Here is a 288,358-nt window from a genome sequence, read left to right on the forward strand (position 1 = left end):
ATGCAGGGATGTTGCCTTGTTTTGTGAAATGCTATCACATAGTTCATTTAAAGTATTAGAACCTGCTGCGCTTACTGAATGTGGTATGTATGAGTGTGTTTAATATATCAACTATGATACTGTTTGCTGTGCTATGACAAGAGACATATATTTGTTGCTGATCGTTACTCTTCAAGAATGTGTAACCAAAAACTGTCATGTTCAACGTTTAAAAAATGTATTTATTGCAGGCATGTAAACAGATCAGTATTGGAATCAAGGTTAGTTTATTTGGTAGATCAAATCTAGGAAAAAAGTACACTTGCACCCGAGGGTGTACATCCGAATTCGAGTATACTAATGCAAAATTCTACCCAGTCTGTTGGGAACAATGAATTTAAAGTTCCTGATTCGCTTCTAAAATACGTTTCTCCCGTTGCAGATACTTGTGGCGTGCAGTAGAAAGTCTGGTTAAAAAGGATGTCTAGCAGATACTACAGCACCCTCACAGAAATTAGTAATTTATTAAAACATGAAAATGGTACTTACTTCATTTTAGAAACAAGTGGCATTCACACACGTGACATGAAATTGATGTTGTCTCTGATACCTATAACATTTAGCACTTTATTTTCAGAATGATATTTTCACTTCATACAAAAATAGTGCCGGCCGCGATGGCCGATCGGTTCTAGGTGCTTCAGTCCGGAACCATGAGGCTGATACGTACTCAGGTTCGAATCCTGCCTCGGGCATGGATGTTTGTGATGTTCTTAAGTTAGTTAGGTTTAAATATTTCTAAGTCTACGGGACTGATGGCCTCAGATGTTTAGTCCCATAGTGCTTAGAGCCATTTGAACCATTTTTTGAACAAAAATAGTCAGTAACTGGTAATAAGTTCAGTATAATATATTGTCACACGCAGCCGGTTCTGTGCAACGACGATGCTGTCGTCATAATCGATGATTACAATTGCTGGCTGATTACATAGAGCAATAGGGTGTGTGCGGAGGGGCACTGTGCTCTGCGGCGAACGAAACACTTGGTGACGTGTCTACGCCAACATCATCGATTCGTTGCTGCATTTGTCCGCTACTAAGGTTCTTGTGGTGCCGTCTTCAGTTACCTACCTCTGCGTACGGCACCTCAGTACAGTTCTTAAAGTTTTTATCAGTTTACTGTTTTAGCGACTATGAGGCACACATGGATAGTGGACGCTGTTAGTTCTGTGATGCCTTGTCATTCAACAGGTAGTGAATACTGAAGCATCCATAACTTTGTTGCGAAGGCTTAGCGAACATGTTGTCTTTACCAAAAGTTGTATCCTAGGCGTGATCTATCACACGTAGACATTTGATCACACCTAATGCACTGACACACGGCTATACATCTTTGAATATTATCTTATTATTATTGATAATTAGACACGGAGCGCTATATCTCAAGGGCAATGACAACAGAGAGGGAGAGAGAGTGTGTGTGATCATGTTTCCTATTGTGCTCTCATACACCTTTTTCTTAGTATAGATATTAAAGAACTTCCTGGCATGTTACAACTGTGTTTGTAAAGTTACTCAACTTAAGGTACGTTGTCCAAGACGCGACGCACACTAGCGACTGCGACGGGTCGCTACGTGACGTCAGAAGTTGCCTGCTGGCGCATGCGCAGTTCGAGTTTGGGATGCGACGCGCGACTGTTGCGGCAGCTGCCGCAGCACTGCACCAGTGGGCAGTGTTGCGACGGAAGTCGGACGACACAAAGACGTGCGGCTGCCAGAAAGATGCCGAGCCAGTCAAGGAAAACTGAAATGAGCCACTCACAGGATGTGATGGTCTGTGAGCTGGTCTCGCAACATTCTTGCCTTTACGATTTGAAGAACCCTAAATATAGAGACACTATGTTCAGAGACAGAATTTGGGAAGAAATTGGTGCACAGTTCAAACTGGAAGGTGAGTGAAATATATAATATTTTCCCAGTAATGCAAATTTTTCAAGCCTGTTATGAAAATCAGTATAATCCATTCTGATGTAGAATTAGAATGATGAAAATGAACTTGAAGGTCAATTTTCGCATTACTCTTTTTTGTGACGATAAAATTTGAAAACGGCAAGTATATTATAAAATGAACAATCTAAAGTACAACGAGAAAGTCACATTTTACAATACCTTCACTTTGAAAGTAAACGGTAGATTGGTGTCCTGATGATACCTTCTAGTTGTGAAAAACCACCACCAGATTGTTGTACAGCTTTCTGTAATCAATAGATGTTCGTTTTTGAGGAAGGCGTTTCTCAACAGATTGCGCAAACAGTATGCTGCAATAAGTAATTTGTCACTTTCACTTCAATTCATTGGTAGAAGATGGTGCTCAAAAAACTTGTGCCAAAAGTGCACTACTACACTCCTGGAAATGGAAAAAAGAACACATTGACACCGGTGTGTCAGACCCACCATACTTGCTCCGGACACTGCGAGAGGGCTGTACAAGCAATGATCACACGCACGGCACAGCGGACACACCAGGAAGCGCGGTGTTGGCCGTCGAATGGCGCTAGCTGCGCAGCATTTGTGCACCGCCGCCGTCAGTGTCAGCCAGTTTGTCGTGGCATACGGAGCTCCATCGCAGTCTTTAACACTGGTAGCATGCCGCGACAGCGTGGACGTGAACGGTATGTGCAGTTGATGGACTTTGAGCAAGGGCGTATAGTGGGCATGCGGGAGGCCGGGTGGACGTACCGCCGAATTGCTCAACACGTGGGGCGTGAGGTCTCCACAGTACATCGATGTTGTCGCCAGTGGTCGGTGGAAGGTGCACGTGCCCGTCGACCTGGGATCGGACCGCAGCGACGCACGGATGCACGCCAAGACCGTAGGATCCTACGCAGTGCCGTAGGGGACCGCACCGCCACTTCCCAGCAAATTAGGGACACTGTTTCTCCTGGGGTATCGGCGAGGACCATTCGCAACCGTCTCCATGAAGCTGGGCTACGGTCCCGCACACCGTTAGGCCGTCTTCCGCTCACGCCCCAACATCGTGCAGCCCGCCTCCAGTGGTGTCGCGACAGGCGTTAATGGAGGGACGCATGGAGACGTGTCGTCTTCAGCGATGAGAGTCGCTTCTGCCTTGGTGCCAATGATGGTCGTATGCGTGTTTGGCGTCGTGCAGGTGAGCGCCACAATCAGGACTGCATACGACCGAGGCACACAGGGCCAACACCGGGCATCATGGTGTGGGGAGCGATCTCGTACACTGGCCGTACACCACTGGTGATCGTCCAGGGGACACTGAATAGTGCACGGTACATCCAAACCGTCATCGAACCCATCGTTCTACCATTCCTAGACCGGCAAGGGAACTTGCTGTTCCAACAGGACAATGCACGTCCGCATGTATCCCGTGCCACCCAACGTGCTCTAGAAGGTGTAAGTCAACTACCCTGGCCAGCAAGATCTCCGGATCTGTCCCCCATTGAGCATGTTTGGGACTGGATGAAGCGTCGTCTCACGCGGTCTGCACGTCCAGCACGAACGCTGGTCCAGCTGAGGCGCCAGGTGGAAATGGCATGGCAAGCCGTTCCACAGGACTACATCCAGCATCTCTACGATCGTCTCCATGGGAGAATAGCAGCCTGCATTGCTGCGAAAGGTGGATATACACTGTACTAGTGCCGACATTGTGCATGCTCTGTTGCCTGTGTCTATGTGCCTGTGGTTCTGTCAGTGTGATCATGTGATGTATCTGACCCCAGGAATGTGTCAATAAAGTTTCCCCTTCCTGGGACAATGAATTCACGGTGTTCTTATTTCAATTTCCAGGAGTGTATAAGGAATAGAATACTCCAGTTGCTAATGAAAATGAGACAGTTCAAGATAAGTTGTTGTAGGGCCATTATAGATTGTGCTAAACAAAGTAGTTTTGGAAATCTCAGAAAGAGAATGCGAGAAGATCCAATGAAAACCTGATGAGAGAAAGAATTGTGAAGAAAATAAGCGAAACAGAAAATTTTGTCCGAGACACACGAAATTCCCTCGGATTAGATGGTACATGCCACACAGTGACAGTTTGAAAGCTGCACATGTATAAGAAGCTTTACTTTATTGTTGTATAGTGAGTCGATGAATCAGAGACATAGACACTGAATAATAAAAATTATGTCATTTTATAAGTAATTTAAGATGAAGTGTGTAAAGCAATTCCAGGTACGAGGAAAAAGAAATGCGACATGATATAAAGGTGATACAACAGAAATGATGGCAGAGAAAAAAATGCAGCAGAAATTTAAAAATTGTTTACACTATCACCATGGAAAAGATAATTCTTGAAACCGATTCGTTGTTGGAAGTGTGCTACTTGGAGAAAAAGAGCAACTACAAGAGCCAAAATATGTAAACCCACCAGACTCCTCAATATTAGTTTCCAAGATAGTCACAGAAACCCGGTAATTACACCTCATGAGAAAAGAGAAACATACTTCAACTATGTTGCTGCACAAAAGAATACTGTATATACATCACGCTAAAGGGTAGATAAGAATTCCTCAGGGTACTGAAACTTCAAAACCAAATGAGGCGTGAGGCAATAAGTTTCTGTATAAGTAAAGCACCATACAACTACATAACAGTTTTTCATAGTGTGAAAATTACGAAGGAATATATTGTGCGTTGTTTGAAATTATTTCAGTTATATTTTATGGGTGTTCATCGTAATGTATGGACGAGGGACTTCAACTGATCATATATGTGAGAAAATTACCACTACAGTTGTATCTTGGGAATGTCTCTATTCCATCACACTAGTAGTTTCGGCGGCACATTGCCACCATCTTCAGTCCCATCACTGCTAAAAGAATAATCTGCTTTCCTTGACGTATTTACTGCGTACTGGAGACAACACGTTCTTCGATATAGACAACTGATGCGGTACTGGAGACAAAACGTTGTGGTGTATAGACTCCGGATGAAGTCTGACCCACGTGTGACAGTAAAACGGATCCCACAATAAATGCGACAAGGAAATGAAATAGTCCTGCGTCAGTGTGGGGCCTGTGGATAGCGGTAATGTGTTGCCGAAACTAGTCGTGCGATTGAATAGACATTCTGAAGATACAGCTTTTGGTGGTACTTTTCTCACATATCACAGTTAACTTCGCATGCTGTTCACCTTTAATGCAAACATACTTCCGCGGCAATTAGGGGGAACTTAAATGAGGAAACAAACCTGAAAATCTATGTAAAACATAGTCAATACATCAGAAAGGAAACCCAAAAAACAGAAGCATTCAAGAAATGAGCGATATAATCACTGAAGAGTGGCAAAACAGTAAACCAGTAACCTTGAGTTACTTTGGAAAACTGCATAGAGTACTCAAATCAAAGACTGCAGTGGGTCTAAAAGGAAAATTTTTGTATTCAGCATGGCGATGCAGTGCACGGGGAAGTATCGTCGTCGTGTGGTTGTAGGAGGATACAGGCTGATTTAGGCAGAATTTCTATTGGATTGACGTATGGCCACTTTTCTAGATCCATGAATGTATATGTTAACGCAGATGAGATGGAAAATCGATCATATAATGGTCGAATACAGTATTAGTTATGTGCTTAGAATACAGTATTAGTGATGTGGCGCTTGACGCAGTCACGTTGTTTAAATATCTAAGAGTAATATTGCAGAGAGACATAAAATGGAATTAGAGCGTAAAGAGGGTAACAAGGAAAGGTGAATAGCCAGCTTCTGTTGATTGGGAGGATTTTAGGAAAGCAGACCACATTTAGAGCACTTGTACGATCCATTATTGAATACTACTCGAGTGCTTGGGATTACTACCAAATCGGATTAAACGAAGGCATCGAAGCAATTCACAGGCGTGCTGCTGGATTTGTTTCGGGCGGGTTCGATTAACAAGTGAGTATTACGGAAGTGGTCTCTGAATGCAAACAGAAATATCGGGAGGCAAGATGACTTTCATTTCGCGAAACAAAATTGAGGAGGTTTAGAGAACGAGCGTTTGCAGCTGACTGGAGAACATGTGTACTGCCCAACGTTTATTCCCTGTAAGGGCCGCGAAGACAGAATAAGAGACGTTAAGGCTCGTACGAAAACATATAGACTGCCCTTTTTCCCTCGCTCTAATTCCTAGTGGGATAGGAAATGAAATGACTAATAGTGGTACGTGGTATACTCAGACCTATACATACACTCTCTGGTGTAAAGTGAGCTTAGAATGGTTACCTATCACTGAACATCGCACAACAGTGACTGCCAGACTAATGATGATAGTTACAGTATTATGGTGTCTGTGGCATTAAGCACAATACTTCAACACTCATCGTATTCTTGAAAAACAATGGCGTTTACCAGCGACTAAACTCATCTTCCTGGAGTGTAAATTAATGTGTTATGGTACTTTAAGGAAGGTACTTTCAGTTTGATCAGATCCACACATTAATAGTCGTTTTTTTTTCAAATAATGATTCATAATCAAGCACTTTCTACATTCAAAAAACATGAGATCAGTGGGTTCTGAATGGCCGCTCTCAAGGAGGGGAGACAACCTGCCATTAGCGGAAGAGAGGTAGCGAGATGTTAACTGACACTTGACAACAACAAACAACTGCCGGAAAATCTCAGACAATTGCCGGAAAATCTCTCCCTTATGCTACTATGCATTCACCATTCACTACACCTAATGTCACCGCTCCTCACCTTCTCTGAATTGAAACCCAACTTTCACTATACACACTCAGTTCTCTTATATATTAAATATATTGGGTACATATTAACATAATTAAAACGACATAATGCAGAAATGACAAACCAAAGATGAAGATAAAATACTTAGATCAAGTGAAAATCAAATCTAGTTATTAAGTTGGCAACATTATACATACACTTTATACACCGCCCCCCCCCCCCCACACACACACACAGACAGAGACACATTTAGTCAACAGTGTGGAACCTAATACTAATAATGCTAAATAATACCTCAAAAATCTACAAGTAGACGACATTTTCTGACAGAAAATCTGACATAAAATGCTGTAACTGTTTTTAGATTTAAGAAGTATATCTCAACTACAAATCTGTTTCATGCCTCAGTGATACAAATAGTCACACTGTACGTGCAACCACTACGGAGGAGTATTTGTTGAGAGGCCAAACAAACGTGTCGTTGCTGAAGAGGGTTCAGTAGTTTCCTGGGCAACAGTCAGGATGACTGACTGATGTGGCTCTGTAACAGCAACCAGAACGGTCCTGCTGTGCTTGTACTATGAACGGCTTAAAGCAAGGGGAAACTACAGCCGTAACTGTATCCGAGGGTATGCAGCTCCACTGCATGGATAAATGATGATGATGTCCTGTTGGGTAAATAATTGCGGAAGTAAAATAGTCCTGCATTAGGATCTCCATGGGGAAGGGGGGTGGGGTAGGGAGAGGGACCACTCGGGAGGATGTCGTTGTCAGGACAAACACAATTGGCGTTCTACGAATCGGAGCGTGGAATGACACATCCCGCAATCGGGTAGGTATGTTACAAAATTTAAAGACGGAAATAGAATGGGTAAAGTTAGATATAGTGGAAATTAGCGAAGTTCGATAGCGAGAGGTACAGGACTTCAGGTCGAGTGAATACAGTGTTATAAATACAAAATAAAATATCGGTAATGCAGACATGGGTATAATAATGAATAAGAAAATCGGAACGCTGCTAAGATACTACAGACAGCATAGTAAACGCATTATTGTAGCCAAGATAGACACTAAGCCCACACACCCCACATCAGTACAAGTTTATATGTCAACTAGCTCCGCAAATGATGAAGAGGTTGAAGAAATTATGATGAGATAAAAGAAATTATTCAGGTAGTTAAATGACACGAAAATTTAATAGTACAGGGAACGAAAGGCTACTTAGAACTTTTACAGAAACTAGATGTCGGTTGTAAGAGACGGAGGGCATGGATGGGATGCAGCGGTTGAGAAGGGATTGAGATACTGTGTAGCCTATCCCCTATGTTATTCAATCTATACACTGAGCAAGCCATAAAGGAAACAAAAGAAAAATTGGGAGTAGGAATTAAAACTCTAGGGAGAAGAAATAAAAACTCTGAAGTTTGTCGATGACGTAGTAACTCTGTTGCAGACAGCAAAGGACATGGAAGAGCAGTTGAACGGAATGGACAGTGTCTTAAAAGGAAGATATGGGACGAATATGAACAAAAGCAAAACAAGGATAATGGAATGTAGTCGAATTTAATCAGGTGATTTTGAGGGAATTAGATTAGGAAATAGGAACATAAAGTGGTAGGTGAATTTCACTATAGGGCAGCATAATAACTGATGATTGCCGAAATAGAGAGGATATAATATGTAGACTGGCAACGGCAAGAAAAGCGTTTGAGAAAAAGAGAAATTTGTTGACTTTGAGTATAGATTAAGTATCCGGACATCTTTTCAGAAAATATTTGCAAGAGGTGTAGCCATGTCAGGAAATGAAACATGGACAATGAACAGTATAAACAAGAAGAGAATAGAAGCTTTTGAAATGTGGTGTTACAGAAGAATGCTGAAATTAGATGGATAGATCATGTAACTGATGAGGAGGTTCAAAAATGGTTCAAATGGCTCTGAGCACTATGGGACTTAACATCTATGGTCATCAGTCCCCTAGAACTTAGAACTACTTAAACCTAACTAACCTAAGGACAGCACACAACACCCAGCCATCACGAGGCAGAGAAAATCCCTGACCCCGCCGGGAATCGAACCCGGGCGTGGGAAGCGAGAACGCTACTGCACGACCACGAGATGTGGGCGATGAGGAGGTACTGTATAGAAATGGCGAGCAAAGAAGTTTGTGGCACAACCTGACTAGAAGAAGGAATCAGTTGGTACGACATATTCTGAGATACCAAGGGATCACCAGTTTAGTTATGGGGGGGGGAAGTGTGTTTGTGGGGGGGGGGGGGAGAGGTAAAAACCGTAGTGGGAGACCGAGTGATGAATGCAGTAAGCTGACTCAGAAGGATATAGATTGCAGTAGTTACTCGGAGATAAAGAGCCCTGCACAAGACAGAACATGATGGGGAGCCGCATCAAATGAGTCTTCGGACTATGGATCACAACAAACCGTAGCATGTGTAATAATGTATATACAACGCCTTTTGCAGTAGCTGCACTGACACTTAAAGTTAAAAGTGAGAACGAGGTAGGTTCTGGCATTTCATGGATACATAAGTTGCGGCATCGAGGCCCCAATATGAGAATGGCCATTGGTGTCATGTTTGTGATGCTGAGATGGAGACACTGCACGGAAGTGATCACTCCTGTAACTACAAGTGAAGGATGAATCAACTTTGATGTTCTAATAAGAGAGGTATCGAGGTACTTTCTAAATTTACGTTGTGCAAGACGCGACAGTTGGCTGCGACTGCGACGCTGCCCCCTCCTCTTTTCCCACCCTGGCAGACGGCGGCACGGCCGCAAGACGACTGGAGTCGTCGCCGTTTCCCAAGCTCCGGTCGGCGGCGGCGGATTCTAATACATAAGAAAAATAAGAATTCCGATTTTCTTGCTGTAAAAAATACTGTATGTTAATGCAACAAAGTTACATCGGCTTCCAGAGTTAGTTTTTCGATACAGATTCTCCTTTTACTTTAAAAAATTGAAAAGTATCTCTTCCGGTTTTGCGTGTTCTTTTCGCTGTATATTACTTCTCTATCAATTGTGAGGAAAGTAAAAGGCACAAAATATTGATGTTTGCGTATCTTACAGTTTCACATCACAGCTTGATAATGAGGTGTCTATTTTTCCGATATTCGTCACAGTTATTCCGATACTTAATTTGCAAATAACCTACTGCATAAAATTTGAATTGTGTACAGAGAAAAATGTGGTCGCTGGCTACTTTACGTATGGTTCACGTTAGGTCATACATCGATGCCGATGAAAAGAAGCTAACATATCGAAATTATTTTTAAAGTTGAGATCAGAATGATATCGATCTCCGTTTCCGATATTTGGGCTCATATACCTCCGGGAGCATCGCGACTAGCCGCCAGTTCTGTCGACGCGCAACGAGAATCGTGTGGTCATCCCACGATAGAGAATGCATTATTTTTGTTTCGCTGACACATTTGGACCTAATGAAACCATTTTATGTCTTATATTTCTCCGGTATGAGTTACTAATATTTCTCCTTATGCTCTTGACAATTTCATTTAAAATGTAACGAAATGTAGGTTTATTAAAGCCAAGTGATGAAGTAGAACCCATTTTCTTGGTTTTGCTGAGGCATCTGAACCTGTTCCAAGCTTTCTTTCTCGTTTATTTCTCTGATACGAATCCCGAATAATCCTCCATCTGTTTTTGCACATTTCACCTAAAATTCCAATGAAAGATAAGTTTATTAACAATAAGCGCACGCTAGCGTCATTGCATTGTTTCAAGTTCTTGACAACAAGATAGGGTTACACCTTAAACATCTCTAGAATTTTAATTCTGAACGTCTACAGTATACACTGGCAGAAATGTGGAAGAAATAATGTCCGTGCTTGTTCACAGAATTTCTCCAAATTATACTTGTCAGTTTCTCCCATGCAGAAACTTTTGAAACAAGCTAAGGCAACTTTCATAGCCGACTGACTCTTTATTCCCATCCAAATGAACTTCCATATTCTTATATTCTGACAGCATACATTGTTATGGATGACATGAACATTTAATCTTGCCAAGCTGCACTCAAAAGATAACTCCAGGATTTACAAAAGACGAATTTAAATTGTGAACTGTGTCAGACCAGAAGGGCCTTGTCAAATACACTCCTGGAAATGGAAAAAAGAACACATTGACACCGGTGTGTCAGACCCACCATACTTGCTCCGGACACTGCGAGAGGGCTGTACAAGCAATGATCACACGCACGGCACAGCGGACACACCAAGAACCGCGGTGTTGGCCGTCGAATGGCGCTAGCTGCGCAGCATTTGTGCACCGCCGCCGTCAGTGTCAGCCAGTTTGCCGTGGCATACGGAGCTCCATCGCAGTCTTTAACACTGGTAGCATGCCGCGACAGCGTGGACGTGAACCGTATGTGCAGTTGACGGACTTTGAGCGAGGGCGTATAGTGGGCATGCGGGAGGCCGGGTGGACGTACCGCCGAATTGCTCAACACGTGGGGCGTGAGGTCTCCACAGTACATCGATGTTGTCGCCAGTGGTCGGCGGAAGGTGCAAGTGCCCGTCGACCTGGGACCGGACTGCAGCGACGCACGGATGCACGCCAAGACCGTAGGATCCTACGCAGTGCCGTAGGGTACCGCACCGCTACTTCTCAGCAAATTAGGGACACTCTTGCTCCTGGGGTATCGGCGAGGACCATTCGCAGCCGTCTCCATGAAGCTGGGCTACGGTCCCGCACACCGTTAGGCCGTCTTCCGCTCACGCCCCAACATCGTGCAGCCCGCCTCCAGTGGTGTCGCGACAGGCGTGAATGGAGGGACGAATGGAGACGTGTCGTCTTCAGCGATGAGAGTCGCTTCTGCCTTGGTGCCAATGATGGTCGTATGCGTGTTTGGCGCCGTGCAGGTGAGCGCCACAATCAGGACTGCATACGACCGAGGCACACAGGGCCAACACCCGGCATCATGGTGTGGGGAGCGATCTCCTACAATGGCCGTACACCACTGGTGATCGTCGAGGAGACACTGAATAGTGCACTGTACATCCAAACCGTCATCGAACCCATCGTTCTACCATTCCTAGACCGGCAACGGAACTTGCTGTTCCAACAGGACAATGCACGTCCGCATGCATCCCGTGCCACCCAACGTGCTCTAGAAGTTGTAAGTCAACTACCCTGGCCAGCAAGATCTCCGGATCTGTCCCCCATTGAGCATGTTTGGGACTGGATGAAGCGTCGTCTCACGCGGTCTGCACGTCCAGCACGAACGCTGGTCCAACTGAGGCGCCAGGTGGAAATGGCATGGCAAGCCGTTCCACAGGATTACATCCAGCAACTCTACGATCGTCTCCATGGGAGAATAGCAGCCTGCATTGCTGCGAAAGGTGGATATACACTGTACTAGTGCCGACATTGTGCATGCTCTGTTGCCTGTGTCTATGTGCCTGTGGTTCTGTCAGTGTGATCATGTGATGTATCTGACCCCAGGAATGTGTCAATAAAGTTTCCCCTTCCTGGGACAATGAATTCACGGTGTTCTTATTTCAATTTCCAGGAGTGTAGTTGAGACTATTTTGAAAATAGTTCATTTTCCAGCAGTCTCACACAGTTTCAAGATTTCACATCAGATTATAAAGTGGATGCGGTCCTTCACTTCAGCCACTGGGCAAACCACGTCTGAGCTTCTTTCATCAAATTAATTTTAATTTCCTTTTGCACTAACGAACCTAGACCTAAATTTCCTCTTTTCCTCCTTCCCCCGCACGTTTCAAAACCAAGTTATATCCCCTTTCATCTAATTAAATTCATCATATCGAGTCATAGAAGTTTAATTATGGTCTATGTGAGGCGACAAATTTCATATGGTTAAACAGAGAGAATGAAAGAGTAGCGCGAGGAACTTTTGAGGTGAAAAAGTATTCGCACAAAAATATAAAGTAATATTCAGAGATAATAACGTTATAATCATTTCGTTAATTTACCGTGACCCTCATCATTCCACAAGGTAACAAACAGTCAACTTGTAGTACATATTTTAACGTTTTAAAGGACACCTGAAAAGTTCAATGAATATAACTTTTTATTTTGACAAATGTCGTTTCAACGCTTCACGTACACGCAGAGATTTGTAGAGTCGAAGAAACTAAGCTGTAGCATGCTTGTCAGTTACGAGCAGCTTAAGTCAGAAAACAACAACGAAAACAAGTTTTATTACGTATTGCAAGAAACATTTACAGTGACGCATATAATACTAGAGCAGTGGACTCATGAGAAACTGTGACTGGGTAATGCAGTTATGACTAGTCCATATGCTTTCGGAATGGGAAGAAATCCGCTGACGATGCTCCATGTTCGTGTGGAACGTCAACAAGAATTACGACGAACATTATTGACCTAGTGCAGCAGGTGCCGCTACAATTAAGAAATTATATCTGTGATTGAAGTACTTAGAAGTATGTACAGAGTCTATTTGCAGATTTCACTCTCACATACGATAGAGAGCTTCCCTATTTGTCACCGAATATCACAACAAATGATAGCGAATCATCACAGTTCCAGCACGCAGCTGTCTATGCCATACTGCGATGTACATCCGTATTTGTTTTGATACATTTCAAAAGAAGAGTTCATATACAGTTGCAGCAATGTTAAGATCAGCAGTAAAGACGCATCTTGCCTTGCCTCCTATAATGATTACAACCAAAAAAAGTAACTGTATCTAGTATCGTCTTTGCTGTGTGACGCTGTTCCGGATCTTGATAGATGTACCTCATGCTATTCTATTGTACCCTGATACTTTGTTTGTTGCAAATTACAGCAGAAGATTCAGAATCTCTGCGTCTACTAATAATCACAGAATTAGGTACATCAGAAAGGAAAGAAATAGTTTATAGATTTTCTTTCACTACACTTTCAGGTTATAATGGAACATTGGTTCTGACTGTAATGGCCGGCCGCTGTGTCCGAGCATTTCCAGGCGCTTCAGACTGGAACCGCGCGACCGCTACTGTCGCAGGTTCGAATCCTGCCTCGGGCATGGATGTGTGTGATATCCTTAGATCAGCTATGTTTAAGTAGTTCTAAGTTTTAGGGGACTGATGACCGCAGATGTTTAGTCCCATAGTGCTCAGAGCCATTTGAACCGTTTGGTTACAATGTATCTCGTTACTACGTCGGACTTTTCATCATGTCATACGACTTACTCATCAGCTTTGTTGCTCCTGAGGAATGTGGTACTATTCAATCTTAACAACATTTCTTAAAAAGTGTTTCCTCAAAAAGTGCTCCAGAGGAGAGGTTTGCTGATCGAAATCATTTCCAGAACACACAAATTTCTCTGCTGATGGGTGGCATCGCCTGTGTGAGACGACGGGTCCAATGTGATATCCTGACGAGATACTTTAGTTCCAGACCTCGCTACTTCTATAGCGCAAAATTATCACAAGATTTTACTTTTTTATTTGATTGTGTTATTCATTTAGACCTTCAGATTTTGTGTAACTACGTTTAAATGACTGCGGAGCTTCAAGTGCATTATGTGAGACCACGCCATAATGAGGTTGTGTGTTGTAGTAACTTGGATGTTTAACTTTGATGATCTGAAGGTACACCGTCTGCAGAGCAGCGAGGAATAGAGGTTAGTTCCCTAAAATATAGTTTTTCAGATATTTCTGCTAGTAATAGAAGAGTACTTATTAAACATAGGCTTCTATGATCATGTTGTTCTTCCTGGATGTGATATTAGATGTTTTAATTGTCACAATTTTCACAGAACTATGCAACCTTTCACAGTTATCTTGTTGGGTAACTCTAAAGTTACAAGCATTGCTCGGATTTATTACTCGATTACACTGAGCTGATTGTTAAAGAAATCTGTTTCTCAGACAGGTAGTGACGAAGTACTTCTTGGGAGATACTTGTGGTCTCAAGCCAAATTGTGCACAAGCAAAAAGTTAATTAAAGGGACAGCGCTTCATTTATGAAGATACTAATTATGTTGGATCGAGTGGCGAAATTGTTCACCTGGTCTGTGTGAGCCGCGTCATAGTTTCACCATCCAGCAGTTGTACAGGGACGACAATCCTTTATGACCGTGTTATGTAATATCTAGTTACACTGTGCAAGCAAGAGTGGACACAAATGATAATTTTTAATAAATAACAAAACACTTCGCTCACAGATATTCGTTCCAACGAATTGTTTTCATTGCACAACACATGGGAAGTCAGCCAAAAATTGTCGCAAGTAATACAATTTGCTCTGTATCTCGTAATACCAGATGATGTGTTAGTTGCAGCTTCACTCTCAAAAGAAGTAGCAGTTATTTTTACGAACTTCAGTGTTTACTCAAAGTTAACAACGGTACTGTGCACGCGTTACATAGTGTTTAAAAAGGCTCGCAATTAGGATCGCAATTAACGCATTATGAAAAGATTCCAACGCAAATTCCGCGATTTGAGGTACTGGGACTGTTTTAATCCGGTACAAGCTGTATACTAGAGCATAAAAATGGCCACTGCCCACGAGTATTGTGTATAACGTTGTACTGCGCTCGTATAAAATATTCCCGAAAGTTCCTCGATAACCACAGTTCTTGTTTGACGTAATAATACTAAACAGACACAGTGGTACCTATAACAAGAAGGTTTAAATAACGAAACTTTCCCAAAATTCAATAATTTATACACGCAAATGAAAAACATCAAACTAAAATTGTGAAGAATGTAAGAGGAAGTTAATAAAAACGATATGTCATTATAGTCTGATTAAATTGTGTGTAATATTTTTAACACTATTTAAAACAAATGAAACAATTAGATCGTACGATTCCTTCTGAGCAACAAATGTATTTACGCGAGAATATTAACAAACTAAATAGAAATATCAAATCGCCAAGGAAGCGAATGCAAAGGGAAAAAATATCCAGCGTACGGAAATGATATTTGCGGAGAAGTTTCTCCGAAGAGGTTTACCCTCAGATCCCATACATTCCGCGAAACGAGGTTTCCGAAGCTGCATCCGATTTCCAGGGGATAAATGGAATCCGAAATTCTTAGTATAACTCAGTCCCATTTTCGGTAACCTATGGCTTTGAAAATACCGCCGAATTCTCTGACTGCACGACGTCTGCTGTCTAACTTCCAAACCGTCGCTTATAGGCTGAATGATAGTGCTCATACGTGATAAAGAATATTGAAAATGTCAAATTCATCACGAAACTTTAATGTGGCTCTTTCCCAGCAGTATAGGCAGTATTTATGAACAGTCTCATGGATAATAAGTAACGACCGTTTGGTTGTAGCGTCTCATACTGCAACGAGATCCTTAGGTATGGATCACAACCTAGGACTGAGAAACGATGGCGTAGGTTATCGGCTATGTGCTTTTCATAAGAACCATTTTCGCATTAGGCGATTTAGGAAACGACGGAAAACGTACATCAAATTTCCCAGACGTGCGGTGTGAATCAAAATCTGTTGCGTTTTATTGCAACGGGAGATTTCCTGCGTAGGCCTTTCTAGCAGTTCCATTGTTATATGCAAATATCAATATTTTTTGCACACGCAGTTTCAGTGTTACAGAGAATCATACCGTAGCTGCAACCACGTAGGAAGGTTGTCCGTAGAGAGGGCAGACTAACATGTGGTTTCTGATGAGGATCAGTACACTTAATCAATTGTTTCAAAGTAGCAGTGTGGATGAGGGATCAGGCGTCGTACCGTTACTTGATATGGACTTGAAACACACATCAACAAAAGTATCAACCCTGTACGTCATGCAGGTGTGTTGCTATTACTTACACCCTACTCGAATGAATTGCAGCATCGTAGTCGAAAGTAAAACACCAGTAAGGACACTTTAGAGACGCCAATAGAACAGTAGAGTGAACTATCCATCATACCACGAAGGATAATCACGACCAATGATCGGGTCCGTATCATCACGTCATTCGCAGAAGGCTTATCAACAGGGAAATTTCTCAGTGTGTGCACCGGAATCAGAGTGATGGGATGCGAACATGCAGTTGGTTCTAGCGCACAGGTAGTGTCCAGGATTTACGAGGGTTCCCAGAAAGAAATGCACCGGATTTTTTTTTCTGAGCCGAAAAAAATGCTAAAAATGCGAAATGTTACGTTTGTATTATCTATAGTCTCCTGAGCGACCGCGATAAGTTTCCGTCACCACTGACGGGTAGCGTAGCTCAGGACCGTTTCAAAATGCCGTCTGTAGGCGATATACGTTACAAGCAACGTGTCGAAATTGACTTTCTCATTGTAGAGAAAGAAACTGTGGTAAATATTCACAAACGTTTGTGCAAAGTCTATTGAGCATCTGTTTTGATAGAAGTACAGCTAGTCGCTGGGCACCGAGGATGTGGTCATCGGAAGGCGGTTCGGCGGAGCTCCACGATTTGCAGCGCTCGGAGAGTCCATCCACGGCTGTCACACATGACCTAGCCCCCTCGGACTTCCACTTGTTTAGGCCATTATAGGGTGCCATCCGTAGAAGACTTTTCTGGATGATGAGAAGGCTCCGCCACCAGGACAAGCAATGGTATCGACATGGCATACACACCCTTGTTTCGTACTGGAGGATGGAGATTAGGTGGAAAAATAGGGTGTGTAGATAAGACACCATTCTTTCGTGTGTGTAATTCTCATTATGTTCAGTTAAGAAGTGATGAAGAAAATATAATGCTGTGCATTACTTTCTGGGCAATCCTAGTACATAGCATTTGTCGTCCACGTTCGGCAGTTGCACTGTGTGTCAGATATCTACGACTTTTGAGTCAAATGAACCATAGGCTGAGTGTCCAGAACTGAATTTGGCGTTTATGGTGGCTACACGACGTGATGTATTACATCAAATTGTTAGGTTGCATGATGAAAATTTCCGTTCTCGATGACCACGGCGAGCACCACGTCGTACACCATTGGTGAGAAATCACGGAGGATGGACGCCACAGGATCGTCGCTGGGTTTTGTTTGTCAACGAAACTTAGATCTGTATGCACACTGATAAGAGCAGACAACATCTGTATAGTAATAGCCAACGCATCCAACATTGTGTCTTACATGTACATTAATGGAGTTAGGAGCGATGTTCTGCGATGGGATTACATGCGGCAACCGTACAGCTCTCGTGGCCGTTGATGCCAATCTCACTGCTCTAGGGGCTCTAGGGTACATGGGCAAAATTCTCCATCCAAGAGTGGAACCGTATCGTCAACTCTTTGGTGACAATTTCATCTGCCTACTGCCCGGACAAGAATACAACGAAAATGTGTAGGATAAAGGGAAAGCCGGCCGCGGTGGTCTAGCGGTTCTGGCGCTGCAGTCCGGAACCGCGGGACTGCCACGGTCGCAGGTTCGAATCCTGCCTTGGGCATGGGTGTGTATGATGTCCTTAGGTAAGTTAGGTTTAAGTAGTTCTGAGTTCTAGAGGACTTATGACCTAAGATGTTGAGTCCCATATTGCTCAGAGCCATTTGAACCATTTGATCAAGGGAAAGACCTGTTTTTTGACGGGGACTATTAGTTAAAATGGCTCTGAGCACTATGCGATTTAACATCTGAGGTCATCCGTCCCCTAGAACTTAGAACTACTTAAACCTAACTAACGTAAGGACATCACACACATCCATGCCCGAGGCAGGATTCGAACCTGCGACCATAGCAGTCACGGGGTTACGGACTGAAGCGCCTAGAACCACTCGACCACCGCGGCCGGCCAGACTATTAGTTATCGTATGAAAATACATATACAAAGATTACTAAACGAGTGCATGTCAACATTTAAACACATCTTTCCAGCGTAACATAATATAAATAACAAGAGTTATAGACGGATACAAACGTCTTCTATGTATTTTTACATACCGCTCGTCGCCGTCAGGAAATCTTCGAACTGACGCTTGTAGGCATATGCTGGACATGTTGAAGCAACATGAGGAACTGCCAGTCGCACGATGGTGATGACGAGTGGCTCCACTTGGGGTGCGTGTATGTGCATCTTGCATGGACCATTCAGATGTGGTTCATTGTAGCATAAATTACCAATAATATAATAATAAATAAACAGGTACCGCAATCAATCGCAATGTGTGTTTATTGTTCACTGAGAGAGACCACCTTCAGTGTTAGAGGCAATACAGGAACAGTTAAAATACAATCAGATAAATGTTATAACCAAAGTACAATTCTATAAATTCTACACGCCATCGGATAAAGTTAACTCATTTCAGCCGTTATGTAGCATAGACCCTCCTGAACTATGAACGACAGGAGTTCAAACTGCACTGACCCTGCCGTTTATAGTTAGCTCACAGCTGGCCTTAGTGTACGTCATACATGACTACTGCGCCCTCCATGTACATAATTGCTATTCACGTTGTATCACAGCAGTACATCATGCTTAAATGTATCTAGAAACACTGCACATCCACTGATTTGTATAAAATTTAACAACGGTGAAAAGAGGGCTATATTGAAACCACAACTTTAGATCCAACATTGTACGTATGTGTTTTTGACACATGGACTATTAAGCTAGACAAGCGTACAGTACTCTGGTGCTGAGATTACAAATCCGAGCGCCGATACAAGGAGAGTGTATCCTTACGATCCGCAGCTAGTGCCGCAGAGTTGACCAAGAATGTTATTTCTGCTTCTGTCCTTATCAGATGTTTGTGTCAAGTGCTACTTAAAAGAAAGGGTCCTATCTAACGTCATCCCAAGGTGAAAACATAATTAAACTATTTCAGACATCCACTATTGCTTTTGTAGAGCATTTATTTGGATCACCGTTTCAGCGAACTTCTTCCTGTCCTCGGATCTTACGAATTATACTTCAAAGAATTTCCTCCATGCGCTCAGAGTATCGTGTAACATTGTAAAACGACATTTCAAGTGCATGCAAGGCGTAGTATATCCTAAGAACAAACACACACGCCCATGCCCGAGGGAGTACTCGAACCTCGGCCGGGACCAGCCGCACAGTGTCAGAAGTAAAACAACTCTGATTTTTAACGCCTAAGATCCGATGTTGACAACACAGTTTGTCGAAAAGGATAATCTCTAAAAAAGCGATGCTCTAAAAAAGCGATCGTCAATGTTTGACATAATTTATTTCTGTTTTCGTATTAATCTAGATCGCCCTCAAGTAGGAACAATGTCAAATAAAAGACCTCAAGGTATTTTGGATTCACTTATGATGAAGTTTGCCTCCCTCAAAACACGCATCAAGGGCTCTATGTGCCAGTCTACTGAACAGATTACAACACACAACTTCAGTTTTATTTAAATTTGGTTGTAAAATATTAGCTTAAGATGTCTAGATCAGATATTAGTATTTCTTCAGTTGTTTCAAAGACTTTTTGTGGTGTAGGTAATGCCCAGTCGTTTGCACAGTACAATTTTTTTTTAGTATGTTGGAGAAATATCAGGTATGTATAAGATTACACAATAGAGAGGCAAGAGCAGTGCCCTGTGGAGAGCCATTTTTCTGTACTTCTGGACAGCTAGTGTCTTTTCCGTAGTTACAAAATATGTCCTTCCGGTTAGTATGTTGTCAGTTACCTCAGTTTTCTTGTGCGTGTGCATGGAACAAGTTGTAATAATTTGTCAAGGAGTCCATGCCTACAAAATGCTTCAAATTATACTTATAGATCAACCACAGCAACTGATGCTTTCTAGTTCATTTGGTATGCTAATGCACTGAATGTTGTTAATGATAAGGCTTCCTCAGCACAGCTCCATTCTCGTCGGAACCCAGCTTGCTCAACAGGAATGATCTGAAAGATCGCGGGACTTATCAAACTGTATACAGTTCTATCAAGGAAATTATAAATAGTGCTCAATAATGCTACTAGGGTATAGTTCTTTAGCTGCTCTGATGCCTTGCCTGGTTTGAGCATTGCTATGGCTTTTGTTGCTTCATTGTTGTGAGACTGAACCCAGTGATAATAACAGAGAAATAATTCGCCAGCCTGCTTTTTGCGCAGTTCTCGATATGCAGAAGAAATTGGTGATGGATTCCATCATATCCCTGTGCCGTTTAAGGTTTTAGAGTTTTAATAGCAGAAATTACAGATACGGAGAAAGTTCTTGAGAACTCGAAATGGTTATTAGTATTCTTTTAATGTATTCTAAGTTTGCCTGTGATGTATCTTGTATGAGTTTTACGACTCAGTGCACTGGATCTGCCAGGAAATGTGAGGCAATCCCATTAGCTGACGCGTCACTATTGCCCCTTACTTCAGTTTTGTTTCCAGCCAACTACCTTAGTAAGAACATGCTTCTCTTCTTGATGTTGGAGTGACCGAATAGTTTCCGTCCATTTAGTAGGCCTACGTTTGGCTGTATCGAGGTTATGAAGTAGGTTCTCCGGGCCTCTCAGCCCATCGCTTTTTAAAACTTCAGCAAACTGTTTCTCGTAGGTTCATTCTAACCTGCGATATATTGTTTCGGCAGCTGCTAGGGACTGCCTTCTTTGTTGCTCTTACCGTAACTCCAACAAACATCTCACAGTTATCTGATGATGGGGGAATCCAAATAATCGCACTTTACTTTTCTAAGCTTCCGCGTCTAGGTCGTGGAATGGGTGATACCAGTGACATACTTGCCCAATTTCAGTGAAGATAGGACGCGTACGTGACTTACCGTAAGTCACACGTGTCCTCTGGATGGTTATAAAGAACAGACGCTTTAATGAAAATACCTAAAGCCGAGAAGCAGAGGCAGCCATATAACCTCAAGGCTCTTCTGGCTGAAATGAGTTTATCACGAGACATGAACGCCGACAACGACCAAGCACTTCGCGTGACTTCGCAGAAGTGTAATTGAGGTGTTGGACAATTTGGACGCAGCTGGCTTGATGAACTCGTTGACAGTACCTGTATACTACGGTGGATACAAGTAAAAAAAAAGATAAAATTGACTGGTTGAAATTAGAGATAGAGAGACAAATATTTCCAGCCTAGGTCTCTTACTGAACAAGAAGATTGATTTTAATTTCTCAACGAGCATACTTTTGTTGTTAGTCATGGCTTTAGCAACTTCATTACAAATGGCGGTACGTTTTCTACAATCAGTCTTGTAGTTGCGAGTGCTTTCTAAAAACTGAACTTACAGGCAGTGCCCAATACTGTTCACGGCAGGAAGTGCTTCAAAAATAGTGTGTCTTCGATGAAACTCTCATCTACTTCAAAGCTGACTAATAACAAAAATTGCGCACAATCTGAAATATCAGTAGAGTCATCAAACTGCAAATTAAAACGTGGAGTCTTCATCAGTTTTTTGACTAATTGTTCTCGAATGTCACCGGGCATATCGTTTATTTTGTGTTCAATGGTATTATCAGAAAGTGATACGCTTCTTGGGTCCTGCTTACCTAATATAATTTCAACCATATCCTGGACTGCTGGAAAAATAAGATTCTCGGCATCAGTATGTGGCTCCCATGCTTTAGCGGCTCGGTATGCCACTCGGTAGCCAGCTAATAATGCTTTCTCGCTGACAGGGTACACCGAAAGACAGATAAAAATATTATTAAATCAGAAAACAGACAAATGGTTATCAGTAGCATTATATTATTCTTAATCAACAAATATCAATACTAGCTTATTACCTGAATCACAGTGGTTTGCTGCTGGATCAGGGTTTTCAGTGTCCTTTCGAAGAAGTCCAGCAGGCCGCTGTGGCCGAGCGTTTCTAGGCGCTTCAGTCCGGAACCGCACTGCGGCCACGGTCGCAGTTTCGAATCCTGCCTAGGGCATGGATGTGTGAGATAGGTTAGTCAGGTTTAAGTAGTCCTAAGTCTAGGGGGATTGATGACCTCAGATGTTGAATCCCATAGTGCTTAGAGCCATTTTGAAGAAGTCTAACGGTTGTCAGCTTCCTTATAATGTTAAGTTGAGCGGTGACGCAAAAGCTCTGATGCTTTGATACTCTCACGTGATAATATTTCATCGCAAATTACACACTCATGTTTATTGATCGTGAGAGTAAAACAATGTTTCTAATAAATGACATGGTAAAATCTATTTTTTTTATTTTGTTTCGCGTCCGCCACTGCCACTTGTACCGGATGTGGAGGGCTGCGCAGATATTTTGAAAAACTCTATTTGATGCTCGCTAAGAGCGAAGCGCAGAAACATAATAATCACGTCTGTACTCGCTGGTGTACTCGACAACTGATTGACGCGAGAGAAAACGAGCACCCAATCGACCAATGCCCCATCTGCCCTCACGCCTCCACTGCGTCAAAGAGTGTATCACAGACCGCAGATCGCTGGGACTACCTTGCACAGTGAACTTGATTTTTCTATCAGTCTGGTATCAACAATCAGTAGAAAAAAATTAAAGACTGTTCCTTTAAAATCATTGACATACTTTTATTACGATTCTGGGATCGCCACAATTTCCTTTTCTTGGAAAGGGGTCGGGTGTTCAGAGACTTTGATAAATACTAGTATATAGAAAGGGAAGAGAAAATGGTTAGAGAAGATAATGGGGATGCATTTCTTAGAGGAGATAACGACAAAGCTATAAAAAAACTTAAAGAATGAGATCTATATTAAATATAATTCCTTCAGAATTACTAAGGCACTAGGGACAACAAATTATGGTAAGACATCCGACTGGTATGCAGACTACACAACAGAGTGATGAAATAGTCTCGATTGTCAATCGTGTTACCAAAGAAGGTAGGCATGAGTTGTAAGTAACATAAATTACCTACAGAAGGACAGGAAGACTAGGTGAAGACGAGATGAGAGAAAATCTGAAGAAATATAGGAACATTAGAAGGAATACGGGCCCAATAACATTTCAAAGCGGTATGATTGAAACAATACCTAGAATTTGTAAAAACGTTTGTTGAAAACGTCTTTCAGTATATCGACTGAAATACAGTTGAGTGTACATCTTCTACAGTTATCAAACTGTTCTTCTGAGCCAAACTGTGTGGTAGGGATCAAATAACTGAAGACGAAGAGTGACAGGAATGCCACAGATCCCCTACGTTCCATTAATGAAGCAGTAAAAGGAACTTGGAGAAATTCGGAAAGTGAATTACGTCCAGAAAGAAGGAATAAAAATTTAAAGTTTTACCAACGTCATTGTAATTCAATCAGCATAGGTCTGGTAAGATGATCCGAAGAGAATGGACAGCGCTTTTTCTCAAGAGAATGGAGAGTGCTATAAATGAAGTTATAAGGTTAATACAAATAAAGGAAAATAATGATAAAGTGTGATCAAATTCTGATTATGCTGTGGCAATTATTGTAGCAAAGGAGACAGTGAAAGAATTGAAGCGGCAGTCCCATCTGGACGCACCTGATGGTGATATATCGGTTATACAGAGTGTTTTACAGCTCCTATTAGAGGGTACTTTTGAGATAAAGATTTTATAAGGAACCCATGTCCGGAAATGTAGCGTTTGGTTGTAGTATCGGACCAGTTACAAATCTCCCGCTTGCTGCTTGGTAGAAAGACTGTGTCAAACTTGACAAGGTTTTAAGAAATAGAGGTATAACTTTGGAAACAAAGATCCTCTTCGTAAGTGCTATGGTCTTTCCAGTTATAATGTATGGATATGACACCTGGAACTCTATAAAGGCGGAACGTTTGTGGTGTTGGAGGAAACTTCATGAGAGTCACCTGGATTGCTAAGACAACGAGTACGTCAGTATTAGAGGAAATAAAACCAGAGTGCTCCCTGGAAAGCGTGATACTACAACAAAAACTCAGCTACTTAGGACATATTATGACAAGACATGTTTTACTGAAAAAAACAATAATGCTGGATAAAATCGAAGGCACTAGACGAAGAGGACGTCACAAGCTGAGATGGATCGGTGGCTCCACAGAAGTAACGTATTCCAATCTGTAAAGCCTACGGGAGAAAGGAACAGAGAGATACTAACAAACAGTGTTGAGTATAACTAGTGAAGAGGTACCGAATCGAACTGCGGAAGAAAATAAAGGTATTTATGACACAAGTTGACTGAAAGAAGGGACAGGCAGACAGGAGACATGCCATTGCAGGCGTATTCCATTCATGAATTCTTCTTGGGTTATCAGCCTAGTGGCAACGCAACGATTCATCAGATACGAGACAGTTTGAAGCACTAGGGAATAGTTAAAATAATTATAGAAGGAAGTGTGGGAAGTAAAAATTGCAGAAGTAGACCAAGTATTGACTAGAGTAATTACGATCAAATAGATGTGTCTCGCAGTATGTACGCAGATTTGAACAGACTTGATACACAAGATAGCAACCAAAAATACAGACATACAACAAGACAGACTGTTGTTCTGTACTAAAAATTACTCTAGAAAATCCTTTGGCATTAATTTTAGAAAAAAATTTAGATTGCATTTAAGTCTCAACCACAAACCTTTTCTACGGCTGTTTCCTTTCTACACCTCTTTTGATCCGGATGTGTGGATAAGTCATCGCTTATGTTGACTGTTACTTTAAAGTGTCTGGCTAATCATTTCTGTGTATCAGCTACGTGTCTCAGCTAAATTTTAGCACTCATGTAAAATATTGATTGAGATGTAACCATCAAACATAATCGAATTTTTATGGCAATTTATATTTATCATACGAAATGAAAAATAACTTTAACCAAAGACTTGCTTCGAATGGAATATATTTTCCTTGGTGTGTGCATACAGTCCACGAAATTCGTACAGAAATTTCTGTACGAACTCATCAAGAGCGTGCAGCCGTTTTATCGTTGTAAAACTAATTTTATTTCGTTTTTGTGAATAAGATGGAAGAAGAGTAAATGGATTTCATTATCAAATAATCGGCTGCGTTGGAAAACTTCAATAGCGTACGAAGGATGATTAGAACAAGCGAGAGGAAATAATGGGGTCACACATTGAACATTTTCTCTCTCGTTAACTGAAGCAGCAGACCTTTTTTTACCTGTTATTGCTAATTCCTGTACATGTTTTTAGTGGTATACACGACCAACAAATGTGTACACTCCGCAAATTAAATCTATCTGTTTTTCCCGGCATTACGAACTTGTTAATTAAGTATGGCTCTCTGTTCCGGCAGCGAAGCGAAGTTTCGGTTGTACTAGCGGTGTGTATACCGTCAGTGTAACTGGCGCAATGAAACGTTTGCGTGGATTAAAGAAAGTAAAATAAAATTTGATGCTGCAGGCATTGGATTCAGTGACTAAAGAATAATCCAATTACAATTCCACGGAGGGAACAGCTCTGTTCATCGTAAACGTATGTAAATGGCTACTGCTACGACTTTTAAATTTTCCCTGTTTTTCCCTGTTTTTGTTAGGTCGCACCATGTAAAGCCTTCGATGCTCTTCTGCAATGAGGTAATGTGTAAACGTATGAATGAACGAGTTGAAAGGAAAACAGCAGTGTTGGCAAATATATAATTCGGTGTGTTATATTTTGAGATTTTATAGAGAGCAGATAGAAAGGAAACACGCGGAGTCAAAAAGATATTAGAGTTGACTGATGACGAACAGAAACATCAGATGAAAGAAGAATGAGAATTCTTAGACAAATGAAAAGATGAATCATGACAGCCAAATGAAGTTTCATAATTGTTTATGCATCAGACAGCAAATTGAACCTTGTTGATTGGTTGACTCCTTGCATATTGTGACTCATAGAATTAATACATAATTGATACGTATAGTCGGCATGTAAATAAAGCTTCCACTGCTTAAATAGTTCTATCAACATTCTACATTAATCTGAGATCCGTGGACGTTACGTTATTCTACGACAGCACAAGGCACTCTCATTTATGGCGCCTCTGTCTTCTTGGGGACTGTGAGCGCTTCTCCCGAAGGAATAAGCAGAATACCGGCATCGCGCTTGACAATCTAAGGGGTCACTACACAGTAAACAGGTTTTAAGGCCTTTCTAGTTCACTAACTAAACGTCCCACGAAGGATTCGCTAAGCGAAACGTCTCTTATTTCAGATCTTCGCTCCTTGAGAGGTGTTTTATATTTTTGCGAAAACGTTGCCCGTTATTCCATAGCTGCTATTTTAGATACGTAGCATTCAGAGCTGACTCGTGAGGAATGAAGAAGACCCGCTGAGACCTGAAGGACCTCGAGTACAGCTGCCACTCTGTCACAGGTGGTTCCTTGCCCGTTTTCACACGTAAAGACTCGGTATACCCAAAATTAGTGTGCGTAACATGAGATGACAGTAGTCTGTTGGTCATAACACAATCGAATCTAAGTATAACTCAGATCATGTTTATTATCATAAGGAGTATTAAAATTTATTATTGATAATATTTCTTGCACGTTATGATAGGTATCGTAAACTATATTATGTGCCCCGGGTGTGGAAGATGGCCTATCTTAACGTACCTAAAATACACTCTAAGACGAAAAAATAAAAACGATGCACCATGAAGCTTCAAATGGCTCTGAGCACTATGGGACTTAACATCTGAGGTCATCAGTCCCCTAGAACTTTTTTTTTTTTTGGTCATCAGTCTACTGACTGGTTTGATGCGATCCGCCACGAATTCCTTTCCTGTCATCTCAGAGTAGTACTTCCAACCTACGTCCTCAATTATTTGCTTAACGTATCCCAATCTCTGTCTTCCTCTACAGTTTTTGCCCTCTACAGCTCCCTCTAGTACCATGGAAGTCATTCCCTCATGTCTTAGCAGATGTCCTATCATCCTGGCCCTTCTCCTTATCAGTGTTTTCCACATATTCCTTTCCTCTCCGATTCTGCGTAGAGCCTGCTCATTCCTTACCTTATCAGTCCACCTAATTTTCAACATTCGTCTATAGCACCACATCTCAAATGCTTCGATTCTCTTCTGTTCCGGTTTTCCCACAGTCCATGTTTCACTTCCATACGATGTTGTACTCCAGACGTACATCCTCAGAAATTTCTTCCTCAAATTAAGGCCGGTATTTGATATTAGTAGACTTCTCTTGGCCAGAAATGCCTTTTTTCCCATAGCGAGTCTGCTTTTGATGTCCTCCTTGCTCCGTCCGTGATTGGTTACTTTACTGCCTAGGTAGCAGAATTCCTTAACTTCATTGACTTCGTGACCATAAATCCTGATGTTAAGTTTCTCGCTGTTCTCATTTCTACTACTTCTCATTCCCTTGGTCTTTCTCCGATTTACTCTCAAACCATACTGTGTACTCATTAGACTGTTCATTCCGTTCAGCAGATAATTTAATTCTTCTGCACTTTCACTCAGGATAGCAATGTCATCAGCGAATCTATCCTTGATATCCTTTCACCTTGTATTTTAATTCCACTCCTGAACCTTTCTTTTATTTCCATAAATGCTTCCTCGATGTACAGATTGAAGAGTAGGGGCGAAAGGCTACAGCCTTGTCTTACACCCTTCTTAATACGAGCACTTCGCTCTTGATCGTCCACTCTTATTATTCCCTCTTGGTTGTTGTACATATTGTATATGACCCGTCTCTCCCTATAGCTTACCCCTACTTTTTTCAGATTCTCGAACAGCTTGCACCATTTTATATTGTCGAACGCTTTTTTCCAGGTTGACAGATCCTATGAAAGTGTCTTGATTTTTCTTTAGCTTTGCTTCCATTATTAGCCGTAACGTCAGAATTGCCTCTCTCGTCCCTTTACTTTTCGTAAAGCCAAACTGATCGTCACCTAGCGCATTCTCAATTTTCTTTTCCATTTTTCTGTATACTATTCTTGTAAGCAGCTTCAATGCATGAGCTGTTAAGCTGATTGTGCGATAATTCTCGCACTTGTCAGCTCTTGCCGTCTTCGGAATTGTGTGGATGATGCTTTTCCGAAAGTCAGATGGTATACCGCCAGACTCATATATTCTACACACCAACGTGAATAGTCGTTTTGTTGCCACTTCCCCCAATGATTTTTGAAATTCTGATGGAATGTTATCTATCCCTTCTGCCTTATTTGACCGTAATTCCTCCAAAGCTCTTTTAAATTCCGATTCTAATACTGGATCCCCTATGTCATCTAAATCGACTCCTGTTTCTTTTTCTATCACATCAGACAAATCTTCACCCTCATAGACGCTTTCAAAGTATTCTTTCCACCTATCTGCTCTCTCCTCTGCATTTAACAGTGGAATTCTCGTTGCACTCTTAATGTTACCACCGTCGCTTTTAATGTCACGAAAGGTTAGAACCACTTAAACGTAACTAACCTAAGGACATCACACGTATCCATGCCCGAGGCAGGATTCGAACCTTCGACCGTAGCGGTCGCGCGGTTCTAGACTGAAGCGCCTAGAACCGCTCGGCCACTCCGGCCGGCCGCACCATGAAGGAACTGTCCGCTTTGGACGAAAATCGGCAAATGTGATGAATATGAACAGATAAGCAAATGATTACATTTTCAGGAAAGATCAAGACTTAAAATTTGTAATAAATAATACAGATCACTATGTCTCTTTTACTTGACGGTGGCAGTTCTTACCTTATAATTTTGGACAAATTTACGGAAACTTCGTTGCTTACCTAGAGTAATTCCAAATGTTTTCCATGCCATTTTTACTGTGCCCACCTTGTACTTTTTCCCTTTATTTCTGCTTCCAGTGCCAGGTCTGTATTACAAGATGCCGTAGTAAATGTCCCACTAACGTGCTGGTTTTCCGATTTGGGTCTTCTGTAGACAAGAGTTATTTTCTGCATTTCTTCATGTCTCTCTTTTTCCGCAAATTATTCTACCAGTTAGACTAGCAGCAGTTACAAATGCTGTTCCGTGTCTAGCGCGTGTCCCACACTGAGCAAGGTTTGACGAACTGTTATCCACCGCTGTATTGAAAAGCCATCGAAATACATAAACCTGAGAATAATTTTAAGAGGTACAAGGACAGTTGCTCTAAAAATTCGATAGCTAATTTTTAACATTGACAGATGCAGTCAATAGTTAAGTCTTTTCCCGATCGCGTTTAAACTTCGACCACGAGTCTGTTCCACAGAATTCATGTCGCTCTCCAGCGTCGGACGTATCATTCGGCAGTACTCAGTAGAACACGGAGCACCTCTGAAGAAGTCCACTGCAGATCTTGATGAAAAGCTAGGAACAGAAATGTTTTATGGAACGCGGTCATACAACCGGGATGATTGACCGCTAAATAAGACATCTGGCCGTGAAATAGTACATGCGGTACTTTCTTGCCAAAATGGGAACGTGAAGTACAAACATTTTACACATATTTATGCATAAATGATAACAGAAGGCATTTTATGCCTTGCAAGAATTTATGAAGATTGATTGTCTTCGCTTCCCTCGCATATGATTTGACAGATAGATACCACAGTTGCCGATGCAAGAAGCTGGTCGTTCATCTAAATGAACTGTGGTAACAACAAGGATTACCGAAACTAATTTTCACAACATGGTGCACTGATAATTTTCCCGGTAACTTCCAAATTGTGGTTTCCCAATACTTCATTCAGTTTGGATGTTTTCGAAGCCAGGAAGAAGACTAGAGTTGTTTACCGGTCACGTTTTGCGTGCACACACCGGAAATATGGGCCAAAGGTTACGTGCCGTAACACAGTTGTCGCTTCAAAGATCCTAGCATGGCAATTAATGATATGACACAGTCGAGAGAGAGAGAGAAAGAAACCACTAACCTCAAATTTGTCTGTATGTTGAAAGGATGTGTAATACGAGGAAAGGAAATTATAACTCTTTTCAATTTATTGCGCCGGTCCGGGTGGCCGAGTGGTTCTAGGCGCTTCAGTCCGGAACCGCGCGACTGCTACGGTCGCAGTTTCGAATCCTGCCTCGGGCATTGATGTGTGTGATGTTCTTAGGTTAGTTGGGTTTAAGTAGTTCTATGTTCTAGGGAACTGATGATCTCAGATGTTAAGTCCTATAGTGCTCAGAGCCATTTCAACCATTTGAGCCAATTTATTGCATTGTTATTCGAAAAAATACACATATTAGCGCTGCCGTGACACGAGTCTACCTTAACGTGAATTCAGTGAAGCAAGAGAACGGAGAACCATCTCTAACTGCACTATGCCTAGCAAAACACTTTTATAAACATTTAGGGTTGCTGGCAGGATCAGTTTCGTTTGTTAATTCCCCGCAGCAACCTCTGGAAGACGGTAATTAAGGATGATCTCGGATTAGGGCAGACTAACCCTCCAGACGATCTCAAGAGGATTAACGTTGCAGAGGATCGATAAACGACGAATGTCTGGGACGTGGCACTGACCGTAGAGGCGCAGTAGTCGCAAGAGAGAGAGAGAGAGAGAGAGAGAGAGAGAGAGAGAGAGAGACAGTCTTGTCAAGATGGAAAGATGTGACCTTCCGTCAACAAAGACATCATTAAAATTGGACCACCTGTCCGGATCAGGCCAGTGGAAGGATTTAAATAGGTAGACGCCTGTTGCTTTGGCCAACCTCATTAAAATCCTTCTGGGTTTACTACCGCGTCATCTTATGAAATACTTACCATAAATGAATTAAATACAATAGTTTTAGCTGTGTTGCAACGGTCCTGCTCAGGATGTAGACTAATTTATATGGAGACATATTACGTTTCTAATAGCGCCACCGACGACCAGTGTTATTTTAATGTCAAATAAATCTAGGACTTTTGTCGTCAGTTGTGTTATAACCCCAATAGGAACACAGTTATTTGCTGCATAACTCTCCAGCTAAATTTTTCTGCGCCCTGAGGAAGGCCGCTGAAACGTAGGATATTCTACACTCCTGGAAATGGAAAAAAGAACACATTGACACCGGTGTGTCAGATCCACCATACTTGCTCCGGACACTGCGAGAGGGCTGTACAAGCAATGATCACACGCACGGCACAGCGGACACACCAGGAACCGCGGTGTTGGCCGTCGAATGGCGCTATCTGCGCAGCATTTGTGCACCGCCGCCGTCAGTGTCAGCCAGTTTGCCGTGGCATACGGAGCTCCATCGCAGTCTTTAACACTGGTAGCATGCCGCGACAGCGTGGACGTGAACCGTATGTGCAGTTGACGGACTTTGAGCGAGGGCGTATAGTGGGCATGCGGGAGGCCGGGTGGACGTACCGCCGAATTGCTCAACACGTGGGGCGTGAGGTCTCCACAGTACATCGATGTTGTCGCCAGTGGTCGGCGGAAGGTGCACGTGCCCGTCGACCTGGGACCGGACCGCAGCGACGCACGGATGCACGCCAAGACCGTAGGATCCTACGCAGTGCCGTAGGGGACCGCACCGCCACTTCCCAGCAAATTAGGGACACTGTTGCTCCTGGGGTATCGGCGAGGACCATTCGCAACCGTCTCCATGAAGCTGGGCTACGGTCCCGCACACCGTTAGGCCGTCTTCCGCTCACGCCCCAACATCGTGCAGCCCGCCTCCAGCGGTGTCGCGACAGGCGTGAATGGAGGGACGAATGGAGACGTGTCGTCTTCAGCGATGAGAGTCGCTTCTGCCTTGGTGCCAATGATGGTCGTATGCGTGTTTGGCGCCGTGCAGGTGAGCGCCACAATCAGGACTGCATACGACCGAGGCACACAGGGCCAACACCCGGCACCATGGTGTGGGGAGCGATCTCCTACACTGGCCGTACACCACTGGTGATCGTCGAGGGGACACTGAATAGTGCACGGTACATCCAAACCGTCATCGAACCCATCGTTCTACCATTCCTAGACCGGCAAGGGAACTTGCTGTTCCAACAGGACAATGCACGTCCGCATGTATCCCGTGCCACCCAACGTGCTCTAGAAGGTGTAAGTCAACTACCCGGGCCAGCAAGATCTCCGGATCTGTCCCCCATTGAGCATGTTTGGGACTGGATGAAGCGTCGTCTCACGCGGTCTGCACGTCCAGCACGAACGATGGTCCAACTGAGGCGCCAGGTGGAAATGGCATGGCAAGCCGTTCCACAGGACTACATCCAGCATCTCTACGATCGTCTCCATGGGAGAATAGCAGCCTGCATTGCTGCGAAAGGTGGATATACACTGTACTAGTGCCGACATTGTGCATGCTCTGTTGCCTGTGTCTATGTGCCTGTGGTTCTGTCAGTGTGATCATGTGATGTATCTGACCCCAGGAATGTGTCAATAAAGTTTCCCCTTCCTGGGACAATGAATTCACGGTGTTCTTATTTCAATTTCCAGGAGTGTAGTATTTGAAGTATTTTATAAGGTGACGTAGCAGTACAACAGAACGATATTAATGAGTGTGCAGAGTTTATTTCCAAATACATTTTTGGTCTGCTGGTTCTCTAACCGTTTTCAAAAAGAGGAGTCTAACTTTGAAAAAATAAATTTGGCTCCTGTTTATCGGTGCAAGACAAATTGTAATCAATGTGAAATACCACTGTGATGTATTAGTATATTCAGCTTCGTCACTAGTAAACTCTGCAGAACAGAGTTAATTGGATTTTGTTCTTTTGTTCAATTACTTTTCATAGTTAGAAACAAAAAAGTAAGGGCTGCTGATTATTGATTACAGACCAGTGGCTGTATAACGTCCTGAATATCAAACTTCTTAAGAGGTTCTGCTTGCGAGACAGTTGGTTCGGGTGTAGCATCGAATCGTTACACATTGGAAAAGAGCTTAACTTCGGTGATCTGACGGGAACAGGTGTATCCACTGCGGCAAGGCCGTTGCCCAGGAGATGGAAGGCTCGTACCATTTTTTCAGTGGGTGCCCCATCCTAAGGTTGTTGTTGTTGTGTTCTTCAGTCGGAAGACTGGTTTGATGCAGCTCTCCATGCTGCTCTAACCTGTGCAAGCCTCTTCACCTCCCGTTACCTACTACAACCTACATCCTTCTGAATCGGCTTAATGTATTCACCTCTTGGTCTTCCTTTTCGATTTTCACGCTCCGCGCTACCCTACAATACTAAATTGGTGATCCCTTGATGCCTTAGAATATGTCCTACCAACCGATCTCTTCTTCTAGTCAAGTTGTGCCACAGATTTCTCTTCTCCCCAATTTTATTCAATGCCTCCTCATTAGTTATGTGATTTACTCATCTAATCTTCAGCATTCTTCTGTAGCACCACATCTCGAAAGCTTCTATTCTCTTTGTGTCTAAACTATTTATTGTCCACGTTTCACTTCCATACATGGCTACACTCCATACAAATACTTTCAGAAAAGACTTCCTGAAACTTAAATCTATACTCGATGTTAACAAATTTCTCTGCTTCAGAAACGCTTTCCTTGCCATTGCCGGTCTACATTTTATGTCCTCCCTACTTCGACCATCATCAGTTATTTTGCTCCCCAAATAGCAAAACTCATTTACTACTTTAAGCATCTCATTTCCTAATCTAATTCCCGCAGCATCACCCGATTTCATTCGACTACATTCCATTACCCTCGTTTTGCTTTTGTTGATGTTCATCTTATATCCTCCTTTCAAGACACTGTCCATTCCATTCAACTGCTCTTCCAAGTCCTTTGCTGTCTCTGACAGAATTACATTGTCATCGGCAAACCTCAAAGTTTTTATTTCTTCTCCATGGATTTTAATACCTACTCCGAATTTTTCTTTTGTTTCCTTTACTGCTTGCTCAATATACAAACTGAATAACATCGGGGATGGGCTACAACCCTGTCTCACTCCCTTTCCAACCACTGCTTCCCTTTCATGCCCCTCGACTCTTACAACTGCCATCTGGTTTCTATACAAATTGTAAACAGCCTCTCGCTCCCTGTATTTTACCCCTGCCACCTTCAGAATTTGAAACAGAGTATTCCAGTCAACATTGTCAAAATCTCTCTCTAAGTCTACAAATGCTAGAAACGTAGGTTTGCCTTTCCTTACTCTATTTTCACTCCTTATGAATATAAAACTCAAGATTTTAAAAAATTATAGTACGGTAAATACGCGTCGTATTATGACATCGAATGAAATTGCGCCTGCATATCGGCAACAGATTGAGAAGCTGGCTGCCGTTGTGCCTTCCAGAACAATTTGTTTCATTGAGTTTCAAACACATACTAAAATTTGTCATATCACAAAAGTGACTATATTGAGCAGCTGCAATGTGAACTAAGAACTTCGAGAGATGATCTGTCCGCCGACATATGTCGGTTTTCTGTATGAATTGTATTTTTTGGAGCCTTCCAAAACTCCAGACGTAAGGGCAAGGTGTCCTAAAATGGCATACCATTACGTGAAAATTCTACTGTGAGGACATTTTTTTAGTTATAAGTTTTATTTTTCATAAGTTGACATTAAAAACTATTAACTACACATTGTTTCGTGAGAGAAAACTATATTACGTCTTACATCGTTATTAGAATCCGTTATTACAAAACTTACGCAATGTCATAGATGAAAGTCGTTGAGCAGAATGATATGTTCTTATGTTTTCTATGAAGATTCCGTTTTCAACAAGTCACTTGCACAAGAAAACCCTTTATTTGGTTCACTTTACCGGTTTCGATAGTTTAAGCTGTCATCGTCAGAAGAGAAGTAGGCTCAAACAATTGGTAAACCAACGTCAAAACAAGAATCGGACAGTAGTGTCCATTGCTACAGAATCAATAAAAAAAGATCTATAGCGTTAAAAATATACGTTACTTGCGATGAGTGGCAAAAAATTTACAGTCAAATGGCAAATCGTACATAGTATGTGTCAACCAACTTAGTGGTACTTATCTTGACGCTGGCTTGCCGATGACTTGATCCTATTTCACTTCTCAAGATAACAGGTTAAACTGTCGAAACCGTTAAAGTGAACCAAATAAAGGTGTTCTTGAGCTTATGTTGACTGATTTTTTATCTTTAATGAAACATTCTGTAGCTGCTTAACTATGGCTATGAGCAAAATCGTATATTTAGTGTTATTTATAAATGTAATACGTAAACATCTTCGCCCTTTGTAAAACGTCACCACTGTTACTGAGCCCGCATTCAGCATTAACATAGCTGTGAAATGCCTGTTTTGGGTTAGAGTAACTAAACAAGTTATGACAATATAGACAAGTAAAATCATCATCATCATTGCCAATACCATTCCTCTTGGGTAACTCAAATGTCACCTTTCTAGCTTCGATACGCCGTCTTCAATTTGCTGTGCTAATTCAGTTCACATGTAACCACACGTTACACTATTAGAAACAGAAACGAATGGAAAGAGTGGAAGCAGAAACATGGCAGTGGGAAAAATGACATAGCTATGCCCCTATTCATGATATGTAATTTTACCATCAGTTACAGCCTTTCCTGTACCACGACACTACGCATAAACACGTTGGGTAAGTGCCCAGTATTACCGTTGAAATGTTAGCAAAGTAAGTGTTTACTCACCTCATGCGTACAAAATGTGAATCAAATAATCCAGTTTAAGTATGGCACAGAAATTCTTCACAACGTCTAAAACCCGATGCGTACGGCTTCTTCAAATAACACGAAATCATCTAAACAAATGGCCACGCCATTCCTGGCGCAATACTGTCGCCAAAACAAGAACGTCAGCTTGTGCCATAATTTGCTGCCTCTTGTATCAGTAGTAAGAAATACAACGTTGTCGTTCTACCAGACTATATCTTTCCTGGCCAAGGGAAGTCTACTAGTATAAAAGATAGGCCTTAATTTTAAGAAGAAATTTCTGAGAATGTACATTTGGAGAACAGCACTGTATGGCAGTGAAACATGGACTGTCGTAAAACCGGAACAAGAAGGGAATCGAAGCATTTGAGATGTGGTGCTACAGACGAATGTTAAAAATTCTGTGGACCGATAATTTAAGGAATGAGGAGGTTCTGCTCAGAATCGGAGAGGAAAGGAATAGATGGAAAACACTGACAAAAAGAAGGGACAGGATGGTAGGCCATCTGTTAAGACATCAAGGAGTAACTTCCATGGTACTAAAGGGAGATGAGGTGAGGAATGAGGAGTTTCTGCGCAGAATCTGAGTTGAAAGGAACATGTGAAAAACACTGATAAGGAGAAGGGACAGGATGATAGGAGATATGTTAAGACATAAGGAAAGACTTCCATGTTACTTGAGGGAGCTGAGGGGGTTATTAACTGTAGAGGAACGTTGAGATTGGAATACATCCAACAAACCATTGAGGACGTAGGTTGCACGTGTTACTCTGCAAAAGGTTCAGATGGCTCTAAGTACTATGGGACTTAACATCTGAGGTCATCAGTCCCCTAGACTTGGAACTACTTAAACGTAACTAACCTAAGGACACCACACACATCCATGCCCGAGGAAGGATTCGAACCTGCGACAGCAGCAGCAGCGCAGTTCCTGACTGAAGCGCCTAAAACCACTCGGCCACAGCGGCCGGCTGTTACTCTGAGATGAAGAGGTTGCCACAGGAGAGGAATTCGTGGCGGACCGCATAAAACCAAAGACTGATAACTCAAAAAAAGGTCATTTTAGAACACTTTCCTCTAACTATAAATAACCCATTACATCCCTTATCTCCCGCGTTGGAAGAAGAAACAGCGAGCAATAGATCTTTCCTGTAGCTACTTCTGGCTAAAACATTAATTAAAGTAACCATATAGTAATGTGTTTCAATCCGAAATAAGCCACTTACAAGGGAACCTCCCCATCGCACCCCCCTCAGATTGAGGTATAAGTTGGCACAGTGGATAGACCTTGAAAAACTGAACACAGATCAATTGAGAAAACAGGAAGAAGTTGTGTGGAACTATGAAAAAAATAAGCAAAGTATACAAACTGAGTAGTCCATGCGTATGATAGGCAACATCAAGGAAAGTGTAAGCTCAAGAGCGCCGTGGTCCCGTGGTTAGCGTGAGCAGCTGCGAAACTAGAGGTCTTTGGTTCAAGTCTTCCCTCGAGTGAAAAGTTTAATTTTTTATTTTCAGACAATTATCAAAGTTCAGGCACTCACACATAATCAACTTCGCTGTATAAAATTCCAGGACATGTTCAGATTTGCTTGGACATATGCAGGATTTGACGGCCTACACACGGAAAGATTTGAAAACGTTAAAAACATGTTTTGACAGAGCACAGGGAAAACTGTGCGACTGTGAAACTGTTGCATTCATTTTTTGCAGTTTATGTGACAATCTCTTATGTTTTCATCACTTTTTTGCGAGTGATTATCACATCCACAAGAAAACATAAATCGGGTAAGGTAGAAGAATCTTTTTACCCATTCCCCAAGTGTACAAGTTAGGTGGGACGACAACACATTCTTGTCATGTGACGCACATGCCGTCACCAGTGTCGTATAGAATATATCAGACGTGTTTTCGTGTGCAGGAATCGGTTGACTATGACCTTGCGATCAAATGTTTTCGGTTCCCATTGGAGAGGCACGTCCTTTCGTCTACTAATCGCACAGTTTTGCGGTGCGGTCGCAAAACACAGACACTAAACTTATTACAGTGAACAGAGACGTCAATGAACGAAGGGACAGATCATAACTTTGCGAAAATAAAGAAAGCAAACTTTTCACTCAAGGGAAGACTTGAACCTATGACCTCTCGTTCTACAGCTACTCTCACGCTAACCACGGGGCCACGGCGCTCCTGAGCTCAGACTCTCCTTGATGTTGCCTATTTTGCACATAAACTACTCAGTTTGTATATTTTATTTTTTTCATAGTTCCACACAACTTCTTCCTGTTTTCTCGATTGATCTGTGCTCAGTTTTTCAAGGCCTATCCACTGTGCCAACTTATAACTAAATCTGAGGGGGGGTGCGATGGGGAGGTTCCCTTGTTTGTAGTTAAATTGTTAATTAACAAATTTTAACCGCTTTAGTGGATGAGGTGAGGGCACATTCTGTTACTGGAACCTATGTGGTGCAGGCTGTATCTTTAGATGATACTCGCGGTCAGACAATGCTCGTAGAACCGCTGCTCCTTACCCCAGAGAGCCTCCGCCCGTAATCCAGCGTTCACGTTTCCGCGAAATAGCATCAGGAACCTCACTGATGGCACCACGTTACAGGACCTCGGCGCCACGGAGATTGCGTGGGCGCGCTTGTGCGTACCCCACCACAAAGCGGAGAGGCCTGGAAGACCGCCAGCGCCGAACACAGCTCACATTGCCACGAAAGGAAATACTGTTTCACTCTCGAGAGAAACCACTGTGTCTTCTAGACGCACATCCGGAAATTCGTTCTTCAATTTCTTTCGGGTCCAGAACAGCATTACTTAGTCCTGCACCTTGTAAGATCACGATCTGCCATTACGGCGTAAGTGTAAGTAATGTTCTGTTATCGCTCGTTTAGTATGACAGTCGTATATTATATCCGCCAGACAGAAAACAGAGACACAATACATCAAATCATTAGGAATGTTGTAGCATAATTAATTATTTTCGTAACATCTTAATATTCTGTGTCCGCAACTCGTAGTCGTGCGGTAGCGTTTTCGCTTCCCGCGCCCGGGTTCCCGGGTTCGATTCCCGGCGGGGTCAGGGATTTTCTCTGCCTCGTGATGACTGGGTGTTGTGTGCTCTCCTTAGGTTAGTTAGGTTTAAGTAGTTCTAAGTTCTAGGGTACTGATGATCATAGATGTTAAGTCCCATAGTGCTCCGAGCCTTTTAAAATTCTGTTTTCAGAACCGCTGGCTTTTTATCGATGTGAAGTGGGATGACACATTTGCCAAGACACAATTCAAGTTATTCTATAGGTTTTCTTAAATTTTAACAATGGGATTTGTGTCGCACAATGAGAACGTCTTCCGGCATGCCTTCAACAACGTGATCTTAACTATCTCACATTTCGGTCTATCATTGCTTTCGCTACGTGTAGAGTCGAATTTTTGTTTGTTATGTTTGTACAATGTGTTTAAACCAGAAAACGTGGAAGAAAAGTTACTAATTTCACTGCATGTTAAATGTTAAATGACAGTTCCAAATCTAGATTTGGGCTATGCAAAAACCTTCTTCCCACACCCGCTATTAATCCTACAAAAATATGTTGATTTTTCCTTGAAGACATCTAACATGAATAATTCAATATAGGAAGAATGTCTGCCATGATCATAAACTTCTTTTCAGATAACTATTATAGTTTAAGTTGTTCATAAATTATTCCCTAGGAACTCTTCTGAATCGGGAACCGTAAACGTTATGTAACTCATCGCCTAACCGAAATTTAATTTAACAGTTGTGTTAATTTAAGAGTTGTGTGGAGGACTCCATACTCCTATTGTAGAGGGTCAGTCGCCAATCTCCGCACCATTAAGATGCCTAAACCATTTTGCTAATTCTTGATTTTCTGGCGACTTGGGTCGTAAACGACCGCATCACCTGAAAATAATCAAAGGGCGACGTTTAGATTGTCTTCTACGTCATTTATGTAGTCGAGAACACCAAACGGTTCCTTAGGAATCCCAGATATAGCTACCCTTTCATTGGATTTCTTCCTCTCGGTTATTTCGAACTGCGACCTTTATTACAGGAAATTTCCAACGTAATGGCACAGCTGATACAATATTATACAGGCATGTAATTTTATTGGAAGCAGCTTTTTAGAAACGATCTCCAGTCGGTAATACAGTTTACTCCATGCCAATAAAGAGGATATTTACTGAATACGTACTATTAATTTCTCAATAGACAATTCTCCCCTAGGATTTCATAACAGATATTTTTGTTCAGATAACTTACAGGAATGCAGCAGTGTGACATCGTCGACCTTCACCGATATTAGATTCCGTGAAGAATGATCTTGGTATGAGTCACGTTGTTGCCTACCGTATTCCTAGCAGTTGTGGCACGTCATACAGGGTGTTTCAAAAATAACCGGTATATTTGAAACGGCAATAAAAACTAAACGAGCAGCGATAGAAATACACCGTTTGTTGCAATATCCTTGGGACAACAGTACATTTTCAGGCGGACAAACTTTCGAAATTACAGTAGTTACAATTTTCAACAACAGATGGCTCTGCAAGTGATGTGAAAGATATAGAAGACAACGCAGTCTATGGGTGCGCCATTCTGTACGTCGTCTTTCTGCTGTAAGCGTGTGCTGTTCACAACATGCAAGTGTGCTGTAGACAACATGGTTTATTCCTTAGAACAGAGGATTTTTCTGGTGTTGGAATTCCACCGCCTAGAACACAGTGTTGCTGCAACAAGACGAAGTTTTCAACGGAGGTTTAATGTAACCAAAGCACCGAAAAGCGATACAATAAAGGATCTGTTTGAAAAATTTCAACGGACTGGGAACGTGACGGATGAACGTGCTGGAAAGGTAGGACGACCGCGTACGGCAACCACAGAGGGCAACGCGCAGCTAGTGCAGCAGTTGATCCAACAGCGGCCTCGGGTTTCCGTTCGCCGTGTTGCAGCTGCGGTCCAAATGACGCCAACGTCCACGTATCGTCTCATGCGCCAGAGTTTACACCTCTATCCATACAAAATTCAAACGCGGCAACACCTCAGCGCCGCTACCATTGCTGCACGAGAGACATTCGCTAATGATATAGTGCACAGGATTGCTGACGCCGATATGCATGTGGGCAGCATTTGGTTTACTGACGAAGCTTATTTTTACCTGGACGGCTTCGTCAATAAACAGAACTGGCGCATATGGGGAACCGAAAAGCCCCATGTTGCAGTCCCATCGTCCCTGCATCCTCAAAAGGTACTGGTCTGGGCCGCCATTTCTTCCAAAGGAATCATTGGCCCATTTTTCAGATCCGAAGCGATTACTGCATCACGCTACCTGGACATTCTTCGTGAATTTGTGGCGGTACAAACTGCCTTAGGCGACACTGCGAACACCTCGTGGTTTATGCAAGATGGTGCTCTGCCACATCGCACGGCCGACGTCTTTAATTTCCTGAATGAATATTTCGATGATCGTGTGATTGCTTTGGGCTATCCGAAACATACAGGAGGCGGCGTGGATTGGCCTCCCTATTCGCCAGACATGAACCCCTGTGACTTCTTCCTGTAGGGACACTTGAAAGACCAGGTGTATCGCCAGAATCCAGAAACAATTGAACAGCTGAAGCAGTACATCTCATCTGCATGTGAAGCCATTCCGCCAGACACGTTGTCAAAGGTTTCGGGTAATTTCATTCAGAGACTACGCCATATTATTGCTACGCATGGTGGATATGTGGAAAATATCGTACTATAGAGTTTCCCAGACCGCAGCGCCATCTGTTGTTGAAAATTGTAACTACTGTAATTTCGAAAGTTTGTCTGCCTGAAAATGTACTGTTGTCCCAAGCATATTGCAACAAACGGTGTATTTCTATCGCTGCTCGTTTAGTTTTTATTGCCGTTTCAAATATACCGGTCATTTTTGAAACATCCTGTATATTGGTCACACTATCAGGACTGAGCAGGACAAGTGTACCGAGCATAATCGTCACACAAAAGCGTCACACGCGCTCACAACAGAAAGGCAAGTCTACCGTTACAGAACATTGTCTTTTCACTGGTAATCCGATGAAATACGTATAACAAAACAGATTTCCGGCGTGCACTTCCTGTCATTGGGATAGAGCTATTAAGGTAGTACTTGAAATTGAATTATCAAGTAACCTAATAAATAGAAACTGAGTTTTTGTTTAAATTCTGCGTGCAATTTTGCTCTCTCCCTCGTCAAAACAAAAGAGAGAGAGAGAGAGTTAATGCTGCCTGAGCCCTTCGTTATTAATTTTCACTGTCCATAATTTCTGAAGTCGGTCGTCTTTGGTTGTGTGTCGACGCTGGTGTTTACAGTGTGTGTGTGTGTGGGGGGGGGGGGGGGGAGTGTTTTTTATCTTTCCGCAATGGGTCTCCAAAACGAGATTCTGAACTCCCTTGCACAGCTCTTCACTCTCTGCAGTCTTGGTTTGATAATTACAGGTTGCGCATCTGTCGAAATATTGCAGGCAGCCGACGGCGGCACCCCGCTGCATTATCGTAAGTTATATGAACATTGTATACACCGTCTAAACACAGAACTCACAGATTTTTTTTTAATTCATCAACCAACTGACTAAATTTATGAGGCACGCGCTTATCCTCTCTTGTACTAAACTGCTCTTCTGAGACCAGCTCTTTTACCCCAAGTACTAAATTATTTATTGAATGTACTCCAATCTCTGTCTTCTCCACAGTTTTCATCCACCAGTACAACGAAGAAACCAGCCAAAAGTTGCAAATATCTCCCCTTTTTTTCCCTCGATGAAATGCTTCGGACCGGAACCCATTTTCAAATAATCGTAACACAAAGTGGTGCTTCCGAAAATGCAAAAACCATGTCAAATATATGCAAACTAAAGTCAGAGCGTGTACACAGTATTCTGTGTAACTACTGTATGCACATTTTCAACATGGTTTTGGCGTTTTCTTAAATATTTTTTATTATTTTACGATGATTTGAAAATGGGTTCCGGCCCAAAACTAGTCATCGAGTGAATAAAAAAATGAAATTTGCAAATTTGGAGTGGATTTTTCGTTGTACTGACTAACAGAAGTTGATGACCCACAGGTATTCCAGCATGCTGGAATTTCGTGAAGTTTTCACCCCTACAGCTGCCTCTGGTACCATGCACGTTATTCCTGTATGTCTAACACATGTCCTATCATCCTGTCACTTTACCTTGTTGATGTCCTCCATCTGTTCCCTACTTAGCCGATTCTGTGGAGAACACAGTTCACGTTCCAGAAGCCTACAAGAAATCTGTGTCGATGATATGCGTCTGTAAATCAGTGGATTACTTCTATTTATTTATATAACATTGTAGCTTGTGCAAGTTTCCAGCCGTACAATTGGATCTTTCGTTCAATGAGCAATTTCTGAGAACAGTAGCTGGGAGAAGAGCTGGAGACACTCTATGACAATTTTCGTGACACGTGGTACACTTTGTAGTCCAGTTTGTGCGTTCCTGACAACACACAGAAGATTTTTTAGAGATCAATAAAAGTCATGTTACTACAGACATAAGCGTTTAAGCGTTTAGTAATTGTTTCATAGTTTTTTGGACTTCTCGCCATGTTGGCATACGTAACACACGCCGGCCGGAGTGGCCGAGCAGTTCTAGGCGCTACAGTCTGGAGCCGCGCGATCGCTGCGGTCGCATGTTCGAATCCTGCCTCGGGCATGGATGCGTGTGATGTCCTTAGGTTAGTTAGGTTTAAATAGTTCTAAGTTCTAGGGGACTGATGACCTCAGAAGTTAAGTCCCATAGTGATCAGAGCCATACGTAAGACACGTGTTTTGATGTGGAGACACATAATATTGCTTGGATGTACCGACCTCCAAATCTTTGAACACGGTCCACTAACTGGTCAAAGTTACTGTGACTCTGTAGTCATTCCCCATGTGGTATTTTTCAAGGGTACATCCGGCTCAGGGAGGATATTCGTCTAATGAAGTGGCCGTTGGGTTCCCCTTTCCCCTCCTCCCCTCTACTTAAATTCTGTTTAGCATGTGTGGGGTGCAATGGGAAGACGTATATCAGCACGTCCACCTTCCACAATGACCATCCAGCAGTTGTCAAACACACCCCTTATCAAACATGCCACCTGCATTGGAGCACGTTGCAGAGCATACACTGCCATGCGTGGTGATCACACACCTATTTAGAACCCTGGCCCGTCATTATCAATTTCCAAGGGACCATCGTAAATACCGATGACGTCACTGTAATTATTGTCTTTGGATAAAAGTTTTATGCCTGTTCGTGTCATTGCGTACTACATGGGGTAGACAAAATAATTTGATCAGTGGTAGCAATGGCATGGTTGCGTTTGACGGTCAAAAATGCAGTAAGGCAATTGTGGTGCTAAACTCTGCATGTTCAGCACGGACTAGGCATTGCCGGTCGCGGTGGTCTAGCGGTTCTGGCGCTGCAGTCCGGAACCGCGGGACTGCTATGGTCGCAGGTTCGAATCCTGCCTCAGGCATGGGTGTGTGTGATGTCCTTAGGTTAGCTAGGTTTAAGTAGTTCTAAGTTCTCGGGGACTTATGACCTAAGATGTTGAGTCCCATAGTGCTCAGAGCCATTTGAACCATTTTGGACTAGGCATCAGTGCAGGTTGCTTACGAGTAGTGCACACTTCGTATTTTCATTCAGAGGCCGAGTACGATGTGCATTGTAAGACCTAACAGAGTTCCAGAGAGGGTAGACTGTGGGTGTTCGATTAGCTGGAGCATCAGTAACCAAGACAGCCCACTTACTGAATGTTACAAGAGTAACTGCTCGGCTCTGAGCACTATGGGACTTAACTTCTGTGGTCATCAGTCCCCTAGAACTTAGAACTACTTAAACCTAACTAACCTAAAGACATCACACACGTCCATGCCCGAGGCAGGATTCGAACCTGCGACCGTAGCAATCCCGCGGTTCCGGACTGCGCGCCTAGAACCACTAGACCACCGCGGCCGGCCGAGTAACTGTTTGAACAGTCGTGACAGTCTACACAAAACATGGAAAGACGTCATCGTGTAAACGTATTAGTGGGCACAAATCAAAACTGACAGAGACCGTCGCACGCAACGCAAATTGTGTCAAAACATAAAACTACGGCAACTAAATTGACTGCAGAGCTCAATAGCCATATTCGAGGCCCCGTACTTATAGGCACTGTCCGCAGAGAACTCCATAAAGCGAATGTTCATGGAAGAGCTGTTATATCGAAACCATCAGTGACGAAAACCAATGCGAAGAAGCGTAAAATGTGTCAGGAGCATAAACCCTGGATGGCTGATCAGTGGGAACACGTCATCTGGTCCGATCAGTCAATGTTTTCGTTATTTCCAACATCGGACCGGGTTTACGTCTGGAGAACGGCAAAAGAAGCCTACAATCCTGATAGCTTGATTCCAACGGTTAAGGATGGAGGTGGAAGTGTGATGGTGTGGGCAGCCGTATCGTGGTATTCTGCTGGTCGTTACTCACAAAGGCCGTGTTGCAGCCAACGATTACGCGAACATTTTAGATGATCAGATACACCCAGTGACCGAAATGCTGTTCCCGAACAACGATGCCATATTTCAGGACGATAATGCACCCACTCACATAGCCAGGACAGAACAATCGTGGTATGAGGAGCATGCAACTGAACTGCAGCGCCTTCCCTTGCCAGCACAGTCCCCGGACCTGAACATTATCGAACCCTTGTGGGCGGTATTGGAGCGCAGACTCCGGAGCAGATTTCCGCCTCCCTCGTCACTACGGGAGTGAGAAGAGGTTCTGATCGAAGAGTGGCATAACATTCCACTGGAGACAATACAATCGTTATATCCAAGCATTCCAAGAAGAATCGCAGCTGTATTACGGGCAAATGGTGGTCCAAGCGCTTATTGATAAACCTTTCCCACGTACGTACAGGTGCTCACATTATTTTGCCTATCCCCTGTACTTTCAGTTAACTTCGTGGTTGTACTGCAGTTATTTGTTCTGTGTGTTCTGACCAGGCGAGAGTACTTTCGTCCGGCCACAGACTCACGTTCTTTGATCGCGCGGTGAGGTAGTGCATAAAACTAGAACTGATAAAATATTACTTCACTTTATTACGTAAATGAATAAATGATATATTTAGCTATGACACACTTCTTCACCATTGGATTACTTCATAAGTTACAAATGTTACTGACTATTAAAGCATCACTTGACAGAGATTAATAAGCTGTTCTCTTGCAGTGCAACGTTCAACATTTAAATGAACAAGTCCTTCAGATGCTTTAACAATCACGTTGGTCCTAGACGATGATGCTGCTGTAGCTGAGGTCTCGAACTGAGGAGAGTTCTCTTGTTAGCTCGACACTATATCGACTTCAGAGAGAGAGGGCGATGATATATTGGGACGGAGGCGTGGTCTTCAAAAGTGCCTCCCATACGTCGTTGCGGATTGCAGCGAGCCCTCCCTAATGTCTGTGGCATCCAGTTGAGTTAGCATCTTTGGAGTGCAACACCATCTCTGTACGAAGCCACGGTGTGTAAGGTACAAGCTCCATCGAGATATTTCATTCATCCGATGTATCTAATAGATAACAAACTTTTAAATATAAACTTAAATTTTGTCTTCTGGATAGTTCTCTTCTGCAAACAAATATTTCATTAAACAGTGCAAAACAATTTATGCTTTCTTATGAAATTTTTATTGCCTTACATGGATAGTGGGAAAGAGTACTAAATTCATGTTTATTTAAAAATGATCCATTGTGCTATCTAGCAAGTGTGCAGACTTACTGACAAATAAATCATGTATCCGCAGCCTTTAAACTGTCTAGTACCGTATCATTTTAATAAGAAAAGATATATGAACTAAGGGACATGCCGTTTATTAGCTAACGGGAAAATTAGAGCAACAGACAGATAGATTTAGATTAAGTTGTGAGACGGTGACGTTGTTCTGACATTGAAAGCGGGTTTCCACCAATAAAACACACCTACTTGACATTTAACTGTGCAAATATTCTATAAAATTTGATTTATAAATGGATAAAATGTCCTGTCGTGTTTCGGAGGCATAGTCACTGTTCGAGTCGCTGTAGGAAACTGCGGTAAAATCAATAAATAGCATAGATACCGAAAAAAAAATAGGAGGTAGCTACTCCGTCAAATACTCTGGAATCCTTTGGTGACAGTATATAAGAAAATACGTAAAAACATGACACTCAGACTCATACCACACTGACGTCTCTTTTCTCTGTGGAGGACCTAGGTACGCTTCAGACGCCCACGTTTATCTGCAGCCTACTGAGATTACTGAGGTCAGTTTCATGCCTGCTTTCCAGGTGTACGTAGACTACGACTATTGGACTGTCAAGTTCCCCAGGGCGACGGTTGCATCTGTTTATCTCAGAAAATCATTCTTCCATAAAATGCTTATCCTTCGGCGCAATAACAGATAACAGATCGATGCGAGACGGGAGGTAATGCCACGAGGCACTACTTGGAAAAGGATCTTCGCTGTTTCATAAGATTTCTCGGTTTCCTCTCAGTATACCTTCGTATCATGCAGGATACTAATTTCCTTCCGAGATCTCTGAAGGGATGGATGTCAAGAATAATCTTGACATGTGCTGGCTTGAATGCTTCAACTATATGTACACTCTCGAAGAAAACACCATATATATAGTGTACACCATATAGTGTACATATAGTACCACCACTTCGACAGTGTCGAAGTGGTGGTAACTTCTCGATTGCCTGTAGGTCTTTGTATGAGGGAGAAGTATTTCATTCGGTGGAACCTGTCGATGGAATCACCCCCACCAGCCGCCACGTTGTAAGCTCCGGATTCTCCACGAGTAAATGAAGTGCGTTAGTCTTTATTGTACTCAAACTGACCCGATTTACGTTTATCTGTTCTAATGTACGACGGATGCTCATAAGGTTTTAGTTAACTCTGGAAAATTTAAAATTACGCAGCGAAATTATTTGTTTATTTGCACGTACATATATGCTCTCCTGTTAGACAACGAAATTCCCATGCTACGTAGCATGGCGCGCTGCTCGAGATTTGCTAAACAAAACGGCACAACCGAAGACTGAAGTGGACTGTAGTGCGTTAATTAGTTTTCTGAACTTCAATGGCAACAACGCCGCAACAATTCAGGCGGTGTTGGTGATAGTACAGGGAGATCAAAGAGTCAGTATAATTTTGAAAACTGAATAAATCACGGAATTATGTAGATAGAGAGGTTCAAATTGAGGCACATACTTGGAATGATATGGAGTTTTGTTAGAACAAAAAAATTCAAAAGTTCGAAAAATTTCCGACAGATAGCGCTTCATCTAATCAGAAGAACAATAATTGGCATAACAAAGTAAGACAAAGCAATGATGATGTTCTTTGCAGGAAATGCTCAATATGTCCACCATCATTCCTCAACAATAGCTGTAGTCGAGGAATAATGTTGTGAACAGCACTGTAAAGCATGTCCCGAGTTATGGTGAGGCATTGGCGTCCGATGTTGTCTTTCAGCATCCCTAGAGATGTCGGTCGATCAAGATACACTTGCGACTTCAGGTAACCCCAAAGCCAATAATCGCACGGACTGAGGTCTGGGGACCTGGGAGGCATGACGAAAGTGGCGGCTGAGCACACGATCATCACCAAACGACGCGCGCAAGAGATCTTTCACGCGTCTAGCAATATGGGGTGGAGCGCCATCCTGCATAAACATCGTACGTTCCAGCAGGTGTTTATCAGCCAGGCTGAGGATGATGCAATTTACCGCTCACCCGTCACGGTAGCAGTTACAAAACCATAATCACGCATTTCCTCGTAGATAAAAGGCCCGATAACGGTAGATGTGGTAAATCCAACCCATAGCGTGACTCGTCGTCCAATGGAGTCTTCACGACAGTTCTAGGATTTTCGGTAGCCCAAATTCTGCAGTTGTGGGCGTTGACAGACTCTCGGAGCGTGAAATGAGCTTCGCCGGTCCACAACACGTTACTCAACCAATCGTCATCTTCCGCCATCTTTGAAATGCCCACACCACAAATGCCCTCTGCTTCACTAAATCGCCGGGTAACAGTTCATGATGCCGATGGATTTTGTACCGAAAGCATCGGAGGGTACGCCTAAGTTCCCACCAAAGAGTAGTGTATGGAATGCCGGTGCGACGTGCGACTGCACGAGCGCTGACTTCCCCGTGCATAGACGAACCCGCTACGGTCTCCATTTCTTCCTGAACTGTCTCAGCAGCATTACGCCTTGTGCTCGGTCGGCCACTACGGGGTCTATCGTCTAAGTAACCCGTGGCTTCGAACTTCGAAATCATGCTCGCCACAGCTGGATTTGTCAACGGACCTTTGCCCGTTCGAATCCCCTTCCTATGGCGATAGGATCGTAACGCTGAACTAGTACATTCCCCATTCTGACAATACAGCTTCACTGAAAGCGCCTTTTCAGGTAATGTCAACATGCTGCGACTGCTGGCGCATCTGATTCTCTCTCTCATTACAGCTCCTTTTATACATGGTTGTCATGCGCAGTCACTGACGTTTTTCTGTCCAGCGCCATCTGCCGGACATTTTGTGAACTTTATTCTTTTTTTGGACCTAATAAAACCCCATGTCATTCCAAGCATGTGTGTCAATTTTTACCACTCTATCTACGTTATTCCATGGTTTATTAAGTTTTCAAATCTATACTGACTTTTTGATCACCCGGTATACTTCCTGAATGTGCCAGCATATGAATCAGTGGTATTTTTGTTTTAAATAAACTATTCTCTGGTTGGTCTGGAACGTCTTGTTCTTAGGCGTCTTAGGTGGAATGTAGCACATCCACTAGCCGTACTTCAGACCTCAGAAAGGCGCTCATTACATTAATATAACAATTTTACGTAGGAACCAAGTAAATTTCTGTGCTGATTCTTATGCGTCAATGATTAACGAAATATAATAATGAGCGGGAACTCTGTCAATACCAGCAATTCTACACTGTGTTAACTGCACACACTAAAAGGAACAAAAGAATAAAATATTAATCTACGGTTTAAACAGGGCAACTGTTTTATTGCAATACTCCAAGGACTTTATGAAAGCTGCGAAGAAGTTTTTCAGTAACATCTGCTCTACATCGTAATCCACACGCCACATAAAGCTGTGTGGCGGACAGCACTTTTGCCACCAGTAACTGATCTCCCGTTCCCTGTTCGACTCACGACTGATATGTGAGAAGAATGATTTTGATAAGTTTCTTTATTAGTTCTAATTACTCAAATTTTCTGGAAGTGGTCGTTTCACGAGAGAGATGTGGGAGAATATAATATGTTGTCCGACACTTCTCGGAAATAGTCAGCCTTTCCGTGATGCACTACACCACTCGTGAAACGGTTGCCATTGGAGATTGATGAGCTTCTCTGTCAACGCTCTCGCTCCAGTTAAACGGTCTCGTGGCGAAACGCGCCGTTCTTCTTTGGATCTTCTCTACCTCTTTTATCGGTCTTACCTGGTCCGGATCCCGTAATGATGAACAGTACTCAAGAAGAGTACGCCATTTCCTTCTTGGATGAGTTACATTTGCTGTAGATTTTTCTTGTGAATATGTGTCAGGCATCTGTTTCTCCTGTTTATTTTATTTGGTCACTCCAGTTAATGTCTCTCTGGATAGTTATTCCTAGATATTTTACGGTTGATACAGTGTCCATCAGTTTTTCATCAGCAGTATAGCTGTACATTACAGGATTTCTTTTCCTATGTATGCGCAATATGTTACATTTATTTACATTCAGTGTCAGCTGCCAGAGCCTGGAGGTCATTCTGCAAACAGTTACTGTCTTCTGGTGTTGCTAATTTCTTATGGACAAAAGCATCATTTTCGAACAGTCTTAAAACCCGTCATACGCTTTCTACTAGACCATTCTGTACACACTGTAAACAGTAATGGTCCTATCACATATCCTCGCGGTATTCTGGAAACTATCTTTTCATCTGTCGATTTCTTTTGTTTAGAGCGATGTGTTGAGTTGTATCTGCAAGGAAGTCTTTACTACAGTCTCAAATATTGTACGGTACTCGGTAAGGTTTTTGTTTTTTCACTGAACGGCAGTGAGGGTCGGTGGAAAATTATTTCCTGAAATCAATGAACATGGCATCAAGAGTTTCGCAGGATCTCTGTTTCCGTTATCCATGTTGCCATAGATAGTGCCCATTTTAGTTCTTGGAGCATAAGACATGTTTCATAACGCTAAAACAAACTGACGTCAAAGATATTTGCCTGTAATTATGTGTATGTGTCCCAGGAGCCTTCTCGAAAAACGGGTCTGCAGATCATGGTCGTGCGGTAGCGTTCTCGCTTCCCACGCCCGGGTTCCCGGGTTCGATTACCGGCGGGGCCAGGGATTTTCTCTGCCTCGTGATGACTGGGGTTTGTGTGATGTCCTTAGGTTAGTTAGGTTTAAGTAGTTCTAAGTTCTAGGGGACTGATGACCATAGATGTTAAGTCCCATAGTGCTCAGAGCCATTTGAACCATTTGAAAAACGGGATGATATGCGCTTATTTTCAGTCGGTAGGTACCTTTCGTTGCTCCAGCGATCTACGATAAACTGTAGGTAAAAGGGGAGCACGTTTATTCGCAGAATCTTTGTACAGTCTTACTCCTTCCCATAATGAAGCTATTGCAGTTGATTTTCTATTCCACGATCTGTTGTCTCAGTATCTACCATTTCTTCGTTATGATGATTGTAAGGAGGGGCCGTATAACGATCTTGCGCAGTGAAACCATTTGGGAAGACCGAACTCTATATTTCGGCCATGTCTCTGTTATCTGTTTCTTTGCGCCATAGTCACTGAGTGACTGAATATATAATTTCGAACCGCATACTTGTTTTAAGCGAGACCAAAATCTCTTAGAGTTTCTACTAAAATCGGTTAAAAAAATTTTACTTTCAGAGTGATTGAATTTCTCTATCATTGCTCTCCTTACGCTCATTTTTGGGTACAACAACAATCTTAAGTCTTTAGTAGGAACCCGACAATCTTAGTCGTCAGACTTCACACTTTAAAGTAGAATAAATTAAACGGAGTCTTTACACGTATAAAAGAGTAATTTAAATCGTAAAAGCTTCAAGCAAGAGACGGCGACAGGAAAATCCAGCTCTCAGGTTTGCGTTGTCGCACAAGGACGGCCAAAATATCTGCACCTGGCTTAAAATTGCTTGAAGCTTGAAGTGCCAAACAAACTCGTGCAGTCGTAGGTGTACTTTCTAGAACACAGAAATGATGTGGAAAAATGTTTAGAAAACATACTGACCAATTACGCATGCTGCTTGTATCGAGCAGAGTTAAACAAAGACCGGCCACTGTGGCCGAGCGGTTCTAGGCGGTTCAGCCCGGAACCGCGCTGCTGCTACGGTCGCAGGTTCGAATCCTGCCTCGGGCTTGGATGTGTGTGATGTCCTTAGGTTAGTTAGGTTTAGGTAGTTTTAAGTCTAGGTGACTGATGACCAACGAAGTTAAGTCCCATAGTGCTTAGAGCCATTTGAACTATTTTTTTTTTTGTTAAACAAAGTGGGCCCGGCATGGTTCCACAGCCAACACAGCAAGCCAGTGACCGCTTGTGCTACACAACTCACTGCGTTTCACCGTCGGAAAGCCCGCAGCCAGAACTCCCACTTCCTCTTGTAGCCCGCCACCGACACATAAAGTCGCACTACATCAGTGCTCGGCCAGGGTTGACTCTTCCAAACGCTACAGTGCGAGGCTGGAAACAGCGGATCAAATGTTAGGCCAGTGTTGATGACTTCTGAAACCCTTAGAACAGGGGTAGGGAACAGAAGGTAATCTTTAAAGCAGGTCAGACTTTAACACAATGGTTCGAAAGTGAGCAGCTTCTGAGCACTTTGGTATAATTTTTATTTAACAACTCTTTAATCTTACACAGATACACACTTGCATTAGTGCAACACAATCCTGTGAGATACTCTCAGACACCGGGATTAAGCCCCTTTCATACATTATTGGCAGCTTAGAAAAATACATCAAAATATTTGGTAATTTTAAGTTACTGCCTTAAGACACACTCTAACAAACTACAATAACTAATTCCCTTAAAAACAAAGACCTGGGCTAAATCTGAATTGGTTCAAATGTCTGAGCACTATGGGACTTGACTTCTGAGGTCATCAGTCCCCTAGAACTTAGAACTACTTAAACCTAACTAACCTAAAGATATCACACACATCCATGCCCGACGGAGGATTCGAACCTGCGACCATATAGGTCGCGCCGTTCCAGACTGTAGCGCCTAGAACCGCTCGGCCACACGGGCCGGCAAATCTGAATTAATCAGAAACATTTAAAAATATTTAACATCTTCATTACAACTTAAGAAAGGAACATTACTAAAAATTAAAAAAAATTAGCAAACACTATTAATTTTGAAAGTGGTGCATGTGCGAGTGTAGACCCTGAAATTAACCCAGACCTCAGGCACCGTCGCTTTTGTAATCTTGTTTGTACAGTTAAACGTAGCAATACAAAGATACAAAAAAATAGGTCAAATGGTTCTGAGCACTATGCGACTTAACTTCTGAGGTCATCAGTCGCCTAGAACTTAGAACTACGTAAACCTAACTAACCTAAGGACATCACACACATCCATGCCCGAGGCAAGATTCGAACCTGCGACCGTAACGGTCGCTCGGTTCCAGACTGTAGCGCCTAGAACCGCACGGCCACTCCGGCCGGCTACAAAGATACACACAGAACTGATTTACCCTAGCTTTTTTTAAAACCGTACAACGATTTAAATATTAATACTTTGTAATTATCTATGCAATAAGAAACAATGGGGTGCCGCCCTTTTTTAAAATCACAGTTCACCCAAAACTAGGCATCGGGCACTGACCTATTCAAAGAACCTATTATAAGAAAAATAATCACGGCTGGTGGAAAGTACCAAATATGTCAAGCTACTATCGGTTACGTTGAAAAATTAATTCACAGGAAAATAAGTAATGAATTTTATCGAGTGTCACCCAGTGGGGTCTCGCACCTTCGAAATATACATAACCAACATTGCGTAAGCATAGTGGCACGAAACTCACGGAAAACCATAAAATGTTACAGAGTGAGCATTACTAACTCGTCACTGACTACTACATAATAAGTAGACAGGAGCAGTCCGGAAAGGACTGGACCAGCGGGGAATTTACACTCTTCATACACTGCTAGAACACAAATTTGTGTTATACAGTTTCAATCGCATAGCAGCATTTAAGAATTTTTTATTCAATTAAAAGGGCGAGAAATGAGAAACTAATTCAATGCCAATTTAAATAATTTACAGAAAACTCTAAAGTTAATTTTAACCCCGAAAAGACTTAATCTTCTTTAAGGCAAGGCACGCCCTATATAAGGCATAGAATGTAATAAGGCTAAAGGCGTAATAAAGGCAGAGTATATCTAAACAACAACACCCGAGCAGACCATAATGGCTTTGGTTATAAAATCGTTAGAACATGGCCGGCCGCTGTGGCCGAGCGATTCTAGGTGCGTAAGGCCGGAACCGCACTGCTGCCATAGTCGCAGGTTCGAATCCTGCCACGGGCATGCGTGTGTGTGATTTCCTTAGGTTAGTGAAGTTTAAGTAATTCTATGCCTAGGGGACTGATGACCTCTGATGGTAAGTCCCATAGTGCTTAGAGCCATTTGAACCATTTTTGAACCACATGATTTAAACTTAACTGAGTAAAAAAGTCTAGAATCATACTCAAAAACAAAGAACAACAATTTAACACTAATACCTAGGCAAGACAAATTTAAAACACATCTCTTGAGGAATGGACGCTGATTCTTCAATAACAAGCGAATAATTGAGTTACAACAAATTAAGGTATATGTTGAGATCCCAACGCACACCAAAATTTGCTTAATGTGGAGGCCACAAGCTAACGGATACAATTCCAGAATTATTCCAAGTATAAACTTAAGTTGAACATCAACATTAACTAGTACGCAGCGGTTGCAGGAATCAGCGAGAAAGACTGTCAGAGGCGAGAGCTGCCGAGCGTATACACCTAAACTGACGTAAACAGTTGGCTAAGCAGGCCGACGAGGCGTAAGTGGCACACGATCCTAGGTAACACGTACCAGTACCGGTAGCGGAGTACAAGGGTTTATTAACGACTGTTTCCTGCAGCATAAATAATTTTAATTAGACAGAATTCCAACACACTGTCGTGCATCAAATAAATCCCCTTAGCGTAGAATTAATTAATCTGAGCTCCTAACAAAAACCATGCCAACTTAACAACCAGCTAGAAATATTCAGCAACAAGATAGCGTATCAGAAAAATTTTTCTTTGGCAGCCGCAAGAAAACTCGCATGACATTCAAAACTTATCAGTACATACACAATAGACAATAGCGGTTCGGGGAAAACAAACGCATCCTAGAGCAGACTAAAATTTATCTGGGCTTCTTCAATGGAGCCAGCGTACTATATAATTTCTCAGACAACACAGGCCTTTGGAAATAATTTCAAAGAAACGAGAACATAAAAGCAAGTTATAAATAGGCAAATAAAATAAAAAAACTGACACACATTGTGATACGAACAATTAATTATCCGTGGTAACTGATAATAATAAACATTTCACTGCGCCTCCAATTGAAAATTACGCGACCAACTATTTACTTTAAAAATCAGAAGAATTAAGTTACGGTGCACAAGAAGAGGTAACGCATTTACTAATGTACACCCTCAACATTAAAAATAAGCTTTCTTCTGGAACACGATACCTAACAGTGGATGAAGATTCACAACCACCACAGCTACATAAGGTTAACACACAAAACAGCCAATGAATCACACTGCCTTTCGAAAACCATGCAGACACGGGCATCCATACCCAACTAACAGAAGGAAGGCAAACCAAAATGACAGTGAACACTGCTCTAACAGCTGGGCGTACTTGTGTTAAATCACAAGACAAGCCACGTCTGTTCTCGACGACTTACACAGGGTAACATGACCCCAATATAGGTCGCCCGCCAAAGGCTAACAGCCGGCCGTAGTGGCCGGACGCTTCTAGGCGCTACAGTCTGGAACCGCGCGACCGCTACGGTCGCAGGTTCGAATCCTGCCTCGGGCATGGATGTGTGTGATGTCCTTAGGTTGGTTAGGTGTAAGTAGTTCTAACTTCTACGGGACTGATGACCACAGCAGTTAAGTCCCATAGTGCTCAGAGCCATCTGAACCATTTGAACCAAGGGCTAACAGCACGGGGACTGGTCCCCACGGAAGGCTTGTTAGAGCTTTGTTCGTCAGCTCACCAAACAGGTCGCCACCCCGGAGCCCCTACACCAGAGGGCGCTGCGCTCCAACTGCAACATGTGAAACGTCCCCTTAGAAAATTTATACACGACTGTGCTTAAACTGACACACTATATTTTTAGCGCAACGCAATCTGAATTTCAAAAATCCCTACAAAAAAAATGGCCCTGACTAACATTAACCTATACCTTTCACAAATCACTTACCTCACATAAATCTTCATTACTCGAACTACTGCAATACAGCGAGCGCCACTACTGCCAGCTAAATAACAGATTCAAACTATGGAAGGCACTAACTACTGATAGGCATAGTTAGAAAATGAAAGATTTTAATAGAGAACAAACAATGTATTTACCTTAATGATCATAATATATATAGCAGTTCATGACATCCATTCTGTACTCAAAAATCCGCCTTCTCATTACCCACATCCAACACTGCTGGCGGCTCACCTCCAACTGCCCAACGCTACGCGCTGTTCACATCCAGCTGCCCAACACTACAATGGCAGACAAGAATGCAAACTAGCCACAGACTGCACACAGCACAGTCAGTGATTTTCATATAGAGCGCTACGTAACGTTGCCAATAAGAAAACATAAACAGCCTACTTACATAAAGAAAACATAAACAGCCTACTTACATAGCCCCCATGCTCCCCACAAAAAATTTTACAAATTGTTTTGGGCAGTGGCCAATAATGATTTGGAAAATTTTTTCATAATTACAATAACAAAGATAACAAATGCACACACTTATTCATACAATGTTGGTCAAAAGCTAAAATTTTCTCACAGTCCATAAAGACAGTCCAGATTGTTCATCACAGTAAAATTTCAGTGTTTTTTTTTGTTTTTTTTTTTTAGAGAACAAACAATGAATTTACCTTAACAGTCATAATATATATAGCAGTTCATGACATCCATTCTGTACTCAAAAATCCGCCATCTCATTTCCCACATCCACCACTGCTGGCGGCTCACCTCCAACTGCCCAACGCTACGCGCTGTTCACATCCAGCTGCCCAACACTACAATGGCAGACAACAATGCAAACTAGCCACAGACTGCACACAGCACAGCCAGTGATTTTCATATAGAGCGCTACGTAACGTTGCCAATAAGAAAACATAAACAGCCTACTTACGTAAAGAAAACATAAACAGCCTACTTACACATGTTAGTCAAAGATCATATGAATGGTGACATAGATGCATTTCGAAAAAGCCGTCAGGACATACTGTCAGCTGCCACCATGGCACCATTTACTAGTGCCAAGATTGCCTCTTGGGTCTTGGTGCTGCTTCACTGTGGAGCCAGTCCAGGATCACTCTGCAGCAGTTCAGTTCCTGGTCAGTGGTCAGAGGATGGTGACCGGGACCGCGACGGTACAACCGCCTTCTCTTCTACGCCGTTCCGTCCCTTACCGCCCCTCACAGAGGCAAGACTTACCACCAGGACGCCGGCGTCCTCTGCAAGCATTCTGTCAGTCTTCTACGGTTCTGATAGCACACGCACAGCGCGGCCCGCCTTAACTGGGTCGCGTGCTGCTAGCCGGACGGAGCATCCAGCATACCGGCGTACATGCGTCATGAACAGGGGCCTGGACGCCAGTTGACCACGTGCAACCCATATCTACCTCGCCCCTTGCTGCGAGTGCCACACTGAAGCAGCTGAGTGTAGCTTCATGAGATTCAACGAAGTGACCGACTTGCTGGTGTTGTTTAGAGAGTTTAACAAGCTCGCCACGATTCTCCACCGACCTCAAATCCTGCGCCGAACTGTTCCGCAACCATTGACCGACTTCCGATTCAATGGAATTGTATCACAAGTGTCATAAGCCTTCACTGCTTGAGCCATTGTTCAGTGGTTTGGAACTGAAGTCGTAAGTAACTCTGGAGCGGTGTGGTGATCAGAATCTTTATGCCCGTATGTCTCCTTTCTGCCTGACAAAAATGGCTGGTGCAAATTTCTTCCATCGGGATTTCAACTGGCTGCGCCCATATAAGCGTTAGTTAACACTCTCGACTACAGAGGCGGATCTGGACATAGCACCTTATTCGTTTCTACGAACATGACTTACGCCTGATACTGTGAGTACTACGTATGCTTCGGTGCACATGGCTGACATAACACGGAGATCAAAAAACATTTAAAACTTTCGTTATTCCGTACGCGATCAGTTATCGATAATCACAGCTTTGCACGTTGATTACTTTCATGAAATACTGGCGACTGATATGTGATTCTATGGCTACAGCACTTTAACTACAACAAATTAAGAAGCTTAAAGGTGTTCCAGTCTTGAAAAAAATGCCCCTCAAACAGTCACCTTGCTACAGCTGGTAATTATTAAGTAAACGTATCTAAGAATTACTCTGAATTACACCCATGTAAAAATGTGTGTAATGACTCTGAAGACCTGGAAAATATTTAATGATACTGTAACAACCAGATGAATGTAAGGATGTATAGTGGCAAACGAGTAATTTGGTGGAACGTAGAAAGCAGTGTCCTTGGAAAATTTATTCTACGTCTTTCTGAACTCTCTCAAACATCATCGACATGAAAAGAAGCTTGAAACTGCAAAAACGCTAAGAAAATGTCTTACGCATTGTTTCACTATATTGTAATTTTTTGTGTGATCGATAGCACTAAATTCACAAACATGTCGTCACGTTAGCCTAAAGAGGATGCACGAGCACCGCTATGACAATTAATGTTAAGGGAAACTAAGGAATAAAGGAAGGGAGATTTCAGTGTAACGTCCTGTCGCTATGTAATGATTACTGATGTAATACTACCTCAGCTGTAAGAAAATTGGTAAGAAAATTGCTAAGAAAAGTGACCTCGTCCATGTTGAAGGAGTCATCCTGACATTCACACATCATGCAATTCTAGTTGGAGGCACTTTAACCTGTCGAGTACAGAATGGGATGTCCGCGGATTCGTTGCGGGGAGTACAGACAGACAGTCATGAGAAATACTTTTCAACACTTTTTCTGAAAATTGTCTTGAGCAGCTAGCTCGGCAGCCCACCCACAATGGTAATATCTTAGACCTTGTAGCTATAATTAGAGCTACCTTATCGAAAATGTCAGTATAGAAAAAGGGATTAGCGATCATGATGTAAATATAGGAACTATAATTGCGAAAATACAACGAAGAATTCTGCCTTATGCAAGAAACCTTTTCAGTTTCTTTTTACCCAAGAAACAGAAACACCAATTCTCTCTCTGTTCAGAACACACACACATACATACATACATACATACACACATGCACACATGCAAACACACACACACACACACGCACACACACACACGCACACACAGACACAAATCAATCACTACAAACGCCAAACACACTTCAAACTTGCGTGCCTCGCTCAAACAAACACGCCACGAAACAAATGAGTACTTCACAGCTACAACAACACGTAATGGCGGCGAAAACTCTGTCCACGTTTGAAAATTCGTAGAAAGGGCTTTGTCGAACGACCATAAGCCACATAAATCAGCGTATTCGCCTCGCCAAAACATATGAGAAAACACCACAACATAAAATCCATAACTTACACACGAAATAACGTGATGTATAGTCATTTCCGTTCGTAAATGCATAATAAACAGAGAAATGTTTTGCTGTTTGCAGTTGAGAAGGTGTAGATTCTGCCTACCATGCAGATGAGAAGGTGTAGATTGTGCCTACCAACATAAATATCCAACAGCTTCATGTAAGTTACGTAAACTAATGCATACATCCACTCTTTCGCCAATTAAGTTGTAACTAGAATTTTAGACATAATGTAATAAACAACATACAGTGCATCATTTCGTTAATACATATTCTCGATTATGAACTGTAAACAAACGATGAATAATATTTTAAAATAATTATTCATTCACAACTGTAAATATTTTATACCTAAAGTTTCTCTAAATCTTAATACGTAACAACAATTTTACAGTAAGAATATAAAATAACTCACTGAAGATAGCACAAAAAGTGCTGAAACATGTCTGGGTAAAACGAAACCGAAAATGTGTCTTGCATAAGGCGGAATTTCTCGTCCTATTTTCATAGCAATCACGGACATAAGAATAATAGCAAAACACCACAAGATGATTATAATTACGAAAGTTAATAAGTCCGTCAAGAATGCTGGGAGACGTTTTCTGCTAGATAGAGCACATAAGCAGTTGTTAACGTCTTACTTAGACAGGGAATGGGCACCACTTAGAACCAGTAAGATGGATGTAGCGGAATTATGGTCAAAGTTTAAGCAGATTGTATATCGTGGTCTCGAGAATTACGTGCCTAGTAAGTGGATAAAGGACAGGAAAGACTCAGTCTGGTGTGTTAGTTAGAGGTAACAAAACGAAAGCTGAAGTTTTAAATTTCACGTTCGAGAAATAGTTCACACAGGAGAACGGCGCAAACATACCGTCATTTGACCACTGTGCAGTCACCTGTATGTTCGACAGAGAAATAAGCATACACGGCGTAGAGAATCAACTTAAAGATTTGAAAATAAATATATCACCAGATCCGGTTGGAGTCCCAGTTCTATTTTACAGAGAGTATTCTACGGCATTGGCCCCTTACCTAGCTTGCATTTGTTGTGAATCTCTCGCCCAGCGCAAAGTACCAAGATACTGGAAAAAAGTGCAGGTGACTCCAGTATACAAGAAAAGTAAAAGAACGGACCTCCAAAATTACAGTCTAATATTGGTAACTTCTGTTTACTGCACAGTCCATGAATACATTCTCACTTCGAACATAATAAACTTTCTTGAGGCTAAGAAGCTTACGTCCACCAGTCAGCATGCTTTTAGAAAACATCGCCCGGGCGAACCTCAGCTTTCCTTTTTCTCGCATGATATACTGAGAACTATGGATAAAGTGGCAATAGACATATTCCATATTTCTAGATTTCCCGACAGCATTTGCAGGCTGTTAACGAAGGTACGAGCATATGGAATAAGTTCATTGATATGTGAATGGTTCAAAGACTTCTTAAGTAATGGAACCCAGTATGTTGTCATCGACGGCCAGTGTTCATCAGAGACAAGGATATGGTCTGGAGTGCCCCAGGGAAGTGCAGTAGGACCGCACCGCCGCTGTTCTCTATTTACATAAACAATTTGCCGGACATGGTATGCAGCTCTCTATGGTTATTTGCTGATGATTCCGTGGAGTGCGGCAAAGTGTCAAAGATGAGTGACTGTAGGAAGGTGCAAGACGACTTAGACAAAGTTTACAGCTGGTGTGATGAGTGTCAGCTAGCCCAAAATTTGCAAAAATGTAAGTTAATGTTGATGAATAGGAAGAAAAAACCTGTAATGTCCGGATACAGTATTACTGGCGTCCTGCTCGACACAGTCAAAGCGATATCAGGTGTAACGAGCAAGTGAAAACTGTGGTGGGGAAGGCCAATGGTCTACTTCAGTTTATTGGGAGAATTTTCGGAAAGAGAGTGGACCTATTAAGGAGACCGCGTATAGGTCGCTGGTCCCATTTGTTCTTGAGTACTGCTCGAATGTTTGGCATCCGTACCAGATTCTATTGAAGGAAAACATTGAGGCAATGCAGAGGAGGGCTATTAGATATTTGTTACCGGTAGGCTCGAACAAAAGGTAAATGATACGGAGATGCTTCGGGAACTCAAATGGGCATCCCTGGAGGAAAGCCGGCATTCTTTTAAGGAAACACTACTGATAAAGTTTAGAGAAGCTGACTGCCGAATGATTCTGCTGCCGCCAACATACGTCATGACCGCGGGCAGGACCAGAGGATAAGATACGAGAAATGAATGCTCATATGTAGGCCTACAGACAGTAGTTTTTCCCTCGCTCTATTTGCGAGTGGAACAGCAGGGGGAATGACAAGTAGTGGTACAGAGTACTCTCAGCCAAGCACCTTACGGTGGCTTGTGGAGTATCTATGTAGATGTAAAAGTGATCGTGTACAACATCATACGAAAATAACTTGTAAAGTTAAAAGAAAGTGTGGCTGTCATCAATCCTGAGATTTTTTTAAAACAATAGAGTGAATTAAGAGAGATAGTCCTTTAGGAATTGCTATGTCGTTGCCTTCCTCCTACTTACCTGACTTACCCAGCCAGTAATAAAGGGAGAGGGCGGGGGGTGGAGTTACAGTTTAGAGTTGATTCCCATGCACGGTGCAACTCGGCACTATTCACATCAACAAAGTGATAATTGACATCGAAAAATGCTGGGAATAACTGAGGCTCGAACCCGAATCTTCCGGATTTGTAGCGTGGCACTCTCAAACTGAGCCACCTAGGCATAAGTCATAAAGTTGTATCAACTGAAACAAATGAAGCTACGACCATGAAATTTGGTGTTGAGGTTGGTTGGTTGGTTTGGAGAGGACACAACAGCGAGGCATCGGTCCCGTCGGCTTAGGGAAGGATGGAGAAGGAAGTCGGCTGTGCCCTTTCGAAGGAACCATCCTGGCATTTGCCTGAAGCTAATTACGGAAACCTCGGAAAATCAAAATCAGGATGGCCAGACGCGGGTCTGAGTTGCTGAAGCCAATCCTTCGATATTCACTCTTGAATAGTTCCTTTTTTTCCAATTATGAATGTCCTGGCGGACGCCGTAGTGGTAAAAACCCACGCTAGAGATGTTCAGGAATTGTTCCACCTCGAACATCATTTCGTCGCCTCTCTGTAAACGCCTGCCACTAAATGGTTTCTTCATCTAAAGAGAGTGAAATAAGTCATGGGCAACATGCTAAGAGAATAAGGAGAGTGAGACAAAATTTAATGCGTCAGTGTAACAGCTCGTGTGGAAGAGTGTCCTCTGAAGAATGAATCGGGGCGTTGCCATGGAGAAGACACACTCCACAGAAAGACTCTGGAGGCGCTTTTTATTGACAGCTGGCCATAAGCTAGTCAGGATGATTTGATAGAACGCTCCTGGGACGGTTTACCCCTTACGAACATCAATCCTTACAAAAATAATCCATCAGCAGTACACCACGGCAGTTCGATAACACACTCAGTATTATCGCCGGCCGCGGTGGTCTAGCGGTTCTGGCGCTGCAGTCCGAAACCGCGGGACTGCTACGGTCGCAGGTTCGAATCCTGCCTCGGGCATGGTTGTGTGTGATGTCCTTAGGTTAGTTAGGTTTAAGTAGTTCTAAGTTCTAGGGGACTTATGACCTAAGATGTTGAGTCCCATAGTGCTCAAAGCCATCTGAACCATTTGAACTCAGTATTATCTAGCCCAATGATAACCGGATTTTTGCATTTTCAAGCGGCAATATTCCACCAGCTGCCTTGCTCCTTTTTCTCCGCGTCACACTGATAGCACTCATCCATGGTGATTAAATGGCCACAAAAGTTGATGTGATGGTATCGATACTTGCCAACAGCGCATCGCTGTAGCAAAGCCGCCTGTTAGTATGCACCTGCACCCCTGCGAAAACTTCTTAAGGCGTCGCGGATCAGGCAAGAGGTGGGTCGCCGGACGCGGAAGGGGAGGCGTTGATCTTAAGTTCGACAGCAAGCATTTTGGTGTTACCGAGGTCACGTCGTGGAGTGCTGAGCCCGTGCTGTCAGCATGGTGCAATGGTGTGTGGAGTCAACTGCGGACGGGAAGATGGCTGCGTTTTTCTCTGCTTGGGAGTAAAGTGACAAGTTTCACCCGTGGATTTGTGCATTGGACTTCATTATGATTTCGATGACCTTTTCCGCTCCGTCTGTTTGTCCTCAGGCTCACTGCGTTACTGGGAATTCCTTCTGATTCTTCTGCAGGATTGCATGCGCTCACATTTTTTTGAGGGTGCATGGTGGAATTATTAGAGGAAATTAAGCAGTTATTTGTGTGCCTGAGCCAGCCATATAAAGATGCTGTCAGAGAATATTAAAATTGTGCAGTCTATTGCCGTTTCTTTTCTCTACTGCAAAAGCCAGCGAAAATTGATTGGCATTAAGCATGGGCATGATGCAAGGGTGTGAGGGAACAGGCAAGGTTACGTCTTACGGTGGTACTTACTGGTATGTAATACGTCAGTGCTGCAAAGGCTTACCTTAAGGGCAGATTAAAACTGGATGCCGGACCGACACTCAAATTCGGGTCCTTTGCCTTTCGCGGGCAAGTGCCCTACCGACTGAGCTACCCAAGCACGAGTCACGACCCACACCGACAGCTTCAATTCTGCCGGTATCTCGTCACCTAAATTTTTGTTCTACCCGTGAATGAAGTGTGTAAAATCCCCGCTGGTCCAGTCTTCCCTGGCTGAATTCAGACGCCATAATTATCACCATTTCAGACCAGTCTTAAGGTTGGTCCCTTGCTGTTCTATGGTACGACGGTGCGTGGCATAGCCCCTCGTCGTTGTCGGTCTGGCGGGCTCTCACCATTTCAGCTAAAAAGTCACAGCTATTTATACGACATAGTGGCTCACGTGTGCTGATAAACCACTTCTTGTTATGTTCCTGACAACATTTCCACAGCTCTGCTGTGGCGAAAGTACTTACCTCTTCATCTAAGCAGCATGCCTTACTGCTGCCCTGGTAGGTTTGTGTGTCAGCCCTTACCTCCTTCACAATACGAAAACAACTCTGTTGCTGTAATCGAGATGCTAAAAGCCTGTTCCCACCAGTTCCTGTGGCTACTGCCAAGCTGCAGTGTTACGCTTCCCCACAATCGCTACATTTCCTGCCTCCTTTGGAAGACCCGGCCACTGAGCATCCATCCAGGACTTGTTTGCAACAGAAGTCATGCAAGGATAACCTATAAAAATTTATACTCCGTAGTTGGTAGGTGGCTTGAACTACAAAATGCATAGTTTGCCAAATTACTTTACAATGTGAAGTTCATTACCTTCTTATCACATCTACATCTACAAGTCCAATCTGCAAATTACACGTAAGTGCCTGGCGGAGGATTATTCGAATCATCTTCAGCCAATTCCTCTACCGTTCCATTCCCTAACAACGTGCAGAAAAAGGGAATACTTCAATCTCTCTGTATGAGCCCTGATTTCACATATTTTATTACAATGATCATTTCTCCCTTTCTCCTTCCTCGGGCATGGATGTGTGTGATGTCATTTGGTTAGTTAGGTCTAAATAGTTCTATGTCTAGGGGACTGATGACAGCAGATGTTAAATCCCATGGTTCTTAGAGCCATTTGAACCATTTCACATATAGACTCCGGGATGGATGAACTAACTATGTACACAATAACGTTTGTACATTAACGTCGTTGCTGGAGTCCTACTCGCACTTATCCGGATGTTTTAAAGTTATGAACAAAAATGATTTATGTATTATTTCACAAGACCCTCTCTTTTTTGCAGAGGCATAGTAGGTGTTGTGATGAGACAGTACCCGAGAAGCTATTCCACCAAACCTGCTTGATAGCATAGCACTACTGACTCCTGCGACATTTAAAAGAAATATCCGTTTAACTGTATCAATCCAAGCAGTGGGTCAAAGTACTTCGACTATGATAAATAGTTTTGCGGAAGAGACTAAGTTTTAATTACTATCACTTCCTTAAAATATCAGTAAGCCTTCAAAAACGTCACTTTCAATTATTTTCTCAGCTAATGAAAGTCAATAATTTGATATACATAACAAGTATATTCCGTTCAATTTTTAATTCGGCATTTTTGTAGTGTATTTTGTTGCTGAATTTTTTTGCCCTTTTATCAATATGTCAACCGTTTCCAGTTAACATATCATTCAAATAATCTAACTGTTGACAGAACGCGAATTTTCCTAAGATGTACAGTGAAATATAAATTCAATAAAAAACTTTTAGTCATTACATGTGGCTTCGTTCAGGTCACACCACTGACGTGACAAACCATCAATGCAAAAGAAAGTGCATCAAATGAAGGCGACCAGCTTGGTGGTGCAGTGGTTAGCCCACTGGATTGACATTAAGAATGACGGCGGTTCAAATCCTCGTCCGGCCATCCCGATTAAGCTTTTCCGTGATTTCCGTGTTAGCTAGAGGCACATGCCCGGATGGTACCTTTGAAAGGACACAACTGATTTCCTTCACCTTCCTCCCTTCATCTGAACTTTTTTTACTTCGTCTCATTTCTTCCTGCAAATGAAAACGGAGAATTACAGTAGTGTATCGGCAGTGAGAGGCGCAGTGACTGATCTTACGGTAACAAGGATGGTAACTAAATATTGTGTGTTGCCTGAAATGACTCAATATTTTCGTTTTAAGTAGCTGTAACGACAATACTGATCGAAGCCATACAGCTGTGATACAGGAATATTTCTTTTAGTATTCGTCGTTAAAAATAAACCAACATTTCGCAAAACTTCTCCTTCATATTCAAAGCATAATATCACCTCATAGATCAAATTAAGCCTACAACCATGCGCAAAACGACGTTAAAAACGATACAAATAAACAAGTGACTTGTGGGTATTGGTACCTACTCACAAAGAGTATATTACATGTTAAATATAGGCAGATCTTGCAATAATTGATTCATACAGCCCGTCGGATGTATACAGTTTATTAGAGGGTCCGTATAGGAATCCTAGGTCAAAATCGTTAAAATTCCTTTACTGATTGCTAGTTTCAGCTCATTGACGAGCCGTCTTGAGGTCTAAACTCTTGAAAGTTTTCTGAATTTTAATTATGCAGGTGGCTCATCAGTGAGCTGAAACTAGTAATCAATAACTAAATTATAGCGATCTTGACCTAGGGTATCTATCCACACATTTTAACATAACAAATGGTTCAAATGGCTCTGAGCCCTATGGGACTTTACATCTTAGGTCATCCGTCCCCTAGAACTTAGAACTACTTAAACCTAACTAACCTAAGGACATCACACACATCCATGCCCGAGGCAGGATTCGAACCTGCGACCGTAGCAGTCCCGCGGTTCCGGACTGCAGCGCCTAGAACCGCGCGGCCACCACGGCCGGCTTTAACATATCACCTGTCTCCCTATCTGACGTTGCCAAATAACCAAATAAAGGTTACTGTAATAAGCCAGTACCTGTTCTTATAATAAGCTACAGAATAAACTTTGTGCAACTGATTGATTGTATACGACATTTACTGAAAGTTTCTTTACGGCTGCTGTTTAGAGACATGTTTAAATTTGATATGATGATCTCACATGTTATGGCACTTGTTGTCACTTCCCTAAGACTGTTGACGTCTCTTCTGTTAATTGTTAAATTCAGTGCACCACGCCCCCCCCCCCCCCCCCGCCCCCCACTGGCGCGATGTATTTCACTCGTAACAACACATACACAAACTGCTCTGTACAAATATTAATCATAGTCATTAACAAGCTACAGATATGCAGTTGATATTTCGTAACAGGTCCGAAGGAGGTAGTGGTAAAGCACCGCAATCTGATCTCACCTAGAGATCAGCGCAGAATACATAATTCTGTACCAGAGTCAGTTTCCCGTATACAATGTCCAAAACTGGCAGAACACTGAGATTATTAATATTTTCTATCTCTGACGTCACAGATTCGAACTGAGACACTGAAGTATTATCTACTATATTGATCGCACCGTTACCAAAACTCTCGTTCTTCTCTGTCAGGAGTAGCAGGAAGCTATAAACCAGGTCACCTTTTTTTAAAATGTAAGAGTAGTATAAAAAGTCAAACCTTAACAGTGCAAAAACCTCAGTTTAATATACTCTTACATTTGCCTACCCTTGCGTAACCGAAAATCGTTCCTGTTGATTCTGTGAAGTGGAAACCCAGATGACACACACTCATCTGAATAACGGCGTGCTGTATGTCGTTAATGCATGGGTATACAGACAAAACCGAACAAATGTATGTTATGGGGCCCGTTGTTACGTCCCTAAAACTGCTGACGTCTCTTCTGTTGATTAATTGATGGGTTCAGCGCTGTATGCGGGTTTCCCGGCACACTTCCGCGTTTAATCTACCGAAATTAATTCGTGTTGCTACTGAAACCGCGAGCTTTTTACGTCATTCATTACCGTTTTGAATAGGATTTAGCCATTGTGTGGTGCCTCATTCAAATGCTTCGACGAGAGCTTTAAGTTACTTAAACGTTTTTGTACCGCACGCTGGGAGCTCAAGGTATTATCCATTATACGCAGCACTGACAGATTTTATCGTATTGTCAGTGAAAATCTGTAACTAATTCGTAATATCGCATTAGTGCAATTTAAGTTTTTTTTCTTTTTTGCATGTACCGCGTAATAGTAGCCTTCGGACTGCTATAGATTATGGAACATCTTTCAGTCAAAGCAACCTCTTCAATTTTGGATCGATTTTTCTTCCGTTAGAAGCTGCTTGTGCTACATTTATTCCCTTCCATCGACATGAGCAAGCACTAAATCAACTTTGGGAACAAATATTGTCAGCGCGTCTGCCTGCCTTGAGGGAGATCTGAGTTCTGTTACTGGTAGTGCCTGGGATCTTTCCTTGATGGGAAAAACTGAATAGGATCCAATCACTCTCGTAATGACTATCGAGGTGCTGCTTGAACGAGGAGCAGCACCTCTTTGGAAAGGCGATAACGGGCAGGAGAGCGGTGTGGTGACCGCATGGCCCTCCACAGCGGTTCCCAATGACGCCATAGAGCAAAGGGTGACACCGTGGCCGGGCGGCACCACACTATCACATAGGTCTGATGGCAGAGTTTAATGTTTGTAGGAACGTACCTTAGGATGGGGCACACAATGAAAGAATGGTACGAGCCTTTCATCTCGTGGGCAATGGCCTTGCCGCAATGCATACATTGGTCAGATCACCGAAGTTAAGCGCTGTCAGGCGTGGCCAGCACTTGGATGGGTGACCATCCAGGCCACCATGCACTGTTGCCATTTTTCAGGTTGCACTCAGCCTCGTGATGCGAGTTAAGGACCTACTCGACAGAACAGCAGCGGTTCCGGTCAAAGAAAACTATCATAAAGACAGGGAGAGCGGTGTGCTGACCAGTCGCCCCTCCTATCCGCATCCTCAGCTGAGGATGACACGGCGGTCGCATGGCCCCGATGGGACACTTATGGCCTGAAAACGGAGTGCTTGTCTCATCTCCTGGACGTAATGCCAGAGGTCATGTCTGTCAAATTCTGGTGATGCATTAAACGTTTACGGACGCGCAACTGCTTCTCATTATTATTTGACTGAGGGTTCCGCCATATGACTGTTCTGATAGTTTATGTAACTGAACAGTATAATTTCGGCCGTCTGGACATTTTGGAGTACCACATTGTTAAGCAGTATCAGACTTCTGTAAACGAAACCATAGCCGAAAGATACACTATTGGCCATTAAAATTGCTACACCAAGAAGAAATGCAGATGACAAACGGGTATTCATTGGACAAATATATTATACTAGATACGACATGTGATTACATTTTCACGCAGTTTGGTGTCATAGATCCTGAGAAATCAGTACCCAGAGCAACAACCTCTGGCCGTAATAACGGCATTGATACGCCTGGGCATTGACTCAAACAGAGCTTCGATGACGTGTACAGGTACAGCTGCCCATGCAGCTTCAACACGATACCACAGTTCATCAAGAGTAGTGACTGGCGTGTTGTGACGAGCCAGTTGCTCGGCCACCTTTGACCAGACGTTTTCAGTTGGTGAGAGATCTAGAGAATGTACTGGCCAGGGCAGCAGTCGAACATATTCTGTATCCAGAAAGGCCCATACAGGACCTGCAAAATACTGTCGTGCATTATCCTGCTGAAATGTAGGGTTTCGCAGGGATCGCATGGTAGATCCACGGCTGGTAACACATCTTAAATGCAACGTCCACGGTTCAAAGTGCCGTCAATGCGAACAAGAGGTGGCCGAGACGTGTAACCAATGGCACCCCATACCATCACGCTGGGTGATATGCCAGTATGGCGATTACGAATACACGCTTCCAATGTGCGTTCACCGTGATGTCGCCAAACACGGATGCGACCTTCATGATGCTGTCAACAGAACCTGGATTCATCCGCAAAAATGACATTTTGCCATTCGCGCACCCAGGTTCGTCGTTGAGTACACCATAGCAGGCGCTCCTGACTGTGATGCAGCGTCAAGGGTAACCGCAGCCACCGTCTCCGAGCTGATAGTCCGTGCTGCTGCAAACGTCGTCGAACTGTTCGTGCAGATGGTTGTTGTCTTGCAAACGTCCCCATCTGTAGACTCAGGGATCGAGACGTGGCTGTACGATCCGTTACAGCCAAGCGGATAAGATGCTTGTCATTTCGACTGCTAGTGATACGAGGCCGTTGGGATCCATCACGGCGTTCCGTATTACCCTCCTGAACCCACCGATTACATATTCTACTAACAGTCATTGGATCTCGACAAACGTGAGCAGCAATGTCGCGTTGCGATAAACCGCAATAGCGATAGGCTACAATCCGACCTTTGTCAAAGTCGGAAACGTGATGGTACGCATTTCTCCTCCTTACACGATGCATCACAACAACGTTGCACTAGGTAATGCTGGTCAACTGCTGTTTGTGTATGAGAAATCGGTTGGACTCTTTCCTCACGTCGGCTCGTTGTATGTGTCGCCACCTGCGCCACCCTTGTTTGAATGCTCTGAAAAGCTAATCATTTACATATCACAGCATCTTCTTCATGTCGGCTAAATTTCGCGTCTGTAGCACGTCATCTTCATTGTGTAGCAATTTTAATGGCCAGTTGTGTATTAAACTTGGTTGTCATACATTTCTTCGTGGATGGCTTCGTTTACAGGAATCTAATGATATTTAACATTGTGGTATTTGAAAATGGCCAAGCCGGAAATCATGACTTTAGAATATAATAAACAGTTAAATGGCGAAACATTCATTTAAACAGTGTTATATGACATGGTCCCAAGCTAGGCAAATATTATCAACATTAACCTTAGTTCCTCATTATCGTAATTATTAGTAACTCTACTGAAGGAGGAACTCAACAACTTGTGCATAAAATGCTATTTAATTTTCACTCTTTACAGAACGACTCATTCTCATTGCGTTTTACAGGCAAGCTCTTAAGGTCGTTGACATTCTGGTGTGCTGGAGTAGCTGTAAGACACTGTATGTGATGTGTATCATGGGGTCGTGGGGCTTAGAGCGCGAACAGATTTCTTACCGGTGTTGTTCAAGTCTTAACAGACGTGGACGAGACCCAACCCCTCATGAGGACATAGACAGTTGATGGTCAGGGACTACATGAACCATAAATGTTGCAAATCTGATACAGTTAATTTTCTAGAAGCACATTTATCGGACTAGATAGGCACCACTAGAAACCTAAAAAAAAAAGATAGCAGCTGGCGAATGTTCAGCCGGAAAAGTCAGTCAGCACACGAGTGTCATCTGCTTGAGCAAATAAGTCAGCAACGACATCTAAATCTACATCCACACTTCGCAGACCACCTTGTGGTGTGTGACGTGTGTGCTTCGTGTACTATTGCCATTCCCCATTTCTATCTGCGTCCTGTTCCTTTCACGTATGATCTGCTAGAAGGACTGTTGTCGGTAAGCCTCCATGTTAGCGGCAATCTTTCTAATTTTATATCTCTTACGTTTTCTCGTCACGATTGATTAGTAGTGTGTTTCCAGGTGTTGGGGCGATTTGTTGTTGCCATTTCATGTACAATATTCCGAAGATTGAGCCAGCTGTCTTCTTCAGGTCAGGGGAGTTTTGATCTACTTTTGCCTTCATGGTTTTTTCGTGGCCCATATGCCCGAGGAAAGAAGACATTGATTGACTGTTATGAGCACATACGCTCTAGGGAATGTTAACAGTACACTGCGATGATTTCTCGTAACATCAGCCACTGGAGTTATCTGAGCATCTCCGTGGCATAATCGCGCCCACTGAATGATCCCGTGACTAAGTAGACTGTTCGTTGGGCATTCTCTACTGGCCCTCTCAGAACAGCCTGAGTGTGACAAAAATGAGGGTAAGCCATAGGTAAAGACGGATAATATGTAATATGTACAAGAACCAAGAGGGAACTGTAAAAGAGTGAGATCAAAAAAGAGGTGCTCCGAATAAAAAGGGTTCATGACAAAGATGTAGTCTTTTGCCCCTGCCTCCCAATCTATAGATCGAAAAAGCAATGAGAAAAGAGAGGTGAAGAGTGGCAATGAAATTCAAGGTCAAAGAATATCAGTGATCAGATTTACTGATGACATTGCTATTTTCAGTGAATGTGAAGAAGGATTACAGGAGCTGCTGAATTGAATGAACACTGTAATCAGTACAGAATATGGGCTGTAAGTAAATCGAACAAAGACGAAAGTAATGAGAAGTAGCAGAAACGGAAACAGCTAGAAAAGAAGTATACGAAGATCAGGAATTCTGCTGCATCGGCAGGTAAATGTCCCATGGCACACGGAACAAGGAGGACATAAAAACCGGCCGGAGTGGCCGAGCGGTTAAAGGCGCTACATTCTGGAACCGCACGACCGTTACGGTCGCAGGTTCGAATCCTGACTCGGGAATGGATGTGTGTGATGTCCTTAGGTTAGTTAGGTTTAAGTAGTTCTAAGTTCTAGGGGACTTATGACCACAGCAGTTGAGTCCCATAGTGCTGAGAGCCATTTGAACCATTTGAATTTGAGGACATAAAAGCAATTAAAGTTAAAATTTAAAATAATGTTGATCGCCATCTTGTTAAAATATCTTTTTTTATTGGAGTGAGTGACCGGTTTCGACTCTATGAAAGAGTCATCTTCTGACTCCAGAGCGGTGGATGGACACTGCTAGATGAGCAGTTACACGGGCGTCGAGGGTCGACGGAACTCATCTAGCAATGTCCAGCCACCGTTCTGGAGTATGAAGATGACTCTTTCATAGTGTCGAAACCGGTCACTCACTCCAATAAAAAAGAATATTTTAACAAGATAGCGATCAAGACTGTTTTAAATATTAACTTTAACTACTTTTAAGATCGCTGACTATGTTTTAAAAATTTCAAATATCTTACATTAAAGCAAGACTAACATTGGAAAAAAGGGCATTCCAGGTCAAGCGAAATCTACTAGAACCAAACACAGAACTTAATTAGAGCAAGAAATTTCTGATAGTTTACGTTTGGACACAGCATTGTATGGTAGTGAAACATTGCCGGGGGGAAAACCAGAAAAGAAGACAATCGAAGCATTTGAGATTTGGTGCTACAGAAAAATGTTGAAAATAAGGTGGACTGATAATGTAAGGAATGAGTATGTTCTCCGAAGAATCGGCGAGGACAGAAATATATGAAGAACACTCAGAAGGGCCGGCCGCAGTGGTCTAACGGTTCTGGCACTGCAGTCCGGAACCGCGGGACTGCTACGGTCGCAGGTTCGAATCCTACCTCGGGCATGGATGTGAGTGATGTCCTTAGGTTAGTTAGGTTTAAGTAGTTCTAAGTTCTAGGGGACTTATGACCTAAGATGTTGAGTCCCATAGTGCTCAGAGCCATTTGAACCATTTGAACCACTCAGAAGGATAAGGAACAGAATGTTAAGACATCACGGAATAACTTCGGGTGATAGAGGGAGTTGTAGAGGGTAAAAACTGCGAAGGAATGTAGAGACTGGAATATATGCAGCAAATGATTGAGCATTCCGGTTGCAAGTGCCACTGTGAGTCGAAGAGGTTGGCACAGGAGAGAAATTCGTGTCGGGTGGCATCAAAACCAGTAAAAAGACTGATGACCCAAAACGAAAACAAAAAATAAACTGCGCCTTACGTACACTCTCAGATATTTAACAGGTGTGCTTGTTGCTATGATTCTTGGCTGTAGTATAATCATACATCAGCCGTTCACCTATTTACTTGCAATGTCGATCAGCTGTCAGATCCTACATCAAGCGTTAATACTCTCCATGTTTTCCTGCATTTTCTTACTTTGCGACGTCTCTGTATATTACCCCATCATATTTGGAGAGCTTCATGTAATTTTCGATGTTATTCACCATGTCGTTTATGGATATGCGAACTGTATTAGCAACACAGTCATTTGGTACACCCGAAGTTATCGTTAAGTCTGAAAATTTCACTCCTTTAGGAATGACATTTTGCGTTTTATTGGCCAGGAAGTCCTCTATGCAATCTCAAAACAAGTCACTCTTTTTGTTTTCGTACGGCGATAGCGCGGAACAGAATCCATCGGTTTCCAGTAGTCAAACAACAGGTTGACTATAATCTACTGTCCTTTGAGTCTCTTAAACGAACAGAGCGAGATTTGTTTCACATTGTCATTGTTTCCTGAACAGCTTTTGATTGCTGAAATAGACGTTTTAAGTCCCTGTAATTGTCATAATATGTGAGCAAAAAGCGAGTACCAACGCAGCATGGGACGCACGCGGTTATTTTATGCAAAAGCTACAGAGCTGTGTTGGAAAAGCTTTGATCCCACAACAGCTCAATGCTCCTGGATTTCTCCTTCAGACAACTTGCCTCTCATCGTTCTTGAGTCAGGCTGACAAGGTATACTGTGATGTTGATGTAACAGAACGTGACTCATCAAAATGAAGAAAGGGATTCTGTTTTGCGCGCGATACTTTCAACTCATCACCGATCTGTGTCGGTGGGTATCAGGAGATGCATACTCATCCAGGCCCCAGAAGAATGAAAAATTACTGGTTTTCCGAGTTAGCGACAAACATAGATGGACTGATCACCTTACGAAACTTGGATTACGAAAGTTAGTGCATCCCAGAAACCGACGACATATTTGCAGAGAGCCTAGCGAAGAGGAAGCTCGTCGAGTATTAAGACGTTCCCCGTAAATCCCGGTTCACGTTTCACCATCTCCTGCACCCATGCACAAAATCCTAACCTTAGATCTGAATTCTTGTCACTTAGATGCTGCACCAGCCTTGGGAAGTCCACATGAAACATGCCTGCCTCCAAATGCGTAGTCCACTAATAGCACTTACATTCACGTGCACTTGTCTCGAAGATGTTTCAGGTGAGCGCTGAAACACTTCCAAGACCGTAGCCGAGGATTCATCACTTGTGGCTGTACGAGATCACGCTGATCCGCCTTGATGACACTGTTTCTTGCTGTTCCGTAGAGTTGTAATTGTTAATCTCGAAGGTGGTTGTGGACTATACTCACTTCTCCACTGTCTCTGAACCGCAGCAACATTCTCAAACAACATGTGCCACTTAATCTGCTGCTTCCGCGCTTCGAATCTCAAACGAACGTCCGCCATTTTGAAATTAATTCCTTCTCACTACATGGTAGAGTACATCTACATCTACATTTATACTCCGCAAGCCACCCAACGGTGTGTGGCGGACGGCACTTTACGTGCCACTGTTATTACCTCCCTTTTCTGTTCCAGTCGCGTATGGTTCGCGGGAAGAACGACTGTCTAAAAGCCTCCGTGCGCGCTCGAATCTCTCTAATTTTACATTCGTGATCTCCTCGGGAGGTATAAGTAGGGGGAAGCAATATATTCGATACCTCATCCAGAATCGCACCCTCTCGAAACCTGGCGAGCAAGCTACACCGCGATGCAGAGCGCCTCTCTTGCAGAGTCTGCCACTTAAGTTTGTTAAACATCTCCGTAACGCTATCACGGTTACCAAATAACCCTGTGACGAAACGCGCCGCTCTTCTTTGGATCTTCTCTATCTCCTCCGTCAACCCGATCTGGTACGGATCCCACACTGATGAGCAATACTCAAGTATAGGTCGAACGAGTGTTTTGTAAGCCACCCCCTTTGTTGATGGACTACATTTTCTAAGGACTCTCCCAATGAATCTCAACCTGGTACCCGCCTTACCAACAATTAATTTTATATGACCATTCCACTTCAAATCGTTCCGCACGCATACTCCCAGATATTTTACAGAAGTAACTGCTACCAGTGTTTGTTCCGCTATCATATAATCAAACAATAAAGGATCCTTCTTTCTATGTATTCGCAATACATTACATTTCTCTATATTAAGGGTCACTTGCCACTCCCTGCACCAAGTGCCTATCCGCTGCAGATCTTCCTGCATTTTGCTACAGTTTTCTAATGCTGCAACTTCTCTGAACACTCCAGCATCATCGGCGAAAAACCGCATTGAACTTCCGACACTATCTACTAGGTCATTTATATATATTGTGGAAAGCAATGGCCCCATAACACTCCCATGCGGCACGCCAGAGGTTACTTTAACGTCTGTAGACGTCTCTCCATTGATAACAACATGCTGTGATGTGTTTGCTAAAAACTCTTCAATCCAGCCACACAGCTGGGCTGATATTCCGTAGGCTCTTACTTTGTTTATCAGGCGACAGTGCGGAACTGTATCGAAAGGCTTTCGGAAGTCAAGGAAATTAGCATCTACCTGGGAGCCTGTATCTAACATTTTCTGGGTCTCATGAACAAATAATGCGAGTTGGTCTCACACGATCGCTGTTTCCGGAATCCCTGTTGATTCCTACAGAGTAGATTCTGGGTTTCCAAAAACGACGTTATACTCGAGCAAAAAAAATGTTCTAAAATTCTACAACAGATCGACGTCAGAGATATAGGTCTATAGTTTTGCGCATCGGCTCGACGACCGTTCTTGAAGACTGGGGACTACCTGTGCTCTTTTCCAATCGTTTGGAACCTTCCGTTCCTCTAGAGACTTGCGGCACACTGCTGTTAGAAGGGGGGCAAGTTCTTTCGCGTACTCTGTGTAGAATCGAATTGGTATCCCGTCAGATCCAGTGGACTTCCCTCTGTCGAGTGATTCCAGTTGCTTTTCTATTCCTTGGACACTTATTTCGATGTCAGCCATTTTTTCGTTTGTGCGAGGATTTAGAGAAGGAACTGCAGTGCGGTCTTCCTCTGTGAAACAGCTTTGGAAAAAGCGAGGGAGACGACTCTGCTGCCAGCTGTTGAAGAAAAATACCATGACTTTCTGCAGACAACTGAACATTATAGAAAGGGAAGTAAATTTTCTATGACAGCTCAAAGTGTGTGTACATTTTTTTCACGCACACTGTATATAGGGCTTGACGGCCCTAAGATCATTTAATTGCGCGTGCAGTGTTTCGGCCGGCTGGGTTGTCCGAGGGGTTCTAGGCGCTACAGTCTGGAACCGCGCGACCGCTACGGTCTCAGGTTCGAATCCTGCCTCGTGCATGTATGTGTGTGATGTCCTTAGGTTAGTTATGTTTAAGTAGTTCTAAGTTGTAGGGGACTGATGACCTTAGAAGTTAAGTCCCATAGTGCTCAGAGCCATTTGAAACATTTGCAGTGTTTCTCCTGAACTCCTGCGGGATTCCAGCGTGATGTGGTGAGCAATGAGTATGGTAGACAAGATGGAAATCTGGGTCCGACGAAACGGTGCTCGGATATCCCAAGTGGTTAAGGCGACCGCTCACGTCCAGCGGTACATCCGGGTTCGAGTCTCGGTCCCCCAGAAATTTTCACTAGTCGCGACAGAATTCATTTCAATATCGAACTGCGGCTGATGTCACAATTTATTTCCTTTCCTAATGAGATACAACATTATCGTCAGAAGATCTTATGTTTAGATGAATTGACAACGTGATTGCAAAGTAGCCAAGCCCGATAAAAAAGGAAAACGTAAAAATCAAGTCTTTTAACCGAGGATTTCGCCGTGAACGGTTTCAAAGTAAGTATTGTGATATGTGAAGGGATCCGGATTGGTACTTCATTATCTGTCTCGATTGCAAGGAAGTAGCATTTTGACCTTTCAGATATCTAAGATTCTACGCTTTAATTAGCACTGGTTTTGACAAAAATGCCTGAGTAATGTAAAACTACACTTATTTCTGCCGAAATTGTACACTTCGAAGCGATAATTGCGAATAATAAATTACAGGGTATATCATATATGACGTAAGCATTGTGTGTAAATCTCTATCCGAGTACCGGGTTGCAAAGCCTGTATATACTATGTGATCAAAAGTGTCCCGACACCTCCAGTGAACGTTAATGTACTGTACCCCTCTACCGCCTGCTTATACCACGAATCTGGTTGAGGACACTTCCAGTGAGATGCCGGAATGTCTGTGGAGGAATGGAAGCCAATCTTCCGCAAGAGCAGGAACCAGAATGAGTAGTGACGTTGGATGCTCGGTTGTGGGGCGAAGATGACGTTAGAACACATCTGCTGATTTCATGTGATTTTTTCAACCATCCACCGCACTCCATGTCAGTGCGTGAGATCTGCATGGTCTCGGCTTAGCTGCGGCTGTTCCTTCGCGTCTCTACTTTACGATCACACTGCCAACAGTCGACATGGGCATGTTTACAAGGGTTGAAATGTCTATTGTGGATTTGTTACTTAGGCGACATGCAATGAGCACTCCATGTTCGAAGTCTCTGACCTCTCCTGATCAACTATTCGACTGCTACTGCTGCTACTGACAAAACAACACTCTTCGTAACCATTCATACTGGTGATCAAAGTGCAATACTTAGGTGTGTCTGAACTGCCTGATCAAATGGTAGATGCTACGCCCCTTCCTTGGAATTTGTCAGATTTCTTTTCCTTGTTTCCTCCATATGTTCCCCATCTCAGCGCTGGCCTTTCTCTCCTCCTCCTTCTTCTTCTTCTTCTTTCTATATTCTTCATTGGCAACCTGTGGTTAGGCATTCTCTGTACATGTTTATATGACTGAAGTGCTCTCTTTTCCAAGGTTTTTGCTATGGAAAGCGTTATCTCCATCCGCTTCCATAACTCCTCCTGCCATATATTGTCTTGCCTTAGTAACTGCAGGCATCACACACTCATTTTCATTGTTCTAACTTTCTCCCAAGTTTCCTCGTTTAAGACCACATCTCAGCTCCATATAGAACTGTGTTCTCCACCACACTGCGAAATATTTTTTCTTAGTGTCCTGATTGTTACTCCGTGCTTTACTAACACTCTTCCTCGTCGTTGTTGTGGAACTAATATCCCTGTCACATATACAGGAGATATGTTCTGTTGTTCCCAAATGTTTGTAGTTTCTGTAGGATTTTGCTTCTCCTTCCTCCGTGTCAATTTTCGAAAATCTTGTGCCATACACTACACTCTGCTTTGTCCCGATTTCCTCCGATATCCTATTTGGCTATACTCCTCTTTGAGATGTATTCCATATCCTGTTCATCTTGAGAGAATACTGTTTGCTGATTTGCAAATAAAACAAAGATTATCATCACCCGTCTCTAATCGCAAACCTCGGCGGTTTCTGTACCAGCTATTCGGTGCCTATTCCAAATAAATATAAAATAGGTTAGGTGACGTTCCTAATCTTATCTGAGTCTCATGTCAATGAAAATACTTCAGGTAACTTCGCTCTCCATTTTTAAACATTAACTTGTTCTTGCATGACTTACTAACCTCGTTAACTCATTTTTATCTGACACCAAATATTCTCGCTGCTTCCTGTAAATTTATTCTATGGATGTTTTCATACTCTTTGTGCAGGTCCTCACACGTCACGAATGCTTTCTTACTTTTATTTCTCTATTTCTCCAATAACTACCTAAGACAGTGAATGTTACCAAAACATGGTAGTCCTAGCCTAAAACCACTTTGCTGTTTATTTAAAACCGACGACACATTGTTTTCTATTTGCTAGATATAGAACACTGGAGACAAACCTAGCTGTTGTTGGTTTGGATGGTTGGTTGAATTGGGTGTGGATGGTTAGTTGACTTGGGTGAAGGGATAACACTTATTCGTATATAATTTGTATATATCCTTCTCTCACCTTCTTTATGTACCAAGGAGGTATATGTCAGATGGACAGAGAGATCACAGACTTTCACCCAACTGCACTTGTTAGGAGTGGCCCCAGAAAAAGTTCCGACAATATCGATGCACAATCTAGCACCTCAGGTTTGTTATGTCACTAATGACTGCATTCAGAACCGTGCACAAGCTCAATCTTATACAATGTAACAGCAGGGCGACACCTGACCAATTCAGGGAGTATTTCCGAGGCAAAAAATACAACTGGCTACTGCTGTCTAGACATGGCGGTCAGGTTAAACTTGAATGCTCCATTTTCATGATTCTTTAATCATAGCTGAGATGGTTTTTGGATCCAATGATAGTCTGATCCTAGACCGAAATCGACCTTCTCTGATAAGATACACCGTGACAGCTCTGATGCGTAATGTAGTTCTTAATCTCCTTTTTCTGGGTATATAAGGTCATCTGAACTTAAAAAAAAATCATCTTGGGAATTCTGAAAATTCTCATTAGTTACATCAATATCCGCTACATGATGTCAAAATGGGAGTGTGGTGTGCACTTCCCAGTGAACCACACCTTCTGTTGGCCTTTTCAAGGAACAAACTACTAATAAACAACCCTACACTTATTCCATGCAGTAAAATACCATAAAACCTGCCCCCACCCCCGCCCTCCGCATTGCCAACATATTTATGAGATTATTGAGAAATTATTCTAATGATAGGAACTACACTGAGGTGAAAAAAGTCATGGGTACCTCCTAATATCGTGTCGAACCTCCTTTTTCCCAGTGAAATGTAGTAGCTCGACGTGACATGGATTGCACTAGTCGTTGGAAGTCCCCTGCAAAAATAATGAACCACGCTACCTGTATAGTCGTCCGTAACAATTGCGAAAGATTTACCAGTGCAGGGCATTGTAAACGAACTGACCTGTCGATTATATCTCGTATCGGGCGATCTGGGAGGCGTAATCAATCGCTAGAGTTGTCCGGAATGTTCTTTAAATCAATCGCGAGAGGTTAAGTTCCAGTGACATGGTACATTGTCATCCATAAAGTTTCTATCCTTGTTCGGCAACATGATGTCCGCGAACGACTACAAAAGGTCTCCAAGTCCCCAAACGGAACGATTTCTAGTCAGTGATCGTTTGAGTTGGACTAGAGGACCCAGTATATTCCATCTAAACCCAGCCCACACTATGCAGGCACATCCATCTTGCACAGTGTCTTGTTGACAACTTGGGTTTTCGTTGAGTCTGCGCCACACTCGAACCCTACCATCAGCTTTTTCCAACTGAAATCGGAACTCAACTGACCAGGAGAAGATTTTCCAGTTGTCGAGGGTCCAAGTGATACGAGGTGCATTCAAGTTCTAAGGCCTCCAATTTTTTTTGTCCGGACTGGAAAGAGATAGGAACATGCGCATTGTTTTAAAATGAGACTGTGTTCATTGTCAATACGTCCCAGAGATGGCAGCACTGTACGGCAGATGGAATTATACCGCCAGCGGCGAGAATGAGAACTGTTTTAAATACTTAAAATGGCGACGTTTTCCTTACTTGAAAGTGTGCAATCATTCGTTTTCTGAATTTGCGTGGTGTGAAACCAATTGAAATTCATCGACAGTTGAAGGAGAAATGTGGTGATGGAGTTATGGATGTGTCGAAAGTGCGTTCATGGGTGCGACAGTTTAATGAAGGCAGAGCATCGTGTGACAACAAACTGAAACAACCTCGGGCTCGCACAAGCTGGTCTGACGACATGATCGAGAAAGTGGAGAGAATTGTTTTGGGGGATCGCCGAATGACTGTTGAACAGATCGCCTCCAGAGTTGGCTTTTCTGTGGGTTCTGTGCACACAATCCTGCATGACGACCTGAAAATGCGAAAAGTGTCATCCAGGTGGGTGCCACTAATGCTGACGGACGACCACATGGCTGCCCGTGTGGCATGTTGCCAAGCAATGTTGACGCGCCACGACAGCACGAATGGGACTTTCTTTTCGTCGGTTGTGACAATGGATGAGACGTGGATGCCATTTTTCAATCCAGAAACAAAGCGCCAGTCAGCTCAATGGAAGCACACAGATTCACCGCCACCAAAAACATTTCGGGTAACCGCCAGTGTTGAAAAGATGATGGTGTCCATGTTCTGGGACAGCGAGGGCGTAATCCTTACCCATTGCGTTCCAAAGGGCACTACGGTAAGAGGTGCATCGTACGAAAATGTTTTGAAGAACAAATTCCTTCCTGCACTGCAAAAAACACGTCCGGGAAGGGCTGCGCATGTGCTGTTTCACCAAGACAACACACCCGCACATCGAGCTAACGTTACGCAACAGTTTCTTCGTGATAACAACTTTGAAGTGATTCCTCATGCTCCCTACTCACCTGACCTGGCTTCTAGTGACTTTTTGGCGTTTTCCAACAATGAAAGACACTCTCCGTGGCCGCACATTCACCAGCCGTGCTGCTATTGCCTCAGCGATTTTCCTGTGGTCAAAACATACTCCTAAAGAAGCCTTCGCCGCTGCCATGGAATCATGGCGTCAGCGTTGTGAAAAATGTGTACGTCTGCAGGGCAGTTTCATCAATTTCGGGTGAGTAGTTAATTAGAAAAAAAAATCGGAGGCCTTACTACTTGAATGCACCTCGTACAGTCAAGAGCCAAGGAGAGGCGCTGCAAGAGATGTCGTGCTGTCAGCAAATGCACTCGCATCGGTTGTCTGTTGCCATAGCCCACTATCGCCGAATTTCGCCGGACTGTCCTAACGGGTACCTTCATCGTACGTCCCACTTGATTTTTGCGATTAGTTGACGCAGTGTTGCTTGTCTGTTAGCACTGACAACTACACGCACACACCGCTACCCGTGCTCGTTTAGTGAAGACCGTCGACCAGTCCGTTGTCCGTGATGTGAGGTAATGCCTGAAATTCTCGTCACGCCCATGACACCATAGATCTCGGACACTGAATTCCCTAACTATATCCGGAATTGAATGTTCCATTCGTCTAGCTCCAACTAACTTTCCGCGTTCGAAGTCTGTCAGTTCCCGTCATGCGGCTACAATCACGTCGGAAACCTTTTCACTCGATCACAAATGACAGCTCCGCCAATCCATTGCCATTTTGTACCTTGTGTACGCGATACTACAACCAAACTCACGTGGGCACATCGCTATCCCATGACTCTTGTCTCTGCAGTATATTATATGCAGTAAAACCTAGGCCCCTCTGTTCCCCCCCCCCCCCCCCCCACACACACACACCACAAACCCAGTTACGACGAAATTAAGTAATTATTTTGACGACTGGAACTACATTCATAGAGTTCGTTGTTGTGGCGCCGGCCTCAAGCAAGCAGTGACAACGAGTCATTGGGCGTAAAAGTCAGCCACCTACGTCATTCTACAGGTGACCGCTAAACGGTACAATAATGTTAGCATAGAGCTCTGCAGTGCAGTGGTCTACCGCAGCGGTGAACTGGGTTGTTACATCGCGTAGGACTACGCCCTGTGCACGCAGCCGGCCACATGTAGGAAAATTTACACACCTAGTTGGATCAAGCATAAATGTTCTCCATGTAGCCGATAGCAGCACGTCCGACTTCTTACTGCCATCGACGTCGCAACAGTCTCTGTGCCTACCTCTGCATCACTGGGTCCCGGGTTCGATAACCGGCCGGGTTGGGGATTTTCTCTGCCCGGGGACTGATGTTTATAATTTCCTTCATTTCTTCATCATCCTCATCACTGGTGACTGTCGCTAGATTGGACAGCGAATAAAATTGGACTATGAAAAAATTGGGACTTTGCAAGCGTGCTGATGATCGCGCAGTTAGAGCGCCCTCACAAACCTAACGTCATCATCATCATCAGTGTCTGTGCCAGCCATTGATCAAATACAGGGTGAGTCACCTAGCATTACCGCTGGATATATTTCGTAAACCACATCAAATACTGACGAATCGTTTCCACAGACCGAACGTGAGGAGAGGGGCTAGTGTAATTGGTTAATACAAATCATAATAACATGCACAGAAGTATGTTTTTGAACACAAACCTAGGTTTTTTTTAAATGGAACCCCGTAAGTTTTGTTAATACATCTGAACATATAAACAAATACGTAATCAGTGCCGTTTGTTGCATTGTAAAATGTTAATTACATCCGGAGATATTGTAACCTAAAGTTGACGCTTGAGTAGCACTCCTCCGCTGTTCGATCGTGTGTATCGGAGAGCACCGAATTACGTAGGGATCCAAAGGGAACGGTGATGGACCTTAGGTACAGAAGAGACTGGAACAGCACATTACGTCCATATGCTAACACCTTTTTATTGGTCTTTTTCACTGACGCACATGTACATTACCATGAAGGGTGAGGTACACGTACACACGTGGTTTCTGTTTTCAATTACGGAGTGGAATAGAGTGAGTCCCGACATGTCAGGCCAATAGGTGTTCAATGTGGTGGCCATCATTTGCTGCACACAATTGCAATCTCTGGCGGAATGAATGTCGTACACGCCACAGTACATCTGATGTAATGTCGCCGCACGCTGCTACAATACGTTGTTTCATATCTTCTGGGGTTGTAGGCACATCACGGTACACATTCTCCTTTAACGTACCCCAGAGAAAGAAGTCCTGAGGTGTAAGATCAGGAGAACGGGCTGGCCAATTTATGCGTCCTCCACGTCCTATGAAACGCCCGTCGAACATCCTGTCGAGGCTCAGCCTAGTGTTAATTGCGCAATGTGCAGGTGCACCATCATGCTGATACCACATACGTCGACGCGTTTCCAGTGGGACATTTTCGAGCAACGTTGTCAGATCCTTCTGTAGAAACGCGATGTATGTTGCAGCTGTTTGGGCCCCTGCAATGAAGTGAGGACCTACGAGGTGGTCGCCAATGATTTCGCACTATACATTTACAGTCCACGGTCGCTGTCGCTCTACCTGTCTGAGCCAACGAGGATTGTCCACGGACCAGTAATGCATGTTCCGTAGATCCACTGCCCCGTGGTTTGTGAAACCCGCTTCATCGGCAAACAGGTAGAACTGCAACGAATTCTCTGCTAATGCCCATTGACAGAATTGCACTCGATGATTAAAGTCATCACCATGTAATTGCTGATTTAGCGACACATGAAACGGGTGAAAGCGGTGACGATGCAGGATGCGCATGACACTACTTTGACTCAGTCCACCGGCTCTCCCAATGTCCCGTGTACTCATGTGTGGTTTCATGGCAACAGCAGCTAACACACCAACTGCACCCGCTTCTCCTGTGACGGGCCTGTTACGGACCCGTTTTGCGTGCTACGACCATACCTGTTGCATACAGTTGGCGGTAGATGTTTTGCAATGTTTGGCACGTTGGATGCTCTGTGTCCGGGTACCGTTCTGCATACACCCTGCAGGTTCCAGCTGCATTTCGTCGACACTCGCCATAGATGAGTATCATCTCCACCTTTTCAGAGTTCTAAAACACCATGGTCACAGTTCCTACAACACTACACTATCACAGACGTCTGTAACACGGTGTACTACAGTTGGTCTGCGTGCGGAGACGAATGCAGAATAACAATAGCAGCAAGCGCTACATGCGGACACTGCGACAGCTAGACCAAAGCACAATAGTGCACTACAGCCACACTCGTAAACACGGTCGTCATCGTAAACATGTCCCTGCAGATGCTGCTCGCCGACCGTGGCCTGTGTTTGTTACAACACGCAACTGAACGACGAAGGTTTCAAGCGTCAACTTTAGGTTACAATATCTCCGGATGTAATTAACATTTTACAATGCAACAAACGGCACTGATTACGTATTTGTTTATATGTTCAGATGTGCTAACAAAACTAACGTGCTTCCATTAAAAAAAAACGTAGGTTTATGTTAAAAATCATAGTTCCGTGCATTTTTGTATGGTTTGTATTAAACACTAGCCCCTCTCCTCACGTTCGGGCTGTGGAATCGGTTCGTCAGTATTTGATGTGGTTTACGAAATATATCCAGCGGTAACGTTAGGTGACTCACCCTGTATATGGCCAAATAGCTGCACTCTCAAAGAACATCATCATGAACTCGGAGAAGCCGGTGGTCTACGAAAAGTCTCTTAGGTATGATTACCCCAGGCTTCCAACAAACACGACCATGACGGGACCATCCATTCGGTGCCATAGCTTGTCAGCATGCTCGGTTCAAGGCAGAGCGTCTGCACGTCCAGGCCAACCGCCCTGGGCCGTGTGACGTTTCATCACTCAGCAAACGCGCCAGGGCCGCTCAAAGCGATCAGCCGTCTCGTGTTAGCAAAGCCATACGCGCCACCGCCGCCGCCCCCGCCGCCGCCCCCGCCGACGCCCCCGCCGCTATTACGCTCCGGCAACACAAACCTGCTTCGGTGTACTCGATTGCCGGTCACTAGGTGCTGCCGGCCCCCGGCGGAGTCGTTGATCTTCTGTATGGACGTAACGATTAATGAAGGATGCCGTTAGTGGACAAGTATTCTTGTCTGTACACTCACCGCGAAACTACAAGATCCCATTCCACTGATCGTGCACGCGAGTTCTGGTGCATAAGTGGCCTACCTGCAGCTCTGGTGTCAGCTTAGCGGTCAGCAAACTCATTCGGAACGCACCACACAGCACGCAAGCGTGTCAAAAGTGGAGCTATAGCGCTATATCGTGTATCTCGAGTAAAATCTGCATTTTAAGAAAATTAAAAAAAAAAAAACAGGTCCATTAAATGGATTTGCATTTGCGAATATGGACAACCGTCAGATTTATAATGCAATGACGATACCGAAAATTTCTGCCTGACCGTGGCTCGAACCCGAGTGGTCGCCTCACTATTTAGCTATCCGCGCTTGACCCGCGCAACACCAAAACGTCATCAACCATGCGTTTACAGCGTGTACTCGTTCATCCATTACGGATATTCCCGTACATGTGAGACATTTTAATTGAAAGTTCCTTTCCCGGTGTCGGCGGCCTGTGTTGTTTCGAATTAAGATGCGAAGTTCCTTTTGAAATTCATGCATCGTAATTCTGAACAACACTGCAACACGAAATTTATCCGCCGGCATCGGGCAAACGACTTTCAAATAAAATGTCTCACCTGCACGGGACTCTACATAGTGGATGTACGAGCACAGGTTGCAGACGCATGTCTGACAACATGAGAAAGCTTAAGTGTAGCCGCGAGTAGTCCACGAATAGCTAAACGCTAAGGCGAAGACTCGCAATAAGCGGGAAATCCTGGTTCCAGTACCGGTTCGGCACAAATTTCTGTTGACATTCCATTCTGCAGCTGATGTTTGTCCATATTCGAAATTGCGAATACATTTAATGTATTTCATAACCGCTGTAGTAACCGCAATGCTTTATCCTTTGGACATGCATACATGTTCCTGTGGACATGCTTGAATATACAAAGGAACTCTGCATCGTATCTCGAAATAGCACGGGACTGCAATATCGTATCGAATCCATTAATATTGTCTAGATTGCGAACGATAACAATCCGACGTTAGATTTGATAACTAGTTTCTGTTCTTCACACATCCATCCTGAGATCTGAAAGAACAAGCAAAAATAGAAAATACGTCAACGTTAATTAGCTTGCACTGTTTGGAAAAATATAAGTTTTTAGAGCTAAAGTGACGTAAAAAAATAATTACAATCCCGTTCGAAGTAAAGACACTAAGTCAACGTATAAAGTACGGTTATTTCGCTTCGTCTGCATGCTCTGGCACCACGTAAGAAAGGAACGATTATCAAATTACCACCTAAGAACGGAACGATTATCAAATGAACGATTTACTATATTACAAAAAATGAGGAAGGGATAAAGTTGAAAGAGACATCATTATCAAATACGAGCCAAGATCAGTAATGAGATAAAAAAAGGGGCATCCCAAACGTGTGGGGATAAAAGAAACATAGAATTTCATTTCAGATCCTTACATATTACAAAAGTATATGTGCGTATGTAAGTACTGCATCTAAATCTACAAACATACTCTGCAAGCCACTGTATAGTGAGTGGTGGAGTGTACCTTGCATTACTACTATCATTTTCTTTCGTGTTCCACTCGTAAATACAGCAAGAAAAAAAATATTTTTATTTCTCCATACGAGGCCTAATCTCTTTATCTTCGTGGTCGTCACGAGAAATGTAACTTGGCGGCAGTTGAATCGTTCTGCAGTCAGCCTCAAATGCCGATTCTCTAAACTTTAACTTTCTCAATAGTGTTTCTCGAAAAGAACGTCTCGTCTCTCGTCTCTCGTCTCTCGTCTCTCTCTCTCCCCCCCCCCCCCCCCAAGTGGTTTACATTTGAGTTCCGGAAGCATCTCTGTAATAATTGCAAGTTGTTCGTACTTGCTGGTAACAAACCTAGCAGCCCGCCTCTGAATTGCATGGATTTCCTTGTTTAAGCCGACCTAGTGCGAACCCAAAATCCAAGCAGCACTCAACAATGCGTCACATTGTGTGGCACATACGTTAGTTGTGAATCACAATTTCCTAAAATTTTCCCAATAAACCGATGTTTCATCTTCCCTGCTACCGTCCTTACATGCTCATTCCATGTAATTACGATTTTCCCTTTACGCCTACATATTCAATCGACATGATTACGCCATTCAGCACACTACTAATTCTATATTTTAACATGGTTTTGTTTCTCTTACTCAGCCGCATTAAGTTACGATTTCCAACATTTAGAGCTACTTGTCATTCGTCTCACCAACGTGAAATTTTGTCTAAGCCGTATCCTCCTACAGTCGCTCAATGCCGACACCTTCCCATACACGGCAGCATTATCAGCAAAGAGCAGCAAACTGCTGCTTATGCTGTCCAAATGATCATTCATGTACATAGAAAATAGCAACGGTCCTATTACACTTCTCTAGGGCACTCCTGACGATACCCTCGTCTCGGATGAACATTAGCCATCCAGGACAACATATATGGTGTATATGTCCCATATCTTCTCCTGGGATCGAATTCAACCAAACATGGTAACGCATCATTTACAGTTTGGAAAGAACCACTTGGAGGCAAGAACCACCTAATTCCCAAAGGAGTTGGGGCCAAGATTGAGAAAGAAGTGTAGTTCCTAACTCGCAAGTAGCTACACTATGGTCATATACTACTTGAGAGTGAGAGTTCTTAGTGATTTGCAAAAATCTTTACGAGACAATACCTAGTTGACACATGACACAAGGTGGTGAAAGGAAAAAAAGTTTGTCACTTATTACATTTCCAATTGTCATGCAGTATATCTGCTACATCAGAAATGACTTTTATTAGATTACTTCTTTGCTACTAAAATTGTTAGATAGACATATCACAGACAGTATTCGCAAATGCGGCTGAGTATACCTGCAAAAATATATCACTGTACGACACAGTTTATCACTAATGACGTCATAAGCGTTGAGCTGCCTCAGTACAAAACTGCAAGGCGAATTCGCTTGAGTTACAAATGAAATTGTATACAAATATGCATGAAATTCCTTGAACAAATATGAAATTATGTGACACGTGCGCTCAAGGCCGATGGCAGAAAGCTCCTCCTAATCCCCCGAATCGATTTCAGCCAAACATACTACCAGAAAAAAGAAATACAGTGGGGATCAGAACGAACAGCTTGCATTGGGATGGGTGTGGTACCGTGGAGTGAGTAGGGATAAGGATTAAGGAGGAGATCGACAGACAGAGGGGGGAAAGGTGGAGGAACAGGTGGTCAAAGGGTGGGGGAAGCGGACAGAGAAAGGAAAGAGGAGGAGGTATACAGAGAGAGGGGGAGAAGGGCAGGTGGAGGGATAAGGCGGAGATGGACTAACTAATTTGAATAAATGCATATCCGGTGCTCAGCTAGCACGAATTATATCAGCATAAAAAATACGTGATAAGCAGGTCGCGTGAATAATAATAAAGATACTTATCATGCTTATAAATTTCCACTTTATTACAAAATTTTCGCTTCATCCTTATAAAACGTAACTTGTAAAAACCAAGAATTTAAAACATACACGTATGCATAGCCGACTAAACATGTCCGTGATCTAGTTCGATCCATTGGAAGACTAACAGCTGCGTGTGTTTTCGGCCGATCAAAATTGCCAGATAAGACTTCAGGTGGTGCGCAAGTACGCACAGCTACACTACGTACTACATAAAAGAAATACAGTTACAATGATAGGTATTGAAGTACGAATTAAGAACAAAAAGAAAAACATATCTCACCATGTAATATCGAAATCGTAGTGATTAATTATGACGACTTAAGAGCGAACCGTGGCAAACAGAAGACAATATATTTAGCTAATGTTAAAGCCTAGGAGTACAATTAACCTATGCATACGGAATAAAATACGTTAGGAACAAGGATCGAAAATAACAAATAGAGGTAGAATGAGAACCAATGCGGATGAAGTACCACTTCGAGGCACATGAACGTAGCGGAGATCGGCGTCAAGCGGACGTTGGCAGGTGGATCCTGGAACACGGAAGTGCAGGTCGCAATCGTCGGCGCAGCACACGTTGCAGACACATGCTAGCCGCATATAATTAAAAAAGTTCATCAAAAATATTGAAGAAATGGTTGTGATTAACCAATGGGGTCTGACCTTAATGTATACGGTGACACACCACTCATATTGCACGATATATTACCCTGAAATATGTACGTTCCTGAAGATTATGTAAGTCAGTTTTACCTAAAGCAATTATCTATATCCGCTTCTTTCATACCTGAGGATGACTGTGTAAAAAACTGAAATTATTTACCAAACTTTATGTATTTTGTTTGCAATCTACAGAAAGGAGAGATTTTGTACAACATTTTTTTAGGAAACTTCTGAAAGTACTTCACATCGTTTTCTCCATTTTCCGATAGTGTCAGGTATCACTAAAACTCACGTCAACCGCTGTAATCCCAGCAACGAACCGGCGCACATGCGATTAGAGTCTGCCTCCCGGATATCGTTTTCCGCGCAGCGCCGGACACATCGTTTAGTCTTGCAAGGTACCGGGTGGTCAAAAAGTTAGTATAAATTTGAAAACTGAATAAATCACCTCTCTAGCTACATGATAGAGAGGTACAAATTGACGCACATGCTTGGAATGACATGAGGTTTTATTAGAACCAAAAAATACAAAAGTTCAACAAATTGTCCGACAGATGGCGCTTCATCTGATCAGAATAGCAATAATTAGCGTAACAAAAATGGTTCAAATGGCTCTGAGCACTATGGGACTCAACTGCTGTGGTCATAAGTCCCCTAGAACTTAGAACTACTTAAACCTAACTAACCTAAGGACATCACACACATCCATGCCCGAGGCAGGATTCGAACCTGCGACCGTAGCGGTCGTGCGGTTCCAGACTGTAGCGCCCTTAACCGCGCGGCCACTCCGTCCGGCAATTAGCATAACAAAGTAAGAAAAAGCAAAGATGATGATCTTTACAGGAAATTCTCAATATGTCAACCATCATTCCACAACAATAGCTGTAGTCGAAGAATGATGCTGTGAACAGCACTGTAAAGCATGTCCGGAGTTATGGTGAGGCATAGGCGTCGGGTGTTGTCTTTCAGCATCCCTAGAGATGTCGGTCGATCACGATACACTTGCGTCTTCAAGTAATCCCAATCGCACATACTGAGGTCTGGGGACCTGAGAGGCCAAGCATGACGAATGTGGCGGCTGAGCACACGATCATCACCAAACGACGCGCGCAAAAGTTCTTTCACGCGTCTAGCAATATGGGATGGAGCACCATCCTGCATAAACATCATACGTTCCAGCAGGTGTTTCTCAGCCAGGCTGGGGATGATGCAATTTACCTCTCACCCGTCACGGTAGCAGTTACAAAACCAGAATCACGCATTTCTTCGAAGAAAAAAGGCCCGATAACAGTAGATGTGGTAAATTCAAACCATACCGTAACTTTCTCGTCGTACAATGGAGTTTCCACGACAGTTCTAGGATTTTCGGTAACCCAAATTCTGCAGTTGTGGGCGTTGACCGATCCTCGGAGCGTGAAATGAGCTTCGTCGGTCCACAACAAGTTACTCACCAGTCGTCATCTTCCGCCATCTTTTGGAAAGTCTACACCGCAAATGCCCTCCGCTTCACTAAATCGCCAGGTAACAGTTCATGATGCCGATGGATTTTGTACAGATAGCATCGGAGGGTACGCCTCAGTGCCAACCAAACAGTAGTGTATGGAATGCCGGTGCGACGTGCGACTGCACGAGCGCTGACTTCCCCGTGCATAGACGGACCCGCTACAGTCTCCACTTCTTCCTGAACTGTCTCAGCAGCATTACGCCTTGTGCTCGGTCGGCCACTACGGGGTCTATCGTCCAAACAACCCGTGGATTCGAACTTCGAAACCATTCTCTCCACAGCTGCATTTGTTAACGGACCTTTACCCCTTCGAATCCCCTTCCTATGGCGATAGGACCGTAACGCTGAACTAGCACATTCCCCATTCGGATAATACAGCTTTACTAAAAGCGCCTTTTCAGGTAATGTCAACATGCTGCGACTGCTGGCACATCTTATTCTCTCCCTCATTACAGCTCCTTTTATACACGATTGTCATGCGCAGTCACTGACGTTTTGCTGTCCAGCGCCATCTGTCGGAGGTTTTGTGAACTGTATTCTTTTTTTTTGGTTCTAATAAAACCCCATGTCATTCCAAGCATGTGTGCCAATTTTTACCGCTCTATCTTCATTATTGCGTGGTTTATTAAGTTTCCAAATTTATAATGACTTTTTGTAAAGTAGTAAAGGAGTTTTGCTATTTGGGGAGCAAACTAACTGATGATGGTCGAAGTAGAGAGGATATAAAATGTAGATTGGCAATGGCAAGGAAAGCATTTCTGAAGAAGAGAAATTTGTTAACATCGAGTATAGATTTAAGTGACAGGAAGTCATTTCTGAAAGTATTTGTATGGAGTGTAGCCATGTATGGAAGTGAAACATGGACGGTAAATAGTTTGGACAAGAAGAGAATAGAAGCTTTCGAAATATGGTGCTACAGAAGAATGCTGAAGATTAGATGGGTAGATCACATAACTAATGAGGAAGTATTGAGTAGGATTGGGGAGAAGAGAAGTTTGTGGCACAACTTGACCAGAAGAAGGGATCGGTTGGTAGGACATGTTCTGAGGCATCAAGGGATCACCAATTTAGTATTGGAGGGCAGCGTGGAGGGTAAAAATCGTAGGGGGAGACCAAGAGATGAATACACTAAGCAGATTCAGAAGGATGTAGGTTGCAGTAGGTACTGGGAGATGAAGAAGCTTGCACAGGATAGAGTAGCATGAAGAGCTGCATCAAACCAGTCTCAGGACTGAAGACCACAACAACAACAACTGACTTTTTTATCACCCGGTATATTAAGTCTGAATCTGTGCTTGCTGCACCGCCACTTTTAATATTCTATCTTTAGCCGGGTTGGCACTGCTCGGCAGCTGCACCAGTACAGGAACCACGTACGATTTAACACTGGCGGTAGCTGTACCGTGGTCGGCGCCAGTACAGAGTTACAGAGGAGCGCGCACTGCGCTATTCTGGCACACTACTTGCTACTGGCGCGCCTTCCTGATTGCTGTGCGACGAGAAGCGGCGCTGCTGGTGCTTTCAAAAGTCCTGAATAAATCAGCGCCGCCTCACCAGTCTAGCCGCGTCCGTCCCTGGTGCACTCAGTTTTGCAGTGCGTTGCACGGATTAGGCTAGCGCGCTTCCACACATCTGCACTTCAGACCCCACTCCCTCAGCCACTAACCTCCATTAGCGAGTTTGAGAGGGAACTGGAGAGCACTGTGCAAAACTGTCTCCACTACTCCATAGAACGGTGTCTGCATATCGCCATTGCAATGAACCAAAATTGCTCACATGGAAAAGTACGGCATTTCTTCGAACGTGCTATTTGCGTCCAGTCATGCGGCTGGAAGCAGCCGTACCAAAATGACCAAACATACACAGATTGTGTTAAACAATGTTTATTAGGCTGCACAACTAAAATACTATAAAAGAGATAAATTTCACACCGTCACAAGAGCACAATAAATTTTTTTCTTAAACCCCTGTTGAAATCTGCGTAACAGATGCATAAAACATTAATAAAATTTCTGCTGGTGTAAATACTTAATACAATCAAAACTTGTCAAACTCTCAACCCCCAAGACTATCCTGTACATCTACATCTACATGGATACTCTGTAAATCACATTTCAGTGCCTGGCAGAGGGTTCATTGGAGCACCTTCACAATTCTCTGCTATTCGAATCTCGTACAGCACTTGGAAAGAATGACCACCTACATCTTTCCGTACGAGCTCTGATTTCCCTTATTTTATCGTGGTGATCGTTTCGCCTTATGTAGGTTGGCGTCAAAAAAATATATATATTTTCGCATTCGGAGCAGAAAGTTGGTGATTGTAATTTCGTGAGAATATTCCGTCGCAACGAAAAACGCCTTTCTTTTTAATGATTTCCAGCCCAAATCCTGTATCATTTCTGTGGCACTCTTTCCCATATTTCGGGATAATACAAAATGTGCTGCCTTATTTTTTAACTTTTTTGATGTACTCAGTCAGTTTTATCTGATAAGGATCCCACACACCACAGCAGTATTCTAAAAGAGGACGGACAAGCGTATTGTAGGCAGTCTCCTTAGTAGGTTTGTTACGTTTTCTAAGTGTCCTGTCAATAAAACGCAGCCTTGGGTTAGCCTTCCCCACAACATTATGTGTTCTTTCCAATTTAAGTTGTTCTTAAATGTAATTCCTAGTTATTTAGTTGAATTTACGGCTTTTATATTAGACAAATTTATCGTGCAACCGAAGTTTAACGAATTCCTTTTCGTTATTTAGAGTCAACTGCCACTTTTTGCACCATTCAGATATTTTTTCTAAATCGTTTTGCCCTTTCTTTTGATGTTCTGACGACTTTATCAGTCGATAAACGACAGCGTCATCCGCAAACAACCGAAGACGGCTGTTGAGATTGTCTCCCAAATCGTTTATGTAGATGAGGAACAGGAAAGGGCATATAACAGTACCTTGGAGAACGCCTGAAATCACTTCTATTTTACTCGATGACATTCCATCAGTTACTACGAACTGTGATCTCTCTGTCACGAAATCGCTAATCCAGGCACATAACTGAGACGATATTCCATAAGCACGCAATTTCACTACGAGCCGCTTGTGTGGTACAGTGTCTAAAGCTTTCCGGAAATCCAGGATTACGGAATCGATCTCAAATTCCTTGTCAATAGCGCTCAGCACTTCTCATTTACAATATAAATTTATACCAAGGTATAACATTAAGACATAACATAAGACACACAAATAACAATAGAGAAACTTCTAAAACTCCAGCACTCGGCCATCAAAACACCGGGCACACGAACTTCTGACTAAGGAATAATCCAGTTGATGCCAGTACAGGCAGGCACTAATTAAATAACAAACATTTAATGAAAAACAGCACTTCAGCATCTAATCACTCCCTGAGAACATAAGCACGTGAAACCCTCCTTCATAAAAATTGAACTTCACAATCAGCATACAACGTACAAATATGATACAAACGGCTGATAAGGGAATACAGAATTAATAGAGCGGACCCAGCAGCAATTTTATTGGGCACTAATTACAGAGTGACCCAGTTGGTTTAAATTCATATTTCGAGCAAGAGGTGCATCTGTCAAGGCGGCGCAGGAACGAGCTACAAAGCTTAACGAACTGACAGAGCCAGGTACAAAGAGAGCAACAAGACCCATCTTAAGGACGAGATCGAGACAGAAGGCCAGGAACGTGGAGTCCGGTCCAACGAATCACATTTCCATTGGCAATGGCCCAGTCGTCAAGCTCCGGCGCCACGTCCCACCGTACCGGGCGAAATACATGCGCTCTGCACAACTTAAACGTACATCAACTACAGTACATTTGCAATTGCACATTCTCATTACATAGAAGAATTAAACATACCATGTAAACAGGAAGGCTCACCCAAAATTTTTCTTAAACTCAATACTAAAGAATTCATTTAAGCACTGCAATACACACGTAAATAAGATTGTTCCTTGAAACGCAAAAGCAACAGTTGCGTATTACTTTAAACGGGCAACAGCCCACCAGACCTACACTTTCATGGAATCTGATGTAGTTTTACGAGAAAACGTAGTATTTTGTTACTCGTTAAGGGGGGTAGAACGTCAAACGGGCGGATTTGGAGCAGGAGAGGCACCACAGGACATTTTACTTTCCACTGTCTATACTTTTACAAGTAATTTCATAAAACTTTGTCAGCATGACCAGGAAGGATTCAGGATTCACACTCGTAGCAGCGGAAGTTCAGAAACATAACAAAATAATTTTTTTACATGTGAAATTTCATCATTTTCTCACTTACTATTGGCTGCATTTGTTGCTATAGGTACACTTTTCTTCGTAAGTAAGAGAGACTGGTCGATGAATTTTGCACAGCATACAAACCATACTTACAGGTGTCAAACTCAAGAATCTATTTAACTTATGAAAAAAGGAATGAGCTGTTACGTTTTAAACTTTATGATTAGAAAAAAATCAAATTTTTTAGTTCATTATCTCAATTTTTACCACAGTTTTTAATAGCTTTGGAAAATTCTAGACTTTCATACACCTGCGAATATGGTTTGTATGATGTATTAAATTCATCAAAGAATCTCTCTTACTTGTGAAGAAAAATGAACCTATAGCAACAAATGCAGCCAAGTGAAAAAATGATGAAATTTCATATCTAAAAAAATTATTTTGTCATGTTTTTGCACTTCCACTGCTATGAGTGCGAATCCTGAATCCCTCCGGGTCATGCTGACAAAGTTTTATGAATTTATTTGTAAAAGTATAGACAGTAGAAAATAAAATGTCCTGTGGTGCCTCTCCTGCTCCAAGTCAGCCCGTTTGACGTCCTACCCCCCTTAAATTTAGGTGCAAATTTGGGCACTTAATCACCAAGGTTACAAAAAATTTAGATATACCATATCACTCAATAATAAGGAGCTCACCGGATTCGATACTTACAGCTGCAGATCATTCCTCAAGTGGCAAGTGGCAGAAAACTAAGTTGGAAAGCCAAAGCCCCGATATCATGCCACGTGTGGCATAACTTTGACATATCAGACTGGTTACTGAAGCTCACAATTGTACCATACTCCCAGGCGAACGGTTAATGTCACGCGATGCTCCGGCCAGCTCTTCTTCTCAACGTGCACTGCGTGGCGAGAAGAGCCAAAGACCACCCCTCGTGCCGGAACCCTAAAACCTTCCCACCGTCTCCGGCCCCAGCACTCCAGTAATACTACGCACAATGAGCATGCGCACCAAGAAAGGGCCAACCTGCCAACCGTGCTGTAACACAGTGACGGCTGCCGTCTCGACGCTGCAGACTTAAATAGCCGAACCAGCGACGAGCAATTGACTCGCGGCCGGCCAAAGCGAAATCGACGGCGGAGATGACACTAAAAGAAAGGGGTACTGGCACCAGCCGCGTGACGTATCATTCCTCAAAGTTAAATTGGAGTTCATTGCAGCATTATTCAGACGTATTAAGACACGAAAAAGCGAATACACGTATGCGTCCCCGTCACAGGGTTATTAAGATTCAGCACATGTTACTGTATGATCAATATGGAGTAGTGAGGGTGTCGTGTTTCCTAACAGCGTCACAAGTAGACCTCGTTCTAGAAATGCAGCAGTTGTTCAGACGTCTGTCGGAGCAGCAGCAATTGTAGAGTGTAACATCTGTCGCTGAAGCTTTTTGTCTAGCTGGTGGGGCATCAGGATACGTGTGGGCAGCAGCAGCCTGGAAGTAGGAATATAGCTCTAAGGAATGAAATTAGAATTAAGTTAATACCTTCAGCTGCTGACGGGCGTTGATATGTATCAACGGGGACAGGTGAAATTGTGTGCCCCGACCGGGACTCCAACCCGGGATCTCCTGCTTACGTGGCAGACGCTCTATCCATCTGAGCCACCGAGGGCACAGAAGATAGTGCGACTGCAGCTACTATCTCGTGCACGCCTCCCGCAAGACCCACATTCTCACCTTGTATGTCCTCACACTACATTCGTAGTGTCCCACCCCAACACACTCATTACTCGTGGAAGACATTCTGACCAAATACCGTAAGAATTCGCGGAATATGTGTGCATTCGCACAGAAGAAGACGTCATGGCCGGTTTTGCCAGAACTATATACTTATATGGATATGGTATCTGTTCTTTCGGACTTTCTTACGAGGCTTGGAAAGAATGTCTTCCACGAGTAATAAGTGTGTTGGCGTGGGACACTATGAATGTAGTGTGTGGACATACAAGGTGAGAATGTGGGTCTCGCGGGAGGCGTGTGCGAAGTAGTCCCTGCAGTCGCACTATCCTCTGTGCCCTCAGTGGCTCAGATGGATGTAGCGTCTGCCATGTAGCAGGAGATTCTGGGTTCGAGTCCCGGTCGGTGTACACATTTTCCACCTGTCCCCGTTGATATATATCAACGCCCGTCAGCAGCTGAAGGTATTAACTTAATTCTAATTTCGCTTTACACGGCTGCAGGTCATCAATGGTGTCCGTCCTTTCGGACATGTCCGAAAGAACACACTATATCCATATAAGTATATAGCACTAAGGGGTCGGCGAGGGGACAAAGGCAAATTTTGTTTACACGTCAAAATGACAAATAATTATAATTGAATACCAACGTTTCAAGAAATATTCTTTGTAACAGTCTCAGCAGCAAACAGCCATACTTGATAACTATTTTCTATCAAATTTAATGATCTCTTCCTGACATGGACATAAACCTAAGTAAAACATTAATAAACAAATATTATTGTAGATGGCATAAAACTGAAATTATTTAAAATTAAAATTATTAAAATTTAACTTGGTTAATTACTAGTTGTGAAATGTAAAAATTCTTCGAGAATATAGTCATAGCTATAAAATATGGGGAACAGCCCAATCATACGGTTCTGAGAAAAATCCATGGCATTTTGCTAAGGCCCTTTGCGCATCATACAGATTCACGCATTATGGATGGAAGGTAGGGGAAGAGAAAGTGGAAGGCGTAGAGGAAAAACAATGACGTGGTACGGTATTAAAATGTAAGAGGGCTTATTGTTTTACTGATTTGTGAGTATGTCATATTGGTTGTCAAGCATATTGGTTGTCAAGGAGCGTAGATTATTACGAAAAATCATAATGTCAATTGTGCGTTTCCTAAATTGTGGACGAACACCTGAATATGTGGTCTGAAATCACGAAATCGGTTGTGTTTCTGTAAAAGTTCATGTACTGCTGAAAGCGGTTTAATTCAGAAACATGGACTACATCAGCTGAAGTTGTCCACAACAGAAAACCATTTGTCACAATGGACTGCCTGAAAGACGTACTACAATTAACTGAAAACTAAGAAGCAGCTTAGGCACTGCATCTACCATTAATACGTGAAACATATGCTGAAATTCGTAATTAGATAAAGACGTTGTTCTTAAAGGCCGATTGCGTGCAGTTCTCACCAGAGAACGTCTGAGGCATTATGTTAGTGCACATTGTGGTCAGTCTGCCTGCAGCACGCCACCACTTAGCTATGCGGCGAGCAACTGCGGTTGTCTGTTAGTCCTCTTCAGAGCTGAGCCGCAGCAAAGCTCGCCTGGGTACGTCATTAAAATTCTTCATGTACACCAACTCCTGAAGTCAGGATCGAGACTGAGTATTTTATCTGGTTACTGCAGATGATTTCCGTACGTTTTAGACTCTTCCAAAAAAAGTCCCTCAGGCTCGATGTGTAAGATACCAAGATGTGTATCTGTTAGTCCTACCGAGTGTTCAGTTTCAGTTGGACGAACTCCAAATGCTATTTCATTATTTCGTGCTGCAATGTGTTCGTTAAAATTGATTCTAACAGTTCTCTTAATTGACCTACACACTGTTCATGACAGTCGTTACACTTAATCTTATACATATTCAAAGCCCTAAATAAGAAATTCAATTCATTCGCATCACGTTTCACTTTAGAACGGAGGTATACTCTTGTGCCGATCCTTATTCTTACTTCGGATTTCCGAAACTGTCGCGCTATTGCATCTTACGAACTTCCTCTACATTCTGTATGCATTCACACAGATTTTTGTGCTTTATGTTCATCTTTTAACGTAATACTACCTGTTCTCTGAGTGAGGACTGCTTTAAACTTAACAACATCTTAATAACATCTCCAGTCTTCTAACCATTACTTATAGTGTCTTCCTTATGAATAGCTGTTTCATTCTTCCTATCTCGTTCACTTAATAATAGCTGAAGCAATCAGCACTGTGTAAACTAAGGAATGGAAATATGCTATTTTGTTTATAATTGGATGCCATGATGTAGAAGCTATAATGTAATACGTGCATGTGGGCTTCCTTTAAAATTCTGAATTTATGGCTACCAACTTATTGTAAAGTAAGTTGATTACACCTTTAAATTGACGATCGAAACCAAACTTCATCAAGGAGTGAAAAGCATTGATCTACAAAGCAACGTCACTGATTTCATTTGCGTTATCTCTGAACAATAAAATGTTATCATCAACATATCACCAGCTGTGCATTATTCACTTAGGCTATTCTGGATTTCCATCGAAAAATTTCTTTTCTATATGGTTAATAAATATTTGACCCATAATACCAAATTTGCTAAACCTTATCATTGCTGCTAAATTTTATCGTTAAAAGAGGCAAAATTCGAAGTCATCGTTAGTTGTAATATCTCTGATAATTGCATCGTTTCTCCTACATTATACTAATACTAATTCACATCGACGGTTTCGCCGATTAACACCTTTTGTATACAAGTTCATTACGTCAAATGACGGAAGCAACACATCTGTAGCAATATGTTTGATGCTATCAACAAAGCCAAAGGTATTCTTAATACGAAATTGTTGACTGATTTTATAAAAGAAATTCACCGTTTACTTCAAATAGGTGCATTAGGTCTCCGTTCTACGTTAGAGATTCGTCTCATGAAACTGTCCCGCGTGTGGAGTTTAATAGATGCTCGCGCAAATGGTATCTGCGGATTCATAACATAAAATAGTTTCTTTCCAATATAACTAAACACGTGTTAGAATTTTTGATTTTACGTTTCAAGTCATTATGGAATCGTACTGTAGGGTCCTTATTCACGTTTTTTACTCAAGTGTCTGCAAAAAAAAAGTAATTAAATAAATAAATCACCTGACTTCGGTGTTGAATTTATTGGTTTTCGTAACTAACGATTTGCGCTTTTTAAATTTCATATTCAAACATGTGCTGTAGTCTTATCATTAAAATGTAAACTTTCACGGCCGGAAATATCATGTCCATTATAATTATCCGGGCTGTTATGCCGTGGTCGGTTGATGAATGCTGTGGTGATTTCCAACGTTTCGTCTCCGACTGCGGGAGACATCTTCAAGGGGGTCCGTAGCTTGATGGAAGATCCAACACACACACTGGCTCGCTACTGACTGCCGCTACATTCCGTGTCCGCGCGCCCCCGCGCCGCGGCGTGACGTCACGTGTTTTGAAAACGCCAGTGCAATTGGCCGCGATCGACGGCGACGGACAGCGGCCAATTGCACTGGCGTTTTCAAAACACGTGACGTCACGCCGCGGCGCGGGGGCGCGCGGACACGGAATGTAGCGGCAGTCAGTAGCGAGCCAGTGTGTGTGTTGGATCTTCCATCAAGCTACGGACCCCCTTGAAGATGTCTCCCGCAGTCGGAGACGAAACGTTGGGAATCACCACAGCATTCATCAACCGACCACGGCATAACAGCCCGGATAATTATAATGGACAAGTCTTATCATTATTCTTCATTTCTGTTTTTATTTATTCTTTAAACGTTTTAATAATTTTATTAGGTATCGGATTTTTCATGTCTTTTCGACATTTGCTTGTTACAAGTATGTGACCAATATCGATGTCAGGCATGTGTATTTGCTGCTGTTTGCCAGGCATAGTGTTATTGAATTTGACTTTGTATTATTCTGTTAAGCCAGTTTTACTAGGGATTTATTTTTATTGTTTGCTGCACATTGCCTTAGATTAGTTGTAATATTACAATTGCTTTGCTAATTTCTTAATGCTGCTTGCTTCGCAAATCTGCGTTTTTTTTCATTGCTGTTTATATTAATTGTTTTATGTGATGCTGCATTGCCTCGTCCCTTGGTATATATATCTGAGCTCAGTAGATTTAAGTTAGCTTAAGAGGGGTAGACTATATAAGAAATTAACTATGATGACTTGGAAGAAATGTATTGAGAAGCTATATGAAAATGGTTTGGGCAAAAAAAAAAGGATACTGTACAGTGGAGAATACAGAAAGCAAGCTTAGATAGGACTTTTGGGAATAATGATGAATGAAGGGAGATCTCCAAGAAGCAAAGAAAGTTTGGGTTGCAAAATACTGCAGTAAAACGAACCCTGTCCTTTCCTTTTGTGTTATCCCACTATGTGTTTGTGTACCCTTGTGTATTTGTTTTCTTCCTGTCTCTGTGTAGTTTCATAGCATTTTTTCTTCTTTTAATAGTAAGCTACATTCACTATGATGAGGAATACTGTTATCCTCAAACATAATCGGCATTAATAATATGTTATTTACCTTATAAATATGCTTAGACATTATTTATTCTGTTTTGTTTTAATGCTCATGTGTAAAGTTGATGTTTCAAAAGTTATTCTGATCTTTTATGTATGAACTTATGTTATAGTTCCTGTAACACTGATGTATATGTTATTTCTATTCTTTTGTAAAGCTTGTACTACAAATGTTATCTGTATTGTTATGTTTTTAATGATGTATTTTGTACCTTTGTAATTGTATTCTCATGTTATAATATTGTAATTGACACCAGTTAATCAAATTAAGTAACTTGTAAGTTCCATTTCACTGCACACGTTTCTGTTGGTCATAGTACATGGACAATATGTGAGAAGTAGGGACTGTTAGTGTTTGCACGTGTGTTAATAATTCAGCAAGGGACTGGATAACAGCATTGCTCGTTCTAAGGACAATTCCAAAAAACTTTGTGAGTGCACAAGTGGTGGTTATGGACTTGCTATATTACCTGCAAGACTCTTCACTGGTGATTGTGCACCCGCACAGTCACAACAGATGGCTGCTGGTCATCTCTACCAGGACTACAGTGGGACTGTCCACACTTTCTACAAGGACTGCAGTGGGTCTGCACCTCTGGTGGCCCACCAATACCATACTCTCTACCAGGACTACAGTGGGTCTGCTCTGTGATGACCTACCTACCAATCTTCTTCAAAACGTCGAATGACTCTGCTGTGGGTTTGCTCTGTTGTGGCCCATTACCTGTCAGCATGTCAAGAGTCAGCACTGTCTTTCAGTTGGAAGGACCACACTACATCTTCAAGACTGCATGGAAATCCACTACTTCCGTGTGCATTGTCTTTTACTGCTCAGACTTTGAAAAAAAAAACACTGAAATTTTACTGTGATGAACAATCTGGACTGTCTTTATGGACTGTGAGAAAATTTTAGCTTTTGACCAACATTGTATAAATAAGTGTGTGCATTCGATTTCTTTGTTATTGTATTTATGAAAATTTTTATCAAATCATTATTGGCCGCTGGCCAAAATAATCTGTAAAATTTTTTGTGGGGAGCATGGGGGCTATGCAAGTAGGCTGTTTATGTTTTCTTATTGGCAACGTTACGTAGCGCTCTATATGAAAATCACTGGCTGTGCTGTGTGCAGTCTGTGGCTAGTTTGCATTGTTGTCTGCCATTGTATTGTTGGGCAGCTGGATGTTAACAGCGCATAGCGTTGGGCAGTTGGAGGTGAGCCGCCAGCAGTGGTGGATGTGAGGAGAGAGATGGCGGAGTTTTGTAATTTGTCATGAACTGCTATATATATTATGACTATTAAGGTAAATACATTGTTTGTTCTCTATTAATATCTTTCATTTGCTAACTATTCCCATCAGTAGTTAGTGCCTTCTGTAGTTTGAATCTTTTATTTAGCTGGCAGTAGTGGCGCTCGCTGTATTGCAGTAGTTCGAGTAACGAAGATTTTTGTGAGGTAAGTGATTTCTGAAAGGTATAGTTTAATGTTACTCAGAGCCATTCTTTTGCAGGGATCTTTGATAGTCAGATTGCGTTGCGCTAAAAATATTGTATGTCAGTTTAAGCACAGTTGTGTATAATTTGTTCTAAAGGGGACGTTTCACATGTTTAAGGAACATTTTTCCTAGTTTAGACTAGTACTGTATACTGTAAGGCTAAAGGATCGTTTTTTCAATTCTATGTGTACGTATCCCTATACATACGGATTCCCGCTATAAACATTCGCCAGATACACCCTAAGACAATGCAACTGCAGTCTATGGATAATAGTGCGCTACCTATCCGTTTGCTGAGCTTCTGACATATTCATAATCTCCGTGACAGTTGTGTTCAGTTACCCTTAACACTCAGTAAACGTCGAGGAGTCGAGAAGATCCACGTGCATGACCTGCATGATTCCCAAATATGAATCCACCAACGTTTTTATGTTAACCAATAGAGAGACTGTCAGAGGCAGATGCGGTTTGTGGTTACGTGTGTGCAACATGAATATTTCACAGTACATCAGGTATTTAATATTAAGTTCATCAGAACTTATAATATGTATAAAAACTTAATCTAATGAGCGGACTTAATTTTTAGTAATTCTGAAATAAATATCATTATATCATAGAGAGTGAAAAACGTGAGTCAATGTTTTTTTTCTCGAACACTGAAATGATTATTTTCCAGACGTACAGATCATACACATTGTAAGCGGCGTGTAGTGTGTTGAGATCTGATCTGCTGTAGTGAGCAACTGAAGCACTAATTTATGAAGTTATGTCCTGCTATATGAATGCTCATGACCAAATATTCAATTTGGAAATCACAGTAACACACGAATTAATTCAAATATGCACACCGGAAAGTAAATATGCATAGCTTGTATAATTGAACATAAAACGGAAAATAATCACTAATAAAAACCGACAGATATTATATATTGCGGATAAGCTCACCCTTTAGCCAAACGCTGTGCTATGTAGCTGATTCCTCTTGACTGTAACTGTGAAACTGGGACTCGAAGAAGTTTTATCATACGATACTTCGTCAAACCAACAGAAGCAGCACTAAGTTCAGAAACCTGTTCTCCAAGTGTTATTCAAAAAGGTGAAAGGCATCAGAACCATTACTTTAGAAAATGTCTCGTTAATATACGTGCTACATTACGTATTATATACAAATCCCGAAGTCTCCCATGGCAACCAGTTTCCGTACCTGGAATTACTCAAGCAAAGAGGGGATATTTAGTACTAGGGAGGTGGGAGACCTGTATGTGATTGAACTGTTTGATTATACATGCACTGAAAAATAATCAAAGGGAAAAAGGGGATTTAAGCAACAGGTGACGACAAGACGCCGTCACATAAAGCATGCATCTGTCTTATGTTCAAAAATTAATGGATGGCTTACAGGAAGCAAAAATAACTATGATTAACCCTGACTTCAGCATTACTCATAGCAATTTATCAGACATACCAACCGCATGCGATTCTGACCACGTGTAACATGAATCGAAGTTCTAGTAAAACCAAGAGTTCCATGTTCTCAGTTCTCGTCTTCTAGTAAAGCAGTAAAATATTTAAATGACAGGGGTGGAGGATAAGATACGGTGCATAAGGCATGAGAATGAAGAAATAAGACTCGATCACATAATTCGCTTCCAGCTTACGAGTTGCTAACTGTCTCTGGGCCTTTATAACGTTTTATCCTGAATACCAAATCATGTTACACAATTCAAGAAAATAACAATAGAATATGACTTCGCAAATGCTTATATCACACAGATGGAATGATGTAAACGTTGCCAAAGAAGAAGCAGGACAAAATAATTGATGTAGTCACACCAAAATCTCCACCGTTGCACCCATCATCTTCTAACGGCTTAGCTTAAACGACCAGAGCACGGTGCTTATGCAAATACACACAGTAACATGGAGCCCAGTCGACCGTGCTCATCCCTGATTGGCTAAAGACCACGTGGCTCACCAAAGGCAGAGACACACGTTTCGAAGAGATATCACAAATAGTTTTCACGACTAGTCGATACCGATTACAGGATGACTCTGCTAAATATTGTAAAGCCTTTTTCGCAGTTTAAATAGATCAAAACTGCGGATAAATATTTAAATGCAGTTGAATATGAAACATTCAATCGGCATCGTTACTTCTGAAACTGTGTAATTGAATCCATGCAATCCCTCCACAACACATTGTCTTTACAAGTGTGGTGCAGCACACACAAGTATGTCAAGAACTCTGGCTGCAGAGAATCAACGGAAGAATGAAAGACGTTTAAAAAAGAAAACATGAAAGCAGTTTTCGCTAAGAAACAGAGGCATTAATTAAAACAATCTCTAGTGTTTGTCTTTCGAATTGAGTTGAAATTACGCTTGTCATATTCTCGTATTCCTGTGTGTTCAGATCGTTCTTATTCTATACACTTTCCAGCTCTATGTATGAATCATTTTCCTATTGCCTGCTGATGATTTCTCGGACTGCATGAGTTTTTAACGCTGTCTGCCACAGAATATTTTGAATTACATATTTCTGTTTGTGACGCGAACTACAGTAGAGAGAAATATTTTTTATTTATCATTTGTAAGTCTGTTAATACATAATTATCCACGAAACACGTCTGATAAACAGAAGAGACCGGCTGTGACCTTGTCGTTTAATGTATTCTGATCATAATTTGAAACGTAAAGAAAACATGAAGACAGTGACCACATATCATGTACTGCGAGGAATGCTTTCGTCAGATATTACAAGAAGTGTAAATATTCGTTGTGACAGTAGTTACTCTTCAGAATAGAGGGAAGTATTCATTACATTAGAGGTTCAGTACTTACAATTTATAAGGTATTTCACCGATATCATTCCAGGATGCTGCATACTCGTATAATTGATTTCATTCCTCTTGGTTCGATTTTCAATTCTGTGGATGGAAAATTTGCTATCGGTAGGAACTACTGATCATTCGATTTTGTTACCGGCACCACACTCACCTTAAAACCTAAGGGACCTTTATAGTGACTGTGCTATGGTGATACATGAACATTCACAGCGTCTTCAGTTAAATGATGTAGTGTTCATAAATCAAGAGGTAATTACATGTGAGAAAAACACTTATGAAGTCTTTATGACCCTGGCACAGTATTTACTTTACCAAGTATAACAAGGGCTGCGGTATGTACTTGATTAAACGAACTATACCAGTTAATTTCACATTTACTTGTGAAGAAGGATTCTCTTTTGTTCTTTGCTACACGATATCATTTTTTCTCTCCGCCTTCGAGACCCAGCCTGGTCTCTCTCTCTCTCTCTCTCTCTCTCTCTCTCTCACACACACACACACACACACACACACACACACGCACGCACGCACACACGCAAACTTACATTCCACTCCCACTCTCCCCCCTATCCAAACACATACACAAAACACACACACACACAAACACACACACACACACACTCCGTCACTCTCTTCCGAGATTGGAAAGATGATACCAGTTTATAGTCGATAAGGAGAAATGGAAGTGTCCAGCGGCGATATATCACGAGATCACTTCGATATGCGCATATAAATTAACGCCTTTCCCCGTCACTGCCTTCTGAAATATAGCTTTCTCGTTCCATCTACATTTTAACACGCTACGATTCTCACATGGTGAGAGGATCGCTGATACGTTTTAATAAGAAATGGGAACTAAAATCTGTCACTCTGTGTCTCTAGCAGACTTCATCGTCAGATTGCTCCGGAAGATTCCAAAAATCAGATAACTGTATTTCTAGTCATTCGTTTTATATACTCTTATGAAAAATACTGAGAAATCGTCAAGGCTGAAAGGTACAGACCACCTCTCTATGCTAGCATCGATTACCTTAACAATGTCATATTAACAATCAACTGCATGAAATTTCAGTCAGTGCTCATTTTGACAAGAATACATATCCTCACTGGGTCTCGACTGTGGCATGTCAGGTCGTAAACTGGCAAGCAGTAATATGTGTAACATGACGCAACGCTAATAAAGATACTGGAGCCGGCCACCCTAGGAATCCGACAAACCTTCCAGCTGAAATACCGAAAAACCGAAATATTTTTTACACATAAATTACATCACTGACCATTTAAATTGCTATATCAAGAAGAAAAACAGATGATAAACGGGTATTCATTGGTCAAATATATCATACTAGAACTGACACGTGATTACATTTTCTCGCAATTTGGGTGCATAGAGCCTGAGAATTCCATAATAACGGCCTTGATAAGCCTGGGCATTGAGTCAAACAGAGCAAGGATGGCGCGTACATGTACTGCTGCCAATGCAGCTTCAACACGATACCACAGTTCATCAAGAGTAGACGTTTTCAGTTGGTGAAAGATATGGAGAATGTGCTGGCCAGGGCAGCAGCCGAACATTTTCTGTATCCAGAAAGGCCCATACGGGACGCCGGGCTGAGTTGCCATTCGGTTCTAGGCACTACAGTCTGGAGCCGCGTGGCCGCAACGGTCGCAGGTTCGAATCCTGCCTCGGGCATGGATGTGTGTGATGTCCTTAGGTTAGTTAGGTTTAAGTAGTTCTAAGTTCTAGGGGACTGATGACAACAGCAGTTAAGTCCCATAGCCCTCAGAGCCATTTTGAACGGTACAGGACATGCAACTCGCGGTCGTGCATTATCCTGCTGAAATGTAGCGTTTTGCAGGGATCGAATGAAGGGTAGAGCCACGGGTCGTAACACATCTGAAATGTAACGTGCACTGTTCAAAGTGCCGTCAATGCGAACAAGAGGTGACCGAGACGTGTAACCAATGGCACCCCATACCATCACGCCGGGTGATAGGCCAATATGGCGATGACGAATACGCGCTTTCAATGTGCGTTCACTGCGATGTCGCCAAAAACGGAAGCGACCATAATGATGCTGTAAACATAACCTGGATTCATCCGAAAAAATGACGTTTTGCCATTCGTGCACCCAGGTTCGTCGTTGAGCACACCATTGCTGGCGCTCCTGTCTGTGATGCAGCGTCAAGGGTAACCGCATCCACGGTCTCCGAGCTGATAGTAGATGCTGCTGCAAACGTCGTCGAGCTGTTCGTGCAGATGGTTGATGTCTTGCAAACGTCCCCATCTGATGACTCAGGGATCGAGACGTGGCTGCACTATCCGTTACAGCCGTGCGGATAAGAAGCCTGTCATCTCGACTGCTAGTGATACGAGGCTGTTGGGATCCACCATGACGTTCCGTATTGCCCTCCTGAACCCACCGATTCCATATTCTGCTAACAGTCATTGGATCTCGAGCAACGCAAGCAGCAATGTCGAGATACGATAAACCGCAATCGCGATAGGCTACAATCCGACCTTTATCGAAGTCGGAAACGTGATAGTACGCATTTCCATTCCTTACACGAGGCATCACAACAACGTTTCACCAGGGAACGGCGGTCAACTGCTGTTTGTGTATGTGAAATTGGCTTCTTCTCGTCTGTTAAATTTCGCATCTGTAGTACGTCATCTTCGTGGTGTTGTAACTTTAATGGCCAGTATTGTAGATATCTGCCTGTTCTGTCTTTACACTGTTTACTTCCATCGTTTCTTGGGTAGACCTATTTCTTTTCTTTCGGACTGTAGTTGAGGATTTTCTCCCGTTCTGTTCACACGTTGTTTCCACATGTCTTTGTAGTCACCTATTTTCTCGTTAGTAATAGACACATACCACTTATTCCGAATATCTGTCTTGTTTATTATCTTTCCGTGCATGCCTTAACAATCCTCAAGAATTACATCCCTACTGTTTGCATTGTGCTATGATCTTTCTTTTTAACTGTTTGGTGTTGTGATCTACAGTCAAGAGACAGGATTGCCACAGCTCTTCACGCTACTCTATCCTGTGCGAAACTCTTCTGAGTAACTACGGCAACCTACATTCTTCTGAATTTGCTTACTGTATTCATCTGTTGGTCTCCCTCTAAGACTTTTACCCTCCACGCTTCCCTCCAGTGCTAAATTGGCGATCCCTTAATGTTTCAGAACGTGTCTTACCAACCTATCCCTCCTTCCAGGCAAGTTGTGCCACAAATTCCTCTCCTCCCCAATTCTATTCCGTACCTCCTCATTAGTTACGATATCTACCAACCTAATCTTCAGAATTCTTCTGTAGCACAACATTTGGAAACCATCTATTTTCCTCTTGTGCAAACAATTTTTCGTCCATGTTTGACTTCCCAAACCGCAAAATTAATTTACTGCTTTATGTGTCTCATTTCCTAATCTAATTTCCTTTGAATCACCTGATTTAATTTGACTAAAATCCGTTATCCTTGTTTTGCCTTTGTTGATGTTCATCTTTTATCTTCCCGTCAAGACACTGTCCATTCCGTTCAGCAGCTCTTCCAGGTCCTTTGCCGTCTCTGAAAGGATTACAATATAATTGGCAAACTTCAAAGTTTTTATTTCTTCTCCGTGGATTTGAATTAGTACTCCAAATTTTTCTTTTGTTTCCTTTACTGCTTGCTCAATAAACAGATTAAATAACATCGGGGATAGGCTACAACCCTTTTTCACTCCCTTGCCATCCACTGTTTCCCTTTCATGCCCCTCGACTCTTGTAACTGCTACCTGGTTTCTGTACAGATTGTAAGTAGCCTTTCGCTCTCTGTATTTTACCCCTGCCACCTTCAGAATTTGAAGGAGAGTATTCCAGTCAATATTGTCAAAAGCATTCTCTAAATCTACCAATGCAAAAAATGTAGGTTTACCTTTTCTTAGCCTATCTTCTAAGAAAAATCTTAGAGTCAGTACTGCCTTGCGTGTTCCAACATTTCTATGGAACCTAAACTGATCTTCCCCGAGGTCAGCTTCTACCAGTTTTCCATTCGTCTGTAAAGAATAGTGTTAGTATTTTACAACCGTGACTTATTAAACTGATAGTTCGGTATTTTTCTCAGCTGTGAGCACTTGTTTTCTTTGGGATTGGAATTATTATATACTTTCAGGAGTCTGAAGATACTTCGCCTGTCTCATATATCTTGCTCACCAGATGGAAGGGTTTTGTCATGGCTGGCTCTCCCAAGGCTATCAGTAGTTTTAATCTGTCAAATTCTTCACCCAATTTCATATCACCCTTGTCATCTTTAATTAGGCCCTCTTCCTATTCCATAACATTGCCTTCAAGTACATTGCCCTTGTAGAGACCCTCTATATACTCCTTCCACCTTTCTGCTTTCCCTTCTTTGCTTAGAACTGGTTTTCCTTCTGAATTCTTGATATTCATACAGGTGATTCTCTTTTCTCCAAAGTTCGTTTTAATTTTGCTGCAGGCATTATCTATCTGACCCATAGTGATACATGATACATACACTCCTGGAAATTGAAATAAGAACACCGTGAATTCATTGTCCCAGGAAGGGGAAACTTTATTGACACATTCCTGGGGTCAGATACATCACATGATCACACTGACAGAACCACAGGCACATAAACACAGGCAACAGAGCATGCACAATGTCGGCACTAGTACAGTGTATATCCACCTTTCGCAGCAATGCAGGCTGCTATTCTCCCATGGAGACGATCGTAGAGATGCTGGATGTAGTCCTGTGGAACGGCTTGCCATGCCATTTCCACCTGGCGCCTCAGTTGGACCAGCGTTCGTGATGGACGTGCAGACCGCGTGAGACGACGCTTCATCCAGTCCCAAACATGCTCAATGGGGGACAGATCCGGAGATCATGCTGGCCAGGGTAGTTGACTTACACTTTCTGGAGCACGTTGGGTGGCACGGGATACATGCGGACGTGCATTGTCCTGTTGGAACAGCAAGTTCCCTTGCCGGTCTAGGAATGGTAGAACGATGGGTTCGATGACGGTTTGGATGCACCGTGCACTATTCAGTGTCCCCTCGACGATCACCAGTGGTGTACGGCCAGTGTAGGAGATCGCTCCCCACACCATGATGCCGCGTGTTGGCCCTGTGTGCCTTGGTCGTATGCAGTCCTGATTGTGGCGCTCACCTGCACGGCGCCAAACACGCATACGACCATCATTGGCACCAAGGCAGAAGCGACTCTCATCGCTGAAGACGACACGTCTCCATTCGTCCCTCCATTCACGCCTGTCGCGACACCACTGGAGGCGGGCTGCACGATGTTGGGGCGTGAGCGGAAGACGGCCTAACGGTGTGCGGGACCGTAGCCCAGCTTCATGGAGACGGTTGCGAATGGTCCTCGCCGATACCCCAGGAGCAACAGTGTCCCTAATTTGCTGGGAAGTGGCGGTGCAGTCCCCTACGGCACTGCGTAGGATCCTACGGTCTTGGCGTGCATCCGTGCGTCGCTGCGGTCCGGTCCCAGGTCGACGGGCACGTGCACCTTCCGCTGACCACTGGCGACAACATCGATGTACTGTGGAGACCTCACGCCCCACGTGTTGAGCAATTCGGCGGAACGTCCACCCGGCCTCCCGCATGCCCACTATACGCCCTCGCTCAAAGTCCGTCAACTGCACATACGGTTCACGTCCACGCTGTCGCGGCATGCTACCAGTGTTAAAGACTGCGATGGAGCTCCGTATGCCACGGCAAACTGGCTGACACTGACGGCGGCGGTGCACAAATGCTGCGCAGCTAGCGCCATTCGACGGCCAACACCGCGGTTCCTGGTGTGTCCGCTGTGCCGTGCGTGTGATCATTGCTTGTACAGCCCTCTCGCAGTGTCCGGAGCAAGTATGGTGGGTCTGACACACCGGTGTCAATGTGTTCTTTTTTCCATTTCCAGGAGTGTATATCCTTACATTTCTCCTCTAGCCGTGACTGCTTAGCCATTTTGTGATCTCATTTTTGAGACGTTTGTATTCCTATTCGATTGCCGCATTTGCTACATTTGTATATTTTCTCCTTTCATCAATTAAATTCAGTATCTCTTCCGTTACGCATGGATTTCTACTTGCCCTCGTCTTTCTATCTACACTCCTGGAAATTGAAATAAGAACACCGTGAATTCATTGTCCCAGGAAAGGGAAACTTTATTGACACATTCCTGGGGTCAGATACATCACATGATCTCACTGACAGAACCACAGGCACATAGACACAGGCAACAGAGCATGCACAATGTCGGCACTAGTACAGTGTATATCCACCTTTCGCAGCAATGCAGGCTGCTATTCTCCCATGGAGACGATCGTAGAGATGCTGGATGTAGTCCTGTGGAACGGCTTGCCATGCCATTTCCACCTGGCGCCTCAGTTGGACCAGCGTTCGTGCTGGACGTGCAGACCGCGTGAGACGACGCTTCATCCAGTCCCAAACATGCTCAATGGGGGACAGATCCGGAGATCTTGCTGGCCAGGGTAGTTGACTTACACCTTCTAGAGCACGTTGGGTGGCACGGGATACATGCGGACGTGCATTGTCCTGTTGGAACAGCAAGTTCCCTTGCCGGTCTAGGAATGGTAGAACGATGGGTTCGATGGCGGTTTGGATGTACCGTGCACTATTCAGTGTCCCCTCGACGATCACCAGTGTAGGAGATCGCTCCCCACACCATGATGCCGGGTGTTGGCCCTGTGTGCCTCGGTCGTATGCAGTCCTGATTGTGGCGCTCCTCTGCACGGCGCCAAACACGCATACGACCATCATTGGCACCAAGGCAGAAGCGACTCTCATCGCTGAAGACGACACGTCTCCATTCGTCCCTCCATTCACGCCTGTCGCGACACCACTGGAGGCGGGCTGCACGATGTTGGGGCGTGAGCGGAAGACGGCCTAACGGTGTGCGGGACCGTAGCCCAGCTTCATGGAGACGGTTGCGAATGGTCCTCGCCCATACCCCAGGAGCAACAGTGTCACTAATTTGCTGGGAAGTGGCGGTGCGGTCCCCTACGGCACTGCGTAGGATCCTACGGTCTTGGCGTGCATCCGTGCGTCGCTGCGGTCCGGTCCCAGGTCGACGGGCACGTGCACCTTCCGCCGACCACTGGCGACAACATCGATGTACTGTGGAGACCTCACGCCCCACGTGTTGAGCAATTCGGCGGTACGTCCACCCGGCCTCCCGCATGCCCACTATACGCCCTCACTCAAAGTCCGTCAACTGCACATACGGTTCACGTCCACGCTGTCGCGGCATGCTACCAGTGTTAAAGACTGCGATGAAGCTCCGTATGCCACGGCAAACTGGCTGACACTGACGGCGGCGGTGCACAAATACTGCGCAGCTAGCGCCATTCGACGGCCAACACCGCGGTTCCTGGTGTGTCCGCTGTGCCGTGCGTGTGATCATTGCTTGTACAGCCCTCTCGCAGTGTCCGGAGCAAGTATGGTGGGTCTGACACACCGGTGTCAATGTGTTCTTTTTTCCATTTCCAGGAGTGTATTTGATTCTCTGTTGCTTCCATTATATCATCTCTCAAAGCTACTCCTTCTTCTTCTACTGTGTCTTGTTCTCCTCTTCTTGTCAATCATTCTCTAAAGCTTTCTCTGAAACTCTCTACAGCTTCTGGTTCTTTCAGTTTATACTGGTCCCATCCCTTTAAATTCCTACCTTTTTGCAGTTTCTTCTGTTTTAGTCTACAGTTCATAACCAATAAATTATGGTCAAAGTCGACATATGCTCCTGGAAATGTCTTACAATTTAGAACGTGGTTTCTAAATCTCTGTCTTACCATTATATAATCTATGTGATACCTTCCAGTGTCTCCAGGCCTCTTCCACGTATACAAACGTCTTTCATAATTCTCAAATCACGTGTTAGCAATGATTAAGTTATGCTCTGTGCAAAATTCTGCCAGGCGGCTTCCTCTTTCATTCCTTACCCCCAGTTCATGTTCATGTACTACTTTTCCTTCTCTTCCTACTATCGAATTCCATTTCCCCATGACTATTAACTTTTCGTCTCCCTTCACTTTCTGAATAATTTCTTTTATCGCATTTCGCATTTCTTCAGTCTCTTCATCATCTGTGGAACTAGTTGAAATAGAAACTTTCACTACTGTGGTAGGCGTGGGCTTCGTGTCTATCTTGGCTACAATAATGCGTTCACCATGCTGTTTTCAGTAGCTTATCCATGTTCCAATTTTTTTATTCATTATTAAACCTACTCTTGCATTACTCTTATTTGATTTTGTATTTATAACCCGTTATTTACCTGACCAAAAGTCTGACCCTGTATTCACCAGACCAGAAGTTTTGTTCTTACTGCCACCGAACTTCACTAGTTCCCACTATAATTAACTTTATCCTATTCATTTCCCTTTTTAAATTTTCTAACCTACCTGCCCAATTAAGAGATCTGACATTCCACGCTCCGATCCGTAGAACGACAGTTTAGTTTCTCCTGATAACGATGTCCTTCTGAGAAGTCCGGAGATCCGAATGGAGGACTATTTTACCTCCGGAGTATTTTACCCAAGTGGACGCAATTATCATTTAACCATACAGTAAAGTAACATGCCCTCGGGTAAAAGTACGGCTGTAGTTTCACCTTGCTTTCAGCCGTTCGCAGAACCAGCTCAGCAAGGCCGTTTTGGTTGATGTTACAAGACCAATTCAGTCAATCATCCAAATTGTTTCCCCTGAAAGTACTGAAAAGTCTGCTGCCCCTCTTCAGGAACCACACGTTTGTGTGGCCACACAAGGGACACCCCTCCATTGTGGTTGCACCGACGGTACTTCTAACTGTATCGCTGAGGCACCCAAGACTCCCCACCAACGGTAATGCCCATGGTTCATCATCTAAATCGTATTTCCATACAGCAGTAACAGTCTCGCAAAATTTAATTTTTTTGTGTTTTCAGGTTTGGAGGTAAGTGCTGTTTTTTATTTCATATATTCTTTGAGGTTGTGCATACATCACTATCATAATTATACCTTATATCACAACCCAGTTTTTAAAATGTGATGCCTGTTCGATTACTTAGTTGTTAATAACTATTTTGGACGGTACCTTGTATTTTCTTTGAAAAGATGGAACACAGGTCTTACATGTCCGCCCCAGTAGCTGAGTGGTCAGCTTGACGGATTGCCGTCCTCCGGGCCCGGGTTCGATTTCCGGCTGGGTCGGGGATTTTCTCCGCTCAGGGACTGGGTGTTGTGTTGTGTTCATCATCATTTCATCCCCATCCGGCGTGCAGGTCGCCCAATGTGGCGCCGAATGTAATAAGACCTGCACCAAGGCGGCCGGACCTGCCCCGCGAGGGGCCTCCCGGCCAATGACGCCAAACGCTCATTTCATTTCCATACTGGTCTTACATAAGGAAATTTTGTGTTCTGTACTTATCTGGTTTAGTCGATGTACTGCTCATTCAACATCCTCTTCAATTTCTTGTCGTACTGCTCCATCATCTGTAAATATTGATGTTCTGAGATTGGTGTGTTTGTCCAACTGAAATCGTAGATATAACCTGATCCCCGAATTTTTAAGGATTACCAATATAAATGCTAAAAAGAGTGAATGAAAGATAGGAGCCCTTTTCCACTGCTTCATTGACATTTTAATTTGTCCTTTTCTCTTCCGTATTTACTATTTTTACTTATGATGTAACCCTTCGGTTACCATTGTGAAGTGTGGTACGGGCATGCGTTATCAACCATGAGTTATTTCAACCAACTCGACATAAAAATATGTTCAAAGATATAGCAGTGATGAGAGTTGCTATTTGAGGAGCTAACTAATTGATGGCTGTCGAAATAGAAAGAACATAAAATGTAGACTGGCTATGGCAAAGAAAGCATTCCTGAAGAAGAGCAGTTTGATAACATCGAGTATAAATTTGTCGGTAAGTCTTTTCTGAAAGAATGAGTATGGAGTGTAGCCATGTATGGGAGTGAAACATGGACGATAAATAGTTTAGAAAAGAAGAGAATAGAAGCTTTCCAAATTTGGTGCTACAGAAAAATGTTAATGATTACATGGGTAGATCACGTAAATAATGAGGAGGTACTGAATAGAACTGGGCAGAAGTGGAGTGTGTGGCACAACTTGGCTAGAAGAAGGGATCGGCTGGTAAGACACGTTCTGAAACATTAAGGGATCGGTAATTTGGCACTGGAGGGAAGCGTGGAAGAACAAAATCTTAGAGGGAGACCAAGAGATGTACACACAAAGCAGATTCGGGAGTAGGTAGATTGCGGTAGTTGCTGAGAGATGAAGAAGCTTGCACAGTATATAGTAGAAGGACAACTGCATCAAATCAGTCTCTGGACTGAAGACCACAAAAGAAATTGTCCATAACCACGGATAGCTAGCTATAGTAAATCATAGATGAGAATTTAAAACGGAAAGACTCGCATAGGATAAGGGACAACATGTTTGACAAAAAAGAACAATAAATATTATCGAAAGGAAAAACAACATTATATCCCTATAACAAATAAAACGTATGGATCGGGTAAAGAAAGAAACCGTTTTAGAGACAGAACTGTAGCGGAATTAAAATAAAAAAGGGAAGCATTTAATGGGAAGAAGTGGTCCTATGTGTCGGAAAATTAAGCGCAGTAAGAGAAAGTAATAGACTGATGTACAACGCGCAGATGGAAGACAAATCTTAAGAATAAGAGAGATGATTCATACGAGACGCTTGTCGATAGGCTGTAATAAAGAGGAATAACTGTCGAACAGCATAGTAAGATAAAGGGAGGAGATCGATGCAGAAAAATTATGTGATAGGAAACTTGTATTAAATAACGGAATGTTCTAAGCAAAGACATATCTAAAAGAAACGCCTGGTAGCTAGTGTGGGAGTAAGGTGGCCGGAAATAAGAGTAAACTAACACATTTATGTTGTGATAAATTATGCGTCATAGTTAGTGCAAAGACCTAAAGGGAAAAGGACTGGCATTTCAGTCAATTTTTTTTGTGAATGTCTAGAATTTTTGTTTGAAATTGTGTTTAATTGTAATTTACAGCATCACTAGATGTATTTTCTTTTATTTTTTAAATTCTTGCTTCCACAATAATTGGTCGTTTATACGTCAGTGTTGCCGCAACCCTTGCTGTCAAACTGGTGGAAATTTTAGTCATCGAAAAAGTCTTCGTATTCTGTATCTACATCTCCATAGATACTCCGCAAGCCACCGAACGATGCGTGGTGGATGTTACCCTGTACAACTTCTTGTCATTTCGTTTCCTGTTCCACTCGCAAACAGAGCGAGGGAAAAACGACTGTGTCTTGCCTCGCTATGAGCCCTAATTTCTCGTATCTTATCTTCGTGTTTCTTACGCGCAGTATATGTTGGTGCTGGTAGATATGATCAGCAGTCTTCTTCAAATGCCGGTTCTCTAAATTTTCTCAATAGTGTTTCTCGAAAAGAACGTCGCCTTCGCTCCAGTGATTCACATTTGAATTCCCGAAGCATCTCCGTAACACGTGTTATTCGAACCAGCCGGCAACAAATCTATTGCAGTTATGGACTCAGTAAAGCCACCATTCAAAGACCTGGCAATCGCTGATCTGCTTGGAAAGTGTTAGCGAGTTGTATCGAAGATGAATGTGTGTGGTGTGTTTTGGTGGGTGAACTCGTATTGAAAAATTAACTGGCAGAAGTAATTAAAAGTGTGACAGGAATCGTCCGCAATTTGACGGTTGAATCGGCATGCCTAAATGCTGTTTATTTTAAACGTTAGGCAACTGGAGATTTACCTCTCAGCATTTACTGTGAGACAGGTAAATGAGTATTTGTGACGGGTTCCGGACGGAGAACTGAAACCAACAGAGTGGATTTCAAGAAATAATATTAATGAATTATTCCGACGATGGGTTATCGAACAATTGCATATTTATGAAAGTGGACATGTATGAACTGAACGTCACAGCTACACAATGAAGTATCCTACACATGGTGACGAAAGGGCGAAAGTTGGACAGGGGCAGTTATTTTAAAATTAATAAGCCTTGGTCTGTTCTATTCTTCTCTCTCTCTCTCTCTCTTTCTCTCTCTCTCTCTCTCTCTCACACACACACACACACACACCCACACACTCACTCCAAATCTGTCTCTCACTCACTCACTCCGAATCTCTCTCTCACTCTTTCTCTGCCTGGTAAACATACGCACCGAAGATCTAACTTCCTGTTGACGGAGCTCTGATTTCCTGTTTGAAACGGAGTGGTTATCGGCAGCATTTGAAATCGTGGGCTAGTGGTAACATAATTGTCATAAAGCAACTAAAGACATCAGCGGCATGATTACACTCGAATTTATACGTCTATTTAGGTTTGGAGATGTGTAACACACTTACAACACATATTAAAATGACCACAGTGAGATTAATATACTTAATGTTATCCCAGATGGAAAGTTCCTTCACTGTAAGTTTTGCAAAAAGTGAATTACAGTCATACCACAAATAAAATGATTATTTTTTCAGTGCTAATCAAAAAAGAATGCAGACACAAATCAATACTTACTCTTACGAAAGGTATTATAATTACCTAATTTTGGCATTTTTAAAAGCAATGCACTAGTGCGCGTAATTCTATGACACAAATTTCAGTATCAACCTTCTACAATCCATAGCATATCTCACACAGTTTATTATATGCTCATATACATTGGCTGTGTGTTTAATACAATGGTAGTGAAACATATTGACATCTCACTGACGGATACGTAAGAGTGGAACAGAAATCTCAAAGTAGTGTAGTCAGTAAGTTTGATTTTCCGGCATAAGAAGTCACCCCTCATTCTGCCAACGGCCTTGACAAAGAGGGCGGAGGAGCGGACGGAGGTTCAGGGCACTCTCTTGTCCCAGGGGAGGGAAACTGCCCCTAAAGGCGGAACAGTGAGCAATGTTCAACGGCATGAGGATGCAGAAGGCAGTGGAAACCACTGCATTAAAGAGACGTAATGTGTATCCACAGGACATGTGGCCTTTAGTTGAAGAAGTGTCATGATGATCTCTCCACTGGCAAAAGATTCCGGAATAGTTTCCCATTCAGATCTCCTGGAAGGGGACTGCCAAGGGGGAGGTTAGCATGAGAAAAAGATTCAATAATCAATGAAAGGATAACGTTCCACGAGTCGAGATGTCAAATGTCTGAAGCTTGAAGGTGGTACGGAAAGTAGAAACTCTGTAAAGGGAAAAGCAAAGGCTCAATCTAGATATAGTAGGGATCAGTGATGTGAAGCAGAAAGAAGACCAGGATTTCTTGTCAGACGGGTATAGAGTAATATCAACAGCTGTAGAAAATTGTATAAGAGGAGTAGGATTCGTTATGCATGGGAGGGCAGGGTAGAGAGTGTGCTATTGTGAACTGTTCAATGACAGGGTTGCTCTTACGAGAAACGACAGCAAACCTACAAGGGCGATGATAGTTCGGGTATACATGCCGATGTCACAAGCTGAAGATGAAGAAATAGAGAAAGTCTATAAGGATACTGAAAGGGTAAAACAATATGTAAAGAGAGATGAAAATCTAATAGTTATGGGGCCTGGAATGGAGCTGTAGGGGAAGGAGTAAAGGTTACAGGAGAATATGGGCTTGGGGCAAGGAATGAAAGAGGAGAAGGACTTATTGTGTTCTTTAACAATTTTCAGCTAGTAATAGCAAATATTCTGTTCAAGAATCATAAGAGGAGGTGATATACTTGGAAAAGGCTGCGTGATATAGGTAGATTTCGTTTAGATTACATCATGATCAGACAGAGATTCCGAAATCAGATACTTGATTGTAAGGTTTACCCAAGAGCAGACATAGACTCAGATCACAGTATAGTAGTGATGGAGAGTAGGCTGAAGTTTAAGGCATTAGTCAGGAAGAATCAATACGCAAAGAAGTGGGATACGGAAGTACGAAGTAATGACGAGATACGGTTGAACAACTCTAAGGCCGCACCATGACTAACCTGATGCGTGCCTACCTAACGAAAATACTGATACTGGTCGAGACCACCCACAATGCGATATTAATGATGTTTTGAAACGGCTGTAGCATGGGAACGGTACGCTGCCGGAAATTGATTCCAGTTCAGAATATTGTACACTGAGTTCCCTATACAGGTGATACAAGTATGAAAGGCGAATTTTGGAGCATTCTGTATTACAAGCCAAGTGTGTTACGGAGGGAGTTTTAGAATGTTCTGTTGTACTTCCGTTCACGAGTCAGAACATCATGATCACCGCCCTCCGCAACATTGATGCAACACGTGACGCGGTCACGGAAGTATGTAAGGGAAACAGAGACCAATGAAAAACCATTCCAACGACCATACAGTACGAAAACGGGGCAATACACAGACATAAACGAATTTGAAAAACTACAGATATTTATGGCCCGGCGGCTGGGAACCGACATTCCGGCGAGGCGGAGATGGCCAGTTGGTCTCTTATTACTGTAGTGAGCAGCGTGGAAAGTGTTGGAGTGAAACCACAAGATGGTGACAGGCGTTGGACGACCACGTTTCATCACAGAACGAGGAGGTCGGAGTCTTTCACGGTCTGTAAAGCGGGATAGGCGGCGATATGTAGCTCATCTGACGATAGAATTCAATACTCTTGCAAGCACACAAAGTCACACTGTTGAACGCGGGTGATTTACGATAACAGTGGGGACGGCATCATCGGGACTGCACAGTGGCTCAATGGAAATACGTCACCTGGTCGGAAGAACACCGTTTCCTGCTACACCAGATCGATAGTCGTGTTCTGATGTGACGCAATCCAGACGGAATGTTGGTATTGGACTATGGGGGATCTTCTACGTCTACATCTAAATACCTACTACGCAAGTCATCGCACAGTGCCTAACTGAGGGTATCCTGTACCACAACCAGTCATTCCTTTTTCTGTTTCACTCGCAAACAGAGCGAGGGAAGAATGACCGTCTATGTTTCTGAGCATTAGGCCATATTTCTCGTGTCTTATCTTCGTGGTCCTTTCACTGTTTGTTGCCGGCAGCAGAATTGTTCTGCTCTCAGCTTCAATTGCCGGCTCTGTAAATCTTCTCAGTACTATTTCTCGGAATGAAAATCACCTTCCCTCCACGGTTTCAAATTTGAGTCCCGGAATCGTCTCTGTAACACTTGCGAGCTGTTTGAACCTACCTGTAACATATCTATCAACCTGCCTCTGTATCGCTGAATCTGCAGCTACATCTACTGACACAACTCTGTATGCCGCTGTACGCTGCGTGACAGAGTATACCATGTACCACAAATAGTCGTTTCCTGTCCTGTTCCACTCGCAGATAAAGCGAGGGAAAAAAGACTGTCGTATCATATTTTCGTGATTCCTAGGCAAAATGTATGTTGGTGGCAGAAGGATCTTTCTGCAGTCAGCTTCAAATTTCTTTCTCAGTAGTGTTCTTCGAAGGGCATGTCTTCTTTCATCCAGGGATCCCACTCGAGCTCCGGAAGAATATCAGTAACACATGCATGCTGATGAAATATCCCGATAATAAATCTAGTCGCTCACCTCTGAATTATTTCGATGTCTCCTTTCAGTCCGACCTTGTGCGTATCCCAAACACTCGAGCAGTACTCAGGAATAGGTCTCACTAGCATCGTATCTGCGGTTTCCTTTATAGATGAAACAAGCGTCCTAAAATTCTCCCAATAAACCGAAGTCGAACATTCGCCTTTCCTACCACATTCCCCACATGCTCCATCCATTTCATATCGCTTCGCAACGTAATTCCCAGGTATTCAAACGACGTGACTATGTCAAGCGGGCCACCACTAATGCTGTATGGATACCTCTTCCTTTAACCCAACTTGCTACGGAACCCAAATATTCGATCAGTACTGAAGAATAGGTCGCACCACCGTCTTACATGCAGTCTCCTTTACAGGTGAAACATACTTTTCCAAAATTCACTCAATAAATCGAAGTCGACCATTCGCCTTTCCTACCACAGTTTCCAAGTGTTCGTTCCATTTCACGTCGCTTCGCAACTTTAGGCCCAGATGTTCAAACGATGTGTCTGTGTCAAGCAGGACACTAATAATGCTGTATCCGAACATAATGGTTTTTTTTTCTACTCATCCGCATTTACTTACATTTTGGCACATTAGGTGCTAGCTGTCATTGGTTACACGAACTGGAATTTTTTCCTACGTCACCTTGTACCCTCATACAGCCACTCAACTCAAACGCCATCAGGTACACCACAGTAACATTAGCAAATAACCACAGATTGCTGCCCATCCTGTCCACTAGATAATTTATGCCTTGGGACAGTCCGGACGATACCAGATACGTGGTTTCCTTAATCGTACCAGACTTACACACCATATCTTAAATACCATAAAACTGTAAGCGGGATGAAATCATAGTTGGTAGTCACACTTTATAATTAAGACAGTTTATTGACATTACTCCCTTTCAAAATAAATTTACAATTACAAACTGTGGACGAGCCACTAGATAACACGCAGTACTCTAACAAACAATTCCAAATTTGAAAAAGGGTTACTGACAAATTTGAAAACTTCAAACTCCCCAAACAGGACTTCCCTAAACATAGATATAATCAAAACAATTACAGGTAAAGGCTGACTTAATAACACTTGAACACTAGCGCCAAGCAAAGATGCCATTACATAACCTGATAGAAATAGTTAAATAAATAAATACAATTATAACGGAAACACTGAACTTTTAAAAATAAATGTTCACGTGCTCAGACCTGTAAGTAAGGAATTACTAGAAAAAGCGGCACAAGGAACTCAGCAGATGCTATGCAGTTTAAGGTTTAGCCAGTTGCCACTCCCTAACATTTAAGAAAACAAGTTCATATACAGACAGGTTTCATACAATATACACTCCTGGAAATGAAAAAAGAACACATTGACACCGGTGTGTCAGACCCACCATACTTGCTCCGGACACTGCGAGAGGGCTGTACAAGCAATGATCACACGCACGGCACAGCGGACACACCAGGAACCGCGGTGTTGACCGTCGAATGGCGCCAGCTGCGCAGCATTTGTGCACCGCCGCCGTCAGTGTCAGCCAGTTTGCCGTGGCATACGGAGCTCCATCGCAGTCTTTAACACTGGTAGCATGCCGCGACAGTGTGGACGTGAACCGTATGTGCAGTTGACGGACTTTGAGCGAGGGCGTATAGTGGGCATGCGGGAGGCCGGGTGGACGTACCGCCGAATTGCTCAACACGTGGGGCGTGAGGTCTCCACAGTGCATCGATGTTGTCGCGAGTGGTCGGCGGAAGGTGCACGTGCCCGTCGACCTGGGACCGGACCGCAGCGACGCACGGATGCACGCCAAGACCGTAGGATCCTACGCAGTGCCGTAGGGGACCGCACCGCCACTTCCCAGCAAATTAGGGACACTGTTGCTCCTGGGGTATCGGCGAGGACCATTCGCAACCGTCTCCATGAAGCTGGGCTACGGTCCCGCAAACCGTTAGGCCGTCTTCCACTCACGCCCCAACATCGTGCAGCCCGCCTCCAGTGGTGTCGCGACAGGCGTGAATAGAGGGACGAATGGAGACGTGTCGTCTTCAGCGATGAGAGTCGCTTCTGCCTTGGTGCCAATGATGGTCGTATGCGTGTTCGGCGCCGTGCAGGTGAGCGCCACAATCAGGACTGCATACGACCGAGGCACACAGGGCCAACACCCGGCATCATGGTGTGGGGAGCGATCTCCTACACTGGCCGTACACCACTGGTGATCGTCGAGGGGACACTGAATAGTGCACGGTACATCCAAACCGTCATCGAACCCATCGTTCTACCATTCCTAGAGCGGCAAGGGAACTTGCTGTTCCAACAGGACAATGCACGTCCGCATGTATCCCGTGCCACCCAACGTGCTCTAGAAGGTGTAAGTCAACTACCCTGGCCAGCAAGATCTCCGGATCTGTCCCCCATTGAGCATGTTTGGGACTGGATGAAGCGTCGTCTCACGCGGTCTGCACGTCCAGCACGAACGCTGGCCCAACTGAGGCGCCAGGTGGAAATGGCATGGCAAGCCGTTCCACAGGACTACATCCAGCATCTCTACGATCGTCTCCATGGGAGAATAGCAGCCTGCATTGCTGCGAAAGGTGGATATACACTGTACTAGTGCCGACATTGTGCATGCTCTGTTGCCTGTGTCTATGTGCCTGTGGTTCTGTCAGTGTGATCATGTGATGTATCTGACCCCAGGAATGTGTCAATAAAGTTTCCCCTTCCTGGGACAATGATTTCACGGTGTTCTTATTTCAATTTCCAGGAGTGTATATATACCAGCTTAACCCGCCTTGACGGAAGGAAGATAAATACTAAACCTTGGAAGGCGACATGTGAACAACTCCGGTTTCTGAAACATAGAAACACTCGGCAGAACGTTTGATTCACTTACACACGGACAATTGTATTAACAGAGTGCATGCTTTAAAAACGGCAACATAAAATCATTTGATTGCAAGAGACACAAAGCACTAGTAAAACTCTTGAGAAAATTAGCAAATAACGGCCACCATTTAACTCGGCCAATTGAACTATTCTATACCGTCTTAAGGTTCGACTATAAAAGTCTCACCATAATAATAAAGTTTAAAATCTCTGAGTGTGTCGGTGAACAAACAATTACGACTTCCTCCATTCAGGTACACAATATGAGGGAGTAGGTTTCACAGCTTCATCGCTTCCCTTCAAATTTTGTTCCCAGCTGCCCGTGTCGATAAAACGCCCAACCAATTTTACACCACAACGTGTAACGGTCATCACGCTCGTTCGGTAGCCGTTGACACTCGTCTCCGCAAATGGGACGAGGTATCGAGGGTTACCAGTCGAAGGCTAACAACCGACTCGCTTCGCCTGCCAAGTTGCAAGATAAGACACGCGAAAAGCAAATATAGCTTACTGCAGCCACAATCGATCTCACCGGTACATGAACAAAATAAGACTGGTGCCAGATCGCCAGTGCTCAATACACTTGTCTCTGTTGAACACTCGCTGTCGAGAACAGCAAACTGATCTGCGTCACTTAAGAAGAATTCGAGCCGCTCACATATCCGGGAAACTGTTCCATATGCTCGCACCTTAATAAATAATCTGCAGTGAGGCACCATGCCAAATATGCTTCGGAAATCTAGAAATATGGAATTTTCCCGTTGCCATCGTTCGTAGTGTATCATGTGAAAAAAGGGCGAGCTGGGTTCGCACGAGCGATGTTTTCTAAAACCTTGCTGAGTCACGGACATCGGTCTCAAGAAAATCTGTTGTATTCGAAGTGAGAAAATGTTCAAGGGTTCTGCAGCAAAACGATGTTAAGGATATTGGTCAGCAATTTCGTGGTTCCCATCTCTTGCCCTTATTTTATACAGTAGTCACATGCGTGTTTTTTTTTTTCAGTCGCGCGGTGCTTTGAACTGGGCGTGAGTTTCGCGGTAAATGTAATCTAGGTAATAGTCCAGTGCAGTAGAGAACTATTTGTGAAACCGAAATCGGATTCCATCCTTCACGTGGGCTTCCATGGGACCATGACAGCTGTGGACTTGGTGAACGTTATTGTGAACGACCTGTATCACTTCATATTTGAGGTATTCTCCTACGATAACACTCCTAATCAAAAGTCTAAAACTGTTCTATAGAGGTTCGCGTAGAATGACAGTGAAATATTTCAGCCACCAAGGTCACCTGATGTAAGTCCTGTGGAACACATATGGGACCCCATCGTGCACCAGATCCGCGAACACAGATCGCCAGCCCGTAAGTTATGGAACTTTCGTACCCAGCCGGCCGCGGTGGCCGTGCGGTTCAAGGCACTTCAGTCCGGAACCGCGTGACTGCTACGGTCGCAGGTTTTGTATCCTGCCTCGGGCATGGTTGTGTGTGATGTCCTTAGGTTAGTTAGGTTTAGGTATTTCGAAGTTCTAGAGGACTGATGACCTCAGATGTTGAGTTCCATAGTGCTCAGAGCCATTTTTTCCGTACCCATCTGTTGCGACATACCTTCAAAGAATTTGTAGAATTCATGCCACGGTGTATTTCTGCTGTACCACATTTCATAAATGAACGAATACGCTCCTAAGAAAGTGGCAATAAGCTTTCAGTCAACAGTATATACTGTATTTTTCTCCTTCTCTTTCAGTACTGGAGCGAAAGATAGTCATGACAGTACTGTTCAGCATGTTTCGACATGCTTTAAATGTAAAGAAAGAAGTGACCAAATGTTTAGCAGTTTTGACAAAATTTTGGAAATAGTGTCCAATCCAGCTGTAAAATATCTGTTACGAATATCTTTTTAGTCCCTATTCTTCGATGCCATATTTTTCGCGATCAGTTCGTATATTGACTGGTGTCACAATACAAATCATAACGAAAATACTGATACTGGACGAGACCAACCACAATGCGATGGTAATGATGTTTGAATAATTATGTAAGTCCTGTATGGCAGTGGAAACCTGACAGTCGACGTAAAAGGTGACCTAGAAAACTTATGAAACGAAGAACGTAAAATCATCAGGAACATACAGGGGCCAAATAAAACAGAAGAGGGCTACAGACTACAATGTAGTGAAACAACTGAGAAATTGTCCAACCTTGCAGCAGACATTAAAAAAAGGCAATTAAAATTTCATGGGCACCTCTCTAGTCTTCCCAAAAAAAAAAGACTTACGCTCAAAATTCTTAAATACAGGGTTATTACAAATGATTGAAGCGATTTCACAGCTCTGCAATAACTTTATTGTTTGAGATATTTTCACAATGCTTTGCACCCACATACAAAAACTGAAAAAGTTTTTTAGGCATTCACAAATGTTCTATATGAGCCCCTTTAGTGATTCGGCAGACATCAAGCCGATAATCAAGTTCCTCCCACACTCGGCACAGCATGTCCCCATCAATGAGTTCGAAGGCATCGTTGATGCGAGATCGCAGTTCTGGCGCGTTTCTTGGTAGAGGAGGTTTAAACACCGAATCTTTCACATAACCCCACAGAAAGAAATCGCATGGGGTTAAGTCGGGAGAGCGTGGAGGCCATGACATGAATTGCTGATCATGATCTCCACCACGACCGATCCATCGGTTTTCCAATCTCCTGTTTAAGAAATGCCGAACATCATGATGGAAGTGTGGTGAAGCACCATCCTGTTGAAAGATGAAGTCGGCGCTGTCGGTCTCCAGTTGTGGCATGAGCCAATTTTCCGCGGGCTACGCGTGAAACTTGCCTCCACGCGTTCAACCGTTTCTTCGCTCACTGCAGCGCTCTCGAGCGCTCTGACGGCAGAAACCTGAAGTGCGGCTTCAGCCGAACAAAACTTCATGAGTTTTTCTACGTATCTGTAGTGTGTCGTGACCATATGTCATTGAATGGAGCTACAGTGAATTTATGAAATCGCTTCAATCATTTGTAATAGCCCTGTACATAGAAGGACTTAAAACTTTACGCTGAATACAAGAGGTCAAAAAGGACCTACAAAAAGCTCAGATAAATTATTCAGATATTTTGGATAGAAAGGTATTTAAGCAGAAAGTAGCATGATGGGAAGTTAAGTCAGAGAACAAGCTCCGAAAAAAGCATGAACAAAATGGACAGAGGAAAGGAAGGCAGCCCGCGCAGAAAAAATGCGAGTAGTGTGGGAAAAAAGGAAAAAGAATCAAAAAGCTTTGCGTGATCCTACAGGGTCTAATCGCACATGATAATAATAATAATATATACTCCAGATTAAAATGTTCTGCTGTTTTAGTTCTTGAATCCACACGTGCGGCTGCCCGAATTATTAATTGAAGTAAGAAAGTTACTAGGTTTTAGAATGTGTGGTTGCAATTTTATAATATAGCTACGCTACTGTCTAGTAACCGTTCAAAAGCATATGTCACACTCACCCTCGAAACCAGTCACATAAAACATAAAACATCCAGGCAGGAACAGGCGGCTAAAAATACTATTCAGAATCATAGTAGTTCTGAGATTATTTGTTTCTCTTCAACTCTGTGTCAGCCTAATAATTGCTCATCGCAGAATCAAAGTATGGCTGTGCGAGAGCTGAAAGAAAAACCACAGCAGTATGTCATACTACGTATTGCTTTAAATTCCTGTAAAATTTCGAAATTAAATCAAAGTTCATCCAGCATAAGCTTTTAAATTACATTTCCCAGTTTCTGAAACAGTTAAAATCACAAGATCAATTCATTCGAAAATGAACGCGGAAAAGTTCTATAGTTTACCTACTGTGAATTATTCTGGGGATTCGTGCTGAAGTATTTAAAAATATTCACTGCCGACACTCGCGAAAATTACAAGTCCCAGAGTTAATGCTTACAAAACGTCCGGACACTATCAAAACGTCACCCTCTCTTTTCTTATATGTAATCCAAAGCTCTGGCTTTGGTGAACGACTGCTTTCTCTCTCTCTCCCGAATGACGACTGACTCACTGAAAAGATGGCTGCCGGGTGTTTGAGGTCTCGTATCATCATGAGTCAAGGCTGTATGCTACCATCGCCTGAAACATACTTAAAAAATATTAATTATATGTATAATATTAATCAGTGATACAATGTGTAAATTGTATATAGTAACTGGGCTACATAACTGGGGATTGATTGAGAATGCTAATGCAGATGAAAAAAGTTTATCATCCAAATGTACAACTCTTAAATAAATCTCCAAAAAATAGCAGCTTCCTAGTGTTTAACATATATTCTTTTACTTAGGCCTTGTCCTGCAGTTCTCGCAGGGTCGGCATTGATACACTCGGATTTCGCATTGTTAATGGAAAGGGGTGAATGGATGCCCTTCCAGTTACCACCCCATACCTCCCAGGACAGAATCATTGTACCCCATCTGTCTGCACGTAGCGTAAACCGTGAAATAATGTGAACGTGTTTCAAATGTCAGCCAGGCGTCTAACTGAGGCGGGACGTGGGGACCAGTCCGATATTTACCTAGCGGGATGTGGAAAACCACCTAACTCCATATCCAGGATGGCCAGCCCACCGGCTCACTGGCGCACGTCGTTAAGCTGCCGTGCGGATTCGATCTGGGACCGGCACGCCTACCCGAGTGCAGCAAGCAGTGCATTAGTGCTCTCGGCTAACCTGGCGGGTCATATAGGACAGACTCGAGACTGGGATTAAAATTCATGGTGAAAGGATACCACTGATACGTTTAGCTGATGACATTGCTATCCTCAATGAAAGTGAAGAATTTCAGGATCTTTTGAAAAAAGTTTGCAGCGAGAAACTTACCATCAGAATTGGGGATCACGAATTTAAGGAATTTTGCTGCCCGGGAAGCAAAATAACTCATGATGGTCAGAACAAGGAGGACATAAAAAACAGACTAGCACTGGAGAAAAGGACATTCCTGGCCAAGATAAATCTACTAGTATCAAATACAGGCCTTAATATCAGGATGAAATTTCTGAGAATGGACTTTTAGAGAAAAGCATTGTATGGTTGTGAAACATGGATTGTGGAAAAATCGGAACAGAAGAGAATCCAAGAGTTTGAAATGTGGTTGCTTCAGAAGAATGTTGCAAAAATAAGTGGACTGTAAAGTAAGGTATGCAGAAGCTATCCACAGAACGGCAGGGAAAGGAATTTGTGAAGAACTTTGTCAACAAGAGGGGACGGTATAGTAGGACTTTTGTTAAGACATCAGTGAATGACTTCCAAGGTACTAGAGGGAGCTGGAGAGGGTAAAAAATCTAGAGGAAGACAGAGACTGGAATACATCCAGCAAATAATTGTAAACATACACTCATCAATCACCTCTGACGCTACTTATCCCAGAAATTTTACAACCTTCGCGAAACATGATCGTCATGAAGGAGTGTACGTGGTCTCTAACCAGTGTCCGATACTCCTTGGCCGTCATGGTGCCTTGCGCGAACTCCGCTGGACCTATGGATGCCCCACGTGCATGTTCCCCAGAGCGTAAGTTGCCGTCGCCCCGCATTGCAGGTGTCAAGGAGCTGTTCCACTGGAATACGACGCACACACACCCTTCCATCGGCATGATGAAGAAGCTGTCGTGATCTATCAGACCAAGCAATGCTCTGCCATTGTCGTGGTGTTAACATTGCACATGCGTGGTTCATCGGCTGCAGAGGCCCATAGTTAGGACTGTTCGGTGCACTGTGAGATCAGACCCACTTCTACTCTGCACAGCTCTGAAGTCGCCGGTTAGTTTCGCCACAGCTCGCCACCTGCCCTGTTGTACCTTTCTGCCCAACCTACGACGCCTGACATCCGTAATGAGGGGAAGTCGCCCAACCAACGATGTCTGGACGTGGTTTCGCCACGTGTTGGAAACAGTCACCGCTGCACTCCTCCAACACCGAACAAGTCGTGCAGTTTCCGAAGCACTTGTACACAACCTGTGGGGTATCACAATCTGCTCTCGATCAAACTCCGATAGATCTCGCTCCTTCCTCATTCCACACACGGACAGCATGCTCACTGATACAACATGCACCGTGCGTGTGTCTGACTAGCAGTCATTGCCCGTCAGGTGACACTGCTATCGCCTGGACGAGTTTGTATCGATAGTAGGTTGGTGGTCATAATGTTCTGGTTGGTGAAGGTTGCAACTGCTACTCTGAGATGAGAATGTTGGCACAGGAGAGGAATTCGTGACCGGAAACATGAAACCACTCAGAGAACTGATGACTGATAAAAACTATATTAATATCTTGTCTGTACCTAGTGTGGCTCAGTTTTAATTCAATTCAAACTTATTATATACATTTGCTGGTCACTCATTTCAACCATGGTGGTTAACTTTTCCATGTCTTCCGCCAACGCACAGACGCATCGGTTTTTTTCCCAGTTCCCAACTGCAGGTATGCGTTTAACCGCTCTCGCTCTTGAGAACCTAACTGATACTCAAAGCTGCTGCCATCCACAGACGACGAAGCGACATTCGCGCGGCCAATCTGAGCTCAACTCAGTAAGGAAGGATGAGCGGGTGGAAGATTAGGATTTAACGTCCCGTAGAGAACAAGGTCATTACAGCCGGAGCAGGATTGTTTCCAGGATGAGGAAGGAAATCGGCCGTGCCTTTCCTGCATTTGCGTCGAGAGATTTAGGGAAATCACGGAAAACCTAAATCCGGATGGACGGACGCCTGTTTCAGCCGACATTCTTCCGAATGCGAGTTCAGTTTGCTGAGAACACCCAGCGTTTTTAGCTGTCAAGACACCCGCATAGACCAGCTGCCTGCTTCTCACGTCACAGCAACACGTGCGCACATAGCCATACCTAGTTTCTAAAGTTTCTAGTCATCCTCATAGGGGCGCAAGTATACAAATTCCAGGTGTGAAACGACTTTTTGCTCAACAAAAGGTGAGCAATGGAAATTTGATTGCAATAAGGGCATTGTGCTGGTTATAATACGTGTTTTCTCCCTAGGGTCAGTACAGTCCACGTCAACACGACGTACCACAGTGATTAGAGAGATGTAGCAGATGTTTCTCCAGATGCCTGTCCAATCTTTCTGTTGGGCGTTAGTTATTAGTAACAGCGATTCTTTTCAAATGACTGAAGTCGCGCAACAGACCAACTGAGTACCTTACATATTCAACTTTACAATTGTTAAACATCCTAAAACGTGCATCTATGTATTCAAATAGCGATGTTATCCTATTTGTGCAAGATGAAAGTCGTTTACATGTTCCTTGTTCAAATTAAAGTAGGCGTTGTATGATGTTATCTATTTCCACTGTGAAAATCCTTTTACTATTTTTTTTTGTATAGCTTCGTTTTATGTTTTGCGTGGCAAGCCTTCAATTTAAAGAAATAGTATCGACAGCACTTGAGAGATTTGTAGCAAATAAATTAACAAACGACGTAGCTGATCACTTAGTGTACAAAAACACAGGTTACAACACTGTTGCTGAAACAACCTAGGAATTACAGTTACGAACAAATTAAATTAGGGAGAACACACAGAAAATTTTGTGAAAAAGGCAAACCAAAGACTGCAATTTATTGGCCGAACACTTGGAAGACGCAACAGATCTGCTAAAGATACTGCTTGCATTACTCTTGTCCGTTCTGTTTTGGAGTACTGTTGCGCGATATGGGATCCTTCCAGATAGGATTAACGGAGTGAGCAGCTCGTTTTGTATCATCGAGAAACAGGGGAGAGAATGTCGAGAACATGACACAGGATTTGGTGTGTAAATCATTAAAACAAAGGGTTTTTCGTTGCGGCGAGGTCTTCTCAGGAATTTCAGTCACCAACTTCTTTCTTCGAATGTGAAAATATTTTGTTGACGCCGACCTATATACGGAGAAGTGATCTTCACAATAAAATAAAGGAAATGAAAGCTCGTTCGGGATGTTGTAGGAGTTCTTTCCTTCCGCGAGGAGAGTGTAATAATAGAATGTCACGGTGGTTCTATAAACCCCCTGCGAGGCACTTAAGCGTATTTTGCATAGCAGCCGTATCGACGTAGGTTTAGGAGGAGGTGCAATAATTTCGAAAGTCGTTTTTAAACTATTGACGCTCCAGCTATACCAAGCTGCTGCTGAAACATAATGGAAACACATACACACACACACACACACACACACACACACACACACAACCTTTTACACAGAATAAATTAATTTCGGGCTTAGCTACAACAATTTTCAAATCGTAATTTTGGCTTAAATAAGTTGTCTACTTTAAGGTGTGAGTGGTTGCAGATGACAAACTGGGAAACAAGACAGTCACTGTAGGAACATAATACATCAGAAAACCCACACCATGTGGTAAAAAGGCATGAATTCATAATTTTATGTGTACTTCAAATATCTGTAACCATTATTTAAAAACTAATATTTACATGTATACAAACAGTAAAGAACATTCTTTATCTTTAACAGCCATGAAATAAAATCCCACTGAAGATTCTGCAACTGCAGTGAAACATGTTTAGGTTATAAAACAAAAATGTGTTTTGCTAAAGGCGGACCTTATCCAAAAACGTATGTATAGATAAAGCAAACACGGGTAACCCCAAGCTGATAGGGTCTGCATGGCGCTGGATCTGGGAAGGATAATCATTGTGTAGTGGATTTTAACCACGATGTAGGTGTTAACTTAGTTAGTCTCTTGGGCCTAATCTAAATTTCCCATAATATTTTCTTGTAGGGCCGCTTTCATTATCTTCGACTGTCAGCTGCTGGAAACCATTTCCTTCAGATCTGACATGATAAATATCTTGTGTCTTCGCACTGACGTTATATAGCTATGTTTGATGTACATAACGCGTTTCCAAGAAAAGGACAGTCCATTTGATTTTACTTCATATAGTGCCGCGGTTTCTTTGGTATTGGTGGACCAAGGCCTCGCTCGTGTAAGTGTGCACCACTGTTCCGATGCTGATTAAATTGATGGCGTGTGAGCTCCACTGAAATTTTTTAACTGTAGGTTCGTATAAAGTGGAAGACACAGGACATTCCTGTTTAAAAGCCCTCTGAATTGAAATATTAACCGTTAACGTATTGCCAGTTTGTACAGTGGTTCAAGGCGTTGGAAACAAGATTTTGTAGTATCTATAAATATAGTGTCGAATGCAGATTCAGTCACTGAATCAAAAGGTATACGTTCTCTATTGTAACACAGTTTATTTCTCCATCTAAAAAGATTAGAGCAAGAGATTTTTTTAGTAGAAAAAGTTGTGTGAGTATGGAACTAAACTTCTCTCTCAGCAAGTCCGAGTACAACAGTCGTCTCTTAGGGACCTTGAATAGATATTATTACTGGCTTAATATGTGCATTGTGGGTCGCTTGCTTGAAATAAGAATAAGAATATGTCGGAGGAACCCTACCATTTGTTTCGTATACTCATTTGTATAGACTAACGGTCTTTCTCACTTCATCTCGGTGTCATGTCGGACGCCACATTTCTGTAGGAAAGTATGTAGTTATTATATGTTCCATACATCGTCTGAACTTTTTCTACGGATGGCTCTAAACAGGGGAACTCTGTTGGTTGTGCTGTTGTTTTCTCTGATCGAGTCGTCAAGTTACGGCTTCCAGCGGCGTTTACCATCTTTGATGCCGAATTGTTTGCGATCTTGCAGACATTGGAGCAGATGCGTTGTTTCCCAGTCTTAATTTTCTCATCTGTTCTGACTTCCTGAGTGCCCTTCAAACCATGCAACACTTGTACCCAGTGGATACGGTCGTCCATAACATCCATGATGCCCTACTCCACCTGCAACGGCAGGAGAAGGAGGTTTCTTTCTGATGGGTGTCGGGACACGTGGGTATTAGGGGAAACGAACTGGCGGATGTGGCTGCCAGAGATGCATGTTCCCTCCCTCACGTTGTTGAATGTGCCGTCCCCCTCCATGCTGTTACCTCCCTTTTGCGTTTTCGTGTTATGCGTCAATGGGATGAGGAGTGTCTGGCAGTCGGTGAAAATAAGCTGCGTCTGGTCAAGGCCACCACGCGGCCATGGCGTACGTCCTACCAGTCATGCAGGCAGGATGAGGTTCAGAGGTTCTCCTCACTCGCCTCCGCATCGGGCACAGTCCCTTAACGCATGGTTTTTTACTACGGCGGGAGGACCCCCCAATCTGCAGTGCTTGTGGCGTCCAGATTACCTTCCACCACATTTTACTTGACTGTCCTTTATTCTCTGACCAGAGGGCGGTGGTTTCCTTGCCACCGGATTTGCCCTTCATTTTGCAAGACGACGCAACGACTGTGGCTAAGGTCTTAGGGTTTTGTGTCCTGTCCAATTTTTTGTCTCGGATTTTAGGGAGAGGATTTTAATGTGCTACTGGGTGACCGGCTCACCCAGGTTTTAAGTAGGAGGTCCGCCAGTCACGATTACCTACTTGTTTCACTTCGATTTCTGTTCTCTTTTCCTTGTGTTTCCTTTTTTAGTGCGTTTCTTCTCCTCTTGTTTTGTCTCTGTATGTGAGGATTTCGAACTGCGTCAGGTCTGTGTCTTTTAGCCATTTTCCTTGTTCGCTGTCCGTCTTCGTCCCTTCACCGCATGTGTTACTGTTTCTATGCGTTTGGGCGCTGATGACCACGCTGTTTAGCGCCCGGAAACCTCAAACCACACAACTTTTTATCTAAGTGATGTGTAACGAGTCAGTTTAGCGGATACGTGTACATTATTAGTGATAACATTAACGAACACAATTGTTTTTAATCCGACTCATGCAACTACGCTTAAATATTTCTGACTTTGTTTTTTTTTTTAAATTATTAAATGTTGCCTCATAGCGATTGTCCATCTCTGTAGCTCAGTGGTCAGCGTGTCTCGCTATGTCGAGGACCTGGGCTCGACTCGCGATACTACCAAGCATTTTTCCTCGGTGGTCATTTTTCCTCTGAGGTCAACAAAGTCATTAACATGCAGGAGAGCGGTGTACCGACCCGTACCTCATCCAGTGATGCTATAGAGGAAGACACGGCTGTCAGTCGGTCCCAATAGGTCCATCTGGACCACAACGCAGATCTTTTCTTGCTTTGTTCATCGTGCGTAACTCTCTCACCTGTGATGTACTGAAGTCCTTTATTCCACGGAAATTCTGAAAATGATGCACCCGAATTATCTGCCATGCACAGACCTTTGTTTTCATCTACTTTTTTTCCTAGTCACTCTTCTGTCTGGTTTGATGATGCCCGCCACGAATTCCTCTCCTGTACTAATCTCTTCATTTCAGAACAGAACTTGCAACCTATGTCCTCAGTGATTTGTTGGCTGTATTCCAGTTTCAGTCTTCCACTATAATTTTATCCAGTACAGCCTTCTCTTGTACCACGAAGGTTACTGCAGTGTTTCATAACACTTCCTAACATTTGGTCTCTTCTTGTCACTGTTTTCGATATGGTCGTTTCTTCATCATTTTGCAGAGAACCTCCTCATTTCTTACCGAAACCAATCCACATGATTTTCTATTTCTGTGATTAACACCACATCTTAGACGCTACGATTCTCCTCTATTCCGGTTTACCCACGTTACTGATTCACTACCATACAATATTGTGCTTAGAAATTTATTCCTACTTTGGTTAGTGATTTTATCCTTGATTCGTTGTATAATCAAAAATTTTGAAGAAAATTCTTGCGTTTCCCTGCTCGCCGAAAGGTCTTTTCTTTCATATACGGAATTAAATCTGGTTTGGAATGTATAAACCGATATTTCCTTCTGTTTACTTATATTTTTGCGTAATAGTCGTCTTTGCCACTCCTGTGCGAGTTTTTTTTCTCGTATTGAGTCATGGGTACGGCGCAATTAAGTTTCCACTTGCTACTCTCTGTATATCCTCAGCGGTGTATGCTTGGATGCTGAGCCGAAAAGAAAACGCGCCGCGTCTCATGTTTGCACGATAACGTGGAGAATCCGTTCACCGCGGGTCCTGTTTACTTTGCTTGCTGATGAAGCACTCGCGTGGCTGTTGCGGTGTATGAGTTTCTTGGTGTACGTTAGTGGCAATGAAGTAGTTGAAGTTTGTGGTTCCTTGCTAGTATTTGGGTTCGGTGCCTGATATTCTTTATGCCAGGTGAACCGAGGTCTCCACGCAATAGCAATTAAATCTGGGTATGGAGAACCGTTAGAAGCACACGCATCGGTCCAGGCTAAAATTGCCGTCTCGCAATATTTCTGCTGTGTATGCCAAGTTGAGTAAATGTTAACTGGTTGGACTTTTCTAAATTTCACAAATCTGCCTTACCAGAGAGCAGGATATGCTGCGGAGCGCACTGTATTTCAATTTCATGTAATTTTGAGGTTCCCGCCTCTTGTCCTCTGTTTATGACGGCTTTATGGCCTGAAACGTTTGCCAAACGAGCCAAAACAACCCCTAGCAGCATTATCACATCAAAGCCTGCCTCATAAATATGACGCTGAAAATTTATTATTTTTTGTGTGTGAAGCTTAACGGTTTACATTAATGGTGGCTCCTTTATAAATTTGTCTCGTACTAATAGACTACAAAAGCTTTCTGTATCACCCGTACAGTCTATGGGCGTTTAGCCTGCGGATGTTGTCGTGATATCCATGAATTCCATCTTTTTTTTATATAACTTTCTTTTGTGTTTGGTAGGCAGCTACCTTGGGTGGAATTTTTGTTTGTTCCTCGTTAGCATTTTCGACCTTATTGTTTGTTCTATCAGCTTTGTGCATTCCTTGTAATTTCTTCTCACATTCTGTGTCTACACCACCTTGTTAGTTCAAACGCATGTTTGGGAGTCCTTCCATGACCAATGGTAAATCTGTTGTATGGGGGAGATCAAAAGACTGAATACGCAAAGGGATGGCTCCTGAACCGTCAGTGAGTACAAGGATGGGTTGTGGAACGTGTTGGGGTTAGTACAGACAAGTAACGCGTCTTGAAAGATTAATAATAATGACAAGATATTGAGTTTTACAACTGGCACTGAGAGCCACCTTACAGTAAAATGTCGCAAGTTAACAGACCAAAGTAATTAAACACATAATCATTACTCAATTAATCTTGCTCAAGACAAGTAGAGGTATTTATCACCCACATAATCTGGATTCAATACGCAGAATTTAAGCCTCGGTAACACAAGCTTCAATTATATACTCAAAATTCTTTAATATACATTGGATTCGACCATAAGTCCTGGCGTTTTTCGTGAAACGAAGATTTTGAGAGAAAAATACATTTTTTGGTAGTGGTTTTATATTATTCGATAGGAAATTATGTTCACTTTCAAAACGGTATGTAGAGCTTTTTTTTTCTTTTCAGGTAAATAAAGTAGAGTTGTCGAGTCGACACAAAAGAGAATTTTCGACACCTTTTTTTCTTTTGCTTGTAATCGGTATGCCAGAGACACAGAAGCAAGTCGAGGGATTTGTGTGGGTGTGACAAAGAAGCGATCTCTCTTACAACGGTTCGGAATAGATTTAAGCGATTCAAAGACGGCAATTTCGACCTCGAAGACTTGTATGTTCCGGCACGAACTGCTTCATCTAAATCAAACAGTGAATGCGAATGTCCAACAAGGGCAACATCTCAAAGACGCTAGTTAGCAAAAACGATCTCAGCAGTGACATAGCGTTCTTCTGCAACACAACACCTTAGATCGTCAAGGGAGCCAGTGAAACGCTTGACAGGAAGAAAAGTACTCCGTCTTCAGGCCACAAGTGGCCCATCGGTACCATCCGACCGCCGTGTCATCCTGAGTTGAGGATGCGAATAGGAGGGGCGTATGGTCAGCACACCGCTCTCAAAGTCGTTTTGATGGTTTTCTATGACCGGAGCCGCTACTATTCGGTCGGGTAGCTCCTGTATTGGCATCACGAGGCTGAGTACACCCCGAAAAATGGCAACAACGCACGGCGGCTGGATGGTCACCCATCCAAGTGCCAGCCACGCCCGACAGCGCTGAACTTCGCTGATCTCACGGGAATCGGTGGATCCACTGGGGAAAGGCCCTTGCCCCTTGGGAGGAAAGTGCTGTCGTATTCTTCCGACGTGTCGCCTTCGGATTTCCACCTGTTCCAATCCTTCTTGAATGCAATGCGTGGGGCTTTGATCAGTAACGACGTTTAACAGAAATCTTGGTTGGACGATTTCTTCTATTGGAAATTAAGTGATCTCTATCGTTGAGAGAATATTGGGAAGTAGTTGTAAACAACAACAGACAATTGATTTCTTGTTCATTCCCTTTATCCATTTTTTTTTTTTTTTTGGAAACCTAAACGCCAGGATAGAAAAGTCGTAACTAATGTGTCAACATAAGACATAAATCAGACTTGTTTTCTTAAACAACATGAATATAGGGAGAAAATGTCAACTGGAAAAAATACGCAGCATCAAATGTGCTTCAAGTGTTTTCACAGAATATTTGTATGTGGCCACCTTTAAACGGTATGCATGCGGCAGTACAGGGTCAAAGTATGAATATTACGCACTTTCTCCTACCTAGACAAATGGAGCAAATGGAGCAAATCGGTTGGCTCTTTTTGCATTTGGCGTTATCTAAGGTGGGCTTGGTAGTACATACGGAGGTACCGTTATTCCATGGGCGGTTCCTCGTAAAACTCCAAAGAAAGACTCTAAGAATATGCTCAGAAAATGGCTGACGTTTTTACGACATGTTTCTGAGAGTCCGATCTTGAATAAACTTGAAATTTTTTTTGACATTTTTATGCGTTTTGAAGATAGAGAGGTTCAAAGTTACCCTACTTCTACAGGTGAAACGCGGTATGAGACGAAATCTAAATAATAAATTAGCACAAGAAATTGCTCAAATTTTAACGGTTTATTCTCTAGGGATTCATTTAGAAGAGCTATCTCCAATTTTCAAAAATCTTTATCCGTTATCGGGAAGCACCCCACAAAATTCTTTTTAGGTACCAAACTCCTGCTTCGGATTCTGAGAGGGCTATGAACAGCAAATGACTGTAATATTTACTATGTATTCCTAAGATCCCGGGTTCGGAAAACCTTGAAAATTTTCTTCATATCTATGTCCGTTTCCGATATACTGAGGTTCGAATTTCCCCAACTTGTCCACATAAATTACGTACGTCAAATACCGTGTGAGACTAAAACGTAGCACGGAGAAGTATGCTTTAAAGTGTGTCCATTATTATCTGATAGCGCCATTTTGTAGTTTTGTTCGAAACACGAACAAAATGTTTTTGCACGTAGAACCCCGGTCTAAGGTATAAAATTAGTTTTTCGTTATTTGAGTTTTACGTAAGTTAACTATCGAAATATTAGTGACGAATACATTTCGTTTTATATGAGTTGCAAGCCCTGCTGCAGCAGAGACAAGAAGGGAACCAACGGAAAAATGCTCGTATCGGAGCACAAAAAATGTGAATATGTTTCTGTTTATATAGAAGGCTCTGATTGAAAAGTTGGGTACCAACCGCCTCATTCCACCTTTTCCAGCACCTTTAAAATTTTTCTCAAAAATTTTAGCATCCGAACAAGTTCGTGCCGTTTTATGTTGAGGGAAAGGAATACAGAGGCGCTGTCAACAGGACGTAAAATTAATTAATACTGGAAGACAGTAGACTGATTGTGTTACAGAGCTAACAGTGACAGATCAATGTTAGAAAATGAATGAAGAAAACAATGCCAAGAGTAATGAAGGGGGGGAGGGGTGTGTAAAGAGACAGAGAAGGTGGTAGTGCGTGAAAGCCAGTGCTAATGAGAGACAGAGTATACTCGTATGACAAAGATAACAAGGAAGAGACAGCAGTAGTGGCAATGAAGAAATGAGACATTAGCGGAAAGACAGAGCGTGAGGAAGACACTGCCAATGAGAGGAGACTATAGCAAGTAGGACTGAAGATGCGGACTGTGGCTGTGACACAGGAGACAGTGATAGAGATGTGCAAAGAGATAGTGACAATGAACTTGGTTGAATGAATGACTGAGAAAACGCAACTGGTAGGGGATGAGTTTGAGATACTTAGCCGGTCGGAGTGGCCGAGCGGTTCTATGCGCGTCCGCGCGACCGCTAAGGTCGCAGGTTCGAATCCTGCCTTGGGCATGGATGTGTGTGATGTCCTTACGTTAGTTAGGTTTAAGTAGTTCTAAGTTCTAGGGGACTGATGACCTCAGTAGTTAAGTCCTATAGTGCTCAGAGCCAATTGAACCATTTTAGAGATACTTAATGCGACAGATAAGTGGGAGGCTGAGGTAAGTTGCGTTTTAAAAAAAGCGGGAATATGTTGGAAAACCAAAATTTAGGGGTAAATTTTTAAATGATCTGAGAAAGGTATAATGAGGCAGCTGGTACCACGCGTTACAGTCTTTTAAATAAACAGGAAGGGCAAAACAATCCACTTGATCATATACACTAAGTGATCAAAAGTATCTGGAAACTTGGCTGAAAATCACTTATAAGTTCGTGGAGTCCTCCATCGGTATGCTGGAATTCAGTATGGTGTTGGCCCACACTTAACCTTCATGACAGCTTCCACTCTCGCAGGCATACGTACAATCAGGTGCTGGAATCTTTCTTGGGGAATGTCGGCCCATTCTTCACGGAGTGCTGAACTGAGGAGAAGTATCGACGTCGGTCGGTGAGGCCTGGCACCAAGTCGGCGTTCCAAAACATATCAAAGGTGTTCTATAGGATTCAGGTCAGGACCTCGTGCAGGCCAGTTCATTAAAGGGACGTTATTGCCGTGTAACCACTCCGCCACAGGTCGTGCATTATGAAAAGGTGCTCGATCGTGTTGAAAGATACAATCGCCATCCCCGAATTGCTCTTCAACAGTGGGAAGGAAGAAGGTGCTTAAAACATCAATGTAGGCCTGTGCTGTGATAGTACCACGCTAAACAACAAGGGGTGCAAGCCCCTCCATGAAAAACACAACCACACCATAACACCACCGCCTCCGAATTTTACTGTTGGCACTACACACGCTGGCAGATGACGTTCACCTGGCATTAGCCACATACCGCTCGACCATGAAATCCCAGTTATCTCACCTTCCGCCTAACTGTCATAGGACTTGCAGTGGATCCTGATGCAGTTTGGAATTCCTGTATTGATGGTCTGGATAGATGTCTTCCTATTACACATTACGACCCTCTTCAACTGTCGACGCTCTCTGTCAGTCAGCAGACCAGGTCAGCCTGTACGTTTTTGTGCTACACGTTTCCCTTCATCTTTACACTTCACTATCACATCGGAAACAGTGGACATGCGAATGTTTAGGTGTGTGGAAGTCTCTCGTACAGACGTATGACACAAATGACACCCAATCACCTGACCACGTTCGAAGTGCGTGAGTTACGCGGAGCGCCCCATTCTGCTTTTTCACGATGTCTAATGACTACTGAGGTCGTTGATATGGAGTACCTGGCAGCCAGAATGTGACGCTTCGGTCGACAACGACTGTATAAGAAAACAAGTACCTGGTGCAGTTGTTAGATCGTTTACTGCTGCTACAATGGCAGGTTATCAAGATTTAAGTGGGTTTGAACGTGTCGGCGCACGAGCGATGGGACACAGCATCTCCGAGGTAGCGATAAAGTGGGGATTTTCCTGTACGACCATTTCACGAGTGTACCGTGAATATCAAAAATACGGTAAAACTTCAAATCTCCGACATCGCTGCGGCCGGATAAAAATCCTTCAAGAACGGGACCAACGACGACTGAAGAGACTCGTGTAACGTATGAGAAATGCAACCCTTCCGCAGATTATTGCAGATTTCAATGATGGGCCATCAGCAAGTGTGAGATTGCGAACCATTGAACGTATCATCAGCAATATGGACTTTCGGAGTCGAAGGCCCACTCGTGCATCCTTCATGACTGCACGACACAATGCTTTACGCCTCGCCTGGGCACGTCAACACCTACATTGAACTGTTGATGACTTGAAACATGTTTCCAGGTCGGACGAGTTTCGTTTCAAAATGTAGCGAGCGGATAGACGTGTACTGATATGGAGACAACCTCATGAATTCGTGGACCGTGCTTGTCAGCAGGGGAATGTTCAAGCTGGTGGAAGCTCTGTAATTGTGTGTGGCGTGTGCAGTTGGAGTGATGTGGGACCCCTGATACGCCTAGGTATGACCCTGACAGGTGACACGTACGTGAGCATGACCATTGAGCATTCCGACGGACTTGCGCAATTCCAACAGGACAATGCGACATACCACAATTACTACAGAGTGGCTCCAGGAACACTCTATGGCCACCAAACTCCCCAGACATGAACATTATTGAGCACATTTGAGATGCCTTGCAACGTTCTGTTCAGAGGAGATCTCCACCCCCTCGTACTCTTACGGATTTATGGAAAGCGCAGCAGGACTCATGGCGTCAGTTGGCTCCAACACTACTTCAGACATTAGTCGAGTCCATGCCACGGCGTGTTGCGACATTTATGGGTGGTAGCGGGGGCCCCACAAGGTATTAGGCAAGAGTACCAGTTTCTTTGACTCTTCCGTGTCTATACAGTATCAACATACGTTGTTGTTGTTGTGGTCTTCAGTCCTGAGACTGGTTTGATGCAGCTTACCATGCTACTCTATCCTGTGCAAGCTTCTTCATATCCCAGTACCTACTGCAACCTACATCCTTCTGAATCTGTTTAGTGTATTCATCTCTTGGTCGCCCTCTACGATTTGTGCCCTCCACGCTGCCCTCCAATGCTAAATTTGTGATCCCTTGATGACTCAGAACATGTCCTACCAACCGGTCCCTTCGTCTTGTCAAGTTGTGCCACAAACTCCTCTCCTCCCCAATCCTATTCAATACCTCCTCATTAGTTATGTGATCTACCCATCTAATCTTCAGCATTCTTCTGTAGCACCAAATTTCGAAAGCTTCTATTCTCTTCTTGTCCAAACTATTTATCGTCCATGTTTCACTTCCATACATGGCTACACTCCATACAAATACTTTCAGAAAAGACTTCCTGACACTTAAATCTATACTCGATGTTAACAAATTTCTCCTCTTCAGAAACACTTTCCTTGCCATTGCCAGTGTACATTTTATATCCTCTCTACTTCGACCATCATCAGTTATTTTGCTCCCCAAATAGCAAAACTCCTTTATTACTTTAAGTGTCTCCTTTCCTAATCTAATTCCCTCAGCATCACCCGACTTAATTTGACCACATTCCATTATCCTCGTTTTGCTTTTTTTGATGTTCATCTTATATCCTCCTTTCAAGACACTGTCCATTCCGTTCATCTGCTCTTCCATCAACATACGTATCCAGTTAAATTAATGTCTTAACACTACATTGAAAACTGCTAAAGCCTATTACTCTTAGACAATCAGGGTATCAGTCACGTACCAGACATAAATGCAACGTCCAGAACCGGTAGGAACACAATATTCTATTCCAGAACGCAGCCTACCACCATATGAATCAACAAGTAATGTTGGCTGGGACCGCAGCAAGGAAACTGAATGTTGGATGCAAACCAAAATATCTGCAAAACAGCGCCGTTCAAATCAAGTTCTGTGCACACCTAGGCAAAAAGATAAGCACCTGGAATGGTCTTTGACGAGACATGGTGCCACAGAGCCCTTCATTTGCAAGAGGCTTCAAGTCGGCCTTGCTAGCGGCTATGACGCAGCAAAGAAACTGAATGTTGGATGCAAACCAAAATATCTGCTAAACAGCGCCGTTCACATAAAGTTCTGTGCACGCCTAGGCAAAAAGGTAAGCATCTGAAATGGTCTTTGACGAGACATGGTGCCACAGAGCCCTTCATTTGGAAGAAGCTTCAAGTCGGCCTTGCTAGCGGCTATGACGCTTCACCAAACCTCCCGCCCCCCCCTCCACCCCCAACCCCACCAACGGGTAACAGTCACTTCCATATGCATTTTTGGAATTCACGCAATTCACGTCAGCGCGGTGTCCTCGATACTCAGCCAGTGACAGAGAGAGGGGAGACGGAGGTCAGCTGGTATTTTACAGTAGGCACTACGTAACTACTCGTCGCCCGCTCCGCAGTGTTGCTTCCTTCTTGGGCACCCGCTGATTGCTTATTCCAGCTCGGTGTGCTCTCTTCCCTTAGTCGTTGCCCTGGTCGATCCCAGGGCAAACATTGAGACCTCTCTGGATCGACAGCCGCAGCCGTTGCAGTAACAGCTCAGATTCAGTTTATCTGCTGTTGGTTCCCTTTAGAACCTGTTCGAGCTCGGACTGCGATATGTCTCCCTTACGAGGTGCATTCAAGTTCTAAGGCCAACGATTTTTTTTCTCCGGACTGGAAAGAGATAGAAACATGCGCATTGTTTTAAAATGAGGCCGCGTTCATTGTCAATACGTCCCAGAGGTGGCAGCACATACAGCAGATGGAATTTTACCGCCAGCGGCGAGAATGAGAACTGTTTTAAATACTTAAAATGGCGACGTTTTCCTTACTTGAACAGCGTGCAATCATTCGTTTTCTGAATTTGCGTGGTGTGAAACCAATTGAAATTCATCGACAGTTGAAGGAGACATGTGGTGATGGAGTTATGGATATGTCGAAAGTGCGTTCGTGGGTGCGACAGTTTAATGAAGGCAGAACATCGTGTGACAACAAACCGAAACAACCTCGGGCTCGCACAAGCCGGTCTAACGATATGATCGAGTAAGTCGAGAGAATTGTTTTGAAGGATCGCCGAATGACTGTTGAACAGATCGCCTCCAGAGTTTGCATTTCTGTGGGTTCTGTGCACACAATCCTGCATGACGACCTGAAAATACAAAAAGTGTCATCCAGGTGGGTGCCACGAATGCTGATGGACGACCACATGGCTGCCCGTGTGGCATGTTGCCAAGCAATGTTGACGCACAACGACAGCATGAATGGGAATTTCTTTTCGTCGGCTCAATGGTAGCACACAGACTCACCGCCACCAAAAAAATTTTCAGTGCTGAAAAAATGATGGTGTCCATGTTCTGGGACAGCGAGGGCGTAATCCTTACCCATTGCGTTCCAGAGGGCACTACGGCAATAGGTGCATCCTACGAAAATGTTTTGAAGAACAAATTCCTTCCTGCACTGCAACAAAAACGTCCGGGAAGGGCTGCGCGTGTGCTGTTTCACCAAGACAACACACCCGCACATCGAGCTAACGTTACGCAACAGCTTCTTCGTGATAACAACTTTGAAGTGATTCCTCATGTTCCCTACTCACCTGACCTGGCTCCTAGTGACTTTTGACTTTTTCAAACAATGAAAGACACTCTCCGTGGCCGCACATTCACGAGCCGTGCTGCTATTGCTTCAGCGATTTTCCAGTGGTCAAAACAGACTCCTAAAGAAGCCTTCGCCGCTGCCATGGAATCATGGCGTCAGCGCTGTGAAAAATGTGTACGTCTGCAGGGCGATTGAGTCGAGAAGTAACGCCAGTTTCATCGATTTCGGGTGAGTAGTTAATTAGAAACAAAAATCGGAGGCCTTAGAACTTGAATGCACCTCGTAGTTCAAATGTTCAAATGTGTGTGAAATCTTATGGGACTTAACTGCTAAAGTCATCAGTCCCTAAGCGTACACAATACTTAACCTAAATTATCCTAAGGACAAACACACACACCCATGCCCGAGGGAGGACTCCTCAACCCTCCGCCGGAAGCAGCTGCACAGTCCATGACTGCAGTGCCTCAGACCGCACGGCTAATCCCACGCGGCTGTCTGCCATAGTGGTGGGAGGCATCTTTTTGGTGTGTCCGGCGAAAGCCCAGTGCTTGACTCAGTACTTCCATTCACAGCTGTTTATTCTTTTAGTCAAGGTGAATGTTTCAGTATGTGTCAAAATTGCTAATGTATGATCTACTTCAGTATGTGGTACTGTCTTTTTGGACTGCATGTGGCCCCTCAACTTCCATTGCGTGATCTCAATAGACAACGGGCAACGTCGCATGTTCGCACCTTGTCGAGGAGGACATATTTGGTTTTAACAGAGACCTGTGGCTGGTCAGAGGTTAACCATCACTATTAATGATCACTTTCTGTTCATCTCTTTGTGTTCAGTAACTTGCAATATCTCTGTAACTGCGTCACTACGCGTGATGAATGATGACAAGCTGATATGAAAGAAAAGATGGGGAAGGAAAGGGAAAGGATGAGTGGCACACTCGGGACTTCCAGTCGCACAAGGCACTATGGTAACGCAACGGCGAGAGCTGAAAATTTCTTCCGGGCCGGGACTCGTACCCTGATGCTCAGCTTCTCTGGAACGGTTGCCTTAACTGCTCTTTGTACCTCATTTTTTTCGTTACTATTCGTTGCAATTGTTCGGGGCAGACGTCCCATGACGCCCGTTCGAGTTCATCGTTGATCCATTCACTCTGTCTTTTTTGGTTTTGTTTAATATTACGAAGGGCAGTTAATCCTCTGACGGAACACGCAGAGATACTGTGCCGCTGAAGCTTCGGCAATCCGGAGACGCTTTAAGCCCTACCCAAATTCTCAACTTATCTCAAGCTGAAATGCAGTCCTCCTCGTCCATTAACCACCTACTCGCAAATTCTGATTCCCGCAAGAGTTCTGACGATATCAGTGTCTCCACTCGGAAACAAACGTCAAAGAGATGTCTCACATTGACATGAATTGGTGTGATTATTGCGAGTAATAAGTATGCATGTAAAGAGTTAAAGTGTGCCCCAGTGTGTGGCAGAGTGTAACACGTTGTGGGATGAAGTGTGACAAACATGAAAACGACATTCATGTTGGCAAATCATCTATAATAAGGTTACTCCGTAATACTGCTACAATTAAATGATAGAAATATTAACATTTAGACTCTTTGAAAGCGACTTCATTAAAAAAATATTCATCGAACATCAGAAATTTTGAGACTTACGTCAATTTTCAAACATCCATGTTCTCCTGCATCATTGTCAGTGACTTCTAGAACATTATGTTCACATCTGTGCCTCACATTAAACTGTTGCACTGTGTCCCTTAGTACAACTTTATATACATTCGTAAGTCAAGAAAAAAAGTGCTGAATGTTACAATCTTTTCGAAATGCTATACCATACACTAGTATATGACTTTGGCCGCAGTATTCAGAAATACAGGTACGTTTATGACTGTAAACAAAACACAGAGTATTGTATTATGATGAAACTTTGTTTAACATACTTCAAAACGCGTTTTTTTTAACGAAACATCAAAGATGAACTTTAATCGCTTTCAAAGTGCACTGGCGAAACGGGGTAACAAATGATAACTTTGAATAGATTAAACTCAAGCCTACCAACACGATAACTTCCACACAAATGCCAGCGTTACTCAGTGCTCCTTGTTAAACTGTGTCCTACCTTCCCTTACTTAAAACTGTGATTCTCCAGGATGTCCCTGGCGATTTTCATGCCGAAATAGTTCGCAGGTAAACGACCGAATGCCATTGTCTAACAGGCACTATTCATCAACAAATGACCATCTTGACATCATCTGTGGCGCACCAGTGAACTATTTCGTCAGGTACCTAAAATCTCTAACCATCTGTTGTAAGAATGAGGTAAACAAGTGACCACCTGCCTGGAGGGTTATCACGGAAGGGTGCAACAGAAAAATTACATAGAAAATGATATACATGAACAAAGATTACCGAGGGAAAGCGACCCAGTTCGTAAAGGATCACGGTAACAAAAGGCCAAAGTGTTGAATACTGTTGCTGTTTAGAGTAAACTCAGCATCTTTTCACTAGACGGAAGAACTACGGTGTGACGAAAGGCCCTTGAGGAGTTGCAGGCTAAACATTTGCAACATATTGTAATATACTTCCGGGTAATAGCGTTACTACGAAGCTACAGGGCGACAGTTATTGAATTATACGAAAAGAGAAAAGAAAAAAGAATTAATTCTTTACAAACCAAGGCGTCCACACACTTTATCCAACTCGTAAACGTCACTACAGATATTTGGATTTAGATTATCACATTTTTGATTTGCCTGCCTTTATTGGCGATAATGCAGCGGAGACAAATAGCGAAATTCTGCATGACCAACTGAAGTGTCGGAACATCGATGCTGTCCATGACTTCCTGAATCGCTGTTTTCAACACGACAATGGTTTTGTGGTTATTGCTGTACATCTAGTCTTTAATACAGCCACACAAAACGTAGTCGCATTTATTCAGATACGGAGAATATGGCGGCCAATCGAGGCCCATACCAGTGGCTCCTGGGTATCCTAGAGTCAGAATGCAGTCCCCGAAGTGCTCCTCCAGGACATTAAACACTGCCCTGCTTCAATGGGGTCGAGCTCTGCCTTGCATGAACCACATCTTGCCATATCAGGGTCACTCAGGGTAAGGGGAATGAATTCATCTTCCAAAGCCTTCACGTACCCTTCGGTACTCACCGTGTCATCAAACAATATCGCAACAAACTGGTAGCCGAGATCGCAGGAATTCTTTTTATTCCCTGATTACCGGTTTCGGCGAAACTAAAGCCGCCATCATCTGATCTAGGGAGGACACAAAACTCTATAAAAGTTGTTTTTTTTCTTTATTGTGATTTTAAAACCCGTAGAACAGGTAGCACAATACGCCGCTCTTCAGCCAAAGATAGTACAATGATAAAAACAGAGAAGACACATGAGTTGGAACAAAGCGGCGGGGAAAATACAGTATACATATGAACATAAAAAAACACGAAGCCGCTAACAATCGATGACAATCCACACTACAAACTGTTGACACGAAGCACAAACACTGAAGATGTCGATGGCACTGGTGAACGATGGAGTGTGACAGTGAACACTGAACACTAAACACGACGGCACACACGAGACACTGATGGCGATGATCTCCGGCTCGTGAATATCCACTTAGCGTGTGCGAGTCCGAGGACCTGCCAAGAGGGGAATAAGGTTGAGGTGGGGGAGAGGGGAGAACAAAGATGCCAATGGCTTAGGATATGGGGGGAGGAGGAGAGGGAAAGGGGAGGGGAAGCCCGGAGGAGGAGTGGGTAGAAATGGAGGAGGGTGGGTGCCCAAAGGAGCAAACACAGGAAGAGGGTGGGAGGATCAAAGTTGGTAGGAGGTGTAGATGGAGTGGAGGAGGGCATCATCAGGGAGAGGGAGCTAGCGGAAGCCACCTTGGGAGAGGGTAAGGAGGGTGGAGAGATGGAGACCGGGTGGGACGTGGGAATACAGGTGGGGCAGCGGGAGGGGGTGGGAGAGGATGGGTGAGACAAGCGGGTGAGGAGGATCGAGCTTGCGGGAGGTGTACAGGATCCATATCCTATAAAAGTGGGCTTGGATTCCACTTATATAACATGTATACATAGTAACTTAGTTACATACCTTAGGACACATAATGGTCACAGCATCGAGGCAAACAATGGTGATATTAATAGTTGCCTATAACACGCAGGCATTACAAAGTTGTCGTAAGTAGCACATAGGCGTCCAAGAGAGATGTCATTATAAACGTTAACTGTCTCCATCACATACAAACGCAAGCTAGGTACTACCGCAACTCCGGCTCTGCTCTTACACTACAAGGCGCGTCGCGAGATGGCGCTAGCAGAAGAGGTGCCAATGAATGTCACAGCTCACATCAAAACAGGCTCTGCGTGTGTGGTAACACTGCGTCATTAGGGCTTGTACATAATTCTAGAGATTGCTGTATCACGTAAACATATACAAAACTTATGAAAGCTGCAGACCTACACAACTGCACATCTGCATGGTCATATACACGACATATCGAAAAGCAAATGCTAATTTCATGAGAACTGGGTATTACAAAAATGTACCACAGTAATTTACATGAGGCTGCCACATAATTGTACTTCTTCCCTCCCGCATCCCCCGTATCCAATTTGGCCAACATGCAACCCTCACCCCTACCACAACCCGTCCTCTCCCTGTCAGCCTCAACCTCCCCGACGTCCACCAACCTTCACCGCTGTGATCACGAAGCTTAGCCCCGTGATCAAGGAGGCTGAGGTGTTGGCGGAACTCAACTCCTAGCCCAACATTGAAATCCGCTCGGCCCGTCGCATCGTCAATGATGCCGGGCCGCCTTTTCTCATGTGGATATTCACCGAATCCTCCTCCTCCATTGACTGCCTCCTCCCCGAGGAAGCCCTCATCTAATGACGGCGATTGTAGATGAGGTGGACCCCTCCTGTTCCCCAGTCCAATCCTACCACTGTCTCACATACAACGACCACGTTACCTCTGCCTGCAAGAACCCCCCTACTTGTCCCCACTGAAAAGCTTCACACTTCCTCAGGAATTGCCCCAACCTCACCTCTCCCCCCTCCTGCAACACTTGTAATGAACCACATCCTACCTACTCCTCGAAGTGTAAAGCGAAACCTCCTCCAGTCACCCCTGAGCTCACCATCCCTGTCCGTCCTGTTGATGACCCCATCCACCCCAACAACTCGCTCCACCCTCCACCTACTGCAGAGGACATCATCCGTTTCATCACCATTGTGCTCCAAAACATCCACCCCTTCCAGCACTCCCACACCCTTTCCCAAATCGCCCTCGCTGCCCGTTCCATCTTCCTTCTTACCACCTATGCCACATACTCCCACAACCAGGCCCACTTCACGTTCATCCCCCTCACCACCCTCGTCTAACTCTCCCCTCCCATGGTACAACAACCCTACTGTATCCTGTACCACAACATTCGCTCCCTGCCCACCCACGAACTCTTCTTCCTCCACACCCTCCGTCAGCACTGCGTGGATGCTTTCGATCTCAATGAAACCTTCCTTCAACCCTGTATCTCCATCTCCACGACTCCTTACACCCTTCACTGCACCGATAACCTGAACCCTCTGGTGCATGGAGGAGTTGCTATACGCCACCTCAAGCACCTCCCTGTCTGGCCCCAACCTCTCCTTAACAATCCTGCCGACCCTCTCACCCTCAGCCTCTTCTTCCCCACCCCTACCATCACCTGTGCCACCATTTATGTCCACCCTCGCACACCCATCCCATACAATTTCCTGGCCCACATTGTCCGCACTTTCTCCACCTACGTAATTCTCGCCGACCTCAATATCCACAGCTGTGATCCTGCCGACCTCCACCAGTGGCATCAGTTTCTCACCACCCTCCAGGGAGACCTGGATCCCCTGCCTCAGCACACCCGACCCAAATCCAACATCACTCCCGATGTGGTCCTTGCCTCTCCCAAACTCCTGAGGCGCATCACTGCAGATGTCCTTGACCTCATTGGCAGTGACCATGCTCCTGTTCTCCTCACTATCTCTAATGGTCGCCGCAATGCTCCTCGCCCCGACGTCCCTCCTAAATTTGTCCATGATTACTCCCGTGCCAACTGGGATGCCTACCGGGACTCCATTCACACCCAGGCACCCAGGTTGACGGCCACGACCTTACCCTCCGATCTCCTGATGACAACTCTCGCACTGCTGCCTTCCTGCACCAGACCTTGTCTGACGCCGTCGCCACCCATATCCCCTCCAAAGCCATCCACCCTCACCACCCCGCCCTGCCTCCACAGGCCGTCCTTCTCCTTCGAGAGTCTCGCCGCCTCTACCGCTCTTTTCTCCGCACTCGTGACCGGGATACACTTACCCACCACCAGCAATTACAACGACACATCCGCAACTTGCTTACTGCGAAGAAACGCCGTGCCTTGCGCCAGACATGTACACAACTCAACACCACGCTCCCCATAAACTCTTCCAAGTATTGGTCTGCTATCCACCGCCTTACTGGGAACCGCCCCACCCTCCAGTACCCTCTCCTCCTTAATGACCGTCCCTTTCCTGACAACCTCAGCAAGGCCAACCACTTTGCCTCTCACCTCTCCGATGTGTTTTCCATCCCAGATGATCCCCAATTTCATTATTCCTCTTCCCTGACATCATGGACCGTACAAATACCTCTGTTCCTCCCCTTGCTCCTAACTTCCAGTACTTGGGCCACACACCACCATCTGCCCTTAACTCTCCCATCACTACACAGGACATCACCCTCACACTCTGCACTAAACGCAACACTGCTCCTGGCCACGACTGCATTACCTACCGCCACCTCAAACACTGCCCTCCCTCCTTCCTTTCAGTCCTTGCCACCCTCTACAATGTCATCCTTGCCACTGGCTTCTATCCCGACCTGTGGAAAAACTCCCGTATCCTGATGTTCTCCAAACCCAAGAAGCCTCCATCTGATGCCTCTTCCTATCGTCCTATCTGTCTCACATTGGTGTTCAGCAAGCTCTTGGAATCCATCCTTTCCCGGCGCATCCATCACTTCCTCTGCCAAAACCACCTCCTCCCCAACACCCAATGTGGCTTTCGACCTTCCTTCTCTGCTGATGACCAACTCCTCCACCTCACTCATCTCCTCTCCCTCCTGCTTAACTCCCGTTGCTCTGCCATTTTTGTCTCCCTTGACCTCGAAAAGGTCTACGACTGTGTCTGGCATCCCGGTCTCCTGTTCAAACCTACGCCCTTCCTATCAACTACATCCGTCTGATGGCCTCCTTCCTCTCCCACCGCCCCTCCTATGTTACCATCCATAATGTCAATTCCCACATCTTCTACCCCTCTGCAGGTGTGCCCCAGGGCTCTGTCCTCTCCCCTCTCCCCTATCTCCTGTACACGGCAGATATGCCCCAACACCCCCCTCCAGTACACCTCTTGCAATATGCTGATGACACCGCATTCCTCGCCCTCGCTCCTACCCTCCAACGGTCCCAACGCCTTCTCCAGAATCACCTTGACCTTTTTGCTGCATGGTGTAACCAGTGGCTCCTGAAAATCAATCCTTCCAAGACCCAGGCAATCATCGTAGGTCGTACCACTCGCTCCTTCCGGCTCCTGGATTTCTCCCTTACTGTCTGCGCCCGTCCTGTCTGCCTCACCCCCACCCTCACCTACCTTGGCCTCACCATTGACCGTCACCACACCTGGATCCTTCATCTCCGCTCCATCCAATCCCAAGCCCTCAACCGCTTCCGACTCCTCAAACTCCTCTCTGGTCGGACATGGGGGTTGCATCACTCTACCATCCTCCACACCAACAAATCCTTAATTCGTCCAATCCTCTGTTATGCCAGTCCTGCCTGGATATCTGCCCCCTGCCCCAAATTCTATAAATCCCTCCAGATCCTTGAACGTTATGCACTACGCCTCACTTTCCGTTTACGCCTCCTGTTCCCGCACGTGGATCCTCTATGATCTCATTCCTTTCCCCCATCTGCTCCTATTTCTCGAACATATCCTACACCTCCCGCCGCCTTGATCCCCCTCACCCCCTGGTTGCTCCTCTCCTCTCCCATCCCCGCCCCTTGCCACGTCTTCACTGTTGTGTCCCCCCTACCCTCCATCTCTACACCCCTCATCTCCTTTCCCAAGGTGGCTTCCATCAACTCCCCCTCCCTGATGATGCCCTCTCTCCCTATCAACTCTGATCCTCACTCCCCCTCCTTCCCTCTGTCCTTTTGTCCTTTTCCCAGGCTCCCTCTCCCCCCCTTCCCTACTCATTTTTCCCCACCTCCTCCCTCTCTGCCCCCTTCTCTCCCCCGAGTCCTTTTGCATTTCCCTCCTCTGCCTTTTCTCATTCCCTCTCGCGTCTGCCCTGCCCCTCCCCCCCCTTTATGAGTCCTCTCCCTCCTTGGTTTTCCCCCCCTTTCGTTTTTTCTTCTCCTCCCCCCTTGTTTTTCCCCTCTCCTCCAGCCCCCCCCCCCATCCATCTGCCTTTGGCTCGAGAGTGCCATATTTGTGTCGCCATTTTAGTGCAGTGTTTTACAGTGTGTATTTTTCCAGTGAGTGTTTGTCTTTTGGGATGTGTAGCGAACAGCCATCATACTGTCGCTGGGTGTGATTTTTTTATGTCTTGGGAACAGAAACCAGACTGTCGCCATGTTTTTTAATTGTGTGTCTACTATGTTACTTGTCTGATTCCTGTGTATTTTATCAACACTGCCAACCCCTTTTGCTTTCTGTTTTAACTTTCCGCATTTTTACGCCATTATACACTTTAAGTCAGCATTTTATCGCCTGTTTTTCCTTGTTTCTTTCTTCTTACTTTTTTTTTTAAAAAAAGTCTGTAGGCTGTAGAGCAGCGTACTAAGCTGCTGCCAGCCCGCCCCCTTCATTGGGAATTGAAAATCAATAAAGAAGGGAAAAAAAATGTACTTCTTATAATAAGTGGTTCTGCTAAGACCAAAACCCACTGGCTCATACGGAAAGTTTATTTTATTGGAATGTTTTTTAATGTAAGACCAGACGGATATGCATTTGTGTGACCCTGCAGTGTTCTTAAATTGAGATATGACCTTTGGTAGGTTTTATATATGACCAGAAAGATGTGCACTTGTGTAACTCGGCAGTCCCAGAAAATTTGAATTTCTTTTCCGTATGTTTTACATGTAACCAGGCAGATGTACATTTGATATGACCGGAAAATTGTGCGCTCATACGCAAAGTGTGTTTTATTGATATTTTTATATATGACCAGACGGTTACGCACTGTGTAACCCTGTAATGTTCTTAAAATTTGTATGTACTCTAGGTAGATTTTATGTATCACTGACTGATGTGCTGTGTATAACCTTGCAGATCCCATAAAGTATCTATATATGATCGAATCTTATTACGTAAAGGACCAGACAAATGTACATTTTTGTATTCCCCAGTTCTCATGAAATTTGCATTTGCTTTCCGATATGCAGTATATGTGACCAGGTAGATGCACAACTGTGTATGTCTGCAGCTTTCATAAGTTTCGTATATGTTTACGTGATACAGCAATCTCTAGAATTATGTACAAGCCCTAACGACGCAGTGTTACCACACACGCAGAGCCTGTTATGACGCGAGCTGTGACATTCATTGGCGCCTCTTCTGCTAGCGCCTTGTAGTGTAAGAGCAGAGCCGGAGTTGCGGTAGTACCTGGCTTGCGTTTGTATGTGATGGAGACACTTAACATTTATAATGACATCTCTCTTGGTCGCCTATGTGCTACTTACGACAATTTTGTAAGGTCTGCGTGTTATAGGCAACTATTAATGTCACAATTGTTTGCCTCGATGTTGTGACCTGTATGTGTCCTAAGGTATGATACTAATTTTATATGTATACATGTTATACAGGGTGTTACAAAAAGGTACGGCCAAACTTTCAGGAAACATTCCTCACACACAAAGAAAGAAAATATGTTATGAGGACACGTGTCTGGAAACGCTTACTTTCCATGTTAGAGCTCATTTTATTACTGCTCTTCAAATCACATTAATCATGGAATGGAAACACACAGCAACAGAACGTACCAGCGTGACTTCAAACACTTCGTTACAGGAAATGTTCAAAATATCCTCCGTTATCGAGGATACATGCATCCACCCTCCGTCGCACGGAATCCCTGATGCGCTGATGCAGCCCTTGAGAATGGCGTATTGTATCACAGCCGTTTACAATACGAGCACGAAGAGTCTCTACATTTGGTACCGGGCTTGCGTAGACAAGAGCTTTCAAATGCCCCCATAAATGAAAGTCAAGAGGGTTGAGGTCTGGAGAGCGTGGAGGCCACGGAATTGTTCCGCCTCTACCAATCCATCGGTCACCGAATCTGTTGTTGAGAAGCGTACGAACACTTGGACTGAAATGTGCAGGATCTCCATCGTGCATGAACCACATGTTGTGTCGTAGTTTTAAAGGCACATGTTCTAGCAGCACAGGTAGAGTATCCCGTATGAAATCATGATAACGTGCTCCATTGAGCGTAGGTGGAAGAACAAACTAAAATGAGCTCTAACATGGAAATTAAGCGTTTCCGGACACATGTCCACATAACATCTTTTCTTTATTTGTGTGTGAGGAATGTATCCTGAAAGTTTGGCCGTACCTTTTTGTAACACCCTGTATAAGGGAATTCATGTCCACTTTTATAGTGTTTTCTGTCCTCCCCAGATCCTTTGATGACGGCTTTAGTTTCCCCGAAACAGCTAATCATGGAATAAAAAGAATTCCTGCGATGTTGGATACCAGTTTATTGTTTTTAAGCATCTATATCGCTCACAGAATATCGCACCGATGCGCCAATTTTGATTATTGACGAAGCCATTCCAAGGGAAGTGGGCTTCTTCTCTAAACCAAACCACACAGCGCATACCAATTCGCATCATGTTCCGCGCTCAACCGTGCAGTTTGAACGTCCTAAAGCAAACCGTTCAGAAGTTGTGACGACTTTATTTCATATAGTACAGAGTGCTGTATATTCGGTCAGCAAGTGAGTGTGTGCGTGTGCGTGTGCGTGTGTGTGTGTGTGTGTGTGTGTGTGTGAGTGTGTGTGTGTGTGTCATAGAGAGAGAGAGAGAGAGAGAGAGAGAGAGAGAGAGAGAGAGATAAACAGGGGAAGAGAGAGAGAGAGAGAGAGAGAATGTTTCATTTAAACTTATATTTCCCAAAGTAATTACCTGAAAGGTCGTTCATACGTTGTCAAAGAATAGCTTGTTTGTTTGCAGCAATCCTAAAATTATTCTGGCACTACCTTCGTCGTGAGACCCTAGACCAACAGAAAACTCGAGAGAATGGTTATGAGTAATGCACTAAACTCGAAAGAAGATGCGAGAAATAAGCTCAAGGAATAATGAGAACTTTTTGGCCCTGATTAAGTTGCAAAAATCGTTGGTAAGAAGCAAGCGCATTTGGAAGCTCTTAAAAAAACATAAAAGCGTTTCCCATGAAGTATTGTGTTCCAGCAAAGAAAGTATTTTACAAAGTAGATATCGTGCACCGATCTCCCAGTCCAATATTTCGTTGATTTTAAAAAGGAACAGATCTGAATCTTGAGGTATTATGTAAGTCCAATTTCACAGAAATTTCCCTGATGATGGTTTGCAAAGCAGGTGACTTGGAAGTGTGTGGGTTTGCTACGTGTTTGTGGCGCCTGCGTACGGCTTACAAGTAAGCTCATTCGGCCGTTAAGGGGGGGGGGGGGGGGGGGGGGGATGGCGACATAACCACTTGGAAAAACCTGACTATAATATTTCTGCATGAGTACCGTTGAAACTGCAATGCATATAAAAAAAACCTTGGAAATGAAGTTCCTTGGTTTTTAATGTGTATTACAACAGTGCACACAAATTTGTCGAAAAAGGGATACTTTTCCGGAATGCTCTGCTCATCGTTATTTTTTTAGTTAGTCTTTTGACTAACAACCGGATTTATAGCATTGTTAACATTAAATTAAATCATATACGATAGAGGCATTCCGAAAAAGCATTTTCAGAAATAATAATGTTTGAAAGATACAGATGTCCATTCTACATCTACATCCATACTCCGCAAACCACCTGACGGTGTGTGGCGGAGGTAGCTTGAGTATCTCTATCGGTTCTCTCTTCTATTCCACTCCAGTCTCGTATTGTTCGTGGAAAGAAGGATTGTCGGTATGCCTCTGTGTGGGCTCTAATCTCTCTGATGTTATCCTCATGGTCTCTTCGCGAGATATACGTAGGAGGGAGCAATATACTGCTTGGCTCCTCGGTGAAGGTATGTTCTCGAAATTTCAACAAAAGCCCGTACCGAGATACTGAGCGTCTCTCCTGCAGAGTCTTCCACTGGAGTTTATCTATCATCTCCGTAACGCTTTCGCGATTACTAAATGATCCTGTAACGAAGCGCGCTGCTCTCCGTTGGATCTTCTCTATCTCTTCTATCAACCCTATCTGGTACGGATCCCACACTGCTGAGCAGTATTCAAGCAGTGGGGGAACAAGCGTACTGTTACCTATTACCTTTGTTTTCGGATTGCATTTCCTTAGGATTCTTCCAATGAATCTCAGTCCGGCATCTGCTTTACCGACGATCAACGTTATATAATCATTCCATTTTAAATCACTCCTAATGCGTACTCCCAGATAATTTATGGGATTAACTGCTTCCAGTTGCTGACCTGCTATCTTGTAGCTAAATGATAAAGGATCTTTCTTTCTATGAATTCGCAGCACATTACACTTGTCTACATTGAGATTCAATTGCCATCCCTGCACCGTGCGTCAGTTCGCTGCAGATCCTCCTGCATTTCAGTACACTTTTCCACTGTTACAACCTCTCGATATACCACAGCTTCATCCGCAAAAGCCTCAGTGATCTTCCGATGTCATCCACAAGGTCATTTATGTATATAGTGAATAGCAACGGTCCTACGACACTCCTCTGCGGCACACTTGAAATCACTCTTACTTCAGAAGACTTCTCTCCATTGATAATGAAATGCTGCGTTCTGTTATCTAGGAACTCTTCAATCCAATCACACTATTGGTCTGATAGTCCATATACTCTTGCTTTGACCATTAGACGAGTGTGGGGAACTGTATCGAACGCCTTGCGGAAGTCAAGAAACACGGCATCTACCTCGGAACCCCTGTCTACGGCCCTCTAAGTCTCGTGGACGAACAGCGGGAACTGGGTTTCACACGATCGTCTTTTTCGAAACTCATGGTGATACCTACAGAGTAGATTTCTAGTCTCCATAAAAGTCGTTATACTCGAACATAATACGTGTTCCGAAATTCTACAACTGATCGACGTTAGAGATATAGGTCTATAGTTATGCACGTCTGTTCGACGTCCCTTCTTGAAAACGAGGATGACCTGTGCCCTTTTCCAATCGTTTGGGACGCTACGCTCTTCTAGAGACTTACGGTACACCGCTACAAGAAGGGAGCAAGTTCCTTCGCGTACTCTGTGTAAAATCGAACTGGTATCCCATCAGGTCCAGCGGCCTTTCCTCTTTTGAGCGATTTTAATTGTTTCTCTACCCCTCTGTCGTATACTTCGATATCTACCATTTTGTCATCTGTGCTACTATCTAGAGAAGGAACTATAGTGCAGTCATCCTCTGTGAAACAACTTTGGAAAAAGACATTTAGTCTGTCATCCTCTGTTTCAGTACCATTTTGGTCACAGAGTGTCTGGACATTTTGTTTTGATCCACCTACCGCTTTGACGTAAGACCAAAATTTATTAGGATTTTCTGCGATGTCAGTACATAGAACTTTACTTTCGAATTCACTGAACGCCTCTCGCATAGCCCTCCTCACACTACATTTCGCTTCGCGTAATTTTTGTTTGTCTGAAAGGCTTTGGTAGTTGTACATAACTATGTACAACTACCATTTAACCTTCTGTTGGATCCTTGGTCACCCATTCATTATGTCTACCATGACCGGTGATACTCGATTTTTCGTTAACGTTATGTCCATTCTAGTACTGTAGTAAAGACTAATAAAACACGGAGGAGTAAATCCTTTCCTTATTTTTCATTTAGTGTGATTGGACACCTGTATTGTTCCATTCGACCTAATAACAGTGTAAAAAGCAATAAGTACAGCATTTGTTGCATCGTAGTACGTCAGTCACTTTGCGATGACGAACAACGTGGGGTTCACGCTTCTATCACGGGATGAGCAACAGCGGCGCGATTAGTTAACTTCAAGCGTGAAATTCACTTTGCAATTTCGCGCGGTGTAATTGACGTATTGCGAAGCAACCAACTGTGTTCTTTTTTCTTAATAATATTGAATGTGTAGGAAATAATACTGAGTGTCTATTAAAAAAAACATGTTTCTGTTGAAAATAACACTCACTTCCACGGGCGGGTAACAGTCTCTCAGTGCAGATGTACTGCAGGTTCGAACTCACAGGTATCGACTAAATGCAGTGAGTACTGAGAAGAATGGGCAAGGAGCAGTACGTTAGAAGGGTGTGGTTAACATGATAATTCTGGTCTGACGAGAGGCGTGGTAGCCTGTGCAGTTTGCAATGATCACTGTGTGTGGATGGCATAGTGGTCTGCGTGCAGTTACATAACACATCGGTATACCGCGCGTGACGACATCTGTTGTGCTTCGTTTGATCCATGGGGAGGTCGTGAGGATTATGGTAAATGGCTGTCGGTCCATCCCAGTCCGTGTCAATAGGTCCGTCAGAGCGGGCTGTCCTCTTTCTGCCATGTTATTCGAAATTTCCCTCGAACCCGCTCTTCACGGACAGAGGTGACGCATGGAAGGTCCGCTCCGTGACCTTTCGATGTGGCTCGTACGCCGATGATATGATGTTCTTATCAACGACTGGTGATGAAATACGAACGGCCCTTTTCTGGCTCCAACAGTAGGGGGCGGTGGGAGGCAGTGCGATCCACCTAAGAAAATCACGCTACATGGAGATGGGACGAGGCATGCCTGCAGAACTGGATGTACCCCTGACAAAGGTACGAATGCCCAAATGTTTAGGGATATCGCTCCATCGACAAATACAACATACGTCGGCCTTCACGTATCGTAAGGTTTTACGGCGACTCCTCACAGAGACTCGCCTCAACAAATTTAGAACTTTGGACATTTTGCAACGGACAGAGGTGACGCTTGGAAGATCCGCTCCGTGACTTTTCGATGTGGCTCGTACGCCGATGATATGATGTTCTTATCAAGGACTGGTGATGAAATACGAACGGCCCTTTTCTGGCTCCAACAGTAGGGGGCGGTGGGAGGCAGTGCGATCAACCTAGGGAAATCACGCTACATGGAGATGGGACGAGGCATGCCTGCAGAACTGGATGTACCCCTGACAAAGGTACGAATGCCCAAATGTTTAGGGATATCGCTCCATCGACAAATACGACAAAAAAAATGGTTCAAATGGCTCTGAGCACTATGGGACTCAACTTCTGAGGTCATTAGTCCCCTAGAACTTAGAACTAGTTAAACCTAACTAACCTAAGGACATCACAAACATCCATGCCCGAGGCAGGATTCGAACCTGCGACCGTAGAGGTCTTGCGGTTCCAGACTGCAGCGCCTTTAAGCGAACGGCCACTTCGGCCGGCACAAATACAACATACGTCGGCCTTCACGTATCGTAATGTTTTACGACGACTCCGCACACAGACTCGCCTCAACAAATTTAGATCTTTGGACATTTTGCAACGGGCTCAGTACGTCAACTTAACGATTCGGCCGCGTACTACCGATGACAGAAACGATGGCTTCCAGGATACAGGCAGTATTCGGACACTTGGCGAACGCTGGTGCAGTTTTTAACATCCGTTTTGTTCTTCTTACTTCGCCCTTTCGCAAAGGAGGTGTTGGACTCACTCACAGCAAGCTCAGAGCACTGGCGCTGTAACTTCGCTCAATGTGGCAACTCTGGCTTTCACCAACAGACAATCTTCCTGGCATCCTGATAGCAGAGGTGTGGGCCCACACCAGCTGTGCCCACCGTTACGTGTTGCACATTTATAGCTATCGCCGTAAGATATTACGATGTTTTTCGTGGAAAATAGGTATATGTTGGGAGTTATACCGGAGGCACGGAATCCGACAGCCAAGATTTGTTATAGTGTTCTCCAGTGCTGGAATCCGGCTAACGACATTGTACGAAGCCATCCCACGGTTGACTGGACGCGACTGTTCATCATACAGGGTGCATCAAAAAAATGTACACACACCGTGAAGCGTAACCGAAAATTTATTTCCCGTTCTACAATGTTAAATTTCTGGAAATGGAAAGCTTAAAGTCCAATAGGAAAAATAAATGTACTTTGCAAATGTGATTAATGTTCAAACTGGTGGCCTTCAGCATCAATACATTTCTGAGTACGAGTCACCACTGACTCTGTACATCGTACCAAAGTGTCCAATCAGATTTCTGCGCACACGGCCTGAATCTTATTCCAAAGTGTGTCCAGGTTACGTGGTTTACGTTTGTACACCTCATCTTTTACTGTGCCCCATAAGAAGAAATCCAGCGGCGTGAGGTCTGGAGAGCGTGCAGGAAACTCGATTGGTCCCCTGCGTCCTATCCGCTGGCCTGGCACATTGTGATCCAGGTATGCTCGTACGTCCCTATGATAGTACGGCGGGGCGCCATCTTGTTGGAAATAAAACTCATCATTACCGTATAATGCAGGAATGGAGTCAGCAAGCATTTCTAGGTACGTTTCTCCATTAACAGTACTTTCAAAGCGCAAAGGCACAAACCACACCACACATTTACACCAGACAAATTCACAGCCTTTTCAACTGTAATGTGAGGATTATCTTCAGTCCAGCACACGCAATTGTGCCTATTGACAGTTCCATTGAGTTTGAATTGGACTTCATCTGACCAAATTATGCTAGCCATAAATCCCAGTTCGCGTCACACCATCTCCTGAACCCATTCACAAATTCTAACTTTCGATCTGGATCGTCGTCACTTAGCTGTTGCACTAGCCTTGGAATGTACACATGAAGCGTGCCTTTCGTGAGAATGCGTAGCACACTACTAGCACCTACATTACTCTCACGCGCCGCTTGCCTTGAAGATTTTTAGGCCGAACGCTGAAACATTCCAAGACCGCAGTTGTCTAATCATCCCTTGTAGCTGTACGAGGCCACCCTGATTGACTTTTATGCACATCACACACTTTTCCATGCATTTCGAATTTGTCTCGTAGAAGTGTAATTAATTGTTAACCTTGAAGGTGGTTCGGTACCATACCCACGTCTCCACTGTCTTCGAACCGGAGCTACATTCTCAAACTTCCAGTACAACCTAATTATCCTCTTCCGCGCTTCAAAGCTCAAACGCACGTCCGCCATGTTACAGTTACTTCCTTGCCACTGCTGCCATCTGTTGAAGAAACAAAACATTACTTTCTCACAGTAGCCTTCTAGAACGGGAAATAAATTGTCTATGACAGTTCAAAGTGTGTATACATTTTTTTGACGCACCCTGTGTATGACTAAATATGGTAGTAATGATGATATAAGTCTTGTCAAATGTCGAAATGAAGAACTAAATAGTGAGCGGGAGGCAATTTAGAAAAAAATTACTCTTTCAGCAAATCTTGACGCTCTGTTGTACATTAAAAAGCATAGAACTTTTATTTGAAGATTTTTACTTTTATTTATATTTTATTTATTTTTTAAAAAATCTGTTACCGTTTCAACGATATTTATTCAGAAATATCAAACGAAGTTTTCCAAGCGGGTGTTTCTCCCCCTTAAATATCGGCACGTATGAAAAGTATGTGTCTCTTATTTTGGTCTACACTGCAGCATATTCAAAGCTGATCAAAATCAAAGTGTAAGCCTTTGGAAGGTTTACTTGTTAGTGGTTCCTGCGCCCGACGAGAGTGGCCGAGCGGTTCTAGGCGCTACAGTCTGGAACCGCGCGACCGCTACGTCCGCAGGTTTGAATCGGGTCACTTGGGTTGGTTTGTTTGGGGTAAGAGACCAAACAGCGAGGTCATCGGCCTCATCGGATAAAGGAAGGATGGGGAAGGAAGTCGGCCGTGCCCTTTCAAAGGAACCATCCCTGCATTTGCCTGGAGCGATTTAGGGAAATCACGGAAAAACTAAATCAGGATGGCCGGACGCGGGATTGAACCGTCGTCCTCCCGAATGCGAGTCCTACCACTGCGCCACCTCGCTCGGCATGGTTCGAATCCTGCCTCGGGCATGGATGTTTGTGATGTCCTTAGGTTAGTTAGGTTTAAGTAGTTCTACGTTTTAGGGGACTGATGACCACGTCAGTTAAGTCCCATAGTGCTCAGAGCCACTTGAACCATTTGGTTCCTGCGCGGTCGCTTTCAGTGCGGCCGAACCCGCAGCTGCCTGCCGGGCCACGCGGAGGACGAATTGCGGCGACCGTGGGGGGACAGGAAGGAAGAAGGCTGTGTCTGCAGACACAACAGGAAGCGCAGCCCCGGGCCGGCTATATTTACGCTCTTCCGCGGCGCCCGCGACCAAGTGCGGCGGTCGGCCACAACTCTCGCAGACCTGGCGACATTGCCGCTGGCCATGAATATGCGACCTCGCACCTCTGCGCAGGAAACGGGGCTTCTGGAGTTGAGCTCGCACGCGATAAAACTGACGCCCGCTGCGGCACGCGCGGAATATTGCAGCCCGCACGCGACGTGCTGAGGAAATACGGCACTTAAGGTGACACCGAATGAACAGCGGAAACGTTTCCGCAAGTTAGCTGCACCGCATATTTCGCATTTTCCGTGTTCTTGTTTGTGCACCACGCTGAGTATGAATTAATGTCTCGTGTAAGTTAACTGGCGGTTTCATTCCTTTAGCTGAGTTGGTAGTACTAAGTTGTATAACTTTATTAGAATCTCCCTTGTCGCCCTGTTCTGCTAAGCTAGACGATATACTTTAGTCTTGCTTAACGTTGTCTACAAAGTATCTTAAATCTAAACGGACGAGTCACAGCCCGAATAAAAATATTTTCTACATAATCTTAACTGATTTTTCATCGTTTGCATATACAAAATATAGTGATAAAACCAAAGATTATGCTCATTGCCTAACGCGACGCTGTATGGCAGCTGCTAGCGTTGCGCGCACGTGAAGCGGTAACAAAAGTATGCAGGCGGAGCAGACACGGATGGGGATCACCTTAGCGATGATATGGGCTGCAAATGGTGTAATCATCTGAGATAAGCGACTTTGACAAATATATATTGGCCACGACATCTTGGTAATGATTGTTGCAGTGTCAGTGTGTTTATGGGTTGCATTTTTTTATATGACTTGTCAAGCCAATGGCAGCACGGTATCTCTTGCCGGAATTGTCACAAGTGTATCTGGCGGCTGAGTCAGGGGCAGTGGTAGCATTGCGAAGGTTTTTCTGCCTTAATCTGTCTAACAAGCCTTCATCAGGTTTCGACACTCCATATGATATATCGTCACGCCACTCTGGTCTCATGCTAGCCCGTGCCTCCCATCTGTTTGTGTCGATTCCAAAGCTCTCCATATCTCGTTTACAGGAGTCCTTGAACCTCAATACAGGACGTCCTACAGGTCTTTTAGCTGTAGAGATCTCTCCAAGTATCACCTCACGTGGTAATCTGTCAGGATCCATACGGTGGACGTGTCCCAGCCAGCGAAGGCGTCTCTGCTTCAAGATAGCTGAAATACTGTTGCAGTTAGTTTTAGATAGCACTGCTTCGTTGGTCACTCGGTCCTTCCACGTTACTCCGAGGATGGATCTCAGGCACCGCTCAAGGCGACATTCTTGTTTGGCATAGGTAGTCTATGTTTCCGATGCATACAAAAGGATGCCTAGGACGCAAGTTTGATATACAAGAATTCTGGTGGTCAAAGAGAGTTTGTTGTTTCTCCAAGCACGTGTAGAGAGTTAACCAAAAGTTGTCGCAGCTCTTCCAATGCGAGCATCAATTTCCTTGTCAACAGGCATGTTTGATTCTATAGTAGATCCAAGATAGCAGAAGTTATCTACGACTTGCAGAGTAGTGCCATCTAATGTGATATTCGACTTTATAATAGCACCCTGAACCATAATTACGTTCATACTGCTGTTTACACTCATAGAGATTAGGTGGCATGCGTGACTAAATCTTGATACTAGCTCTTGCAGCTCTTCTGCAGAGTTCGCAACAATTGCAGCATCATCAGCATACAGGAGTTCACGAGCGACTATCTCGTAGCGCTTTGTCTTACTCTTCAGAAGACTGACATTGAAAAGCCTTCCATCTTTCCTAGTATGCAGATGTACTCCAACATTGCAATGTTGACAAAGAGCAGATTATTATTACGCAGACCCTGTAAACGAGTTGAAATGCCTGGGCTAGCAAGACAGAGCGGATTAGGTTGGGGAAAGGGGTCAAAATAAGTTGCTGTCAGTTGCCCTCAACATACAGACTTTATTTACCAACACACAGTATTACAAGAAAGATGTAAAACACTCAAAACTTTAATCGACCTCCTTTGATTAACTTTAGATCGGCTGAAGGCCACACTCAAAATCCAAGAAACAAGGCCTAAGCAAGAAATTGGAATACAAGGTTCTTCTGAAGGTTTCACCCAAAAATGTTTTCTAAATCTACAATCTAAACAGGCTGAAGGCCTTAGCAATTTAATTTTAAAGAAACTGCCGTCACGGACTGTGCGGCTGATCGCGGCGGAGGTTCGAGTCCTCCCTCGGGCATGAGTGTGTGAGTTTGTCCTTAGGATATTTTAGGTTAAATAGTGTGTAAGCTCAGGGTGTCTGATGACCTTAGCAGTCAAGTACCATTAGATTAAAAAATAAATAAAAAAAGAACTTGGCTGGAGGCCGCATATTAAGCAATAAGAGGAGTTTCAATCAGAGGGCCTTATCTTAAAACATTCAGTGCAAAAGTCGGCTGAAGGCCCCATACAAAAGCATAACAATATTATGCCTTAAGGGCAAACCGAGCGGGGTGGCGCAGTGGTTAGACACTGGACTCGCATTCGGGAGGACGACGGTTCAATCCCGCGTCCGGCCATCCTGATTTAGGTTTTCCGTGATTTCCGTAAATCACTCCAGGCAAATGCCGGGATGGTTCCTCTGAAAGGGCACGACCCACTTCCTTCCCAATCCTTCCCTAATCTGATGAGACCGATGACCACGCTATCTGGTCTCCTTCCCCAAACCAACCAACCAACCTTAAGGACAATACAGGAACATTAATTGAAGAGATAATAAAACTCGGCTGAAGGCCACACATCAGCAAAAAAATTAACGGATTAAGCCCTAGAAAAAAGAGTTTCAATTTTAAAAGGCAGAAGGCCGTATCTTAAAACATTTCATATAAAATTCGGCTGAAAGGTCCTAAAAGAATAACAATCTCATACCTTAAGGGCAAGACAAGAACATTAACTTAAGATGTATTAATACTCGGCTCAAGGCCACATATCAACAAAATATGTTTATCAGCTTAAGGCCTAGAAAAAGAGTTTCAATTTAAAAGGCAGAAGGTCTTATATTAAAACATCTTATGTAAAATTCGGCTGAAGGCACCAGATAAAAGAATAACAATCTCATAAGGAAAGGCGCTCAGAAGTTTCTTATAGTCAGGCTGAGATTGTAACCCTAAAGCCCGTTTAGGTGAGAGAGGCAGCATGTCCAACGACTTCTTAATCTGAAGGCAACCCAACCGACAGACAGCCGACAGACCAGTCAACAAAATCAGTTCCGCTCCACTAGTAAAACGACCACAAGATTTCAATACAACGACACACAGTATATTGACGCCCACAACAACCAACATCATCTCGACTGTCGAACTACACGCCGCGCTGGACAGCAACAACACGACGAGGAAAATACACTGCCGAAAATTACATCAAAGACCAGGGGAGGTAGCCGGAACGTCAACGGCCACAAGGCAGAAGATAACGCAGGTCAACTTCAATAACAAGGAATACATCAAGTTAAACTCCACAGGAAGGCGGCTGGAATCCTAGGCGACTTGAATACACACACGTTGATGCTCGTGGGAATGTCCCAAAAGCGACAACCAGGATCAAACGGAGAAATGCAAACAGTTAAGGCTAGATAGTAGGTTAAGTGAGGACTCAACTTTCATGTCCAAGATCGGTGAGCGACGAACTTCGTGGCACCAGCAAGCAGCACCTCACACTCCAACCACGCGTGCACGGCCCCCGCCAGAGTACGCGCGACGGATACTTTCTTGCTAATCCTCGCCAACCGACCGACTCCCAGAGCCGGAAACAGTGAAGGGACCAAATATGCGTCGGCCGATGAGACGACCGACCGAACGACCAACCAACGGTCATTCCCGCTCCAGTCTCCTTCCGTCGGACAGTTCATGTGTGTCGCCAGCGGTCGGCTGTCCGCGCTTCACCGTCGCTCCGTCCCCGGCTTCACTGCTGCTACGTCCCGACAGCACTGCTGGTCCGTCTCCAACTGACCGTCAGACACACAACGACCCGGAAATACTATCTGTCGCTCCAGAGATGGTACGACAGTGCACTTATCGATACGCGCTGCTGCTGCCGCTCAAGGCCAAGTGAGGCAGGAAGTTGGCGACGCCAGTAAATGGAATAAGTAAACGAGGCGGCAGTACCGTAATAGAAGATGACAAACAATAAATGGCATGACCACGAGCCGTGCACGGCTCACGAGTATCTCGAAAACAACGAAGATGGTCGAATGTTAACGTGCTACTGTCGTGAGCATCTACGGAAAGAGGTGAAATTACTACCAGGCGTGAAATGGCTGGACGTCCACGACTTCGGAGGCTTGTATGCTTTGCAAATTGCGATAGATAGAGATGTGTGCCATCTTTCCCAAAAGAGCGCAATGGTGATGCACGCACAAGTGTTTCGGAGCACAGCGCTCATCGTACATTTTCGAACATGGACCTCCGCAGCAAGTTATCCCTAAATGTTCACATTTTGATCCAAAGACACCGTCGATTACGAGTGCACTGGGCTTGGGAGCATCAGGATTCGACCGTTGATCAAAGGAAACGTCTCAGCTCTTCGGGTGAGTCATATGTTTGCTACAATAGGTCCATAGGATATCACCAAAAGCCGTCGTGGAGGTGAACGGAGGCTCGAAATGTGCAGCTTGCTACGGACACAGGCTGTAGGGAGTACACTATGCTAAGGGAGACATTCTCCTGCGGTTCTACGGGACCTTTGGTAGTAATGGAAGCTGTGGTGTCACCGCCTGACACCACAATTGCTAGGTGGTAGTCTTTAAATCGGCCGCGGTCCGTTAGTATACGTCGGACCCGCGTGTCGCCACTATCAGTGATTGCAGACCGAGCGCCGCCACACGGCAGGTCTAGAGAGACTTCCTAGCACTCGCCCCATTTGTACAGCCGACTTTGCTAGCGATGGTTCACTGACAAATTACGCTCTCATTTGCCGAGACGATAGTTAGCATAGCCTTCAGCTACGTCATTTGCTACGACCTAGCAAGGCGCCCATTACCAGTTACTATTGATTCAGTAAAACATGTACCGTCAAGAGCGATGTTCACCATTTATGGATTAAAGTTAAGTATTCCACAGCTACGTCCTTTTTTGCTAGTCTAATATCCTTGACCTGTTCCAGACCTCACGCCAGCCTGCGTGAGCTAAAATGCGTGCCTTTCGGCTTCCTCTCATACCGGGTTGGCTCTCTTTCCAATCCACAACAAAAGACACGCTGACTGGTGCAAACCACCTGCGTCCCTTCACGCTTATTATCTTCCCCGATCGAGATGCTATCTTTCAACAGTGTAATTGTTGTTTCGGAGCCAGGACCGTGCTACAGTGGTATGAGCTGCATTGTAGTGAACTCACGTAGATGTCTGTGCGATCAGATTCGCGATGTATAAATCCAGTAGAACCCGTGTAGGTCGCCATCGGGCGCCATCACGGCGCACGCAAAATAGCGGCCCGTTATGACACGTATTATATGACCTGTGCGTGGACAGCTAATATCACACACCTCCACAAACCTACCAATAAACTGTCGGATCACTGATAAGCAGAATCAGTGATGTATTTTGTTCCAAAGACGAACATTTAAGCTGTTAAGCAATGGGTCACAATGTTTCGGCTCAACATTGTAGCTCTTGTAGAATGAAAATGGGATGACTAACGCAGGGAATTAGTTACTGCCCCGTTACGTAGCTTTTGCTAACTCAGTTGTTACGTTTCTGCCAAAACATGTGAGACAAGGCAGTTTGCAGGCTTCATGGTGTTCCTCTTTTGAATATCTGCCCAAATGATGGCATTATGCTCCTTACCAAATGTTGTACTCTCGAATATCGCAACGAATGTGGCACAGTGGTTGAGACCAGTTGTTGTTGTTGTTGTGGTCTTCACTCCGACAACCGGTCTGAAGCAGCTCTTCACGCTACTCTATGCTGTGCAAGCCTCTTCATCTCCGAATAGAGCTGCAGCCCGCACCCATTTCAAACCGATTGTTGTACTCGTGTTTTGGCCTCCCTGTCCAATTTACATCATCCACATTTCACTTATATACTAAATTGACGTTTTCCTGGTGTCTCAGAATACAACCTATCGGCGATTGCTTTCTTTTTAGTCAAGTTATGGTACAAATTTTCTCGCCAATTCTATTAGTGACTCAGTCTACGCAACTAATCTACAGCTTTGTACTGTGGTACCACATTTCAAAAGGTTCTGTTCTTTTAATGTCTACACTGCCTATCATCGATGTTTCACTTTCACACAAGACCATGCACTATATGTTAACAAATTTAACTCCCTCAGAAACACTTTTCCTGCCATTGTTATTTTACTTTTCGTATGCTCTCTACTTCTGCTATCGTAAAACGCACCTATTCTTCTAGTGTCACACTTCCTAAATTTATTCCTTCAGCATCGCCTGCTTTAATTTTAGTGTATTCCATATCTTTTGTATTAGTTTTGTGACTGTTCATCTTACTTCCTCCCATCCATTCCATTCAGCTGTGCTCCTTTGCCGACTCCGGCATAACTGCAATGTAATCGGCCAACCGCAAAGCTTTTATTTCGCTTCACTGAACATTTGTTCATTTTCCAAATTCTTGCTGGCTTTCCTTCACAGCTTACTGAATTTACAAATGGAATAACACTGGCGATAGACAACAACCGCGTTTCATCCTCTCTTCGCACACTGCTTCTCTTTGATGCCCTTCGACTCACAACTGTCTTCTAATTTCTGTACAAGTTAGCTACGGCTGCAGGTTCGATTCCTGCCTCGGGCATGGATGCGTGTGATGGCCTTTGGTTAGCTAGGTTTCAGTAGTTCTAAATTCTAGGGGAGTGATGACCTCAGATGTTAAGTCCCACAGTGCTCAGAGCCATTTGCACCGTTTTTTTTCTCAACATATGTTCCCGTGATGCTGTCCCTTCTTCTTGTCAGTATTTTCCATATATTCCTTTCATAACCGATTCTGCGGACAACCTCCTTATTCCATATCTCATCAGGCCACCTAATTTTCAACATTCTTCTGTAGCAACAAAAGATATATACTTCTGTTCTCTTCTGCTCCGGTTTCTCCACACCCATTTGTCACTGACATACAATGCTTTGCTGTAAACGTATATTCTCAGAAATTTCGTCCTCAAATCTTACAATGCTACGAAATGTGTTTTTTTTTTTTTTCCTTTTTTTTTTTTTGCTTAAGCTATTTCTACCATAAGTCGTAGGGTATATATTGCTTCGGTGTTCAAACAATTCTCCGGAATCAAAACTAACTTTCCCCGAGGGTGACTTCTGCCGGTTTTCCACTCTAAAGGTCAGTAAGCGGCGACATTAAAATGAAGTTTTATAAATATCACTGTTATTGAGAGGTGTCTAATAAATAAATAATACATTCAACAACACGAGAGGGTTCACCATTAAGCAAATTCTTATATTTCTGAGATAAAACCATTCAGATTTTATTAGAATGCTTCTCTTCTTGCACTAACATTTCACTGTTTCCAAACAGAGAAAAACCATTGGGGCCTTGTCAATGTAAAAGGTAGCCGCAGAACTCTGCCTGTTTGTCTGTTAGGCACGGATTACTCCGTGCTTTCAGTGTGTTATACGCGATCATGCGACGTCTTCGCTCCTTCGTGAAGTCCGTCGCAGGCGTTCGGTGCTGCTGTTACTCATTGATAGCACAGGCAGAGAGTTCCTAGCGGTGTGGACTTAACTCTTTCCTTCGGTAATGCACTGAAGCGCCACAGAAACTGGTATAGGCATGTGTATTCAAATAAAGAGATATGTAAACAGGCAGTAAACGGTGCTGTTGTCGGCAACGCCTATACAAGACTATAATCCTCTGGTGCAGTTGTTAGATCGATTACTGTTATCAAGATTTATGTGAGTTTCAACGTGGTGTTATAGTCGTCGCACGAGTCATGGGACACAATATCTCCAAGATTACGATGATGTGGGGATTTTCTCGTATGACCATTTAACGAGTGTACCGTGAATATCAGGAATCCGGTAAAACATCAAATCTCCGACATCGATGCTGCCGGAAAAAGATCCTGCAACAACGGGACCAACGACGACTGAAGAAAATCGTTCAGCGTGACACAAGTGGAACCCTTCCGCCAATTGCTGCAGATTTCAATGCTGGGCCATCAACAAGTGTTAGAGTGCAAACCATTCAGCGAAACATCATCCATTTGTGCGTCCTGAGCCGAAGGCCGACTGGTGTAGCCTTGCAGACTGCACGACACAAAGCTTTACACCTCGCCTGGGCCTGTCAACACCGACGTTGGACTGTTGATGACAGGAAATATTTTTCCTGGTCGGACGAGTCTCGTTTGAAATTGTATCTAGTGGATGGACGTGTACGGGTATGGAGACAACCTCATGAATCCATGGACCCTCCATGTCAGCAAGGGACTGTTTAAGCTGGTGGACGCTCAGTAATGGTGTGCGGAGGGTGCAGTTGTAGTGATACGGGTCTCCTGATTCATCTAGATACGACTCTGACAGGTGACACGTATCTAAGCATCCTAATTACCTGCATCCATTCATGTCCATTGAGCATTCCGACGGACTTGGGCAATTCCATCTTTAAAATGCCACACCCCACAGGTTCAAAATTTCTACAGAGTGGGCCCAGGAACACTCTTCTGACTTTAAACACCAAACTCCCCATACACGAACATTATTGAGTACATATGGAATGCATTGCAGCGTACTGTTCAGAAGAGATCTCCACCCCCTCGTGCTCTTATGGATTTTGGGACAGTCCTGCAGAATTCATGGTGTCATGACTATTGGTTCAAATGGCTCTGAGCACTATGGGACTTAACTTCTGAGGTCATCAGTCGCCTAGAATTTAGAACTACTTAAACCTAACTAACATAAGGACTTCACACACATCCATGCCCGAGGCAGGATTCGAACCTGCAAACGTAGCGGTCGCGCGGTTCCAGACTGTAGCGCCTAAAACCGCTCGGCCAATCCGGCCGACGTCATGGCTGTTAAGAGGCCAGATAACGTACCATTCAGACCACATTCAGCAAATAAAAATAAATACGCCTCTACCAGAAACGTCCCTCCAACCCCTGCATGCTAACCCAAAACGCTATCCACTGTACAGCACTACTCATGCAGCCTGACGGGTGGTAATTGCCGTACATGCGATACGATAACAGTGTTGCCACAGTATGTATTGCTAGAGTGTAGGGATTCGCGCTGCGAAGTCCGAGCTCATGAATTTTTGTTCTCCCGTTACATCGACTCCTATTTCTCTTTCTATCACATCCATAGACTTACACACTATTTAAACTAAACTGACTTAAGCTAAGAACAACACACACACCCATGCCTGAGGGTGGACTCGAACCTCCGGCGGGAGGGGCGGCGCAATCCGTGACATGGCGCCCCAAACCGCGCGGTCACTCCACGCTGCTATGACATCATCAGACAAGTCGCCCATGTCGTAGAGGTCTTCAGTGCCCGCTTTCCACTCATGCGCTCTCTTCTCTGCATTTAACAGCGGAGTTGCCATTACACTCTTAATGTTAGCGCCTTAATTTCAACGAAGATTGTTTCGACATCACTACATGCTGAATCAGTCCTTCCGACAAACATTCCTTTTTCAATTTTTTCACGTTTTTCAAGCAGCCATTTCGCCTTAGCTTCCCCGAATTTCCTATTTATTTCATGCCTAAGTGACTTATTTCTATATTCCTGAATTTCCCTAAACATCTTACTACTTCCTCCTTTCACCAATCACCTGAAATATTTCCTCTGTTACCCATGGTTTCTTCGCATTTACTTTTTAAGTATCATTCTTTTTCAAATTCTGTGACTGTCCTTTTGAGAGAGTCCTCTCCTCTTCAAGTGAACTGCCGAATGAGCTAGTCCTTATCGCCGTATCTACAGTATCTTTGAACTTCAAGCGTATCTCCTCATTCCCTATTACTTCCATATACCACTTCTTTGCGCATTGATTCTTCCTGGCCAATCTCTTAACCTTCAGCCCACGCTTCATCTCTTCTAAATTGTGATAAAAGTCTATATCCGACTTGGGAACGCCTTACAATCCATGATGTAGTCTAACTGAAATCTTTCCGTATCTCCCAGCGAATTATACCTTCTTCTCCTGTGATTCGTGAACAGAGTATTTACAATTACTAGCTGAAATTTATTCCGGAAGTCAATTACTTTTTCTTTTCTCTCATTCATATTGGTTGATTGATTGGTTGTTTGTTTGGGGGAGGAGACCAGACAGCGAGGTCATCGGTCTCATCGGATTAGGGAAGAACGGGGAAGGAAGTCGGCGTGCATTTGCCTGTGGCGATTTAGGAAAATCTCGGAAAACCTAAATCAGGATGGCCGGACGCGGGATTGAACCGTCGTCCTCCCGAATGCGAGTTCAGTGTGCTAGCCACTGCGCCACCTAGCTCGGTCTCTCATTCATAGTACCAATCCCATATTCTCCCGCAATCCTTTCTTCTACTTCTTCCCCTACAACGCCATTCCAGTATCCCATGACTATCAGATTTTCATCTTCCTATACGTGCTGAATCATTATTCTCATACACTTCATCTCTTCACCTTTGGCTTACGGTGTCGGCATGTAAATATAGCCGTCGGTGTTTTAGTGCTGTCGATTCTGAACCGTTCAGAGTAATTCACTTTCTGCCCGCCATCCTATTCGTAACGAATCTTATTCCCGTTATACCATTTTCCGCTGCTGTTGATATTACTCAGTACTCATCTCACCAAAATCGTTGTCTTCTTTCCATTTCACTTCACTATTCCCCACTATGTCTAAATTAAACCTTAGCATTTCCCTTTACAGATTTTCTAGCTTCTCTACCACGTTCAAACTTCTGACATTCCACGCCCCGATTGTTTGAACGTTACCATATCTTTGGTTGTTCAATCTTTGTCTCATGATCGCCTCCCCATTGGCAGTCCCATCTCAGAGACCCGGAAGGGGTCTAGTCTGAATATTTTGCTACTGGACATTTTTTGAAATATAGGCCACATGTCCTGTATCTTTAATACGTTGGTTTCCATTGCCATCTGCATTCTCGTAGCGTTGATCATTGCCTATTCTTCCGCCATCAGGGCAGTTCTCACCCCAAGGGCAAGAGAGTGCCCTGAATCCCTGTCCGCTCCTCCGCCCTAATCGACAAGGCCATTAGCTGAATGAGTGGGACTTCTTATGCCTGTAGTCTTCGCCGCTGGTGATATTTATTCAAAATTTAAGCGGGGCGTGGTTCGAATCCGGGACGGAGGACGTTTTCAGTACTAATGAAAGACACTACCCCACGGCCACGGGTAGACGGCTTCTAACATACTAAAGTGATAGTGCGGCTCTTTTTTATTTGCAGTACAAAAAATGTGCATTTCGTATTCGCAGTGAAGACGGAAGCTAGCTTTATGTTCCTTTACTGTATTTATTTTGTTCTTCATGCTATCGTTCGGAAACAAAATAGCTCCGAAATACATAGCACATAAGACTAACATTAATAAATGCAACTGAAAGATATGTAAAACAAGTTATCTTAATCAATAATAAACAGCGGACCTTCCTGTGGCATCCGCCATCACGGAAGAAAGAATATTCGCATTGACGGTTGCTATACAGTTCCTTGATACCTCATCCACTCCCAGACGAGAATGCCTCACAATATTCTCCACTCTTTCACACTCGAACTCAGATGAAGAAGTTCAATGCCTTGCCACTTTTTGGTCAAATGACCGCCCGATACCAAATTATGCATTCGTTTGTACACACTACCTCTTCTCCAGTGGCAATGCGTCTCTCCTCTTTCCTCGTCTATGAACAGTCACATGTACGAATTGTCTGTAGCAACGGCTCTTAATCTTTTCGGAAATTGAAACGCTATTTACTGTTCGTTTCATTGTTTTAATTCAGAAATTGGTGTAGGCACTATTTCCAACAAATATGACAATTCTTTCGGAATAATATTTATTTACCTCTAAAGATAATTTCAGAATTGATCAAAATGTTATCGAATTAACTTAAATTTAGAACTTCTGAATAGTTTCTTAATTTGACAGATATGTGGGGTACTGAAAAACAGGCAGAGCTGAATTCTCAACACAGGTTCGTCACCCAGTCTGTTGTGGTATTTATTTTTCGTCGATGCCTAAGCCGAGAATCCGCTTTCGGACATACATGTATGAAGTTGTAAATGATTCAATTTCCAACTCGGCGTTTTGTGACAGCTGAAAGTATTCATCTGCACCAGATTTCCGCCATCGACATGATTTTAAATTAGATATTGCAGTGACTGTGTTTTTCAAAACTGCGATGCAACATTCCTTCCGAAAGAACTTTGTATCGTACTTCTGAACAACATAGGCTCAGCAATATCTTATTTATCTGCCGACACCTCGCAAGCGACTTTTCATAAGTCTCCCCTATACGGGAATATACATGATGGATGCACTGGTGCAGACTGACGACATACGGTTGTTTGACTCTGGCTGTGAAGTGTGTTCGGGTAGTCTGATAATAAGGAGACCGTTCACGATAAGCGACAAATCCCAGTTCCAGCTCCAGCCCGGTACAAATTTTAATTGTCGTCATTAGATTATACATACAGGTGATGGATATTAGCAACTGTGAATGCATTTGGTGTATTTCATAAAGGCTGTAGTCGCCGCAGTGCCTCTTTCTTCGCACATACATGCGTGTTCTGAGGAATATTGCATCGCACTTCTGAACAACAAAGCCACTGCAAAATCGTATTTATCCGTGAACACAGTGAACGCGACCTGTCCATTAATATGCCTCCCCTGTCCGGTACATACTAAATGGATGACAGGGCTCAGTCTGTAGGAAAATGGTTGACGGGATATAGAATTTTTGGTCGGGCCGTGAATTATGCTCGGATAACCTAATGGTGAGGTCACCATTCGCGATAAGTAAGAAATACCGGGTCGAGTACCGGTCGGACATAAATTTTCACTGTCGTCATTCCATTATACAGCTGATGGTTGTCCATATTCGCAACTGCGAAGACAATTCATGTATTTAATAATGGCTGTAGCGGCCGCAGTATCTGTTCCTTGGGACATCCGTGTATGTCTGAATAACAATTGCATCACAGTGCTGAACAACACCAGCATTGCAATATCGTATTTATCCCCCCCCCCCCCCCCCCCAAACAGGAAAAGCAACTTTTCAATCGAAATGTCTCCCATGTACAAAAGTGTACATTATTTACGACAGCAGGTTGTAGAAACATGGTTGATGACATCTGCAGGTTTGGGTCTGACCATCCGATGACCTAATGATAACGTCGAGCGTCCGCGATAAATTGGAACTCGAGCTCGAGCCTCGTCAGACACAAATTTTCATTTTCGTTATTCCTCTGTACAGCTGACGGTTGTCCATATTCGCAACTGTGAATACATTATGTGAATTTAAACTGAAAGAAATGTCAGCTTTAAAGGTTTCGTATGCTCATGCTGACATGCTCTAAAGTCGTACACTGTCAGTTAATTTGTTTTTAATTCCCAATTCATTTTTATACTTAATCTGCTTTTCATTTGGAAAATCTTGATTAAAAGCTCCATCAAACCTTGATTGACGAAACTGATTGCTCCACACCAACTGTCCGAAGACCTTTACTTGAAAGCAAGAATTTGTTCGTGAGCTGCAAGTACACATACTTGTTTGGCTTGGAACCTACATTGGCGATAAGTAACAAATCCCGGGTCGAGTTGATCCTTCTAATAATGTCACTTCAACAGGAAATTCGAAACAGGCGGTTTTTGTACAAAAACTTTCACATGTAAATTGCGCTCTAAAACTAAACCTGCATGCGATCACTATACCTTTCCTAGAGATAATCATATGATACCAGTACGTAAATGAATAGATGTTTGTACGTATTCCGGCGGCTTCACATAACATTTTCAATAAACCATTATTTAGTACAGGAAGTCTTATTAAGTTGATGGCCCTTACGAACTAAACAACAGAATTGTTAATACTAGTGGATATATTTTTGCAGCAAGTGCTAACCTATCTGTCATAGTGTGCCTGCTGGAATAGTTTCCGGCAATATTATTAATAAGTTTGGCAGCCCCATTACTTACGCCACTCATGGTCTTTGCTCTACCGGTACAATTACTAATTCAGTTGTCCTATGGTATTTTAACCTTTTCAGGAAAAGAAATATGTGTTGGCAGCGATTTCCATAAATTAAGGTCCTCCAGTGATGAGTTTTCGTGCTGATATATAGCTAATTAATGCTGTGATTCCATCAGCGTCATGAGATTCATCCATTTGTAGCAGTTATTCGCGTGATTGGAAACGAAAAGTACATTAATTCTTTACATTGGCTGCTAAATCTGTGATGCTCTGAGTTACCATGTCATTCGAATGTAGGACCCTGGATATTTCTTTTTACGATGTTTCGCCCTACATACATGGAAGATTTAATAAGATATTATGGAACAGCTTATGACTGACCACGTTACGCAGTATGACAGCAGACTAAATAAGAAAATTCTATTTTTTTTCATTTGATGTTTTTGTGGTCTAAATCAGATGGCTCTCAGCACTATGGGACTTAACTTCTGAAGTCATCAGTGCTCTAGAACTTTGAACTACTTAAAATTAACCAACCGGGACATCACACACATCCATGCCCGAGGCAGGATTCGAACCTGCGACCGTAGCAGTCGCGCGGTTCCAGACTGAAGCACCTAGAACCCCTCGGCCACACCGGCCGGCACCCACAAATTAAAAAGTTGATAATGTGTGTTATTATATATGTCAGTGGCTTCAATATTAAGCTGTCTAGGTTTACGTTAATTCCTCCGCTCTCATAGTTGCTGTTTTGCAAGTAATATTCTCGGTAGTTTAGCTCTGTCCTTGATAATAGTGGCTGGGCATAGAAGCCCAGGCCATCGACATGGTGTTTGTTCCACTCACCCTATCCTCAAATAAGACGCGACTCGCATTTCAGAGGAGAGAGCGAGGGAATGAAGCGAAGTGACTACTCGGGGCAGATAACACACAATGACCGAGGATTTGTTTGAGAAAGGCACCTGGGACTCCGTGTTGCTGCAGCTTATCGTGCAACGCACCCTGCGCGATGTGGGACCCGGTCCGAAAATGACAGATCACATAAAACATCGTTCGACGAATACCTCCGCGCCGGCCCGTGTGACCGTGCGGTTCTAGGCGCTACAGTCTGGAACCGAGCGACCGCTACGGTCGCAGGTTCGAATCATGCCTCGGGCTTGGATGTGTGTGATATCCTTAGGTTAGTTAGGTTTAATTAGTTCTAAGTTTTGGGCGACTGATGACCTCAGAAGTTCAGTCGCATAGTGCTCAGAGCCATTTTTGAATACCTCCGCTTGTGCAGAATCTTATTCTTGGAACCCAGTGCCGCCACGCCAAAGTCGCCTTCCGAGAACGCTGCGCAAGGTTAAGTCAGTAACAGATAGTGATCTCGGCATTCTGTGAGATGTAAGGAAATCTTGTCTCTACGTGAAGTAACAGGGTGACTTCCTGGCACCGCTTTGCACGAGATGAACAACTTCTTATCTAAATAGTTGTAAGAGGGCTTCATGGTTAATCTTAAAAAAAGAAAAATTACAAAGGAGGCGAAGGCAGTATGCAGTTCCCAAGAAATGCGGGCGTAGAAATGAGCGTATTGGTTGAAACGGGAAACATAGTTGAAGAGTGGGTGTGTAAATCATAACTGGTTAAGAACTGCTTATGTGGGAGTTAAACGATTAGTTGACATTGTAAAGCTTTTTTTAGATGGCGACACTGTTTTCCTGTTAACAAAATTGTCTCTGACCAGCATTTAGCAGAGCAGTTTTAATTGGCACACAAGAATTGCGTGGACTTGTGGGGAGGAGGAAGAACTCTGTTATCGGAGAGAACACTTCGTTTGGGGATCGTGAAGAGACCACTTCAGCTTGAGACACAGAACGAGGCACCTGGTCTGTGGACACAGGACGACAGCATCTTCAGAGGGGAAGTAGGGTGTTTCTGCCAACTGGCAGCAGATTTGTTGCATTCTGCAGCCGATTTCGGCGTTCACAACTTCTCCACCTCGTTGAGTGCTGAATATGGAGAGAAATGGCAACTTGGACGAGCAGTGTATGAGAATTTCCGAGCGCTTACAGACGCGTTGTAACGATGAAGGCTCCATCACGACTACGTCAGTGATGCTACTTGCATGTGGAATTTTTTAAGATTCTGGCGTTAGATTTGTCTCTTTGTGGCTCATTCGAAGATTATGATTTTTATCTCATTCACCTGAAGTATCCACTATTTTCTGGGACATTCAAGTGTCAGTAACTGTCAGATTTCGTATTCTGGGAATTTCTTAAGATCGAACGGGACTGACTGATGTATATACAAGGTGATTTTTCCACTGTGGACAACATTAGGGATTGATCGATGAGAAGACACGGAACTATAGAGGTCTAATGGACTTACGTCCGGAAATGCGTGGGTTCCATGCTAAAGACCATACATACTTTGTTACAGAGACTGCGGCCTTTTATGAGCTGTACCATGTAGCGACGGTTATAGTATGCATGGTTTCCTCATATAGGGTGATACTCTTCCTCATACGACATGCCATACCGCCCTCTGCTGCCAGAGTGATTGGTAATGTTGTGTCTGATTTATTTCTCTTTCTTACTCACCTTGTTGTGGATGTGATGCTGCGCTGTACACAATGGTTCCGTATTCGAATCGAAAGCTTGTCGACGTGGTATTTACCTACTGAAAGACAAATGTCAACGAATGGTGGACAGCAAGGTTGTATCGGGAGACCTATTCCCGCGTACAGCAACCATAGTACCGTATTCAATGTCTGCAACAGTGTTTCGCCGTTTGTCTGAGACAGGGTCGCTTCCAGGAATCAGGAAACCACGAAGGTTCAAATGGTTCAAATGGCTCTGAGCACTATGGGACTCAACTGCTGAGGTCATTAGTCCCCTACAACTCACAACTAGTTAAACCTAACTAACCTAAGGACATCACACACATCCATGCCCGAGGCAGGATTCGAACCTGCGACCGTAGCAGTCTCGCGGTTCCAGACTGCAGCGCCAGAACCGCGCGGCCACTTCGGCCGGCAAACCACGAAGGACGTACCCAAAATAACTGGACGCCTGACCTGGAGGCAAATGTGATAAATACTGCGGAAGGCGACCGCCGTGTCAGTACCAAGCAGTTGGCTCACCAGTATAGGGTAAGTCAGACGATCGCTTGTAACATTTTCCAAGACAATTGTTACTACCCTTATCATTTACTGCGCGTGTCGGGCTTACTAGCAACAAACTTTCCACATAGGGAGCTGCTTTGTCACTGGTTTCTTCACAAGGCAACCACGATTCCAGAATTTGAATAATCCTTCCTAATCACAAATGAGGCCACCTCTACACGGAGTGGTACCTTCAGGTTTCAATACAGCCATCTGCTGGATAGACTTCAGAACCCCCATGGTATCGTGACAGCCAATCGTCAGCATCCGTGCAGACTGAATGTGTGGGCCGGGATAAGTGGCGACCTATTTTGGGACTTGTCTTCCTTCCACGTTACCTAACTGGTCGGAATTATTGGCGATTCTTGCCGGTGACTTGGCCTCCCCTGCCGGAAGAAATGGTTTCGATGATTCGATGGGTTACGTGGCTGCTACATGATGGTACTCCAGTCCACTTCGCCGTTAACGTCCACACCGCCTCAATCGTGTCTTCCCTAGTCGATGGAACGGACGAGGGGGACCAGGTGCATGACCTGCTCGTTCACCGAATCTCAGCCTTTGTGATTTATGGTTGAGGGGCCACCTCAAAAGTATCGTATATGCAGAGTCCATTCCAGATATGGAGACGCCAAAGAAGCGTATTCATGCTGTCTCTGAAAAATGGAAATTGGTGGTAGGGTCTTATGGGACAAAACTGCAGAGGTGGTCGGTCCCTAAGCCTATATACTACTTAATGTAACTTAAACTAACTTACGCTAAGGACAACACACACACCCATGCCCGAGGAAGGGCTCGAACCTCCGACGGGGGGAGCCGCACGGACCGTGACAAGGCGCGTCAAACCACGCTGCTGCCCCGGGCGACCCTGCCATTGTACGAAAGCAGCTTGGACGATCTGAACGTGTGAGACAGAACATGCTATGGCGCATACACGCATTGGTTGAGTGAGGCACGTGGGGACCATTTTTAACATACGCTGTAACTGTGGCTACATGGTACCGCACCTAATAGACCAGGCTCTGTAACAATTTATGTTGAATAAATGGTCTCTAACAAGGAAACTATGCATTTCCGGATAGAAATTCATTAGACCTTTGTTATTCTGTATTTTCTCATCGATCAAGCTCTAGAGTTCGCACACGGTGGAAAAAATTACCCTGCACAAACAACGAAATTTTATAATAAGCAGGAAGTCTTGTGGACCAGTTTTAATTCTTCGTTAAAGGATGAATTTGTTATGTTTGGTGAGGTGCAACACCCATGTCTTATGGTTGCTAGGGTCACCCCTGACATTTTAGTCTCATGTTCCCTGACAACTTTTATTAAAAGCATATGAGCCCATGGGGATGAATCTGACATCTACCTGTCCAACCACTGTGGATCATTCTGACCTGAACAAGAGCATGTCAAAAGCTCATCTGTAGACTCACACCGTAATTATCTTTAGCAAAAGAGATAGTTTTTCAATTCAAAGCAGAAGAGTCAAGTTCTCAGCAGAAAAGTTCCGAGTTTGGAAGCGAGTGTTAGTTGCTATTCTATGTGCAGGCTGAAGAGACGAATGAAAATTTGTACAAAGGCAGATGTGCTAACCACTATGCCACATTAGGCTTGCAGCAGTCCACGGATTACCCTAACATGCTTACCTCATAAATCCAAGTTCCCATTCACGCCTTAGCTTGCTTGCTATTCCCCGTAAACTCGAACAGTATTACAGAGGTTCACCAACTTTATTGTAATAGCATCTCAGCAGCGAACGAAACGGCGGTTAATCCAGTGTTGTTTTCAAGTCTCAAACATCTATGATGTATATAAGCAGGCTGAAGAGACGAATGAAAATTTGAACTGTGTCCGAGATTCGAACCCATTTCTTCTGCTCACTAAGGATATAACATAACCACTACGCCACCCGGATATAGTGGCTTTGCACAATAGAAACGGACTACCCTGGCGTGCCTCCTTCCTCAATCCAATTTCCCATTCATGTCTCAGCTCACTTGGAATTTCCTCTAAACTCACACAAAAAAATGGTTCAAATGGCTCTGAGCACCATGGGACTCAACTGCTGTGGTCATAAGTCCCCTAGAACTTAGAACTACTTAAACCTAACTAACCTAAGGACATCACACACATCCATGCCCGAGGCATGATTCGAACCTGCGACCGTAGCGGTCGTGAGGTTCCAGACTGTAGCGCCTTTAACCGCTCAGCCACTCCGGCCGGCAAACTCACACAGATTTACAAAAATTCTCCAGTTGTACTGGAATAGCACCTCAGCATCGAGCAGTGAATCCGTATTCGAATCCCAGCTTTGGCACAAGTTTTCATACATACCTTCAGTCTGCTGATATGAAACGTAAATTATTAAACTGAAAATAGTCTCTAGAACCGTATGGTTACATTTGGATATTCTACGTGTTTCATTTCGCTGGAGCATTAATTGTTATTGTTTCTTAAGATACGTTCTCGACCGATATTACAAACAGTATGCAGGTTTCGAGAAATCGTTGCATGACCTCCACAGAACTCCAAGGTTCCGTGGAACACAGTTTAAGAATCGCTGATTTACAGAATTGGACAGTCACAAAAACGTTAATTACTGCAAATGAACAAACTAAAAATAACCGGTAAAGGAAAAGTAGTTTCAGAAATGGTCTGATGAAGCTATTTTACGGATCTAGCAGGTATGCTGAACGATAAGTGGCTCTGTTTGCTGCAGTCACTTCTTACTTACAGCTTTCTGCCACAACTTTCGTCAGTAAAAGGGGGACACAAACCAATCACACAAACACAGGTAAGCACACCTCGCGCATTGCACAAACAGCAGCATTACAGGGCGGAATGATTGTTACTAATGTTGCTCCAGTCATCTTTAAACTCTTTAGCTAACACCATCTGACTACCCATTACGGCCTCAGATCTACATTTTAATGCCACATATCCAAAATATTTGTGGTAAATTTTAGGCATAAAGTATAGTCTCAATATATGGTTCGTGAGAAAGGTGGCGTATTTCAAATTAAATGCTTAAAGTTACTGTAGCGGATAGTTTTTGAGTTGCAGCTGGTGGCCTGTTTAGTAGCCTACGAATTGTTATTGCTGCCTAATGCAGTCTTTCTGCGCCAGTATAATGGTGATTCTATTGTATGAAGTGGTTTGCAAATGTGGAATACGTGCTCCCACTTTCCATTGCTTTAAACGTTCGCGGTATGTTACTGCGGAAGTTATGCCTGTCTGACACACACACACATCAAATGACAGACATTGCTGCATAACTGATATACGAGGTCTGAGCACTATGGGACTTAAGATCTGAGGTCATCAGTCTCCTAGAACTTAGAACTACTTAAACCTAACTGACCTAAGGACATCACACATATCTATGCCGGAGGCAGGATTCGAACCTGCGACCGTAGCGTTTCGTTGACGTTCCTGACGTGAGTGTCGAATGGCGTCCTGACCGAGGGTTCATCTTCAACTTCTGTCCGGCCATTTTTAAACCATGTGGTCTGTAGCGGATAGGCTTCCTGCATCATTTGGTATGTCTCTGTAAAGGTTTTCTTAAGTTTCACTCAAAATTTAATCTAGACGCGTTACTCCTCTCACTCTGCCATCTCGAAATTCAGAGATTATGTGACAGGACGTTTCACTCAATACAGCACTGAAAAATGATTAACAGACATACAACAATGAAACTTCCGGCAGTTACACATTAAACACAGGCGTATTCACGGATTCCAACCGCATTTGACTCCAACACGCAGTTGGCACGAAATTACGAATTTTCCGGAATTTTCAGAACAGACATCATAGTCCTTATGCTGATTTTATTTGAAGCTGATCGGGTATTAGTAATCGCCTTTTTAGTACGTTTCTGTCGCGTTTGCCACTAGTAATGCATGTTTTCTCACGAGAATCATCTTGCTCATATTGGAAGCTCCTGTTTCCGTTTTTTTTCGTGTTTCCGAATTAAATTTGGGTTTTGCAGCGGCACCTTATGCAAATAAGAATGCATTTCTCTTTCGTTTGCCCAGTTACATCTTGACACATATGAGTCACTCTCTGTGGGTATCAATTTATTTTTATAAAATCTATAATTTTATAGTCTGTATAAAAATTCAGCCTGCGTATGATTCCTTACGAGACAGATATAGCTAAATGACGTGCATTCGATGTCGTTTTTGTTCTGAAAGCCTTAATACAAAACACGTCTCTAAACAGAAGCTGCGTGTCATCTCTCCGTCAAAAACTGACGAAAGGGATCGGTGATACTTTGAAAAAGCATCGATCGACGTTATCGGAAACCAGCTGTCAGTGCCTCTGTGTCCGCAGCCTAAAATCTCATTTTTGCGCTGGCAGAAAATAACGCAGCACAGCGTCAGAATTCCCCGAAATCGGTAAACCACACCTTAACGCCGATGGAACACCATTATCCACTTTCGCACAGATAATTTACGAGTTCCCTGAAAACGTCTCGGTGATGGAGCAGCCGGCAGGAAACAAGCTTCTCGTCCATCGTTACCATGCAGATTCGCGAGGCAGCATGAGGTCCACAGTATTACAGTAGCTTGAATTTAGTGAAACAAAGATACTCATGAATGATACTACAGATGCTACTAGGGCATGTGAAGTAGGCATTTTATTATTTGTGAGTTACACATGTGAGTTACACAGGCTATTTGTGAAACGCAATGAATTTAATTTTTACGGGTAAAAATATTTTTTCTTCTTTATTATGTTACAAATAAAAATGCAGGGGATAGGCAAAATAATATGAACAATGGTAGTAGTCGGATGGTTGTGTATGACTGTCAACAAAGCAGGTAAGGAACGTGTCGCGTTGGACTGTGCGTGTTCAGTACGGACTAGGCATCAGTGCAGGTGGTTTACGAGTAGTGCACACTTCGTATTTGCATTCAGAGGCCGAGGTCGACGTGCAATGAAAGACGCAACAGAGTTCCAAAGAGAGCAGATTGTGAGGGACCGATTAGCTGGAGCATCAGTAACCAAGATAGCCAACTCATTGAATTTTCCAAGAGTAAGAGTTTCAACAATCATAACAGCCTACGCAAAACATGGAACGATATCAGCGTATAAACGTAACAGTGAGCGCAAATCAAAATGCTAACACGAATTGTGTCAAAACAACAGAAAACTACGGCTGCGCAATAGCCATCTTCGAGATCACGTATCTGTCGGCACTTTCCGCCGAGAACTCCATAGAGCGAATACTCATACACGATCTGCTTACCGCAACCGTTAGTGACGACAAACATCGCAAAGAAGCGTGAAATATGGTGTCAGGAACATAAATCCTGGGCGGCTGATCAGTGGAAACACGTCATACGTTCTGGCGAGTCAACTTTTTCGTTATTTCCAACATCGGGAATATGCGGCCTGTAACTGAAAAGGTGACGTAATGATTTCTCCATTGACAAAATATTCCGGGCTACTCCCCCATTCCGATCTACGGGTGGTGACTGCCAAGATGGAGGTGACAGTGAGGAAAAGACTGAATAACCTTGAAAGGCTAACGTTCAATGAGACGGGGCGTGCAGTGTCAAAAATCTGAACGTGGTAGGTAAGACAGACAATCTGGAAATGGAAATGCTAAGGCTCAATCTAGTATAATCGGGGCTCACTGAAGTGATATGGAAAGAAGAGGATGCTACGTCCGCGGACCTAACAGAATCACGCGCGCCCTGCCGTCGCTCCGCCCGGTCGCACATGCGCAGTGGTCGGCCTTAGCTTCACCTCGCGGCCGCCGAAGGTTCGTGGCGTTATCTCCGGCTGAAGACGTCGCGCCATTCAACAGTTCTTGCCTGCAGCTCCCTCTATGTCCACAAGATATAACGGGAGCACAGACCTGACGCTACGGCCACTCGCTGTTGCTCGCTAGCTGTGTCAATATCGTAGTGTTTTTGTATAGATCTTATATGACAACCTTGGGCTTAGAAGTTACTTACGATTTGGATTGCACTGTGGATTTGTCAACTGTATTGTGAACTTAATTACGTAGCTACTTGCTATGAGACCAATAGACGGTACCTGCTTCAGTGTGGAGATATTGCTGGCTCCTTACTTTGAGACTAATCTTTTCTCGGCCATCAGATCTTGCGTCACACCCCGGTCACGTCCTGCTACCAGTTCCTATTTATGTTTACCAATACAGGAGACATAAAAGAGGATCTATGTTCAGATGAGCATAGGGTAATATCAGCAGCCTCGGAACTGAAAAGGTACGACAGAGAGTGAGTGTTATGTGTTCCGTGGTAGTGTTGTTTTACTCAGAATCGAATGGCTCTGAGCACTATGGGACTCAACATCTTAGGTCATAAGTCCCCTAGAACTTAGAACTACTTGAACCTAACTAACCTAAGGACATCACACACACCCATGCCCGAGGCAGGATTCGAACCTGCGACCGTAGCAGTCCCGCGGTTCCGGACTGCAGCGCCAGAACCGCACGGCCACCGCGGCCGGCACTCAGAATCGACAGCAAACCAACATCGACAACTGTAGTTCAGATATACGCCCCGACGTCGCAACGAGAAGAAGAGAGTTAGAGACAGCATATGAGGATATTGAATGGGCAACTTAGTATGTAAGGAGAGATGAAAATCTAATCGACATGGGCGATTGAAATGCGATTATAGGTGAATGAGGAGAATAAGGATTACGGGAAAATATGGGCTTGGTACTAGGAATGAGGGAGAGGAGAAATACTGGTTGAGTCATGCAATAAACCTCAGCTTGTAATAGCGAATACTTTGTTCAAGAATCACAAAAAGAGGAGGCATACTAGGAAAAAGTCCGGGAGCTATGGGAAGATTTCAGTTAGATCGCATCATGGTGAACCAGAGATTCCGAAATCACACACTGTACTGCAAGGCGTACCCAAGTGCAGATATAAACTCAGATGTCCGCCGCTCGTGGTCTCGCGGTAGCGTTCTCGCTTCCCGAGCACGGGGTCCCGGGTTCGATTCCCGGCGGGGTCAGGGATTTTCACCTGCCTCGAGATGACTGGGTGTTTGTGTTGTCCTCATCATTTCATCATCATCCAGGACAGTGGCGAAATTGGACTGAGCAAAGATTGGATAATTGTACGGGCGCTGATAACCACGCAGTTGAGCGCCCCACAAACCAAACATCATCATCATCATCATCATCATATAAACTCAGATCACAATTTAGAGGAGATGAAGAGTAGGCCGAAGTTTAAGAGACTGGTCAGGAAGAATATACGCGCGAAGTAGTGGGATACGGAATACTAAAGAGTGAATATTTACGCTTGAAGTTCTCTGGAACTATAGATACTACGAAAAGGTACAGCTCAGTAGGAAGTTCAGTCGAAGAGGAATGAACATCACTAAAAGGGGCTACAAGGAACTTGGAAAGAAAATCATAGGTACAAAAAAAGGTACGGGAACTGCGTAAAAACGATGGATTACAGATCGGTGACAGGAGGAGTTAAAAAACTGTTCAGGGAAATTCAGGAACACAGAAGTAAAATTTATTTAGAAATGAATTAAGTAGGAAGAAATGAATTAAGTGGAAGCTAAGACGAAAAGCCTGCATGAAAAATTTGGAGAAATCGGAAAAGAAATGATTGTCGGAAAGACTGACTCACCATATACAAAAGTCAAAACAACCTTTGGTGAAATTAAAATCACGGATAGTAACATTAAGGGTGCCATGTTCATTCCATCAGTCCACTGTTAAATGCTCAAGAGGGATCAGATAGGAGGAAAGAGTACACTGAAGGCCTCTATGAGGGGGAAGACTTGTCTATTGACGTCGTACAGGAAGAAACAGAAATCCTTAGAGAAGAGATAGGGGATCTAGTCTTAGAATCAGAATTTAAAAGACCTTCTGACGAAGATCAAATAAGGCAGCAGGTATAGTTAGCATTCCATCAGAATTTCTAGAATCATTGGGAGAAGCGGCAACAAATATACTATTCACTTTGGTGTGTACAATCTGTCACCTGTGCACTTCATTTTTGGTCTCCCGTTCTCATTGTTCCGTCCTGGTTTTTGTACCTGTTGTACACCAGAATGGAAAATACTCCTCTAATAGCACAAAAAGCCGGATATGTCCTGGGCAGAGTTAGGAATGTTAAAAGGAGGGAGCTAGCTTTTCGACTTAGGTGAGACATTTAAATCAAAATATCTTGACACATTCGTTTTTTTTGTACGTGATAGCATTAGTATTCACCTCATGTAAAATAATACACAGTGTGAGGGCAAAGTATCATGAAGGTTTATGTCACGTCTTATAACATGACGCATGCAATTATGTCATACAACATTGTATTTGTCATGTCGTGTCGCAGGACACAACCAGTCCCCAAATTTTAGGGTTCATGCATCTCCACGGTCAAATACTTCCAATTATAAATGTAACGTCTCTGATACATATTTCCTACTGTAGATTCATCCCAACGTCTATAAAGACAGAAATATGTGTCTAATTGTTCTTAGACCCCTCACCGTACATGTAACACGGAGTGTATTTGGTGGAGAAATGGTACATTAAGCATATTTCTTTGTACGACTATTTCATAATTGCAAAGGTGTTGTCATAAATCTATGGAAATGAAAGCTTTTCTATAGGCCTACTACATTACGAACGGAGCTCAGTTTTTTTTTCTAATAGAAGATTGGCAAAATGAATACTCGCGCAAAGCCACGTTTGTGGTATTGAATGTACTGCACAATATAACAGCAAACATATATATGATGCCGAACGAAATATTAAATTCTGTGCGAAGAGTAAGATAATAAAGAATTTAAATAGTTTATATTATGGAGTTAAACTCTACGATACGACCTATTATATAGGTTAACTTACTTACTACAGCGTGAGCTGAACGATTTGTGCAACAAATACTAAACTACTGGAAAGCGTATGTCTTGTAATTATCTTTTATATTAAAATTCTTTTCATTGTTTGTCTAAAGTATGCAACAATAACAACTGAAAATTAGGAAACCACGGCAAAAAAAACTCACCGTGAGCAATATTGACGCAAACAACCATTCTGAATTAAGTATAGGTACGATTGGCTGAAATAAGCAGAAGATCTGAGAAACTATTATGCACGAAAAATATTACCAACTTTTTAGTCCTGTGCAAAAATCGAGAAACTTAAGCTTGTTTTGTCCGAAAGCAAATTTTCTGCAAAATATCATAGTATTGTTGAAGAAAACGCAGTAAAACATTTTCTTCTGGTTAGAAATAAAGTGACACTTCTACTGACAATTATTTTTATAGTATTTTCGGGTGATCTAAAAATGCAATGCATTTACACGAAATACAGTTTCTTGTTCAAAAGCCTGATATTTCTCATGTAAAACTCAAAAGAAGAAAGATTTTTGCAAATGTTTCTTATAATGACCGTAAGACCTCTTTTTTTACAATCATCTGAACCACTTTATTCCGTCTCAGTACGTGCGATTCGCGTAAAACCCGATTTTACATGCGTTTTGTGTACTAATTTAGACCGCTATATCGTAGCAACGGATAAAGCTTTCTCAACAGAACAGGACGACTATTAGTTACTTATGTTTGTCTAGCTTCTTACAGATTTTGAACCGATTCGCACGAGCATGAAAAATAGAAGTGGCACGCATAAAAATCCCTCAAAAACGTGTTTTTTACACGTAAAATCAGAATGAATATACATTTATGAAAGTGGGTTTTCAGTCTTAACGTAATAACGCATTTTATAATTATTGAACAGTTTCTGCGCATTCAGTCCACATAAAGAAGAATCTTATGAGTTACAGCTGAATGCCTTTAAACCTCGTATTTCGACAGCGGATAAAATTTACTGCATAAAAACAATTTATTTTAACTTTATCAGTTTACCCACCTCAGTGTGTACTTTTAACCGATTCGCACTGCACACATCAGAAACGTTTTGCATCACCTCTGTTCCGAGAATTCCGGAACCTGTACATAAAATTGGAATAGACATCAACATAAACATCATTTCTGCCCTTATTATTGCTCATTAAAACCACACTTTACATTTGTACCACCATACAGCGTGACTTTCAAAGGTGGTGGTCCAAATTGCTGTACACACCGGTACCTCTAATATCCAGTAGCACGTCCTCTTGCATTCATGCATGCCTGTATTCGTCGTGACAAACTATCCACAAGTTCATCAAGGCACTGTTGGTCCAGATTGTCCGACTCCTCAGTGGGATTGAGCGTAGATTCCTCAGAGTGGTTGGTGGGTCACGTCGTCCATAAAAAGTCCTTTTCAATCCATCCCAGGCATGTTCGATAGGTGTCATGTCTGGGAAACATACTGGCCACTCTAGTCGAGCGATGTCGTTATCCTGAAGGAAGTCATTCACAAGATGTGAACGAGGGGGACCGCGAATTGACGTCCATGAAGACGAAAAGGTCGCCAATATGCTGCCGACATGGTTGCACTATCGGTCGGGGGACGGCATTCACGTATCGTACTGCCGTTACGGCGCCTTCCATGACCACGGCCCGCACATAATGGCAGCCTAAAACAGCAGGGAACGTCCACCTTGCTGCACTCGCTGGACAGTGTGTCTAAGTCGTTCTGCCTGACCCGGGTTACCGCCAGACATGTCTCCGGCGATTTTCAGGTTGAAGGCATATGCGACACTCATCGGTGAAGAGAACATGATGCCAATCCTGAGCGGTCCTTTCGGCATGTTGTTGTGTCTATCTGTACCGCGCTGCACGGTGTCGCGGTTGCAAAGATGGACCTCGCCATGGACGTTGGGAGTGAAGTTGCGCATCATGCAGCCTGCTGCGCACAGTTTGAGTCGTAACACGACGTACTGTAGCTACAAGAAAAGCATTATTCAACATGGGGGCGTTGCTGTCTGGGTTCCTCCAAGCCATAATCCGTAGGTAGCGGTCATCCTCAGCAATAGTGGCTCTTGGGTGGCCTGAACGAGGCATGTCATCGACAGTTCCTGTCTCTCTGTACCTCCTCCATGTCCGAACAACATCGCTTTGGTTCACTCCGAGACGCCTGGACATTTACCTTGTTGAGAGCCCGTACTGGCACAAAATAACAATGCGGACGCGATCGAACCGCGGTATTGACCGTCTGGGCATGATTGAACTACAGACAACACGAGCCGTGTACCTGGTGGAAAGACTGGAACTAATCGGCTGTCGGACCCCCTCCATCTAATAGGCGCTGCTCATGCATGGTTGTTTATATCTTTGGTTTAGTGACATCTCTGAACAGGCAAAGGGACTGTGTCGGCGATACAACACCCACGCCGACGACTGTCTTCTGGAGTTCTGGGAACCGGGATGAGGAAAAGCTTTTTCTGATCTGTGTAATTAAAAGTATAGGATTGGTGCTTTTCAGGAACCTCCCATAAAAACGCGTTTTTTGCATGTTAAATCGAAACGTATCAACATATTTTCAGACTGTTAAAACTTATCTTAGACCGTGATCCGATACACTGGAGGACCAGAATTTAGCCATCAGTCTCGCTCCCGAGGGTGATCTTTTTGCAAGTAACATCCGAACGGTGGACATGCCTGAGGTGCCTTTAGCTGAGATTTAATTTAAGACTAAATAAATTTGTTCACAAAAATGATTATGCAACTCACACAATTTGAATGGCCATCAGCTCCGTTTAGTTGTACAAACCTTTCTTAATACGCCGTAACATAACTACAGCAAGGCAGATGTTCGAATGGTTGTACAAATGGCCGCTTGTCCGGACTAAACCATATATTTTTTCCCGCTTTAGCTAGCCCAAATACGAACCAAGCACCAAGACACCCACAAACAGGGCCTTTTTATACGTAGTTGTAACAGCGTTTTAACGATATTTGCATAATAACGAACACCAGTCTTGAAAACGTCATATTTTCATATGAGCGAAACCTCCGTTAACATATTAGCTAGCTAGTGTAGTTGGTAAGTTTCTAACATTTGCGAGCATCTTACGCTGTCAACAAGATGACACTCCCAAAAAGCTGCTGTGGACGTTACGGTTGGGAAAGCAAACGCACCCAGCAGATACGAGACACGTTTACTGAGACTCGGCTGCCTATGCCCTGCTGCTAGCTGCTGTGTTTGTTCTGCTGCTGTGAAAACAGTGCTATTTACACTGCATTTCAGTCACGGCTCGGTCTGTGTCAACCTGTAGCTCGCGTGTGAATATACACCTCATATTGCTTTACCGACTGGAAGGGAGCCAGCAGGGCACACAACAGTCTAGTTGCAAAATGTATTTCATCACTGAATTACGGGTGGTTTGTCATATGTCATATGAAGGTTTCGGGCTTAGTGAAATATCTCTAGATATTTAGATTTATGTCCATTTGTTTAAATTATGTTTTTTTATACGGAAGCTTGCCCCATACTCGCAGACGTAGATAAAGTGTTAGACAGATTCAGATTTGATACAGTTGAAGTATGTTTCGTATTTTGTCAGTAAACTATGTTGTCATCGCGAATATATGGCTGAAGATGGTAGCACTGCTTGTGAAGTAAGCGGTATTGTGCCATCTTGAGATGGAGATATTCAAACTCAGAGACTGCAGTCATGCTGCTCGAGAAAGAGTAGGGTATCCGCTCTGTTTCTTCGTTCCAAAGCAGAGATCCACTACCGTAGCGATCGCTCGGTTCAACACTGTAGCGCCTAGAACCGCACGGCCACTCCGGCCGGCAAAAGTATCCAGACATCCCGAGAAACATACGTTTTTCTTACTAGGTGCATTGTGAGAGAACAGAATGGGGCGCTCCGCGGAACTTACGGACTTCCATCGTGGTGAGATTATTGGATGTCACTTGTGTCATAAGTCTGTAGGCGGGATTTCTACACTCCTAAACACCCCAAGACCCACAGTTTCCGGTGTTATAGAGAAGTTATAGTGAAGGTACACTTCCAGCACAAAAGCGTACAGTCTGAGCTCGTCTGTTGACTGACAGAGACCGCGTGACAGTTGAAGAGGGCCGTAACGTGTTATAGGCAGACATCTATCCAGACCATCACACAGGAATTCCAAACTGCATCAAGATCCACTGCAAGTACGATGACAGTTAGGATGGAGATGAGAAAAATTGCATTTCATGGTCGAGCGGCTGCTCATAAGCCACACATCGCGCTGGTAAATGCCAAACAAAACTTGGTGTAAGGATTGTAAACATTGGACGATTGAACAGTGGAAAGCACAAGGTAAGCAAGGTGGCGATCCGATGGTAGGGTGTGTGTATGGCGAATGCCCGGTGAACGTTATCTGCCAGCATGTGTAGTACCAACTGTAAAATTCGGAGGCGGTTGTGTTATGGTGTGGTCGTGTTTTTCGTGGAGGGGGCTTGCACCCCTTGTTATTTTGCGTGGCACTATCACAGCACAGGCCTACATTGTTGTTTTAAGCACCTTCTTGCTTCCCACTGTTGACGAGCAATTCGTGGACGGCAATTGCATCTTTCAACGCGATTGAGTACCTGTTCATAATGCACGGCCTGCGGCTGAGTGGTTACACGACAAAAACATCCTTTTTATGGGCTGGCCTGCGCACAGTCTTCACTTGAACCCTATAGAACATCTTTGGGATATTTTGGAACGCCGACTTCGTGCCAGGTCTCACCCACCGACATCGATACCTCTCGTCTGTGCAGCACTCCGTGAAGAATGGGCTGCCATTCCCCAAGAAACCTTGCAGTACCTGACTGAACGAATGCATGCGAGAGTGGAAGCTGTCTTCAAGGCTAAGGGTGGGCCAGCTCCATACTGAATTCCAGCATTACCGATGGAGGGTGCCTCGAACTTGTAATTTTTGGCCAGTGTCCTGATTCTTTTGATCACAGAGTGTATCCATGTCTTTCTCCTGGTTTTATTTTTTGAGTATATCGATGTGGAAACCTCTGGGTAAATTTAAAAATTAAGTGTTCATGAAAGCGCACGACCACCCTCATTTCAGATTCTAATTCGCTTCTAAACTATGTTAAATAACGTTTGTACTACCAACTGACAGAATATAGCTCACTGCAATGACCTCCAATCAGTATCATAATCACTAATCTATAATTAGAGAATCGCTGAAATTTTCATACATTTAATTAAAAAATCTGGGAGAAAACCAACGAAGTTATCAATTGTATCTCTACTTATTTCTGCGTATTATGGCGTGCTACCGTCTACCCAGCCAGCTTTTAGTGTCTAGTAAATAACGAACAACGACGTGAGAGCAAAGGTTACAAGTACAAAAAGCAACACTGCATCGGTTCCTGCTTTTCTCTAACGGAGCAACAATCTTAGTGGCAACCACGCAATAACACAGACCTGGACGTAGGAAGATAGCGGAAATCTGTCTTTAGTAGTAACTTCTACAGTATAGCTAGGAGGAATTCCAGCACTGTTCCCGTAGGTAGTGGCCTTATTCGGATTTCAGATTCATTTTTACTTTTTGTATTAAAGTTTTTATTTATTATTGTGAAACACTTCAGCTGCAGTTACTAAGAGGTAAACGTCGTCATAACTATAACATTTTTATCTTGAGAAGTAGTTAGCACAACGAGAGACGGTAAGCAACATCTAACAACGAATGAAAGACTGCAATTAAACTACCCAAAACCTGTAGAAGTTACGATATATTACAGGTAAGAAAGTAGGGCTTCCATGTTCTGTTGGGTTGCTAAGCAGCCTGGAATGTTTTATGCACGCGAATACCCCTGATAGTATGCAGTGGCCCACTCTAGGACTGACACGTTGCTCGCTGGAAGAGATCGTGGAATGAGATGTTATCTGAGCAATTATTACATAGCCATACATTTTGTATGCCATTCAGAGAAGATTGATATCAAGGTATTTTTCACGATACATCGTTATTATATTTTAGAGATACTACAAGCTGTAGCAGGTGACTCGGAATTTGCAATATATAGGTCTATTAATATGGAAACCGTCATGATAATTACTTGTTCGTTGTTTCTTGTTTCTGGCATAGAAAAGAATGAAATTTACTTCGATAAGATCGAAAGACGTGCTAAAAGCCTTAGGAACTGAATACACGTTACACATTTCGACAAATTTTCAGTTGAGTTATTCAGAAAGCTACCTGTAACATTTTGGACCCTTCCAGTTTTAAACACGCTATGCTTATCCAGCTTCACTGGGAAACAGCCGTCACTTATAGATAACACACTGAAGAGCCAAAGAAACTGGTACATCTGCCTGACATCATGTGGGGCAGCGGCGACCACGCAGAAGTGCCGCACCACGATGTTTCATGGACTCGACTAATGTCTGAAGTAGTGGTGGCGGGAACTGAACACCATGAAACCTGCAAGGCTGTCCATAAGTCCATAAGAGTACGAGGGGGTGAAGGTCTCTTCTGAACAGCACGTTACAAGGCATCCCATTTATGCTTAATTAATGTGTGGGGAATTTGTTAACCAGCGGAAGTGTTCGAACGCAGAATAGTGTTCTTGGAGCCACTTTGTAGCAATTGTGGACGTGTGTGGTGTCGCTTTGTCATGCTGGAATTGCCCAAGTCTGTTGGAACGCAGAATGGACATGAATGGATGCAGGTGATCAGACAGAATGCTTACTACGTGTCACCTAACAGAGTGGTATCTAGACGTATCAGGGGTCCCATATAACTCCAGCTCACACGCCCCAACCATTACAGAGCCTCCACCAGCTTGAACAGTGCCCCCTGACGTGCAGGGTCCAAGGATTCAAGAGGTTGTCTTCTTATCCGTACACGTCCATCTGCTCGATACAATTTGAAACCAGACTCGCCCGACCAGGCAACAGGTTTTCAGCCTTCAACTCTCCAGTGTCGGTATCGTCGGGCCCAGACGAGGCGTAAGACTTTGTGTCGCGCTGTCATCAAGGGTACACGAGTGGGCCTTCGGCTCTGAAAGCGCATATCGATGATGTTACGTTGAATGGTTCGCACGTGGACACTTGTTGACGGCCCAGCACTGAAATCTGCAGCAATTTGCGGAAGGGGGGCACTTCCTTCACGTTGAACGATTCTCTTCAGTCGTCGTTGGTCCCGTTCTTGCAGGATCTTTTTCCGACCGCAGCGATGTTTTACCGTATTCCTAATATTCGCGGTACACTCGTGAATAGGAAAATCCCCTCTTCATCGCTATCTCGGAGATGCTGTGTCGCATCGCTCGTCCTCCGAGTATAACACTACGTTAAAACGCACTTAAATGTCAATAACCTGCCATTGTAGCAACACTGACCGATCTAACAACTGAACTGCGCCAAACACTTGTTGTCTTATAATGGCGCTACCGAATGCAGCGCCGTATTCTGCCGGTCTACGTATCTCTGCATTTGAATACGCATCTTTATACTGGTTTCTTTGGCGCTTCACTGTATTTATAGAGACAGAGGAAATTCATAACCACTACCCTGATATTGATAGGCGGTCCCTGCGCCACCAAAGGAGGGCTGAAGACAGCCGTCACAGTCTACGCTACATGGTCGTTACCGCTAGTCAGAGACGTACAGAGAGAGAGAGAGAGAGAGAGAGAGAGAGAGAGTCGCAAGTGGATGTATCAAAATCTGTAGAAAGTGTATTTCTGAGACATATTGCGTGGAGGTTGCATACCGTGTTGTAAGTGCCACTTTAATTTACAAACTCTCCACGTAATGGCGAACAACCTGCCAATGACGTTTGTTTCTTTGTGTAGTACTACTAAGGCACTGTGAAGTATGACTCCCGGGTACTACTGTTGGATAATATTTGTTTCTTAGAACACTGTTTAGCGGCCTTTGTAAAGGGATTGTCTGCGTGTTGGAAGTTTTTATATCATTACAGAGCAATTTGTTCCTGAAGGAGTTATTTTAATTTAAATCTGACATGTTGTTCACATTAAAGTGTATTTCTGCTCTGTCACTCTTCGAGTTATATACAAAAGATTGTAATTCAAGTCAGTTTGGCAAGAAATCTTTGGGGAGTTTGGAAAGTAAGGCATAAGTACCGAAATACTTCTCCGCAGCTCGTGGTCGTGCGGCAGCGTTCTCGCTTCCCACGCCCGGGTTCCCGGGTTCGATTTCCGGCGGGATCAGGGATTTTCTCTGCCTCGTGATGACTGGGTGTTTTGTGATGTCCTTAGGTTAGTTAGGTTGAAGTAGTTCCAAGTTCTAGGGGACTGATGACCATAGATGTTAAGTCCCATAGTTCTCAGAACCATTTGAACCAACCGAAATACTGGACTTGAGGTTTGCTCGGATTTCTTAGCTGGGAAGTGCATTGATCTGACCGACATCACACTCAGCTTGAGTTACCCTTTCTAATACGGTTGTGACGTGTCAAGGCATTTTCTTAGTGTGCTCACTCCAATACGACATGAGAGATAAAGAAATCATAAGAGGGGGTAGCCTATAAGAGAATGAGTTGCGATGACTTTGAAGACATGCACTGAGAGGTTATACGAGAAAAATACAGAAAGCATGCTTGGTTAGAATTTTTTTTTTTGGCTGGAGCAAATATCGAAATAAGACGAAAGATCTATGGAATGAAGTTTTGGGTTGGACTGCAGTACCAAATGTTACACTGAAAACGAACCCTGTCCTTTCCTTTTGTGTTATTCCACTATTTGTTTGTGTACCATTGTGTATTTGTTTTCTTACTGTCTCTGTGTAGTTTCATAGAATTTTTTCTTCTTCTAGCACTAAGCTACATTCACTATGATGACGAATACTGTTATCCTCAAATATAATTGGCATTAATAATGTTATTTACCTTGTAAATATGCTTTGACATTATTTATTCTGTTTTGTTTTAATGCTCATGTGTAAAGTTGATGTTTCAAAAGTTATTCTGATCTTTTATGTATTTACTTATGTCATAATTCCTGTAACACTGATGTATATGTTATTTAGATTCTGTTGTAAAGCCTGTACTACAAATGTTATCTGTATTGTTATGTTCTTTAATGATGTATTTTGTACCTTTGTAATTGTATTCTCATGTTATAATATTGTAATTGACACCAGTTAATCAAATTAAGTAACTTGTAAGCATTCATTTCACTGCACACATTTCTGTTGGTCACAGTAATGGACAATATGTGAGAAGTAGGGACTGTTAGTGTTTGCACGTGCGTTAATAATTCAGCAAGGGACTGAATAACAGCATTGCTGGTTCTAAGGACAATTCCAAAAACTTTGTGAGTGCACAAGTGGTGGTGATGAACTTGCTATATTGTCCGCAAGACACTTCGATGGTGATTGTGCACCTGCACAGCCGCAGCAGATGGCTGCTGGCCATCTCTACAAGGACTACAGTGGGTCTGCATCTTTGATGACCCACCAACACCATTATTTCTACAAGGACTACAGTAGGTCTGCATCTTTGATGACCCAACAATACCATGATTTCTACAAGGACTGCAGTGGGTCTGCACCTCTGGTGGCCCACCAATACCACAATCTCTACCAGGACTACAGTGGGTCTGCACCTTGGATGGCCCACCAATATCGTAATCTCTACCAGGACTAGAGTGGGTCTACTCTGTGATGACCTACCTACCAATCTTCTTCAAAACGTCGAATGACTCTTCTGTGGGTTTGCTCTGTTGTAGCCCATTACCTGTCAGCATGTCAAGAGTCAGCACTGTCTTTCAGTTGGAGGGACAACACTACTTCTTCAAGACTGCATGGAAATCCACTACTTCCCGGTGCATTGTCTTTTACTGCTCAGACTTTGAGAAAAGAAACGGCAGTTTTACTCTGATGAATGATCAGGACTGTCTTTATTGACTTCGAGAAAATTTTAGCTTTTGACCAACATTGTATTAATAAGTGTGTGGATTTGATTTCTTTGTTATTTTAATTATGAAAAATTTTTTCAAATCATTATTGGCCACTGCCCAAAACAATTTGTAAAATTTTTTGTGGGGAGCATGGGGGCTACGTAAGTAGGCTGTTTATGTTTTCTTATTGGCAACGCCACGTAGCGCTCTGTATGAAAATCACTGGCTGTGCTGTGTGCAGTCTGTGGCTAGTTTGCATTGTTGTCTGCCATTGTAGTGTTGGGCAGCGGCAGCTGGATGTGAACAGCGCGTAGCGTTGCGCAGTTAGAGGTGAGCCGCCAGCAGTGGTGGATGTGTGGAAGGAAATGGCGGAGTTTTGATATTACATATATTGTGACTATTAAGGTAAATACATTGTTTGTTCTCTATTTAAATCTTTCATTATCTAACTATCCCTATCAGTAGTTAGTACCTTCCGTAGTTTGAATCTTTTATTTAGGTGGCAGTAGTGGCGCTCGCTGTATTGCAGTAGTTCGAGTAATGAAAATTTTTGTGAGGTAAGTGATTTGTGAAAGGTATAGATTAATGTTAGTCAGGGCCATTCTTTTGTAGGGATTTTTGAAAGTCAGATTGCGTTGCGCTAAATAATATTGTATATCAGTTTAAGCACAGTCTTTTATAATTGTTCAAAGGGGACGTTTCAGTGTACCGTACTTAGGGAGGCAGTGCTGCATAAAATGTACAAAGATTACACTATAAATGCGTGTTGTTTTACACATTTTCTGGAGCTGGCGACATTCTGAGTAGCGGCGTGCTGTCAAGACGATGACTGCTGCTAGTGCCTGTACTGCCACGCGTTAAATACGTTAAATAGTGCACCAATTTGCTGCATTACGTCAGCTGCAGGCACTGTGATCTTACTTCACGTAAAAATATTTATGACGTGCAAATGAAGTATAAAACTAACAGTAGAGTTACATGTATATCTTTCTACAAGTAGTGCTTTTTGAATAAACAGTGCAGGTCATTACCAAAAGTGCTTAGCTTTAAATTCAAGTTTACCAATAGAATTATCATGCACTTTTACAATATTTACAGTGCAATTAATCTAAAGATGGCCTACTGTAAGTACCGAAACCGATTATTTTAAATAAACAATATTTTGTGATCGTGACTTCTTACTCATAAGTAACTATCACAAGTAAGATAGATGACACTTACAACCACGTTGGTTAGCACCGCAGAGATGCACAGAAGAGGCTTAATCAGAAAGGACTTGCTATTCAGTGCAACACGAATGTTGGCAGGAAACCAAACAAAAATAGTAACAGACAAGACACAATCGCAAAGTTACTAAACAGTCCTAAAACAACTAGCAAAGAACGTCGCCGTAATAACTTTATGCGTGTTGATGTCTCACGCACTTCGTAAATGAGCCACAGATCACGGAACGTGCGAGTTGTCTCTTGGATTTGGTCAGTATCTATAGCTGATCAGTCATCAGTCTGAACTTTTGGAGAGGTTAGCACTGTAATATAACTTAGCATAATTTAAAGAGTGTTATTAGTGTGCAGCTAACTGCTTATAAAAGCTGTAGACAGCAAGGAGCGTCCAGCGTTCCATGTCTTCACTGAGAATACACTCAAAAGTCTCCAATTCCCTTAGCGATGGCCATCGTATGCCGGACGATAAGCTACTAAGGTAGTGATACTTGAATATAAAATCTCCTCGGACTGAACGAAGAATTAACAGGATTTAGGTTTCGTTTAAGTAGGAACGCAAATTCTGATCGAAGAGGATGGCGAAAGACGTCAAGCATGGCCTTGTTGAAGGGATCCATCAGGATATATGTCTCAAATGATTTACAGGAACGACGGAAAACTAAGTCGAGGTTGTCGGATACCAATTTTGAGAAACTAACCCAGTGTTTTATTGAATGCGCTACCCCGCTCGTTCCCGTGATTTGGGGAACAGTGGCTGACCAAGCGGCTCATGTCGCTACGCACTCGATCAACTGGGCATGAAACAAGTGTAGCAAACAATAATGTTTCCAACGTACACTATGAGCACCAATTGCACTCTACTTCCCACCACGACTCATCCATATTTATTTCAGCTGACTTGAATACCGTTTCCTATATAGGTAAAACATCACTGAATGTTTCTTACCTCTGCCTTCTTACAAGTGCTGTGCAGCCAGACGGTGGATAAAGGGCAATTAAATCATTACCTTTGCTGAACAATACTTCTGTTTCTGTGTCAATTCTCAGACTGAGTAATTCGGCGCATTCTTTCGACAAATCACTGCCTATTTAAGTTCTGATCCTTTATTTTCTCATAAAAAAACTAGTACACTATGCAGTCTTCACAATTACGTATTGTAGGTCATGTATGGAGGCCACACGGAGAAATCGAGGTCCGTCTATTTAATTAGAACGTCAATTAACAGCACATTCTGACGGCCAGCCATCGATACTACAACGGACTTAAAATGAATTTCAAATAACATGGCAAGGCTGCGAGATACAAAGAGTTGCACTCTTATTGGTGAGAGAAAGAACGTTGTAAGTCGGTCCTCCTGCGGAAAGAACTGGCCAAATCCAAGGTTAGCTTCCACAGTTTACGTTACGCCGTTTAGGTCAGTTCGTTTGTGACTGGAAACGTGATCGGTTTAGTTTCTTCCTCTGTGTAGTTTTCTTACAGAAACATCGTTTAGCTTGAAATGTCATAGTAGTGTTGTTATCTTAGGATCTTTAAAATGTGTGGATCATCACAAGATGAGGTGATAAGCCAATTGTTAATCAATAAGATAACAAGAGAAAAGGTTATGACAGAACAAGTGATGTTTGTAGGCACCTTAGGAATGTGTCTCATTAGAGGCACGGACTGCAGTTACCCATTGTTTGCATGTTTTAAACAAATCAGACTCCACGAAAGAGAACAGCTGATCAAGAATGTTAATTTGTGAAGTATGTGAAATGATCAAACTTCCTATTGAACCACCTTAATTTCTGTGACATCAGTTACTTGAAGAAGGCCGAGGCATGAAGATGACAATGTCAGAAATTGCTCTTTTAGATGTATTGTCAGAATCGAATGAACGGCACCATGAGTGAAATTCCTCTTTGCCAAACGGCCTTCTTTGCTTCGCATGAAACAACAAAGCGCAGATTGCAGACTATACAATCGAGAATGAATGATATTGGCATATAATCCAAAGAAAAAAAAAAAGGCACGCTTGCTAACCCATCTTGGGAGCTACCCAAAGAAAAGAGGTTCAAATGGTTCAAATGGCTCTGAGCACTATGGGACTCAACTGCTGTGGTCATAAGTCCCCTAGAACTTAGAACTACTTAAACCTAACTAACCTAAGGACAGCACACAACACCCAGCCATCACGAGGCAGAGAAAATCCCTGACCCCGCCGGGAATCGAACCCGGGAACCCGGGCGTGGGAAGCGAGAACGCTACCGCACGACCACGAGATGCGGGCAGAAAAGAGGCAGCCGATATAAACCACATTGATGTTTTTAAGGGAAGAAAGGGCCACTACGGCAAGAGAAAGACTGACAGAATTTGCTTTCGAGAAGAAGTATCAATAAAACAATGTCCCGAGTTACATAAAGGAAAATATCCTGAACTTACCTTATGCGTATAAAATACACCGGAAAAATATTTAACAGCTAATTCGACTCACCATTTGTGTATCCGCGTACTAATACCTGCACAACAAGTGACAAACTTACAGCATAATTAAAGAGTTTGAACGTAAAGCTTTCGCAAAATACCTCTGGAAAGGAAAAGTTGGGAACTACAAATAACATTAAAGTACTTAGTACGGAAGGCCAAGTTCACAAGCTAAGGGCTATTAAATTTCATTCAAGAATACGATAGGTGAGGCAAGAAAGTAAAAATGTAATGAAAAATGAAGCAATATGCAGGGGCTTTCAAACGTAGCCTTGTTAAAAATCAGGACTACTGATGTTTATTACTAGCATCGACTATTGTTGTACAGTTTCAACATTCCGCAAACGTCCACAAGTGATGCAATACGGTACGCTTATACTGGAAATGTAGGGCATAAAGGAGCGAATGAAGGTTGTGGCTTTTTGCTCAATTATGTGCGTGAAATCATTGATACAAAAGTAACGGTTCTTGTGATATTCTGTAATTCGCGCTCAGGACAGAATAAGAATTATGCAGTGCTATTAGACCTTCACTACATCATTCACACCTTTGAGAGATTAAATAGTGTCAAAATAGTGTTTCCAATAGGGATACATTCTGAAATAGAATGGGGGAAAATCTTTGGTTTGATAAAAAATATATTACAGAAGACTTGCTTAATGCTTTTGAAACCGCAAGAATAAATCCAACACCTCACAAAGTCATTTCTGTTCAACAAGAACGTCATGAGACTGGACGACCTTTCAAACGCATCTTACATACCGAAGTCTTTCAAGTTAAGACCACTCAAAGAAACCGACTGTGAAGGAAAATAAGCTGTTCAAATACAGGATTACCTACCACGGAGCCTGGATCACTCGCCGAAGTTTTGGTTGCGAAGGAAAATAAGCTCTTCAAGTGCAGGAGAACTTACCATGGAGCTTGGACACTAGTAGATTTGTAACACTCTGATAGCCTACAAGTAAACATTGAACCTGAGTTTCACCCGCAGCGAACTGACTAATTCTTATGGCCTCATGGAGCGTACAATGGTAAGTGTTTTGTAATATGCTACTTTTTGTAAGCTAAAGCAAGATTACTTTGCAAGTAACCAATTCGGGGGCTATATTTTCAGAGCTCCTACCAACGTCTTACGAAAAATGTAGACCGTCAAGAACTTGAACACTTTTGTCTTTCTTATCACGTAATTTCAGTTGTTATTTTTTCTAATGCGCTTCCTCTACAATTATTAAGTTTCGCATCATAATTATATTGGTTACACAAGACTAGAGTGTTAACTGTTTTTCCTCTCCTGATAGTTTAAAAAACGTGACTTACCCCGTTTTTTCAGTGGACTCTTCGTATAATTACACGTTTAGTCTGGAACCTTGATCATTAATCGATAGAAGCTCTGCGTAGCTAGGTGCACCTTTTCTTTTATCTCATCCCTGACTATAGTGTTTCGTCGTAAGGGCCGTTGTACAACTATTTCCCCTTGAAGCTTATGAGAAACTATTATTTTGGATACAGGTTTCTGATCTAGGCGGTGGTAAAAATGTGGTTGAAAGGTTGCTTCCTTTCTGACAGACAGACAGTACTCGAACTGACGTGTCGACGAAAAATACTGAACACTTGGGGAATATAAAGAGTCAGCTGTAAAATTGTAGTAGCTACGTGAAACTTAAGACAGTGTCACATTTAATTTGATATCAACTGCCGCCACAAGGCGAAATTTAATAAGATTCGACAATTACGTTCCACAATTAACCTTTTTCCCGAGGGCATGCAGCTTTACTGTATGATTAAATGATGATGGCGTCCTCTTGGGTAAAATATTCCGAGGTAAAATAGTCCCCCATTCGGATCTCCTAGCGGGGACTACTCAAGAGGATGTCGTTATCAGAAGAAAACTGGCGTCCTACGGATCAGAGCGTGGAATGTCAGATTCCTTAATCGGGCAGGTAGGTTAGAAAATTTAAAAAGGGAAATGGATAGGTTAAAGTTAGATATAGTGGGAATTAGTGAAGTTCGGTGGCAGGAGGAACAAGACTTCTGGTCAGGTGACTACAGGGTTATAAACACAAAGTCAAATAGGGGTAATGCAGGAGTAGGTTTAATAATGAATAGGAAAATAGGAATGCTGGTAAGCTACTACGAACAGCGTAGTGATCGCATTATTGTGGCCAAGATAGACACGAAGCCCACGCCTACTACAGTAGTACAAATTTATATGCTAACTAGCTCTGCAGATGACGAAGAAATTGAAGAAACGTATGATGATATAAAAGAAATTATTCAGATAGTGAAGGGAGACGAAAATTTAATAGTCATGGGTGACTGGAATTCGAGTGTAGGAAAAGGGAGAGAAGGAAACGTAGTAGGTGAATATGGATTGGGGCTAAGAAATGAAAGAGGAATCCGCCTGGTAGAATTTTGCACAGAGCAAAACTTAATTATAGCTAATACTTGGTTTAAGAATCATGATAGAAGGTTGTATACATGGAAGAACCCTGGAGATACAAAAAGGTATCAGATAGATTATATAATGGTAAGACAGAGATTTAGGAACCAGGTTTTAAATTGTAAGACTTTTCCAGGGGCAGATGTGGACTCTGACCACAATCTATTGGTTATGACCTGTAGATTAAAACTGAATAAACTGCAAAAAGGTGGGAATTTAAGGAGATGGGACCTGGATAAGCTGAAAGAACCAAAGGTTGTACAGAGTTTTAGGGAGAGCATAAGGGAACAATTGACAGGAATGGGGGAAAGAAATACAGCAGAAGAAGAATGGGTAGCTTTGAGGGATGAAGTAGTGAAGGCAGCAGAGGATCAAGTAGGTAAAAAGACCAGGGCACTTAGAAATCCTTGGGTAACAGAAGAATTATTGAATTTAATTGATGAAAGGAGAAAATATAAAAATGCAGTTAATGAAGCAGGCAAAAAGGAATACAAACGTCTCAGAAATGAGATCGACAGGAAGTGCAAAATGGCTAAGCAGGGATGGCTAGAGGACAAATGTAAAGATGTAGAGGCATATCTCACTAGGGGTAAGATAGATACTGCCTACAGGAAAATTAAAGAGACCTTTGGAGATAAGAGAACTACTTGTATGAACATCAAGAGCTCAGATGGAAACCCAGTTCTAAGCAAAGAAGGGAAAGCAGAAAGGTGGAAGGAGTATATAGAGGGTCAATACAAGGGCGATGTACTTGAGGACAATATTATGGAAATGGAAGAGGATGTAGATGAAGATGAAATGGGAGATACGATACTGCGTGAAGAGTTTGACAGAGCACTGAAAGACCTGAGTCGAAACAAGGCCGCCGGAGTAGACAACATTCCATTGGAACTACTGACGGCCTTGGGAGAGCCAGTCCTGACAAAACTCTACCATCTGGTGAGCAAGATGTATGAAACAGGCGAAATACCCTCAGACTTAAAGAAGAATATAATAATTCCAATCCCAAAGAAAGCAGGTGTTGACAGATGTGAAAATTACCGAACAATCAGTTTAATAAGCCACAGCTGCAAAATACTAACACGAATTCTTTACAGACGAATGGAAAAACTATTAGAAGCCGACCTCGGGGAAGATCAGTTTGGATTCCGTAGAAATACTGGAACACGTGAGGCAATACTGACCTTACGACTTATCTTAGAAGAAAGATTAAGGAAGGCAAACCTACGTTTCTAGCATTTGTAGACTTAGAGAAAGCTTTTGACAATGTTGACTGGAATACTGTCTTTCAAATTCTAAAGGTGGCATGGGTAAAATACAGGGAGCGAAAGGCTATTTACAATTTGTACAGAAACCAGATGGCAGTTATAAGAGTCGAGGGACATGAAAGGGAAGCAGTGGTTGGGAAGGGAGTGAGACAGGGTTGTAGCCTCTCCCCGATGTTATTCAATCTGTATATTGAGCAAGCAGTAAGGGAAACAAAAGAAAAATTCGGAGTAGGTATTAAAATCCATGGAGAAGAAACAAAAACCATGAGGTTTGCCGATGACATTGTAATTCTGTCAGAGACAGAAAAGGACCTGGAAGAGCAGTTGAACGGAATGGACAGTATCTTGAAAGGAGGATATAAGATGAACATCAACAAAAGCAAAACGAGGATAATGGAATGTAGTCGAATTAAGTCGGGTGATGCTGAGGGAATTAGATTAGGAAATGAGACACTTAAAGTAGTAAAGGAGTTTTGCTATTTGGGGAGCAAAATAACTGATGATGGTCGAAGTAAAGAGGATATAAAATGTAGACTGGCAATGGCAAGGAAAGCGTTTCTGAAGAAGAGAAATTTGTTAACATCGAGTATAGATTTAAGTGTCAGGAAGTCATTTCTGAAAGTATTTGTATGGAGTGTAGCCATGTATGGAAGTGAAACATGGACGGTAAATAGTTTGGACAAGAAGAGAATAGAAGCTTTCGAAATGTGGTGCTACAGAAGAATGCTGAAGATTAGATGGGTAGATCACATAACTAATGAGGAAGTATTGAATAGGATTGGGGAGAAGAGAAGTTTGTGGCACAACTTGACCAGAAGAAGGTATCGGCTGGTAGGACATGTTCTGAGACATCAAGGCATCACCAATTTAATACTGGAGGGCAGCGTGGAGGGTAAAAATCGTAGGGGGGAGACCAAGAGATGAATACACTAAGCAGATTCAGAAGGATGTAGGTTGCAGTAGGTACTAGGAGATGAAGAAGCTTGCACAGGATAGAGTAGCATGGAGAGCTGCATCAAACCAGTCTCAGGACTGAAGACCACAACAACAACACAACAATTAACCTTCATTTGAGATAAGTAACACGCAGAGGCCTCAAAATTAAATTTCACGAAATACTGGAAGTTCCTTCCCCACTGTACAGAAATGATAAATGGGTACTCTTGACAAAATCTAGAAAGGGTCCAGCCATCCCAAATGAGATGCCTTGAAAATACTTTATGGGTATTCAGGTGGGCTCATGGTAGAAACACTACACTCGACCGGAATCAAACAGCTTTTCTTTAAATGAGATGACCTCGATGCGCAGAAACGATTCGAAATTCCACACTGAATGGAGATGGAGTGTTATCCCAAAGAAGTGATGTCAGAATGGTACTTCAGAGACAGCCGTGTAAACGGTGCAGTCTCGAGCGTCAAAAACACCCCATGCAGCTGTAGCAGGTAACTTGGCCTTCATTTTGCACGGTAGGAACTCGTGTCGTACCATACAAGGCTAAACACTTTAGACGAAACGAAGAGATCTCTGAACTTTTTCCTAGTATAAAAGCCACAAAATTGCCACAAAATCCTCCTCCAGAAATGATTCTCTAAAATTAAGCAGGATTTCGTGACAAGCATGTAGCGTTTCTCCCCAAGATCATCCTTTAGGTTCACCGATCATTTATGTTACAGTTTCATACTGTCTAAACCGAACAGATGTAGCAGCACATCACAGAATCTGTCATTCCAACTAGATTAAGGTTCCGATTCTCTAATTAGTTGCCCGAAGTTCTTAGATACGAGTCCTTTTTGAGATGCACTGCCGTTTCCCAATACAGTTCCAAAAAACCTAAGATTCCAATTCGCCTCTTCTACTACAGACTTAACGGGGTGGTTCTATATTATTACCCTACATCATTAACACATGTGCGGACAGGTTTCGGCTTGTAAGCAGTGCTCTTGTGTATGTGCATTGTCCTCTCGCCTGGCAGCACAATTTCACCGCCGCCACCACCACCACCACCACTACCACACGTTGCCTGAACGTGAGGAAGGGGGAAGAGGGGGAAACTGACAATGCATTGTATTTAGATGGCAATGCAGTTGCACTGCATGCTTCATATTTCATATTGCTCAATGACACGGTTCACAAACAAAGCACATTTTCACTATCATTTAATTCTTTTCGACATGGTGAAGACATAATATAATTTTTATCTGGTACAGATTGTCAGTATACTGGTACTTGAACAAAATTTCACAGATTTTTCACAGGGGGTTGCCATCTAATTGTGACTCATTTAGTTTCATAATCCAAAAATACCTTTCACACACATATGTTGATCGAAATGTTTTCTCACGTTTGTAACCTCACTAGGGAAACGTAGAAATTATTCCAGATGAAAACAATGTAGACCTCCTGGACAGTTTTACTGCAAAGGAATTCGTCTTTTAAACAGAAATTACACTGCAGATCAATCTGTTCCATCTGGAAATGCACAGGGGCACTTTCTACTGAAATGGCAAACAGGCCCGAAAACAGTTGGAAAACAGATGTGTGAGTTCCAGTGTCACAAAAACATTCAGGAAACTATACTTTTTATTCTGTCAAAGTCACGATGAATTCATTAAATCTCGCTTTTTCTCTAATGCCAGTGGGCTTAAGGGAAGGGACGGCGTTTCTTTTTAGAGTTTTCCCCTTTCAAAATGCAATTTTCCGGCTAAATGCATTACCATCAAATCAGAAATCAGTTATTTCTCACCTTGCAGTGTCTTACCGTAGACAGTGTGTAATCAAGTTCAGTTAACAAGCGAGAATACGTTCTTGATGTTCTAGTTTTCCTTTTGCCTTCCTAAATCCAACAATAGCGGGTTTTAAAACGAAAAATACTACTATGCATTTCCCTTGACTTAACCAATGTCCTTGAAATAAGATAAAGTGTCTATATTCTTTGCATAATTCCATCGAAAACAGTGGCAACGGAAAGTATAATTATGTCTGTGACTTCAGAAAATTTACTGTTCATACGATCTTAATCACGTCCTCCTCCTTGCCTGCATATTTAACACAAAGTGCTTCTTGATGTACAGAACATTGAATCCCGTCTATCGATCGTTGTATCTTTTACTCTTTTATTTTAACTAAATTTTGACTAAATACTTAAATTCACCATCAACTAAATCTTTATATTTTCTCAGTTTTGTATTTTAATATTATTCCGTAACAGATCTGCGGCACCCATCGATAATGCCACTGCATAAAAGATGAGGAGTATTCTTGTCCTCCTATTTTGTCACTGCCATTCGTGTTTCACGACTTGGGACGATAGATCAGTAGAATGCGTATTTTTGTCCAGACAATCACTGGACCTCCGAACTTCCTTTAAATCACAAACAAATAGCGAAGCTCATCAGCGTTGACACGATTCTGTCGATTTGATGAATGTCGTAGTGACGGAAAGTCCATCGCAATGCTAAACGCCATGTGGCGCTGTACCAAGTATTTCCGAGAAGTACCGAGAAAAATCGAGATAGCTCGAGCCTCAGTCTGCATGTGTGCAGCATAACGATATGCTCATTTGCACTTTCGCACTCTGTGACTGACCCTGATATAAGTGATTTGGCGTTGCTCCAGGTACTCAACAGCTTGTAATCAAGTACTATTGAGTTGTCTCTCTTTTTTATAACCATTAACTATGTCGTTAGCATTATTTAATGGTGGATGCCATTCATTTTCTTCTTCTAAGCATCATGGATTACGCAATGAGGCTATACTGTCTTCAAAAACAGTCTTTACATTTCTTCTTAGGTCTTCTAATACCTCTTCTTCCGGCTGCTTTGGGAAGTCGTTTCCTGACTATTCTTTGCATGCGTTCGACCTAGCTGTCGCGCTATTCGTTTATCCTGCTATCACTTTACTCTGCCTTTAATTCTTGAGAAATTATTTAGTGTTAGTGTTAGTGTTAGTGTGTGTGTGTGTGTGTGTGTGTGTTCTTGTGTCAATTCTGGGTGACAAGGAAAGATCCCTCCGTCATAGGAAACTCCTTAAGTAATATCTCTGTTGTCAGACAGATGACCGGAAGAAAGGTAAAAATTACAGAAGTCTGTCTTCTATACTCACTATATAAGTCACATGGAGAGCAATACACAGTGAACTTTAAATAAATTATCATCAATGAACTACAGACTGGATTCAGAAAAAGAGGACCAAAACAGGTAATGTAATTATCCTATGATAAATAATAGGGACAACACGAGAATACAACCTATAGACACAAATAGCTTTTGTAGATTTGGTTAAAGCATTTAAGAGACGCAAAATTTGGACTATAATGGAGAACAACGGATATTCCAGCAAATTAATAAAAGCCATAAGTTGCCTACGCAAAGAATAAAAATTATAATAAATACTGTTGAAATAAGAGCATAAGTACCTACGGTTAGGGTGCACAATATTACCCAGTCTTTTTGTATGTGTATTAATGACATTATCCGAAATCGGAGGCAACATACAATGAGATACCAAAATATCAAAAGACAAGAGGTTAAATGTTGCACTTAACGGCAGAGGACATCCTCCTATAGCAAGAAGAAGAATACATGCTACAACGTGCACTGAACTTCCTGAATTGCTTTTGTAACCAATACGATACTAAAATGATAGCGTTTTGGGTCAAAAAACCGACCCGAACTAAAATCATAGTGGATAACTTACATTTTAAATCAAGTACCTACCTTCACTTATGTGGGAGGTCAAATCAGCCAAGGCAATTATAAAGATCTAGTTGTAAAATTCGCTACATCTGGTAATACTCGGGATATACGTGTGTCATTTATTGTGCCACTATTATGATCATCCAACGACGATACTTTCGTGCAGACAACAATACCCTCAGCGAACATTATTCTAGCGTGGCTGGCGTTACGTGGTAAACCGTTGATATAGGTGTATACTGGAATCTTGAGTGGTCTTATTGCCCTTGCGCAAGCTACATTGATTTACCTTCCTTTTCTATTGCGAACTAACCCAGCAGGTATTTTTAGGCAACAGTTCGAGACCATCATTTTCAGTTAAAATGCTCCTTGCTAACTCGTTTTCAACGTGGTCCAGTATCGCACGCCAGTTTGACAAACTAAGACGACGAAATCCACATCTTCAACTATATCCGCTGTTTCCAGTCTATTAGGTACTGTGTTCCTCTTTTTTTATCTTTAACTTCCTGCAAGGACATTCAACCTATGTCTCGGTCGACACTGCCACTCGATGCGCTTTCTTCTCGTGAATAAATGTAATGCAGTTAACAGCCAGTTGTCACTCCTGCCTGCGATAGCAGTCCTTTCTGCGCGACGTAAAACTGCTGGTTCCTTTAAGCTGGAATGTTTTGTTTTGCTTTGTTTTAGGGTGCAGAAACGATTAGGGTCACAACCGCCATGAGAAAACTGTAGAACGCTAAGACAAGGAGAGGAGCTAAAAATGACTAAACATTAATTCCAATCGACGGAAGAGGAGACAGGTAAAAACAGGGACGTAGAGAAGACTATAAAATACTCCATAGAGAAACTAAAAATGAAATGTTCTTCGCCGCATTGCTACGACGGATAAAAAGTAAAATGCTGTCGACAGCCTTCGCGTCGTAGGCTAAAACGGCCGATAACTCAGAAGACAATCACAAACGAGAAGGTAAGTGGTTAAGAAAAGAGCATTCCGTCAGGAAATGGCGGACCGTCAAAGATGGACGCAATGAGCACAAACTGGTGGGGAAGCACCACTTCAAAATTGCTGATGAACGATACGCAACCGAGCTAAAATGATCTCCACAAGGCGAGAGGGTCGAGAGGAGGTCGTCCCAGCCACTGGGAGAGGCTCAATGACCCGGAGCTTGTTCCCACGAAGGGAGGACCAGTGATGATGCCAGAGTGACGCCATCTGCTTACAGAGGGAATGTAAGAAATAGCGGGCTGAGGTACGAGGACTGCAGCCTTGGCAGCAGCGTCAGCGGCCTCGTTTCCTGTCAGACCGGCGTGACCAGGAAACCGCATAAACATCACAGTGGCTTCATCAAGAGTGAGCAAGTGACAGCTTTCCTGGACCCGCTGCACTTAATGATGAACGGTGTACAGCACACAGAGGCTTTGAAGGGCACTGAGAGAGTCGGAGCAGCTAACGCTAATGAAAATCCTGAGTCGGCCGATTTACCGTGTGGCCTAGTACCGGACGAGGAGCTCTGCTGTAAATACTGAGCAGTGTTCCGGAAGCCGATACCAGAAAACTTCGGTGTCAATAACGAAGGCACAACCGACACCACGGTCAGTCCTAGAGCCATCAGTGTACACAAATGTACTACCTCGAAGTTCCGTGCGAACGTCGTGAAACTGAAGGTGGTAGAGCGAAGCTGGAGTAGTGTCCTTAGGAAGCCAATGAAGGCCAAGGTAAGCACGAAGTCAAGGTGGTGAAGGGTTCACACCCACCGGGAAAATTGCAGGATGTTGTCGGAGCGACAGCCCAAAGCGAACCCCAAGAGGGAACGGAAAACTGGCTATCAAAGGATTTATCGAAGAAGGAAGCATAGGTTGGGTGGTCATGGATGCCAGAGAAATGGTAGGCATATCTGCTGAGGAGAAATTCATGGCGGTAGGACAGCGGTAGCTTGGCAGCTCCTGCATACAGACTCTCAACTGGGCTAGTATGAAAGGCATCAGTGGCCAGACACATGTAACGATGGGGGATGGTATTGAGACGGCGTAAGATGGACGGATGTGCATATGCATAAACGTAACACCCATAGTTTAGTTTCGAATGGACAAGGGACCGGCACAAATGGACGAGTGTGGTTCGATTATCTCCCCAGGGAATACCACAGAGGACACGTTCGACATTGAGGGACTGTATGCTGATAGGTAAAACACGTGGGAGGACCAAGGAAGTTTCCTATCGAGCATGAACTCCAGGAATTTCGTTGTTTCAACGAACAGAAGAGCAACAAGGCCAAGATATAAAGACGGTGGAAGAAACCAATTGCGCCGCCATAAATTCATACAAATGGTTTTGTCATTGGATAAACTAAAGCCATGATCGATGCTCCATGAGTAACGACGATCGAGACACCGCTGAAAACGCCGCTGAATGAGATATGTCCGTGGAGAACTGCAGTAGATCGTAAAATCGTTAACGAAAAGGGAATCAAAGATGCTCGGTGGGAGACAGGCCATTATAGGGTTAATGGTGATACCAAAGAGGACGACACTCAGGACAGAACACTGAGGTACACCGTTTACATTGATAGAGATGTCCAACAAGGCAGAACCCACACATATATTGAAAATTCGGTTTTTTGAAAATTCCCGAAGGAAACATGGCGCGCGCTCACGGGAGGCCCACGTGTAGATATTACGGAGGATACCAGTTCTCCAGCAGGTGTCGTAGACTTCCGAAAAACACGGCCACAGTCTGAGATTTTCGCAGAAAACCCTTCAAGACATGTCTGGACGTAGTGACGAGATGGTCAACTGCAGAACGGCGCACTCGAAATCCACACTGTGTGGTGGTTAATAAATTGCGAGACTCAAGCCACCACACCAGCCAGGCATGACCTCGCAGGCACTGCCGGCGAGAGAAATGGAGTGGTAACTAGAAGGATGGTGTTAGTCCTTACCAGGCTTAGGAACAGGTACGACAGTGGCTTTACGCCAACGTCTGGGAAACGTGCCCTCTGTTCTCTGCCACCCGACCCACCCCCGACCCCCACCCCCCGACAGATGCGGTAGTACATATGAAGCAGAAAGTGCTTGACCGCAAGAGAAAGGTGCTGCAACATCTGAATGTGAACATCGTCTGGCTCTGGGGAGGAGGATCGGGATCAAGCGAGAGCATGATCTAGCTCCTTCATAGTAAGGGCGGCGTTCTAGCACTCACGAATCTGAGAAGAGTAACGCCCGAGCCTCAACCACTGGTTTCCGGTGGAGGAAGGCAGGGTGATAGTGGCAGGACCTCGAAATCTCCGCAAAATGGTGGCCCAAGGTGTTGGAGATAGCAGTAAGTTCCACTTTGGTATCGACTGCTACTGTCAGGTCGGAAATTGGGGGGAAATAGGTCCCAGAGAGCTGTCAGAGGTTGGCCCAGACGACAGAAGAGGGATGGAACTGTTAAAAGAGTTAGTGAACGATATATAGCTAGCTGTGAGGCTAGTGTGAGGCATGGAACGTTACGCGGTTGTAAGGATGATGTTTGCAAGATATTCTTCCTGGTCATCACAACTGGGGAAATATTGTTCGTCGAAGGTCGTCAGGAAGCAGTAAAGCCTCCAGTCGGCCTTTGTAAGTTGGGGTGGGAGTCAGCAAACGGATATCACGCGGGAAATGGTCGCTCGAGAAAGTGTCAAAGAGAATGGAGCACTCGAGGCGATGGGCAAACTGGCAATGCGAAAGAATAGGTACAAATAGGAACAGGTGTGCTTGGAGGCTGAACGAAATGTGAATGATCCTGTGTTAAGGCAGAGGAGGTTAAGTTGATTGAGAAAGTCAGCCAAGAGGGCACATGGTGGACAGATTCTCCCAGAACCTCAAAGGGAGATGGTGCACATTAAAGTCACTGAACAGCAGGAAGGGCTGAGGTAGCTGCCCATTGAGGTGGAGGAAGTCCGCTCTGGTGACATTAAATGACAGAGGGATGAAAACGGAACAAAGGGAAAATGTCAAATGAGGAAGGAATGGGTGACGGACCGGGAAAAAAGTGCGAGAGCTCAATGCAGTCGTGAGGACGCAATTTTGTATCCTGGAGGCAAAGAACAAGCGGACGCTGTGATTATATCTGTAAATCTTATTTTTCTGATCGAAGACCACGAACGTTCCATTGAAAGAGAGTAATGAGGGAAGGGGAGGAGGGAAAAAATCGAGGGGTATCACTTCAGTGGTTGCCGAATGCCAACCATCAAAGACTCACTGCTACAGGGCGCAGAGGCTGGAGGATCCTGCTCCACCAGATCTACAGAGGCGTCGGCATTCTCCCTGTGTTGACTGTAGAGTCCAGGGCAGAAAAATATTTGGCGGTGCCCACTGCTGACACAGACGTCGGCCGGGCGATGATATGAAGTGGCGACACCGTTGAAGAGTATCTCTGAGTCGATGAAGGAGAATATCGTTCATCTTTGTTTGACTTCTTGGAGCCTTTCCGGTTGGCAGGGGAAGATTCAGATGTTTCTAGGCTGGAGGAACGTAGGATACATAGGGCAATCTCGAGAGGAGGCAGCATGGTCGCCATTGCGGTTCTCACAGCAGGGAGAAGCAGGCGCCCTCGTGAGCATCCCTGCCACATGTTACACATTTAGCTGAGTGTCGACAGGACATTCGACTGTGGTTAAAATGGTGGCACCAGTAGCAACGCCTCGAGTTCGGAATGTATGTTCGCACTAACTTCATAGCCAACTTTGATCTTGGTTGGAAGCACCCCCAAAGTGAGGAAAAGAGTGCATGTGAGGACTAAGGATGAATCTGCATTTTTCATCATCCAAAGGACAGCAATGAAATCCAGATCAGAGGGATACATTTGATTTCTGCTTTCATCAGACCATCGAGCAGCCTAGTGAAAATCATGGGAAGGATTCAGAAATCTATGGGCCTCGACGCAAACAGGATAGCTGTGGCGAAGTGAAGCGGCAAGTAGCTGTTGAGCTTCAGAATCTGAAGTAAAGTGCCATTGCATAAATGAGAGCTGGATTTCAAAGGTCTGGCAATAGCATTAGCAACTTTCAGAATAAGAAACTGATTTAAAGTAGCAAAGGCTGACCGCGTGCAGTACTTGAAACCACAAGGAACTGTGATACAGAAGGGATGGTCTTTGAATTGCGAGCTTTATTCCTTTGACGTTTGGTAGACGTGGTTTGCGATGATGATTCACTCATTGTGAGAAAATCCCCGACGGTTGCCAGCGTCTCTGATAACGCGCTTCTTCACACTGTGGCCCTCCTCACAGGGGGGCTCACCAGCCTTAGGTGATTGTTCGCACGTCACGTCACACCTTCCGTAGACCTGACAGAGGGACCAGTCGGCACTCTGGGGAGGTAGCAGCGCAGGCCCTGCCTGGGCCAGGCCTGTACCAGTGGGCACGTGCGAACCCTACCTGTCGACCCGGCGTGTTGTCCAACCTGTTGTCCAGTCACCTGTAACGCGTTAGACGCTTGGGCCGGCTTTCAGGAGCGCACAGGGTGGAAGAAGAAAGAGACGAGCTTGAAAGGCAGAAGCGGAGGAAGGATAGGAGGGTGTGAACAAAGAAAGGAAAAAAGAAACGAAAAACAGTGGTAAGACTGTTCTTATGTCAGCTATTGAAAACGTGGGGCCCATTCCCGGAAATACCCCAGATATGTTCCCCATCGGAGAGGAAAAAGGAACAGCAAGAGGACAGATATGCAGCATTGAAGGAAAAGATGCCTTAAAAGCTGTGGCCCCGTGGTAGTCAAGGACGAACCCTACAAAGAGCGGTGGGCACCGTATGGGAGAGAGGTGGGGAGGTGGATTTGACGGACCTGGGACGATGTTGACTGTCATCTCGCGATGAAGCTAGATCCTTGTACGACACAAGCTCTCCATGCTACTCTATCCTGTGCAAGCTTCTTCACCTCCCAGTACGTACTGCATCCTACATCCTTCTGAATCTGCTTAGTGTATTCATCTCTTGGTCTCCCTCTACGATTTTTACCCTCCACGCTGCCCTCCAATACTAAATTGGTGATCCCTTGATGCCTCAGAACATGTCCTACCAACCGATCCCTTCTTCTAGTCAAGTTGTGCCACAAACTCCTCTTCTCCCCAATTCTATTCAATACCTCCTCATTAGTTGTGTGATCTACCCATCTAATCTTCAGCATTCTTCTGTAGCACCACATTTCGAAAGCTTCTATTCTCTTCTTGTCCAAACTATTAATCGTCCATGTTTCACTTCCATACATGGCTACACTCCATACAAATACTTTCAGAAACGACTTCCTGAGACTTAAATCTATTCTCGATGTTAACAAATTTCTCTTCTTAAGAAACGCTTTCGTTGCCATTGCCAGTCTACATTTTATATCCTCTCTACTTCGACCTTCACCACTTATTTTGCTCTCCAAATAGCAAAACTCATTTACTACTTTAAGCGTCCCATTTCCCAATCTAATTCCCTCAGCATCATCCGATTTAATTCGACTACATTCCATTATCCTCATTTTGCATTTGTTGATGTCCATTCGGTTCAACTGCTCTTCCAAGTCCTTTGCTGTCTCTGACAGAATTACAATGTCATCGGTGAAGCTTAAAGTTTTTATTACTTCTCCATGGATTTTAATACCTACTCCGAATTTTTCTTTTGTTTCCTTTACTGCTTGCTCAATATACCGATTGAATAACATTGGGGAGAGGCTACAACCCTGTCCACTCCCTTCCCAACCACTGCTTCCCTTTCATGTCTATCGACTCTTATAACTGCCATCTGGTTTCTGTACAAATTGTAAATAGCCTTTCGCTCCCTGTATTTTACCCCTGCCAGCTTCATAATTTGAAAGAGAGTATTCTAGTCCACATTGTCAAAAGCTTTCTCCAAGTCTACAAACGCTAGAAACGTAGGTTTGCCTTTTCTTAATCTACCTTCTAAGATAACAAATTTAATATTTAGCGTAATTCCCGGTAGCTCGGCACTCTGCACCACCCCCGTTTTCATTAGCCCCCTCAAGCGCCTACACCGCATTGTTATGGAGATCAGTGCGGAATTGAGCCGCTTTGACGGCGGCACTCCAAGAACACGGGTGCGAATCGAATGCGTAGGCACGAGCTGGCGGTGCCGTACGTGCGCGGCTGATGAGCTACCACACACACACACACACACACACACACACACACACACACACACACACACACAAGCACGCACACAAGCACGCGTGCAGAGGACTTGCGTATGCAAGAGCACGGGGATGATACCCCGCCCGCTGCCACCCGCGGTGCGAATGGTTCTAGGGCAGGCGGTCGCCGAGTCGCGGAACACACGGATGGAGCAATTCGCGGAGCGGCAAATGGAGGCCGCGCGATACGGCAGACGTCACAGCGTTTGGCAGCCGGCGCGTGTCGGGTCGTCTGCCAGCAGGCGCTAATGCCGGCGGCAGCGAGGCGTGGAATGAGGCGGGGCCCGGTCGGCGCAGGCAGCTGCTGTTCTACACGCACACAGGCGCGCGCCGACGTGCGTCCGGAAACACACACGTGCGTGCATCCATAAACATCGAGGAAATTGGACTGAGATGCTAGAGGGAGACAGAGAGAGAGAGAGAGAGACCCAAGAAGATACTGTGGCAGAAAGGAGGAGCAAGAACGTACAGGGTGTTTCAAAAATGACCGGTATATTTGAAACGGCAATACAAACTAAACGAGCAGCGATAGAAATACACCGTTTGTTGCAATATGCTTGGGACAACAGTACATTTTCAGGCAGACAAACTTTCGAAAATACAGTAGTTACAATTGTCAACAACAGATGGCGCTGCGGTCTGGGAAACTCTATAGTACGATATTTTCCACATATCCACCATGCGTAGCAATAATATGGCGTAGTCTCTGAATGAAATTACCCGAAACCTTTGACAACGTGTCTGGCGGAATGGCTTCACATGCAGATGAGATGTACTGCTTCAGCTGTTCAATTGTTTCTGGATTCTGGCGGTACACCTGGTCTTTCAAGTGTCCCCACAGAAAGAAGTCACAGGGGTTCATGTCTGGCGAATAGGGAGGCCAATCCACGCCGCCTCCTGTATGTTTCGGATAGCCCAAAGCAATCACACGATCATCGAAATATTCATTCAGGAAATTAAAGACGTCGGCCGTGCGATGTGTACGGGCACCATCTTGCATAAACCACGAGGTGTTCGCAGTGTCGTCGAAGGCAGTTTGTACCGCCACAAATCCACGAAGAATGTCCAGATAGCGTGATGCAGTAATCGTTTCGGATCTGAAAAATGGGCCAATGATTCCTTTGGAAGAAATGGCGGTCCAGACCAGTACTTTTTGAGGATGCAGGGACGAAGGGACTGCAACATGGGGCTTTTCGGTTCCCCACATGCGCCAGTTCTGTTTATTGACAAAGACGTCCAGGTAAAAATAAGCTTCGTCAGTAAACCAAACCCTGCCCACAAGCATATCGCCGTCATCAATCCTGTGCACTATATCGTCTCTCGTGCAGCAATGGTAGCGGCGCTGAGGGGTTGCCGCGTTTGAATTTTGTATGGATAGAGGTGTAAACTCTGGCGCATGAGACGATACGTGGATGTTGGCGTCATTTGGACCGCAGCTGCAACACGGCGAACGGAAACCCGAGGTCGCTGTTGGATCACCTGCTGCACTAGCTGTGCGTTGCCCTCTGTGGTTGCCGTACGCGGTCGCCCTACCTTTCCAGCACGTTCATCCGTCACGTTCCCAGTCCGTTGAAATTTTTCAAACAGATCCTTTATTGTATCGCTTTTCGGTCCTTTGGGTACATTAAACCCCTGTTGAAAATTTCGTCTTGTTGCAACAACACTGTGTTCTAGGCGGTGGAATTCCAACACCCGAAAAATCGTCTGTTCTAAGGAATAAACCATGTTGCCCACAGCACACTTGCACGTTGTGAACAGCACACGCTTACAGCAGAAAGACGACATACAGAATGGCGCACCCACAGACTGCGTTGTCTTCTATATCTTTCACATCACTTGCAGCGCCATCTGTTGTTGAAAATTGTAACTACTGTAATTTCGAAAGTTTGTCCGCCGGAAAATGTACTGTTGTCCCAAGCATATTGCAACAAACGGTGTATTTATATCGCTGCTCGTTTAGTTTCATTGCCGTTTCAAATATACCGGTCATTTTTGAAACACCCTCTATCTACAACTCTTTACAGATTCTTATAAACAATCATCATTTAGCACATGTATCGCAACTACCAGTTTTGTTCGCAAATGCAAAAAACATAAGGATTATCCACAACTATCACGGACTTTATATTGTATCCGTGGCAGATGGAAAGTGTGGTAGAACTAAATATTATTAGGAAAGTGGAAAGAATATTATAAAAAACAGTCGCAGATGAAAGAGGAGATCACATTGCATAATATTATTGTGGATTCACTCACAACAGAAGAACAGCAAGTACACTACTGGCCATTAAATTTGCTACACCACGAAGATTACGTGCTACAGACGCGAAATTTAACCGACAGGAGAACGATACTGTGATATGCATATGATTAGATTTTCAGAGCATTCACACAAGGTTGGCGCCGGTGGCGACACCTACAACGTGCTAACACGTGGGTAGTTTCCAACCGATTTCTCATACGCAAACAGCAGTTGACCGGGGTTGCCTGGTGAAACGTTGTTGTGATGCCTCGTATAAGGAGGAGACATGCGTACCATCACGTTTCCGACTTTGATAAAGATCGGACTGTAGCCTATCGCGATTGCCGTTTACCGTATCGCAACATGGCTGCTCGCGTTGGTCGAGATCCAATGACTGTTAGTAGAATATGGAATCGGTGGGTTCAGGAGGGTAATACGGAACGCCGTGCTGGATCCCAACGGCCTCCTATCACTTGCAGTCGAGATGACAGACATCTTATCTGCATGGCTGTAACGGATCGTGCAGCCACGTCTCGATCCATGAGTCAACAGATTGGGACGTTTGCAAGACAACAACCATCTGCAAGAACAGTTCGACGGCGTTTGCAGCAGCATGGACTATCAGCTCGGAGACCATGGCTGCGGTTACCCTTGACGCTGCATCACAGACAGGAGCGCCTGCGATGGTGTACTCAACGACGAACCTGGGTGCATGAATGGCAAATCTTCACTTTTTCGTATGAATCTAAGTTGTGTTTACAGCATCATGATGGTCGCATCCTGTTTTGCGACATCGCGGTGAATGCACATTGCAAGCATGTATTCGTCATCGCCATACTGGCGAATCACCCTGCGTGATGATTTGGGGTGCCATTTGTTACACGTCTTGGTCACCTCTTGTTCGCAATGACGGCACTTTGAACAGTGGACGTTACATTTCAGATGTGTTACGACCCGTGGCTCTACCCTTCATTCGATCCCTGCGAATCCTTACATTTCAGCAGGATAATGCACGACCGCATGTTGCAGGTCCTGTACGGGCCTTTCTGGATACAGAAAATGTTCGACAGCTGGCCTGGCCAGCACATTCTCCACATCTCTCACCAACTGAAAACGTCTGGTCAATGGTGGCCGAGCAACTGGCTCGTCACAATACGCCAGTCACTACTCTTTATTAACTGTGGTGTAGTGTTGAAGCTGCATGGGCAGCTGTACCTGTACACAATATCCAAGCTCTGTGTGACTGAATGCCCAGGTGTATCAAGGCGGTTATTGCGGCCGGAGGTGGTTGTTCTGGGTACTGATTTCTCAGGATCTGTGTAGCCAAACTGCGTGAAATGTAATCACATGTCAGTTCTAGTATAATATATTTGTCCAATGAATACCCGTTTATCATTTACATTTCTTCTTGGTGTAGCAATTTCAATGATCAGTATTGTAGTTTTAAAAATTATTGAGACCTGGAAACTGTGGTGGTTCATCTGGTATTAATATGGATCTCAAAAGATATGCCAGTCCCCAATATTCCCGTCCCTTTATAACATAACGTTTATTTGATGAACGTTGGCACTGATCCCCAAATTATAGGGAAATATCTAAAAAAAAGGGTCAATAAAACGACTGTGTATATATATATATATGTATATATATTTGTTGTTGGTCATCAGTCTACTGACTGGTTTGATGCGGCCTGCCACGAATTCCTTTCCTGTGCTAACCTCTTCATCTCAGAGTAACACTTGCAACCTACGTCCTCAATTATTTGCTTGACGTATTCCAATCTCTGTCTTCCTCTACAGTTTTTGCCCTCTACAGCTCCCTCTAGTACCATGGAACTCATTCCTTCATGTCTTAGCAGATGTCCTATCATACTGTCCCTTCTCTTTATCAGTGTTTTCCACATATTCCTTTCCTCTCCGATTCTGCGTAGAACCTCCTCATTCCTTACCTTACCAGTCCACCTAATTTTCAACATTCGTCTATAGCACTACATCTCAAATGCTTCGATTCTCTTCTGTTCCGGTCTTCCCACAGTCCATGTTTCACTACCATACAATGCTGTACTCCAGACGTACATCCTCAGAAATTTCTTCCTCAAATTAAGGCCGGTATTTGATATTAGTAGACTTCTCTTGGCCAGAAATGCCTTTTTTCCCATAGCGAGTCTGCTTTTGATGGCCTCCTTGCTCCGTCCGTCAGTGGTTATTTTACTGCCTAGGTAGCAGAATTCCTTAACTTCATTGACTTCGTGACCATCAATCCTGATGTTAAGTTTCTCGCTGTTCTCATTTTTACTACTTCTCATTACCTTCGTCTTTCTCCGATTTACTCTCAAATCATACTGTGTACTCATTAGACTGTTCATTCCGTTCAGCAGATCATTTAATTCTTCTTCACGTTCACTCAGTATAGCAATGTCATCAGCGAATCGTATCATTGATATCCTTTCACCTTGTATTTTAATTCCACTCCAGAACCTTTCTTTTATTTCCATCATTGCTTCCTCTATGTACAGATTGAAGAGTAGGGGCGAAAGACTACAGCATTGTCTTACACCCTTCTTAATACGAGCACTTCGTTCTTGATCGTCCACTCTTATTATTCCCTCTTGGTTGTTGTACATATTGTATATGACCCGTCTCTCCCTATAGCTTATCCCTATTTTTTTCAGAATCTCGAACAGCTTGCACCATTTTATATTGTCGAACGCTTTTTCCAGGTTGACAAATCCTATGAAAGTGTCTTGATTTTTCTTTAGCCTTGCTTCCGTTATTAGCCGTAACTTCAGAATTGCCTCTCTCGTCCCTTTACTTTTCCTAAAGCCAAACTGATCGTCACCTAGCGCATTCTCAATTTTCTTTTCCATTCTTCTGTATATTATTCTTGTAAGCAGCTTCGATGCATGAGCTGTTAAGCTGATTGTGCGGTAATTCTCGCACTTGTCAGCTCTTGCCGTCTTCGGGATTGTGTGGATGATGCTTTTCCGAAAGTCAGATGCTATATCGCCAGACACACCAACGTGAATAGTCGTTTTGTTGTCACTTCCCCCAATGATTTTAGAAATTCTGATGGAATGTTATCTATCCCTTCTGCCTTATTTGACCGTAAGTCCTCCAAAGCTCTTTTAAATTCCAATTCTAATACTGGATCCCATATCTCTTCTAAACCGACTCCTGTTTCTTCTTCTATCACATCGGACAAATCTTCACCCTCATAGAGGTTTTCAATGTATTCTTTCCACCTATCTGACCTCTCCTCTGCATTTAACAGTGGAATTCCCGTTGCACTCTTTAATGTTACCACCGTTGCTTTTAATGTCAGCAAAGGTTGTTTTGACTTTCCTGTATGCTGAGTCTGTCCTTCCGACAATCATATCTTTTTCGATGTCTTCACATTTTTCCTGCAGCCATTTCGTCTTAGCTTCCCTGCACTTCCTATTTACTTCATTCCTCAGCGACTTGGATTTCTGTATTCCTGATTTTCCCGGAACATGTTTGTACTTCCTCCTTTCATCAATGAACTGAAGTATTTCTTCTGTTACCCATGGTTTCTTCGCAGCTACCTTCTTTGTACCTATGTTTTCCTTCCCAACTTCTGTGGTGGCCCTTTTTAGAGATGTCCATTCCTCTTCAACTGTACTGCCTACTGCGCTATTCCTTATTGCTGTATCTAGAGCGTTAGAGAACTTCAAACGTATCTCGTCATTCCTTAGTACTTCCGTATCCCACTTCTTTGCGTATTGATTCTTCCTGACTAATGTCTTGAACTTCAGCCTACTCTTCATCACTACTATATTGTGATCTGAGTCTATATCTGCTCCTGGGTACGCCTCACAAACCAGTATCTGATTGCGGAATCTCTGTCTGACCATGATGTAATCTACACTCCTGGAAATTGAAATAAGAACACCGTGAATTCATTGTCCCAGGAGGGGGAAACTTTATTGACACACTCCTGGGGTCAGATACATCACATGATCACACTGACAGAACCACAGGCACATAGACACAGGCAACAGAGCATGCACAATGTCGGCACTAGTACAGTGTTTATCCACCTTTCGCAGCAATGCAGGCTGCTATTCTCCCATGGAGACGATCGTAGAGATTCTGGATGTAGTCCTGTGGAACGGCTTGCCATGCCATTTCCACCTGGCGCCTCAGTTGGACCAGCGTTCGTGCTGGACGTGCAGACCGCGTGAGACGACGCTTCATCCAGTCCCAAACATGCTCAATGGGGGCAGATCCGGAGATCTTGCTGGCCAGGGTAGTTGACTTACACCTTCTAGAGCACGTTGGGTGGCACGGGATACATGCGGACGTGCATTGTCCTGTTGGACCAGCAAGTTCCCTTGCCGGTCTAGGAATGGTAGAACGATGGGTTCGATGACGGTTTGGATGTACCGTGCACTATTCAGTGTCCCCTCGACGATCACCAGTGGTGTACGGCCAGTGTAGGAGATCGCTCCCCACACCATGATGCCGGGTGTTGGCCCTGTGTGCCTCGGTCGTATGCAGTCCTGATTGTGGCGCTCACCTGCACGGCGCCAAACACGCATACGACCATCATTGGCACCAAGGCAGAAGCGACTCTCATCGCTGAAGACGACACGTCTCCATTCGTCCCTCCATTCACGCCTGTCGCGACACCACTGGAGGCGGGCTGCACGATGTTGGGGCGTGAGCGGAAGACGGCCTAACGGTGTGCGGGACCGTAGCCCAGCTTCATGGAGACGGTTGCGAATGGTCCTCGCCGATACCCCAGGAGCAACAGTGTCCCTCTTTTGCTGGGAAGTGGCGGTGCGGTCCTCTACGGCACTGCGTAGGATCCTACGGTCTTGGCGTGCATCCGTGCGTCGCTGCGGTCCGGTCCCAGGTCGACGGGCACGTGCACCTTCCGCCGGCCACTGGCGACAACATCGATGTACTGTGGAGACCTCACGCCCCACGTGTTGAGCAATTCGGCGGTACGTCCACCCGGCCTCCCGCATGCCCACTATATGCCCTCGCTCAAAGTCCGTCAACTGCACATACGGTTCACGTCCACGCTGTCGCGGCATGCTACCAGTGTTAAAGACTGCGATGGAGCTCCGTATGCCACGGCAAACTGGCTGACACTGACGGCGGTGGTGCACAAATGCTGCGCAGCTAGCGCCATTCGACGGCCAACACCGCGGATCCTGGTGTGTCTGCTGTGCCGTGCGTGTGATCATTGCTTGTACAGCCCTCTCGCAGTTTCCGGAGCAAGTATGGTGGGTCTGACACACCGGTGTCAATGTGTTATTTTTTCCATTTCCAGGAGTGTAATTGAAAGCTTCCCGTATCTCCCGGCCTTTTCCACGTATACCTCCTCCTGTTGTGATTCTTGAACAGGGTATTCGCTATTACTAGATGAAACTTGTTACAGAATTCAATTAGTCTTTCTCCTCTTTCATTCCTTGTCCCAAGCCCATATTTTCCTGTAACCTTTTCTTTTACTCCTTTCCCTAGAACTGCATTCCAGTCGCCCATGACTATTAGATTTTCGTCCCCCCTTACATACTGCATTACCCTTTCAATATCCTCATACACTTACACTATCTGTTCATCTTCAGCTTGCGACGTCGGCATGTGTACCTGAACTATCGTTGTCGGTGTTGGTCTGCTGTCGATTCTGATTAGAACAACCCGGTCACTGCACTGCACACAGTAACACACCCTCTGCCCTACCTTCCTATTCATGACGAATCCTACACCTGTTATACCATTTTCTGCTGCTGTTGATATTACCCGATACTCATCTGACCAGAAATCCTTGTCTTCCTTCCACTTCACTTCACTGAGCCCTACTATATCTAGATTGAGCCTTTGCATTTCCCTTTTCAGATTTTCTAGTTTCCCTACCACGTTCAAGGTTCTGACATTCCACGCCCCGACTCGTAGAACGTTATCCTTTCGTTGATTATTCAATCTTTTTCTCATGGTAACCTCCCCCTTGGCAGTCCCCTCCCGGAGATCCGAATGGGGGACTATTCCGGAATCTTTTGCCAATGGAGAAATCATCATGACACTTCTTCAAATACAGGCCACAAGTCCTGTGGATACACGTTACGTGTCTTTAATGCAGTGGTTTCCATTGCGTTCTGCATCCTCATGTCGTTGATCATTGCTGATTCTTCCGCCTTTAGGGGCAATTTCCCACCCCTAGGACAAGAGAGTGCCCTGAACCTCTATCCGCTCCTCCGCCCTCTTTGACATGGCCGTTGGCAGAATGAGGCTGACTTCTTATGCCACCAATGCTGTTTATTTATCAAAATTTAGGCGGTGGCGGGGATCGAACCCGGGACCGAAAACGTTTTGATTATGAATCAAAGACGCTACCGCTAGACCACGGGTACAGTATATTACTGTGAAATAACACCCCGAAAAAATCATTTGCAAGAAAAAATTAATTAATAACTGTATAAAAACATATGACAGGGGCCATCCTATCAGAAAACCAAACTGGATTCAGGAAAAGCCTTTCATGCAACTATAATATAATTGAGCCGTGCTCTCTCCCAACTATGCATTTTCGTGAACTTCGCTGTCTGTCTGTGTCTGGTTTCCCGCCCTTTTCGCGGTTACGTCGTGGTTCTTCTTCCTCCTACGTGTGGCAGCAGTGATGTGTATCGATATTTGCGCCGTGTACCATCTTTGGTTTGGTGCAGATAGTTTCCGGCAAAAGGGTATGGACCGAGTCGGTCGGTTGTTGCGACGAGGGAAGTTTTCTCCGCGCGGTGCAGTCGGGTGGGGCCGCTGGCAGCTCCTGCGCAGGGTCGGAGCGTGTGTGGAGCTGTCCGATCGCTACGAGCTTCGTGGTTCACCGACCCAGGACGTCGAAGTTGAGTAGTGGTTTCAACTACCAAGCCACGTCAATTCATGTTGTGGTGGTTCGCTTCGGTGGTTTGCTGTTGGGGAGGTTTTCCAGTGAGCAACATCGAGTGTTTCTACTGCTGAGATTTAGCCGCCATGAGGTGCAGTTAACTATTTTGGTCGACTAGGATTTGAGTGCACCAGTGGAATTTTCTGTCTTGTGGCCATTAGTGTCCCGTTTAGCTGCCCCTGGGGCTAGCGTAATTTCAGGCAGTGTTCTTTTTAGCGAGTTCACTATTACTGTGTTTCAAATTCAAGTGTTCCAGCGGAATTTTCTGACTAGTGCCCGTTAGTGTTCCGCTTACCTGCCATGGCCACTAACGTAATTTCAGGCAGCGTCCTTTCCTCACCTGTTGTCACTGTCCAACATGGTGTGTAATTTTGATAGCTAATACGTACTCCATTGTGTATTATCACGTTTGTAACATTGCCGGTTGGGGTTCTCATGTACTGATTCACGGGAAGCAAGTTGTGTCGGTCGGTCCGTGGCTGCCCCCTGGTTGGGTTCTGACGGATCAAGTGTAGTTGGGCTCACCACCTGTCCCACCTAAGAGAACGAGGGCAGACCGACCTCTCTGGAGGCCTTCTGAGTGCCACAGGTGTTTATCTGTTGTCAGCTATTTTAATCTTAGGCTTATAGTTATTCGTTTGTTTATTAAAATTTTGCAAAATTAATTTTGAGATTTACCTTTCAAGCTTAAACACTGCGGCCTTCTGCCTTTAAAGATTATGGTAATATATTTTGAAATTTTGAAGTTTAATTGCACCTTGCACCTTGCATATGTTGCGTCTTTAAATTATTTTATTGCTATCTTAATTGGCTTAAATCTTGTTTATTTTTAAGATTTCTTGTTGTTATACATGCTTCCCTTCTGACTTTAAAGGTCTATTGTAATATATTATGAAGTTTTCGAATTTAATTGTTGCCCTCAGCCATTTGTGTTGCACCTTGTATATGTTGACTTTTGGGTTTTAAATTATTTTATTGCTATCTTAATTGGATTTTTTATTTTTTTTCAAGATTTCTTGTTGGCCTTCTGCATTTAAAGGCCTATGGTAACACATTCTAAAATTTTGGAAATAAATTGTGGCCCTCAGTCATTTGTATTGCACTTTGCGTATTTTGTTTTTGAATTATTTTATTGCTATCTTAATTGGATTTTTATCTTGTTAAGATTTCTTGTTGGAGGCCTTCAGACGTGAAAGAGTTACTAAATTACAATAAATGACAATTAGAAGCACAAACTGACCTCAACCCTTGGCCCTTTCCACAATCCTATTTCCCTGTTCTGCCCAGCGGGAAAACAATAAAAAGAAAGAGAAACGGCTAGAGATCTATTAGAGGAACTTACAGCATTTACTGATTTTCAAAAGGGTTTTTGGCAATGCAGACAAAAATAGATTTGGAGGCATTGTATCTAAAGGTATCGATGGGGCGTTAAATAAGTAATGCAGTATATATATATATATACTACAGTATATATATAAGTAATGCAATCTATATATATATTTAAACAGGTTTATCTGATTCAGTATTGCAATACATCATATTATTCCCCACTTCTTTGGCTACAAATCCTATTTTTCAGCATGATCTCCGTTCAGAGTGGTGTTCTTACCCCTGTATGCTCGCATGGTTCCACCCTATTGGTCAACGTCTCGCCACATCAGCAACCTACCCGTCATCGACGTACTGCTTCCCGCAGAGTACTTTCTTCAGTTGGAGAGGCAGATCTCGTGTGGAGGTGCGAGATATGGGCTATAATGTGGATGAGGATGAAAAGTCCAATGAAGTTTCGTGAGCTCCTCACGGATTCTCAGAGTTTTGTGAGGCCTTGCGTTGTCATGGAGAAGGAGAAGTTCGTTTTCATTTTTGTGGCGACGAACACGCTGAAGTCGTTTCTTCCGTTTCCAAGGGTGGCACAATACATTTCAGTGTCGATCGTTACACCATCAGAGAGGACATAAACAGGAATAGCCCTTTCAAAGTCCTAAAACGTCGCCATGTCTCTACCGGCTAAGGGTGCGGCTTTGAATTTTCTCTTGGGAGGCTAGGAAGAGTGGTGTCACTCCAGGGATTGCCATTTTGTTTTCGGTTCGAAATGATGCACCCGTGTTTCACTACCCAAGACGATCTTCTAAAAACTTTGTCGTAACGCGCAAGCATTTCTGCGCAAATGATCCTTCGTTGCTCTTCTGTTACGAGTGTGTCATCACTACCAATAGAGACGTCCAGTTGTGCGGCGAGTCATTTGGTTCAAAACTTCCTGGCAGATTAAAACTGTGTTCGAGTCTCGGTCCGGCACACAGTTTTAATCTGCCAGGAAGTTTCATATCAGCGCACACTCCGCTGTAGAGTGGAAATTTCATTCTAGAAACATCCCCCAGGCTGTGGCTAAGCCATGTCTCCGCAATATCCTTTCTTTCAGAAGTGCTAGTTCTGCAAGGTTCGCAGGAGACCTTCTGTAAAGTTTGGAAGGTAGGAGACGAGGTACTGGCAGAAGTAAGGTTGTGAGGACGGGACGTGAGTCGTGCTTGGGTAGCTCAGTTGGTAGAGAGCACTTACCTGCGAAATGCACAGGTCCTGAGTTCGAGTCTCGGTCCCGGCACACAGTTTTAATCTGCCAGGAAGTTTCATATCAGCGCACACTCCGCTGTAGAGTGAAAATTTCATTCTAGAGGCGTTTGGTTGTTATCTGTCGATTCCCACGAATGAGAGTTCCAATATTGCAGCTGTGTATGGCTGGAAGTGTGCGGGTGACGGACAGGTATGCGCGACCTTGCTGCGATGATGAAAGACGGCTCGCCCAGTGATTCACTGTGATTTTGTTCACTGTCTGGTCTCCGTAGACGTTCTAAAAGCGCCTGCGAACATCTGTGATGCTTCGATTTTTCACCGAAAGATGCTCAGTGGCAGCTCTCTGATTGGGACGTATCTCCGTTATAGACGTAATTTTGAAGGTTACGTATAGTGCCACATCCTACTGACACCTCATCAAACTACAGAAGCTAACGTGGGAATAGTCCACGACGTTCCACAACAAATTTCACATTCTTTCATCCAAAACTGGCAGAGAAAAAGGATTGGCATTACTTATTGATCGCCCATCGTCGATAACTGTTCAGCTTGATGCTATAAAAACTTATAAAAGGACACAAAAATAACAACAAACGTTGTCAGTACTAAAACTGAAGATGCAACGTTCAACAAGGGACTAAAAAAAGGCTGAAACCTTCCTCCAATCTTATTTGATCCGCTTAGGAACTGTAGAGAGGAAGTAAATCCTGCTATACAGATTAATAGAAATATTTATGTTGATGTCGTTATATATTCAAGTGATGTAAGAAAATTGAAGATGACCTATAAAAAGCTGTGTATGAACTACACCAGTTGGCGAAAAGAGAAAGAAGAAAACTAAAATCTTTTGCCATCATGGGAAATACCCATCTGCTTCAAAATAATAGTAGATAATGCCCACTTGAGTAGGTCTCCCGCTTTAAATTTTTAGGATGTTACATGAAGTATGATGTGGACAATGATGTAGAAAATAAGACTAACAAATGTTAGTATGTGGGAGGATGGAAGAAGACATTCCAAAACGAAGTACAAAGTAGAAGCAAATTAAAATTTTATAAAACTGCAGCTACATCTTTATTTCTATATGTAAGTGACTCATGGCTCCATAAAAAGGCGATGTAAGTAAAGTACAGACAGCGGAAACGAGATTTTACATCGAAGTTAGAGATGTTACAAGGGGTGACCATAATAAATGAGGACATTGGAAATCAATTACCTATTTTTTATGAGAATGGAAAGAGTGAAGAAAATAGAACATTACGGAAATGTGAGTTACAAATAATGAGTGCAGAGAGAATTCCACGTCGGACCACGGTTAACCAGCAAAAGGGAAGAAGGCACATAGGACGACGCGGAACGAGATAACAGCGAATAACAATGACGTGAAATGCACAAGTTCGTAAATGTTCCTGAGAACTGAAATAATATAAAACATGCGGTCCAAAGCATTTCCAAGCATTTACACGTACCTCCTCGGGAAAATGTAAACTACCAAGTATGTCAAACAATAAATGGAAGGCAGTAAATAGCTCTTTTTTACTTTATCTTCGTTTATTCTTTTCTTTCTAAATGCCAAATACGAAAGAAAATGTTTTCTTTCGTTAAACGGACACGACTGTTTGTTTATTGAAACCATTTTCATTAAAAAAAATTACATATTTACGCTATTGTTTAATAATACTGTAGACTTTGATAGTGCAGGAAGTGTAATACGTAAGTCTTTTTGCTTTGAGAGATTTTATATCTCTTGTAGGAAGATCTTCATGTAATATCTTCAATGTGTCACGAAAACAAAACAGACAGGAAAGCAACAGATGAAGAAGACACAATAATTTAATATCTACTCCTATAACACGAATGAACTAGGTGAAAATAGGTTAACTTCCTGTGTTAGCAGACAGCGCCATATTCCGCTAATTCTGCGCATGCGAAGTGTGCAGCCTACTTGACATTTCAGATGTCCATGCTCGACAGTCAATTGATCATTGACGTCACCGTCCCGCTCGCGACGTGGTTGGCTGCCGTTTTACACGCATAGCAAGTGACGTGGACCTTCCTACTTTTTTGACCAGAAAGTCGCTCGAGTAAAACGGTCTTTTCCATTGTTACATACTGTTGCCCCAGATCACACAATAATGTCATTAACGAATACGACTTACTAGCAGGTCAGGAACAGTTGATATGCTTACAAGAAAAAAACAAGGTGGACAGTAAAAAATATTATCCCCCTTATCCTTATTTTGTAAACATATCAACAATTATAGGGCAAACTAACTCATTATGCACGTGAAAAGAATCACAGAAACAGTTCACCTGAACAGGCCAAGAGAGACGCCCACGATGCAAACGCAACTGCGCTCTGATTCTTGGAACTGAAAGCTACAGTTAAGTGCATAGTGGCATAAACTTGGTAATTCTCAGATCGCAAATACAAGACTAAAAGTATTCTTAGTATAAGGCTGATTGTGAGAGACAGTATTCTAGCAAAATGTTGATCAACTACTGGTGCAGATAAGCTAAACGTTCGCTGGATGCAGAATAGATGACTCCTGCTTGCACGCATGATCAGCGAGGAGAAAAGTAGAAGTTAGTGTTAGCAAACGTGTAGTAAACTCTACGAATGAACAAACTCTGGAGGCACATTAGATAAGCGTGAGCCCAAAGCTCCAAAGATGGATAGACCTAAAACACGTAGAAGAAACATCAATCTACGTCAGAAAATTCTTCATAAACAATTATCGAGGATAGTTTTTTTTTAATTAATAAATTATCAGATAAAGGAAACCCAAAGGAGGATAGAGCTAAGACACGAAGAAGAGACATCAATCTACGTCATAAAATACTTCAAAAACAACTGTCGAGGCTAGTTTTCTTTTTTTAAATCAGTAAAACTTTGAAGTACGCGAAGTGTATCCAACGTACTGTCTCATAAACTACACGAACAGCAATAACCTGAAATAGATCACAACTCAAGTGTCCAATGATGGCCGTTTGTGTCTAGATCACCATTATATATGCGTTTAACTTATTAAACATATAGGACGCAGAAAATTACCGTAACTGTAAAGAGAATAAGATGTTAACTAGGCGAAAAACAGTTGAGCAGACTAAAGTAGCGTTTGCTCTTGTATCGTGTCAATGATTGTAAAAATCATTCCTCCTTTGGATAAATGGTCATACTAAATGCATCTCTGGTGTCAAAGAAAAGTTCGAAAGGTAATAAATGGAAATCTATATGGATTTGCACACTCTCACATAATGTGGGGACATGGGCATAAAATATCGCCATATTTAATTCTCCAGAGGCGTTGTCATGTTGAACAGTCGGGTTTCTGCCGATTATTTGCGTCTTTCTTGCATGATATTTCAACTGCGAGACTCGCAGAAAACGCAAGAAAGACATTTGTAACCGGCAGAAAATCGATTGTTCAGCATCACATCGTCATATTTCTTCTTAAACCAAGACTAAATGAAGAAAAATTGTCACTGATCTGTAACATGCGTGAGATTGTTAGTGAATAAATACGTTCCTTAGCATAACATATTGACAATCATATTTGGAAACATCTGCTAAAGAGCAGTAAGCAGTGTCCCGTAGAGCCTTCTGTAAATGTTCATTTATTTTTGGGTTTCAACTTAATGGCTGTTCCTAAATACTGTGCGTTACATCGCACAAAGCTATGATCTGTTGATGATACCGACAGTTTTCATAAAGTGACCTAGAGGTATAGTGTCAAACCATGACTTTCCTAAAATATTTGAAAGATGAAAATAATCGCCTCCTTAATATAAACTTGTTACAGACAAAGAAGCTTCGACTAACCACTACTGTTCTTAATGTAAACGTGTGATGTTGTATGCTTATTTTTCAAAACATTTCGTATAACCTGCTATACGTGAAATTTTCAAGACCATGATTACATCAGAAATGTGCATTCGAGCACAGAAAGTTCAACATAAAACAAATGTGGCGTTAGGTGCATCAATGACAAGGTATCGCAAAGCGCTTACGATACAACCAAAAAAGGCTAAAAGAAGAAAAGGCCCTTGCGTCTCGTTGACGATGAGGCCATTAGAGAAAGAAGAAAGCACAGACTGCGAATTGACGGGAAGGAAGCACTTGCCTTAACTCACCTGTTGGCAAAAACGGCCCATAAACCCATTACAAGTGGTCCGCAGAGCCATAATTGTCTTGTTCATTGCATATGGAACAAAACTACCACAGGTTTCATGTGTTTTGCGTTCACGTAAATATACTTCATAAAATCAGTTGTAAACCGTATCCGGCAGTTACTGTCCGTTCAACGTCATTCAGTGTCAACAATTAAGGCCCGTTTACACTGCCTACAAGAGTGCAGTGCTGGAATATTACCTTCATCGTGACCTGCATAGCGACATGTGTACTAAAACTTATCGTTTGGGTTTCGACGTGTGGAAACGTATAGAAATATCAATCGCTAGAGTGTCGGTGTATCTTCCGTCGTCGCAAACGTTTTAATCATCAGTAATATTGCCATGTTTGAAGTGTGACGAAGAACGACGAGCAAATAGTTGACGCTGAAATATTCGAGCCAAATCGTACAAAATAACGATGTCCCATTCGAAGATGTTTCATAAAGCACTGTAGTAAAAGGGCATGTACGTCTAGTGCTTTATTCATGACATCACACGGGTATGCTATGCAAGGAAAGAAGAAAATAATACATTTAACATTTAGTGTGTTTTGAGAGAAGAAGAGATAGGGACTAAGAAATACTAAGGTTCTTTCAGTGCCTGTGGTAATATATGAAAACCATGCAAGAATTAAATCTGGATATACAGACTGGGCTTCGAAACGCCATGTTGCCAACTGCGACTATCTTGTCTTACCACTGTCCCCCTCCCTCCCCCCCCCCCGGTATATTAAAACCACATTTTTGACAAATTATTTCTGTTTAGGTTACAACTAAACAACGGGTTTATAGTTGTTACTAGGTCTATCGGTACGCAGTACTATTATCAGCTCATAAGATTAATGACGACAAGGAAAAACGAAATTTTAGTAAGCACATATCAACATATTATGTTGCTCACGCTATGTGGGCGTCCCATGGTAACACTGCTTGGCTATGTTGATTCATTCCACCATCACAAATTACAACGCCTTCTAAACTTTCCACGCTAATAACACCAGGGCAGCATGGTCTTTTCCGAATGTACTTCTGACAAAAAAGCTATTAGCTGGAATCCATAGAATTTTTTTATTTTTTCATCAAGACTTATTGCGTTCTTGAGGAGATATTTCCACAAAAGCTTTCATCTTCCTAAAACATACTTCTTTATATCCAACCGAGAATTGAAATACCAGTTTTCATAGATTTATCTTGTAATTTGGTTAGTGTAAATAAATATTTTCTTAAAAATTTTCATTATTATTTCACTACCTTAGTATTATATTTTTCAAAAAAAGTGAATCACGTATATTTTCGTTTCTAATCGAGGAGCCTAACACTAACTTTCAAAGAGTTTTCCAAATGAAATATTTTCATAAAACGTTTCGGCCTCTATTTCACCCCCATAGGTGTGCCTGCCACCTTAGGGGCAGCTGAGATAATATGGGGGTGTTAATCGAATGGAGGAGGACACCCAGGAGGATACACGAGATGAAACTGGAAGGAAAGAGAGCAAGAGGAAGAGTGAGAGACAGATGGCTGAAAGGAGTGGAGGAATGCGTCCAGGAGAAAAGAGAAGACTGGACCAAGGTGAAGAAGGAGAGATGGTGGCAAGACAAAAGACGATGGAGAGGCTTATGTTCCAAAGAGACCTGGTCAGAGGCTGCAGACTGTCCAAGATAATGATGATGTCATTGCAAAAAAATTGAAACATAGTTTTTTCCTTGTACCCGAGAAGTCAAACACAGATTTTCATAGCTGTAGCTTGAAAAATACTTAAGTAGTTCCTTAATATCGATTTATTTTAAAAAATCCTCCCACTGTTGCACACCCAAAGGCATTAAGTTTCCAAAAATGTTGAAACACATATTTCTTTATTTGTGACCGAGAAACCAATTACCAATATTCGTAGATCTAGCTTCATAATTGTTTTGCTAGTGTCATAATTTCAAAAAACCTTTCATTCCCTTTATCACCCCCTAAGGAATGAAATTTCGAATAATCCCTTCTCAAACTACGTCTATAGAAAAAGGTTAACAACTTCTCCAAATTTCCAGTTTTGTTAGGTTGTTAGGATGTTTAAGGGGGACTAAACCAGTTTTGTATCCTTGGTGGTTTGGGCAGGGCGTTGATGAACCGATGAGTCAGTCAGTTGGAAAATTGTCTTTTAAACAGAGACTGTAACACAGCAGCAGCACATTGGGTGCCGTCTGAAGAAAGGAGGCAGTGATGCTGCTTCAAGAATGAGAGTACTTCAATCTTAAACATAGTGTGCACAATCATTCAAGAGGAGTGCTAACCTATCCCTGGAAAATTAGAGAGAGTCAGGTTTTCTGTCATTCCCTGAATTTGGATTTATTGTGCAAACTAAAGAGATAACTTATAGTTTGATCTTTGCTCAATCCATATCTGGTCTAATTTACCAACGAGCTGATATTAAAGACTATTAATTTCTAACCATCCTTTATTCGACAGCATAGTATCACTCAATTAGAGAAAACCGAATGTCATTAATAACTGAAATGTTCACAGACGTGGTACGGGCAAAACTGTTTTCCTCTTCTTTTAATACCGTTATCGACTCATTTTTCAGTGATCACCCATCTTGTTTTTTAGTGAACATTCTCCGGTCTGTGATAGTTGCAGAGCAGCCAGCCGCTTTCATCTTCTGTACAGAAGGTCTACAGGTCGCTACTGAACATAAAAGGTAGAACACGTAATTGTTTGTTGTATGAAGATACATGGTAAGTAATGTCAAACCGGAAATAAACATAATTATTTAAGATTATTGACTGAATAAGCAGTTCTGTGATGCACAGTTTTTTGCTTAAGATTTTATTGTAATTGCACGAGACGAAGATTCTTCCGTATTTTTCCAGTCACACTAACACGAAACTTTGGACAAAACGTTTCACGTAATTTCAATGACTCTGTTTTATAAACGTACTACACGCAGAACAGTCGCCAATGGGAAATTAAATGCTATGACGAATTTTCTGTTAATTAGCTTCCAAAAAACTTTTTCCACTGTCGTTCTTTTTTCTAACAAGTGGTTGCCCATTAGAACTGAGTACTGCATTTTAAAATTAGAAAAAGTGTGCTATATGTCCAAATGAATTAGCGAATTCAGTAACCTCACCGTCATGCGTAATTCAGTCCATTAACCAGAAATCAATTTGTTTCATGTTCAGCTCGACGCAGCTGGCGCATTAAAGTTTTTATATCACGACAAGGAAAAAGTTAGTAATTCTCTTGTTAGTTTAGTTTTGAAAACTAAAGAAATGTTTGACATATCATACATTCCACTCCCTCTGATGTTTGCGTATCGAGCGATTGTGACATCATTGTTTCCTAATTATTTGTCCTTTTTACCTTTGTACTTCAAATGATTATTTATTATGAAGTGGGTATTTTTTCTCATTGTACTTGAATTACCGGTCTGCACGAGAACTTCGAATTTCCATCACTGATACACCCAGTTCGAGTTCTTTGACGTTCTATGCAAAATTGCTTAGAGTGAGATAGTCCTACGCTGAGATGCTCGCTGACCATCATGAGTGATGATAAAATCGTTTCTAGACTAAATTGTGTCTTATGTGTTGTTTTACCTTCGTTACAAAAATGACTGAAATAGAGATAAGTGAGAGGTAAGTACACTGAAGAGCCAAGGAAACTGATACAACTGCCTAATATCGTGTAGGACCCCTGCGAGCATGCAGAAGTGCCGCAACACGATGTGCCATGGACTCTACTAACGTCTGAAGTAGTGCTGGAGGGAAATGACACCATGAATCCTGCAGGGCTGTTCATAAATTAACAAGAGAACGAGGGCTTGGAGATCTCTTCTGAACTGGACGTTGCAAGGCATCACAGATGTTCTCAAGTTTGGTGGACAGAGGAAGCGTTCAAACACAGAAGAGTGTTTCTGGAGCCACTCTGAAGCAATTCTGGAAGTGTAGGGTGTCGCATTGTCCTGCTGAAATTGCCCAAGTCCGTCGGAATGCACAACAGACATGACGGATGCAAGTGATCAGATAGGATGCTTACGTACATGTCACCTGCCACAGTCGTATCCAGACGTATAAGGGATTCCATATCTCTCCAACTACACACGCTCCTGACAATTGAAGAGCCTCCACCAGTTTGAACAGTCCCCTTCTGATATGCTGGGTTCATGGATTCATAAGGTTTTCTCCATACCTGTAAACGTCCATCCGCTCGATACAATTTGAAACGAGACTCGTCCGACCAGGCGAGGCGTAAGGTTTTGTGTCGTGCAGTCATCAAGATTCACACGAGTGCAGCATCGGCTCCGAAAGCCCATATCGATGATGTTTCGTTGAACAGTTCCCACGCTGACACTTGTTGATGGCCCAGCACTGAAACCTGCAGCCGTGTAGTCTTGGGTGCCTTTCCAAGGTTCGCGCGGCTCCCCCGGTCGGAGGTTCGAGTCCTCCCTTGGGCATGGGTGTGTGTGTTGTCCTTAGCCTAAGTTAGTTTGAATTAGATTAAGTAGTGTGTACGCCTAGGTACCGATTAACTAGCCGGCCGAAGTGGCCGAGCGGTTAAAGGCGCTACAGTCTGGAACCGCACGACCGCTACGGTCACAGGTTCGAATCCTGCCTCGGGCATGGATGTGTGTGATGTCCTTAGGTTAGTTAGGTTTAAGTAGTTCTAAGTTCTAGGGGACTTATGACCACAGCAGTTGAGTCCCATAGTGCTCAGAGCCATTTGAACCATTTGAACCGATTAACTCAGCAATTTGATCCCATAGAACTTACCACAAATTTCCAAAATTGGAAACATGCAGCAGTTTGCTGAAGGGTTGCACCTCTGTCACGTTGAACTATTCTCTTCAGCCACATTGATCCCGTTCTTGCAGGATATCTTTCCGGCCGCAGCGATATCGGAGACTTGATATTTTACCGAATTCATGATATTCACGGTAGTATCGTGAAATAGTCGTTCGGGAAATCGCCACTTCATCGCTACTTCGGAGATGCTGTGTCCCATCGCTTGTGCGCCGACTACAACACCACGTTCCAGCTCAATTAAATGTTGGTAACCCGCCATTGTAGCAGCAGTAACCGGTCTAATAATTGCGCCACACACGTTTTGTCTTATATAAGCTTTGCCGACCGCAGGGCCGTATTCTGACTGTTTACATATCGCCCATTTGAATACGCATGCCTATGCTGGTTTCTTTGGTGCTTCAGAGCATAAAAGCTACACATGTCGGTCGTTAAATCAGCAGGCCTCATTTTACGTTGACTACGTAGAATGACCGGCCTCTCATGCAGCAACAGTTTATCGGAAACCGTTCGAATGGCATGTCACGTGACACGTGACTGGAAAACGGCACGGGGCCTTCTACGTGAAGTGTCGTGTAGCATATGCCCATCCGTGTAGCTTACAGACAATTTTTGTCTTAACACTTAATAACACCTAACAACGCCAGGAGTTAATATCGTTTCCAAGCGCTCGATTATGTGGAACCCAGGTATCTCCATTCGTTTCAAGAAATTCAGAAGGCAATAAATAGTGAGACCCAAGACGGTTTCCGGCCTTCTAGAATCTCTGAGATACACTTCCTCACCGTTGTGCAATAAACAAATTGCGTGTACGCAGAACATACACACAGCTTTTGTTTGTTGAATTTATGGCTCAGTTGCAATCTGATCTCAGTACGCCGGCCGTAAAGGGACGGCATCAGCAGGAGGGAAAGAAATGTCTGGCGAACCACGGGCAACATGTAATGGCCACCACTTGTGACGTTATATCTATGAATGATCTGGCACATAACATGATTATTCTCCTGTGCCGTTTACAGAGGATGCAGTTAAGTAAAAGCACGTGGCACCCGACAGGAATTTGTTTCGAAACGACGAAAGCCTTGCAGTTAATTTGCGTCTGTTGCATCGTACCTCTACTCAATGAAATGTACTGTAATGCGATCATATACCGGATGTTTTACAGTTCCTATTACCGACCTATCGTGATTGTAAAGGACATTTAGTAGCTAAATTATGCTTTGTCGTGCAGATAAAAAGATAAAAAATCCATAGTTTACTATTGAATCCGTTCATGAATACCACACACGTCTCGCCTACTCACGCTACGCATCTTCAGTGGTCTACGAAAATTGTTTGAGTACATATACATTTTGATACGAGAGCTGTAGTGATTCTTGATAGCTCATTTAAATCTATGTCTGTTTACAGCTGCGAGGGGTGCATAGAAAGTAATGCAGCGCATATTTTTCTTAAACAGGTCTTTATTGGACGTATTGAGAATTACAAACACTAGAGAATGGTGTTTTAGCTACACAGCAAATTTTTTTACGTAATCTCCATCCCGTTCTATGGTCTTCCTCCAGCACGGAAAAAGTGCTTCACTGTGTGCACCTCATTGTCCTCAAAATGTCTTCCACGACTGGCATCCTTTAATGGCCCAGACAAGTGTAGGTCCGAGTGGGTTAGGTCAGGACTGTAGGGTGGATTTGGTAACATTGGTCAACCCCGTTTTGCGATGTGTTCAACAGTCCTCAGTTTTCTGCGGGCCGAGCGTCATCGTATTGCAGCAGAGCATCTCCTGGGTTGCAGTGGTGCCGACGGGAACGACGCCATTCCATCGACTTTCGTTTTGTTTCGGTCTCAAAGTGGTGAACACAGGTATCTCCACCTGTCGCAATCCGGGACAGGAAGGCCTCTCTCTCAGCTTCAAAGCGTTGTAACAAATCAAGACAAATGTTTTCTCTGTGCGATTTCTGATCCTCCGTTAGAGACCGCGGGACCCATCTTGCACACACTTTCGAATATCCAAGAGTGCGGATAACTGCATCCGCCCTTCGTTTGCTGACTGACAAGTCGTGGGGCTTCGCAGAACCGCCTTCTGATGACGTCACCCTCTGTGCCAGCGACTAACTTTACTTCAGTGAACAACAGATGCTCCGTAGACCGGGACCCATCTTGCACACACTTTCGAATATCCAAGAGTGCGGATAACTGCATCCGCCCTTCGTTTGCTGACTGACAAGTCGTGGGGCTTCGCAGAACCGCCTTCTGATGACGTCACCCTCTGTGCCAGCGACTAACTTTACTTCAGTGAACAACAGATGCTCCGTAGACCGGGACCCATCTTGCACACACTTTCGAATATCCAAGAGTGCGGATAACTGCATCCGCCCTTCGTTTGCTGACTGACAAGTCGTGGGGCTTCGCAGAACCGCCTTCTGATGACGTCACCCTCTGTGCCAGCGACTAACTTTACTTCAGTGAACAACAGATGCTCCGTAGACCGGGACCCACCTTGCACACACTTTCGAATATCCAAGAGTGCGGATAACTGCATCCGCCCTTCGTTTGCTGACTGACAAGTCGTGGGGCTTCGCAGAACCGCCTTCTGATGACGTCACCCTCTGTGCCAGCGACTAACTTTACTTCAGTGAACAACAGATGCTCCGTAGACCGGGACCCATCTTGCACACACTTTCGAATATCCAAGAGTGCGGATAACTGCATCCGCCCTTCGTTTGCTGACTGACAAGTCGTGGGGCTTCGCAGAACCGCCTTCTGATGACGTCACCCTCTGTGCCAGCGACTAACTTTACTTCAGTGAACAACAGATGCTCCGTAGACCGGGACCCATCTTGCACACACTTTCGAATATCCAAGAGTGCGGATAACTGCATCCGCCCTTCGTTTGCTGACTGACAAGTCGTGGGGCTTCGCAGAACCGCCTTCTGATGACGTCACCCTCTGTGCCAGCGACTAACTTTACTTCAGTGAACAACAGATGCTCCGTAGACCTTTTTATTTTTAATGGACTTGTAGTTTTCTTTTTTATTTTGGTCTTGTAGTCTGGGGGTAGTTTTCTTTTATTTTTGGTCTTGTAGTCCGGGGTGATATGTTACAATACAGCATCACCGCTCTATTGCGGTCTAACTGTGTTGGTGAGGCAGTAAATTTCCATTGGGCAGTGACTGCGTCACTTGCAGTCCACAATCGTTTGTAAATATTACCCACAGTTTCTTTCTCTGCTGCGAGAAATTCAATGATGGCACGTTGCTTGTAACGTATGTCACCTACAGATGCCATTTTGAAACTGTCCTGCAAGCTACGCTATCTGTCGGAAGTGACGGGAACTTGGCGCGCTCACTCAGTAGACTTCAAATTATCCATACGTAACATTTCGCATTCGCAACATTGTTTTCGGCTGAGAAAAAAAGCGGTGCATTACTTTCTGGGCAACGTTCGTATATGGTAGTGTGTTTTTTTAAACTCATCTTCGTTTTGTGTCCTATACATCTATTTCATGTTCTTTTTGTACTAAATGCACAGAGTAGAAGTTTTTTTGATATTTCACATCCAAACATTTATAAGGAAGTAACCTATACTGTAGTACACTGCATATGTTCTTGCTCAAATGTTTCAGGGCTGGCAGAGTGGCCTGTAGCGAGAAGCTGTGTTGGGATCGGAAAGGATGGAGGGTAATTTGTGTGTGTGTGTGGGGGGGGGGGGGGGGGGTGCTGCTATTTCTTTTTAGGCTAGTGAGCTTTTATTTTTCTTTATGGCATTCTGTATAAAATACTGTTCCTGCAAAGAGGGCAATCCTTAACTTTTCTCGATATGGCGTATGAATGCCATGACTTGGCTGCTCCTATCCCGGTGTCATGGCTTCTTTCTGCTATTAGATTTTCTGCACCTGTGAAGTGAGTAGATTCATTTTTAATGCCCTTATATGTTATTTTGTGTCTGAAGTTAAAATTTCTTCTAGTTATCCTATATATTTAAATTTGCAGCTGTTGCATGTTAATTCATTCATTCGTGAAATGTTGTGTTTGCCTTTCTCTTCTACAGCAGCTCTTCGTTCTTCTTGTATTGTGCTATTTGTCTTGCAGGATACCTAGATGTTAATGTTATGTTTTTTGAAGACGTTATTAATCTTGTGTGTGAGTCAGTTGTTGTATATTATGGTGTGCAATTTCGTGTTCAGGGATTTGTTTTCTGGTGTGTGCAGTGTGCCTTATTGTTTTGTTGGTATACCTGGTCTGTATTGAATTTTACTGCCTTATGTCTGAATTTTCCTTTTAAAGGTGTCATGCAGTTCGTTTACTACGTTGCTGTTGTATCTACTGTTTTTTGCTATGCAGATGATTACATTTAGTGGTTCTTGATAGTTATTTTTGCTAAAAGGTATTCTGCACTGTATGTGGATCACATGTCTCGTGGCTGTCACTTTTTGTGGCTGGTTTGTTTTCCTATGTATTATCATGCCATTAGCTCTTTCTGCTGTTAGATTTTCTGATTTGAAGTCGAGATAGTTTACTGCTTCTTCCGTTTCTGTTTCCACAGTGAACTGAATGTTGTGGTGTATGTTATGCACCTACCTGTATAAAAGTTCAAAATTCCATGTGTTCTTGTGGTTCATATTAATGTACAGTTCACCATAAGAACGATGACACACACACACACACACACACACACACACACACACACACACACACACACACACACACACAGAATGCTTCCCCACCCATCCTTCCTCCATCCCCACACTATCACCTATTTCCACTCTAGTGCTCTACAGCTCCCATGATCCCTCATTCAGCCCTGAAGCACAAAGCATGTGACCAAGAACATGTGCAGTGTCATACAATATAACTGATGTGCAGGGAAATGTTTACATGTAACACATCGATTAGAAGTAGATACAGGAAAAAAATGGGATGCATAAATAAGAAATAAAATTAATGAAAGTGTAAGAGAAAGAAAGATTAGATGTTTGTGAACAGAAATAGATTAAATTGAGCTACCAGGAATCACTAGACCTACAGATTTCATATCAATACATTAACTAAATAATTTTCTATATATTATGGACCACTGAAGATACGTAGGGTGAACAGGCGAAACATGATAGGTACACACAAATGAACTGAGTTGCAAAGGGCGAAATATCTCTAATGTCATGGTTCCTGTAGAGCAGCTGCGAAATCTCCTCTGCAACCCTTTAATAAGAATTGCTAAACGCTTCGTAGATGAGAAGAGACGACATTGTTTCACCATGCGGTCAACGATAAATCACATGTGAACCAGAACCATAACGTGTAAAAGAGTTTCAAGACTTTAACAAGGCAGCAGTCAGAAACTGTAGAATTAAGGATACAATAGGAACCATACGGCCAACTAATTTCAGGTCAAAAGTTTAGTCAAAATTGTACCTGGGTTTCACCAGAAATAAACCTGTCTTCCTAAGAAGAAGTAATAACACGTTTCACACAATGCATGAACAATAAAATTATCCACGTGCCATAGCAACTTGTGAATCGTATTCTTGTTGAAAAAGCCCTATGACTTCGATTCTCATTTCATACGTACTGTGTCACACGTGTTATTATTTCTTCTGAGGAAGACAGATTTATAAGTGGCAAACTCAGTTATAGGTTTGAAAAACTTTTGACGCGAAACTGGTTGGCTGCATGATTCACATTCTATCAATATTAAGTAGGATCTGCTGAGAGCGATTTAAGTTGTAGCGAGCACAGAAATTTAGACGCGATATTCAGATTTATAGGAGGAATTCAGAGGGGAAATAGGTTCGAAGATGCAGTTTTCAAAATCTATGTTGTGTAACAATACAGTGTAAGGAGCAATTAGCTTCATTTTATCACAGAATACAAGTTACACCTGCTTGGGCGCTTCATGGGCTAAAAGAAAAGAAATCTTACATTGCTTCCGCTAACGGTTAATTTCCGATTGATGATACTCTCAAGAATAGTACTTCAGTTTAAGCAACTGTTCATTCCACCTACCGTTTACTGCGCATACGAACGGGTCATAACACGTCATATGACGATAGTAAAAGTCCTTAGCGTCTAAGTGTACTTAGCTTGCAGTACAAGCTGCAGTACAAGTGGAAATCGATTTACTGTCGCATATGCATTTACAACTAGTCAGACACTCTTCACCATAGATGGAGGCTGCGTAAACTGTTGTACAAGCTAGAACTTTTAATAGCTACGTTTTAACAGTCACGTTATCTTTGTATGCTTCCAGCCTGGCCAGGCAGGTTAAATGGGTGTCCACTTTCTGTACCGCCAGTGCTGACGCTGCAGGTGTAGTGCTGGCGCGATCAATCAGCTCCCCACCCCCACCCCATTCGCCAATGAGGCACTGATCGTTAAAATAGTAACATGTAATGAAAATCGTAAATTTGAACGTATTTTTCAAGAGCATAATCGATGTATCGCTTGCAAAGATGTATGTTTGAACGAACACTGCGAGGCAGCCATCGCTGAGGCAGAGCATGTGTAATAAACAGCGTATGTTAATTAGAACTATATATTAACGGGCGTTGATATACACTCCTGGAAATTGAAATAAGAACACCGTGAATTCATTGTTCCAGGAAGGGGAAACTTTATTGACACATTCCTGGGGTCAGATACATCACATGATCACACTGACAGAACCACAGGCACATAGACACAGGCAACAGAGCATGCACAATGTCGGCACTAGTACAGTGTATATCCACCTTTCGCAGCAATGCAGGCTGCTATTCTCCCATGGAGACGATCGTAGAGATGCTGGATTTAGTCCTGTGGAACGGCTTGCCATGCCATTTCCACCTGGCGCCTCAGTTGGACCAGCGTTCGTGCTGGACGTGCAGACCGCGTGAGACGACGCTTCATCCAGTCCCAAACATGCTCAATGGGGGACAGATCCGGAGATCTTGCTGGCCAGGGTAGTTGACTTACACCTTCTAGAGCACGTTGGGTGGCACGGGATACATGCGGACGTGCATTGTCCTGTTGGAACAGCAAGTTCCCTTGCCGGTCTAGGAATGGGTTCGATGACGGTTTGGATGTACCGTGCACTACTCAGTGTCCCCTCGACGATCACCAATGGTGTACGGCCAGTGTAGGTGATCGCTCCCCACACCGTGATGCCGGGTGTTGGCCCTGTGTGCCTCGGTCGTATGCAGTCCTGATTGTGGCGCTCACCTGCACGGCGCCAAACACGCATACGACCATCATTGGCACCAAGGCAGAAGCGACTCTCATCGCTGAAGACGACACGTCTCCATTCGTCCCTCCATTCACGCCTGTCGCGACACCACTGGAGGCGGGCTGCACGATGTTGGGGCGTGAGCGGAAGACGGCCTAACGGTGTGCGGGACCGTAGCCCAGCTTCATGGAGACGGTTGCGAATGGTCCTCGCCGATACCCCAGGAGCAACAGTGTCCCTAATTTGCTGGGAAGTGGCGGTGCGGTCCCCTACGGCACTGCGTAGGATCCTACGGTCTTGGCGTGCATCCGTGCGTCGCTGCGGTCCGGTCCCAGGTCGATGGGCACGTGCACCTTCCGCCGACCACTGGCGACAACATCGATGTACTGTGGAGACCTCACGCCCCACGTGTTGAGCAATTCGGCGGTACGTCCACCCGGCCTCCCGCATTCCCACTATACGCCCTCGCTCAAAGTCCGTCAACTGCACATACGGTTCACGTCCACGCTGTCGCGGAATGCTACCAGTGTTGAAGACTGCGATGGAGCTCCGTATGCCACGGCAAACTGGCTGACACTGACGGCGGCGGTGCACAAATGCTGCGCAGCTAGCGCCATTCGACGGCCAACACCGCGGTTCCTGGTGTGTCCGCTGTGCCGTGCGTGTGATCATTGCTTGTACAGCCCTCTCGCAGTGTCCGGAGCAAGTATGGTGGGTCTGACACACCGGTGTCAATGTGTTCTTTTTTCCATTTCCAGGAGTGTATATCAACGGGGACAGGTGAAAATGTGTGTCTCGACCGGGTGTCGAACCCGGGATCTCCTGCTTATATGTCACACGCTCTACCCATCTGAGCCACCGACAGACAGAGGATAGTGTGACTGCAGGGACTATCTCGCGCACGCCACCCGCGAGACTCACATTCTCACCTTATAAGACTACACCCTACATTCGTAGTGTCCCCATCCAAGACACTCGTTACTCGTGGAAGACATTCTTAACCAATTCCCGTAAGAGTTCGGGTAATATGTGTGCATCCGCACAGAAGAGGAAGGTCATGGCCGGTATTGCCAGAAGTATATACTTATATGGATATTGTGTGTGTTCTTTCGGACATGCCCGATGTAAGAGAGACCATATCCATATAAGGATATGTTAGGTTGGGCGGTGGTTGGCAGTTATCGCTAAGGAGGAACAGGCGCAGCTCGCCAGAGGCTACTAGTGTTCGTTGCGATGCTTCGGAATGGGCAGTCACTTAGTAGTAAATATTCAGTGTAATAATTTCAGTGTTGTGTATTAATGATTTATGGAATAAATAAGGTTTGAAGTAAAATTAATTAAGAAAATGCTACAAATATTATTATGAAATTTTGATGAAGAATCATTGTTATATCGATCTACAATAAGGTAATCAATATTTATGTGTTTATGCGCTTCTGCTCTAGAACGAATTTGAATGAGACCAGCTTTGTACGTAACCCCAAGTATTTACTGTATTTTTTGTAAAGATCATTTGTTTGCGTAAATGTAATATTTGTGATATGGCTTAACAATTGCAAGTCAGTTTACAGTATAGTAACATTTTCAAGTAAGATATTACAGTCGTTCTCCACAGTCATGTTCCCCCTCCGAATTCCAAGTCGTTCTTATTCAAACAAATTCAAAACGTGTCTCAGTCAAATACCTTGCATTTTGGCTTTGGCAGCTGTACTTAGTTTAGTATTGCTGCGAGCATAACAACGTATTATCCAAGGCGTCACCAATACGAGGTAAGAAATTTATTTCAAACAGTTTATGGTTTTTCGCACAGGGACCACTTTTGTACTTTTCAGATTTACAGAGCGATAGAAATATCGAGTAGATCTGCATGTACTTACCTCTAATTTGTCATTATCGTGCGAAGGTTTTAATTAGTTTGAGTTTACTGGAATTGCTTTCTTGCTTGCTAGTAGATAGATTGTTTAAAACAGCGTCATGTAGATATACAGATACAGATAATCACATACGCAGTCAGCACATCACTTGATATAACTACTCTCTGTTAGACGTAAACATCGCACCTGACTTTAGACATAAACGTTACATCGTACGTCCTGACATCCGAGAGAATGAATTTCTCCGATATGCAGCCGACTAAGTAGAGCCAATGCTCCCCTCTTTGAATAAACCACTAGCTTGTTATGTATGCATTCTTATTACCCCTAAATCCTCATCCTGTCCTCACGCCCAACTAACTGGTCTTGCCACTTTGTACACTGTCGACATGACAAAGGCGATATAACTATAATCTCAGCACGTTTATTTGAGGTAAGACGAAAACGTAGCATTTCGCGTCTCTCTCTCTCTCTCTCTCTCTCTCTCTCTCTCTCTCTCTCTGTGTGTGTGTGTGTGTGTGTGTGTGTTGCGTGTAGCGTGTTTCTCTAATCACTATGGCAACGTCTACTTTTCATAGTAAAAGTTCCTTAATTGGCAACAACTGCTTCATGTAATGAAAGTACAGGAACTAACTCCCTTGTTTCTCGTTTCAGGGTACCAGCCTGCAGGTAAGTACAAGCGGTATTGCTCCTGCCAACACCGGAACTTCGTTTCTCTTTAGTTTCCAATAACTTTCAACAGTTTAAGGGCGAAGAGATAACAGGAACCGAAGTCGATGCACGACATGTGTTTCTAGCTGTAGTTCCCCTTGTTTAATACGTGTTTGATCCAGAAAGAGGACTTCAGTTGAAGTCAGCATCGTTCATGACAGACAGCTATTGAACTTCCGAAGCTACATTAGGCTACGGATGGATAAGATCACCTTCGAAATACACGTTACACCACTGCAATGTAAAGGTCTACGTGTTCTCTTATGCTTCAGAGGAAAACTTGATGAGAGTCAGACGTGTCAGAATTCCTGCACAAACTTTCCACTATATATATATCGCTTAATATTATTTATAGGTAATACTAAATGACATTTTCAGAGGAACTGAAATTTACACGACTAAAATAGAGGTCATAAAATAATTTGATTGTTTGACTTCACGACATTGTGTGTGTGTGTGTGTGTGTGTGTGTGTGTGTGTGTGTGTGTGAAATCTTATGGGACTTCACTGCTAAGGTCATCAGGCCCTAAGCTTACACCCTACTTAACCTAAATTATCCTAAGGACGAACACACACACACACACCCATGCCCAAGGGAGGACTGGAACCTCCGCCGGGATCAAGCCGCACAGTCCAAGACTGCGGCGCGACATTGTAATACCCTGGGCAGGACATACACAAGAATTCAGATCCAAGCGTTCCACCCTTGCCTTCCAAACTTTACTCTTATTTTCCTTCTCCTCTTTGTTTATTGTTTTGCCTGTTGAAGTGCTTTTAATTAAATGGCCGAAACGAACACAATATAGAATACACCCTTCATCATTGAGTTAAGAATTGAAATGTACATTCCTTCAAGTGTAGGACTCTTCCCTAGTACCTTCTCCATAAAACATCAGTTGATTACGGCAATATTAAAAACTGACTATAAAGAAAAAACGAATATACGCTACTTCTTCTTAAAAACGATTGGCCTTCAGAGGCATAGTCTCCTTTCGTCACTAGAGAGACCAAGATAATATTTATTACTTCAAGGGACAGATTATTGTTTATTGATAATTTGTTCTTAGTTACATACAATAAACAGAAAGTGTTGTTTCTTCTCCTGTCACGTCTCTAATCTCAATAGAAAGACCAACTTAAAATTTATCACCTGAAGCTAACATCATCCTTACTTGTCATTTTCTTCTTCAATAAATACTCTAAACAAAAAGCATAATTCTCTCTCCTCTCACATATTAAATCTTAAAAAAAATTACAATGCAAATTCTATCTGTGACAACAGCCGAGGATTCGTCTTGACATAGTTGCAAGTTTCCTGAAGGAACGAGATACGAATAGCCGCTATGACTGGTTTATTTTCCTTCCCTACGTACGTGGTGCCGCGTTATAAGACAATAATAGAAATTAATTTTCTTTTTGTAACACAAAATGTTGTCCGCTAACAAATTATATCTGGATTTTATGACTCTGTTCGTGTTACACTAACTGATTTCTGTCATATACGTTGCAAGATTTCTTGCGTTTGCAACGCATCCGGTAATAGTGCACAGAAACAACTGAATTACAATATACACACATTGAAGAGCAACAGAGACTTCTAAAGTTTCAATCACCATGACAGCGCTTTGAAGCTCGTTCACAACCTCTCTACATTTGGTCATATTTTCCTACAAATTTCGGTTTTGTGTTCCGCTAAAATTTTACCACTGTATTGCCTTTACACGAGCTTCTACAGTATCCTGATCATTACCTACTGACTTATGGGATCGTATGTGACTATTGCACAACCGACAGTCTGAAGTGGCAAACCAGGCAATTCATGCCACATACACCGAAGCACCGAAGAAACTGGTGTAGGCATGCCTTTTGAAATATAGAGATATGTAAATAGGCAGAATACGGCGCTGCGGTCGTAACGCCTATATAAGACAACAAGTGTCTAGCGCAGTGGCCAAATCGGTACTGGTGCTACTATGGCAGATTATTAAAATTTAACTGAGTTTGGACGTGGTGTTATGGTCAGTGCACGAGCGATGGGACACAGCATCACCAAGGTAGCGATCAAGGGGGATTTTCCGGTACGACAATTTCACGAGCGTACCGTGAATATCAAGAATCCGCTAAAAAATCAATTATCCGACATCACTGCCGCCGGAGAAAGATCTTGCAGGAACGGAACCAACGACGACTGAAGAGAATCGTTCAGCGTGACAGAAGTGCAGCTCTCCCGCAAATTGCTGCAGGTTTCAATTCCGGGCTATCAACAAGTGTCAACGTGCAAACCACTCCACCAAATATCATCGATATGGTCTTTCGGAGCAAAAGGTCCACTCGTGTACCCTTGATTACAGCACGACATAAAGCTTTGCGTCTTGCCTGGGATTTGCTCCTCAACACCGACATTGGACTGTTGAGGACTGGAAAAGTGTCGCCTGGTCGGAATTGTCTCGTTTCAAATTGTATTGAGCGCATGGACGTGCATAGGTATGGAAGCAACCTCATGAATCTATGGACCCTGCATGACAGCAGGGGACTGTTCGAAGCTGGTGGAGGCTCTGTAACGGTGTGTGCCGTTTGCAGTTGGAGTGATGTCGGACCCCTGATACGTCTAGATAAGACTCTGACAGGTGACACGTACGTAAGCATCCTGTCTGATTACCTGCATCCATTCATGCCCATTGTGCACTCCGACGGACTTGGGAAATTCCAGCAGGAAAATACGACACCCCACAAGTCCTTAATTGCTACAGAGTGGCTCGAGGAGTACTCTTCTGAGTTTAAACACTTCCGCTGGCCACCAAACTCGGCAGACATGAACATAATTGAACATGTGTGTAATGCCTTGCAACGTGTTTTTCAGAAGAGATCTCCATACCCTCGTACTGTAACGGATTTATGGTCAGCCCTGCAGGATTCATGGTGCCATTTCCCTCCTGTACTACTTCAGACATTAGTATAGTCCTTGCCACGTCGTGCTGCGGAATTTCTGCATGCTCGTGGGGATCCTACACGATATTAGGCAGGTGTATCAGTTTCTTTGTCTCTTCAGTGAACTTCAAGTGCGGTTCTCTAATTAGGGGCACAATTTCTTCCAAGGCGTACGTAATTTGTGTTCTACCTACTATATCAAAACTTTCACTTTTAATACCTGGTGGTTATAATAAAAAGTGCAGTTACTCACAGAGGTCCAGTAAGGGCTGTAACTATAGTATGGCTGCGAAACGTGACAGATATTCGAGCACGTTAATGAGACGCCAATCAACGGTGGAAAAAAAATTACTTCCACTTTTTTCAACCAAGTGTAAATATGGTCCTGTGAATGCGAGAAAGACGTATAGAAATATTTCATTATATTATTGAATAGGAACGGTACGTGGGCAGAGAAGGTGAACAAAGTAAAAAAAGGCGTAATGTTGAATTTATTTTTTACTAACCACCACCTACACAGTTTGTTCAGTGTGAGCAGCGCAGAAGTCGACGACATGCTGCATCCGTGAAACGACGTGATCGACAGTTGCTACCAGCAGGTCCGGTGGAAGCTGAGGACGTGTTACTTTATACTAGCCTTTAGACCAGGTAGAGAACGAACATGTCCTTGGTAATACGCTCTCTTTTAGGTATCTCCACAGCGAAGAGTCACATGGGTTAAGATCAGGTGGTCTTGCAGGCCATAGATCTGGAAAACATCTGTAAATAATGCGTTCGCTGTACGAGGTGCATTCAAGTTCTAAGGGTTCCGATTTTTTTCCCCCAGACTGGAAAGAGATAGAAACATGCGCATTGTGTTAAAATGAGGCGGCGTTCATTGTCAATACGTCCCAGAAATGGCAGCACTGTACGGCAGATGGAATTTTACCGCCAGCGGCGAGAATGAGAACTGTTTTAAATACTTAAAATGGCGACGTTTCCCTTACTTGAACAGCGTGCAGTCATTCGTTTTCTGAATTTGCGTGGTGTGAAACCAATTGAAATTCATCGACAGTTGAAGGAGACATGTGGTGATGGAGTTATGGATGTGTCGAAAGTGCGTTCGTGGGTGCGACAGATTAATGAAGGCTGAACATCATGTGACAACAAACCAAAACAACCTCGGGCTCGCACAAGCCGGTCTGACGACATGATCGAGAAAGTGGAGAGAATTGTTTTGGGGGATCGCCGAATGACTGTTGAACATATCGCCGCCAGAGTTGGCATTTCTGTGGGTTCTGTGCACACAATCCTGCATGACGACCTGAAAATGCGAAAAGTGTCATCCAGGTGGGTGCCACGAATGCTGACGGACGACCACATGGCTGCCCGTGTGGCAAGTTGCCGAGCAATGTTGACGCGCAACGACAGCATGAATGGGACTTTCTTTTCGTTGGTCGTGACAATGGATGAGACGTGGATGCCATTTTTCAATCCAGAAACAAAGCGCCAGTCAGCTCAATGGAAGCACACAGATTCACCGCCACCAAAAAAATTTTAGGTAACCGCCAGTGCTGAAAAAATGATGGTGTCCGTGTTCTGGGACAGCGAGGGCGTAATCCTTACCCATTGCGTTCCAAAGGGCACTACGGTAACAAATGCATCCTACGAAAATATTTTGAAGAACACATTCCTTCCTGCACTGCAACAAATACGTCCGGGAAGGGCGGCGCGTGTGCTGTTTCACCAAGACAATGCACCCGCACACCGAGCTAACGTTACGCAACAGTTTCTTCGTGATAACAACTATGAAGTGATTCCTCATGCTCCCTACTCACCTGACCTGGCTCCTAGTGACTTTTGGCTTTTTCCAACAATGAAAGAACTCTCCGTGGCCGCACATTCACCAGCTGTGCTGCTATAGCCTCACCGATTTTCCAGTGGTCAAAACAGACTCCTAAAGAAGCCTTTGCAGCTGCCATGGAATCATGGCGTCAGCGTTGTGAAAAATGTGTACGTCTGCAGGGCGATTACGTCGAGAAGTAACGCCAGTTTCATCGATTTCGGGTGAGTTAGAAAAAAAATCGGAGGCCTTAGAACTTGAATGCACCTCGTAGATTGCATTAAGTAGATCTTTCACTGGGCAAGTGTCACGAGGCATTGCCCCTTGTTGCTGCATTCCACCCAATTGTTTTCCTCCAAAACAGGAATTACATGCTGTACAAGGAAGTCTCGATAAGTGCAGACATCTCGGTATACCTGACAGGACCTCCAGGTGTATTCTTTTCAAAGACGAACGGTCCGAAAATAAAGATGCTTGTTAATCCCCACCACACTGTAATACGGGGAGTGGAATGGCTATTCGTGCATAACACACGATTTGACAATGCCACAAATTCGGCAGCTCTTTCTATTCATTGCATCCCGTAGTATAAAATATTGGTCTGCTATATGTCATGCATTTCGACCCATGCAGGAAACCGAAGTACAAATTCAGAACGTTGCTGCTGGTGACGAGGTTTCAGTTGCTGCACTGTTTGGATCTTGTACGGATATTGCCGGCCGCTGTGGCCGAGCGGTTGTAGGCGCTTCAGTCCGGAACCGCGCTGCTGCTATGGTAGCAGGTTCGAATCTTGCCTCGGGTTTGGATGTGTGTGATGTCCTTAGGTTAGTTAGTCTTAAGCAGCTCTAAGTCTGGGGGACTGATGACCTCAGATGTTAACTCCCATAGTGCTTGGAACCATTTGAATTTGTACTTGTATCGGTGTTACACAGACCGCAGAACTTACCATACTGTTGATCACGGTATGTACAATTCGTGTGTGACTGTAGGAGCATAATCACTACAAGGGGCACGCGCTGCGTGGTCAATTACAGCGAAAGCCACCCCGTCAATAACTTCCACCGGTATTTATTAAATGAATTTGCAACTGCGGATAGGGACAACCATCAGCTGTAGAATTGAATGACGAAAACTAACATTTATGCCGGACCGGGAATCGAACCCGGATATCCCGGTCGCCTTACCATTTAGCTATCCGCGGACGACTCATGGCCACACATGCCGTCAACCATGCGTGGGCAACCTGTACTCTTACATCCATTCGTATATTCCTGTAAAGCGAGACTTTTTTATTTGAAAGTCGCTTGCCTAGTGTTGGCAGATAAATACAATATTTTTATGCCTGTTATTCCGAATTACGACGCAAAGCGTCCACAGCGTGAATATCATAACTGTAAAGCGCCATGTTAGTACCTAGTGGTGAAAATTGTTTTTTAATTTTTTTTTAGAACGGTTTTTTTTTCTGCGTGGACGCATTACCATATCTATCAAATTTCTCTGCCATTGTATCGATATATGTTACTTTTATCCTTCCGTGAAAGTACTCCTGATCAACATTTTTTCACTGAAATTCGTCACAAACAGTTGAATGAACCATAATAATAACACATATGTGGGTACTGAGAAGTATGTGATGTTGTTCCCTTCACTGTAAAAGTAGTGATGATTTTGTTTAGTTAATGTATAAATAGATTCTGTCATCGTTTTCACGTGTAAAAGACCAGCACATATTTTCTGTACCACATTTTTGGATATTTCTAGAGACTTACATCTTAGTTTAAGATGATACGACACTGATATCTATGTTTTAGTATCTATCATTCTTCAAAGTTTCTTTTTCCCTCTTTGTTCTCATGCGTGTAAACATGCATTCGGATTTTAGCATTCATTCACAATTTTTCGTTTAACAGTTGGCTTCCACGAAGATTTCGTATCACACTTCTACGTTTCTAGTTCCGTCATGTCTGAACGTACACAGTCCATTCATATTGTGACCACCAGTCCAAAGCACGAGTAACAAGCTCTGCTTTTGTAGCAAGACGTGCAGAAAGAGAGTTAGTGAGGCTCTGTGAGATACAGGCAGGGGTATGGAGACAAGCCAACTCCATAACCTTGGCCAGCTGCGCTAGGTTACTCGGTTGAGGGTCCAAGGCGCGATCAGCCCGATCGATGTGATCACACAGATTTTCGGCTGGGTTTTAATCCGGGCAGTTTTGTAGCCAGTAGACTACGTTAAACTCATCCTGATGCTCTTCGAAAGAGGCACGTGCACTGCGAACTTTGTGACACATTGCGTTTTCCTGCTGATAGATTCCACTGTGCCGAGGGATAACCAACTGTTTGTGGTGTTGGACACGAGCCCCAAGGGTAGATGCATACTTGAGTTGGCCCACTGTGCCTTCTAGAACGACGAGATCGCCCAGCGAATGCCACGAAAACATTCCCCAGACCCTAAAATTCTCCTTCAGCCTGGGACCTTGAGATGATTGTTACACAGTGTTAGCTTTCAGACATTTCACGACACACAAGCCAATGACTATCTGTCTTATGGAGCACAAAATGTGAATCATCTGAAAATCCATCTGTTGCCACTCATTGAACATCCAGTTGTGGTACTGATATGCAAATTTCAGTCTTCGTCAGCCGATGAACTTCATTCATCATGAACCAGACGCCTGATACTGTGGTCCAGTAGCAACAACATTCGATGAGGAGACACTGTTGATATATCCTTGGTTTATCTGAGCGGTCAGCTGCTCATCAGCTGCACGTCTGTTCTCCTGCACACATCTCTGCATCTGTCATTCACCCCAATGATCTATGGTTACAACGCAGTGCAGTAGCCTCGGCGCCGGTTTTGAATAGCGTCTCTTTGCCCTGGATGGTATACTTTAACCACACATACAGTTTACAAGCTTAGCTGTGTTGGAAATGCATCCACTTTTGGCCCGAAAGCTATTGGGTTGGGTTGGGTTATTTTGGGGAAGGAGACCAGACAGCGAGGTCATCGGTCTCATCGGATTAGGGAAGGATGGGGAAGGAAGACGGCCGTGCCCTTTCAAAGGAACCATCCCGGCATGGGCCTGGAGTGATTTAGGGAAATCACGGAAAACCTAAATCAGGATGGCCGGACGCGGGATTGAACCGTCGTCCTCCCGAATGCGAGTCCAGTGTTTAACCACTGCGCCACCTTGCTCGGTGAAAGCTATTGATCGAGCCCTTTCGCACATCAGTAAAATCGCTCCGTTTCCATTACGACAATGACTGCACTACCTTGCACGTCCCCCTGACACGCCATGTATACCTTCCACAGCTCCATTGCCACCTGCTGTCTGTGAGAGATTATTGCATGTTGATATCTAACACAGGTGGTGGTCACGTTAGTGTTACTGGATCATGCATAATTCTTCCATTTGTTTCACTATGTATCAGGACCACCGTTTAGGATAGGGAAAGTTAGTTTTGTGCAATATTCTGAGCACAAGTTACAGCCAGGTGAAGGCCGGATTGCAGTGACTTATGCATACCAACAGTTGCGAAGTAGAATAGAGGCCCCGGGGCCGTCAGAGTGCGGATATAGTATATGTAGCGGTTTAGCATGTCACAAATCACAGGCAGAAGTGGCCCACTGGCTAGCCTAGCGTGTTATGAGTATGTGACACAAAGTGGTGTGTACGGGAAATCAGAGGTGCACAGCCACATGCAAATAGGTGCGGGCTTCTAACGGAATTTATTCAAGTGTGGCAGCTCTCCTGGATGGCAGGGCGTGTCACACCACCACCTACACACAGCAGCATATGGGGTGCAAGCGTTGCAGTCCACATAGGGTAGCTGGTTCGACCCTCTGAGGTTGACGTGGGGTCCTTAGCCAGCTGTCAACAAGCCACTCCATGGTTTGCTACCACGGGCAGTAGTCCTGGCTTCCAACACATGCTGGAGGCATCCCAAGGTGAGGGCCGCAGATTCAGACGCCGGATCGCAGGCGACTATTGTCACCACGATCTCAGCCACGCCAGCGAGAAGCACACAGCTTGCTGCCTGCAGCTCGCACCAAGCGGCGCTGAGTCAGCAGGGACGCAGACCACTGAGGCGACTCCTGGCATCCTGCTAACGCTGTAGCTCCACGGGCACTCAAGGCCAACACACAGTGCGTGCACGGGTCGCTGAGGCAGCCATTCCGCTCCAAGCCGCTTCGCAGACAGAGAAGTGGTGTCTTCAGCATTGCAGGACCTGGTGACACAGACCAAGAGGAATGGGGGCATTGCAACTGGAAACGATATATCACTTCGAAAACTCAGTCAAGTCTTAATATGGTGCATTCCACCTTTTCCCACTGCATTTGAGGTTGCTGTTACTTTCGGTGGCAGAAGTTGCCACTGCAACTGTGTACCCCAACTTTTGGAATATATGCAGTTACGGTTTCAATTTAGGATTTGGGTATCTGAATGTTTGTTTACACCACAATGTTTCAGAAAAGTCAGTACATAATACCTGCTTTTAAGTTTTTAGTTATTTTAGACAGATCATCAGCTTTTATTACCTTCCTTTTTCTTTGTAGACCATGGTAGTTCGCTAAAGCAATTACTAAAAGGACGTTCTAACCATATTCGTTACCTAGAATTATAGTAACTACAAATAGGTTTCCAGATCAACAAAAATAACATCAATTAAAATAAGCAGGTATGTCACGTGAATATTCATAAATTAGTGCGAAACCATTGTATTAAATGAATTGACTTTAATTATCCAATACGTTTATGTTTTACAGAATGAACGACCAGGAACTATCATCATGACTTACGTTTTATGTTTTATGTTTCCATTACATGAATACCCAACGTGTCACGTAAACTGAATTTTGCTGGGATATTTGCAGTGGTGCCCATATCAGTAGGAAATATCTATACAACAGCAAGTGGATACCGGTACACAGTAGAAAGTTCTCAGAGCACCTTAAGTATCACTGTTTCTTAAAAAGGGGCATAGTTAGCAGGAATACCTTCACCTTTAGTATCCTTAATATGATCTGTGACAGCATACTATTTGCTACCAAAAAAATCTTCAAATGGGGAAGTATCATTTAAACCGAAAGTAAAAGGAACAAAAATGAGTATTGTTGAACAAAAAATGCTGTTCATCAAACACAATATAAAAACTTAGCGTTCGGATTGAAATCATTTGATACAATACCCAGTACTAAGATGATTTATCTGACGTGCTCTCATAATGTCGTAATAATGGAATTTTGACAGGGGAAATGGTGTTATAAGGCCAAAAAGCGATGGACGAGCACGTGCTCATATAGGTTGCATATTTAAAATTAAAATCAAATGGCTCTATGCACTATGGTGCTTAACATCTGAGGTCTTCAGTCGCCTAGACTCAGAACTACTTAAACCTAACTTACCTAAGGACATCACACACATCGCAGTTTTCAGTTCTTCTGAAACGCCGAATGTACTTATAAATAACCCCATAGAGTAAATTCAAATAGTGGTTCAAGGCGCTTCAATCCGGAACCGCGCTGCTGCTACTGTCGAGGGTTCGAATCCTGCCTCGGGCATGGGTGTTTGTGATGTCCTTAGGTTAGCTAGGTTTAAGTAGTTCTAAGTTCTAGGGGACTGATGACCACAGCAGTTAAGTCCCATAGTGCTCAGAGCCATTTGAACCATTCGTGACACTTCAGCTACGATATCATACCAAATATCAGTGGAAAGTTCCAAACAAAACAATCCGCTGGTGATACAACACATTCCGTCTACCAGTTGCTTAGATGGTGCAAAGCTAATAAGCTTGTTGGGCCGTCAACGCTAAAGATGAAGCTTATGCAGGAATTATTCATCAGGAGCCAAAGAACATGACAACTCGTGAGAGCATAGAACCGCAGCAACCTAGACAACTGTCTGGCGTTTTCTGCACAAGAGTCTGTGTGTTAAAACATACCGGCTGCAGTTGTTATAAGCACTCACTACTCAGAACAATGAGCTTGATTATGACTTTTGCAAAGACATGCAGTGGCTACTGGACTAAGACGGCTTCACGCAGAAAATGATTTTCAGACAAAAACCTCATTTCATTTATTTAGAAACGTGAATCGTTGTAATGTGTATGTTTGGAGTGAAAAAGGGCCACAGTACATTGTGGAACACTTTCCTCGCTCGTTCACCTAAAGTTAACGCCCTTTGCCATTCATATTCGAACGTTTGTGGATCGTTTTCGTTTACGGAGAAAACTGTCAGTAATTCCATTTACCTGAATATAAAGCAGGACAGTTGAGAATTCATGTTTCTCTCAGACTACGCTCCAGTACACTTTAATTTAGACGTTCGTGATAATCTCAATGGCGAACTGCGTCAGCGTTGGATTAAACGTGCTTCCCACTGTGACTCTTCTGTTATTCGGTGTTCTCCATGGTCATGTGACTTAATTCTATGTGATTGTTTCCCTATGATGAGATTATGACTAAAATCTTGCACTCCAGCCGACGCTAGCAGTTAATATGGAAGACCTGCTAGAGACGACAATAAATTCGGTAGCTGGTCTCGACCATGACATGCAGGGAAAGTCTCATTATCGTTCTGAGGTTTGCTACGTCACAGATGGGGACCATATTGGACATTTCTAACGTCAAAAACGTTATTTATGTGTACCTGTTGTAGTTTTCGCACAGTAGTCTTCTGAAGCCCAAGAAGTGATTAGGAAAAACGTTGTATAACAATCTTAAATTGCTCTAACAAATCTACGAGCAAACCGTGGATGTAAGCAGAGAGAGAGACTGATATCTACGGAACTAAGTAAAGTGGAGTGGCGAAGAGAGTAGACCGTAAATGCTGCAGGAAGGTAAAAAAAAAACTTCTGGCCCTATATACGGGCTGCAGAGAGCCGTACGTTTTGTATGTGCACGGAAAGAGCGAAACCAGCACAGAGAAAGCGAAAAAAATGAGAAAGACCACCTCTCGAGTCGAAAAACGATTCAGTAATAACAAGAAAAGCTGGTCATTAAAAAGCAACCGAAAAGAACCGTATGATCACTCCCCTTGTTCCTGTGTTATTCTGTCCGAGAACAAGGGAAATAAAGTACCGCATCTGGCGTGTTACACTTGGAGCCGAGCGCTTTGAAGGTACTGTGTCGCTAACGAGTCTTGGTTGGTGGGGCGGAGAGGAAGCAGATTTTTGGATATGCTCTGGCATGGTTGGGGTGCGAAGGCAACTGTGTTACTACCCCGATTTCCGTAAGATGATATCACTATTCAGGGAACAAGCAACTTGATAGGTTACTCACAGTTATTTTCTCGAACGCACAATTAATTACTACCCATTATGGATGTTTCCGAATGATGAGAACATTATAAAGTCGCCGTAGGCAGACAGTTTTGTTATGCAAGACGCCTTTATTTCAGCACGCATATAAGTCACATTACTGAACAATTTCGGCCTTCGGCAATTTTCTTGTGTGTTGTGTTGGTGGTGTGTGTGTCACATTTAAAGCCAATATAGTGCTACGTGGAGAGAGACAATGGTACTGATACACACACATTATATATATATATATATATATATATATATCTCCACAGTTAAATAAACGAGTAAAGGAGTAAACGAGTCTGCAAGGACCGGGAAGCTCGCTGTCAGTACTATATATATATATATATATATATATATATATAAACACAGTACTGACAGCGTGCTTCCCGGTCCTTGCAGACGCGTTTACTCGTTCAGTTAACTGTGGAGATCTCTTACAAAACTAAACCGTCGTTGTTGGCGACGACGATACCACATTTTTCTTACATGTTTCCCGAATTTCTAGAAGGACTGCAGTTTACTATATTTGGAGGTATGTCAATTGTTTGTGCTGCAGAAAATTGGATTCGTCATTAAGCACATGACGGTGAGCGTGTACCAGAGTATCAGCAATGATTCCAAAATACCTCTTGGAAAGGCGATATGAAAGGCTAAAGGCTTGTCATTTCTACAACGATAAATAAAATATAGTAATAAGTAATCTACACTTTACATCGTAGAAAAGTTGGTCATATAGTCTGTAGGTAATATATCTATTGAAGTTTAGGTGCGAGGGAAGACTTCTATAAGCTCATGAACAGTTTGACGCTAGGGCAGAAGAAAGAGGGTTGCTGCTGATCATGCCCAGTAAAGTGAAGTATTGTTGATTCACATAAATGAAGAGATGGTCGATTCGAACGTAACAGAAGAAAAACGACTGAATATAACGAAGAAAGATAGTTCTTTATTTTAATTTCATATCGGCTAAACATTCTGTCCACACTGTACTGTCGAAATGGATACATGCTGAATGACCAACAGTGATGTTAAGGATGTCATGTGGATCAAAAATATACCACTGAAGGGGAAAACAAACCAGATATCATCACATTCCATAACTCATCTGTTACGAAAGTCTACGAAATATGAGTTACACGCCAAGACGAAAAACAAACGGCGCACCGTGAGAGACATATCAGAATGCGATAGAATCAAGTAGATCTTTTGTACATGTACAGAGTGTGATGATGTCAGTCAAACTACGACACCGCCGCCTGATAGATCGATCCGCCGGATGAAATTCTCTCGATAAACGGAACAGAAGAACGGCTGTGGCTAGCCAAAGAGTACACAGCCAGTCGCAGGACTTATGCTCGCCGCGAGGCGCCTCTAGGCCACTTAATTTGTACCAGGAATGTACTCCTAGTGCAGTTGTGCCGCTTTACAGTTCGTAGCGAGGCTCAGTGGTCAGCCAGCGCAGACGTTAGTCATCGTCTGCAGCTCAGTCATTGCTGCCATCAAGTCTTTGTAACACAGTGCCAAGTTAGTCTTCAAATTCACCGTAATCGACATTCAAGATCACGAGAGATTAATTCGTTCAAAATGTGGTTCATATGGCTGTAAGTACTATGGGACTAAACATCTGATGTCATCAGTTCCCTAGACTTAGAAGTACTTAAACCTAACTAACCTAAGGACAACACACACATCCATGCCCGAGGCAAGATTCAAACCTGCGACCGAAGCAGCCGCGTGGTTCCGGACTGAAGCGCATAGAACCGATCGAGCACAGCGGCCGGCGATTAATTCGTCACTGCAAGATTTGTAACTTGGGCAGGGGTAAAATATAGGGAGCGAAAGGCTATTTACAATTTGTATAGAAATCTGATGGCAGTTATAAGAGTCGAGGGGCATGAAAGGGAAGCAGTGGTTGGGAAGGGAGTGAGAGAGGGTTGTAGCCTTTACCCGATGTTATTCAATCTGTATATTGAGCAAGCAGTAAAGGAAACAAAAGAAAAATTCGGAGTAGGTATTAAAATCCATGGAGAAGAAATAAAAAAATTGAGGTTCGCCGATGACATTGTAATTCTGTCAGAGACAGCGAAGGACTTCGAAAAGCAGTTGAACGGAATGGACAGTGTCTTGAAAGGAGAATACAAGATGAACATCAACAAAAGCAAAACGAGGATAATGGAATGTAGTCGAATTATGTCGGGTGATGCTGAGGGAATTAGATTAGGAAATGAGACACTTAAAGTAATAAAGGAGTTTTGCTATTTGGGGAGCAAAATAACTGATGATGGTAAAAGTAGAGAGGATATGAAATGTAGACTGGCAATGGCAAGGAAGGCGTTTCTGAAGAAGAGAAATTTGTTAACATCGAGTATAGATTTAAATGTCAGGAAGTCGTTTCTGAAAGTATTTGTATGGAGTGTAGCCATGTACGGAAGTGAAACAAGGACGATAAATAGTTTGGACAAAAAGAGAATAGAAGCCTTCGCGATGTGGTGCTACAGAAGAATACTGAAGATTAGATGGACAGATAACATAACTAATCATGAAGTATTGAATAGAAATGGGGAGAAGAGGATTTGTGGCACAACTTGACAAAAAGAAGGAACCGGTTAGTAGGACATGTTCTGAGGCATCAAGGGATCACAAATTTCGCATTGATGGGCAGCGTGGAGGGTAAAAATCGTAGAGGGAGACCAAGAGATGAATACACTAAGCAGATTCAGAAGGATGTAGGTTGCAGTAAGTACTGGGAGATGAAGAAGCTTGCACAGGATAGGGTAACATGGCGAGCTGCATCAAACCAGTCTCAGGACTGAAGACCACAACAAAACAACAGACGCTTAAACTAGTCGCGTCGCCGGCCGCTGTGGCCGAGCGGTTCTAGGCGCTTCAGTCCGGAACCGCGCTACTGCTACGGTCGCAGGTTCGAATCCTGCCTTTGGCATGGTTGTGTGTGATGTCCTTAGGTTAGTTAGGTTTAAGTAGTTCTAAGTTCAAGGGGACTGATGACCTCAGATGTTAAGTCCTATAGTGCTCAGAGCTATTTGAACCATTTGAACTAGTCGCGTCTTCTATAATGGACTACAACAAAGTTATACAGGGTGAGTCACCTAACGTTACCGCTGGATATATTTAGTAAACCATATCAAATACTGACGAACCGATTCCACAGACCGAACGTGAGGAGAGGGGCTAGTGTAATTGTTTAATACAAGCCATACAAAAATCCACGGAAGTATGTTTTTTAACACAAAGCTAGGTTTTTTTAAATGGAACCACGTTAGTTTTGTTAGCACATCTGAACATATAAACAAATACGTAATCAGTGTCGTTTGTTGCATTGTAAAATGTTAATTACATCCGGAGATATTGTAACCTAAAGTTGACGCTTGAAACCTCCAACGTTAAGTTGCGTGTTGTAACAAACAGCTGCAACATTCATCGTGTTTCTACAGAATGATCTGCCAACGTTGCTCGAAAATGTCCCACTGGAAAGCGTCGACGTATGTGGTATTAGCATGATGGTGCACCTGCACATTCCGCAATTAACACTAGGCTGACCATTGACAGGATGTTCGACGGGCGTTTCATAGGACGTGGAGGACGCAAAAATTGGCCAGCCCGTTCTCCTGATCTTACACCTCTGGACTTCTTTCTGTGGGGTACGTTAAAGGAGAATGTGTACCGTGATGTGTCTACAATCCAAGAGGATATGAAACAACGTATTGTGGCAGCCTGCGGCGACATTACACCACATGTACTACGGCGTGTAAGACATTCATTACGCCAGAGATTCCAATTGTGTGCAGCAAATGATGGCCACCACATTGAACATCTATTGGCCTGACATGTCGGGACACACTCTATTCCACTCCGTAATTGAAAACGGAAACCACGTGTGTACGTGTACCTCACCTCTCATGGTAATGTACATGCGCGTCAGTGAAAAAGACCAATAAAAAGGTGTAAGCATGTGGACGTAATGTGCTGTTCCAGTCTCTTCCGTACCTAAGGTCCATCACCATTCCCTTTGGATCCCTACGTAATTCGGTGCTCTCCGATACACACGATCGAACAGCGGAGGAATGGTACTCAAGCGTCAAATTTAGGTTACAATATCTCCGGATGTAATTAACATTTTACAATGCAACAAACGGCACTGATTACGTATTTGATTATATGTTCAGATGTGCTAACAAAATTAACGGGGTTCCATTTAAAAAAACGTAGGTTTGTGTTAAAAATCATACTTCCGTGCATTTTTTTTATGGTTTGTATTAACCAATTACACTAGCCCCTCTCCTCACGTTCGGTCTGTAGAATCGATTCGTCAGTATTTGATGTGGTTTACGAAATATATCAAGCGGTAATTTTAGGTGACTCACCCTGTATAAGAAATACTTTCTTATTTTATTCTCCTGCTGATTAATTGGGTTTACGTGTTGTAGCTACCAAGCAGTCTTGGCATAGTAGAACCCACGTTTCCACTTCCTTGGCTACCTCGTATTTGCTACCTCATGTTGATGGACTCGATTATGGTGGAAGATCGAGAGCCATCACTGAGGAACAAATGATTAGATTTTCAGAAAAAAATTAATGATTTATTCAAGAGAAAGAGCTTTACAAATTGAAGGAGTCAATAACGCGTTGCTCCACTTCTGGCCATTATGCAAGCAGTTATTCCGCGTGACACTGACTTATAAAGTTGTTGGATGCCGAGCTGGTTGGACGGCCCTGACTGTAATGCTCCAAACGTGCCCAATAGGATAGAGATCCGGTGACCTTGCTGAACAGAGTAGGATTTGGCAAGCACGAAGACTGTGTGCGGACGGGTAATATCTTGCTGAAATGTAAGCCCTGGATGGCAAGCAACGAAATGAAATGGCACTTCAGAGCATTACTCCTGGTTGTCGGGCCGAATGGGGGGGGGGGGGGGGGGTGACAGTCAAGTTATTATTCCTCCGTTGTCCAGCATATCTCCAGACGCGTCTTCGCTGATCATCGGGGCTCATTTCGAAACGGAACTCATAGCTGAAGACAGTTCTATCGAGTAAATGAGGCTCCATGCCGAATGTGCCGGACACCTAGCAAAATGGCTTGTTGGTGTACAGAAGTCAATGGTAGTCGACGTAAAGGGCGCCGTGAGTTCAGCACATTTCTGTTAATCACCTACTAATGGTACTGGTGACCACTGAAGCGCCAGCTGCACTTCGGATTGACGATAATGACGAATACGGGGCACTGAGTGCCTGTCTGACTACTGCTCGGTTCTGACGTTGTCGTCTCTAGATCGACAGCTTCCTTCTTCACACCAAAAAATTGGGTTCAACTGGCTCCTCAAAAAATGGTTCAAGTGGCTCTGAGCACTATGGGTCTTAACATCTATGGTCATCAGTCCCCTAGAACTTAGAACTACTTATATCTAACTAACCTAAGGACATCACACAACACGCAGTCATCACGAGGTAGAGAAAATCCCTGACCCCGCCGGGAATCGAACCGGGGAACCCGGGCGTGGAAAGCGAGAACGCTACCGCACGAACACGAGCTGCGGACTCAAATGGCTCTACGCCTTATGGGACTTAACATTTGAGGTCATCAGTCCCCTAGACTTAGAACTACTTAAAACTAACTGACCTAAGGATATCATACACATCCATGCCCGAGGCAGGATTCGAACCTGCGACCGCAGCAGCAGCGCGGTTCCGGGCTGAAGGGCCTAGATCCGCTCGGTCACAGCGGCCGGCTTTTCTTGACACCGTTTTCCGTCATGTGTCACCTATTGCTGCAAACATCGTCGACTAGCAACGATTCTATCGAAATGTCGATTGAGTTTCCGATTACTCAGACTGGTTTCTTTGAGCTTCTTTGGGCTCGGCTACAAGTCCTCTCTGAAATACTACGTGCGCCTGTTGTTTGTGTGTCTGTCTGCGAGGCAGACAACACAGAATGAAATTCGCGAAGATTTTATCCCTGATATCGACATAATCCCAGTTTACTGTCCTTGCCAGGTGCGCGATAAAACTACGCCGTACCATCACACCTTCATCCATCGGCTGCGAAAGTTTACGATTCTGCTTTTTCCGTCGATACCTGATTTACGTGACTAGTTTTCATAACACCTTCGTGGCGCGTCGGTTTTTCTTCTTTTAGATTGTATGAGGCGAAGGGATGTCCTCCGAATTTCCAGAATATGAACAGCAGCAGTTATCCGTGGACGGACAAAAGAAGAAGAGATGCAGATACGGAAAGGTGACCGACAAGGTAGCGACCGATCCCCTGTTATCTTTAACCTATACATTGAAGAGGCGCTGAAAAAAGTAAGGGAAAACTCAGACAGGTGTAGTAATTCATGGCCAACGAATAGATATGATATGCCGATGATATAGCTGTCCTAGCTGAAAGTGAAGATCTTGTAGTCCTACTTAATAGAATGGATAAAGTTATGGAGGAAGATTATAATATGAGAATTAATAAAGCAAAAAGAAAAGTAATGGCATGCGACAAAAAAGATCAAGTGAAAGTCGAAGTTCATGTAGGCAGTGAACTGTTTAAACAAGTTGATAAATTCACTTATCTGGGCAGTAATATTACCAGGGATGGAAGGAGCAAGGCAGAAGTGAGAAGTAGAATTGCTCAAGCAAAGGCTGCTTTTAACAAGAAGAAAAACATGTTAACATCTAAGAGCATCAGCCTTGAAATGAGGAAAAGACTTTTGAAATCATGTGTGTGGAGTGTGGCATGCTATGGGTGTGAAACATGGACTCTCGGGACAGAGGAAGACCAGAAGCGTAATCCTTTTGAAATGTGGTGGTATAGACGCACGCTCAAAATAAAATGTATCTACAAGGTCACAAACGAAGTGGTTCTGGAAAGAGCCGGTGAGAAGAGAAGCTTCTGGAGTTTCATTGTTAAAAGAAGAGTGCAATTTACAGGCCATCTATTAAGACATGAAGGACTCCTGAACACGCTCATAGAGGGATATGTCGAGGGAAAAAGACCAAGAGGAAGACCACGGCTGAGGAACATGGATCAAATCGTGAAAAATGTGGGATGTAACACCTATGAATTGAAGAGAAAAGCTGGAAGACTCACAGAATGGAGACAAGCTGCCATTGTAGCTGTTGCAAACCAATCCCTGGATTGACCACTACAGAAGAAGAGGAGAACAACAGCAGCTAAACATTCGTTAGCCTCTTCGATTAAATATCTAAGTGATCGACGTCTGAGTCAAAATCTGGAAGTACAAATATGTCGTATAATTAAAGGATCCAATCTGGGCTCCTTTTCGGAGATGTATCTAGATAACCATCGAAGTACGATGAATAGCTGCAGTTATTAGCATTTTGTGTACATAAAGGAAGTAGCTGACTACGTTGCTTACGAAGAAACGACCATTACCTTACAATGAGGTAACCTAAAGCCGTGTCCGGGCCTGTTAGCTGAGTGGTCAGCGCGGCGGAATGCCATACCTAACGGCCCGGGTTCGATTCCCGGCTGGGTCGGAGATTTTCTCCGCTCAGGGACTGGATGTTGTTGTCCTAATCATCACCATTTCATGCCCATGGCCACACAAATCGCTGACGTGGCGTCAACTCGAAAGACTTGCACCAGGCGAAAGGCCTATCCGACGGGAGGCCCTAACCACACGGCATTTGCATTTACCTGAACACCTTGTGAATTAGGAATACACACAGTTAAAACAGGTTTTAACTGAAACGAAGGTCTGGTGGACGACGTCAATTTTATACATTCCGAATACAAACGCACAGTACATGAACGAGGTCAGTCATAACGCATTTGTTCCTTTCTATTTGGTTTTATTGAGGACAGATGAAATTTTAATGAAGGGACTTGATTGTTTATGCCTCTCTTTGAAATTGTCCTTTACGTGCATCCATGAAATGTACCGAGATTGTAGGACTCTTGCATCACGGAAGCGAAAAACTGAAATGATATGCTCGGATTAATAATACGACATGAATAGCTTACTTCTAGTAGCTTTTAGACCGTATGGGTGCTGAGTCGAAGGAATGGAACAACAAGAAACAGAAAGCACAAAATTTACTTTTATCTCTGCATTACGCTATTACATTATCAGAGGGGAGTAACTCTGGCTCTAAGCCCTTATAACGAATGAATTATTCTTCACTTCTCATCCTATTTCCGGGAAGAGCGAAGGTAAGAACAGAACAAAAATTACCGCATGCATTTTGTAACAGTGAATTTTTATCTGGTCACATGGATTTTTATGAGCTGTCGTTGACTACCATGTAACGAATGTCGTGGGACATTTTAGTTTCTCTTTGTATCTCTCCTTCAGTTCGTGCTTCCAAGATTTTCTCGTGGAAAATGTTTCTCCGGTAAGTAACTTTGCGTGCGGTTTGTACAGCTTTTCTTTTTCGATTTCAGTTTACACGGGTAACCGCCAAACGATAGCATAAATATTTGGTTAATACGATGTAATGTGTTAATGAAGATTCTAACGCCGACGTCTGTCTGACTCAATGAAAAAATGATGCCTGTAAGTGTGTCAACAACGCTTTCTCCAATTTTTAGTTTTGGTACGATGTGTCTGCTTATCACACAACTCGTCGTCACGTTTCGCCAGCGAGCAGCGCATTTCCAAGCCCCTTCCAGGATTCGCGGTAAACGACGTCGACTCCGAAAACCTTCACAGAACTCGCTGGAGTCCCTGCAGGCGATGTGGCATTTTCGTTTCCACCCGCCCGCAAGAGCAGCCCCGCAACGGCAAGGCATTCAGCTGTTGCACGCGGTTTCCACCACCGGGGAACCAGTCGATTGGCACCGCAGGAGTGTATTTGCCTGGGCCCTTCCCCTGCGGACCATCTCCTATGCAGAAAAGAAATTACAGAGAAAATTAGGAAATCAAAACGTCCCTATATATATTTATTGGAAAACCCATGTGCTGTATCTCTGGAAGCGTAAACATCTACAGTCTGGTAATCTTTTCACTGACCGCTTTTTTCACCCTCTCTTATCCTTCTCTTCTGCTACCACCTCCTTCCACTCCTCCATCTCCTCACACACCTTCCTTCCCTTTTTTCCCATTATTTTCCTGCAACCTATTAAATGAATGGTTGTATGCTACAGGCTCCTAATCTGCCATAATTTTTGTTTCCTTTGGTTCATTTTTCTGTTTAATCCACCTTTTAATGGCAACGAGTAGTATCTGTTTCCGGGTTCCCAAGCAGTGGCAGCCATGTTCATAACTACAATGTGTTTGGAAATTCCCGTTATAAACTTCTAGGACTTGTAGTTGGGAGTGAGTAGATACTATTTTGAACTGGAACCCTTGTCCGTAAACGTACTGTTAACGTGGTACAGCCATTCGAAATCATGTTGATAAAGAGACCATTTTTATAAGTAACTGATTAGGCGTGACCCAGTACATCACTTGTTTTGCAGTTCCATTCAATGAATAGCGAAATAAACTGCTCGCGGATTCGTTGACGGGTTCTCTTCAACTTAATGCACTGCTTCCTCTTCCATATCGGGTGTGCGGCATCTTCTTGGAGCAACACAGTCGCACCTGCTCAGGGTGAATCCCTTGCGTCGATTGTGGCAGAAAGCATGCAATGGAGTCGGACGGCGTGTAGTACGATCTTGATAAAGGCGACGAGCAGCTCTTCCATTACCGTGACCTCCGTCACTCAGAAAAATAATGTGAGCGTATTCTGCAAACGTGTACTCGCTCTAATCAGACATGTCACCACGTCAGGGAGGTAGGACAGACGTCAGATGACATCAGCCGATTCATCGTAACAACCCCCCCACCTATTGCATTTCTACCCAGAAACCATATTTACAAATGGCTGTAGCACGGAATCGGTTTTTTCCGGACTTGTCTTCCTATTCAAAATATTATGTACTCTCTCCCCTCAACAAGTCCTAGGAGTTTATAACGGGAGTTTACGAACACTCTGTACGTTCAAGAACGCTAATACAGGGAAACAGGGAAACTTCATGGATATCAGCCAAAATATAACAAAAAGTTAAACGCAAAAGCAGCGATTATTGCAACGTAACACTGTAGAACATGAGCAGTTCTGCAAGGATCTGAAGATACTCACCACTGATTGAAACCGGTGATTACGTATGATGTTATAGGGATCAATGTGTGAAAAAAAAACTGTTTTCATTATCCATCATAGAGTAAAGTGGGAGCGCAGCCGCATATAGCGATAACAATAATTAAAATAGCCTTAAGCGGGAGCTATTGTGTTACCAGTGTTTTGTGTGATCAGTATCGAGATTTCACATCTGATCCTCAGATGCACCTTTGTACACACCTAATCGAGGATTTCGTGTTAATTTCAAAGATGACATAGCTTTTCAACAGCACCCTACATCTGAAACACCATGCTTGCGGTCGTAGGGTATGAGTACCAGTATTTCGGTCGACAATTTGTGTGATCAGGGAAATTAACACCGACACCCTGGATTAGATGTGTAAAAAGGTGTATCTGACGATGAGTCGTGAAGTCGCGAAACTGATCACGCAAGAAAACTTGTAACACCACAACTGCAGCCTTAGGATATTTTACTTATTGTTAAGGATTGTTCTTTGGAACGCCGGTGTCCCTTATCATGGTGTCAGATTTTTTTCTATTTTTGTTATTTTGTTAAGTCAATGCTGGAGTTAACTGTGTGATGATTATTCAAACTACAGAAAGATGTTTCCTAGTATCAGAACCTCTTAATTCTATACATCTTACTACATTAAGTGATTACTGTTCGCTGTTTCTACATTTTCAATACATCCATTTTCTGTTATTTAAAACAGATGACATACCTCAATTCAGCAATCAGTTCAGTCGGCCGTAATTAAAACTGAAGCACACAAATCTTCCCTCTTTTACTTCTTAGATGCTTCTAGATTACCCCAAAGTCCACACTCACGATAGACACATATACATGGTTTTTAATGGTCTCTTCGTAATCACGGGAATTATCACACAGGAGAAAGTTTATTGCGTGTTTCTTTATTGACATTTTCTAATGGAACAGGAATGCTTTTCCTCGGGTGTCAATATTTCGGTATCCGAAGCAATTGCATGTTAACTTGATACATAATTTTCTTGTTTTCTGCAACAGAGTTTACAGTAGCCTGAAGATGTGTTATACTGTTTAGTACTGTTAGCGTTTCATAAACATCACTTCTATTTCAGAATTAAATGGAATGTAATTCTGTTTCTCCATCAATTTATTTTTGTTTTCGAATAAGCTTCAATAAATACTGCATTGCCCTTGTACCACAAAGACTGACGATAATGTGTTTTTCGCTGCTGCTCTTTCACACAATCTTTTAAGTAAAGGGAAAGGTCTAATATATCTATTTTCCCATATGTTCCAAGCAGGCCACCTGTTCGATTCGCGGAAGATGTTCGACAGAAACGGTTGTCGCTGTTCCACGGTATGACCTCGAACTGCTGTGGTATCTCATTCGCGACTATTCCGCGAGATGGCTGGAGTAAGAGTATGTTAACGCTACTCTTGTAACGTAAGTTTTCAGATGATTACAAGTAAACCAATACGAGGTGCATTCAAGTTCAAAGGCCTCCGGTTTTTTTCCCCGAACTGGAAATAGATAGAAACATGCGCATTGTTTTAAAATGAGGCCGCGTTCATTGTCAATACGTCCCAGAGATGGCAGCACCGTGCAATCATTCGTTTTCTGAATTTGCGTGGTATGAAACCAATTGAAATTCATCGAAAGTTGAAGGAGACATGTTGTGACGGAGTTATGGATGTGTCGAAAGTGTGTTCGTGGGTGCGACAGATTGATGAAGGCAGAACATCGTGTGACAACAAACCGAAACAACCTCGGGCTCGCACAAGCCGGTCTGACGACATGATCGAGAAAGTGGAGAGAATTGTTTTGGGGGATCGCCGAATGACTGTTGAACAGATCGCCTCCAGAGTTGGCATTTCTGTGGGTTCTGTGCACACAATCCTGCATGAAGACCTGAAAATGCGAAAAGTGTCATCCAGGTGGGTGCCACGAATGCTGACGGACGACCACATGACTGCCCGTGTGGCATGTTGCCAAGCAATGTTGACGCGCAACGACAGCATGAATGGGACTTTCTTTTCGTTGGTTGTGACAATGGATGAGACGTGGATTCCATTTTTCAATCCAGAAACAAAGCGCCAGTCAGCTCAATGGAAGCACACAGATTCATCGCCACCAAAAAAATTTCGGGTAACCGCCAGTGCTGAAAAAATGATGGTGTCCATGTCCTGGGTCATCGAGGGCGTAATCCTTACCCATTGCGTTCCAAAGGGCACTACAGTAACAGGTGCATCCTACGAAAATGTTTTGAAGAACAAATTTCTTCCTGCACTGCAACAAAAACGTCCGAGAAGAGCTGCGCGTGTGCTGTTTCACCAAGACAACGCACCCGCACATCGAGCTAACGTTACGCAACAGTTTCTTCGTGATAACAAGTTTGAAGTGATTCCTCGTGCTCCCTACTCACCTGGCTCCTAGTGACCTTTGGCTTTTTCCAACAATGAAAGACACTCTCCGTGGCCGCACATTCACCAGCCGTGCTGCTATTGCCTCAGTGATTTTCCAGTGGTCAAAAAGAAGCCTTCGCCGCTGCCATGGAATCATGGCGTCAGCGTTGTGAAAAATTTGTACGTCTGCAGGGCGATTACGTTGAGAAGTAACGCCAGTTTCATCGATTTCGGGTGAGTAGTTAATTAGAAAAAAACTCGGAGGCATTAGAACTTGAATGCACCTCGTACTTCATTCCATGATGAAAAAAGCCATTTTTCTACTGTCTGCCACTAGAACTTCATGTGCATTACAGTGACGTTCTGTCTTCTTTATTAATACTATTTGTTAAGGGTCCAATACTGCCGACTAGTACCCAAACATCTGTTGAACAAGGATTTTCGAGCTACCTCAGTCTGGATTTTGGTTCCCTTGATTTAGTTTTAGGTAATTGTCGTACTTTCCATCCCTCCTAAAGGTTGCTCTGAGGCACCAGTAGCGCAATAGGACAGGAAGGATCTGTCTGCTTATTTCAGAGCAATGGCGCTCCCGGACACCAAGGAACACAGGATAGCTGGAGAATCGTTATTTGTTATCTTCAGATCTCGTGGACGAACCGGGTGAACTGAATTTCAGAAGAGAGGTGTTAGCGACCTCCATGCTGATTCCTATGCAAGAGATTTATGTTTCCGGACATGTATGTGGTCTTAAATCATGTTCGTACTTTCGCAACAGATAGACTTCAACGATAAAAAACTATAGTTATATTCACCTTGTAACAACACTAACGTTATCCTACTGTATATGTAATAAATTTTTGTCTTCTGAATTTCGATAAATTAGTATAATCGATATTCTTGTTTCATTTCTTTTTTGTTTCATGACATTATGTTGAAAAAGCTATAAACAAATTTCGATGTAAATTTTAATATTTATGTCAAATTTCAAGTAATGTTGTAATCGAAGGGAAGTGTACCTAATATTGAAACTATTGTAAGATGTGGAAGTTGTATTTGTACGCCTGGTCCATACGTAGGCAATGTATTAGAATATGTGGAATGTAAAACCTTTGGTGAATACCCTGTCTGTAGGGCAGCAGGAAAAGGTGGAGGTAGGCGAGCGCGGGTAAATGCACACGGGCACGGTACGGCATAACGAGCTCAGCAGAGTTAGTCGGAGTTGGGCAGCGATCTGAGAAACACGTGCTGGACTGAGGAGGCTCTCCTGGAAAAAGTGGTTTCGTTGAGCCTCGGATGCGCTGTTTCCGACGTCTATACAGCATAACAATATTCCATAGGCACAAAATGGAAAAGCATTGCGACGCCATGAAGAAGTAAAGTGCCGATATTTCATGAGCCATTGCTGTAATTGCACGTGTGCTTTGTGCCTCGCCATCTCGCCGCGTGCCGACCGCCTCATCGATACGAACAGGTTGAAACTTTCAGTACTGTATTCGTGTGGACCAGTGTCACTTTTGCTACATACGGTTCAATAATAACTTAAATTTTACCAGAACTGTCCTATCAATTAATTATCCTCACAACTAACCTACACAGGGTCCTTTCCACATGTTGTGCAATCCGAGTATCACAAGATGAAGATTTAAAGTTTCTGTTAATAATAATTACCTGCAGACCTATCTATGTTAGAAGGATGTTTAAAGAACTTTGTTGTTAATGAAATACTAGACGAATAATATAGGTCTGACCAAGTTGGAAGATAATATTGAAATTGGTTTAGTAATGAAATTTATTTAAATTGAGACAAAAATAACGGTAGTTAAATGAGCAGGAAATAAGACAAAAAGAGTGGTAAATCATATATTGGAAATCTAGAATGCTTAAGGCTCTCAATGATCAAACTTTCACTACAGTGATCATAACTGTTTCAGGGTCCCCCCCCCCCTCCTTTCTTTCTTTTCTATTCATTTGAATCCTGAAGTGTGCTAAACTGCTTTGACCAGCAAAGTTAAAGTCAATATAAAACATAAATTTATCAGTGTTTTACCCTCCTTAAAATTGACATTGTATGTGTGTTTCAAAAGTGCTGTTTCTAGGGTAACCTATGCCCGATTTCAGTCGGATCAATAGACAAAACGCAGTTTGTAGTAAACATTATAGTATAATGTTGTGTATTTATAGCTTGTCCAAATTGGTACAGAAAGTGAAAATATTAGTTCAGTAGATTTTTCTGGTTCAAAATTTACCATATAATGCAATGTTACTTCGTGTTGTTATGCTTGAACGTACTTCCTCTTGTACAGGGAAGAAACTCAGTTAATGCCTAATTAGGCTGGCGACCGTATTATTAACAATTGGTAGCATCTGCTGTGTATGTTTCTTGTCCATTCTAACGTGTAGTTGCACTTTAGACTTCCTTGACGTATTATTGTTGTTACTGAGTGGGTGTAAGTCTGATTTTGCCTCCATTCAGGTACACGCGGTCAACATATTTACTAAAATCCTTTCTTATAAGGTGAAGCCCGCCAACTTATCATAGTACAGGCTTTAAAGAGTTAACGTACGCCCGAGCGGAGACGTTACAACCTGCCTGTTGACTCTTCTTGGATACACTTTAAACTATCACTTTTTCCACATCGTTTTTACCGTCATTTGGATGGTTTCGTTGGCGGAGTTGCCAATGAGAAGCTGCTACCGGCAAGGGCGCAAGGTCATTAGAAATTTGAATTACCATATTTGTAAATAGAAGAATGTACCAACACCACAGCTGTGTTCCTAAATGGTTCAAATGGCTCTAAGCATTATAGGACTTAACATCTGATGTCATCAGTCCCCTAGACTTAGAATTACTTAAACCTAGCTAACCTAAAGACAATACACACATCCATTGCCGAGGCAGGATTCGAACCTCCGATCGTAGCAGCAGCGTGGTTCCGGACTGAAGAGCCTAGAACCGCTAGGCCACAGCGGCCGGCTAGCTGTGTTCCTCTATCAATGTTCAGCAGAAGATTTTACTGAATTTTTTTTTCTTTCTGCAAATTGTGAGATTGTTGAGAAAATGCGGTACACATACTGGCTTAGAATTAGATTTTTCTGTCGACTACCATTCTCACCTCGGATGTAAACGTGTAAACGTCACTTAGCTAATGTATATGCTTCCTAATTACATCGTCGTCTATATCTGTAACTACAAACATACTCCGCAAGCCATCGTACGTTGGCGCCGGGAGGGTAGTATGTGCCACTACTAGTCATTTCCTGTTGCACTCGCAAACGAAGCGAGGAAAAAATGGCTGCTATATGCCTACGTGTAAGCCCCAATTTCTATCATCCTATCTTCGTGGTCAGAATTTAGAGTAATTTTCCTCAACTCAAAAATAAAATAAAACACTTTCCAGCCTTTGGCACGTATCCATCGCTAGGAAGAAAACCATACTGATCGGCCCAGTGGCTTATATTGCTGCCACGAAAACAATACAAGTTGCGCCTCCTGTCGGGCGTGGGCAGTGACATGTGCCCATTAGAGACATAATAACAGAAGTAACTGAAGAAACGACAGTTAATTATGAAACAAATTACAAAGGAAGAGAGCTTAATGTACTTTTGAAAATACACACTAGTGAAGCACAAGTAGTATAAGAACAATCTGTTAGGCTTTACAGAAAGAACTGTTTCGTAAAGGACAGAATAATATAGAAAATTTACACAAACAGCTGTACAATCCAGAAAATATCTACGTGAAGTTAACTACAGTAGTACACAACTATCAGATTCGACGAAGTGATGTTTTGGAGCCAGCGGCAGAAAAATATAGTAAAAAATAAAGGAATAAAAATTCCGCGAGTAGTGGATTACAACCACTGAGAAAAATTTTGTTGCGTAAATGTAACCGTTCAGTGAGGATGAGGCCATCGTTCTTAGAAATATGAAAATTTCCAGCTCTTCGAGACTATGACTTTTATTTTCTCTGTGTAAAATGTAAATTTCTTCAGCGCTTTTCGGTTTGTGACCAGAAATTAACAGATGGTCAGCAAAAGTGTAATTATGTACATTTGTGCCTCTTTTTCCCAATAAATGTTCTTTGTACCTGACACCTATGTAATAAGCGGGACACGTATCACAAGTGATTTTATACACTCCTGAATTGTGTGGACCAGAAATTGTGAATAAGATTTTTTTGCAAATTGTTGTTAGTGGAAAGGTAACTTTTAATAAGAAGACGAAGAATTTAATCAGAAATAGGGCCTATAAATGGACTCGAGATACCCTCTTGCGCTCATTACTGTCAGAAACAGCACTGATGCCTAAAGCTGTCACATTAGCGTCATTTTTAACTTTGAAAATCTTGTTAACCATCGAGGGATCATAACCGTTATCAACTGCAATAGTTTTTATTTGATTCACCTCTTCATTGACCTTTCAGACATAGAAACTACACGATGAATGGCTGAATGGAAAATTGCTTTATGCGAATGAGGATAAACTGAACTAGCGGGCACAATTTGAACTGTATTAGTTGCATTTCGAAAAATACAGAAAGGCTGTCTGTCGTTATCAGTATCAATACTGATGTCACAAGTGGAGCTGACTTTTTTTTCATGAAGGCTACTGAAAATTTCAAACAAATGCTGAATTCCTTCCCGGAACCATTATATACGATCCTGTTGTTGTTTTTGTACCGAGCGCATCACAATACGCAGAACAGCAGCAAAAACATTTTTGACGAATTTCTCTTCCAGGGAACAGATAAGAATATCGGCTGCCTGCCAGTGGGTTACCTATTGTCAGGCCGTCAGGCTGATTGTATAGTTTGCCATAGAAAACAAAATAGTTGTACTTTATTACTATTCTCAGCAAACGAATTAGATCAGTGATTCGTTCGTCAGAAATATCTCTTTTAAAAGTAAGGAGACTTTTTCAACGATGTCAATAGTTGTTTGAACCGGTACATTAGTACAAAGGTTCGCAATATCTAATGGAAACGATTTAATATCTTGATCACACTGCAGAACTTTGATTTTACAGACTAGATGACAGAATAATTATTTCGAAAAACAAAGTATTTATTTTATTTTATCATAAATCAACCTCGCTAACTCATGACACGCACTGTAGATACTGTTCACAATTGGACGTATCCCTTGGTTCATTTTACGTACTTTAAACTGGGAATACAATTTAGGGGCCTGTGGATTCATATCAGTAAGCTGTTTTTAATTAAATGGTTTAAGCAATTGCATAGCGCTGTCAATGGCAAGCCCAATCTCTGTTTGTATCAGGGGGCCGATTCTTTACGTAGCTCCCAAACATTATTCTCTTCCAAAAATTGTAATGTTTTAGACACTTATTCGTTCTGAGTAGCAAAAATTACAGCATTCCCTTTGTCAGACTTTGTTATAAAGACATAGTTTTCTTTTAGCTTGACATAACATTTTTAATTAATTTTTTACGACAATCATAGTGACAGGTATCAGTAACTGCATGTTTCTCTAAAATACTATTACATCATGAGCTACCCTCGTTCCCAGATTAATTTGCAAAAAAAATTTATTGACAGTCTCAAGCCCACAATTGCTCCTATACACAATTCAGGAGTGTATTAAATCACTTGTGATACGTGTCCCGTTCATTACATAGGACAACTCGAAGATATTTTAGTGTCAGATACAAAGGACATTTATTGGGAGAAAGCGGCACGAACGTACATGATTCCAACTTTGCTGAGCATCTGTTAATTTCCGGTCACAATCAGAAAAGCGTTGAAGAAATTTCCATTTTACATGGAGAAAAGAAAGGTCATACGCTCGACGTGCTCGAAGAGCTGGAAATTTTGAAGCATATTTCTAAGAACGACGGCCTAATCATCAATGAACAGTTAAAATTACGTCACAAGAATTTTTTCAATTTATTCTAATCCTCTATTTTTTACTATTTTTTCTGCCTCTAGTTCAGATACATCATTTTCATCGAATTTCATAGATGTTTACTGCTATAATTACCTTCAGTAGGTATTTTTTGTACTATACAGCAGTTTGTAAAAATTTTCTATGTCATTTACGAAATAGCTTTTTTTGTAAAACCTAACACGTGGCTCTTGTACTTCATCTGCTTGACTAGTGTGTAGTTTCGAAATTTCATTAAGCTCTCTTCCTTTGTAATTATTTTTATAATTAACTGTCTTTTTTCACTTATTTCTGTTATAATGTTTCAAATGGGCACACGTCACTGTCTGCACCCGACAGACGGCGGAACTTGTATGTTTTCGTGGTAGCAATGTGAGCCACAGGGCCAATCATTCTGTTGTTGTTTCCAGCTAGGCATACGTGCCAAAGGCTGAAATGTGTTTTATTTTATTATTGACTTCAGCATAACAGCTCTAAATTCTGACAATTGCTTTCCTGCAATCTCGTTTTACGTAAATAACCTTTGTACGTGATGAAAATTGTCACCTTGGTTAATTTTTTTTTCATAGTTAATTTTCTGTGTTTTATTTTATTGGGTTTCTCTAGATTTTATTCTGATGAAGACACTCTTAGTAGCTGTCGAAACCTAGGTCAATGTACCAAACAGTTATTTGTAACATGTTCGCTGTATAATTCCTATGATTGAAAACTTTATACAGTTGCTGAGAAACAGCCATAGAAAACAGGCGTAAAACCAAGTACAGCGATATAGATGATCGTATGCCGAAAACAACGTGTGTGCCGTCAAGAAGGCAATGTACGAAGCCTTGAATGACTAACGTAGCATAATCATGTCGAAAGATCTCTCAGAAAATCCGAAGAAATACTGGTTATACGTAAAGGCTGTCAGTGGCGCCAAAGCTATTGGTCAGACACTCGTGGACTAAAAGCAGAGAAAAAGCAGAAACAGAACTGTAAAATTCCGTTATCAGAGTTATATACAGTAGCACTGCCACAGTTCACTTCCCGCATTATTCCAAAATGAACTGTATAAATACCAGTGGCAGTGGCGCTGAGTAACAGATAAACTAACTAAAACTAAACAAGGCTTGACGTCCCGATTGTGTCCTTGTCAGACTCTATACAGAATTTGCAGCAGAGTTCACCTCATTTTTAAACACCGTGTACCGAAAATCTCTTGAACAAAATAATGTGCCCAAAGTTTGGAAAAATTACAGGTCACATCCGTCTACAAGAAGGGTAATGAGAATGGCCTTAAAAACTACCGTCCTATCTCATTGACACCCATCTGTAGCAGAATCCTAGGCCAAATTTTAAGCTCAAACTTAATGCTCTGTCTTGATCAGTGTGACCTAGTCCATGCCGACATCAATGAAGTAAATATCGCTCATGCGAAACACAACATGCCCTTTCGTCACATGATGAGTTGAAAGTGATCGATTTAAGCAGTCTGGTGGACATAGTAATTCTTACCATCCGAAAAGCTTTCAGTCGATGCCACACCTAGGATTATTAAAAGGTGTCCTATTACTCTTTTTAGAACTGTTAAGAATTGCTAAGTCCTCGGTATGTCCTGAGAAATAGTCGCCGCCCGGACTTATGCATTTGTCGTGGTGTGATATAAATTTTCCAGTACTCTCGTCACAGAAAGCAGCCGCCTGTGCTTTCCGCCAAGTCTCTACGCTGATCTGCCTCTCGCTGTTTGTGCCAAAACATTGTATTCGTAGCCAGCGGTTCATGTGAACAGAGATGAACAACAGAGGGAGCCAGTTAAGGGCTGTGTTGTGGGTGATCAGACACTTCTCATCGAAAACGCTGCAGGACCACCTCCATTGCTCGTGCATAATGCGATTGAAAATTGTCATGAAGAAAGGAACGCGTGACATTTATGTTATGTGGGCTGCATAGTTTCAGGCGATATCTCTCACCAGATCCATATGATTGGCAGGAGACACTGTTGTTTTAGGCATCTGTACGTGATCACTTTGCGCTCTGAACTGAAAAGAAGTGAAGCGATCGACAGGCACATTAAAGACACTGCCCAACACATCTGTGCAAAGTCCCATCGGATTTTCACAGTGATTTCTATTTCACGCGAAATCGGACCTTACTTTCCAAATACGCCTCGTATTACTCTGATCCTCAGGTTCAAGTGCAGGACCAATCACTCAGTTATCCACACGTTATAGAGTTTATCCTCGATGAGGAATAAGGAGTGATGATAACACAGGTTTCTGACGTAAAATGCCGAAAAAGAATTCAGTAAGTTACGGTACCCCACACTGCCCTTCTCCTGCATATGATTTATTTAAAGTGAACTGCGGGAATAATTTGCTTTTCTAACTAAATATGAATTAAGTATTACACATAACAATTACATGAAGAACCCTATCATTACAGTAATGCTACTACTTGTTGAAACAGGAAATGTATATGTTTGTTGTACTGAGTATTACAAAACGGTACCGACAGACTTCAAACTATTTTAAAGGGTGTCATGAGGAACAAATGAGGAATAGGAACTCTTGTCCGGAACGTCATTCAATGACGTTACAGAGCATCGAAGTTATGGGCGCTGGCACCTGCCACAACGCAATCCCTTCGGCAGCAAATGTGTCCTTGTACGCTGAGAGGCCGACTCACAATGCTGTTTGTTATTCATTGATAGCGACTGATTGCCACGACCGCTTTTGGAGAAGATGGAACTAGCAGCTGCGTAGACAGGCCTTGTCTTCTATGAGTGTGATGGTCCATTGTCTCGGCTAATGACGGCTTTCGATAAAGGTTTCTACACTTATTTTATTTTTCTCCTGAAACCCTCTAAATCTCCATTTGTTCAGTATACAGGAGAAAAGTAAAATGCGGATGGAAATGGAAACCCATGTCCGAAGCCGTCATCCACTGACGCAATAGACCATTGCATTCATCAGTGACTGAAAGCGTCATGGACTACAGCAACAGAGCGGAGTACTAATAGGATTAAAAGGTTTTTCTATTCCACAGCTCGCTCCATCTTCTGTGCGGTCGATCGTGCTATTCAGTCGCGATCACTGACTAACAAACAACATTGCGAAACGTTCCGCCTACGATCTGCCAACATACAAAGTCACGTTTACTGTGAATGGGGAGGTTTAGTGACAGGCGCCAGCGCTTACAAATTCGACGCTTTGCTGTGTCGTTGGATGACGTTTCTGGACTCGGGTTCCTGTACTCAATTTGTTCCTCAAGACAACCTCTTCAACCTCTCGAAGTTCAGCGATATCGATTTGAAATACTCTGTACATATAGGCGACTGTTATGTTATAAACTACCTTACGAACATTTATGAAGCTCACATGCTTACAAATGTCGTTGGGGCCCTAGCTGTTCGTATTATACGTTAATGACCTGGCAGTAATAGTAACCTCATACATTTTTAGATCATGGAGTTATCTATAGCAAAATTCTATAACAAAACGGATACACGAATATGCAGAGATACTGATGCGATTTCAAAGTTGTGGAAAGAATGGTTAACTGTTTAAACGTAGAGAAATGTATATTTGTGCACTTCACGAAACGCAAAAGTATTGTATCCTATGGCTACAGCGTTAATGATTCATAATTATAATCAATAGTTTCCTACAAATATAGATGGGTGTAACAATTTGTAGGTGTATGAAATTATGAAGATGACGTCGGCTCAGTTGTAAGTAAGACGGGGAGTAAGCTTCGGTTCATTTGCAGGCTGCTAGGTAAATAGAGTCTTCAAATAACAACAAATCACTTGTGCATCACATCTAACACTATAACTCAAGTGTGTGAAAGTCATACGAAATAGGACTAACAGGGGATATTGACCTTATATGAAGCAGGAGAGCATGAATTGCCACAACTTTGCTTGACTCTTAAGAGAGTTCACAGGAATGGTGAAAACCTGAATTGGTAGACTGTTGGACGTAGACACCAATTATCCCGTGATGGCATACTTACGAACTTTCGATAACCAGTGAGGTATCTAGACGAAGTCTTAATTCCCCTATGTACTGCTGCTGTTGTGGCCATGCAAGCAACATTAGGCTAATCACAGTCCTTGCCGAGCTTTTTAAATAGTCATTGTTCCCGTGCTCCGCAGGCAAGGGGAAGGAGAAAACCTGACACAAGGTAAAACGCTGCGTCGTCTCTGCCATGCACTTCACAGCGCTGATCGTCGGCTCCTCGGCACACCAGCTCTGGAGAAGGCCTGCTGCCACCGCTGCCAATGCGACGCCTTCAGCCTGATACACTCGCTGGGACAAGTAAGGCCCACACCTCGGATCTGGTCCGGCGTCTCAGCACAATACGTCAGCCCCTGGTACAACGGCCTACTGACGCCGAATCTCCAGCTCTGCTGTCCGCAGCGCCAAACATACACTACTGCCATGAAAATTGCTACACCACGCAGTTGACGTGCTACAGACGCGAAATTTAACCGACAGGAAGAAGATGCTGTGATATGCAAATGATTAGCTTTTCAGAGCATTCACATAATGTAGGCGACGGTGGCGACACATACAACGTGCTGACATGAGGAAAGTTTCAAACCAATTTCGCATACACAAACAGCAGTTGACCCCCGTCGCCTGGTGAAACGTTGTTGTGATGCCTCGTGTAAGGAGGAGAAATGGCACCATCACATTTCCGACTTCGATAAAGGTCAGATTGTGGCCTATCGCGATTGCGGTTTATCGTATCGCGACATTGCTCCTCGCGTTGGTCGAGGTCCAATGACTGTTAGCAGAATATTGAATCGGTGGGTTCGGGAGGGTAATACAGACGCCGTGATGGATCCCAACGGCCTCGTTTCAGTAACAGTCGAGATGACAGGCATCTTATCCGCATCGCTATCGCTGTAACGGATCGTGCAGCCACGCCTCGATCCCTGAGTCAACAGATGGGGACGATTGCAAGACAACAACAAACAGCACGAACTGTTTGACGACTTTTGCAGCAGCATGGACTATCAGCTCGGGGACCGTAGCTGCGGTTACCCTTGACGCTGTATCACAGACAGGAGCGCCTGCGATGTTGTACTCAACGACGAACCTGGGTGCACGAATGGGAAAACGTCATTTATTCGGATGAATCCAAGTTCTGTTTACAGTATCACGATGGTCGAATCCGTGGTTGGCGACATCGCGGTGAACGCACATCGGAAGCGTGTATTCGTCATCGCCATACTGGCGTCTCACACAGCTTGATGGTATGGAGTGCCATTGGTTACACGTCTCGGTCACCTCTTGTTCGCATTGACGGCACTTTGAACAGTGGACGTTACATTTCAGATGTTACGACCCGTGGCTCTACCCTTCATTCGATCCCTGTGAAACCGTACATTTCAGCAGGATAATGCACGACCGCATGTTGCAGGTCCTGTACGGGCTTTCGTGTATCCAGAAAATGTTCGATTGCTGCCCTGGCCAGCGCATTGTCCAGATCTCTCACCAATTGAAAACGTCTGGTCAATGGTGGCCGAGCAACTGGCTCGTCACAATACGCCAGTCACTACTCTTGATGAATTGTGGTATCGTGTTGAAGCTGCATGGGCAGCTGTACCTGTACACGACAGCCAAGCTCCGTTTGACTCAATGCTCAGGCGTATCAAGGCCGTTATTAGGGCCAGAGGTGGTTGTTCTGGGTACTGATTTCTCAGGATCTATGCACCCAAATTGCGTGAAAATGTAATCGCATGTCAGTTCTAGTATAATATATTTGTCCAATGAATACCTGTTTATCATCTGCATTTCTTCTCGGTGTAGCAATTTTAATGGCCAGTAGTGTAGTTTGTGGCATCAACGTAGGGCACTGCCAGCAGCTGAGCGACCACTGGCAGTACTGCAGGATTTCCGACCACTGCTCCACGGTAACGGTTACATCCCACTTTTAGCCTGCCCATGGTTACCTGTTAACCAGGTACGCAAGCTGCCGCACATTACCAGCAGAACCGGCAGGCTGTTTTACTACCATCCAAGCCATTCTAAGCACAATCCAAGCAGGGTAAAGGAATTCTGCTTGCCTGCCCATCTTCCAGGTGTGCTACACTCTGTAGCAGTTATTTCTGTACACTTTCACTGCTGTGCTATCATTACGGCTAGGAGGCTGATGAAAAGTCTTTTTTGTCTGAGTATCACAACACTCACACTGAATACATGCGTATTCAACTACAGAGATATGTAAACAGGAAGAATACGGCACTCGGTCGGCAACGCCTATATAAGACAACAAGTGTATGGCGCAGTTTTTTGGCCGGTTACTGCTGCTTCAATGGCAGGTTATCAAGATTTGAGTGAGTCTGAACTCGATGTTACAGTCGGAGCACGAGCTATGGAACACAGAATCTCCGATGTAGCGATGAAGTGGCTATTTTCCCGTACGACCATTTCACGTGTGTACCGGTAAAACACAAATCTCCGACATCACTGCGGCCTGAGAAAGATCTTGCAAGAACGAGACCAACGACGACTGAAGACAATCTTTCAACACGCATAAGTGCAACCCCTCCGTAAATAGCTGCATATTTCAATGCTGGCCCATCAACAAGTGTCAGCGTGCGAACCATTCATGGAAACATCATAGATAAGGGTTTTCGAAGCCGAAGACCGACTCGACTACCCTCGATGATGGCATCGTGACACAAAGCTTTACACCCAGCATGGGTCCGTCATCACCGACATTGGACTGTTGATGATTGGAAACATATTGCCTGGTCGGACGAGTATCGTTTCAAATTGTATCGAGCGGATGAACGTGTAGGTGTGTGGAGGCAAGCTCATGAATCTATGGAAACTAAATGCCAGCAGGGGACTCTTCAAGCTCATGGACGCTCTGTAATGATGTAGGAGGGGGGGGGGAGGGGTGCATTTGGAGTGATATGGGACCCTGATACGTCTAGATACGGCTCGGACGGCTGAATGTTTCAAATGGCTCTGATCACTATGGGAGTTAACATCTATGGTC

At 43.4% G+C, this 288,358-nt stretch overlaps 1 non-coding gene across 1 annotated transcript; it reads right to left on the reverse strand.

Annotated features, from left to right (window-relative positions):
* Positions 1-97,980: 97,980 nt before the first annotated feature.
* Trnat-cgu (transfer RNA threonine (anticodon CGU)) lies at positions 97,981-98,055 on the reverse strand. Its single transcript has one exon. It is a non-coding gene; the product is annotated as a tRNA-Thr (tRNA).
* Positions 98,056-288,358: the final 190,303 nt, after the last annotated feature.

Source organism: Schistocerca cancellata, chromosome 7 (genome assembly GCF_023864275.1).
Source record: "Schistocerca cancellata isolate TAMUIC-IGC-003103 chromosome 7, iqSchCanc2.1, whole genome shotgun sequence".
NCBI classification, from domain to species: Eukaryota; Metazoa; Arthropoda; class Insecta; order Orthoptera; family Acrididae; genus Schistocerca; species Schistocerca cancellata.